Source organism: Sturnira hondurensis, unplaced genomic scaffold (assembly GCF_014824575.4).
Source record: "Sturnira hondurensis isolate 20B ecotype Veracruz unplaced genomic scaffold, ASM1482457v3 Scaffold0003090, whole genome shotgun sequence".
In the NCBI taxonomy this organism is placed as follows: domain Eukaryota; kingdom Metazoa; phylum Chordata; class Mammalia; order Chiroptera; family Phyllostomidae; genus Sturnira; species Sturnira hondurensis.
In genome coordinates, this window is record NW_028075721.1 from 9,459,536 (window position 1) to 9,742,898 (window position 283,363).

Sequence of the window (283,363 nt, forward strand, 5' to 3'; positions counted from 1 at the left end):
GTGGGCCAGCCCTTTGGGGTCAGAAAACAAGCGTTGGCTTTCAAGGCATGCTGTGAGATCTCTCTGGGGAAAAGAAATAGACTTCTACAGTACAGCATCCTCCTCATCCTCCTCTGAGGAAGCCTACTTCAGCTTCCCTGTTTCAGGGAAGCCAAGCCACAGGGGTCCAAAGCAAGGGGCAGGGGGTTAGGGGGGTGGGGGCTGCAGGGCTGAGTGAGGGTCTGGGAGCACCAGGGCCAGCCCAGACTCTGCCGCATATCAGCTGGCTGCGTGATCCTTGGCAGGTCACCTTCTCGTTCCAAGCTCCGTTCCCATCTGAAAAATGGGCACAATGCCACCCACCATGCGTGGTTGTTCTGAGGGATCAAGGAGCTACTCTAACAGGAAGCTCCTGCAATTAACAGCTGCTCAGGAAACTAGCTTTTCCTTCCCACCCAGCAGGGACGGTGAACCAGAGCCAGCAGGGGACCTCAGGGCCCTCCCTGGGCCTAAAACACACCTCTTTCATAGCCTCACTGGGTAGAAGCCCCACCCCAACCCCCAGACTTGCTGAAAGGCACTGGTTTGATGATCATTTAATTTCCTTTGATGTATCTATCGCCAGTACTTCTAAAAAGTGGAAGACTGGCTTACCTTGGAATCAGCGAATGTTCCCTAATGTCCCCATTCTGTTGAAATATTAAACTGGAGGCAATGATTTCTTTGGTCAGGGGATTGCTTTCTGGGGGGGTGGTGTGTGGGATTCTAACACTGTGTGGGAGCTATGAGACTCAGGATTCATTCATTCATTCATTCATTCCATTTATCCAAGAAATAATTATTGAGGACCAGATAGGTGCTTGGAAAGATCAATGAACAGATATCCCTGCTCTCATGGAATTCACATTCTCATGAAGGAACAGGAGGGAAAAAAAAGAACAAACAAGCAATTCGTCGATCATATAGTTTGTTAGAAGGTGATAAATGCTACAGAAGAAAAGGATGAGGAAGAGGGTTCAGAAGTTACTGGGGGTCGGGGACACGTGGCGTATACAATAGAATGGTCAGGGTAGGCTCCGTGCACAAGGTGCAGCGTCCCTCAAGGGCCCTGTGAAGTAGTCCCCCATTTCCCAGATGGTGCAACTGAGGCAGAGATGCACTAAGCGACCTGCTTGTGAAAAAGGTCAGGGCCTCGATTCTAACCCAGACCGACTGGCTCGGGTCTGTATATTTCACCACCTCGTTATGCAAGAGCTGGGGAAACTGAGGCCCAGAGAAAGAAAAGGCAGTGGCCTAAGGTCATAGAGTGGAGGAAGCATGGGGTTCAATGTGGGGTTAGTGAATCAAGGGCTCAAGCTGGGGTCCCCTAAGGAAAAGGCTTTTAGATGATGTGCAGAGAAACGTTGCTTTGTTGCATTAGTAGTTTTAATAGACTTTAATGCATGTGAGAGATAAATGCAGCCCGCACACAGCGCTTGTGACTTCACAAAGGTTCGTGCTTGGATGGAGAATACAGACGTGAGTCAATGTCAGGAAAGACTGAGGGAATCGTTGCAGGGGCAGAATACAGTTCAGGCAGAATTCAGGGGAGAGTGGTTCCGGGAAGAGTGGGGTTTGGGCAGCTCTGTTCCCAGACAGTGGCGTCCTTTGGGGCCCAAGAAGGAAATGTTTGGACTGTGTGGAATCTCCGTGTCCTTGCTCAAGGCTCCTCTGCCCAGCACCTCCTACCCTACTCTGACATCCCCCTCCGCCCCCTCAGCCCTCTCTGCCTCACTGCCTGCAACTGTGGGAACCAGGCCTTTTTACGGGCAACCTCATCCTCGAAGTGTCTGGGCTTGTTAATCAGCTGCCTTTCACACCCAGCGGCCTGGAGATCCCAGACATTCCTGAGGGGAAAGGACCGCGGGATGGGCGCGGGGCACACCTCGGCGGGCTCTGAGTCCCAGGCCAGCCTGGTCTCACCAGTTAAATGCATCTCTGGGAGCCTCGATTTTCTCCATCTATGAAACGGGGGTGATACTAGGGTTGTTGGGGAGACTCGGCCTGTGACGTGGCTGGTGTGGGGCACCCACTCCCTAAATGTCGGTCCCCTTCACACTCAGACCTCACCCCTTCCACATTCCTTCATTCCTCACCATCCCTCCTGCACCCTTCGGGATGGTCAGTGTGTTCTCTCTTTGAATGGGGCCCTGCATTTGGGTCGACTGTGCCCTGTTGTGGATGTTAACTCCTTGAAGTTAGGGCTCATCTCTGAGGCATCATCACCTGTCTCTCGGGGTCAAGTCCAGGGCCTGGCATGAAGTTCAGTAAATGTGCGTGTGCCCCAGAGGCAGCACAGTGGCGCAGTTAACGAGAGCGAGGGCCCGGAGCCCCGCTCTGTGGGTCAAGTCCAACGGTGTCATTCATTAGCCCGGTGGTCTTAGGCATGTGACTTACCTTGCCTGGAAGTCCTGCCCTGCAGAATGGGAAAGATTAATAACGGCCCCGACATCACAGGTTGTTGTGAGGATTAAATAAGTTAATGTGCTTAGGACAGTGGCTGCCACCAGGCAGGAGCTTTCTGGCTGTGGGCTGTTGTTATACCAGCTTCCAGCAAAGGACCTTTTCCCCAGTGTGGCTTCCGTAGTGTTTGTTCAGCTGAACTGACGAGACTGCATCCCCACCCCCTCCTCATGCATGCACACACTGGCAGCTTTCCAAAAGCTACCACTCTTAATTCATTCTTTGGAGTTAAGGCATTACACTCATTAAAATGCAAATGTCGTCAGCTGGAAGGTTAGTTGAATGCTGTCCATGTCAAAGGCTTCATGCTGGAATACCACTCCATGACCTTAAAGGAAGACAGGGAGGCCACTCTCCAAAGTACACTGCTAAGTGCAAAGAGCAAAATGTAAAGCTGCGTGCCTAGAATGCTACCACGTACGGAGTGAACACGAGCTGGGGAGCAGGGTTCCCACAGGAAGAGAAGCTTGACCTGCGGAGTCACTCCGCCTCCGGAACAGACCCAGGGAACTGGGCTCGGGGGCCTCTCTGGGGAAGAGGAGCGCGGTGACAAGGACAGGGTGGGAGGGTGACTTTCTTCTGAGCATAAAAAGAAAATATATAATATTCGCCCATTGATGGACAATACTGGGCTGTTGCCACCTGTTAGTTATTGTGCATAACTCCGTTATGAATGTTGGTTACAAGTATCTGCGGTGAACACAGGGTACGGCTGCCTCCTCCAAACGGCGAGTTCAAGTCCTGTGGGTCTGCACCCAGGAGCGGACGTGCTCGACCCTGTGGTGGTTCTGTGCTTAATTTCCGAGGAACTCTCATGTTGTTTGCCACAGTGCCTGGTTCAGTTTACACTCCCACCCACAGCGCACACCGGTTCCAATTTCTCCACATGTCTCTGTGTGTGCGCTTTCATACCTTTTCTTATTAATTTATTTATCCCTACTCGAGGACATGTTTTCATTGCTTTCAGAGGGAGGGGAAGAGGGAGAGAAAGGCACAGAGAGAAACACCAATGGGAGAGAGAAGCATACATTGGTTACCTCCTACACGTGCCTGGATGGGGGTCGAACTTGCAACCCGGGCTTTTGCTCTGACCGGGAATCAAACCCACAACGTTTTGGGTTATGGGACACAGCTCCAACAGAGCCACACGGGCCAGGGCTACTTTCATACCTTTTAATTTGGTTGATATCAAAGTATTACCTATTCAAATAATAAATAAACTAAATATTTAAAAAAGACATATTGTGTTAAAGAGGTTAGGCTGGTCGAGTAAAAAAAAAAAAAAAAGCCAGGACAGCAAGGATAAAACAAAAAGCAGCCCAGGCTGGTGGCCTCTCAGGCCCCTTCCTGCTTGGAAACGCCCTGACTGTGGGAGGTGGAACTTGGAGCCTTCCTGAACCTGCTCTGCGCCCTGGGATGCTCAGGTCCGCCAAGCCGCACATTGTGTTCAGCGACAAGAGTTCATGCGAAGGTACAACATCTCAAGCCTTCCAGAGCGGGTGTCCCAGAGACTGGCTTCCTGCCCAAAGGGGTAGCTCCCGACGCTGAGTCAAGCCTCAGCCAGCGTCTGATGCTGCCCACACCCAGGTATGGCTCCGGGGGGCTATAAAGAGCACCCTCCTTAGAAACGGGAACACACTCCATCCATCACCTTTGATCTGAACCCTGGGAGCAGGCTGGGCCACCAGTCCGTTCCTCTGCTCCTTGCCTGTGGGCTGACGGCATCCCACTGCGGCCTCCTCTAACTTGAAAGCATTCAGAGACTCTTGGGTCTTCCTCACCTTGGGACAGCGGCTTCTCATTGTCAGCACACCTCTGGTCGCACCTTCCCATCAATGCCACTTTGGGCTTGGCAGGTGGAGATCAAAGCAGGAGGAGTTTTTCCCCAATGATCATAATAATGAAAAGATTAAGGAGAGTGTGTTTGTAAATTTAAAGAATCACCACTTATGTAAGTTATATAGATATCTCAAAATCAGAAGCTTGCACCTAAAGCCAGAGAAGGGCAGAAAGAAGTACGTCAACAAAAATGAATCCAGATGTATTGCTTCGAGTGAACGGTTTGCAAGATATTGTGATATTTGAATGCTGCTGGACCAAATCTTTCCTTTATTTTCCTAGAGCATCTTTGAATGTAACCTTTAGAGTCTCTGGCCCGCCCAGAATCATGAATCGTGCTCAGAATCCTGCCCGGAATCTCAAGCGTGTTTGCATGGGCGTCGCAGCACAAAACCAGGAAAAGAAAGGGGTGCTCATGGGAGCAAAGCCACCTGACCTATTTGTGACTTCTCAGCGGGGAGAAGTAAACACCACCTCATGCTAAATAGGTGCCATTCCTGGCACCCCCAAAGAATCGCCCCTTTATAGTCATTCCTTCCTCCAATCACCATCCCAACCCCCTAGAGTCTTCATCCAGCTTCCTCCAGCATTACCATCTCACATAACCGTGGGGCAGAGAAATGAACGCTGGTACCATATTACCAAACAAACTACAGACTCTCATGGGTGTCACCAGTTCTCTCACGAACGCCCTTTTCCCTTCCCCAGATCCGCTCCAGGATTGCGTTTACTAATCAGTCGCCTCCTCAGTCGCCTCCCCTCAGTCGCCTCTCCACTGTTCCTTGTTTGGCAGGATCTTGGCAGTTTTGAGAAGTAATCATCGGGCATTTTGTAAAATATTCCTCGTTTTGGGCTTCTGTGATGTGTTCTCATGATTAGCCAGGGTTGATGGGTTCTGGGGAAGGTCACCCCCAGGTGAGGTAGCCCGCATCACAACATGACTTACCACTGGGGGCGTCAATCCGGATCCCATGGTTAAATAGTCAGGTATTGCACGTTTTAAAAATCCACGCCGCACCCTGGTTGACAATTGCTGCTCTAGTCCTTTTCCAAACCAGCACAAGGCGGGTGCTACGCTGGTGCGTCCTTCATTTTGGTCTCTGATATGATCGTCTTTGCTGTGATTCTGTGGGTGTGATTTGAGAGCTTGTGTTGAGAAAGCACCCTGATGTGTACATTTTGCTGTGCCACTTTTATTTTGTATTTTTTTTAATTTGATTTATTTATCTTTAGAGGGGAAGGGAAGGAGAACAGGAGAGAAATATCAATGTATGGTTGCCTCTTGTGAGTCCCCTGCTAGGAACTGGCCTGCAACCCAGGCATGTGCCCTGACTGGGAATCGAAACCCGATCATCTGGTTCGAAGGCTCGCGCTCAATCCACTGAGCTACACCAGCAGTGTGCCACTTTTAGAGACCAACAAAGGGCGGTGCGAGCCACCCAGGTCCCTGGAGTGGTCACACCAATCCTCCCTCTCCCTGGCACGGTGGTTGCATAGTCGTGCTTCCTTTCTGTGTTCTTCATGGTGCCTTTTGTGCTGATCCTCCTCTGCCCTTTCCTTTGCATTTAAAAAAAATCCAACTTATTCTAAGATAAGTCTAGATTCGCCTGCAGTGATAAGGAATGATACAGAGAAAGCTCATGAACCTTTACTCAGTTTCTCCCAATGGTAGCTTCTTGCCAAAGACCTGCTCCAGCTGGCCGCCCTGGCCCAGTCCCCTCACCCCGACCCCAGATGTCAACCCTTGAGTGTCAAGTGTCAAAAGCCTTCTGTCTCTGGAGGCCCTCTCACCCCATCTCTCTCGGGCCTTTAGTCTGGTGTCCCAAGGTGCTTTAACCTCCATTCTTTACACCTGCACGCCCTCTAGTGGGGGTGCTTTGCATATGCAAAATGAGGACAAGGGGAGGGAGAGGCAAGCGGTTCTTGAGCTCACCTGACTCCCACCACACCCTGATTAGCTGGGCTGGTCTTTCCCACCCCGGGGCTGAGAGGGAGCCTGCGACAATGGGCTGGTGCAAGGAAGTAAGTAAGGAAAGAAAGTCACTAGATTTATTACAACAGCAATCCCAACACGTCAAAGGCTGCTCTTACTAAATGCCAGCCTAGCTTTAAGTGCCTTAGTTATATTAGTTTGTCCAATGCACACAACTACTTCTCTTTTTCCAGAAGATGACACTGGTGATTGGGAAGTTCACCGCTGGACACAGTATGCACAGCGGTTAGCAGCCCAGGTGACCACCTGGGTCTGTTGCCATCCTGGTTCTGTCACTTACCAGCTGTGCGGCCTTGGGCTTATGTTTTGTAACCTCGAGTGACTCAGTTTTCTCTATTGTAGAATGGGCACAATGATGGGGTTCCCCCCGACCAGTGGCTGTGAGCACCGAATGAGTTAGCGTGTATCAAGGGCCTGGCACAGAGAAGGCGATCACTAACTGCGAGCGTTAGGGTTAATGGATGGGCCCAAGTGTCAGTGAGTGACGGACAGATAAGGAAGCGAACCCAGGTCTGCGTGCTGGCGAGGCCTGTGGGCTTATCCACCACGCAGAGCTGCCCACCTGCAGCCCAGCAGCACCCCCACCCCCACCAACAAGTCCTGGGTTGTCAAGAGCCTCAGCTGTCGCTGAGATGAAAATGGCAGGTGTCTCCTCTGAAGAGCTAGGTGGGTCATGGGAGGTAGAGAAGAGTCTGAGACTGCTGGTCGGGAGAGGGTCAGCTCTGGGCCAGTCCCTCCTGGCCATCGTCCTCTTCTTCTCAGAGGAGAGCCACCATGTCCCCAACTGTGATCAGTGCTAGTCACAGACAAACCGACAGGCTTGAAAGAAAGGACTGTTCTAGGCTAGGGCACCATTCCTTGGGGAAGGGGTGGCAGGAATCTTATTATTAGGCAGATCACCTCCCTCTTGTTGATCAGGGAATTCCAGACTATTTGGTTTAAGATCCCTTTCCTGCCCGGGGCTGAAACTGTAATGAAGTCTTGGTTTGCGGTCCTGGGTGGAAAGGACTCCACGCTGGGCCTGTTTCTTCGACAGTGCTTACCACCAAATGACTTCCTCCACGTATTCTTTAGCGCTTGTCTCAGCAGCAGACTAGTGTGTGCCCTCCGGGAGAGCAATGAACTAGTATGCCACAGCCATATCCCTACAGTATAGAACAGTGCCCGACCGGAAAAAAACAAATTAAAAAACAAAACTAAACAACAACAAAAAATAGAACAGTGCTTCACACATCGTTGGCCCTCAAAAATATGTAAATGAACGTTGAGAAGTTTCATGACTTTTCAGTTTTGCATATTTGCATTTAAACATGCATAGGGACCCTTACCAGGGGCGGTGGACTATTTATACTTGAGCGCCTAAAGCGTGATTTGTTTTTTGGGAGAGGAGTGCAGGTACCCACTTAGTGCAGGTACCCACTGTGGTTTGCATCAACATAAGAGCTAAAGTTAAGGGGCAGGACATTTCTTTAACTAATGGCTCTGTGGAGTTGGGGTGGCAGTGGGCATATGGTGCAGACGTGCGGCTTGGTTGCAGTGCTAGAAGGAGAAGCCTCGGGGTCGCGCTGATTCAGGCACGGCCACTTTAGACACGCCAGTGGAGTGGAAAATAAGACGGATAAGTTACAGCGGCTAAACAATGCTCTCCATCACGGAGATGAAAGCAGTTTCTGGCTCAGTCCCGAGAGAGGCTCCATCGCGCAGCCGCAGAAGAAGCTGGGCGGGCCTGCGCAACTGCAGAAGTAGCTGGCGGCCCTGGGGGTGGGGCACCTGGGACCCGCGCCGCGTCGCTCCGGGCCTGGGCCACCGGAGCAGAGTTGGTCCGATCCCTGCGCCCTTCACCGCAGCCGGTGAGACCGACTCCGCTGCGCAGGCCTCGGGCCACCAGCCGTCCTCCCCACAGCCGCCGCCAGCATGCTGCTGCCCGTGTTCACCCTGAAACTGCGCCACAAAATCAACCCCCGCATGGTGGCCGTAGGGCGCTACGACGGGACGCACCCGTGCCTGGCGGCCGCCACCCAAGCAGGCAAGGTAACCGCTCCCATCTGCACCGGAGCCGGGGCCCTTCCGAGTCCCACTACTCCGTGGGCCTTTACCGTGCTCCCCGCCCCTCAATCTTCGACCCCGCCCCCAGCCAGGGTTGCCCGGCAACCGGTCGGCCGTGTCCCAGTAGTTGTCCATCCAGAGCAGAATAATGAATAAAGAGTATCTGAGCAGTTAACTTAGCCTTCAGGCACTTAGACTCGGACTTTGTTGGAGTCGCCGTGCAGATAAGGAGCTTAGGAAAGAGAAGCCCACAGAAGGGGGAAGGTAGGGTCAGCAGTGGTAACAGACCCCAGATTGCAGCCCAGGGCCTCTCACTTCCACTGTCTCAGACTGTCTCCAGCCCAACAACTTGATGAAAACATAAAAGAATACAAAGACCCCCAAATGAAATGATTCAGATGGCACTTTTGATCTGTATCCATGTCCATTCACGGCTTTTCCCATAACTTACTAAGTACCTACTAGGTGTTCACTGTGCAAGGAGAGAGCCGAGGTCACTGGACAGCCACCAGGCTTCTGCTGGACCCCTCCTCTGGGTTAGATGTTGATTCAGAGATAAAGCTGGAGTCCCTACTTTCTGGAAGCTTATAATACCAGGGACAGCAGACAAAGCGAATCTAGTCACTAGGTTGATGGAGCCTTGCCCCAAATACATGGGATACAGGGACAGCAAGTGCAATAGCTCAAATAGTTACAAAGCCTTATTATGACGGTAATTATCTCAGCATTCCTGCCACAAAGCCAAGGGCAGCAGCATAGCACAGGCATGTTGGATCCCGGCTCCAGTACCTACTAATTTTATGGCCTTGGGCAAGGTCCTTAATAATAGTACCTGTCACATAGGGTTGCTGTGAGTACTAAATAAGTTAATACATAGGAAGCACTTGGCACGTAAGAAATGGTCACTGATTGTTAGCTGTTATTTATTTTTTTATGACTCCCACTTTCCTGCCTAGTGGTTCAGAGAGGTTCAAAGTAATACTTGAGGTGACCCAGCTAGAAAGTGGTGGGAATGAGGTTAGAGTCCATGTTCTCTGACCCAGGGTGAATTTAGTAATGAATAAAACATTTATATAATGATTTATCGTTTTCCAACCACTTCCTCCTCTGTTGGATGTTATCTCATGCTATGACTTGGCATATATAATTATGAAGTAATGATTCTTTTTCATTCAGTGGTTTAGTGGAGTAAAGCATTTAGCACACACTCTGGCACCTAATGATGTCTGTTGTTATTGTTAAGAAGCACCGACAAAGGCCGGAAAGAAATTCATGTTGGAGATGGGGGGAGGGCGAGAATAGTGGGGGAAATATAGAATCCAAAGAACTTGAGACACGTGGTTATAAACTAAGGGGGGGGAGAATGGTGGGGGAGGGAGGGTGCGGGTGGAGGGGATTGAAGGGGGGAATAGAACAACTGTAATGGTATAATCAATAAAATATATTTAAAAAAAAGAAAAAAAAAGAAATTCGTGTTGGTTCTGCTGCACATTGATCAGACAAAGGCTGGTTGGTCAGAGCGCTTTGACAGCCTGCTGGAGGGTACCACGTAAGCGGCCCTGATAAGCAATAACTCGACCTTGACCATTACCTTGTTCTTTCCAAGGTTGAGAACACAGATTGCCACAATTCGTAGTGGTTAAGAGCCAGCCACGCACAGAACTGTGGTAGGGTTTGTAAGTAAGTTTTACAGGCAATGAAAGTGACTTCTTGTTAATGTTGATGGTATCTGTTAATAACCTGAGTCTTTTTAAAAATGTATGTTCATTTTACATTTTTAGCACTTTAAGGGAATGTAATGAACTCTTTCTGTTTTAGGTTTTTATTCACAATCCTCATACCCGGAGCCAGCACTTCAGGGCGCCCAGGGTCCTCCAGAGCCCCCTGGAGTCTGATGTGTCCCTTCTCAACATTAATCAGGCCGTCAGCTGCCTGACTGCAGGAGTATTGAACCCTGAACTTGACTATGATACTCTTTTAGTGGGGACACAGACCAATCTCTTGGCTTACGATGTCTACAATAATTCAGATCTTTTCTACAGAGAGGCAAGTACACCCCTTATAGCCCCCAGATTCCCGTTACCCGTTCCTGTTCATTTTTGTTATGCCTGAAAGAGACCAGACATTTGTTTTGGTTTATAGTGTGGCCGTTGTACAACATGGTGATTCTGTTGTTTGTATCTGCTTCATCTCCTTGGCACTTAATTTGGTCACGGTTGCTAAACGGTGTCATTTCGTTTCTTCCTCGTGAACAGTGATGCGGAACATCTTTTTCCTGGGCTTATTACCCATTCACGTGTCTTCCACGAAGCCTTTAAGTCTTTTGCCTATTTATTTATTGGTATTATGGATTGTAGATGTCCTCTGAATGTACTGGGTATAAGTTCTTTGTTAGATTTACATTTATTCCTCCCCATATGCAGCTTCTTCCAGTGGCTGGGTGACTTTTGATGAGCAAAAGTTTCCAATTTTGATGAAGTCCAGCTGATCAATTTTTTGCCTTAATGGTTAGTGCTTTTCCCGCCCTTCTGAGAAATCTTTGGTCACGTAGATAGGCTTCCTGTGTTTTTGTACAAGACTGGAATTGAGTTTAGGACTGGATTAGTCTGCGTTCCCTGGATAAAGAGAATTAATAGGATATGTATATAGAGAGGGGAGTGGGGAGGGATATATTTTAAAGACTTGGTGCACACGGCTGCAGAGACGGGCAAGTCCAAAATTTGCAGGGTCGGCTAGCAGGCTGGAGACCCAGGGAAGAGTTGATGTTGAAACTCATGTCCGAAGGCCACCTGGAGGCAGAATTCTTCCTTCCTTGGGACAGTCTTTTTTCTACTCAATGATTGGACGAGGCCCACCCACATTATAGAGGGTGACCTGTCCACTCAGAGGCTGCTGACTGAAATGTTAGTCTCATCTAAAAAATACCTTCACAGAAACATCTAGAACAATGTTTGGTCATATATCCTAGAGAGCCTTGGACTTCGTAGCAGTTTATTGTAGCAGATTAGTGTGCATCGCCAGGGGCCTGAGGGTCCCCGCCTGCATCAGCACACGTCTGCCACAGTGACTCTCCTCAGGGGACGGCCCCGGCCTGCCTCTCAGGGGACCATGTGGCTTCTCACGAATGACCACAGAGGAATTGGAGTCCCCAAGATAAGGCTATATATTACCTCCGGTATGCCTGTGCATCCTTAATATCTGAGATTTTGTATCTTTTTCCTTCTTAGGTGGCAGATGGGGCCAATGCAATTGTGTTGGGGACATTGGGAGACATTTCCTCTCCTCTCGCAATTATCGGTGGGAACTGTGTGCTGCAGGGTTTCGACCGTGAAGGAAATGACCTCTTTTGGACGGTATGAAGAACAAAGCACTCCCTTCAATGCTCTTTATTTATGTCTCATTTGGTGTTGCCATCGACTGTCATGAATAAGAGAACACAAAACGGAACCGTATTTATAATTCTGTACATTTTTTAAAAAGACATGCCAAACTTGAGTAACACCTGTTAGTTGTTTGTGTAACCTTCTCTTTCGCGTAGCTGTTAGAGTCAGATTGAGTGAGAAGAGAGGACATACTCATGCTATTGGGTTTTCTTTTCAGGTTACTGGGGATAACGTTCGTTCTTTGGCCTTGTGTGACTTTGACAGTGATGGGAAAAAAGAGGTACGTGGAGGAGGAGATTCTCCTCTTTGTGTTCAGCTGGATACATTTTCCAGCGACAATGACATTGGTGTGGCGAGAAGTGTCAGCTTCTCGTGGCTGCCGTTGGTGCTCTGTTGCCTAAATAATGAGCTGACTGGCCTCATTTGTCGCTCTTCTCTCTTTTGAACAGTAAATCCCTTTGTCTAATACAAAGATCGAGGCCGTGATGTTTCAAAGACAGAGAGGACAGGGTGGGAGGGAGGGCAGAACAGTTGATGGGACTGTTGATGGGACCTCAGTCATCGTCACAGTCTTAGTTAGAACTTGCTCCTGGTGCCTTTGAACCACATCAGTAAATAGTTTTCAATATTGGCCCACTTTTTCCAGAATTTAGAAGTTTTGGAGACTGACTCTTAGCCTTTGAAATGATTCTCATGGTTACCCCAGAACTTAGCTTCTTGAGCAGCCGGTGGTGTGCTGTGTTGGGTGGAGACTTGGCCCTCCTTGTCCGTGGACATGAGGCCCTGGCATTTGAAATGGGGTTTTCATCTGCAGGCAGAGAGGGGCTGAGCCAGGGAGCATCTTCGGTGCACGCTGGGGAGCACACCCCCGCGGGATGTGCGGCCCGTGTGGCAGGAGAAGTTCCCCAGGACCCCTGTCCCTTCACTGACCGAGTTTGTTGGCCTTCGCACTAGAGGGGACCTTCCTGAGCACTGGGCTGCGGGGAGTTCGGAAGTCTTGGGGAGCAGCAGCGACACACAAAATATTATTTATTTTGTTTTATTTATGGAAATTGTTCTGGGTTCACTTGCTGAACTCAATGTGCACGATGATTTTTTTTTTAAGCTTCTTGTTGGATCTGAGGATTTTGATATCCGAGTTTTCAAAGAAGATGAGATTGTGGCAGAAATGACAGAAACAGAGGTGAGAAGTGCCCCCTCAGAATTCTGACCTTGCGTGTGATAGGTCGGCACATCCAATGAGAGGGCTGGGGTAAAAACTGGGGCGGTGGGGGGTAAACAGAGCTGTATGCTACAAAGCTACAAAGAAGCACTGAAAAATCTTGTGTGACAGATAGCTTAAAAAGACTGATTAAGGAGAGGAAAATGATTGAGCAGAGACATTCTTTTAATGAATTTATTAGATGCTGTTTATTGTGTACCTACTATATGCCAGGCGCTGTTCTGAGTGCTTCACGTGAGCTGACTCATTGGACCCTACAACAGCCCCATCGGGAAGGGAGTACTGTTGTTCCCATTCCACAGGAGAAACCGGTGTTGGGTTTCTTGTTAAATCACAAGTACAAGGTCATGGCTCTGAAGTGGTTTGGTCAGGATTTGAACCTTTGTGCCTTGTCTTACTCCCCTTCCCCCTCATGTCTATTACATGGGATCGAATGGAATGCGTAAATGAGATTTTTATACTTTTTCTCTTCATTCAGATTGATTACTTCTCAGGCACATTTCTGTAGGTAAACTTAAACATTAGATGTTAGAGAACTGGGCTAGTTTTTTTTTGTGATTAGAATTACTTCATGTAATTCTTTAAGAATTTAAAGTTCGTTTTTTTAAAACAGCCCCTAAGGTTGCCCTTATCCGTTATAGTTTTTACATTCTTAGGATAGACCCAGGACTGAGGGAGGTGGAAACAGAAAAAAAGAATTAGGCTATTCTGAATTAAGGATGAAGAGAATAAAGGAGCAGTAATTTATAGGCATTGTACACAGACAGAAAAAAAAAAAACAAAACAAAACAGAAGGGAATCTGAGAGGTCAGGATGGCAGGATTCTGCAAACGTTGGCAGGTGGTGCTTGGGAGTCGGACCTCAAAACCGCACTGGACCGCTTGTCCTCACTTCTCTCCACTTACCAAAGCAAGGCTGCTCCTCCCCGAGCCGCGGGGGAGGCCAAAAGGCAGCACTTGTGTATTGATATATAGAAAGTACTATCGGTGGTTTTAACTAATTGACCTTGATCCTATGGCGAGAGCCGTAGATTTTTACACAGTCCTACTTTTTATATTCTTGCAGCTACTGTGATTGTAAAGTCACAGTTACGGACAGAGAGGAAAGGAAGGAGAGAGATGAGGGTCAAAAGCAGCAGGCTAGCCCTGTCTGGTGTAGCTCAGTGGATTGAGCGCGGGCCTGTGAAGCAAAGGGTCACCAGTTCGATTCCCAGTAAGGGCACATGCCTGGGTTGCAGGCCAGTTCCCAGTAGGAGACACATGAGAGGCAACCACACACTGATGTTTCTCTCCCACTCTTTCTCCTTCCCTTCTCCTCTCTCTAAAAATAAATAAATATTTTTTAAAAAAGCAGCAGGCTGAGGATGTGCCTGTACACAGGGTTCTGTTTTATGTGGAGAGAGGGTCCTTAGCCCTCATTAGATTCTTAAAGGGGCTTACCCCCTCCTCATCTGCCCCCCGCCAAAACCCCAACTTGAGAGTCACTGGCCTGCAGCTGCTGTGCCTCCACTGCCCTTTCCCTGCCATTCAAATTCATAGTGCATTTTTCCCCATCTGCTGGGAATCATTCAGCTTCTGTTGGATTTGTCTATTGACAATACTAGAGGTGAGGAGGCTGCATTCTTTGCAACATCTGTTTCTTACATCCTAGAAGAGGCCAGGAGAACATGAAGTAGAGCGAGGGTTTTCAGGTGACCATGGATCCTCTAGTCCACAAAAGAAAGAGACCAGGGAACTAAGGAAGGACTAGGGAACCCCGGGGAGTCTGGGCCCTAAATTTATGAGAATGTGGGCTTTATAAAGCTGTACACTTCAGGGCCCTTGTCCTGTCCTCTCAGTTTGACCTTGCCCCTAGCTCAGAGGTCATTTCCCAGATCAGCAAAATCACAGTTTGTTGGCAGTGCCATTGGACCAGTGTTTTGAGTGAAAGAATTCTGAATCCTGCACAGCAGTCTGCATTCAGAATTGTGTGGTGTGGGCGGTTTTGTAGAAAAGCTGTAGGCGTGGAGGAAATTATATAACTATTCTCTGCTTTATACAGTTTGTGTCTTAGTGTCTCGTATTAGGGTTGGAATGAGCACTTGGTTCTGCAGGATCATAGAGGTTATTAAACTTTGGTTTCAAGTGTAAAAGGTAATTTCGTTTAGTATCTAAAAATGAATCTTCCTGAGATGTTGAATCCCAAAACAGTCCTATAAATATTTCTGTGTAACATGTGCTTCTGCATATGGTCACATACATGCACAGATGCGTGTGCTTGGATTTTCACTCTTTGAAGGATTTTGTTTTTTTCTGAGGAATATCTTTTATTTCTAGCAAACAAATGATGACATAGAAAGAAAAGTATATACATAAAACATGTTCAGTTGTAGATTTTGTAAGTCTTTTTAACATTTAGACCATGGGATATTGTAAGTTAAGGAAGTTGGAATAATCGTGAAAACTTTTTTGAGTTAGGGTGTATAATACCTATGCTACCTACTCTAAACCTTGTGTGCTCAGCTTTCCTCCTCCCTTACCCTCACTTTTATTTATTTCTCTTTTTAATTTGCTGAGACTTGCCACATAAGCTTGATCTAAAACGCCAGACTTTGTGAGTTTATTTATTTCTGATTATCCAGCCTCTGAGATGGATAAGACAGGTCACAGAGAAGACGGTACCTTCCCTCTGGGTGGACTGGAAGGGCATTTAAATCCAGTTTTCACACGCAGTTTTATGAAGACATACTTCACATGAAATTGAGCCTTAATGGAAAATGGTTGTATTTTTATGTTTTTGTTTTTATTTTTTTGCAGATAATCACCTCCCTCTGCCCCATGTACGGCAGTCGGTTTGGCTATGCCCTTTCCAATGGCACGGTGGGAGTTTATGACAAAACAGCCCGCTACTGGAGAATTAAAGTTAGTGTGGGTCGGCCTCCGGTATGCAGGGACTTTGCACCCACTGAGAGACTCCTGTACTAACGATGGCAATTCCTTTTCAGTCCAAAAACCATGCCGTGAGCATTCATGCTTTTGACCTTGATTCTGATGGAGTGTGTGAGCTGATCACCGGGTGGTCCAATGGGAAGGTGAGTGTGAGCGGCCGAGTTCGGGCGCAGTTCGAAGTGACAGTTATCTGGGGACGTGTTGGCTGTGTGATGCGGAACAGTGACATGAGGACCCACACTCACGTTCCTTGGCGGTGCTTTCAAACTTAACGCCCTTAACCTTCCCACATCTCTCCCTGCTTCAGTTGTCGGCACTGCACAGCGAGTGAGCATCCTTTGGGCCTCATGGCCCTGTCTGGGTGGGCGATGCTCCCCAGGAGATTCAGTCTAAGTCCCCTTCTTGAAGGAGGAGAAGGTGTGCAGCCAGGCTGACCCCAGGTCCCAACCAGCACAACAAGGAAGTTTAGTAAGCTTGTTTGTATAAACTGTTTGGATAGCCCTTTTCTATTAAGCCTTAAAATGGACTGAAAACCTAGAACCAAGGGGAATAATGTTTCCCCAGCTATAACTTCAAAATAAAATCTTTTTGTGTTCTTTCCTTTTATTCACTTCAAATCAGAATTTTCTAGTTTTTTGGCAAGCTGGGACTGTTTTGTTGGAAACGGCCTGCGGAGCTGCCAGATCTCCATGGATACCACTTGCCCCAACTTTCTCGTCTCTCCAGCCACCTGGGGATCGGCTCATCCTCTCCTCTTTGACTGCCCTTTACTTTGGCCAGGACCTTGTAACCTCCCTTTGCTCTTATGTTGGTTCCTGCTTCCACACTGGGTACTGTCTTTGCTAAGGGTATTAAAAATACCCTTATTTTTAGGGAAGGATGGGTAGTTGCATACTAAGAAACTTGAAAGTCCGTAAAATGGACCATATTCCAGGGGAGTATAAATTACTATGATTGATTCGGGAATTAGGAATTACCAGATTCAGAAGTTAATCGAAAGTTACTTCCAAATAGGACTCTGGGCCTAGATGTTTTAATAGTTAAATACTTCCAAAATACCAAGCAATTTCTATTATATAATCTGTCCCAGAGCTTTAAAAAAAGATAATAAAATTACACAGCTCATTACGTAAGTAGAAAAACTGATAGCTACACTTGGCAGCATTAGCACAGAAAAGGAAAATACACAGATATAGCATGTTTGTGTAGGTGCGAAGGCACTAAATAAATGTAACTAGCCAATTAACTTTGTTGTTAGTAGGTCACTTTAAAAAAACGTCTGTGCAAGTTCAAGGGTTTTTTTTCATTTATTTTTTTAGAGAGAGAAACATCAATTTGTTGTTCCATTCATTTATGCATTGGTTGATTTTTATATGTGCCCTGGCCAGGGATCAAACCTGCAACCTTGATGTGTCTGGACAATGCTCTAAGCAACTGAGATACCCAGGCTAGGTTATCTATTGAGTTAGAGGCCCATCCTGTCCTCCAGGGCAAAGCCTCCATGTTGAATAAAGCTAAAGAGTATAAGCTCCTCAGAAATATTAATTTGTAGTCTTGTTTCTAAGTTAGCAGCTAACCCTCTTGTTTACTAAATATTGTGGAAATGCAGGGCTGGAGGCTTTTACGTAGCTAGCAGAAAGCAGTGAGGTCGGTTCAGTTGGAGTGAGCAGGTTCCGTTGATGTGTTAAGAACTTTGGAAAAATGCAGGTCGTTCATTACTTCACAGCCTTCAGCATCCCTAAGTTTCGGGCTTACGTCATGTTGCTAGTAATTGCATGGATGCATTCACGTGACATTCTCCAGACAAAGGGTGGGGACCAGGAGCAGGCCGTGACCTCAGTTCCTTTATTTACTCATTGCAGTTTTGCAATGAGTAAATAATCAACATCCTTCTGTTGCTGAATTCCTTTCCCCAACGGAAGGATGTTGATGAAAACAGAAAAGCAGTGAGAGGCCTCGGTCCCTGAGATGACCTCTACCTGACTTTCTGTAGCACGCCTTTCATTGAAGATACATGTGTTCCTGCTTAGAACAGCATTGTCACTTAAGTGGTCACTCTTCATTGCTGTTTCTGTGACGTAAGTCAGAGACGTACTTGCCTCTCTTAGGAAGAGGAAAGTCGAGGAAGTAGGCGTCTCAACAGTTTTTACGGGGAAGAAGGACTCGTACACAGGGCATTATGACAGGTTGTATCTGTGACGGAAGGTTTGGCACTTTCAGACTTTAGAGAGAACCACATTTCATGTGTTTATGTGTAATGAAGGTAACGTTTTTTTAGTTCAGAGCATTTCTTGCACAGTGATACGTGCCAGCCCTGGTCTAAGCACTCTCCCTGGGTTGGCTCCTCGAGGTCTCCTTCCAACCCCGGGAGGGGCAGGTGCAGTTGGTGTCCTCAGACTCCTGTCGTGGATCCCTGATGATGAGGCCAAGCACGGGGGTTCCAGAAACTTGCCCAAGGTCCCACAGATAGTGAGAGCAAACCTGGAACCGTAACCTGGGCAGGTTGGACTTTCGTACTGTGTATGATAGATGCATCCTGCCTCTCAGCTAGCCCATTGATCCAAATGAAATATCACATAAAGGCTAATTGTAAAGCAGCTTATTTAGAAGGAAGAAGTCACAGCTGACGAAGGCCTCTTCGGGTCCCCCTCAGGCCCCAGGGGTCAAAGGTGCCTCCTCAGAAGCCAGGGGGCACCATGGAGTACTGTTGGGGACCACTAAACTGGAGTACTGGAGTACAGTTGGGGACCTTTAAGTTTTCGTGTTTTTTAAAAGCGGCAGCAGAAGCGATTTTCCAAGTGCCTGTTTTATTTTTAGGTCGATGCTCGGAGTGACCGAACTGGGGAAGTCATCTTTAAAGATAACTTTTCTGCCTCGATTGCTGGAGTGGTCGAGGGAGATTACTGCGGGGACGGCCGCGTTCAGTTAATCTGCTGCTCTGTGGATGGCGAAAGTAAATGGGACGGGGAATGCTCGAGAGGTCCGATTTTCAGTCGGATTGGTCAGAACCCTGGGAAACCCCTCTCCAAAATATTGGCAATGATACCCTCTCTCATCTTAGTAAGTGCCCCTCAGTTGGGGGAACGAGACCCTAGGTGTTTGGTTCATGAGACCAGGTAACCGAAGATGGACAGGTAGACCTGCCTAGACTTGGGAGGTTCCTCTGTGTGGTGAGTGCTTGTTTATTCTGTTCAGTTCGGGGCTACCTGCCAGGCTTGGATGAGATGAGAGGGAACCTCGTGGACACCAGCGTGGAGCAGGACCTGATCCGGGAGCTGAGTCAGAAGAAACAGAATCTGCTGCTGGAACTCCGTAACTACGAGGAAAATGCCAAGGTGGGCCCCGTGGGGTGGGAGGGGGGATCTGAAGTGTTGAGGAGAGCGGAAGGAGGAGATGGTCAGATTCCCCCAACGTGCGGGCTCCCTCCCACCTGCCGGCGGAAGTGCAGGCTGCTCCGGCCTTTCCGGCCCGGGTCAGAATGGACAGGGCATTTTTTTCATCTGGAAATCCCACTTCCTGCCAGTGCACAAGTGGTCCATTTCCTGCAGCCCCGTGGGCAGCAGTGCCCGGCTGGAAGCAGCTGAGATGGCAACCAGTGACAGGGAGTGTGTGTGTGCCGGGGAGCCAGCTCCCAAAGGTGAAGCATATGCACCTGGGCTGATGCGGAAGGAGGAGTGTGGTTTGAACAGCAGGGACAGTAGGCGGGGAGCATCTCTCACCTTCTCAAACACAAGGAACATAAACAGTGACAGACATAGGGACCTGTGCGCACGCCTGTCCGTACACGTATGTACCAGACTGGCTGGAGACGAGCAGGCAAGTGGGGTTGTAATTCGTCCCGTCGTGCGAACTTTAACTCGCTATGCTAAGGGAATTTTATTTTGTTATTTTAAAAGAACAATATAAACTGTGAAAGGCATGATGGGTATGCAGAAAGGGACAAGGGTATTTTCCCTGGGCGGGGGGAAGGCCAGGTGGAGCCAGGGGGTGCTAATGAGGCAAGTCCTCTGAATTCTAAAAAACCAGATTAATAGAATGAGATGAACAATGTGTCTGTTGAAGCAGAATCACCATAGTATTTAAAAGTGGCCTTCCTTCCCCCCGGTGACTGACTGAGCTGGAAGTGGGTGGGCTGTTTGGCAGGTGGAGGTGAGCAGTCCCCCGAATGAGGCTGACGGGCAGCGCGGCGTCATCCCCGCCAACACCAAGCTGCACACCGCCCTCTCGGTCAACCTGGGGAGCGAGACACAGGCCGCTCACGCAGAATTGTGCATTTCCACTTCCAATGGTGAGACATCACGCACAGGGGGCGCTTGTCAGCACCCAGGCTGCTCTGGAGGGTGCCTCTCGAACCCTGTGCCGTTTCCCCTCTTCCCTGCAGACACCATCATCCGGGCGGTCTTGATCTTTGCAGAGGGCATTTTTCTGGGCGAAAGCCACGTGGTACACCCCAGCCTGCACAGCCTCTCCAGCTCCATCCGCATCCCGATTGCCCCTCCCAAAGACGTCCCGGTGGATCTGCACCTGAAAACCTTCGTGGGTTACAGGAGCAGGTGACCCTCTGCGAGTCACGGTTCATTCCCAGACGGCCCTGAGAGGAGGGCAAGACGTGTGGGTTCGTCCGTTGTGCCAGGGGCTCTGGGGCTGCAGAAACCACTGCATGGCCAGTCTACCCAGGAAAGTTTTCCCAGAACCTTATTCCCTAATTTGAAATCTTCCCCCCGAAAGGAGGGGGGGGATTTAAGATGGTTATTTTCTGGTTTTAGTCTCATAATTTTATAATTACAAAGTTCAAAAAATATGTTTACTTGGTTTGTCAACTCCTAGTTTTGACCTCTAAGACTGTAAGCGTGGGGCTGCATCTTTATATTGGAGTTCTACATAACCCCAGCTCGTGGGAAAAATCTCTGGGTTTGTAGAAGACAGAAGCCTTTCCATTTTCTGAGGGTGCTTTCAATTCTTGGTGCATGTATATGTATTTATAGATTCATGTTATCTCCAAATCTCAAACCCCATGACTGCGGTAATTTTAACCCCACAGTTTTGGGGGATTTCTTCCATCTGTGACCCTTAAATATCAACTTGATGACTCAGTTCTCTGTGTTCCGTTGGTCGGCCACAGCACCCAGTTCCACGTGTTCGAGCTGACCAGGCAGCTCCCCCGATTCTCCATGTATGCGTTGACCAGCCCGGACTCGGCCAGCCAGCCGCTTAGTTACGTCAACTTCACCATCGCAGAGCGGGCCCAGAGGGTGAGCGTCTGGCTCTTTTCTTTCAATACTGTTGTGTTTTAGAAGCCCTTGGATGTTGCTTCTCAGGAGGGAGGACTCACGTGAATGAGTTATTTGGTAGCAGTAAGTATGACATGAATTATGTAGTTTGGAGTTGGTTTGTATCCTGTAACCAAATATTGCTAAAATACCTACTCTCACTTTGGAAAAATACATACCGTCTCTCCCCGAACCATCCTTAGTTACAGGTGCATTCTCACCGGTTCTCATTCCTCGGTGGCCGTGGTCCTAGTGTGGTTGTCCTGACCTAGTGTTTCAAGAGGAGCCTGCATCAGAGTGGAGAGGCGGACTTGGAGCTGGGAACATTTGGGCGTTCAACTGCTACCTTAACTAATTAGTTTAGAACTTAATTAAATTCTCAGTGATTTGGGGGAAGTGCCCGTCACCAGTCTGAGCCTCAGTTTCCTTCTCTGGGAGTGAGGATATCTTACCTCACGGGGCCCCTGAAGATTACGTAATTGGTGTGACGGCACCTCGTCACCTGGAAAGGCCTGATGCCAATGGACTTGAACCGGGGCTGATGTCAGAATTCTTAGTGAGGCTCTTCAATCACGGAGATTCTCAGCCCCTGGCCACGCCTGTGGAGCCAGAAACTCAATAGATGGGCCCTTCATGGTGGCTCTTACATGGGACCTGTATTACAAACCACTGTAAAGTACTATATTCTTATTTTAAAATTCATTTTTATTGTGTGGATGTGTCATGGTGTCTATACTATGTGTACATGAATATTCCATTTAAAAATTTTTTTAAAAGAATGGCCAGGAATAATTTTAAGCAGATTGCATTGTCCAGGACATAGCCACAGAGGCGCTCTCCTATAAACAGAATCAGCATCACACCTGAATTGCTTCTCCGTGGCATACGAGGTCATGTCTAAGTTGAAAATGCCATTAGAGTGTGCCTGCGGTGGGGCCAGACACCATCACGAATGCTACTTAAGAACGTGTAGGCAATGGGAAGGGGGCTGAGGTTGGTGTTTTCTTGGTGGTGGTGGTGGACGCAGGGGCGGGGGGGCAGCGGGTGATGTACAATTGTTTTCCAAGCAATGAAACGAGAAAGCAGATGACTGTTAACAACGGCTGCACTTTAAAAGGGGAAGTTCATCGCACCCTGTTCCCCTTTAAGGTGGTTATATGGCTCAGCCAGAACTTCCTGCTCCCCGAGGACACCAGCATTCAGAATGCCCCCTTTCAAGTGTGTTTCACCTCCTTGCGGAACGGGAGCCAGCTGTACATAAAGATAAAACTGAGTGGAGAGGTAACGTTTAACGTCTTGGACATAGATCTCTCACATCGTGTTCACCACTCAGTGTGAGCGAGGCGGGTGACACTGTCTCAAGGTCAGCAAACCACGTGTTTGACTCACTCTGCTAGTGCTGATCATCTCAGACACCGGGCTGTGGCCCCAAACAGCGTTTTCGGCCTCTCCCCTCCTCCCCTGCAGCCCCTCTTTGTCTCACTGGGGGGAGGGGGGGTAGGAATACAGAGCTGACCAGAAACATTTTCACTGTTTGGATGACTTTGTTGTTTCGTCTATAAGGCTGAAGGATTGACCTTTTAGCCTGCTACTAGAAATGATGAATGTGGTTTGTTTTCAATTTCCTTGAGGACTAAACCCTTTGTTTTCATCACCACATGTGGCTTGAATTTATGCTCAACAAATGTGCTGAATGTGGGTAAATTCAGGTACTGTTTTAGCTGCGTTTGTCATTAATATCCAAGGATGCTCAACTGGTCTCTTTTTCCTCTGGGTAGATCACTGTGAATACCGATGACATCGACTTGGCTGGTGATATCATCCAGTCGATGGCCTCATTTTTTGCGGTTGAAGACCTCCAGGTAGAAGCGGATTTCCCTGCCTATTTCGAGGAATTACGAAAGGTGCTGGTTAAGGTGAGAATGCCTGGTGGATGTTTGCACGAGAACGTGGTGGTGTGATAATGTTTCAGATGTTTCCCTTAGATCAGTGGTACCAGAACTACACATATGCTAGACGATACCCATGTTTTAAAGAATTTTGCAAATTCTTAAAATAAAAACTGAACTAGTATTGGAGGGTTCCCTAAAGCATTTCTTTACGACAGTGAGAAGTTAGCTCTTGACCACCCTGCTTTCTATTTGATCTGGGAGGAGACTTCTTAAAATGTAGATCAGCAGTGTGCTTTGCTGACCCCTCACCTTATCTGTTGTATCGACTTTGCACTTCGGTGTAGTGCTTTCCAACGACACAAGTTCAAAAGAAAAAGGAAAAGTAAGGATGGCGATTGGCCCCAATTTAGAACCGAGTTCCCACCCCAAATCTCTGAGCTGTGACTGCCTGCTGCCAGGGCTCCCATGTGAGGGCACAGAAAGGGTCCCCGTGGAAGGCCATCTCGAGCGCTGGAGAGAGCCGAGACTCATCAGTTCCCTGGGGAGGAGGTGACTTGTGGGCGGTTGAGAGGGTCCAGCCAGCCGGGGAAGGAGAGAGCCTTGCATAAGGTAGACAGCGTCTTCCTGGTCTGTCTGGTTTGTAAGGAGTCCGGGAGGCTTTTTAACCCCCCGTGTCCACGGCCCCCAGGTGGATGAGTATCACTCGGTGCACCAGAAGCTCAGTGCCGACATGGCTGACAATTCCAATCTGATCCGAAGTTTGCTGGTCCGAGCTGAGGATGCTCGTCTGATGAAGGACATGTGAGTACTTACCGTGGCTAGCAGCACAGCTGCAAAGTGCCGCAGGTCAGCCACATGGAACAGCGGCTCTCCGACGCTACTCGTGGGAGTGTGATCGGTAGGAGGACTTTAAAAAATAACTTGGCATTATCATTAGAGTTGAAAATGTGCACACCCTACGGCCCAGCAGTTCCCTTGGTTTATAACCGAGAAAAACGTGCGCACTTTATAAACCAGGGCATCTGTACAAGAGTGTTCATACAGGCAGTGTTCGCAAGAACCCCAGAGTGGGAGCAGGCCAAAGCAGCGTCGACAGTGTGAGGGGAGGTCATGATATACCCGCACAGCGGAACGCTACTCGCAGTGAGGTGCGATGCGCGCCAGCGTGGGCGGGCCTTACAAACCCAACGGAGGGTGAAAGGAGGAGGAAGGCTCAAAAGAACACGCACAAAATGCTCCACGTGTTTATAGTTTGGAAACAGGGGAAACTGAACTGCATCATTTGGGAAGCATACGTGGACGATGAAAGTATAAACACGGGGAAGAGAGGACCAGAGGTGGTATTTCGTCCTGGGGCGGAGGGGCTGTGTTCGAAAGGAGCACAGTGGGAGGCTCCGGGATGCTGCGATGTCCTTTATCTTCACGTGGCCGATAACATGTTTGTCCCATGAAGTTTCTGAATGTGTGTTACACTTGACAATGAAAAGGTGAGAATAGGTATGGGCAGGTGTAGCACATTTTGTCCAGTGAATGTTAACCTGAAACCTGGAAGGTAAGCTCTCATCTTACTCACTTTTTCCGACCCTGCGGCACAGCGGGCACCGGACCATTCTTGGCTCCTGAATTCAAATAAACTATGGACCATTAACAAAGGAAGACCACTTGTCTTCCATTTACTTGGAAGAAATAGACCACGTCGATAGAAACTTTTCAATGTTTTCAAAGTGGACTTTTGTTGTTACCCTGTTGTGACGACAGTACAGCTTTTCTTTACGTGGCTAGGAAGTTTGCAAGTGTTTTCATTTAAGTCTGCCAGTCAGGTGCACTGATGTTATATTTCTGTTGACTCACACAGGAAAGCAATGAAGAACCGCTACATGGAGCTCTATGATCTTAATAAAGACTTGCTAAACGGGTACAAAATCCGCTGTAACAATCACACGGAGCTGTTGGGGAACCTCAAAGCCGTCAACCAAGCCATTCAAAGAGCAGGTCGTCTGCGTGGTGAGTCACTTGTAGCATTGTTATTAGTAATTTGGGGGCGAGAACCGGTGAAGGTGGTTGTAGCTCCAAGAATCCACATGGGAGCCTGTATCTATTATAAAGATACTTTGAGCCCTGGCTGGTGTGGCCCAGTGGGTTGAGAGCCAGCCTGCGAACTGAAAGGTCGCTGGTTTGATTCCCAGTCAGAGCACCTGTCTGGGTTGTGAGCTGGGTCCTTGGTTGGGGACGTTTGAGAGACAACCACACATTGGTGTTTCTCTCCCTCTCTTTCTTCCTCTCTTGTGCTCTCTCTAAAAATAGATAAAATCTTTAAAGAAAAAAGACATTTTTAACACTCCAGTTTGTACTGGTCATTTGAGTTTCAGTCAGCCAGTTGTTTGGCTTTAATTAGTGTCCACATTTCAAAGAAAAAGAAAGCTTTCAGCTCCTTTTCTTAGACCTTGCTGCTTCCTCTAAAGAAGAATCTGGTGGGCCCTGGCTGGTGTAGCTCAGTGGATTGAGCACAGGCCTGCGAACCAGAGGATTGTGGTTCGATTCCCAGTCAGGGCACATGCCTGGGTTGCAGGCCTGTTTCCTGCAGGCCAACTCCCAGTAGGGGACGCACAAAAGGCAACCATACATTGATGTTTCTCTCCCTCTCCCCTTCCCCTCTAAAGGTAAATAAATAAATAAAATATTTTAAAAAAAGAAGAAGAATCTGGTGGCAGATCCCCGAGAAGGCAGCCTTCCATACCCCTATTACAAAAAATGGGGTGGGGTGGGGAGGAGACTGAAAATTAATGACTTCAGTGTCCAACTTAAAAGTCAGAGAAAGAACAACCCAGTAAACCAAAGGGAGCAAAAAATAGAGCCAGAGATTTATACCTAAAATCTGCCATTTGGACTCAGTGGCTTGACCTCCTTTTAGCAATAATCTTTGGCGGGTGGGTGGGTGGGTGGGTGTGAGCTTTGATCCTTTTCTGTGAAACGGACCTTTGAAACGGGCTCTAGGCCTGGTCTGTGATAAACCTGCTCACAAAGGCGTCTTTTTTAGGGAGTGGGAGCATCTGTTATCTGACTTTGCACTACATTCGACTCTCCTCCGCCCTAGTTTCCCGGCATCTGATTTATCCTTTCACTCTCAGTAACCTTTCAGACTCTACTGATCAGAGCTTTCTCCTCCTGTAGTTGGCAAACCGAAGAGCCAGGTGATCGCCGCCTGTCGGGATGCGATCCGAAGCAACAGCATCGGCACGCTGTTCAGAGTCATGCGGGTAGGGACGGCGTCTTCCTAGGAGAGGGACACACAGGCAGCGGAGCTCCTGGAACGTGTGTTTTCCTGGAAATCCAGGCTGGTTTCCCGTGGATCTCACCCCAGTGAACCCAGGGCACTGAGAGTGGAAACAGCCTTGGGGAGTCGTGCCCTTGAGACAAAGCATTGCATCTGAACAGTGCATTCACTTTCCAGTTTTAAGGTCAGTAGTGCCGTTCCTGAATAACACCAGGTTTGCACAGAGACAGGTGAATCCTTCTGAAACATTAGGGCTTTGAAGTCCGGTATTTCTGTATGCATGTAAAGCTGCTGTATAGATACCTCTGCCTCTTTGTAATTGAATTTTTGACTTTAAAATATTGTCTACCTTTCCATTAAAATTTAAAAGTGTTGCACTTTGTGTTGACTGGCTTTAAAATCACGACCGTATCAGAATCGCACACACCATCTGCAGTAGGTGGAGACGTAGATGGGGACATTCAATGTGTGTGCCTCCCTGTGGCCATCCACTGAAAGGCGGGGGAAAGGAAGCTGTCCTGAGTTCCGCGTGATCTGTTGGTGGGAGTGACGCTAAAACGGACCCGCAAGTGCCTACGGACCCATTTACTCCTCGGTACATCAGAGTTCCTCTGGAGTCATTCAGAAACCCAGACTCTTTTAATCGAGAGGCTGTGCTGCCCTCCAGGGTGGCCTTTCTCAGCCTCGGGAAAATGACTGGGGGTGGGGACCCTTCCCCATGCACCGCATGAAGACCTTGAGGCATCGGGACCCTGCTGGGGAAGGGTTGTCCTAGGGTCTTGCAGTGGTTCACACCCACACTGGCAGGAAAGAAACCGCTTCTCAAGGCCGTGGTCTGGAAATGGCCCGCTCTCATTTCCACTCACGTTCCATTGGCTCACATGGCCACACCAGCCTGCCGTGGCCCCAATGTGCAGCCCAGCCGTGTGCCTGCCGGGGCGAGACCAGAGGCTGTGCCAATGGCTGGCAACTCCTTTTCTAAGAGTTCAAATTTTGCCTTAAGGTAGATTTCAGGACTGCGTTAGTCCATTTTCACATCTTTTTAAAAAAAGATTTTATTTATTTTTAGACAGGGAAAGGAAGGGAGAGAGTTAGAGAAACATCGATGTGTGGTTGCCTCCTTACATGGCCCCCCACCGGGGACCTGGCCTGCAACCCAGGCATGTGCTCCGACTTGGAATTGAACTGGTGACCCTTTGGTTCGCAGCCCGTGCTCAATCCACTGAGCTACACCAGCCAGGGCCCATTTTCACATCTTAATTAGCATGTGTGAGTGATTGAGGGAGAGGGGACTGTCCTTGTGGCAGATGAACTTGATTAGTTTCCTCCAACTGGCCATCAAGGATGAGTGCGTCTGTTTCTGCAGGGTGAGCTTCACGGTGTCCTGACTTATTCAATGAGATTATGCCTCATAGTACCTTTGCTTTTTTTTGCATTTTCAAACTGTAAACTGGAGACGTCCGCATTTGCTGTGCTATTTTCTCTGGTCCCCGAAGTAGTAAAGACCCTTCTCTGCTTCTCTGCGGAAACGGAAGGGCAGGGATTCCCTACAGGCCGGAGTCACAGCTGCGGACAAAACTCGTGTCCTGCTGTCGAGTCCTGTCTCGCCCACAGTCCACCCTGCGATAGAAACCTCTCGTCGGGGCTGGCTTTAAACTGTACGGCCCTTTTCATTTCTAGGCACCCTAGCAGTAACCTAATCAAGGGTCATTCTGTCATTCTTCAGCCAAAATACTTCCTTCTTAACTGAAAAAACATTCATGGGCAAGGCTGGAAGGGATCAACCTGCAGCAAGATGTTTTTTTAATGCTCCTGATTGATAGGTTCTAAGTTTTATTTTCACACTAGTTTGATGCTCTTCATATTAGTATCTCTGAGCTCAGAGAGGCAGAATGTTTTCTACGGGGCCCCGGAGCTCGGTGTGTGTGGAAGTCTGAAACCAAGCAGTCACGGCCCTTTCTGCTGTCCTGGCGTGTTCCCACACAAGGGAGACTGGACGAGGTGAAAATGTCCGTAAAACACTCAGTTACCTTTCTTAGAAGTCACCTTGCTCGGCTTAAGGATGAGAAAAACTGGTTATGAGGCGCCTCCCTACTTCTCTGCCCCGATAGAATCTGAGTGCCTTCTGGAAGCTACACTGGAAGCTTTGTTTTGTTTCTGAGCTTTGTTGAAGCTTTAAGCAAACAGTGGCCTCCATGTAAATGCCGATCTTGAGAATTCTGGCATGGGGCGGGGGGGGGGGGGGGGGGGGGGNCCGAGCTGGGGGTGGTGGTGAAAGCTTTCCAGTCAATTGTCTGCGCGTCCCCTTTAAAAGGCAGTCACCACTACCCAGTACTCAGCATCTTCTGGAGAATGTTTTTTATTATTTCTCTCCATGTCTGCCCATCCACAGATGTCAGGGCTCAGCTGAAACGCTCTCTTCTCAGGCCTTCCCTCTCCCTGAGATATTCCTTAGCCCTCACTGCATCCTGTGTTTACATAAATCTTAATCCCCTATTTGGGAGGGCAGGGCTGCATCTTAATCGGCTTTATCTCCTGCTGGTGCTGATCGCATGCCTCCAGCACAGAGGGCATCTGCAGCTCTCCCGGGCTGCCTGGCCTCAGTTGGCCTGGTGGCAAAGAACTAGGAACTTCACAACTATTATGCAACACTGGGAGGGCTTTACGGGAATGATTTTGAACATTATTAAAGTTTCAGATTTTATCATGAGCAGTTGCAAAGCTGCCAAAGCAGAGCCCTGTGATCCCAGAAATAAATGATCTCTAGTTCCACTTTGAGACTACAGTACAAGACGACACCCATGCAGCCTGGTGTTCAGCGTTCTGCCTTGTTCCCATCTGGCCCCTGCCCACGCTCTGTGCTCCAGCTCCCGAGTTATCTTTTTATTTGCATGGCGCAGAAATCTGCTTTCCCTAAAATGATACCACAGGGGCAACTCCTAAGTAGTTTTCCAAACTGTTTCTGTGGACTAACTTCGTAGCAATTGGGGGGGATCATCTGTTTTTGTGGGAATGGGGGTGCCCAGCCTTTTGGCATCTCTGGGCTACACCAGAGAGGAGCTGTCTTGGGCCACACATTAAATACACAAACACTAACAAAAACTGATGAGCAATACAAACAGACAGAAAAAAGGCTTTAAGCAAATTAACAATTTTGTGTTGGGTCGCATTCATAGCCATCCTGGGCTGTGTGCAGGCCGCAGGCTGGACAGCCAGCCTCAGCTGTCGCTTTACCAAGGACCCTCTCCACGGGGTTTGTAGATTCTCACTCAGCTGGAGGTGTGGCAGGTATATGATAGCATCGAAGAGTTAACCGAGGCCGAAAGTTTCATGTTGGAAAATGACCTGTCTGGGAGAGGCAGCCTGAGGGTCGTATTTGTTGGCTTTCTGTGGGAGAGAGGCCACCACACTCAGTGGAGACGTCTGGGAGACGATCAATAAGCAGGAGAAAAGCCAGGTTGAAAACCTAATAGCCTCTTTCTCTTCTAGGCTTCATTTTCTGCATCTTTCAGATGAGGGATTGCAGTTATGGATTATTTATGGGGTTCCTCGCTAAATATTTTATTTTTCTTCTGCTTAACAGAAATGATAACGTGCTCTCAAAATAACTTTATGAAAATGTCAATTTCCATCACAGGTAACTTACTAGGAGGATTTGGTGTGGGGATCTGACCTTACACAACCTGCAGTAAGTGCCAAAGTGGTCTCTTTGAGGCCGCACTGTCTGATGCTGGACCTCGAAGCCCGTGGGACAGGCAGTCGGAAAGGAAGGCAGTAGGTTCTGTAGTTTTCTAAACCTGTGTCATTCGGAGGAGCAGGATCTGCAATCATTTATGAGTACATTCAAAGACATATCCCTGGCATCATGGATGAATCTTGAAGATTTTATGCTAAGTGAAATAGGCTGGTCACAAAAAGACAAGTATTGTTATTAACTCATGTGAGAAACACGAGTAGCAGATTCAGAGACAGAAAGAATGGTGGATGCTGGAAGAGGGGGGTGGGGACAGAGCTGCAGTCTGTGGAGATGGGAAGTTCTGGGGATGGGTGGTGGCGAAGGCTGCGCGATAATGTGAGTGTGCTCAATGCCACGGAACCGTACACTATAAATGGTTACAACGGTCAATTTATGTCATGTACATTTTACAAAAACCCCGCATCTTTATATCACTGAAGCAGTCAATATGGAAAAGAACTGAATGTTAAAGAAAATGAAATACCTTTTCAATCAAGAGAGAAGCACACATACACCTCCAAGTTCAAGGTCCAGACTGAGGACAATCTCTGGGGGTCCTACTAGAGGACAACCACGTGCAGTTTTAGGGATGGTGCCAGCCAGGCCCGCTGTAGCTCCCCTCTGTTCCACGCCCGCCTCTCCCAGACTCTCCAGTGTCCCAACAGAGGGTCTCTCCCCAGCCGTGCCCGGCCCCGTCACTCGTAATAGATGAACGAGAAGTCCCAGAAACCTGTTCTGTTGGGGAAGGTTTTCTTCTGTTCTAGGCTCCGGTGGTTGATGTGCTTGACAAATTTAAGAGTCTCTCTGTCTCTGTAGACCAATGCCAAAGAATTGTTTTCTGGATTCACGGTTAGCAGCTGAAACAGGCAAATCCAAGGACACATCAGAACACAGAGCTTATTCTCAACTCTCTGTTTCCATGACTTGTCACTGAACAGCCGGCGTCCGTGGGGCCTGCAAACCCCACTCCGGTGCGTGCCCAGACAGGTCTGACCTAACGCGTCTGTTTCTCATCACATTGAAGGTCACATGAAGGTCAATGGGAATGTACCACGTGACTCTGAATTTATTTGGAATCTCTCAGAGGAGACTAAACAAATGCTTAGTGATCATCCTCTAGCGTCTTCGTTCCATGCTGAGTATTTCCTACTAGGAATCAGACCACTGCCAGGCAGACCAATGTGGGTTTATCAGTTAAAGACACAGGTCGAAGGCCATAAAAGCTGGTTTTTTGAAGAATGAAAGCGTCCTCAAAACTAAAGAGATAGTTTGCTATCAGAAGCGACTTACCTCTTCGTCTTCACCTTTGGCAATGTAGGAGGTAAAGCCACCGTATTCTGGCTCCCAACCTTCCGAGGGGAGAACAGACAGCGTTCAGAAGGCTGGGACTGCAAGTGTTAATGACAGTCACCTGCTGAAGTCCCCATCCCTTGCTGTGAAGGGGGGTGGGGGAGGGAACGTGGGTGTTTGGCAATAACCAACTCCATGACTTATGAGCCTGCATTTACCATTCAATCCATGTTAAATAAGAACCGAGAACTAAGAATTAAATGTAAAATGTAAGGACAATTACACAAAAGCTGTAGATTGTGGTGGGGGAAGGCCTTGGAGGGGAATTATGGTCCGGGCCATCTCCCATACCCGAGGTACACACAGGAACCCCACGCTGGGTCAGGAGACTTGAACTCGTGACCCCTAAGATTCCGCCCACACTGAGTCCCTGTGGTCTGAGACCCCGACATGCCAGGGCAAGGACTTCCGGGCTGGCTCAGTTGGAGAGCAGCACGCAGGAGAGACCGCCCCCTCAAGGGCACGATTCACGGCTTCCCGCCCCCCCTCCTACCTTCACAGCCGCAGTAGAGAATTAAGTCCAGGGCAAACTCAGTCTTGCCGTTGTCATGGATGAGAGTGTAGTGACCGGTCTTCCAGCGCCTCAGTTCCCCCTGGCAGGTGGGGATACTGGAGTCTAAGAAAAAACAACAGGAGATCAGAAAAAGAGTAAAATAACCTTGATAGTGCTGCTAGTGTGCCAGGGAATGACAATGACTGGTTTTCAAAACATTCTGAAATCGACGCTATTCGTCTATATATTTTAAAAAGCAAGCACTTCGAATTGGCAGGTCTGGCTACCCTACCATGTGCTGTAGCTATGCCAACGTTAACACCACCGCAGCTGCCCTGGCGACTTGAGAGCTTCTCTTCAAGACAGGAGACTCTGTGAACAGTGGCTTTTCTCAGTTACTTCTGTGTTCCCCACTTGCTATGGCCACAGCCTTGCACACAGTCGATGCTCAAACACAGAATAAAGCAGCTTTTGGTTGCTCATATAAATGGTCCTCCAAGTTGCAGATTCCCATAAAAACGAAACCAAAAAGGAAGAGAAGTGGAGAAATACTTTGGTTTTTCTACGTATCTTGGTGACCAAAGCGACAGGCCAGTCGGGATGGGAGCCCATGGAACGGAAGTTGAACTGTTTGTGGTGGCCGTCTACCTCACTCCGCTGGTCTTATTTCCACAGGGTTCCCCTTCCTTATCTTTGCTCTTCTAATGCACAGGGTCCTTCTCAAGAAATCGGAGTGGAAGCAGGGAACAGACTTCTAGATTCATTTTGTATGCACTGTAACATTTACGCTGTATTTGTAGCTGTTGAGTTAATGGGGCCAAAATTTCCATAAAAGCGTTACCTCTTGAATTTCTTCCATTTTTCTTTCCTCTATTTTTAATAATTTCCTTCTCCCTATTTGTCCAAATTCCAGCACATTTTTCTTAGCCTATTACTGGTCCATACCAGAAATAAGCTGTGCACCTTCCTCTCCTCAATGGTCTTGTGTCTTAGAGTAATTTTGGGCAAGGCCGGTCACATCTCACCTCACTGTCTGCACTGATAAAATGTACCAGCTGTTCCCCGGACCTGGAATGCTCTTCACACAGATCCTTCCTGTCACTCAGATCCGAGCTCGGCCGACAGCTTTTCCAGACACCCACCCAACCAGGAGGCCACAGAGCCAGCCGTTCCTCGGTGCAAGACCCTATGAAAATGACCTGCGTAGCACTTGTCATCATTTGATGTTTTCCAATGTTGGTGTATGCACTTAATCTGTCCTCTCCTTTTAGAGTATAAGGTCAAGGACAGCAGGGCCCTCCTCTGTTTCATTCTCCAGCTCCTGAAACAGGACCTAGCAGACGGCAGGTGCTTGAGAAGTGGAGCAAATGACGGAGTGCTGAGCGCGTAACGGAGAACCGGGACAAGCCGTAACTGCCGCTCACCTTCCTCGGCTCCGTGTTCCTCTGGCTCTGGGTCTGTCCGCTCACTGCTCCGCCGGCTGCTGCTGCTGCTGATGGCCGCCTGACTGTCCTGTGGCTCGGAGGAGCCACCGCTTGTCCCTTCGTCAGTGCTGTCGGGAGCAGAGGCCGCTTCCCCCTCTTTTGTGTCCTCCGTCCCACCTTCTTCTGAAGGGGCCAGGAAGTGGAGCCGGAGGCCTGTGAAGTTGGAGAGCAGCAAGAACAGGGCCTCGGAGCGGAACAACCTCATGCAGTCCCTCAGCACGTTGGGCAACGTGCTCTCCTCGGCTTTCTCGTAAAACCTGGAAAGCAGCAATGGCAGTTCCCATGAGTGCCGCAGACGTGAAATTACTCACGGAAGCAAGCTGGCTGTCAGCCTTGTGCGTCTGTCCCTGGTGCCCGGCACAGCTTACTAAAGCACACGCTGTCGCAACAGTGAGGTCCTGGCTGGGCCTGCTACGGGATGTCCCTGGGAACCAGACACCGCTAGGGCACATGTTCCCTTACTGGAGGTGAGCCTTGCAGACACACAGGCAGGTGCCAAATGCAGAAGCCAATGTCTTGGATGATGGGTTCTACCTTTTGTTAGGGGGACCTCGGCTGCTCCACTTCACCTCTCCTCTCTCCAAAGCCTCGCAGACCTCTGCAAATTTCTCAGGCTGCAAAACAAGCAAATAAAAAAAGCAGTCAGCACATCTCCCTGGCACCCCACGCTGGTCTCGCAGGTGCAGCAGCTCCGCAGGATCTCGGGCTGATGCCTGCAGGGGTCAGTGGGCGCTCCCCGGTCTTGCACGGTGAAGCCAGAGCAAAGACGGGGGAAATCGTCAGCACGCTTTAGCCAAGAGACCCAAGTGTCAGTCTGGGCCATTTCCTTAAGTAGCTGTTTGTCTTATGTCAAATTGCTCAACCTCTCAAATTCCTTCATTTATGAATGAGGATAATAATACAGACTCTTTAAGTCACAAGATGCGAGGGGAGAAATCAAACTGCAAACAGTTGTAGCCATCACAGCAAGAACCCGTGTAGCAGCACGTATTCTCCAGGCCTTGGCTCGGTCCCTTCATGTGGTCAACACTGAATTTAAAACGTCAGGTTCAGTCCAAGCAGCGGATTAACCTGCTGACACAGTCTCCCAGGAGGCCTGCTGCGTGCCTGCTTAACGCAGCTGCCCAGGGATTGTTCTGGAGACAGCGGGCCCATCCGCTGTGGGGAGAAAGGGGGCCCAGAGCATGGTTTGGGCAAGCTGGGTTAAACAGGGTTAAACAACCTCCTGTAGTACTTCTGAAATTCCTTAATACGCTAATGTCAGCTAAAAAATTCTGAGAGAGACAGAGAGAAAAAGAGACAGTACACACTGTCTGTCAACCTTTTTTTCATGAAGGAACAGCTTCGGGACCATGATTCCGCAGAACCCCGGGGCAGAACCCCAGAGTGCGCGATTCATCCAGCCCCTGCAGCTCTCCGAGGTGGACGGGGCAGGGCGAACGCTCAGGCAGACTGAGCGATTCGGTCAGGCCAGTGAAATCCCTGGACGTGAACATAAGGTCTCTGACTTCTGGTCTGGCTCTCTCCCTACTGTGCAGTGCGGCCTCATCACCACCAAACATTCATCAATAGGTGCTGATCAATTAGCAATCTGTCCATCGCTAAAAGGAACAGTATGCACCAGAGTCATCAAATGAACAGGGAGGGAATGACACACAACTCCCTCTCAGCATAGAAGCTTCTGTGTGTGTGTGGGGGGTGGTGTGTGTGTGCCATTAAGATTCTAGAGACCTGGAGAACACCCAGGGACTCAACCTAGGAAGCATGCACTTGATACCACGGTTAGCTATTAACATCATTTCTGTATTTTATTTGAAGTGGAGGGTGGCATAAACATTCTAACCGGGAACAAAAACTCCCTTGGGGATACCTCTTCACCCGCCCACGGAGCCAGACCCCATGCCAAACAGGCTACACCAGACACGAGGCGCGGACCTACCTGAAGGAAATCCTTCAGGAGAATCTCAGACTGTTCCTCAAACTCTTCTTGAATTTGAATTTGGTGACCCACGTCCAGGTAAGTAGGATTGATCCACTCACATAAAACTTCATGCTTGCAAAGAAGCAGCAGNACTCCCTTGGGGATGCTTCTTCACCCGCCCACGGAGCCAGACCCCATGCCAAACAGGCTACACCAGACACGAGGCGCGGACCTACCTGAAGGAAATCCTTCAGGAGAATCTCAGACTGTTCCTCAAACTCTTCTTGAATTTGAATTTGGTGACCCACGTCCAGGTAAGTAGGATTGATCCACTCACATAAAACTTCATGCTTGCAAAGAAGCAGCAGACGCAAAAGGTGAGTTAGTAATTCCTACCGCTTTTGTTCTCACAGCATTTCACAGCAGTGACATATTACATGCAAATCCTCCACGTAGCACTGTCTCCTTGCTAAACACAGCACTGGAAAACGCCCCGAGGAGGACACTGTCCACCGTGTATCTAGGGAAAGTGGGAGGGCAAGCCCCAGGTCGAGCTTCGTTATCGGGAACAGCCACAGACACACGCACTAGGTTACAGCGGCTGAGACGAGAGCCCAGCGGAGGGAACTCATCCTTACGTCTTGCGGGATGTGAGGGCTCCGAGGGACGGGAGGTTCAAAGTAGGTAGGAGGCCTGGTCAGTGAGGGGCCGTGAAACCAGCCGCTTATAGACAAACGTGACTTTTCTTCGGACAGGACTTCAGACACCTGAAAGGACAAGACCGACGGTGTGTTAGTGCCAAGAATGAGGAGGAAGACGACTGGCCAAGGGGCACAGACTCCGGGATCCACCCCCACCCCCCCATCTCAGTGGAAACAATCAGGCCGGTGAAGTCCAACAGGAAGCTGTCACATTGAGACAACAGGTGACCACAGGCTGATCCTTCGTGCGCCACACGCTGTGGCTCAGAGTCTTTACCTGGTGAAAGGACACTGGAGACACTTCAAAGAAAACCAGCGTGTTCCACGAAGGGATGAGGGACTTGACGATCTGCTTCGGCTGAAAGTGTTCTGCATCAGGAGGGAACACGTCCACGACCAAGATTTCATTGCCCTTCACCACCCCCAGGCCACCCCGTGTCACCCTGACAACCCTCAGATTTCTAAGGGTAGCCAGATGTACCCTTCCGATCCCCAAAGGTCCCCAAATACCACCCCGGCCAGCTGTTTCACTCTGACTTGCTAGTTCTTCCGGTGACACCTGTTCCTCTGGTAACCCCCTACCTATTACTGGACGAGGGCTGAAAGGGTCTGCGGGTCAACCTCCGGGGTCAGTCATTATGATACAGATCCCGACTTCCTGTCAAACGGGCTGGTCCTGGCAGATTCACAGCCGCGGGCAGCTGTGCACGCTCGTGTACACACCACTACCCTTCCGCGGTCTGCATTCAGAAGCCAGGTCTGACTACTCCTTAGGTCAACCCTACCTTACCCCCGGAATAACGGTTACCCCCCCGTGCAACCCGGACTGCCAGCTGTCAGGGTGGACACCAGGCCCGCCTGCCGCAGCCACTGCAATCGGTGGCCCTGTCCCCTCGGAGGAGTGCGGACACCGTGTGCCTGCGGACTGGGAAGCAGCTGTGGCAGTTGGAGAGCAGGCAGGTGCCTTACCATCGACGTTGTACAAGTCCAGCGTGCCGCCCAGGCTCTGGTCCCAGGGGGGAACCAGGTAAAGGATGAAGGCGATCCGGCGTCCCTCCAGCTCGTCGTCGTGGCAGAGAAGGGCGTCTGCAAGTTTAACGCACAACCTCATGCGCCTGCGCGGCCAAGGAGCGGCAGGGGCTGGGCCCTGCGTCTACGGCGCCCATGTGACCTCCACCTGTCCCGTCAGCTCCTCCAGCTACAAAACTGTCAGCTCTACAGACACTGAGGAGCACCTGTGTGGTCAGACCCAGGGATGATTGCAAACAACATTTTTACACATTTCTTCCAGTGCTTGTTCTACACACACGCATTTGCTTTTGGAAAAAAAAACGGTATCCTCCAGCGGTTGTGTGGTGGCCTGCTTTTTAAACTGCTACTGCATGGTAAGTGTCTTTCCATACTGATACACATACCTGTCGTCTCTTTGAACGGCCGCACAGTTATTCTACCGTACAGGTTATGAATTACCTCCCTGCCCCTTTAATCAATCCCCTATGCTGTTTCCACTTCTTTTTTTTTAAAGATTTCATTTATTTATCTTTAGAGGGGAAGGGAAGGAGAGAGGGAGAGAAATATCAATGTGTGGTTGCCTCTGGTGTGTCCCCTGCCAGGAACTGGCCTGCAACCCAGGCATGTGCCCTGACTGGGAATCGAACCGCGATCATGTGGTTCACAGGCTCGCACTCAATCCACTGAGCTACACCAGCCAGGGCTCGACTTCTTATCTATTAGGAAAAGAATGTTTTAATGGACATCACTGCACAAAAATCTTTTTTGTACCTGTTCCCATTAATTTCTTGAGTTAAATTCTAACACCCACGAGGTGGGGCTGGACAAGGTGGGAGACGTGCGGTTGGGGGGGCGGGGGAGGAAGGGGTGCTGTGGCGAACCGAGATTGTTCACACATGGAGGGATGGTTCTGATAAGTGAGTACAGTGGAGCTAATGGAACCCAGGCTTCTCGCCAGCAAAGAAGGGAACTGCAAATATGGAAAAGGCGAACTCAGAACGAACCCCATGGCACCGAACTGGAACTGGAGGAATCAGTGTGAATCCCATTTCCCACACACATACGTAACTGCATGGACATTCACCTAGACACCTAGATACAAATACAGATGTAGAAGTACACACACACATAAGTGCATATGTGTGCACACGTACGTGTGCTACCTCCGTCCACTGAAAGGGTCTTGGAGCAGCGATACCCCACTAGCAAAAACGCCTCGAGTCCAGGAGACCTTGATTTTAAGTATCATTCTTCCCTCAAAGGAACCAGGGTTCTTTGGAACCAAGGCCAACTCCAAGTCTAGAGCACAGAAAATGTGCGATAAACCTGAACAACCTTGTTTTGCCAGAAAGTAAGATACACATGAATTACGGGGACACAACAAAAGGACACAGGAGTCAGTTTAAGGGGTTCCCCTTGATCAAACCAGGGACAATAGGAGCATCAATAAAATGGCTGTAACTGATAAACCCCATAAACACTAACCCATAAACCCACCCTGACATAAATGAGTAAATAAATAAATGAATGGGGAGAGGAAAAGGTTGTCTTCCCAGCAGAATGACAGCCAAGAAATGGAGAAGAGATGATTTCATTTCAGAAATCACCATGTGGCAACCTGCAGAGCAATAGTTCAGCATGAGATATCAGTGCATGCCCAACGAAACGAACGCCAGTTTGGTGAGGAATGGGACATTTGTATTATCTCACCATCTCCCCACAAAACAGTTAACTGACAGGCAGCCAAGGGGAAGTTTACAGTGGAAAATGACTCCAGCCACCGCCTTCATCAAGTGATCAAAGCTGGTCACACACAGGAACCGTGTGCCGCTCGGCGGGATGCAGGAAAAGAACAGAGATCTGTAGTGTTCCGGCCAACACCACACAGCTTGACTCTCGCCTTGAGGCAGTGCCAGATGAGCCCAAACCGAGGCAAGTTCTACAGAACCACCCCTCTGCAAACCTGCAGCGCCGAGATCACGCAGGTCAAGGGGAGACGGAACAGAGGGAGACCAGGGGGCGTGACCAGTGTGTGCAACGACAATGTGCCGTCCTGGCCTGCGCCCTCTGCTGCAAAGGACCAAAGAATGGAACCGAATGGAGCCCGTGGATTAGGCGGGAACAACGTATCAATCTTAATTTTCTGATTTTGCTGGTTTTAAATTCCTGTGATGTAGGAGAATGTCCTTGTACGAATTACTGAAGTTACTCAAGGTCATGGAGCGCCACAACCGTGGCCTACTTTCAAGTACGATAGAAAAAAAATGACTCGTGCTCCACGTGCCACTTCTCTGTAAGTCTGGAATTACTTCAAAATTAAAAAGAAAAAAATAGAGTTAAAAAAGGGCACAGGATATGACTGGTCATGTGTACCACTTAAGTTACTCTCAAGAAGTTGTTACTGAGGTAAACTTCCCGGATGGGAGTTCAACCCAAATCAAAACAAAACAGAACTTCCCCTTCCAGGCAGAATACCCGACAGGTTTTCAGAAAGACATGTATGTGCTCTGAAGGGGAGCTAGGAGGACGCCCCCAGACCGGTGACAACAGACATCCCCGAGGAGAAAGGGGAGGGGTGGGGAGCAGGTGAAGGGCACTACCAGGGACCACGCTGTACATTTCTGTGTTGTTTGAATTTTTTCCCTGAAGAGTGTATTCACTTATTACCTTCAAAAGAAAAACACAATGGAGGTTGAGGAAGACATTTGTGCCCTGAGAAGTCTAAGAGAATTTATGTATCACCCCCAGATTTCCGGATAGTATATGTCAAGTTGGAGAGTATAAGCATATCAGCACTTTTCTGAAAACATGGCCAATAGCTTTCATCATATTCCCAAAGAGAAGTACTGCCTTCTACCTTCCACTGTGACGGCATTTCTGCACCCGAGCCGGTCAGATCTTCCTTATTAAGACCCCGATGTTATACAGGGACACAGTCTGGGATTTCGATCCGCCAACACCACCTTTCTAGCATTGTTTAGTTAAAGCCTTTCCATCTTACAGACATCAGGGCTTTCTCGTCCTCACCTGAGAATTCATATTTAGCACAGGACATGTCAATGGTGGACTCCAGGTCAATCTTGGAAATGTCCGAAAGCCAAGCCCGGAAATCTTCAAACAGAATTTTCCTAGAAGAGCAAACAAGGTAACTTTTCACGCCATAGGTCGGGCTGCATTTGGGTCTACGCCACAACTGTTTTTCCCTGGAGGTTGTGGTTTATTTAAGAGATCCATTCCCAAGAGCGTTCCTTGCTTTCAATTTGCATAGCTTAGGACTAATATTCTCAGAGCACACCCTGAATCATTTTCTTAGGATAAATTCTTGTAAGTGGCGTCCCACCATGAAAAGCTAAGCCTAATTTTAAGGGCTTTGACACATCTTTCCACATCATCCTCTAAGAAGGACTGCAGCCATGTATAAAGTTATCTATACTCCGGTCGACCCTGGAGTTGTTGCTTTTAACATTTGCCAACCTCACAGGTGAAGAACGGTGCTCGGTGTCGGTTTGTGTCCCTGGTCACTAATAGCGCAGGACGTTTTATCACTGGGAATCTGGGCCAGGGAATCGGACGGACCTGCGTTTGTACCCAAGCTCCCTGGATTGTTACCTAGGTGGCCTTGGAGACGTTACCTAATTTCTCAGAGTCTGTCTCCTCCTCCACAAAACAGGTTAATAACACAAACAGCGATTGTACGATGTAACATGTAGTGCATTGACTAGTTAGCTTGGCACGTACTAGGCACCCGACAAGTATGATTACTTCTTTACCTTAGAGCACAGATGTGAGGCTCTCTTCTCTTCTTCAGGTCATCAGACTTGGTCACGAAAAGAGAAAAGAGGATTTCCGTCATGCGTGAGACACACACCGGAGAGCAGCGAAGGGAGTACTCCAGCTGCCTGGCTCTGTGGTTAAGAGGCCCGGACTCTGGAGCCAAAGTGCCTGGTGTGAGGCACGGCCCTCTGGGCAGCTCTGGGACTCAAGCAAGTTACTCAGCTTCTCTGGACCTCATTCATTCAACAAGCACGTAAGGAGTTATTACAGCAGGGCTTACATTCTTGTTGAGGGAGACAGACCACAAACATAAAAAGTCGATTAGAATCAATGAAGGTGGTAAGTGCATAGGAAAAACACAGCAGGACCAGAGGGGCTAGAAATGCTGAGAGCGAGGAAGGGTTTGCCCTTAGAAATAGGTTGGCCAGGCTGGACTTCACGGAAGTGAGGCGAAGACTTGGAGGAGGTGGCAAAGTGTGACAAAGGACCGGCAAAGAGGATTGGACACCCTGAGGATGAGGCAGGCGTGGCCAGTTCAGGAAATTGCAAGTGGACAATGGTGTAGTTAGAGCAGCAAGTGGGCGGGACAGCAGGAGATGAGGCCAGGGGGCAATGGGGGCCTCAGAGTAGTGCGAAGTACTTCGGGTTTGACTTAAATAAAACACCCAGAACCACTGGAGTTTTTGAGCGAAGGAACGACATGATTCCACTTACACTTTTCCACATTGAGCTAAAATTCACGTAACAAGGTTATCATTTTATCCATTTGCAGGTGTGCAAACAGGACATACTGAATGGACAGCTTATTGCAATGCATCAAGCCACCTAGACAAAGCCATGAACTCGAACATGTGAATGGCTACTATCTTTCAATGTACAACTCTCTTCAGTACCCCACGGCCCAAATGCACTCTGCCCTCTGTTTACAATGTGCTCATGTTCTGGCTTACTCTATTTTCTGACTGTCACCATCACTATCACCTCTATTATTTTAGGTTTTAAAGTCTTACAGGCAAAGAACTGACAAAGACTCCCATATAATTATTATGGCATCTAACACAGTTAACACTCAGTAAGCTTATGTTAAATGAATTCTTAATAACATCGAGGCAAGGACCCTCCGAGGCAAACCCCATCTAAAACCTCAAGTCTAAAGGTACCGAATGGCTGTACAAATAATACATTTCTGCAGTAGAAGACCAAGTGGAGAAGAGCATAAATACCTGTTGGAACTTATACAAATCATTATACTTCTCATGGAAGTCCAAGTTCAAAAGTTCCTTCTGAAGTCCTTCCAAGAAATTTGGGCTTGGGATGAAATTTGGGATCACGCAGTGAAGAAAGGGGTCCATGTGCATGACAATGGCTTCTGTGGGAAAGAACACACGGTTTTTTTGACCCCTGAGTAGCACAGCACAGAGAATACAAAAGGCCATGGTCATGGATTGTCAGGAACCTAGTACCGAAAGTCTAAGATTTGGGGGAAGAATGATAAGCTCTTCCCTTTTTTCTTTACCCACTCAGTATTCCTTTCTCAAAGATATTGTGCTTAAAATATTAGGCCTTAAGATGAGTACACGTGCTCTCACTATGCGGGGGGGGGGGGGGATCAATTTCATGTTGACATGTTGCATTGGAGGTCCTTTAGAGTCTTAAATTATTTCCCCCCAAACTTAAAATGCGAGTAGCAAATTAAAAATGAGAATTGCAATAATGGCTGGTAATTTTCCTTCAACCCTTTTCCTTTCCTAAGTTACTGTCTCAGGCTGTTACTACATATGTACTTCGTTTTTTTCTTTAAAAAAAAAAAATCAGTTCAGCATAACCCCTTTGAATTCCTTGACTTCTCTTTCCACATTTTACCCACTGCCTCTGGTGGGTTAGACTGCGTACCCCTCCGACAATCACCGCCTGCACCCACCAAGTGCCGGGCACGGTATCTGCTCGATGTGCATGATCTCATTCCGTCTTCTCCCAGACTTGAAGGCTGAGTTAGCACTCCCTCCTACCAAGGGGGAAACCAAGCAGCTCCAGAGTGTACTCAGCTCACACTTCAAACTCGGAGCTATCGCTTTCTTTTTTCATTTTCAACCATGCTGGAGCATCCTGGTATAGTTCACAACAGAGCTGGCAGGAACCAGGCTCAGAATTCCAACCAGCTATGGCTGCTCTTCTCCCAGCAGTGGAACATGTGTCTAGGTACAAGTCAATCTAGGCAGCTGCCTACCGCTGGGGCTATCACTTTCCAGGTGCATTCAGAGCCCCCAGGGCTCACCTCCTCGAAGCACTTCACTGAAACAAAAATCACTGCAAACTTGAGAAGGGAAAGTGTGAACCAGGGAGTGGACATTGTGTCTTCTAAGATGACATACGAAGCTGAGCTGGGAATTGTTCACTACAGGTTCCTTCTTTGGGCAACACACGTTTACTTTCATAGGTCATGTAGTTGAACTACAGGCACATAAAAAATCAGATCCACTCAGGGGACGGATACTCGCCAGCTGTAATACTCTGGCTACACTGTCATGGCACAACCGAGTGTTATCTTTAGAGGAAAATGTCACTGAAGCCACCCAAGTGTGAGTCAGAGTGTTTACTATTTCATGGGAACCATTTATTCATGCGTACATACATGCATGACTTTATTAATCGCATTCAACATCTTTCCAAGGTAAATACTATTAGCTATCCCTTTTTACATAGGAAGGAACTGAAGGAACTAAAAAATTAAACCCACTGACAAGGACCAGTGGAGAGAATTCAAACTCGATTATCCTTGAATCCAGAAGTCAGCTACGAAGTTTACGCCCTCTGCTCCCCCAAACTCTCTGGCCTACATTTCTTCCTATTCTCGGGTTTCTAAATCCAAACCAAACTTGGAATGAAAGCGGGCAGGAGGGCCGGAGGTGGCCAAAGCCACGCTCCCTCCAAGCGCCTCTATCCTCGTGTTCTCGCTGCCCGGGGCTTGACTCAAGCATCAGGACTTTCAGAGGCCCCCCCGCTTCGCAGCAGCAGGTTACCGTGACTGAACGGCGTCCTGTGGCTCCACGCCTCAGCCACCTGCTTTTTCAAGATTTCCTCCGTGACAGCACCCGAAAACTCCACCGTCACCTCCTTCTTTCTCTTCTTCCCAGTCCCGCCTGGGGTGGGCTCAGCCGGCCGTTTCCCGTTCATCTCCTCTAGAGCTACAGACTCACGCCACGCCGATGCTGCAGGTTTTTTCCTATGGAGACTACAATTCCCAGAATGCGCTCTTTCCCAGAGCCATCCAATAGAAAGTATTAAAACGAAAGAAGGCGGAACCCATACCTGATTTACCAATGGGAACTCCAGATATTGCGGTCATCCCACCAGCGACCGTTCCAATGGTGCTCGGCCTGTTTGGCCACCGCCTCTCTACTTCCTGCCGCCAGAGGATCTGGATGCACTTCCGGCGTGCGTCCAGCTCCTCCTGCGCTCCTCTGTTAATGGCGGGTGGCGGCTGCTGAGTGGGACGCAGACGACCGCTGCCCGCGCCGGGAACGTCTCCCTGCTTCCTCTTTCCGCTCGCCGCCAGTGCTCGCCAGCATGTCAGTGGTGCCGCCCAATCGTTCGCAGACCGGCTGGCCCCGGGGCGTCAACCAGTTCGGCAACAAGTACATCCAGCAGACCAAGCCCCTCACCTTGGAGCGCACAATCAACCTGTAAGTGCGGGCCGGCCTTCCCGCGCTGCTTCCACCGGCTTACCTTTTCTAGTGAGCGCTGCTAAAGGCTTTAATCTTATTTTTCCGGCGCGCCCCGGGCCCTCGCAGGCTCCACACCTCCCCACTGCCCGGACTCCCGCTCGCGAGTGCGAGCCTTTCTAAAAGCTCCTGCAGACCCCTTGCTCTCCAGCGCCTAGGCGTTAGCGTCCNGTAAGTGCGGGCCGGCCTTCCCGCGCTGCTTCCACCGGCTTACCTTTTCTAGTGAGCGCTGCTAAAGGCTTTAATCTTATTTTCCGGCGCGCCCCGGGCCCTCGCAGGCTCCACACCTCCCCACTGCCCGGACTCCCGCTCGCGAGTGCGAGCCTTTCTAAAAGCTCCTGCAGACCCCTTGTTCTCCAGCGCCTAGGCGTTAGCGTCCTCCTTGAGAGGGTTTTCCTTTTCCGGAAAGAAGTCTTCTTCCCAAGCCCTGGATTCAGTCGTAGGAAGAACACTAGTTTGCTTTGAACTCTTCCTTTCCTCCACCTCCCCAGAGATAACCGCAAAACATGGTGCTTATCATTCTAAGAGTAAGCTTGTGAGATCTTCCTGTATTAGCTTTTTTTCTCTTAACCGCTATACTGCATTTCAGCTCATCAGCATACATTTTAGTCGTGTGCTTCGGGCTCTCTGGTCTGCGTATGCACTGACGAGTCTTCTCTGCCTCTACTCAGTGGGAGCATCTAGGCGCCGCCCCGTAGGCCCCTGCTTGGGAGGGTGGATGCTGTTAGGATTGGGCTTTCAGACCGTGGAGGGGTCTACAGTGCAACCCAGGGAACCCACTGTGGCTGCATTGTGTTATCTACACCTTTCTGTTTAAGCACCAAAAGCCGTTGCATTTCGAGTTTACTCTCACAGGTAACCTCGCTGTGGCAGGTGATTGGCATTTGGGCTGTGTCTTCCTGCTCAAGAACTGGACAGTATGCTCTTTAATCTTCCTGTTCCTGAGGGTTTGCGAGGCACTGCGATACTGGCTGGCCCCAAGGGAGGAAGGTAGCCTCTTAATTCCGGTCAGCGTTTAAAAGGTGCAAGGTTTACTGATGATGCTGGTGTTTTTATAGGACACTTTCGGTGTTTTCTCTGTTTTATTTTCAAACAAATGAGTTTTACCACCCCCCCCCCCGAAGTGATTTGAAATTGAAAGGGTGGCTATTGTTTTGTTTAGCAAAACAGACGCTGGCTTAGAAATTTAAATAACAAAAATTCTAGGTGTGTGAGAATTAGTAGGTAGTTGCATGTATGCAAGGGAATAGCTATTATATTGACATAATAACATTTAATTTCACATCACTTCTTTTAAAAATTCTCATAAGTTTCCCATGAAGTGGGAAAGGCAGATGTTCCCCTTTTAAAAAATATGGAAGCGCAGCGTCCGGATCACGTTTGGTGGTGATTGGTCCAGGACCCACAGCTCTCTGGCAGTTTGCCTTGATTATTCGACCAGTTTGCCTTCAGCCGTTAGGTGAAAATGTTTTAATCTTCTCTCCATCAAAGTTACTGGTTGTTGGATTTACAGTACTTTTCCTCTTCTATATAAATAACATATTCCGAAATAATCATCATGTTGTAGACTCAGCTCGTGTGTGAGTAATCTCAATTGGAGAATAAGTCCTCTCTCCCTCAGTATTTCAGAGAAATACTGTACAAATGCCTACATCGTACCAGGCACTGGGCATAATGCTGGGTAAACAGCAATGAGGAAATAAGATGTCGTCCCTGCTTTATAAAGCTCACAGTGTGATGGAAATAATATGTGTGTGTCCGGCTGGCCCTGATTTCACAGCTGAAAATTATATGTCATCTTGCTTGCATCTCCTTATTGATGTGAGAGCTGGCTCTTGTAGTAGAGATGTGTTATAGCTGTCCTTAATTCTTTATAATTTAGTGTGTGAGAACTAGATGTTTTTCTATATAAAGCATTTTTAGAAACTGCCTTCCCCAGTTTTTAGTGCTGTGCGAGGTTGCTGCTGCTAACGATGCTACCAGATTCAGCATTAATTCAGCATTAATCTTCTGCGCTAATGGGCAGAAGATTGCATGAGGAGAAGGGAAGACTAAGGATAAGGAATGAAATAAATGCAGAAGGCTGAAAAGGTTTTAGAGGGGAAAGAAAAGTTTGTCTGAAGGTGAAAGGCTAGTGGTCCAGGAAAGTCTAAGGATAGTTGACTAGGAGAATTAGAGAAAGCAGGAGAGATGATGGAAGTCATGGCTCAACCTGTAGAAAAAGAGATTAGCCATCAGTGCCCGTAACTAATAGAATTTCTGATTAGGTTAGCAGTCCGAGGAGCCGGAGGGGGCATTGGCCAACTTGGCAATGCTGTTACACTAGCCACAACCGGATGTCCAGATCACCACACCTGTAAGCATTGAAAGGCCTTAAGGGATAGTGTTGCCTACACTTGCAAAGTTCAAGTGTAGAATAACAGGGTTGATCTAATACAAGCTCTGGCTTTAGAGTCCCAAGTCCTGGATTCTAGTCTCTGCTGTCTGGTTAACTAGTTGTGTAACTTTGGACAAATCCTATGGCTCTGAGTACAGTATATACACTTTTTACCTTAGAGAGTGTGTGTGGGGGGGTTTAATGTGGTTGGTGTCTGTGCTGGTAAATCATGATCTTTAGTTCTCATGTCCAGTGTTTGTCTTTGCATCACAGGTACCCTCTCACTAATTATACTTTCGGCACAAAAGAGCCCCTCTACGAGAAGGATAGCTCTGTTGCAGCCCGGTTTCAACGCATGAGGGAGGAGTTTGATAAAATTGGAATGAGGAGGACTGTGGAAGGGGTTCTGATTGTCCATGAGCACCGGCTACCCCATGTGCTCCTGCTGCAGCTGGGGACGACTTTCTTCAAACTGTAAGTGTTGGGGGAAATTGACAGCAAGGCAGCTTTAATAGGATTGCTGTTCTATGCAGCTTTGGAGTAGAGTTTTAGCGCCCGGCGTCTGTCTCAACAAACAGGGCTGTTCTGGGGTCTTTAGAAGGAGAAGGGCACAAGTCATTTTTCTCCAGGGCACTGGTCCTTTATTGCCCAACTAGAAGTCTGCGTGTTTCCGTGTGTTGTTGACATTAGTGACGGAGCTTGGAAGGAGCCCTGCTAAACAAATTGATCCCAAGTTCAATTACTAGATGTCATTGTAGCATTACTAAAAACAGTTGACATTACTCCTTTGGGTGAATAGTATTTTCTGTTCTTAAAATGGCTTATACTTTTATAGATAATTATTCAGCTTTACCATTTAAGCTCATGAATTTCTCGATGTACATCTAGTTCACAACAATTTGACCAGATTGTACCAAAAGAGGTCTCAAATATTTAGGCCGGCGTTCTGGGAAAACGCCCCATTCTTCAGACTTAAAGAGTCTGAAGTTCATTGCCCTCTGGACACTCGTAGAGCTCACTGATGCTGCTGGAAAAAAGAGACTGAGGTGGGTTGATGGTCAGCAATTACGTCATGCTCATATTGCGGTACCTACTTTATTTAAAATTAGAGTTTATGTTACCGTTAGTCTGGCAAATTAACACGGATTTGGCTTTCTGTTTCTAGCATGTTCTTCCCTCCCTTTGATTGCCTGATCATGTGACACTGAAATATGTGGTATTCAGTTACTTGACAGAAAAAAGTGTTACTGTCTTCTCCCAAAATTGCATTGAATCGAAAGCTGAAATTCTTAACCTTTGTGCAGACCTGGTGGTGAACTTAACCCAGGAGAAGATGAAGTCGAAGGACTAAAACGCCTAATGACGGAGGTACTTTTCTATCTCGCACTTTGGTGGTTCTGTTACTGCCCTTGTTAGTACCAGCCACTTGCCGGGTAATTAGGCTTTTTATGTCTTGTGAAAAGGATAACTTTATTTTGAATATTTACTTTTCAATAAATAAAACTTAAATCCCAGAGTGTTAGTACGCACAGCGTTTATCTTCCACAAGTTGAACTTACACTTACTTTATCTTGCTTGTTTTCCTTAAATGTTTATGTAACAAAAGTGGATAATACAAGCCATTTGCTGTACTAGGATAATAAAATGTAATAAATGGATAATAAATGGATGAAAGTGCCCTTGCTGTACTAGGCAGTAAGTGTTTTACATGCAGTAACTCCTTTGGTTATCGCAACAGCTCTCGGAAGTGGCTATTATTATTAATGAACTTCACTGATTAATAAGCTGGGGCGAAGAGTGTTCAGGCAGCTGCCTTGATGCTAACAGCTAGCCTGCGGTGGAGCTGCAGCTTGAGTGCGGGTCGTTTTGTTCCCTCGTGGGCCGTATAGAATTTTGGCAAGAGAAGGATTGAACAAAAATGTTTAGAAGCTGGAAGACAGACAGGGAAATCATAACTGACATAGAAACCTCAGCCCAGCAGGAGGGCAATTCAGAACCCAGCCCTGCAGAACACCAGGAAGGCCGAGGAACTGGAGGTGCCTGGTGCCTGTGGAAGGTGGGGCCTTGCGTGGACTGAAGTCAGGTTAATTGATTGACAGTCTGTCTAGGATGTATTTCTACACTGGGATCTTCTCCCCCACTGTGGTACAGTTAGGCCCTGTCTGCCTGGTGATTGAGTCTTTGTAGAGATTGAATCAGAAAACATTGAGCAGTGAACAGATTGAGATGGGGAGAGTAAGTGAAGGTTTGCATCCTGAATAGTGAGACTTCCAGGCTTTTCCTACCAGGCTAATAGTGTATTGACAACTAGTTTTACCCCAGGCTGAAGGTCGGAGGTTTTGTTTCTGCAGACAGTGATGGAACAACACCAGAATCTCTCCAGATACATGGCATTCGGGAATCTTCTGGGGAATTAGTGTAGTCCTAGCATCAAACTCCCAGAGGTGGCAATTAAGCATCTTCTTGCTTTACCTTATTTGTAAGCAGATAACCAAGTATCACCAGGCTTTTAGAGAAAGCTGCTTAGCAAGAAAGATCAAAAGAAGCAAAAAGAAGCCAACAGAAACCAAACTGAGAGATCAGTAAAGTCACAGGTAGTGTGCCTGGTGTGATGCAGGAGCCAGTGCATCCGGGTAACAGTGTGCCATTGAGAAAGGCTGCTCCGCCCTCGCCGGTGTGGCTCGGTTGGTTGGAGCATCGGGTACACGGAAAGGTTGTGGGTTTGAGTCTTGGTCGGGATACTTACGGGAGGCAACCAACCAATCGATGTTTCTCTCTCTTTCTAAAAGCGGTGAGAAAATGTCGTTAGGTGAAAATTTAAAAAATAAAATAATAAAAAAACATTCAAACAACAAAAAAGAACTCATGAATATTAAAAAAATTAGCAGAATGAAAAATTCTGTAGACTTAAAGATTGAATTTAAGAAATCTGCCGAAAGTAAAATGAAAAGATAGACCATAGGTAAGGAAAGGTAAAATTAGTAGATCGTTCTAGAAAGACCAGTATAAACTAGAGCTGACTGTCGAACCACATGCGGGTGAGAGGGCGCTGCTTGCCCACACAGTTTAAAGTCCTCCCAGGACTTTGGCCTTCCCTTCAGCCTACCCGGCACCCGCTGTGGGCCGGAGGCCTCCCTGGTCACATAAAACAGGTGACTTTTGCGTATTCTGTGTATTATATGTGTTATGTACTGTATTCCCGTGTAAAGTAAGCTAGAGGAAAGAAAATCATAAAGAAGAGAAAATACATTTACAGTGTTTATTGAAAAAATCTGCATGTAAGTGGACCCGTGGAATTCAAACCTGTGTTGTTGAAGGGGCAGTTGTACAGATAAAGGGGACTGAGGAAGGAAGAGTTTGTGAAGTGATAATGTAGGAAAACTTCCCAAACTCGGAGCGTGAGTTTTCGGACCGAAAAGAACTACTACAGGTCTGCCTGCCCTCTCTGACAAATGTTAACAGATTCGTGCGCGGGCGTGTCATCCTGACATTTTAAGTCAGGGAGGGTAAAGAGAAAACCCTAAAAGCTCCTAGAGTGGGCGGGGCCAGAGACGTGGGTTAAATACAGGCTCCAAAATCAGAAATGGCCTTGACTTACCAGAAGTGATTCTGGAAGCTTAAAGGTCGTGGAACATTGCTTTATAAACCTGAGGGAACGTGGGTTTTACCCCAGAATTCTCTGTCTAATCAAACTAAATCAAGTGTGTGTGTGTAAAATAGACTTATTTCCAACATACGGAGTCTCTAAAGCTGTTACCTCTTACACGTTTTCTCAGAGTAAGAGGGTGCTCACCACCAAAATGGGAAAGGAGACACGGGATTCAGAATGCGGGGAGGAGAGGGGCAAAGGGCCGCGCATCTGCAGAGCAGGGTAGGGTCACAGCGGGGTGTCTCTCAGGAAAACTGCGGTTAGTAGAACAGTCGGTATTCGAATTGGAAGAAATTTAACCCCTGTGGAAAACGGGGATGAGTTGGTGATAGCGCCCGAAGTGAAAGGCAGCGGTTGCGATCTCTCCCCGAAAGACCTGCAGTTCCGAACGCTCTGCTGTCCGCAGGGGCAGCGTGTCTCTGTGAGGAGCCAGGAAAGTGCTCCCCATGGCGGAGGGTGTTGGGGGCACACGTGGGCCCTCGTTTACGAGCTGGGCCGCTTCTTCTGACAGATACTAGGCCGTCAGGATGGAGTCCTGCAAGACTGGGTCATCGACGACTGCATCGGAAACTGGTGGAGACCGAACTTCGAGCCGCCCCAGGTCAGTGTCCGGGTGCACTTTCTGGGCGCTCGGGCCTCGCCAACTGGTTTAATTCTAGCCATTTAAAAAGGTTATAGTAGAATTTGACTTGAAACTTCCTTTTCACCCTTCTTAATTTAGGTGATAAGTTAAAAGGCAGTGCAGTTTTTCTTTCAAAGGAAAACTTCAAATATATACAAAAGTAGAGAAAATAGTAAAACTAATATATCCTTATACTTGTCATCCACCTTCAGTGGTGAGCAGCATTAAATTTCATCACCCCCACCCCACTCCTCTGCCCTTACGTTGGAGTTTTTGGAGGCAAATCCTCAATGCAATTTTAGTCGTAAATATTCCAGTGTTTGTTTCTAAAAGATAAGGATATATTTTTTGAAAAGCAGTATTATTACCATAGTAAAAATAAGAAGTAATTCCATAATGTCATTAAACATGTAGTCAGTGTTCACATATCCTTTATATGTTCACATACCCTTTATTTGAATTGTGTTATTTTGTTTTATAATCTGTTTGAGGTAGGGTAGTCTTTCAAGTCTTTTTTACATCTACAGGTTGGTTCCCCGTCTTTTTTGGTTCCTTGTAATTTATTTGTTAATGAAAACAGGCTATTTACAGGCCTTGGTGTTTCCATTGGTGATTCCGTTCCCTGCTGTTGTTGAATGTGCTGCTCTTTCTCCTCTCTGTCCCGTCAGTTTTTTGGGAGGGGGAACAAGGCTTGTCAGACGTGGGATATTGCTCATGGTTGCCCAGTGTATTACACCAAGGCTTAGCAGCCCAAAACAGCAAACATTCATTATCATGGTTTCTCAGGGTCAGGCCTCTGGGGCTGCCTAGCTGGGTGGCTCTGGGTCATGGTCTCCTGGGAAGTTGTCAGCTGGGATGCCTTCTCTCAAGGCCGAGGTCCCATCCCAAGCTCACACGTGTTTCTCCGCCGAGCTTTCCTCTCCTCCCGGGCTCTTGGACTGAAGGCCTCAGCTCTGCCCTGGCTACTGACTGAGGGCCTTGCTCAGCCACCACGAGACCATCTTCATAGGGCAGCTCCCAGGAAGACAGCTGGCTTCTCCCCAAGTGTGGGGTCCAAGGACTGGAGACATTGGCGGAAAGAGTGCCCCCGCAGGAAGCCCCACTCTGTTACAACCCAGTGCTGGTGGTGACGCACTGTCGTTTCTGCGGCGTGCTGTCGGGCACACCAGCCGCATAGTGTACATTGAGGGAGGGGACTGCACAGAGGTGTGAGTGCCAGGAAGTGGACCATTGGGGTCACGTTAGAGGTTGGCTCCCGTGGGTGGTTTGTGTACTTCCATTGGAATTTTACAGTGGCTGGCCGTCTCCTTTGTTGTGTTCATAGGTCCTTGATAATAGTGTCCTGGATCTTTAAGTTCCTTAGAATTGTGCTTCTTAGATATAGAGAAGCTTCTCTCATCAGCCACTTGGTTACCCTGAAGTCTAGTTTGTGTCGGAAGGAATAGGTGCTGCCTTCCTTCTGCCTAACGGTTTGCAGAAGAAGGAACTAATTCCTTAGTACGCTCCGAAGACTGGACTTTATTCAACGTGAGAGTAAGATGAAGACTTGGGTGTAGGTAGTGTGTTTGGGAGGTGACCCAGGAAGCAGGAGAGCGCAGGGGGAGGGAGGCCAGAAGCCGCAGCAGTCCGAAGAAGGAACATGGTTGGTCTTGTCACAGTGAAGGGCGCCCGGAGCGGGTACCCTGCTGAGGGCTGCGAGGACTCGTGTGGGACGCACCGTGGAACTGTCCCCAGGAAGGGTGGAGAGCCCTGGGCTCTTACCCTAACGAGGTGAGGGATGTTGAGTCTGAGCAGTGGGCGAGTGACTCCCCAGGCTTCGGAAATGCCTTGCGGCTGCAAAGCACGGGGGAACAGTGGCGGCAGTGGGGGTGCTTTGAACACTTTCAAACACAGCCGCCCTGAAATCTGAGCTGTCATGAGAAGCTGATGAGAGATGCGAAAAGCATCTTGTTCAGTGACCTTTTAAAGTGTCATTTGACCGCATGGAGTTAAACATGTTTGATGTGTTTTAAGCCACTGTAATGATTGCTGTTCCTGGTGCACATTTTCCTGTCTTCGGCCAATGGGATACTTGAAAATAGATGCCAAATTCTTTTGATAAGGTTCTGTGACCTTGATCGCTTCTTTGTATGGCAAGATGTTCCAGGTCAAGAATTGCACAGAATGTTGGCCTTTCAAAAGATTGTTCTGTTCGCCCTCTTTCTTGTGACTCCCCCGTGGAGCGGAGGGGCGGGGAGATGAGGTGTGGTGGAAGCAGGAGCTAGTGCGCACCACCTGAGAAGTGTGTTGGCTTTATGACAGCAGAATTTCAACTGGTAATGAAGTTCCTGGTGAACTTCTGCAGGTTCTGCAAGTTCTGCAGGTTCCTTTGGGAGTAGCCTCCTTCATGTCCCCTGCCATGAAGGGTCCTAGGACCATCGCCTTAGTTCACCGAACCCTTGTCTTGGCTCTGGTAGCTGAGATACAACATACGGGGCATGGTGACCTCAGAGTATTGGTTGGGTGTCAGTGGGAAAGGAGCGCCCACCGCCTTCCTGTGTCAGTCTGCTTGTACGGGCACAGCTGCCTGCACAGTGAGATGAGGACTGGAGAGGAAGGGCTTGCGAGGAGAGGCGCGTGTGTTTCTGAGTAGAAGGAAATGGGGTGATGCTGGTCAGTTCGCGTGTGTCACGGTTTGGGAACCGTGTTGCAGCCACGTTTTGTGGTATCCACATCAGGATTCTGGAATATTTAACTTTTCAACGACACTTAAAAAAAAACTTTTTAAAAACACTATTTAATATCAGACTTTATTGTGTTATAAATTTCTTAAGCTGGGAATAAGTCTTTTGTATACCTATTTGTCTAGAATGGTTGACTAGTTCACTGTTTTGTGTTAATTAAAGCATTTCTTTGTCACTAAGTAGAAGACTAGAACGGATTCTGCTGCTCTCAGAAGTTTGCGCTGTATTGGGGAGAAAACGAAAATAAAGCGACAGGATACGCGTTAAAGCAGAGTTGCGTTGGATTATGGGGGACTTGGTCTCGGAGGGATGGCATTTGGGCGTAACGTCTGAAATGAGGGAGCTGGTAAGTAGAGGCGTGGCAGGGTGTGGGACATCTTGGTAACACGAAATTACTCTTGTTATTTTAGTATCCGTATATTCCTGCACATATTACAAAACCGAAGGAACATAAGAAGTTGTTTTTGGTTCAACTTCAAGAGAAAGGTAAGTTGTTTTGATTTTGAATGCAGCCATCTAAAACATTTGTGGAGTAATTTCAAGGGTACCTGTTTGCTTGTTCTTTGTTTCTCCTTGTTGTACCTCTTTGGTTCTTTGGTTCCTTGATTTTTTGGATTTACTGCAACATCAGAAGCATGCCATGTTTACACAGAATTCCTTCGTTTTTCTCATAGACGTGCCAGTCATACCTATGGGATTGGGGGGAGATGAATTTTATCTAGAGCCTACAGTACTAGGTTACTTTTAATAACTGTTTAGCTGCTGGTATTGATTTTCACAGTGGAATAAACTGAAAATTGTAGGAGAGAGATGAGTTGATTTTTTTTTTAAGTAGCATCTTTAGGCTTATTGTTTATTTTAATAATTTACCTGGTGCCTTTGGTTGTTAACAGCACAGATCTCCTTAGAGAGTCGGTTTCAAAGTTCTCACTGTGAACTTTGCTTAAAATACAGAACCAAAATGTATTTAGGAGAATTATTTTTCCACAAGTGTTTCTCAAACGTAAAATTGATAATTACAAGTGAAGTGGAAGCCGTGATTATATAAGGAATTGGAGAAAATGAGTACTGTTCTGTTTTGTTCTAGCGTTGTTTGCTGTCCCTAAAAATTACAAACTGGTGGCCGCCCCACTGTTCGAGCTGTACGACAACGCGCCGGGGTACGGACCCATCATCTCCAGCCTCCCGCAGCTGCTGAGCAGGTACGCGTGTTGAGCTCTGCGGCCGATTCACCCTCGTGGCCGGGTGTACAGTACTCTGAGCCCCTTGAGAAGGGACAGTTTGTGGACTTGGGTCTTTAAGGAAGTGAAGACAGGAGGTGGGCCCTTGGGTCACGTGCAAGCCATAGGTGTAACATGACCGACCACAAGAGGCCCTCCCGTGCCATGACGTTCCGGCCTTTGTGTAACTCTTCTTCCCAGATTTGATACTCAGCACAGTTTGAAGCCTGCATTTGAAGAAGAGGTGTAAAATAGTCAGTCGTGTGTGGTGACTTACGAAGGGAGCCGTCTACGTGCAAGTGGGGAGGTTCAGTCTCGTGGTACAACGTATTTTCTTTCCTTTTGGAAACTACTGTATGTAGGCCCAAAGTGGGGCCTGCGGGATTAAGTCCTGAAGTTTTATGTGGTGTTTGATACATTTTTTAAGGCAGAGTGACGACAAACGCTGACCTATGCTGGTTGGGCTCTGTGGCGCCAGCCACGGCGAAGACTCGCAGACCAGCAGTGGTCGGGCCTGCGGGCTTCCGTCACCATTTGGCCCTGGTGCCGCCTTCAGCACTGCTGGCGGTGTGACCTTGGATGGAGGGGGTTCCACCTCTTCGCTTCTTTCTTCTTGGGGAATGGGGCTAGTGGTCCCCACTTCATAAAATGACGAGAAATCAGTGAAATAACACACCCAGAGTGCTTATCAGAGTGTCAGGCACCTGGTTAGTGCCTAATAAATGCTAGTTTAAAAATAATTCCAGCAGCGATTTGCTTTCTATGAAAGCTAGTTGGGTGAAACTAGTCTTCTCTTTCGTTGCGGTCACCACACCTCACCGTTCACTCCTCTGCTTTGGTCTGCTGATGGGTTCCAAGCTGAAGAGTGGGTAAGGAAAGGAGTCCTGCTGCTCATTTGTTTAAACCCTGTCCGGTCAGGGGCTGTGCTGAGTGGTCAGGTGCAGTGAGGTGTGAACACTTCCCTTGCCTCTGGGAACTTGTTAGGGGGCAGTTGGTCACATTTAGCCTTTTTTATTGTAAGTATTCAGCAGCATTGTTATTTAGTGTATAAGATGTAACAGGTGAGAGAAAAGTGTTTCTTGGTGTAGAAAATGCCAGAAAATGTCAAGTGAAAGTAAAATGTCCAAATACAATTTTTTATCATTTCTAGTAGAAACTACGTAAATAATTCTGTTTTTTACTAAGACTGTTGTTCTTTTTAAAATTCAGGTTCAACTTCATATACAACTGAGCTCCTGCGCAGTGGAGAAGTGAAAGAGGCCGCTGCTGAGTGCAGCACCGAGTACGCACGGGAGGAAAGTGTGGTTTCTTAGTCTCTTTCCCAGCCCCTCAATGGACACCTGCTTTCTGATGTTTGAATAGTACAATTGATATGAAGAACTAGATAGTGGTGTAAACGTATGTGATAATGTTTAACTTGCTTTTGTTTCTACTCATACATTTTTGTACATTAAAGAAAGTGGACTTGTTTTTAATTTCGTTTTCTTTCTTCCTTTTTTTTTTTTTTTCATTTCACATTAAACTTGAAAAATTCTTACAGGTGAGAATCGTTTTTTTCTCACCCCCAGCCTGGTGAAGGGTCAGAGACAAAGGCAGGGGCAGGGCAGTCGAGTTTCTGGGACCCTGGCTCTCATACCGCCCTGGGGGTGCACGTTAGAGAGCGCTGTGATGGAGGCTTTCTGTTACTTTTGGGAACTGGTTTGCTTGAATGAGTCCAAGGTGCAGCTCCTGTACCGCCTGTTGCCCTCTAATGAGTTACATTGCAGCAGAACCCCCAGTGGGCCACTGCCTGGTACATTCTGTACCGGTTCGGCCAGACCTTGGTTTACAACTAGTGGGCCTTAACATACCGGAAACCATTAAAACAGACTGGGTCTGGGGAAATCATGGGGCAGGTACAGAAAGAGATGGGCCTGGAGTGCATTGGAAGTTTTTTTTATCACACAGTGGGGCTATTATTTGTGCTGTGCTGAATTTTGTGTCTTGGTATTCTTAGGGCCATGGGAAAATGGCGATCTGTGAAGGAAGTTTCTAGAAGTGGGTCAGTCAGGTTTTGAACTCTTGGATTGCAAAGTTAGTTTTTTCAATGAACTTGGCGTTATATTCATAGAGATGGAAATTTGATTTTAGCAAGTGACACCAAACCTTTTCAAAAATATATGGGAATGATCTGAAATCTGAAGAAAGGATGCAGGCTAGATTGTTGTGAACCTAAGGAAAAGACAACAGATTTTAAAAACTTAAAAATACTTGCTAAATGAGTGTCACATTTAAAGGAATAAGAAAATCTTAGAGCAAGGGAGTTTGCTGGCTGCGTCACTGCCTAAGGGACAGAATGTCTTGTGCGCCTGGCCGCAGACCTGCTGGCTGTGGGCTCAGTGTAGAGGGAATACGTAAGAACCAGCTGCCTAAAGAAGAGAGATTGGTATCACAAAGTTTTCAGTAGAAATGGACTCTGGTCACTGCCCATCACAGGGCTCTCGAGGCATTGGATGACGTGAAAGGTGGATCGTGTGTTTCCCCGTTGGGACTTGAGAAAGACCAAGAGTGCCTGAGCAGTTTTATTTATAAACATCAAGTTCATGTGGTTGAGGTCCTGCCACACTTTCCCATAGCTGCCTGTCGGGTAGCGACTGTAACCGCCCCTCTCAAGTTGTAGGTGAACACCTGACTCCAGGACTGAAAGTGACGGGCGTTTCCTTTGAAAAAGCCACTAATTCTGTGGATAGTCCTTCCCCCTGAAGGGGTAACAATCCTGTCCTCTGCTTTACATTAGCGGATTACTAATTTGTCACGGGTTCATTGGTGAGCTCACTGATTCGCCGAGTCCTAACAGGTTGGGGGAGGTAGAGATGGAGATGGCGCCATCCAGCCCGCTTCCCCGTGGTGAGAGCCACGTGAGCACATTTCCGACCACGGCATCTCATGCCGTTTGGGGTGGGTGGAAACAGGTGGGCTTTTGGGGGGTGTGATTTATAAAGTGTTGTCAGTGAAGAAGTTGAAGTGTCATGTGACTTGAGGTCACTCCTGTCCTTGGTAACTTGAGCTTTGAGAAATCCCTGCTTGATCACTGCTTTCCGGTCGCAGTGCCCGAGCCAGTCACCGTGCGCTGCAGCCTTGGTGAGAAAAGCCTTGAGTTCAGCGGGCGGGTTACCAACCTTGGAACGAAAGAGACCTGGTTTTGAGTGTAAAATTCGTAACACAAACAGGAAGTTTCAAAACCGCCTTTGAACTTGGTCGGCTGTAGTTGTATCCCAACGCTCTTGTTCTGGTTTCTGGAAGAAAACAGGAGTTCAAATCTGAGGCATTCCTACCACGTTAGGAGAGGGTACAAGGGCACCGTGTAATACTAAGGTCTTCGATAAATAACTTCTTGTCACACTTCCCCAAGAATTAACAGTTTTCAGCTGTGCACTCCAATTCTCTACATACTCAATACTAATAGTTTTTAAATCAGTTCTCAATGAACTGACATGCTTTTGACTGCCTGCTGTGTTCCAGATTTGTTTGTCAATGAGAGTGCTGCTTTGTATTGTGTAACTGCAGATGCCATGTCATTTTCCCGAGTAATCTAAGGGGGGTGTATTTATACAGAACTGCTGAGTGGCCCTGGGAAATACGCAGTCGATGATGGGAAAAACCTAAATGTTTCACTCAAATGCTTTCAGTCATACATAGTTCACATTGATATTTCATTGAAGGGACATTTTTTCCTAAGTGATGACTTGGGAGTTTTTAAAAAGTAGATAGTACTTAAAATGGCATATGAATATGAAGTCCTATGAATTTGTACTTTTAACAGATCTGGCTTTTTATCATTGTCTTATCTTGTAATTAGCATTGTGTGGCTCAGTCACGCTGTTGGATATTTAAGCGTTCCATTAGGTCAGCATTTGATTTGGCTGAAAGGGCCAAATTAGTCAATCGGTTTTTTTCTTTTATGATTCATTAGAAGTGAAAGGTACAGGTCCTCTGGAGTCAGCAGGTTGGCAAGCAGTCAGTGTCAGATTCTCTCTCTCAATGATGGGACTTTTACTTGCTCAGGTTTTTGATAACTGTTTTTTAAGTTCCCGCGCAGTCACTGGAGATGCTTGGAGCAGCTTCCCCACACTGGAGCTCCTCCGACTTCATGTTTCTCCCCGTTCACAGTGCTGAGGACAGTGGGTGCCCAGCACCGCGGTGTGTGGTTGTGTGTGTCACGGCCAGAAAGGGCCGAGTCGGGATTCTGACCGAGAGGCAGGTCAGCCTCTGCAGTGGGGGGTTTCTTTCATTTCCCATAGCTCTGCTTGTTTTCTATCGCTTCTTATTTTGGTCAAACTGCCTCATTTCACGTTCCCTTTGTTGTTTAAATATGTGATGAGAAACAAATATTGCAATTTTCACTTGAGCCATAAAAGACATCTCAATATTAGCCCATATTATATTTATCAAGATTGTGGAAAACCAGATGAAGTGTAGATTAAGCCAATTTAGATGTAACTTGTATTTTCGTGATGGGTTATATTGTCCGACTAGAGGGAAATTGGGAAAATGTGGTATGCTGTTCGGTTGAGGAGGAGATTGCTACATTTATCAACTTCAACTTCTGGTTACTGTGTTCTCCTAGAGCACAGGCATCATGTAGAGTTGGGCTTGGAGAATTTTTCTCATATTAAGTTTTCTCATATAATTTTGTAGAAAATATATAAAAAACTGAAGTTTTGGTTATATTTTTATACTTGTAAAGTTTGATTAACATGGTCATTGTTCTTTTTTATTTTATTGTCATTTCAATTTAAAAACCGTGAAACGAGGACTCTGTGGTTGTGCGTGCAGTTGCTAACCGTAGCACCGCCGTTGGACGCCTGCAGGGCCCTTTGCAGCGTTGTTGGCCGGCCCAGCGCCACAGCCAGCGGGGCCTGAAGGCCGGGGACTCCCTCGCTACGTCCCCCGCACTCCCTGCACTGTGCGGGTTGGAAGTGTTCTCCGCAAGTGCAGTCTCCTGCAATGGGACCTGAAGACGCATTTGGAAGTTGCCATCGAGTTGTGCAAACTATGTTGTTACATCACGGGGGACCCAGTTTCTTTATCTGTAGAGTGTTGACTCCTACAGTTTGAGAGATTTTCTCAAACTTGCCTGGAAGTCATGATGTTCTGGGACACCTTGCTTGCTGATTATATAAATTGCTAATACTGTGTAAGTTCATTTCAGCACCTTGCCGTGTTCTGCCATGTGTAGTGTGCTCCCGTGTACACTGTTCACCCGGGTTTTTGGTCCAGGCTTCCAGGGAAAAATCTTTTGTCCTCATTTTTTTAATTCAACTTTTTGTTTATGTTAAGATCATTGTTTTTTGTATTATAAAGGAATTTTAGCTTTTAGCAAAATTTTATTTTTGGACATATTATGGTACAAGAAGTTTTATATAACAAATATGTACAAAACAGAAGAACAAACACAAGGTGTTTCAGGTACTACCCATGTAAAATACGCATCCTTATTTTTCCTTAAAAAATTTGGGCAACAAAGTATGCATTATACGTGGCAAAATGTGGTAAATAGAAACAGAAACAGTTCACCCAAAATATGAGAATATTCTGTGTAGTAAAACCATAGCTTTTAGGCTTCATGTCTGAACAAAAGTTGAACAAAACCTGATAAAGTTATTGCAAAGTTCTGAAAATTCTACTAGTGCGTTTCATAGCAGTCACCAAAGAACTATGAGAAATTATGAAGGAAAAGCTAAACATTGAAATACACTCACTAACTTAGTTTTCTCTTTTTAAAATATATTTTATTGATTATGCTATTACAGTTGTCCCATTTCCCCCTTCATTCCCCTCCACCTTGCACACCCCTCCCCCCATTCCCCTCCTTTAGTTCATGTCCATGCGTCACAAGTTCTTTAACTTCTACATTTCCCACACTGCTCATGCCCTCCCCCTGTCTATTTTCTACCTATCATCTATGCTACTTATTCTCTGTACCTTTTCCGCCTGTCTTCTCCTCCCACTCCCTTGTTGCTAAACCTCCATGTGGTCTCCATTTCTGTGGTTCTGTTCCTGTTCTAGTTGTCTGCCTAGTTTGCTTTTGTTTTAGGTGTGGTTGTTAATAACTGAGTTTGCTATCTTTTTATTCATATTTTTTATCCTTTTTCTTAGATAACTAACACCCTTTAACATTTCATATAATAAGGGCTAGGTGATGCTGAACTTTTTGAACTTGACTTTATCTGGGAAGCACTTTATCTGCCCTTTCATTCTAAATGATAGCTTTACTGCATAGTGTCATCTTGCATGTAGGTCCTTGCCTTTCATGACTTCAAATACTTCTTTCCAGCCCCTTCTTGCTTGCAAGGTTTCTTTGAGAAATCAGCTGATGGTCTTATGAGCATTCCTTGGTAGGTAACTGGTTCCTTTGCTCTTGCTGCTTTTAAGATTCCTTATCTTTAATCTTGGTTAGTGTAATTATGATGTACCTTGGTGTGTTCCTCCTTGGGTCCAACTTCTCTAGGACTTTCTGAGCTCTCTGGACTTTCTGGAAGTCTATTGGTCAGATTAGGGAAGTTCTTCATTATGTTTTCAAATAATTTTTCAATTCCTTGCTTTTCCTCCTCTCCTTCTGGCACCTTTATGATTTGGATGTTAGAATGTTTAAAGGTGTCCTGGAGGTTCCTAAGCCTCTCCTCATTTTTTAAAAATTCTTGTTTCTTCATTCTGTTCCGGTTGAATGTTTATTTCTAACTTCTGCTCCAAATCATTTGAGTCCTGGTTTCCTTCCCATCACTGTTGGTTCCCTGTACATTTTCCTTTTTTTCACTTTTCATAGCCTTCATTTTTTCCTCTAATTTGTTACCAAAATCAACCAATTCTGTGAGCATCCTGATCACCAGTGCTTTGAACTGTGCATCTCCATTGCACAGTTCTGATAGATTGGCTATCTCTTTATCACGTAGTTGTATTTTTTCTGGAACTTTGTTCTTTCATTTGGGTCTTTTTTTTGGGGGGTCTCGGTGCACCTGTTACGTAGTAAAGGGCTGAGCCTTAGGCATTGACCAGGGCAGGGCTACTCATGTGGCTGCGTTGTGATGCTATACGTGGGCAGGGGTCCAGGAAGGGATGATGGCGCTTGCTCCATTCTCTGCCAGGTTTCAGTCACTTTCCCCACTCCCCACAAGCAAAGTGGGCCCTTCTGGTGCTGATTCCCAGGTGGTTGGGTTTGTGTACGTTCTAGGACCCTGTGGGTCTCTCCAGTGAACTGACCTGTGAGGCTGGGAGTTTCTCGTGCCACAGCAACCCCCATAGGTGTTTTCAGTTAGAGGTTTGAGGCTTTATTTCTGGTGCTGGAGCCCTGGGTTGTGGGGTCTGCCTAGCTCCCCAGTTGTTCCTCCCGGTGTATCTGCACGCAGATGTGGGACCACCATCCGTTGACTCACCCGCCTGGGACCATCAGCAGCCACTGTGCCTTGAGTCCTCTTCACCCAGCTGCCTAACTCTGCCCCTCCTCCCGGTCTGGGTGAATGTTTATTCTTTAACTCCTTGGTTGTCAGACTTCCATACAGTTCAATATTCTGTCAGTTCTGGTTGTTTTGGTTTTTAAATTTATTGTCCTTTTGGTTGTGGGAGGAGGGAGGCACAGTGTGTCTGCCTATGCCTCCATCTTGGCCAGAAGTTTTATCCATACAAACTTGAGAAGTTGCTTATTTTCCCCCATCTGCTGGATTTGACCCCACTGGTCAAACCAGAATTCCATGGGAGCTGGTTGAAGGCTGCTTGATGAGACAATGAAGTTCACTTCCTAGGTTGTTGAGAATCTTAACAACAAAACTACTCAGCATGGTGAAAGTCAAATGGGGTCATGAATACAAAAGGATTTCAAATAATTTTTTGAAATGAAACATTTCGTTGTTTAAATCAAACCAAATCAACTACCATCTCACAAACACGGCAGGAGAATCCGTCTTTCGGTCACTGGGAGTGGGGCCCCTACCCAAGTCTCGCCAGAATCAGTTCAGTGGGCATGAATGGTACTCTGCAATGAAAGGAGTTGGGCAGAGCTCAGGCCCTGGTGGAGCCCACAGATAGTTTAATGCCACCAGCCCTTTACAGGCCGGAGCCTTGCCTCCCTGGTCCAGCCTTCTGGGCATGCTGTTCATCCCTCCTCTGTCTTGCCTCCTCCCCAGGTCATCTCATGGGGTAGGATCCAGTACAAAGAACTGGAAACATCGGTTGACTTTAGAAGGTTAGGAAATGTCCTAGGAAAAAAACAAAACAAAATAAAAAACCCTTCAGAGAAGGACGTGCAAAAACCTGGCCATCTTCATGGAGTGGGAGAAAAAAGTTGGTAGAACAAATACTAATATCCTATCCAGACACAAACCTTTAAAAATGCAAAAAAAGAAAAAAACCCACCCCAACAAACTACAGTTAATTTCAACTATTCTTATATTGGGCCTTCAGGAAGTTCAGGCTTCTAAAAGCTTACCATTAATTGAGACTATAGCTCTTACGTAGTCAGAACCAAGAGTAAAGAGTCGCTATTACATACTTTACAAAGTTATTCCTGAAAACTGGTTGTCTAAAGCTTTTCTAAACTTAGTGGCAATTACGTGATTCCGAAGGGGCAGCGCACTCTGGAATTTCTGATGGTAGAGCACTGTAACTCCATAAGGGCGGATGGAGGTTGCCGTGGTATTTGTAGCTGTACTGTGACTTGGACTGAATGTAGATTACCTGATAGCACGGTGTAGACATCATACGGGCTCAGATAAAGTAAAACACTTAAAACACTTCCCTGGGCTATTACTATCTATTTTCAAAATAAAGCTTTATTTTACCAATAAAGTTGAACGTTTGCCATTTTAATCAAACGGCCGAGGGTAGCAAACCAAAGAGAACTGAGGACTAATATTCATAAAAGCCTCGTATAAAAAAGTGTGTAACCACTTGCCCCCTCCTCGCCAGAAGTGAAACTGTTATGTTCCATCACAGGCCCTTCAGTTAGGATGTTTAAAAATTCTAAAGTGGATGGCAATAACCTGGAGCGATCTTTTTTGTTGTTTTCTAATGAACAGATGTTTAGAATTAGAATATTAGGCACAAAAGAGACCTCGAAGATAATTTATTCCTTTTGAAAGTTTATATGATTCGACAAATACCATATTTTGCCATGTATAATGCACATCCTTAGTACTATCCCTGTGTAAAGCACGTCCTTATTTTTCCCCTCAAAAATGAGGGCAAAATGAGCGCGGGCCTGCGAACCACATGATCGCGGTTCGATTCCCAGTCAGGGCACATGCCTGGGTTGCAGGCCAGTTCCCAGCAGGGGACTCACAAGAGGCAACCATACATTGATACTTCTCTCCTTCCCTTCCCCTCTAAAGATAAATAAATAAAATCTTAAAAAAAAATGAGGGCAAAAAAATAGTGTGCATTATACATGGCAAAGTATGGTAACTTACTAGTACCTACTGTGGGCCAGGCATTATTACAGCCCTTGAGGATACAGTAAAGAATAAAACCCCCAAGGTAACAATTATGCTGGGTAGCATATTTTTGTTTTGTTTTGCAATGGCTTTATTGAGCTGTAATTCCCATACTGAGATACACCTCATCATTTCCACTGTACAATGAAGTGATTTTTAATATACTCAGAGTTGTGCGACACATCGCCACAATTTTGGAACATTTCCATCACTTAAAAAAGAAATCGGTACTCTGCTTGCCCGGTTCCCTCATGCCCCCATCCCCAAACAACCATTAATCTATGTTTTTCTGCATCTGTAAATGTATATGTCTATTCCGGACATTTCACGGAAACGGAATCACACAACACGTGGCCTTTTGTCTGGGCTGCTTGCACTCAATGCGTTTTCAAGGTTTGTCCAGGTTGCAGCACATGTCATTATTTCACTCCTTTTCAGGGCCGAATAAAATGCCGCTGTGTCCCTTATTTATGGATTCATCCCTTGGACATTAGGATGTTTCCACCCTTTGGCTATTACAATAATGCTGCTGTCAACATCAGTGTACGAGTTTTCTGGGGACATACATGTTTTCATCTCTGATGCACCTAGCGGTGGCATTGCCACGTTAAATGGTCACTCTTACACGGAACATTTTTTTCTTTAAGGAACTGAGACTATTGCAAAGTAATGGTGCTATTTTACATCCTATCTGGTGTAGGAGGAAACATTTCTATTTCCTGCTAAATCAGGAAATAGATTCGTTTTAGACTGTGTTCGTTTTAGACTGCTCAAGGCTACCAGTTAACAGCAGAAACTTGACCATTTTTTATTGGCGGCAAATTTAAGACTCCATTAGTCCTCTTTGTTTCTGGGGGGTTAGGTCCTCTATCATTTCCAATGATTCCCATCTGTGCCACCAGAAAGCTGTTAGGCCCACAGGGGTGCTCAGGGGTGACCTGCCTAAGGGCGTGTTAGAGGGAATGAAGCGGCAGGACGACTGGTGGCCCAGGTCCCCGTGTCCTGTGGACGGGCCACGCGACTGGGGCCCGACCGCCCTGGAGCTGAGTGACGCGCGTCGGCTCGGCCCAGGGCGGCTGTCCGTTGGGTCCGCGGCCCGGGGTAGTTGGGCAGTCGGCGGAGGCTAATGCTGGGTGCAGGGACCCAGGGCCCACGGGCCGTGGCCTTTCAGGGCTAGGCGGCAGCACGACCGCGGCGGGGGGGGCGGGGGGGGCGGGGGGGGGCGGCCGGGGACTGAGGCCGCGCCCTCGCGCCCGTCCCGCCCGCATCCCGCTGGAGGCGGCGATCCGCCCCGAGCCCGCCGAGGCTCTTCCGCGCCGGCAGGGGCAGCAGCGGGAGCGGCGCAAGCGGCCAGGAGCGGCCCGGCTCTGCCCGGCGAGGAGGCGGCAGCGGCAGCAGCGACGCCAGAGCCCGTGGGTGCCGTCCTCGAGGCCGCCGCGGGGGCCCGGCCGCAGAGCGGGGAGGCCCGGGGGCCGGAGGCCGCCGCTGCCACCATGCCGCTGCTCTTCCTCGAGCGCTTCCCCTGGCCCAGCCTCCGCACCTACACCGGCCTCAGCGGCCTGGCCTTGCTCGGCGCCGTCATCAGCGCCTACCGCGCCCTCAGCCAGCCCGAGGCCGAGGCCCGGCCCGGGCCCGAAGATCCGGAGCCCATAACGGCCCCGGTGCAGCCAGACCCGACCACGGTCGCCGGGCCGGGCGCCGGAGGGCCCGGGGTCAGCGACGTGGCCCAGTACCTGCTCTCCGACAGCCTGTTCGTGTGGGTGAGCGAGGCTGCCCGGGCGCCGCGGTGGAGCGGGCGGGGCGCCGGGGCCGCGGTGTCACCCATTATCGGGGGGCGGGGGGCGTGGCTGGGGCAAAAGCACCCTCTGCCCGGACCACCGAGTGTGGGTTGGGGTCCAGGGGCGCCCTGCGGAGGGAGACGGTGAGGTTGGGGTGGAGGTTGGCGGGGAGGAGATGGGGGTGTCTTGAGGAGGGGCGCCCCCAAGGCCTAGGGCTGGAGGAAGGGGTCGGGAAGCGGGGGTCACGGCTGGGACCCGGGGGACGGGAGCCGATCGGGGATTAGGTGTTTGGGAGAGTAAGAGGTGGGGGTTGCTGAAGGACCTCGTGGAGGGAACCAGAAGACCCCCAAAGGGCAGGAGTCCCCGCAGGGTAGTGGGCTCGGCGAGCCAGTTACCGGGTCTTCCACTGAATCCTGGAAAGAAGTCTGGAGGCTTTCCGCGTCGGTGGGCCGGGGCGGGCCGCGGAGCGTGGGGCTGCGGCAAGCTGGGTCAGGGAGGAGGGGCCGGGCAGGTCTTGGGCTTTGAGTGTGCGGACTTGGGGGCATTTGGGTGTGTGGACGCTCCTGTTCGGAGAGAGGCAGTCCCCTACAACTTTTTGTTGTTGTTGCCACTTAGTCTGGGATTGCCCTCTTTGGGTCAGACAGGCCTACCTTCCTTTCCTGTTGCTTTTACCTGATGATTCACGATCATTTTCGTTGATGTCTGCAGACAGCCAAACACTGCCAGTCAAGAGGTGGTTCACCCTTTCAACTCGGGATTTCTCCCTTTAGAGATGCACTTTAAGACAGCGTTTCCAAAGGCGTCCGCCAGTGCCCGACAAGCACCCTCTACCAGGCGGAAAGGCTGGTTTCGCTTATTACAATAGATAATTTCAGGCCGGGCAGATCAACAGTTATTTTGGCTAAAGAATTGTTTCCGCCCTGGCCTTGAATGCCTCTTACATAAATCCCTCAGTGATCAGCACACTTGCTCCAGGATTGAAGTCTGTCGCCTGGGTTTACTTACTGTGGCGTCTTGGGTCTTGTCTCCATTTGCAAGTTCCCATTTGGGGTTGAGAACAGGCTGTAAATGACTGAGATTAATATTCCAAGTGTATGGATGATATGCAACTCATTTGTTGTAATTAATCCCACTGTGCTTCATCAGGAAGCAGGGGCATTTGCGAACTCTGTGGGTCCGTGGATTAAGTGTCTGGGTCCTTCTGATGAAGGGATTAGTGGAAGGCAGGCAGTGGGAGGTGGAGTTCCATTCTTCCACTTCTGTGTGGGGCTGACCACCAGGGCCACGCACGTCTCTTAATTTCAGATCTCATTTTCCATTGAGTTAGCAGGTAAACAAAGTTGTGAAGAGTGCTTTTTGCCAAATGTTTCAATTATGGCTTTTGATATATATTTTTAAGTGTAGGCTATAAATAAGGCTTCGACAAGGAGCCACTGTGGTATTTATATAACAAGAGCTAGTATTCTTTAATGATTTTCCACCCCTTGGGAGGTATTTTTTAAATTGTTTTTAAGCAAAACCCATGTTCAAATTTCAAAGTGAACTAGCACACCTCTTCATGAAACAAACAAAGCCTGTTGAAGTTTTTTTCTGTGAAAATTAGTACTTTTAGGAAAGATTTTCTTAGTGTTTTCAATAACAATCTGGCTCTTGCAGGTGTATCATTTCTTCCTGTCTGTTGGTACACTTTTCCTTTCTCAGTTGATCTTACTGTATTTTTTTTTTTTTCACCTTCCCTCTGATTTCGGACTCTCACTGGGCCTGCCGGGTTCAGACCCTCCGCGCGTGCGCCCTGCCAGTTTTCCTCATCGCCGTTGCGGCTTCTGCTTTGGTGGCTGAGCAGTGGTCAGAGTCTCAAAGCGTCCTCCTCGGAGGGAGGTGTAACCTTGACCTTTGGTCAAAGTGTATCCTTTTTGTCTCCTGCCCAAAGACATTCGGATTCCATTTTTAAGAGCTGGGCAAGGCAAAACAAAAACGAATCCTTCTGCAGGTGGGCAGACCCTGCCAGCTATTGTTTGACAACTGAAACCTCTGAAAGGTATCTTTGTGGAACGCACTGTGGATTCGTGTGGGTCTGGTGGCATCGCAGGAGGTTTTCCATGAATAGGCTCAANAAAGTGTATCCTTTTTGTCTCCTGCCCAAAGACATTCGGATTCCATTTTTAAGAGCTGGGCAAGGCAAAACAAAAACGAAACCTTCTGCAGGTGGGCAGACCCTGCCAGCTATTGTTTGACAACTGAAACCTCTGAAAGGTATCTTTGTGGAACGCACTGTGGATTCGTGTGGGTCTGGTGGCATCGCAGGAGGTTTTCCATGAATAGGCTCAACTTCAAACCTTTCTAATGTACTATCTGAGGCACCCTGGAGGGCATAGCTGTGAATATTTTCCCCCCTCCCCTCCAAAGCAATCCAAGGCGACATTTGGTAAGTGGTAAGTGGTAAAGGATGTTTCTCAAAGTGTGGACCTCCAGCGACCTGGTTCGTTTACACTTGGGGGACTTGTGAAGTGCAGTTTCTCAGGCTCTACCTGGGGGTCAGTTTCAGGGAGAAGGATGGAGCCTTGGAATCCTCGTTCTGACTAATGTCCAAGGCGGTCTTAGGTGCGCGGATGGTGGAGAAGCTGATGAAGGAGAGGATGGGGTGTGGGGCTTATGCCCGATTGTGTACACCTAGCCTGCTGTGCTCAGGGGTGTGGGTGTGACTTTGTGCACCGTAGGGTTAAAGCAGGAGTAGAGGGGAGGAGGGGCTGTCTTGATGACATGGCTTTTTCAGGGGCCGGTCTATGGCTGCACTGGGGAAGATGGATTTATGTAGCGTGGAAACAGGCCAGGAGATATAGTGACTTCAAACCTCTTCCCTCGAGGAGGTCACGCCAGGGGGCTCTCTGGGTGTGGACACGGAGACTAGGTTGGAGAGGAGGTGCCAGGGTCCGTACACTAACAAACACTCAGCCTTGGTGTGATCACTTGTTCTCTTGTGTCTTTCTAGAACTTTCTGGAAGTTTCATTCCAGATTAGGTTTCATTTGTTATTCATTTCTAGCCTTATTTGACATTTTTCTCCGATGTCACTTCCATTAAAGTACCTATTGATTCATTCTATCATGGTTTTAAACTGTTTAGATGTTTTGGCTTTTCCACTTCTTTATTCTTACTCATTATTTTTGTTACTTTCTTCTTCTCTTTCTCTCTCTTCCTTTTTTTGTATATACTCACTTCTGAAGTTGTGAGAGGACGTGGTAAAATGGAGAAACAGAAATATGAAACAAGTGTTAAGGTTCTGACTTCATTATATGCAGATCAAATAATTCCAATAGACGTTTCAAGGGAAAAAAATCACCAAAACCAAAAGTGGGTTAAAGTGAGCTGCCCAGTTATTTAGAGCCCGGTGGCCCACGGCAGCCCGTCAGGCCCGGCCTGTTTTTGTCCACTCTGTCAGCTCGTGCTGCTTTCGTGGTTTTAAAGGAGGACTTTGTGAAGGAGCGCGTGGCTCCATGTGGTTACTGACCGATTGCCCACTGGAGGACCAGTTGCTGACTCTGCCTTAAAGAGCCCATCTTCCCCTAATTTTACAACTCCAGAAGTGAAAGTAATGTGCTGGGCTTGAGTCTGTATGATTTCCCCTCCCAGAGGAAATCAGAGAAAAATGTTAGCCCCGTAAATATTGGGGCAGCTGAAGAGGAAGACGAAACTTGTAAATAGGATGTAAGCCTCACAAAGGAAGCCACTTAAAAACGAAGGGAAAGCCTTCAGGCGCAGGGGAAGGAGGCTGCCCTTTGATCGCTGCTAGACTTGTGCCCGGTGCTTTGGGTATGCGCGTCCTGGCGTCATCTTGCCTCCTTCCCCACCTGGAATGCAGGGAAGAGTGCCTCTTTGCATTTTATTGCCATTTTGTCCCTGTCCCTGGGAGCCTGCAGGGGGCCATGCATTGCAGTTGTCCTGAAAGGGAGGAGACAGACAAATGGTGTGTTGGTGTGAAGTAGGAGACTGCTAGCGGTCTTCATCATGTCCCCGCAGTAGTTCCTAGTAGTCCAACCGCATGTCATCCCCAGCTCATAAATAATGCCCGTGGCGGCCTGCATGTTGCAGGATCGGAAATACCTGTAGGGTCACACAGTGGTCACCGTGGCTGAGCTGTTTGTTACCAAGCCTCTTCTCTTTTTCCCCGGAGGCCCGCCTGTCTTGTCATTTAGTTTCTGTTTTCTCAGGTCGAACGTTGGAACCATTCTGGGAGGGGGTTTTCTCTATGGGCCTCAGAGCGAAGGCCTGGGCACCTGACGATGCCGGGATTCCTTGAGTCAGTACAACCTGACCTGTTCCGTTCCGGGCTGCTCGGGGGCTTGTTTGTCCTTCGTGCAGACTAATAAAAATGAACGGCACTTGATGAGGTTTTAAAAAAAAATGTACGCGAATTTTTTTTTTTACAGTGTTATAGATTTGAGAAAGTTTTCTTAAAGAGCAGAAATACCCCATGTTACAACATTAACCCGTGACTTAGGCCACCCCGTTTTGGTTGGTTACTCCTCGGTCTCCTATCCTGCAATGAGAAAAAATAATGTGGAATTTCAGAACTGGTCAGATGAGTGAATAGAATCTAAACTTGAAAAAAATAACAAATAATGCATTTTTAGGGTGCAAAAATTGAAAAGCGCAGAAGTGATACCCAGTGAAAAGTGTGTGTCTCCCTCTACAAGGAGTGGCCATCACGGTCCCCTTGTAATCACTGCCCATGTTAAGTAGGAGGCCAAGGCTGGCCATGCGCTGGATGCCATTCACATCTATGTGTCACACAAATGTGCATGTGTACATAGTCTCTTTGCGCAATGAGTATCATAGTGATCACATTTCCACGCTTGTCTTTGTTAAGGGAACAAGTTATTTTGAAGGTTCCATACAACACTAGTGAATAAGGAGCTGCTGGGTTAATTTTCCTGGTCCCTTTGTGTCCCATTATTGAATTTGTCTCCTCCTTCTGCTTTATTAGCAGAAAAGTGGGCATTTGTTTTCCATTTTTCTGCTATGACGAACACGGCTCCAGTGCACCCTTATACGTACACCCACTTACATTAAAGAGCGGACTCTGCCCACGGGGAAAAGTCAGTTAGCTGGATGGTGCCGAGGAAGTGAGGTAAGTGCCTGTGCTGTGCTCTGCATGGATAAAGGGCTGGTGCAGACCTGGCCTGCTGGGAGTGGCCTCCTTGTGGTCGTCCGAGGTAGGAGGGTTTGTCCTGGTTCTAGGGATCTGAATCTCAGCTGGTGTTGTTTTTCTGGAAGAAGATCACTGGTGACCTAATGGGATCCGATTTGGGATTTGCTTTTAAATGAGGAATGCCAAAATGATGTTTCTTTCCATATTTGTAGTTTTTCAAGCCTTTGTCCATTTTGAACTTGAGAATATATTGTGTCCTCATTGCAATGACACAATATTTGTGCAATTAAGACATTTTTTCTATAAATTGGCATAGAATAAATAAGTTTTATTTTTTATTTTTTTAAAGATTTTATTTATTTATTTTTAGAGGGAAAGGGAAGGAGAGAGGGGGAGAGAAATATCAATGTATGGTTGCTTCTCGTGGGTCCCCTGCTGGGAACTGGCCTGCACCCTAGGCATGTGCCCTGACTGGGAATCGAACTGCGGTTATTTGGTCCACAGGCCTGCACTCAATCCATTGAGCTAAGCCAGCCAGGGGGTAGTTTTTATTTTTTTAAAATATTTTATTTATTTATTTACTTTTAGAGAGAGGGGAGAGGAAGGAGGGAGGGAGAGAAACATCAGTGGGTGGTTGTATCTCACACATGCCCCCTACTGGGGACTTGGCCTACAACCCAGGCATGTACCCTGGACCAGGAATCGAACCTGTAACCCCTTGCTTCATAGGCCTGTGCTCAGTCCACTGTGCTACACCAGTCAGGGCAAGGTTTTTTAAAAAAACACTATATCATAGTCTTAAAATAATTCTTAGTTGCTTTGAGTCTTGTGTAGTATTAGTTTTTCTATAAAGTTTGCAAATATTTCTTTCTTTTTACATAACTTTTCTTTTTAATATCAGTATACCTTTTTAAGCCTTTTTTTCCTCTGTGGTCAACTGATGGTAGTTAGCACCAGTTCAATGCCAAGTCGAGGTGCAGTGAAGAAGGAAACTTTATTCAGTGCAGAGAGCTCAACTGCGATACAGCAGGGCTGGGAGATAGCACAGTGCGGAGTGTTACACAGTGTTACACTCGGTTAAGGAGCGGCCTGACTGCGGGCAGCACAGCTGGGAGGTGGCCCCGGACAAGGTGGCCCTGGACAAGGTGGCCCTGGGGCAGGGCCCTTCTCCGTGTACACAGCTCTGCTCCATCCTGGTCTGCCCCACCTGCTCTGGCTCGCCACTGGGCCTGCTCCACTGTGCTCTGATGAGATGGCTTGAGTGTTCCAGCCCCAGGCAGGGAAGTACAGCTTCCCTCTTTGGTGGAAAGAGAAAATGAGCCCCCGGAGCTGGATGGGAGCTGCCTTTCTGTCCACATGCAAATGGGGACTCCAAATCTTCACAGTTTGATTGGCCCAGAAGGCACTGTCCTGACTGGCACTGTGATTGATTGGTAAAGATGCTGATGGGGATATAGTTTAGCAGCTCGGACTAGAGGGGCAATGCCTCAGCCCTATGGGTTGAAACACAATTCTAGACCTCCTTCGTGAGGGCTGGCCCTCCCGGGCAGGAACGTGGCGCAGGCAGCAGCTTAGCGCAGGCTTCTCCTTGACGTGCCTCTTGGGGCGAGAGGCCCCTGTGCAGAAATGGCTGCTAGGCTCTCCTTCTACATCCGAGCCCCGCTAGCTGCCCGCAGCCCTTCTGAGTAGGGGTCTTTTTTTTTCAGGGCCCACACTTCTTACCCTGGCTACTGTTTAACTCTCTTATTTAGATGAAAGTAGAACTGGTTACATGTGGGTGATAGGATTTATGAGGGCCTTTTGTTTGGGGCTTTTTTTTTTTGTAAATCAAAGATACAAAATTTTTACAAAAAAGCTTTGTAAAAACCTTTTTTTCAAAAACCTAAGTTTTGAATCCAGAAAAACTTAAAAAGTTTAACTGAGAAATAGCCATTCATATTTTAGTTTTTGTTTTGTAGTCCAAGATGTTCGGGAATGCTGTTTTGGATAGAAAAGTTATTAAGCAATCCTAAATTTGATGTCTTTCCCTTCTTTGCATCCAGCCTGCTTGTTCTGCTGGATGTTTGCTAAGTTCTGTGTCTGGTGATCTGATAGCTCTCCGAGTGCAGGTGCTAAATGTGTTGCATTTATTATTTCATATGCCTATGTGCAAAAACAGGAAGAATTCTTTCTTAGTTAAACTGGGGTGTATTTGGCTGATTTTCAAAACCCTGTTCAGCCCAGGGAGTGGGGGGAGGGATGTGCCCCGAGGGGCTAGGGTTGTGGTTTTGTCTTAGGGCTGATTTTCTTAATTAACAGGATGAGGTTTCCATTGACGGGGTTAGAAGCACAGGAGATGAGCCTTTTTAAGGTCAGCTCCTTAAAGATGAGGATTCTAAGCCGTTTGTTGGATGTGTGGTGTGGGGCTGTTCCCCTGGGAGCCCTAAGTTAGGGATCTAGGGTGCTTCAGATAACTAATTTGGGATTTTTCCCCTGGTTATTTGGATATAATTATCAAACAGTTTCTTTCTTCAGCAGAACTATTTTTGTTTCGGTTCTTTAAAAATATGTCACACACTTCCTTGCCCCATTAGGCAGGCAGACCAGTGGTAAACATGATTTAATCTCGTTTTAATGAATCGGGGCTGTGTGTCAAGGGCGGGTGGTGTGACATACGAAGGGAAGCCTGAAGAGATCTCAGTTCACTTCCTTATATTCCTCTCTTCTTTCACCTCCTTTTTAAAATTCTTTTTAAAAGAAACTTACTTGCTTCTTTTCGAAGTAGAGGGGAAAATGCCCTGGGAAGAGGACTATGACCGACTTCAAGTAAGCTTGGTGAATCAAAGAGGGAAACAGCCTTGACATTGAGTTGGCGTTTGTTTTCATTTGCTGCGAGTCCTCACTCCTGCCTTGGTCAAGGTCCTTCGGCCTTTTCGCACTGCGCAGTGTTGTACAAGTCATTTGAGCATCGGTAATGGGTTGCGCCGCACACTAGCCTCGTGGTCGGGGCCGCCCACTCTTTCCCTTGGAGCATTAGATTTGTTTTGGTGGGGGCTGTCAGTCTCTAATTACGGTAAAAAGCAGCCAGGCAGCCCCGCTCCGGTTGAAGGAGGCCTTGGTTCCCGCATGGCTGTCTCATGGTTGCCTTTCTATTCTGAGCCCCTTGGGCCAGTTTTCTTCTTCCTTCTTTCTTCTTTCCGGTTTCTCCTCTGATGTCCCAGAAACTTTCCTTCAAGGCCGACACCAAGCAGAGAGTACCTTTTGGCTGGCTGATTGTCCCATAACAATGTATTGTAAACTACACATAGATATTTTGTCTCAGTTCTTCCTGTTCTTGGTTTGACAGGGCAGGATGTTTGCGTGCTAGATTTTACTGTTCATGACAACAACACGACTTCATTTTCTAGAAAACTTTTCTTTGAGATGATCAAAATCCTAGTGTAGGAAATGCTATACCTAGGAGATAGCTACAGTATATAAGGTGCATGCATTTTTACATACAGTGCAAGGTTTATATGCAGTTTGGTAAGAGTGGGGGAACGCGGCCGGCTAGGGGGTCCGTATGGACACCTCTCTCCCCCTCACCTTGTCCCTCCCCACACCGCCTCGTGAAAGTGTGCGCTTAGGAAAGGTGGCGCTTGAATATTCCCTTTCCCGTGCTGGCCGAGAACTGGAACGCCTCTGTCATTGGAAGTGATGGCTGAAGGCCTCATACCAAGTCGTGGGGCCGCTCTCATTTCCGACGCGAGGGCCTAAACTCTCTCTCCGGTCTGTGTGCAGGTCCTCGTCAACACCGCCTGCTGCGTCCTGATGCTGGTGGCCAAGCTGATCCAGTGTGTGGTGTTCGGCCCTCTGCGCGTGAGCGAGAGGCAGGTGAGTCCAGACCGCAGGGTCGGGGTCTCGATGTCAGGGTTTACTTTTTTAACTTCACAGTTGATGTCATTTCAGATTTTCAGAAAAGTTGAGTGACTACCATGCCTTCGTGGTTAACTGATTCATGGTTAACATTTTATCTCATTTAACATTTGCCTGTTGTTTTATGTGAACTTATTTCTTCTGATCTGTTTGAGAGTAACTTGTGGACATCACAGCCCTTTACCTCCAAATACTTCAGTATGTGTTTCTTATTTTTTTTCAAAGATTTTTTTCAGTACTTATTTCCTAAGAGCAAGGACATTTTCTTGCAATACCACAGCACAAAGGTCAAAATCAGGAAATTCGCCATCGACACAATGTCTCATGTTATCCACAGTCCGTATTCAAGGTATTCAAATTGCCCCAATATTGCCCCTTACAGCTGTTTTCCCTGTGACTCATAGGAACATAGTTTTTAAAGAAGCACAGATTTCAGTTTGAATGATCTGAACTATCACTATTTAGAATATGGATTCTATTCCAAAGGAATTCACTGAGAGATTTTAATTTTTCCCCTTTGGAGAAGTAAATTAGGATTATTCTTCAAGCAGGAAGCTAGGTCATTTCTTCTGTTTTTAGGTGAGATAGTCTGATTGAACGGTGTTCTCAGGAGGCATAGGTGAGCGGGACGTACTTTCAGTAAAGAATTGTGTTACCAGATCCCGTGCAGATTGGCCGTTCCCCAAAGATTTTAGTGGATAGAGTATAGGATGGTGCATGTTAAAATAAGAGTTTAAAATATGACTTTAAGACAACAACTTATAAACAAAACTGTATTTCACTTTCTCTTAGCTCAGTGCTAAGACGTAGGACCCTACTCCATCAAAAGCGTAGCGGTGGCTTCACCCTCGCTTGCCCTTTCAGCCCGACTCGCTGTCAGGTCAGCTGCGGCCCCAGTTCAGAGCTGTGGGCAGTTGCTGTGGTGTCGGGGCTCTGGGCTGCCGCTCGCAGCAGAACTGTTTTCCCTGCGGCGTTTCACCAGCACCATCGCCTTCTCCAAAACAGTCACTCCAGAGATACCCCAATGGGGTCAGTCGGATGTAGGGGCTTCTTTCTTCGTCAAGAAGAACTTTTGACTTGCGGGCCAGAACTTGGTGGGGCTGGGCAAACGATCTAATTACTGGTGGATTGCGCTGGCCCTGGTGGGCCTGCGGTCTTCTTTTTCTAAAATGTGAAGTATCAGTTGGAAATTTACAGAAAACGGCCTCAGAGTGTTCCAGAGATTTTTATGAGACCTGGAGGGAATCCTAAGGGCACATTTGTTGCTCAGCGCTGCGTTCGGCTGCTTCAGTGTGGGGAGCGTTTCTCATGCTGTTCGCGGGTGACTTTTGGGCTAATGCTGTCATCTGGTGGCACCTATTGTGCACCGTTCTGAATTGGGACTCGGTGGCACTGACGTGGGTTTGCTCTGTGAGTGCTCGAGGCAAAGACGTTGATGACCTGAAGCGGGGCAAATATTAAATAAACTGTGAAGTGAGGTCCGAACTAGGCATTTTTTTAAAGCATTGAATGCCTTTAGGACATGTGCCCATGTGTGGTCCGCATGTTGACGTTTTTAGTTCCCCCAATGACTCCGTGAGTTGTAAGCTGCTGTTGAAAGACCCACTTTATTTTTTAAAAATATTTATTTATTTATCTTTAGAGGGGAAGGGAAGGAGAGAAGAAGAGAAACATCAATGTATGGTTGCTTCTCGTGCATCCCCTCCTGGGAACTGGCCCCTGCTGGGAACTGGCCTGCAACCCAGGCATGTGCCCTGACTGGGAATCGAACCGTGATCGTCTGGTTTGCAGGCATGCGCTCAATCCACTGAGCTACACCAGCCAGGGCTGAAAGACCCACTTTATAGGTGGGGACTCCGAGCTCGGGGACATAATAAAGTCACACAGCAAATTAGAAGTCACGTTTTTGTCCCACCACGGCCACAGATGGCTTGAGTGTGTTGGCTAGACACCCCTCATCGGGCTTTTCCAGTACAGCAGAGCCTTCAGAACTGGAAGCCCTCAGTGCAGGGAAGGGCGGGGAAGCAGAGAGACGCTGGTCATGGCGGTGGACACCGACACCACTTCTTTGGAAGGGGGTGGACGCCCTGGTGATGCTGGGGAAGCGGAAACTCATACATAGATACGGGCACGGTGATGTTTTCCAAATGGTGAAAAATTAAACACAGTTTCGGGGTCCATCCGTAACCACTAAAATGATACATTCAGAGAATGTTCACGGACCTTGGTGAGGGGCTTACAGTGTGGTAAGTGCAGGAAAGCAGTGCGAGGAAAGCGTTGTGCACACAGGAAGAAGATAAGAAAACTGCACAGAAATGTTAGGGTGTCATTTTTGTTGTATGTGTTTTTGTACTTCCATTGATTATGGGCTGCCCGATGAGTGTATATTATTTTTTAATCTGGAGGGTGTTTTAAAAAGTCTAATCTTTTCTATTTGTTTTAAAATCCATAGAGCAGACGTAAAAACGGTACTTGTAGCCCTCACCGTTCTTTTCCATTTTGTGTTGGGAGTTATGTGTATTATTTAATTCAGAAGGTGCTAGACGACTATCAGCTCCTTTTTGAAAGCTAACGTCCCTTTAGTGTCTTAGGATGACACCCCACAGCCTGCAGACCCCTTTCTGGGTGTCTTACCTCTGTTCTTCCGAGGGCTCAGTTTTTCCTTTGCTTGTCTTTTCTTGGGGACGCGTGTTGGAGCTGAGTACCGAACGTGTTCTCCACAGAACGCAGCTCTTGTTACATTGCCTTAAACGGGTTAGGTGTGGTGGTACTGACCTTCGTCCACGTTTCTCTTTTTAGCACCTCAAAGACAAGTTTTGGAATTTTATTTTCTACAAGTTCATTTTCATTTTCGGCGTGCTGAACGTGCAGACCGTGGAAGAGGTGGTCATGTGGTGCCTCTGGTTCGCGGGGCTGGTGTTCCTGCACCTGATGGTTCAGCTCTGCAAGGACCGATTCGAATACGTGAGTGTTAGCCCAGCTCTTTGCTTGCGGGGTCACGCATTGGCCAGGTCTCCGTTCTGTGGTGTGAAGGGGCCGCCACACACGTGTCGAGGGAGCTCCAGAGGGGAAGCCTCCTGCATCGGGTCCCCGCTGCCCGTGGGGAGGCACTTTCTGTGGTGTCCTGGGGAGGTCTCCTCCCACCCGACCTCCCGTTCTGTTGCAGCCCACGGGGTCCGTCCATCTGCACACACTGTTTTGAACACAGCATAAGAAACCTTACTATATAAACGGAATAAAAGCTGGTCTCTTCCAGATATTTTTTCTTGGAATCTCCCTCCACTTACCCCCTCTTCTTTTTTTAAAAAATATTTTATTTATTTATCTTTAGAGGGGAAGGGAAGGAGAGAGGGAGAGAAGTATCAATGTATGGTTGCCTCTCGTGAGTCCCCTGCTGGGAACTGGCCTGCAACCCAGGCATGTGCCCTGATTGGAAATCGAACTGCGATCCTTTGGTTCGCAGGCCCGCACTCACTCCACTGAGCTATGCCAGCCAGGGCAACTTCCCCCTCCTTCTTGCTCTGTTTTTTGGAGCTCTTCTTTCTGATCAGTTTGCACTGTTTCCACCCCGGGCAAGGACTGAATTAGCTCTCTGGTTTCCTTGGTCCCAGGAGAAGGGAATCCTTTTCTGTCTGGGCACAAAACCTGCCTCTAGGCTTCAGATCAGAGCTGTGTGGGTGCACCCTCACTCCCGAGTGCCCCCGAACTCATTCCATGGAACCTGGGTAACCCCGCGGTTCTGCCCTGCAGTTTCACCCCCTCCACGGCCGAGTCCGTCCCTTCTTTACCCATTCGTCATGGGCCAGGGGCTCTTGACCTCTGTGCGAGTTCATTTCAGCCTCAGAGTCTTTATAGCGTCTTTAGAGAGTCTTTATAGTTAGACACCTTCCTGCTCAGGAGCCATAGCTCCAGGCCTTCTTTTCCAAGCCGTTGCCTCTCCTTGTGTACAGTTAAGGTAGCATTATAACAGTGGCAGGTCTGCGCCTGGGTTACATCTCAGTTGTCCGAGCCCTAACAGACTAGGAACAGGACCAAGTGGATTTGGGGGAGGGGGCCTAGAGCAAGATTGGGAAGGAGCCAGCAGGACGAGGCACTGTCCCCAGTCCCGTTCAAGTTTAGAGGAATTATACAGCTCTGGAAAATTGCTTCTGGAGGCTTATAATCCCATTGGTAGGAGGATCCTTGAGAATTTAAGATGAAAACATAATGTGTATTGTTGTAGTCAGTAGATTAAATGCTGAAGATCTCTATGTCAGCTCATACTCATGTTTAGGCTGGGTGGGGAATTTTGGCCATCTGGTAACGGGATGCTTCTCTGTGCTTTGCATTTGGTAAGCAGACCCCTGAGCAAAGCCACCAAGGTTACCCTTGGGTTTCGCATTGAAGTTTACCACTGCTGGGATGAAGGCTGAGCTTCCCTCCCCGTTTCGTGCTTTGCAGCTCTCTTTCTCTCCCACCACCCCGATGAGCAGCCACTGTCGAGTCCTGTCCCTGCTGGTCGCGATGCTGCTGTCCTGCTGTGGCCTGGCGGTGGCCCGGTGCGTCACGGGCTACTCCCACGGGATGCACACGCTGGCCTTCATGGCGGCGGAGGTAAGCGGTGCCACGGGCTTTTGCTCTGGGTTCATTTCTGAGTCTTTTCAAGGACGCAAGAGGGGTGTTGACAGGCTGTTTCCTCTCATGAAGTGGCTGGCGGGTGTTTGGCCTTTCATTTTAACAAGCACTTTCTGAGTTCTGTTTCGTGTTGGGTCCTGGTACTGAAGGCCCCCGTGCATGTGACGTCCTGTCGTCCTTGCTATATAGCCCGATGAAAAGTGGTTATTGTTGCCATCGTTTAGGAAGTGCTGCTAAATACTAGGAATCATGCTAAATGCCTGTGTCGACCCACTTTTACACGTATTTACTCGTTTTATTACTCCCGTGTGTGAACGGGGGGCGGGGAACAGACACAGGAGGGTGAAGTGAGCGGCTCGGGGTGCCAGACCGGCCTGTGGCGCAGCCTGCGCCCAGCGGCTCCCAGGGTGGATGGTGTCCCGTAGGCGCCTCGCAGGGGTGGTGTTGGCACCAAGCAGTGCTCCGTGGTGGCGGCTTTCAGATGGGGCTTGAGTTAGGGTCTCAGAGGATAACAGAGTATGTAAACCTTACTCGTTATTTTCAAAGAATAATTTGATACTCATGTATGTTTTAGAATTTACTTTTTAAACCTTTCTGAAAATACCAATTTCTATTCAGTAGAAGTCAAAATTTTCTGTGTTCTTATATTCAGCGACTTTGCTGTTTCACTCAGGCCAAAGACAGAATACATTTATTTTGCCCGTATGTGGTATTATTAGTGAAAAAAATATATCAGTTCCATATATTAGTAAATATATTAAAGCTGATTAGCTAATATCAACTAAGTTTGAACTAACTGGGAACTTGTTAGAAGAGGGTTAAACTTTATTTTGATTAATAGCATTCATTTCAGAGTATAATATAGTACCATAAGTAAAATTAGAAAAGGAATATTTAAGTATGTGATAAAAACATTTCCAACTTTTGTTGAATACTTTCTGTATGTGAAAAGTATACAACTGTATTTCCTCTTAAAAAACATCTGTCTAAAACTTTATTTACATTGACTAGTGTTGATTAGTTTATTTTGGATATGTTTTATTATAAAACCATCATTTGAATAATACCATGTTTTTCTTTTTCGGTAATCTAATTTTTAATATTAGGCCAAACTTTGAGCAAGGTATACCTAAAAATAGATATTTAAATTAGGATCATACTATATAGTATATATTTTTATTTTAGTTTGTTACTGCTTATTCTCTTAAGATAGTTTATCATGTCATAGATTTGCTATTTTGAGCTAAATTATATTTTTATATGTGTGGTGTTTCTCTTCTATGTGTAGTAGAATATTTTCCATTTATAACTGAAAGTTTCCTAATCTCAAACATAAATAATTTAGCAGTTCTGTTCTGGTAAGTTAGGAGGAAAATGTTCTTGATATTAATTTCGATGATACAAAATGCCATGAGGGGTTTATTTTGTTTTTTATTTCCTTCACTCTCTTCTCTTCCGTGTGGGCCAAGGGCACGCACACAGCGTTGTGTGGGGGTCAGCCCCCATCTGGGTCAGTGGAGTCCGCACTCTGCCACACGCAGTATCACGAATACTGTCCTCGGTAGTCAGTGGTGGTCCCCTAATGCTGCGTGAAGGAGAAGTGGTCGCCACATGACTGGGAGGACTCTCCAGACAGTAGAAGGTGGCCTCAGGAGAGGGACAGGTGTGCATAATTGTCACCTGTCAGTAGAAAGGGTGACACACATCCTTTGTTAGCACACATCCTCTCTATCTATACAAAAGATTTTTTTCCTCATGATGAGAACTTTTAGGGGCTATTATCTTTGAGCAGTGTCAACTGTTGTCATCACGGTGGACACTGTGTCCCCTGTGCGCTTATGTAACTTATACCTGGAAGTTGGTTCCTTCTGACCACCGTCATCCAATCCCCCTGTTGGACAGGCTGCTCTTAATTTGAACAGAGACATGTTTGACTTTATGCAAAGTCAGTTTGGCCTGAGGAGTCCTAAATTTTACTAAAATAGATCATCTGTTTTACAGTCTCTTCTCGTCACCGTGAGGACTGCTCATGTGATTTTACGGTGAGTAGCTATCAGGAGGGAGGGGACTGCGGTCTGTTTTTACAGTCGAGTTTAAGATGTAACGAGTGTAAGGTACATAAACGTGTGACTACTCTATACTGTGCTTAAACCAAATTCAACTGTAACAAAAACCACGAAGGCGATTTTTCTGGATTCGCTGCAGATACGTCATCCACCTTTGGGACCTCAGTCACGAAGGCACGTGGGAAGGGAAGGGGACGTGCGTCTACTACACGGACTTCGTCATGGAGCTCACGCTCCTGTCCCTGGACCTCGTGCACCACGTCCACATGCTGGTGAGCCTCCCCCGGGGGGGCTGGCAGCTGAGAGGCAGGACCCCAGGTAGTGCACTGCCAGGTAGAACGTCGGGGGAGGAACCACCTTGAGACCACACAGACGAACACAGCTGTGCCCACGCCTCTTCTTGCCACTGGGTACCAAGCGGCGTCCTGGAGCCAATTCGGCTCAGGATTTTGCCGAAGCTCCTGGGAGACCTAGTTAATCTGCTGGCTAAGTCGATAGCTGATTCCTTTGGCATAAAGGGAAGGGGATTCCTCTTCCCGTAGTTTCTGTGGCTTCTGTTACTTAGCGGTTATGTTACAGATGGTGAAGGGAATTCTGGCCGAGTAAGCTACTTCATGGGTTCCTAAGTTTTCCGACTTTGTAGTTAAAAACAATGCCCTTATTCTTAACTCCTCCCACTTCATTGTTTACATTTTACCCTGGTGTGCAAGAGATTGCACCATTGAGCACCACCTTCATTGGTGAGCACTCCGTGATCTCATAATGGTGAGAATCAGCATCCTTGGTGGGCACCTTATTTAAATTATAAGCCTACCAGAGTAGTGTTTAAGAGTTGGTTTAGGCACAGCACATTTCTAAAGACCTTTGAAAGCAACTTTGAAAACATACTTTAAAAAAACCATGAATAGCTTTTTTGGCTAATGTACTATGAACATTTTCCTATGCTAGTAACTGTTCTTCTAAACTCTCTTAACACCATTGAGATAAAATGTCTGTCATATAGACGTGTGATGATCTAATTCACCAACCCCGACAGTGGGGCAGTGAGATTGCGTTCAGGTGTTTGTGAGAGCCCACTGTTACATGATTTTTTAATCACATACTAGTTTTCTTAAGGTAGTTTAGCCTGCTTTTTTCACTTAAGTATTCTTTGCCCTTATAATGATCCTCAGAAATGTCACGTGTAAAATGTAATAGGACTATGTACTATAGTAAGTATAATTAGTAACTGTACCATATTACACACATGAGTTTACAACCTTATTATTCCCCTACTGGGCGTTTTGCTGATTTCCTGGTTCTGTTTTGTAATCCTGTGGATGTACATCTTTCTGCACAAAGCTTTTACATTTCCGGCTGGTGCCTCAGGAGTGACCCCTGGTGATGGGGTGACTAGGCCGGAGAGCAGGCACCCTGTTCAGGCCATTCGGCAGGCGCAGGGCCTGGTGGGGTCATCTCAGCGGCAGTGAGGAGCTTCTGCTGCACCCCTCGCCTTCACCACCAGGGGGCTCCCTGTCATTCTCATCCCGTGTTCTGTTCTCTCTCCCCCTCGTTCAGTTATTCGGCAACATCTGGTTGTCCATGGCCAGCCTGGTCATCTTCATGCAGCTGCGCTACCTGTTCCATGAGGTGCAGCGTCGGATCCGCCGGCACAAGAACTACTTGCATGTCGTTGGGAACATGGAGGCCAGGTGAGTGAGCACAGGTCGGCGTCGCCCAGGCTGGCTCATCTTACTCATGTATTTATTTTACCGTATTTTTTTCCTTTTTCACCTTAACCAGGTTGACTCGTTTTAGATCTTTAATAATAACAGATTGAAGATTATATGAGGACTTGCTTTTGTGACCCGGTAACGGGTTGGTGAAGAGCGAGGCTCTGGCCCCGGGCTGCCTGGGCGTGAGGCCCCACCTTGCTGTGGCCGTGGGCCGTGCCCTCAGCTCTCAGGGCCCCACTGCGCCCTCTCCGGGGACAGCAGCAGAGCCTTCCTCCTGGCACTGTTGGCGGGGTTCGGTGGGGAGACGCATGCCGGGAGCTCAGAGCCTTCTGGGCTGTGTACGTAGTGTGTGCTGAGTCAGTATGAGGCTCCCACGATTATGTCGTTTTTATCTCACCATTGTTATATGGGGGCTTCCTTGGGCATCTGCCCTCTATTTGAAGGAGGTGGGTCTCACTTCTTCTTCACACATGCATGTTTACACACACACTCACACTCACTCACTCTTAACCTCATTGAGGGAGGCACTCACTTGCCAGTCTGAGGCTAAACCAGGCCTGAAAGTGGGAAATCGGTGGGCATCCTTTTGGTGTCCAAGGGAACCGCCTGGCTCTCTAGGGGTCTTAACTCCCCGGATTTGCCCGACGTTCCCTTGTCACTAACAGGAACCATCGTTAAGACAAAGTTAGTGTCTGCGTATAAATTCCTTGCTCGCTCTTTGACAGGCCGTGAAGGGAAGCAGGTGTGACGATTCTGATGGTCGGCCACGGTGCTGAGTCCCTCCGAACCGTGCTGGTGGCGAGGTGCCGTGGCTGAAGTGGCGCTCCAATGGCGTCTGTGGAACTGACCCCGACGGCACGTTCTGTTGTTCACAGGTTCGCGGTGGCAACCCCAGAGGAGCTGGCGGTGAACAACGACGACTGTGCCATCTGCTGGGACTCCATGCAGGCTGCACGGAAGCTGCCCTGCGGACACCTTTTCCACAAGTAGGCGCTTTGGGGAGGGCACCGGGCACTGGTGCTCTGTCCAGGACACGCCGGTGTTTGTGGCGCCCAGGCTCAAGGCGAACCCTAGCACAGCAGTGGGGACATTACCTCAGACTGGCCGTGGTGCTCCGCAGCGTTTTGAAGAGAAGGCCAAGGCTGTGACAGTGTTAGTGGGCAGCTCTGGTAGCCTGAGAGGTCTTTAGAGTAGAGGATACGTTTCAGCCACATGGAGTCTGAGGCAGTCAGATGAAGCTGGAAAGGGAGATGGTGAGCCATGTGATGAAGTCGTGGGCAGAAGGTCATGGCCAGGACCTTGGTAGATGACCATGTATGTTAATGGATTCGCGTTCACAGCTGGACCTACTAGAGGCATAGGAGAGTGAAGTAGGGCACGGAGGGAATGGCATCAGATCTTTCTCAACATTGAAATCTCGCAGAGTGGCCAATAAAAGTAAAATTATAGCACTTTGGATACCATCGAGCGCTCCCGGTGAATTCCCACAGACTGGGCTAAGGCTATCTCATTCTGCACCTTCCCGTAGCTCCTGTCTTCGCTCCTGGCTGGAACAAGACACCTCCTGCCCGACATGCAGGATGTCCCTGAACATTGCTGACAGTAACCGTGGCAGGGAGGACCGTCAGGGGGAGAACTTGGAGGAGAATCTGGTTCCCGTCGCAGCCGCCGAGGGTCGACCACGCTTAAACCAGCACAATCACTTCTTCCACTTCGATGGTTAGTTGGCTTTGGCCTCTGAAACCGCAGCCAAGGGGCTGATGCTGTTCTAGTTCAAGTTGCCCCGTACGGGCCAGTGTGACCCAGAATTTCAGTTCGTCGGAAATGTCCGGAAGCTGTCGGTAGCACTGAGGGGTTACTGTGTACTGGGCATTCCGCTGGTTCAGTGTGAATCCGGGTGGGCTGGGTGGAGTGGGGAGCTGCTTTGGTGGCTACTAACTACGGCTTCTACCAGGTAGGACTTCTGAAATATAGCAGCCGATCTTGGACACGGGGCCTGGCTATATAATCTCTTACTTTATGAAAATAAAATAGGAAGGTCAGCTTTATTTCTCCCTAGTAAGTAGGTAAGCGTCCAGTTTTTTAACGATTGCATTTTGCCAGGCAAGCCTTTGGAGACAGCCGTCTCACTCCTGTTTGTGTCCCGCGCTCCTTGTGAAGGAGAGAAAAATTAGGAGATCTCTAAACGCATGCTGGTTCTCCTTGTCTCAGGGTCCCGGATTGCGAGCTGGCTGCCGAGTTTCTCGGTTGAAGTGATGCACACCACCAACATCCTCGGCATCACGCAGGCAAGCAACTCCCAGCTCAATGCGATGGTAAGGACTGGCTGCTTGCGGGGGGCGGGGGCGGTGGTGGCTGACACTTGGGAGGGGAGGGGCGCCGGCTCACGTGCACCATGGAAAGGGCCTGTCGGTCTGCGCCTTGCTCTGGGGGCACGGCCGGGCTCCTAGGGGCATCGTGGTACCTTGCTGGGATAGTTCAGATTCCTGTGTTTTACATTTTGAAAATGATCTGGAAACCAAATCATTGGTTTTACTTGTGTGGCAGATAAGCCCACCCTTTCTAGGCGCTGCTACCTAGGTTCACTCCGCTGTGATCTAGGCCAGCGATTTTCTCCCGGCTGAAAATTGCTAGCCTAGGCCAATCTTAGACTCTCCCAACTTTAGCCAAAAATAGCTAAAATAGGGAATATTACTCAGGAAATAGTTATTTCCTAAATAATAGGAAACAATAGGAAAATTATTGACTGGAATGAATGATACGCCTTTTATTAAAACATGTGCGAGGCCTACCAATGTGGTTTTTTTGACTCCCATCCTCTCCCTCCCCCAAAACACACACACACACACACACACACACACACACACACCTTGAGACATTGAGGCAGGCTGTTAGCTTAAGCGTATTGTTCAAATACTTCCAGGTTCTTTGTCTTTTTCTAAAGCTTTGCCATATGGTGTGTATTTTATTGCACAGTGTAGGAGAGACGTGTTTGTGGTGGAAGCTCAGTGCCTGTTGTGACAGTGAGTGCAGGGAGTCGACACGCTGGCGACGTCGGTCCTGTGGGAGCAGGGCCTCTGGCTGGCGTGCAGGGGCCTGGCCAGGGCCACTTCGGAAGGTATCGGCCGTTGGCTGGCTTACTTATTAACCTTAGTGTGTTTAGTCAGCGGACTGGTGCCGGGAGGCTGCTCCCGTGATGGGCATGTGCAGTGCAGGCAGCGTGCCCAGCACCTGCCGTGTGGACGAGGAAGGCCTGAGCCCTGCTCTGCACACGTGCCGTTGTCCCTGGGGAGCCTGACTATGAACGCCGAGGAGATATTGCTGCTGGTGCTGTGGGGGCGCGGGCGGGCAGTGGGGGCAGGGCTGGGTGAAGGCTGTTCAGAGGGGGCCTTCTGGACAGTTCTCCCTGAGGAGGCTGTGTTTAAGCTGAGACAGACGCGGAGGAAGGGATGGGGAGGCAGATGGGGTGGGAGGAAGTAGTGGACCCAGGGGCAGAGGCCACAAGGCGGGGAAGTTGTGGGAACAGAGGCCACTGTGGCCGGGGCCCAGCAAGTCGGGCACCGAGACTGTGGCATAAATTGAGGTCATGGAGCCAGGTCGTGCGGGGACTTGCAGGCCACAGTCCAGTTTAAATTTTGTAATGAAAGCGTTAGAAAGCCATGCAAGGTTTTCTGTCCCACCCAGGGGACTGATGGAATGGTTTTGCTCCTGGGAAGAGAGTGGCTAACGAGGGGCAAAAATGGAATCAGTGCAGCCAGGCAGGAAGCTGTCGCCGCAGTTCAGGCAGAAGAAGCCGGCAGCTTGGACGGGGTGCGTGCAAGAGAGATGAAAGGCAGTGACGGATCCAAGTATTTTTAGAAGATGAACTGACAGGACGTGATGAGGCTTTGCTTTGGGTGCGGGGGTTAGTGGGCTGAGGGGAGTGCGGAGTGAAAGCAGCCAGCAGGTGGCAGCACCGCGTATTGCCATGGGCAGGATGGGGGCGGGGAGCAGCAGGGGCCCGGATGGGGGGCTCAGCGTCCAGGCGGGATGGCCGGGAGACAGCGCAGACGCCACGTCATGGTGGCCATTCTGGAGAGCCCGGAAGGGACCACGCTGGTGATTCACATTGTTGACAGTCAAAGCCGGGGCCTGGATCTCTTCTAGGGAGAGAGAGCAGCTTGCAAATGGGAAGTGGGGGCAGAGGTCTGGCAGAGAGGGAGGAGCCGGGCAATGTGGTGGGGAGGACGCAACATGGGCCGGTGGCAAGTCGGGCCTGTGGGAATTCCCCGGAGTCGGGCTCAGGCTCGGAGGGAGCAACGTGGGACTTGGCAGAGTCCAGGGGGTCATTAGCTAGAGAGGAACGAGCCGTTTCCGCAGCCTGAGGGGTGTGTACAAGATCTCTCGGACTGAAGCACACGTGGGAGCTGGAGAAAGAGATGAGGCCGACGGCGTGTCACAAAGGGGGGCAGAGAAACCGGGGCATCTCGATGGGGTGCAGCGTCAGGACGGCATTTTTCCCAAACCTTTTTGAATAAGTCATTTATTCAAGAGTTTCAAAACCCACAGAGGAGTATCCAGTGAAGCCATGCTGCGCCAGGCCATCTGCAGAGTGAGTGACGCCATGGTGGGCAGGGACCACACGTGCCTCTGGCTGCCTCGCAGCAGGCTCCGTGTGCAGACTCGCTCAGGCAGCCGCGGAGGCTCTGCGGGTGGGGCACCGCACCTGCCTCCCCGCCAACACCAGAAGGAGGGACATTCTTGGTGCTGGTGCTAATTTACTAGGATCTTGAATTGTTTATAAAGGTCTGATATTTAACTCACTGGACTTTCTGGAAGAAAAGCTTTAGTCTGATCAAATGAACCTTGGGCATTGTTTTGTTTGGGAAGTGAGAGCGTGCTGTGGGGGAAGAGAGGTGAACGTTACCTGGACGTTGGGGTTTGTATGGCCTCTTCTCCGTTTGCTTTGCTTGGACCTGGGCAGAAGGGACCCACAACGAGGGGTCCCAGGAACTGGGGGGCCCTGGGCCCCCTCCCGCGCCAGTAGCGACTCTGCACAGAGCTTTGTGAGGCTTCACCCTGATCACAGCTCTCGGCCCCCACGCGGAGGCTCCCTTCGCACAGTTCTAACTGCAGCTCCTCGGAGCTGCCGTCCGCACACAGACCTTACCGTACCCCATAACACTGCTGTTCTCCCTTCTCACTGGGACTTTTCCACAAATAAAACCTCGACCATAGGCACTGTGAAAGAAATACGCAGAACCGGAAGACGTGATCTGGAGCCTCTCTGAGGGAACTGTGGGTGGTGGTCTGCTGAGACTTGCACCCTCCCCCCCCATGCATGCGCCCCCCACCCACGTGCCCACCCTGTAGTGCCAAGCGGGCTGTTGGAAAACCGCGGCTGCAGGGCAATCCCAGCAGGTCACATTCTTTATCATCTTTTATTCAAAGGGAAGTGTCATTTACATACAGTAAACTCCCCCTTTTTAGTATCTGGTTCCATGAGTTTTGTCAAACTCACGTGGTTGTGGACCGCCACCGCTGTCAAGGTGGAGAGCAGTTCCAGCCCCCCACCCCGAAATTCCGTGCTGCCCCTTTGTAATCCCCTTCTCTCCCCGCCTCCTGCCCCGGCAACCACCCTCATTCTGCCTATTGCAGGGTGTCATGCAGATGGCATTTTGAGTCAGGCTTCTTCCACACAATGCACTTGAATTTCATCCATGTGGTGTGTGTCAGAAGTTTGTTCCATTTCGGAATTACAACTTTTAAGAACACACTTTTATATCCAAGTTAATGTGTACTTTTGAAAACCAGACGATTCTGGCTGAGCCTGTTTGGCATCCAGCTGAGCTTCCGTGGTCGTCTTGGTCTGCGATTTGTGTTGTCCCGAGTTACCTGTCCAGCGTCCTGGGAGAACACGGAGGGTGTGCAGATGGCTGGCTGGCTGGTGATCTGCAGAGTGGAAGTGGCCTTCACCTTGGTTTCCAGGGCAGTGCGCCGGGTTCAGTGCCCGCCTGCCCGCACCATGGCCTCAGGGCACACCTGCCCAGGGTGAACGACACACCATGGTCTCCATGTCTGTGTCCCTGCAGGCGCACCAGATTCAGGAGATGTTCCCCCAGGTCCCCTACCCACTCGTGCTGCAGGACCTCCAGCTGACCCGCTCTGTGGAAGTGACAACGGACAACATTTTGGAAGGACGGATTCAGGTCCCTTTCCCCACGCAGGTAAACTGGGATTCCAAGCGTGAAGAATGGTGTCTGTCTTCACAAAGATTTAATTCTCTAGACGTTCTGAGTTGCTTTAACAACTAGGTGTGGTTTATGGCTTGAAGAAACGCTTCTGTAATTCTCCTGACTTTCCAAATTGTGACTGAGAGCAGACCCAGCGAAGATGAGAACAACTGAGTCTGGGTCGTTTTCTTTGTGTGGAGAGACCCTACAGGCCAGCCCACCCTGGCAGGTGCTGGTCCATTTGGAGAAGGGTCGGCAACCTCTCTCCGTAGAGGGCAGATAGAGGTACAGGCTTTGTGAGCTGTACAATCTGTCTGTGACTCCCCGGCCCTGCCTTCGAGGCACAGAAGCAGCTGGGGAGGGGACATAATGAATGAATGAAGCTGTGCTCCAGTGACCCCCGAGCTACGGAAAGGGGCAGGCGGTCACTCGCCCCGCCCCAGCGTCTAGGAGGTCTGTCCCTGCTGGCTTTGCACGTTGGCCTGGTTTCCCGTTAGGTGTAACGGCTATGTGAGGCTTGTGCTCTGGACTTTGTTAGAAAGGTCAGGCTCCTGGCCCATCATCTTGAACCCTTTTGATGGGTACAAGGAGTATATACCCATTTCACAGGCAAGCTTTCTGGCTGGATCAGGGAATCATCTACCAAGAACTGACTTAACTTCAGTGTATAAACACATGGAAATCTGTGAATAAAATCCTAAAACTTGGAACTCTTTGAAGAGGAAATGAGCCTGCACTTTGGTGTCAAGTGCTCTGGGGTGTTAGCTGAGGCTCACTAGTCCTTGCCTGTGTGACCTTGCAGTTGGCTTTGGGTTTCCCAGCCGAAGACCCTGAGCCAAGGATTCACAGGCCACATCTAGGGCCAGGAAACCCAGGCAGCTGGTGGGGCTGTGAGTCGAAGAAGGGAAGGCGGCTGGTGGGGGGCTTGCTGCCCAGCAGGTCCCAGACCGAGGTGACAGGAGCTGGTCCCTGGGGGGCCCCTGGGGTCTGATTCCAAACACAGTGCTCCTGTCTGTTGTCCTCATTGTCAGTTGAGGGCTGCTTCCAGGGGCAGCGTCGCCTCGTGCAGGCAGAGGGAGTCCCCGGCCCGGAAAGGCCAGCGCTGCGGTGCCAGGAGCTGCAGAGGTGTGGGCGGGGCCTGGGAGCAGCCCCAGCACAGCTGGGAGCTCAGGCCCCTGAAACCTGGAACAGGGGCCCCCGTTTTGTAGGACGTTAAGGGGACGAGTGAGAGCTCAGCAGTTTCCCACGGAGGGTGCCATGGGTGGGAGCTGCTGTCCCTGTGTGATTGCCGGGCCGTGACTGGCAGTGGCAGGGGGAGGGACTGTGGAGCTGGGGGTGACTCTGAGACTCGGGCCCCTGGGTCCCACCTGTTGTCTGAGCAGCACATCCACGTCTGTGGTGCCACAGGCCTGGTGCAGGCGTGGCCCGGGGACGTCGATCCCCTGCGCTCAGCCTTTCCCAGATGCCCGTCCTTGGACTCCACGCGGCTCTGCACTGACTGTCGTGCCATCTCTTTCAGCGGCCAGACGGCATCAGACCTGCACTGAATGGCCCTGGGGAACGCCCGAACGGGGACCCGGAGGAGGGGGCAGCTTCCGCCCAGGTAGGGCCTGCGCACCAGGGAGAATACTTGCTCGGGGTTGGGAGCGGAAGGGTGGTGCCTAGTGATGGCCCCGGTCCCACGCCCTTTCCGTCCAGGAGGCGCAGGGCAAGGGGGTGAAAGAGGGCTTTTTGTCCTGCCGGGTTCAGCACTTAAGGCCAGCACAGCACGCAGTGCTGGGGTGTGGCCTGCGTGGACCCTCCCCGGAGACTGAGAGTCGGAGGACCTGAGGAGGATGGGCCACGCTCCCACCCCCAGCCAGCCCTGCCACTCTGAGCTGGAAGGGCGGAGGGAGGCTGGGCCCGAGGCTCAGGGTGACGGAACTCACCCAGACCCAGGTGTGGGGGCTGACGGGGCTCAGCCTTCCAGGGCTGGAGCAGTCGAATTGTTCTCCCGCACACCTTCCCGGCCCCACTGGCATCTCCAGGTCTGTGAACTGCACAAAAACGAGACACCCTGCGTGGGCACAGGTGGGACAAGTGTGGTTGTCTTGGGAACCAGATCTGCCTACGTGTGCACACTGGGTGACTTGGGGGCCTGGGTGGCTTCCCGTAACCAAAAGCCTCTCTTCTGTCTGGTTTTGGGCAGAGGCGCCCTCCCCAGCTCGTCTCGCTCTTAGCCCCGCATCCTGTGGGTCTGGTAAACCTCTCTTTTCTGTAACTCATTTGCCTGACCCATGACTCTACTTTCCCACTCTTTCTTAAGAGACTGGAAAAAAAACATCCCCGACCTACCCTGTCGCTGTAGATGTGCGGGGCTGCTTTAAGGAGGCCGCTCTCCCCTCTCGCGTGTTTCTCGAAAAGAGGAAACAGTAAACACTCCTAGGACTTTGGCAGACCTGGTGCTGGGTTAGGTGTTTCGTGTCCAAATCCACGGTGGGATCATGCAGCCTTTGTAATGGTGCCGGGCCTCCGGAGACGGCCGCTGGTGTGGTCTGCGGCTGTGGCGAGCTGCCTCCGCCCAGGTTTGACGCTGGGTGGCTTCGGGCCTCTGGGGGCACAGCGCGTGGGCCCTGTCTTGATTCTTCACTCTGTTTGTAGAGTTTTACATGAAGATTCCTGAATTTTTCCGATGTCTTTTCTAACGGTGGAAGGGAAAGTACGTATTTGATAGGGAAGCTCGCTGTGTCACATTTTTGCTCATTCTCAGGAAATAAAAAGCCCCTGGGTAACAATCAGTAAAAGTGTCTACTGGGCCCAGTCACCGCGTCTGCTCTGCCCATCACTTAACTTGGGCCCCCCCAGCCTGCTCAGGCCTGTGTCCGGCCGGCGTGGGTGCTGCAGGTGCTGGGGGTGGGGCGTTTGTTTCCTTCCCCCAGTGCCTCCTCTGCTCGCCACCTGCCCTTCTTGCCTCCTGTGGTGCCAGGCTTGGGAAGAGGGGGGTGGGCGCGGACGGTGGGACCCCAGCACGTGTGTGTGTCTCCGTGTCCATGTTGTCATCTTCCAGGTCTCAGTACTAGAAGCCTTGACTCTGTTCCTTTGACAGTTGAGCTGGCTATTTATGGCCACCCTACCTTTGTGGGGGTCACGTGCCCCCCAAGTGCTCCCCTTGGGCAAGGTCCACGCTGACCCCAAATGCACAGGGCGGTGCCTCAGTCCGTGGGAGTCGAACTTGCCATCATCGTAGCCTTTTTGTTACTTTGCCCCAAGCCAGTCTTTTCTCCTAGGTCCCTCGGGGGTGTGTGAGTTACCTCCAGTCCCCGAGGCCCCAGACCTGAGGGAGCAGGAGTCAGGCAACACTGTCCTTTGAAGACCCCTCTCTTGCTTGGCTGGAGGCAGGGAGAGGTGGGGGTGGGTGTCCGAGAAGCTCCGCACACACAGGGGGAAAACAGGCCCGTGCCCGAGCCTTTTCCACCCCGGCTCTGTTGCCTGGAGGTGGCGGCTGTGCTGACCCCGGGCAGCTGGGGTGGGGGTCTGGTGGCACAAGCCAGGCAGGTTGGCACACGCCTGGGCAGGTGGGGGCCCTGGGCGTCGTCCTGGCCTTGGAGCCTCAGCCCAGACCGAGAGAATCCCACTATAATGTTGTCACACGAGGAGCCATGTGCTCTTACATCCGTCTTAAAAAGGTCCTTAGAATTCAGCCTTTTCGGCTGCTTGACTGTTTTCAGAGTCAGAGGAGGGTGTGAAATTTGGGCAGTGAACTATTATTGGAATCGGAGAGAAAACTCCCAGAATGCAAAAGAGCAGATGACTTTTCTTTTTTCCCCATAGTGCTTGTGCGACCCACCATTTTCCTGTTCCACGACCCTGCGCCTCAGGTTCTGGGCCTGTGGCCCGCCCCACAGCAGCCCGCCTCTGCCACACCGCGTGCACGGGGTTGGGGGGCTTTGGGTCCAGGAGAAGGAACACTCTTCCGGGTCCTCTGGCCAGGCACTGGGGCAGCGGGGAAGGTGTCAGGGAGAACATGCCAGTGGGGCCGGGAAGGTGTGCGGGAGAACAATTCGACGGCTCCAGCCCTGGAAGGCTGAGCCCCGTCAGCCCCCACCTGTCCTCACCGGCCCCCCCGCCCGCTTCCCCCGTGTGCAGACGGAGCGTGTGCCGCTGGACTTCAGTTCCCGGCTGGAGGCGGGGCTGGACTTCAGTGAGGCGGAGGCGGAGGCGGAGGCGGAGGCGGAGCCCAGCGCGGGGGAGGAGCCCAGCGCGGGGGAGGACTTCGAGGCCCGGGGCAGCCGCTTCTCCAAGTCTGCCGACGAGAGGCAGCGCATGCTGGTGCAGCGGAAGGACGACCTTCTGCAGCAGGCTCGCAAGTAAGCCGGTTCCCCCGCCGGGCTGGCCCCACCCCGGGTCGAAGCCCGTGGTCTGAGGGCCCTTGTCACGTCAGCCCACGGCCACCTCCCCATGTCGCTGAGGCTTTTTTTGGAAGCTCTTGGGGACGGGGCCAGCATGTGGGCATGCGGGCACATTGAGTGTCCAGCACAGGCCTTCTGAGCATGGGCACTTGGTGCTGGGTGTGTATGTGGGAGGGGACAGCCAGGGGCAGGGAGAGTGGACCTGCGGCCCGCTGAGCCTCCCCGCCCCCCCATGCAGAGAACGTTCGCTCCTCAGGGACAGGTGACAGCTTCACGAGGCGCCTGGAAGAGGAGGAGGTGAAAAGGGAGCGTGGGCTGTGTGGTGTGTGTGCCCTGCGTGCCCCTCGCCTCTCATGCCAAGCTTTTGCTTTTTGTTCAAGGCGTTTCTTGAACCGAAGTTCTGAAGATGACTCAGCCTCAGAGAGCGGCCTGGCCACCGAAAGCACGACCTCTGACCCTGTGACTCTGCGTCGAAGGATGCTGGCTGCGGCTGCGGAACGGAGACTCCAGAAGCAGCAGACCTCCTAGCGCTTCCTGGCCTCCCCCAGCCACCGCCTCCCGAGCAGCGCGCCCGCCCACCCAGGGGGCCTGGCCTCCTCCGCCTGCTGCTTGGAGGTGTGGGCCCGACTGCATCGCCGCTGTATAAAGCATGTGGTCGTCATAGTGTTTGGACAGCTGACAAGTTTAATCCTTTTTTGTAATACTTTCTATGTGACATTTCTTTTCCCTTTGGAAACCCCGCACATTTTAATTCCAGGCATGACGTCTGACCGGCCTCTTCGGGGTCGGGGAGATCCTGAGGGAGTGGGCAGCGGGAGACCCTGAGGCCGGCAGCTTCGATGACTGCTTCGTGCCCAAGTCACAGCACACGCCTGCGTCTTAGCCCCACAGCTGGCAGGAAGTGGGGGTGGGGCCAGGACCTGTAAAGAGCCGGGTGTGCAGCAGGAGCTCACTCTGCACCGCTAGAGGGGCTGGCTGCCGCAGGCTGTCCTTGGTCGGGAGGCATCCACGACGTTCAGAGCCCGGGCCCCCGGCCGGCAGGGCACCTTGGACGGACCACGCTGGGTTCGATGCCCGGAGCAGCCCTGGGCTGTCGAGTGGGGGCAGGTGGCCCCTGTGTCCCAGTGCATCCTGGACTTCCCTTCTGACCCCCAGTTGAGACTGGCTTTATTTCCATTTACGCTGGTGCTCCCGCGTCTCATGAGTCCACCCCGTGTGTCTGTCCTCTCCTATCTGCCTTTCCCGGCCCCCGGACGCGGGGGCGCAGCGTGGGCAGGTGGAGCAGCCAGCTCTGGTTTGTGGTTTGCAGTCCTTGGTCAGTGCACTGGGCGATGCCTGAGGCTGTGGGTTTGGTCCTGGGAGAAAATGTGGGCGTTACAAGACGGGCGAGGGCATCCTGGAGGGCTTTATTGAAGAAATAAAAGCTATCTTTTGTATCTCTCTCCTCCGGAGCCCTTCATTTGGTAACCTTGTTCTTGTTGGTTTGATTGAACTTGGAAAGGTGAGATGTCGGGGCCACCTGCCTCGGAGGGACCCAGGTCCTGGCCCTTTTCAAATACCTTCACCATTTAACTTCGAAGGTTTGAAACACGCAGCGATAGGTTGCAGCATTCAGTTTCATGTCCTGTTGGACTAAGTTTTTTGTTTTTGTTTTTTAAATGTTTGAAAGCATAGTTTTTTGGTAGTCCTTTAGGGGAGAATCCAGTATTATCTAAAATTATTGGCAAAGTTACATGTATTTTAAACTGGAAGTTTTTAGAATGTTGAAAAGTGATTGAGACTGATGACGTAAATGTTTAGGCCAAGGTAATTTATTTCAATAAATCTTTCAAAAGCCTTACCTTTGAAACGCTGTTAGTAACTTTCTGTGATTTTTTTCAAAAAAGTGTTTTGTTTTGCTGAGAGCATAGCTATTTGTTTCTATTGTAAAACAAGAACAACAATAAAAAGCAAACTCGGTTGTTACTGCGTTGTGTGTGGCTGGAAGCAGAGGCAGCGTTTTTGGAGTTGCCAGAATGCTCCGTTTTGGTCTTGTGTGTTCACTCTTTCGGTCGGAGGTTTTCTTCCATCCGAATGTTTTGCAGGTTGTACACATTAAAGATGACAGTAAATGTTTCAGATGTGTGAAAAGAGGAAACGAAGTCAATTTTAGAAGACTTGGAAACGCTGGCATGCAGCGATACAAGTGGTCCAAGTGGGGACGTGTCTCAGAGCTTCAGATGACGAGAAAGGAAGGTCCCAAATGCACCTGGATGATGGACTCTGGGCGCTTCCGACTCTGGGCTTCTGTCGTTCATTGAGGGCGGCTGGGCTAGGTGCTCAGGATGGCCGTGGGCGTGCCTGTCAGACTGCCGTCCTGTCGGGTTCCTGTCTCAGGACCTCTCGCTGTCCTGGGTGTCTCCAGGGTCGGGGAGCCTGTTCTGCTCAGCGCTGCAGCCTGGGGCTGAGTTGGGAGTGGCAGGGCACTGAGGTGCGTGGGGGTCGAATTGCCCTTGCCCTTGTCCTCTCTGGGCTTCTAGAAGTAGTTTATGTTAGTCCCTCAATGTCTTCCCAGGCCCTATTTTGTTGAGATCTTGGATTCTCAGATCCTGCCCCCTTCCCCCCACCCCCAACACAATCTGAGGTTTTTAACGTGGGCATTTTGTGTTGGTACCAATCCTATTGTCCCAAGTGGCCACTTGGACCTGCTTTCCCACTTGAGCTGTGCAGACAACATGCTGGTTTTTCTTCAGCCAGTGGATGTGGCCCTCTGGGGGTGGGGGTGGGACCCCGCCCTCCCCCACGACAGGGAGGGAAGCTGAGCGCCCTGTCGAATCGGCTGCACAGGCCAGAGGAGCCATGGCCTTGCCCAGGAGCTTGTTGCGGGCTTGGCACTGCCCCCTGCTCGGATGGCCCTCGCCCAGAAGCCTCATCTGGGCACCTTACCCTGAAGCGGTTCCAGATCCCGCGGCACACAGGTCTCTCTTGGGGCTTTTAGAGGCGGTGATGCCCGGTCCCCATTCTCTCCTCTCCAATGAATCGCTCTCCCCATGTCCTTCCCCCCAAACTCCCTGACTTCCATTTTAAGGAGGCAAAAGCAAAGTCCCATTCGTTTTATCTACGAAGCTCATCTGGAAGTTGGGGAAGAACCCTGCTGGAACATGGCTCGTTTGTAGCAAATTTCAACCACATGATGAGCTGGTGCTCCCTGTGTCCTTCAGCTTTGCATCTGCACTGTGCTTTGTGTCTTCCCCGGGTGAGGAAGTCAGGCTGTGGCCGGGAGCGCGCCCTTCCGGTCTGCGGAGGTGGCAGTGGGCCTCTGCTGTGACCGGTGTGGCCTGACTGGCCAGCAGGCTGGTCCCGGCCAAGGGGGTCCGAGGCTGCCCAGATTAGTTGGCTCGTTCCCAGAACCAACCAGCTTCTTGTGATTCCCTGCTCTCTGCAGTGGTATCGACCCCACCCCTACCTCCTTGAGATTCAGAACCTACTGCAATCGCCAGGGCTGGGAACTCCCATTTGTTGGGGTACTGAGAGGATGCCAATGACCTGACCCCCCGAGGCCCTCCTGCCCCTGGATGGTACCATGTAACACTTGCCTGCTTTGCTAATGAGTGACCCATGGGCACAATGCAAGGACTTTGGTGAGCTGTGTTTCCCCGAGGCCCCATCTCAACCAACTTGCTGGTTATTACAGCAAAGCCCTGGCAACCTGGGAGAGGCAGTGAGGCCGGCAGCCTGGCGGGGACGAGAATCGGACACCAAATGCCAGGCTGTGCTGATCTCAGTTGCCCTTTGGGTGTTCGGCCTGCAGGGGGCACAGCAGAGGGCCCAGGAAATTGGGCCACCCTCCTCCCACTGTGGTGGAACAGCTAGGGACAGAAGAAATCCAGACTTGGGAGACCCTGCCCTCCCCGGCCACCATTTTTTCACTTTCCAATGCTCAGTTCCACTCTACCCTCTGAAAGAAACAAACCCAGCCGAGAGCGAGGAAGAGCTGGTGGCTGTGAGCCTGGGGCAAGGGACATCTGCCAGCAAGACAGTCCCCTCCTCTGCCCTCCTTGCACTCAGCTGGCTCCCTTTGATGGCAGCAGGGAGGGGGAACGGGGGACATGGAGACAGTTCTACGGGGATCGGGGATTGTTTCTTTTTAAGAGATTTTTAAAATTGATTTTAGAGAGAGGAAGGGTGTGTAGGTGGGGGTGGGGGGGGAGAGAGAGAGATCTATCGATGGAGATCGATCAGGTTGTTTTCCATTCCTGCATTCATCGATTGCTTCTTGTAGGTGCCCTGACCAGGGATCATCGAACCTGCAACCTCCGTGGATTCAGAGGGATGCTCTAACCCACGGAGCACCCTGTAGGGCCCGGGGCGGGGGTGGGGGGGGAGATTCTTTCTCTGCCACCTACAGCCTGGCTCCCCGGCCCTCCAGCCCCGCCAGTGTCCGTGGCCCAGTCAAATCCCTCCTGCCCTTTCCTGTCGGAACAAAGCCTGAGGGTGAGAGACTTGGGAATACAGACAAACATTCTCTTTATTGAGCTACACGTGAGTTTTCCATTAGTCAGAGAAGTAGACTGGCAGTGTGTAAGACATCACAGAGACCTCACCGATCGGGAATAGAAAGGCTTAGAAAGACCCGTGGGCTTTTTTTTTCTTTTTTCCTTTTTTTTTCCAAGTTTTTTTTTCTGTATTTTTGATTTTTTTGTGTTTTGTCTTTTTGCCTCCTCTTTATCTGAAATGGCTGTAACTGGTCTTCAGCAAATGTTAAGTCTTAAAAGTGAAACCATGAAGAGGTTGGGGGTTTGAATACGAGTCAAAGTAGAAATGACATAGGATCATGAAAACTGGCTTTCAAGTAAACACTACATTCCATCTCTTTTTTTTATAATTTTTGTGTTTTTTCTTTTCCATCTCGTGGCATTTAAAAAAATGTGTGGGTTGTTGTTGTTGTTGTTGTTGTTCTTTTTGTCTGTAGCACAATCATCCCCACGTGAGAAAGAGCGGACAGAGGCCACTGAAAAGGAGGCGGAGGGGGGCAGGCGCACACGGGGAGCGTCCGTGTGAGAGGTGGGGAGGTGGGGATGTCAAGGGGAAAAGCCCGCAGCCCTGACCCCCAGAGACTGTGAAAGCTGACTTGGTGTGTAGTACCTAGGGCTCGTCAGGATGGAAATAAAAACCAACTAAAAATCATATGGAGGGTTTCTGTGGAAAGGAGGCTGGAGGGGAAATTGTTTTCTAGAAGGCTCTGTTTACGTGTGATCCGGATTCTTTTTGGCAGCTACGGGCCATGAGAGCTGTGCTTTTTCTATACAAACCGGGGGGGGGGGTGAGTGTGTGGCTGGGCAGGGGTGTGAGTGACGTGGGGAGCTGGCCTTGCCCCCTCTACCTCGAGGTGAGGTGGGGGGATGGAGGTGCAAATGTGTGTTTCTTTAATCCTGGCCACCTCCCCCAAAAGAAAAAAAAGAGAAAGAAATATGGATGTCATGGGGAGTCTTCCATGTTCCTTTTAAGCTGCAAAGCACGTGAGCAATGTTTTTTTTTCCTTTCAAATTTCAAATGTAAAGACTCAACTAAAACCAGATTCTACAGCATTCTACAGAAATACACAGCCGTCAGTCACTCTGGGGTCGTAGGTTAGACAGGGGCTGGGCACAGAAAGGCTGTGTGTCTTACAAAGGCCAAAAGGTCATGCTACCAGGAGATCAAGGTCAACAGCAGAGAGTCCGTGAAGCAGTCTGTAGAAAGAGAGATAAGGGGTCCAGTCTGACCACTTTCTTTGATTTGAGAAACCAACCAACCAACCAACAAACCCTGGCCTGTTTCTCCTCGTGGTGGGGTGAGGCAGGGCGGGCAGCAGGGGCGACCAGAAGCCCGAGGGAAGCCCGGCCCAGGCCCCTGGAGGCCTGTCCGGGGGGCCCTGACCCATCCAGCCCTCCCCTCGGCCCCTGCTGTCCCCTCAGCCCCATCTCTTCCCTTCTCCCTACGTGCCCTGCGGGTCCCCTTCCCTCGGCTGCTTTCAGAAAGCACACAATGTCTCCCTTGTGCAGGGTCCTTGGTGGTCCTGTGTTTGCTGGGGGTTAGAACGGGAGGTGGCCAGGGTATTGGCCATTTTGTGGAGGGTTGTGGGATTCACACAAGAGCAGGACAGGCCGAGGCGCCCAGCCTTAGAGCTAGAAGCAGCGAGACGGGCCAGGCCCCCACCAGGCCCCTCTGCCTCCCCTGCTCGCAGAATTGGGTCTCAGAGAGACCTCTCACAAGGATGGCCCCCCGAGCCAGCACACCCGCTGTGGCCACGTGTGTGTGTGTGTGTGTGTGTGTGTGAATGGGAGTGTGTGCACGCTCACGTGCTCACCCAGGAACACCTTTACCTACGGGATGGTGGTCAGTTCTGTCCGAAGCTCTTTCTAGTACAAACTAAAAAGAATTTTTAATAGATATTTTTATATATATAATGTTTTGTTACGCCTCTTTGAAGTTTATTTACCAACTTGCATTTGTTAGTGTGTGTGTATGTGTGTGTGTGTGTGCAAGCTGTTCTGTGAGTGCTGGAGTCATTACCAAATAGGTTGCTATACAGGACAAGAGGTCAGTACAAGCCGCAGCCCCGGAGGTTGTTGGCAATGATGATGTCGGTGACGGCGTCGAACACCACCTGGATGTTGTTCGTGTCTGTGGCACAAGTCATGTGACAATAAATTTCTTTGTTGGGCGAGCGGTTTTTGCTTTCGAATTGTGCTTGGATGTAGGCGGCTGCGTCTTCATAGGTGTTGGGGCCTGTAACGACAAGGACGGGGGGAGGCCCTGTGAGAGCCTGGCTGGGGGGAGATGGCTTGGGGGCCCCAAGACGATGGGTGGGCCGTGGCGTTTTCCAGGGAACGGAGGAGACCAGCGGGAACGGAGAGGCTGCACTCGGGCCTCCGGCTCTGGGGTGTGGCTGCATTTCACATCGGAACCACCTGTGGCTCGGCACTGGCCTGGCTTCTGACCTGTTAAGGTCATCCTGCCTGTTTCCACACTGGAGGGACCCAGGAGCCCTGGGAGCACAGTGGCCACGGAAGGTCCCTTTTGCCTTCTAGGTGAGCACACTGAGGCTCCGCCCTAGTCTGCCCTTCACAACACTCACCCCTAAACCAGTCACACTTCTGATAAACCGACACAGTGACAGCCAAGGAAGAGCTCCCAGCAGGGTGGAACCAGGATTCCTGGTGACCAGGGTGTGCTAGGTGTCAAGCTGGACCTGTACTGCTTCCTGGGTGGCTTCCTCTAACGAGAAGCCACTTGGCAGGGCCGGGCAGGACCCTACGTAGCCCTCATTCTTAGGTGAGTGGCCCAGATTTGGGAGTACTGGTATCCCCTGGGTGGGTGGCTTAAGGTGCTTGCAACGTGTGCAATACCAACTAAGCCCCATTGTCCCCACAATTCCTGGTCTGTCCCCTTGATCCTGACTGGGTCCTTGTGAGGTATCTGTGGGTGATGCAAAGACAGTTTTTAGTCAGCTGCACCCCGAACCCTTGTGGCTCTGCCCTTTGGACAACTTCCAAGCACCATAACACAGGGACCAGAATTGCCTAACAGCCCATGGAGGGAGATGTCCGACTCCCCTTGGGGCCACTGGGGTCAGGCCAGCTCAGGAACCACACAATCCGGTTTCGAAGGTGGGGGGTGATATCCCTACCCCACTGGCCCTGCCCTGCTCTCGAGTGGCCAGGTGTGAGCCACATGGGGAGGCTGGGATTGGGCCGCCAGAAGGCCTCTGCAGCCACATAAGTGAGTGTGAGGGGTCGGGCGAAGGTGGCGGGACATCCCTGGGATGGGGGACAGAATGAACACCCGCTCTGGACAGCCCACAGGGCAGAACCTCCTTCTCAACCCCACTGTGGGCCGGGCCCTGAGAGCATTCAGTGGGGAGTCTGAAAGGGAGCCACCAACCAAGGTAGTGGCCGCTCACAGGCTAGACACAGTGCCAGAGGGGACCCCATCCAGGAGCTTCCTGTCCTGAGGGTGCCAAAATGGGGTGCTGATGGAGGTGAAAGTGCCTGGGAGTGACTCCAGGAGCCCCGCCCCCATTGCCTGTCCCCTGCCCCTTCAGCCTGTTTGGTGTCTTCCACAGGCCTTGGCACCCAGAGGGCTTTGTTGCTGGTGACTTGTCATCCAACCTGGTGACATTTGAACTCAACTATGACATGGTGTGAGGCCCTCTGGATGCTCTGCAGAACTCGAATGTTTCCCAAATTCAGACTGACTTTCTCTGGGGGCAACCAGTGCCTCTCGCTGCTCAGCAGTGAGACAGGCTGCTCCCTGGGTCCTGCCTCAAATCGGACTCCGGTCTGGGTCCCTGGGGACAAGGATGAGGGACCAGCCTTAGAGTAGGGCCTGCCCAGCCATCTGGCTGCTGAGTCACCCATGGGTCACCACGACTTTCTAAAGACATGACCTGGGCCTGCAGGGTCCCTGGCTGAGGCTGGGAGAGAGGCCAACAGTGCGGCTGCCTGCAGGCTGGGCCCTCCTGGGCCCGGGACTGCAGGGGCCCGTCCCCGGCCGCCCTGCAGAGGGCGCCTCCCTCACAGCCGGCTCCTGTGTTCTGGGAGTAACAGCCCTGTTCTCTCTGTCCACCCTGGTGCCACCCCACACCACAGGCCTTATCTTTCCTCCTATAGTGTCCAAAGGTGCAGGTGGCTCCAGAGGCTGCCCTGGCTCCCTGCCTGCTGGAGACAAGGCTCCTGACCACATCAGACCGGAGCCTGACGGGCTCCACCCGGCTCCCCGCACCCTCGGGTGGGCGGGAGCCTTGCTGATTGACCAGCAGCAAACAGCAGTGAGGAGCTGGGCTGTGCTGAGAACGAGCCACGGGCCCTTCTCCATGTCCACGGGGAGAAGGGTGGAGGGCCAGCGTCCACTCCTGGCACCTGGCTGGGTTTGGGGACCTGTGTGGCCCTGGGAGCTGAGCCCATGCCCTTCTCTCTCTCGGGGCCACCAGCAGGTGGTTCCTGGCTAAGCCAACATGTGACTCATCCTTTACTGCAGGGTGCAAAAGGCCCCCTCGATGCTCCCCAGGTGCCAGAGGGACAAAGGCTGGGCTCTGGCGTCCCAGCAGCACTGTGATGACTGTCAGCTGCAGCCCAGGGCCGGCCACCCCTCTGCCCAGCTGGAAAGAGCCTTGCTGTGTGAGGGGCCGCCCAGTGAAGACAGAAGAGAGGCAGGCAAGGGAGAAGAGGCTTGCAGAGAGGTGGAGTGGTTTGATTTGGGGAAAGACGGGGGTGGAGGGAGGGGAGGGGAACACAGGTGTGGGGGGTGTAAGGTTCTGGCGGGGCCCAGGCAGGGCCCTGATGACAGAGAAAGCAGGTGAGACCACTGATGGGCCACGTGCCCACCCTTGCTAATCAGGCCCAGGTGCTGCGGGGTCAGCACCACCCTGGGAAGGGCAAGGGGAGATCCCCGGTGAGGCAGGGGGAGGCAGGACATGCCTTCTAGTGGTGACAGAGATGAGAGGGGAGCCTGTGTCCTGTTCTGCCTCCTGATCCCTCCATGTCACTCCTGAGTCACCTGGTCACAAAACATGTGAACCAGGGGGTCCACCCCCCACCACACCCGGGTCGAACCCTGGTGTTTCCCTCTGCGCCCTGCCAGACTCCCGATGCCAGCCAGTGCTGGCGGGGCAGCCTGGTCCCTGGGCCGCAGGCAGCACCTCTGGGTCACGCCTCTGGAGGTCCCTGGCAGGGTGGGGCTTCGTCCTGCATGGGGCCCNGAGACCCCCGGTGAGGCAGGGGGAGGCAGGACATGCCTTCTAGTGGTGACAGAGATGAGAGGGGAGCCTGTGTCCTGCTCTGCCTCCTGATCCCTCCATGTCACTCCTGAGTCACCTGGTCACAAAACATGTGAACCAGGGGGTCCACCCCCCACCACACCCGGGTCGAACCCTGGTGTTTCCCTCTGCGCCCTGCCAGACTCCCGATGCCAGCCAGTGCTGGCGGGGCAGCCTGGTCCCTGGGCCGCAGGCAGCACCTCTGGGTCACGCCTCTGGAGGTCCCTGGCAGGGTGGGGCTTCGTCCTGCATGGGGCCCCCGAGGCACACACCTGTGTATTCGGGAAAGCAGATGGTCAAAGGTGACTTCTTGATCTTCTCCCCAAAGAGATCTTTCTTGTTGAGGAAGAGAATGATGGAGGTATCGATGAAGAACTTGTTGTTGCAGATGGAGTCGAACAGCATGAGGGACTCGTGCATGCGGTTCTGCGGCCACGGGCGGGAGGGGGAGAGAGCGGGGGAGACAGCAGGGGGGAGGTACAGAGACAGGGAGAGAGAAGAGAGAGTTAAGCTTGAGAGGAGGCAGCTGGGCTACTCAGCAGCTCCGTGTTCCCAGGCCCCCTCGGCTCCTTGGAGGGCTGACAGGTAGAGCTGTCATTTGCCACCCGGCATAGGCCTCCGAGGTCCAGCCTCCAGACCCATCTGCACCCCTTGCCTTGGGGCCAGAGGCAGAGGTCTGCCCAGCCCCCGCCCCCTGGGGGAAGCTGAGGCCCCTGCTGGTCTGGGATCTCCTGCAAAGTTCCCAGCCACCGGGGGTCTCCTTGAACTTGTGTGTTGGGAGGTGGGGTTGCTGGAGCTGTGCTTTGGCCCTTCCTGTCCAGACCTTTCCTCTTGAGCTCAGTCTCTGGGAGGGGTGAGGGACTCAGGGAGGTCACACCTTTGGGGGGCTGCCTGCAGAGTCCTGAGGGGCCTGCCACAGCCCCTCTGGGGGGGTCAAATTCAGCCAGGTCGACCCCGCAGGGTGTTTTCAGCAATGCAGCTGGGAAGTACTGCCTGGTACACAGGAGTGTGGTGAGCACACGAGTGTGCAAGGTGGGCACAATCCTGCGGGCACAGCCCTTCTTTGCTGGGCAGGGCCTGACGTTCCACCGGGGGAAGCCAGGCAGCGAAGGGGGTGCACATCTCTCTGGGAACAAACCCCATCTGCCTGGGAAGGTGACTTTACGAGATGCAGCCCCCTGGGGGAAGGGAGAGTTGTCCTGCCTTGGCTCTGGGAACTTGTCCGCCCCAAACCCAGTTGCCTGGGTGTCCAACTCAAGCCCAGAAGTGATTCTGGGCTAGTCTCCCTCTAAAGTCAGAACACTGAATCAAATCAGGGGCAAGAGGAGAGAGCCGGCGGGGCCATTGCTGGGCCTCATCACTGAGGTGGGCTCATCCCAGCGGGTGTGCGGTGGCAGCCAGCTCACCTCCATCTGAGGAGAGGGTGAGGGAGGCCACAGCACATCCACCATGGCCACCGAGCCCCACTCTGCCAGCACTTCACCTGCCTCCTGTCATTTAATCTCACCGACCCTTAGGGGCACCGAGAGGTGACACATAGCCGGGACTCAGTAGCCCAGAGACCTGCACCCAGCTCCAGGACAGCTCCAGACCAGCGTGGGCCATGCGACAGGTTTGTGCGGGCACTAGGAATGGTCTGTGGCCTTCGGAGGAGCAACGAGGGTCAGGACGGGCTCCACATGTCCGCAGTCACCTCTCCCTCAGCCTCATTACCAGTGACCTGTAAGGGTGTCAGCCCCATCCCCCTGTTCGGGTGGCTGAGGCCAGTGCGGGGTGTCACAACTGTCATGGTTCTGCTCCTCCCACGGAGGGGCTCTGCAGCAAACGCCTGTCCTCTCCCTCGGCTAGCCAGATGCGGCTTCCTTCCCAGTTTTCCCCAAAGCCTGCCTGTCACCGGCACAGTCCGAGGCTCACTGGCCCCGTGCTGAGGGAGCCTGTTCATAATGCAGTGCGTGGGGTCTTCCCGGAGGCCAAGTTCGGGGCTGGGGGCTGTGAAGCCCACACTCCCCGAGAGTTCACAGTCCAGTGGGGAGAGACAATGCACACGCTGAAAAGGGCTGCAGACCCGGAGTGGCACAGAGCCTGGGGTTGGGGGGGCAGGAGGCAGGGGACACAGAGCCTGGTCAGACCTGGGTTCCCGGGAGGGCCTTGCAGTAAGTTCGGAGAGAAGGCCAGAGACAAGGGCGGGGAGTGGGGGGGAGTGGGGACGGGTGCTGCTGCAGAGACGGGGCGCCGGCACTGAGACCCCCTCCACAGCCCGGACTCAGACTGGAACCCGTCACTGAGGAGCCAAGAGCACACAGCTTGTCCTGACAAGCTTCCCAGAGAAATCAGAGGCGAGAATACAGTCAAAATGGGAGACGGCACCATTTGAGAAAAGAGAAGGAAGCCAGAAGGGTCAGAGCCAGACGGCAGCCAGCCACCCCCCCCCCCACCCCCCGTGCCTGCCTGTCTGCCCCCGACTTCAGCAGAGCTGAGACCAATAGGAGAACTGTGTCCACGGCCCAGCGTGGTGACCTGGGGGAAGGCCAGCCTCGGCCCTCCTGACAATCCAGAGCGGTGGGTAGGGTGGCCAGCCACCCGGAGCCCTCCCGCCCCCAGCAGGTGCGTCTCTCCACCAGGCGTCCCGCAGCCCCGGCCCCAGGCCCCAGCTCCTGCGGGTGCGCCTGGCGGAGGTGTGGGCACTGACACAACACACCACACTCATACTTGAGAAAGCTGGCACGTTTTATTAACCGTAGGTGACTAATAAATACATTACTGCAGCCCATAAGTTATTACAATGACTAGAGATTTATTAAACCCACGAGTCGCTCTACTTACAAAATTACAGTTAATTGGGGGGGGGCAGAGGGGTGGAGAGTGGGACTACCGAGACTAAGATGGAAGGTTTGCTAAGGATGGAGGGGCGAGGGGAGCAGAGAGGTGGCCGTAGTGTGGGGAGGAGGCCTGGGGGGCAGAGGACACAGGCAGTGGGCACCGGGGCAGAACCAAGACCGGGGGAGAGACAGGGAGGGAAGAGCCTGGCTGCAGGGGGTGGGGTGGGGGGGGAGCAGCAGGAATTGCAAGGTGGGGGGAGGGGTGCAGGGAGGAGGAGAGGGGCTCTGGGGGCAGGGGTGTGTGGAACTGCGGGCTCTGCTAAGAAAGGGGTGTCTCCACGCTGGTGCTCTTGGCACATGGGGCCCAGGGGTGAAACCTTTCTATACAGAGGGACCCATGACTAAGAGGGCCAGGGACTGAGGACAGTGCGGAGCTTCCTTCTGCTGCTGCCTCGACTGGCCCCTCCTTTGACAGGGGCCTTCACGAGGCTGAGGTGGGGTCTGTCTGGAGCCCCCAGAGGGAAAGCACCCCCACGCCTCACTGGGGGTTGGGCAGCCTGACNGGCTCTGGGGGCAGGGGTGTGTGGAACCGCGGGCTCTGCTAAGAAAGGGGTGTCTCCACGCTGGTGCTCTTGGCACATGGGGCCCGGGGGTGAAACCTTTCCATACAGAGGGACCCATGACTAAGAGGGCCAGGGACTGAGGACAGTGCGGAGCTTCCTTCTGCTGCTGCCTCGACTGGCCCCTCCTTTGACAGGGGCCTTCACGAGGCTGAGGTGGGGTCTGTCTGGAGCCCTGGGAGCCCCCAGAGGGAAAGCCCCCCCCACGCCTCACTGGGGGTTGGGCAGCCTGACCACCATCACAGGGCACAGCCTGCTCTTCGGCCCTGTTTCCTGGTCTGGCTGGTATGTCCAGTCTCGCTGCCCTGGGCTGCTGGGACCCTCACTCTGAAGGTGTGTGGGCTGACATGGGGCACTGTCTGGGGATGCTTGCCTGTGGCACTCCTGACTGAATGCCTGGGAGCTGCAGACCTCCATTTCCGAAATCTGCCAGGCTGTGCCTGAGGCTTCCAGAATGCTCAGAGAAGAGCAGAGGCAGTGGAAGAGGCTTGGGGTGCCAGGCTTCTCAAAGAGGGGGCCCGGCAGGCCCCTGCCTGGTCTAGAGGGAGACTGAGGCCCGGATCTTGGTCAATTTACTGAGTGCAGGGCCGGACGGAGGGGAAGGGGGAGGGTCCGGGAGGAGAAAGAGTCTGTAAAACTGGCCACACCTGGCATACGCTGTGAATGCATTAGGACTGAGCAGAGGGGTAAGCACCCCCCACTTGTCTTGGCAGAATGGAGGGGCGAGAAAGGCCTGGTTTTGGAGGCTCTGGGTGGGGTGTGCACTGGCAGCTGTTGCCTGCTGGGGGGACTCACTGCTGCCGGGCACTGTCCTGTCCCCAGCTCCTGCCAGTGGCACACGGAGATGGGCTGGGAGGCAGCGCTACCTTCTAGCACCAGGTGTGGTGGTGGCCCTCTGCTTGGGCTCTGCCCCCTGCTCCCTGGTGGGAACATGTGGCCACAGGCCCTAAGGCTCTGCTGGGGCCAGAGAAGACAGGAAAGGCCAGGGCCCTTGGCATTAGGCTTCTGTGGGAAGCGGCCCCAGACCCAGAAGGTCAAAGCTGTTGGCAAGGGGCCCAGAGCCCACACCATCCCCAGACGAGTCCGTAGGCTCAACAGCTCCCCTCTTGGGGCCTGGGGCGCTGCCCTACTCCTCCGCCAGGCCCGAGAGCCTGGGGGCCTCTCTCAGGTCTCTGTGTCAAGGCCAAGACCTGGCTCTTGTGAGGTCACTTGGGACAGGGCACCGACCTCGACCACGGGCATTGGGGTGGCAGGCACACTTTTCATGGGTTTGGCAAAGGCGACCTCCTAGAAATCAGTTTCCCCTTGGCCCCCAAACACAGGGCCACTCAGAGAGTTGAAGCACGGCCCCCAAACACAGGCCACCCAAGACACACCACTTGCAACATCTCCCCTTACACAGACGACGGAGCCAAAACTCATCTGCCATCTTAGCTGTCACTCCTCAGGGTGACGACGGCGTAGGCGACGCAGAGAGCGAGGAGGGCATTTGGCCCCAGTACCCCCCCCCACGAGTGTTTACACTAGACAACCACGGGCACCCTGAGGGCTGAAGGCCCAGAGCCGCACAAGAAGCAGGACAGAGAATCTGGGAGAAAGAAGGAAGCCTGGAGTGGGAGGGCCAGGAAGGCGCCAGGCAACCTGCTCTCCCAGACTCCCAGCAGCCACCAGGGAGGGCGGGGCCTGCAAGGCCAGTGCCTTCCACCACCCCAGGTGGGCTTGGCCACCTCCCCCTTCTTGCTGCGTTTGAGTCTGGGGTCCCAGGGCAGAAGTAGGGGCATAGCTGGTGACCCCCGAGGTGATGATGCTGGGAAATGACAGCGATGTCTTCCGTGTCAGGCAAAATGGCAGACCTGGGCTGGGCTGCCCGTGATGACATGGAGACTCCTGGCTTCAGAGGCCGGGCTCTGCCATGGCCCGGCCTGGCCCATGGGCAGCCCACAGGTGAAAGGACCAAGTGGACTGGGCTGGTTGTCTGTGACTTCCCACAGGGCTCGGCAGCAGCAGGAGAGCTGGACTGCGGAGGGGCTGTCCTGGGGGCACCCAGCCTGCAGGCATCGGGCAATGGGGGCCAGGCTTTGGGTCTCCTGTGTGCTGCGCAGAGCCGAGGGCCTGCTGGACCCAGGGAGCCCAGAGCAGCTGGCAGGGGCTCTTTCTGGCTCTGGGGCAGCCAGGGGGTCGTCACTGGGAGTCCAAGGGTCTGGCCTGGCCCTGGGTCTGCGTAGCGCCCAGGCGGGGGCTGGAAGAGCAGAGGCCTTGGGCAGGGAGCCAGAGACCTCTCCGGGGCAGCCCCCTTGCTTCCCATGGGCACATGTGGCTCCCCAGGCAGAGCCTGTCACACAGCACACAGGGTCTGCCTGCGCTGCTGGCTCCAGCCAGCGGCAGGAGCCTGGAGTGAGAGGGAGAAGTGCTCACTGCCTGAGGTGGTCTGGGCGGGGGTAGCGGGAAGTTACCCACCCGCTGCTGCTCGGGAATCTGTCAAAGCCCCTCCAAGGGCTCCTAGGACTCTCTTCATAGAAGCGGGGGCCCCTTGCAGTGCCCATCAGCCTCCTCTGCCCCCTGGGGCCTGCAGGACCAAGGGCTGGTGACACACCCCCCGGTTTCTTCACCAAGACCAAACGAAGCTGCGCATTGGCTGTATCCACCCCCGCCCCCAGACTCCCCAGTGGCAGAACCTCCAGCCCCTGCCGGTTCAAGTTGGATTCGCTTGAATTCAAGAAGAAAATGTTGGGCTACTGACACCCGGAGCTGCTGCCTGAAACTGGGTGATGGGGGAAGGTAGACGGGCCACCCTTGGACCTAGAAGGACGAGGCGTGAGGACCTATGGCAGTCTACATGGGGCTACTTCCCCTCAGCACCCCTCCCCCAACCTCACACCCCCTCCTTGGCCCTGCCCAGGCACTGTGGGACTCGGGTCCCCCCCATCCTCCCCCCATGGACCACAGGCTGCTGCAATACGTCATGGGTCATAGAACTGTTTCCCAACCTGTGAGCTCCCCAGGAGGGCTACCGGGAGCCCCAAGGGTGTGCAAGGAAGGACGGCCCAGAGAGAGAAGGCAGGGTTTCCACCCAGGGCTGAGATCCGCGGGGAGGGAGGCAAGAGGCACCTGCTGAGGTCTGAGCCCTCGGACCCACGTGCCCTGGGCCCAGCCTCACCCTGGCTTTTGGTGGCGGAGCTGCCTCCCCCGAGAGACCCCAGGAAAAGCTGAGCAGTGGTTCCCGGCACCCTGCCCCAAGGCCACCCCTACCATCTGCGCAACCCCAGAAGACAGGAGGAGTCCCTGGGACTTCGAGTGCGAGTCACCAAGTGCAGGGGGTGCCCATTCCGGGCCACGCGGTGGCCTTGGCCCCACACCCCTCTCCCCAAGATTGAACACGAAGAAACAGAGCTGGGGCTGAGGCCAGTGAGCTGCAGGCAGGCAGCCAGCAGCCCGTCCCAGGGCGGTGCGGGCACTCAGCACCCTGCCTGCCTGGGTGACCACGCGCTTTGCTGTGGGGGGCGGGGCGGCCGTGGAGGATGGCCCCTCCTCCTGCCTTGGTGCCAGCTGCTGTGCTTCTGTTAAGGGCTCTGGTTCCGGGGGGTGGGGGGTGGCAGGCTGGGCAGTGCGGTGAGAGGCTGGGAGGCAAGGCCAGGGATCAGTAGAGACCACAGCCCCGCAGGTTTTTGGCGATGATGACGTCCGTCACGGCGTCAAAAACAAACTGGATGTTGTTGGTGTCGGTGGCACACGTGACGTGGGTATAGACCTCCTTGTGGGCTGACTTGTTCTTGCTCTCGTACTGGGCCTGGATGTACGCCACGGCTTCCGTGAAGGCGCTGGGGCCTGCGGGAGGAGCCAGGGGGGGACATGTGAGGGGAGGCCACGGTCCGGGGGGCCTCTCAGTGGCACCCTGAGAGAGGAGATGCTGGTGGGGCAAGAGAACCTTGGCCACCCCACTCCATCAATAGTGGGCCATGAAAGTGAGTCCGCGGTCCACAAGGTTTAAGAATCAGGAAAGAAAGTGTCAAACTTCACCGCGCCTCACCTGTATTTAGGGCAAGCAGTGGTTCATGAAACTCCTGTTTCCCTTTGGCGTAGGCACCTGATGCCTCATGCAAATGTTCTTTTCTCCCGTGGGCCCCTAACCAAGCACACCCCACCGGCAGTCCTTTCCTGTCCGTGACCTTTCAGGGCAGGCCAAGGTGGGTGGAGAGTGCGTGGTGCCTGTGAACCTTCCTGGCCTCCTCTCCTCTCCCCCCTCTGCTTTCCCAGGCTCACTGCCTGGGGACTAAGCACGGTCTGGCTCCCCGACTAGCTGCCTTTCTCGTCGCTCTGCTTTGGAGGGAGCCTGGGGGAGGGTTTCCAGGAGAGCAGCTGCCACAGGGGAGGGGCAGGGCAGGGCAGGGAGGCTCCAGGAACTGGGGCCCAGGAGGGGCTGCCATGGTCCTCCGTGGGAGGGGAGGAGGGGAGCTGGCTTTTAAAGCCACGGAGCTCAGCTGCAGTGGCCGCTGTGTACTCAGGGAGCCTGGGAGCGTTGTTATCCCAGGAGGGGTTCCAGCATCTCAGGCCCGTGGCACAGGCCTCCAGGCCTGGCCCTGAGGGTTGGCCAGAGCACAGCTCTTTCCAGAGCCTGGGTTGGGGGTGGGGATGGGGTCTCCAGGTGATCACTCAGGCAGCGTCAGCCCGGAACCAGCTTTGTGACTGACCTCCCCACCTGCTTGCTGCCTGATAGGCCACAGCTGAGGTCAACTAAGGGGGGAGCCACAAACCCCTAATGTGGCTCTCAGCCTCTCCCTAAGGGGAGGCTGGCTGGTGGGCACGAGGGCTGCTGGATGCTGGTGGCCTGACCTTGAGGAAGGGGTGATAGGCTGAGGGGGAACGGTCAGGCTGGGGATGCCTGCTCACCTCCCTGACCAGGCCCTGGCCATCTGGAAATGCGGGCGGGCACCTGGGCTGCTCTGGCCACCTTTGCTGCTCCGTGGTTGTCCGCCCACCCATAGTTAGGTAAATCCATGGCAACCCAACAGAGGCACCCTCGTCATCCTCAGCACCCTTGTCATCCTCAGCGCCCTCTGCAGGGAGGCTAGGTCACTGCTGCTGGGTGGGGGGGGGGGGGCTGGCCCCTGGAATCCCATAATGCCGTGGGGGAGGTGTTAGGCTCTTCGTTAGTTATCACCGCAGTGGCAGCAGGGATGGCGATGTTCACCCAGCACCAGCCCTGCACCAGCTCCCGGGCTTGGCGCTCCGTGCTCACCAGCTCGCTGGGCCCACCCCCAGCCTCTCTGTGAGGGAGGGTTGGAGAACCATGTGACCGCCCCCATCTCACAGATGTGAAGACTGAGGCGCTGAGCGGTGCCATAACCTGCTGTGACTGGCAGAGCCAGGGGCCTGGTGGTGAGCCCCCCTCACCGATAACCTCTGTTTGCGGGCGACCAGGCTGAGGCTCTCACAGGTTGCACAGTCACACAGCCAGCACTCCCGTCCCGCCTCCCCCGGGTGCCTTCGGTTTCACTTTGGACTCTCTGCTGCCAGCCCCGGGACATCTGCAGGTCTCAGCACAGGGGCGGAGCTCCAGACGGCCGCCGGGCACCCCGCCACCCTTACCCGTGTACTCGGGGAAGCAGATGGTCAGCGGGGACTTCCTGATCTTCTCCTCAAACAGGTCCTTCTTGTTGAGGAAGAGGATGATGGACGTGTCCGTGAACCACTTGTTGTTGCAGATACTGTCGAACAGCTTCAGGGACTCGTGCATGCGGTTCTGCAATGGAGCGGAGAGGCCAGTGAGCGCTGGCGTGCGGGGCCAGGCCCACCGCGGCCGCCACACAGTGGGGCCAGCCAGAGAGAGGTCACCAACACGGCCGGGTGCACCACCGAGGGACGGGGACGGAGGACCCACAGAGACAAACGGTACGCGGTCCCCCCTTCATTCCACACGCAGGCAGGGTGGGGCGGAGCAGGGCGGGCAAGGGGGGGAATGCTGTCCCTGACGCCTCCCTCCCCCAAGAGGGCTGACCTGGGGTGGGGCAGCGAGGTCACTGGAGGTGGCCAGCTCATGGAGAGGACATGCACCATGCACTCAGGGGCAGGGGCCGCACCACCGTCCAACACGTCTACACGGAGCCGAGGGCCATGCAGATTTCTCTACCGGGGTCTCATTCAGGTTCACCAGCAGGTGGGGGTGGGGGAGGTGCACGCATTCAGTTGGGGCACATTAACCGAGGACTAAGATCCTCGAATTAATCCAGAGTTGGAAGCAGACACCAGGGGGGCAGCGTCTGGGGGGTGATCTTGCTGTGGCCTTGGTGTGGTTGGGGGCTGGGTTGGCCGGCTGGGCTGTGGCTGGGTGCGGGGGTCAGCTCTGAGTGAGCTGCGTATTGGGGCTGGTTTCTCAGTTGAGGGGCCAGAAGAACCCCAGGATGAAACCCAGCAAACAAGTTAAACAGAGAGTAACATAAAAACCCAGCAGAAAACATGAGAGAAAGAGAGAGGGAAAAAACCCTGGAAAATTGGTTCCACCAGTCTTGGGCTGGGAGATCAAGGCCGGTCCATCGTAGGCCCCCGTGCAGACTCACAGAGGCCACGGCCACCCGGGACTGCGGGCTGCATGGCTGGTGAGGAGTGAGATGCGAGAGTGGGTGGGGGCAGGCATCACAGCAAAGTCACCCGCGGGCCCCGAGAACCTGCTGCTTTCAACTCTCAGCTGACGGTTTCCACTGGAGGGAGGTGCCTCATACCTGCCCGCCCGGCTTGGAGGTTCTCTCAGAATCTGCCCATGGTTTTGACCTTGGTTTGGCAAGTTAAGGCCCTGTTGGCGGTGGTGCCAGTGGTGGTGATGCAGTTGTGGTGGGCCCAGTGCCGCCGGAGCCGTGGGCCTGGGGTACGAGGACAGGATGAGGCCCTGGGCTCCTGGGGTGCGGTGGACTGGGTGGCCGGCCGGTGGGAGGGCAGCCTCCAGCCCCAGGGCTTCTGGGTCTCGGCCAACTGTCACCCCAGGTCAGGGAGGGACGCACAGAGGAAGGGACCAAGGGTTGGCCAGCGGGGCCTCGCTCTGGCTCTCAGGGCCGAGTGTCCATAGTCCACAGCGAGCCTGACCACTGCCGTCTCCTGAGTGGGGTCCCGAGTTCAGGTCCTTGCTCTTCACAGCCACTCCAGAGGCTGAGTGCCCAGAGTCACCATTTCAAGGAGAAGGTGGAGCAGCTGCCATGTGACACAGTAGCAGGGCCAGCACTGGATCCGGGGCCACATCCGTCCGGCTCCGCAGCTGCCCAGCACGGCCACAGGTCCCAGATACACAGTTGTCGGCTTAGTTCTGCAGCAATGGTGCCGCTCCTGCTGCCCTGGGCCACAAGCTGCTGCCGCCTCGGGCTGCTGTTGAGTTGGAGGGCCCACTCCTGCCGCCTGGAGGGGCGGTTGTCCTGTCCTGGGCCGCATCACTGGTCCACTTTGGGGAGAAAAGGGCTCCAGGAGGAGTCCCCGGCCTGGGTCCATGTGCCTTGGTGTCCCCAAGGTCCTCTGCTCTGGCCCTTGTGAAGAAGGGCAGGACACACGGAGAGAAAGAGGGAGGTTGGGGAGCGGTGGGCCAGGAACAGGAAAGGCAGGGAGGCAGAGGAGCGTGGAGGGCAGGCGCCCCAGGACCTTCGCAATGCCCAGCAGCAAGGGCTGGGGAGGGGTGTGCTGAAGGCTGGCCGGGCTGGCTGCCTGAGCTTGGGGCCTGGCGCCTACCCAGCCCCACGGTTGATGGAGGCCTGAGGACCACGCAGCTCTGGCTGCCAGCCTCAGGGCTGCCAGCCCCACCCAGACATCCCTCTGCTCCCACCCTGTGCTACAGAGACGTGGGGGAGGCTGTGGCTCGAGACCGACAGGCCTGGGACTGGGTTTGAGCTGTCTGCAGGCCTGGAGAGGCAGGTCCCAGGGGAGGGGCCTGCTCAGGGAGAGGGGACCTCCGCTCTCCAGCCCTTCACTTTCTTTGAAACCCACAGCCCTGCCTCCCACTCCCAGGTCCTGCAGGAAGAGGTGGACCAAGTGGGTGGAGCTCAGACCACAGGGTTGGCCACTCAGACCATGAACATCGGCTGGAAAAAGCATGGTGGACCAACGGTGACCGGGAGCCAGGATGCCCCCGTGCATGAGTCCAGGCACAGCCCACGGCGCACGTCCATCCCCGGCCCGCCCTATGCGCTGGTGACCTCAGGTACCACACCCCACTGTGGTCCCTGAGAATGACGGCGGTGTTACCACAAAGAGCTGTGCAGCTGAGGCCCCAGGGGCCTCCCCCAGAACAAGGCAGAGCTTGGGGGTTTGCTGAACCCCAACCCAGTGGCACATCCAGGCTTGGAGGTGGGAGGTCAGGGCAGACAGGCCAGCACCTGGTGTGAGTCCAGATCACCCACCCAGGCAGCGGCGTCAGCCCCAATCTGCCAAAAGTTCTCTCAGGACGGCGGCTCCTTCCCACACAGCACTGCACCCCACACAGCTGGCACCCCAAAGCCCAGTAGATCTTCACCACAGCCTGGGGGACCAGCAGGTAGGGCTGGTGAAGAAAGGAGACCCAGAGAGAAGATGGGCCCGGCTCCAACCTTAGTTCGACCAAGAGGCCCCAGGCCAAGGCCCTTGAGTGCTGCAGACAGAAAGAGCTGACCATGCCAGGGGTGTGACCCGAAGCCCAGGGGCCCACTCCAGGGAAGTGCTGTGGGCTCGTCTCCGGTGACCCTGGAGGTGCCCCACACCGAGGCCCGCTTCCCTGGCAGGTTGTGGCTGGGAAGGCCCCCCGCTGTGTGGCTGCAGACCAGATGGGGACTCTCAGTGGACCCCTGCCAGAACAGTCAACGGGGACAGTGCAACAACCAATGTGGCGCACTGTCCCAGCACTTCATGCGGAGGCTCTTGTCCGTCACCAGTGACCCCACAGGTCTGTACTACCATCACCCCCCCTGGAGAGATAATGGCAACTGAGGCAGAGAGGGTGCTGCCGAATCTGGCAGCAAGCCAGGACCAGGACGGAGGGATGCAGCAGCCGGGCCTGGTGGGCGCCCTGCTGAGGCTGGGCTGGCCGCCCCCCCGAGGCCCCGGGCCGAGTATGACGCACACCAGAAGCACCACTGTCTTGCTGGCTGCCCTGCCTGCCGCCCGCCCCGCACAGCTCTCCCTGCAGCAGCGCAGCCAACAGAAAGAACTGCTTTCTGTCTGTCTTTCAAGCATGTTCTGCCTGGAACACCCTGATTTCTTTTAGGGTTGCTTCATTCGCATCTGGCCTGGTGGGCTCCGTGACTCGGCCCTGTTTACCAAAGGGGCACTTACTGCCTGAGACCCAAGTCGGCAGAGACGTCTGGGAGCAGTCTGCCTCTGGCCCCCCAACCTGGGTCTGCAGCTGCCTTGTCTGCATCGGTGACATTTGTCCAACGACGGAACCCCAAGCCACCGTGGAGGCTGATCACGGCCAGGCCTCTCAGCCCCCGTGGGCTGGGCAGGTGCAGGCCACTCACCGTGGTCTCGTCTTCGTGGAGCACCTGGTCATAGCCGCTGAGCGCGACACAGAAGATGATGGCCGTGACGTCCTCGAAGCAGTGGATCCATTTCTTGCGTTCAGATCGTTGGCCCCCGACGTCAAACAGCCTGCCGGCAAGAAGGGGAAGCTGGGGTGGTAGGCGGTGGGGCCCAGGCAGGTGTGGGCTCCTGGCTGAGATCTGGGGTGGGAGGAGGAGGGGCTGGGCACCTGCCCGAGCCCCCCAGGAGCTCGCTCCAGGTGCAGGGCCAGCACCTCTGCTGTCGGTCCTATGGCAGCAAGTTGGATACCTGCCCGCACACCTCCAGGGTCTCCCTGGGGGTGCACCTCGTCTGGCCCCTAAGTCATGCCGCTGTGAGGCCCTCCTGCCTGGAGCACACCCTGGATTTCTCAGCGTGTCTGTTCCTGTCTGTGCTCTGGGCAAAGTCCCAACAAGCCTAGAGGGAGGCAGTCAGGGACTGTCACCTGTCAGGTGGAGGACAAGCGAGGCACCTAGGGGCTGGGTCTGAGCCAGGCCTGTCTGCAAAGCCACCTGTGCGCGGCCTCTCCTCCTGTCAGACACCACCCCTGGGGGGCCTGAGGGCGGTGGGCAGAGGCTGGGGGGGGCATGCCCTACAAGGAAGAGCCATCTCACACCCTGAGCCCCTGAGCAAAGAGCTCTGCAGCCTCAGTGGGCTCACAGCTGGGGGGGGGGCAGGGTCCATGTGCCCTAGGACCATGGCCCTGTAGGCAGAGGACTGTAGCCAGATACCAGACTGGGCTCCAGGCAAGGAAACAGCTGTGGTTCTCGTCCTTCCCCACCTCCCCAGGGTCCTGCTCTGCCATCTGGAATGTCCGGTGCTGGCAGACGGCCTCTGCCAGCCCTGTGGAGTGCTTACTCTCGGACTTGGCCTGTGGGGCAGTGTGGTGCCCAGATTCCTGCCCTGTGTCCCCCAGGGGACAGCAAGAGAGACTCAGGTGACTGGGGGGTGGGAGGCACCCAGACTGTGCTCCCAGATTTGGAAGAGGCAGGAGGCACCTGCACTCAGCGCAGCACCCAAGGCCCTGTGGATGGGCGGGCTGCCAGGCCTGGGCCAGGATGCAGAGCCTTGGCCCCAATGGGCAGGCACCTGGGGAGGGAGTGGGTGGCAAAAGGTCTAGGACCCAGCCCTCCTGGGCAGGCCGGAAAACAGGGTCTAACACCTGTCTACCCCTCCTGGCCTCTCTTCCTGCTCCTGTGCCACCCAGAAATCATACCTACAAGGCAGGAAGGGCAGGGTAGGTTGGTTTAACCTCTCCATTCCTCAGAACCCCACTGCAGGACCCCTCTTCCAGGAAGCCTCCCTGCTGACCCCAACCCTGAATTTGGTGGAAAACAGACCTGCAGACAAGTCCCTCCTCCCATCTAACTGCCTGTCCCAACACAAGGCCTCCAGGCAAGCTGGCCTGTGGGGTGGGGGCTCCAAGACCCCAGGCCTCACCGAAAGTGAAGGTTCTTGAACGTGAAGTGGGTTTCCACGATGCCGGTGGTTTTGACCCTGGTTCGGAGGATGTCCTGCTCTGTGGGCTGGTAGTCAGCGGCTCCGATCCGGTCCAGGCTATCCAGGTAGCTGGGGACAGCAACACATGGGGCCATGGACCCAGCTCTGGGCATTGCTGGGTGACGCCCCTTCAGAGCCCAGCGTCCGCCGGGGCCCCTCGAAGGCCCCCTGTGGAAAAGATGGCCCTACCCTGTCCGGGGCTGGGGGTGGGGGGTGGCAGCACCCTCTCAAAGAGCCTCTGATTCAGACCACAAGGGGATTTCCGCACAGTTCTGGGGACAAGATCCCACTTCTCAACGAGACCAATGTGCTTACAACGCGGCCTCGTCATTTCTTCACGACAAAATAATCATGGCCACGGCTGGGTTCTATTCTTCACATGTGTGTGTCCCAGCCTTAATTGCCCAGTTAAATGCACTGTTTCAGAGATGCAGGGGGTCCAACCTGCAGCCTGCACACGGCCCAGGATGGCGATGAATGTGCCTAACACAAAATCGTAAATGTACTTAAAGCCTCTACTCTGCTCATCAGTTTTTGTTAGTGTTCGTGTACTTAACGCGTGGCCCAGAGACACTCAAAGGTTGGATGTCTCTGGATTAGAGAGCTGAGGGCCAGCGGAGGTCGGCACCTTGCCCAGTTGAGAGCCGGGCCTTGAACCAGGACATCTGGCCCCAGGGTCCCCGGGCCAAGAGGCCCCCGAGCATCTGCCGGCCCTTCCACACTTCCTTAGAGTCTGCCAAGGACTCTTCGGGCCTCTTCCCATTTGGTGCTCTTGGAAGGGGGGCGCCGAGGTCACAGAGCCGGACGGTGGCTGGGCCTGCCTGGGGCCAGGCCCTTTGCATCGAGCCACCACTTCTAGACAGACCAGGCCTTTGCACCTGGACTATGACCTGTCAGGAGGTGGGATCAGAAGGAATGGGGGTCAGTCCATAGTGGGGCCTGCTATTTGACATAAGATGGTGGGGCACGCTCCTCAGGCAGGCTGGCGTTCGAGTGGAGGCTGCAGGGAGTGAGGGGTGAGCTTCCTCTGGTCCAGTGGAGGGCCAATGGGTGCAGAGGCCTGGACTGGAGGAGGAGCCGGGATGCATGCTGGGAGTACTCCCTCCCCCACCCCCCACACAGGAGGAGAAGCCCCTCCCTGTTCCTCCCCAGCACACAAGGCTGAGCATCTCCCAGCGCCTCTGACCTCCGTCCCACCCATCCCTGCCCCTTGCCCGCTTGCCCGAGTCGCTGCCCAGCTGGCGGCCTCCCACCAGCCCAGGACACTCACTATTTGGCCGAATCGTTGAGCTGGTACTCCCGGGACCGGTTAAAGCACTCCTGGATCCCTGAGTCACCCCACAGGCGCATCATGGCGGACAGCAGCTCTGGAGAGAAGGGCTCGGTGTCTTCCATCCGACTCACCACGTCACACACCATCTTGGCATCGGCCTGGGAGGAGAGATGGGTGGTGGCTTTGAGGCTCAGTGGGGACAGAAGCCCTGGCTGGGCACCTGCCAGGGCACCAGGACAACGCTCAGCCCTAAGCCTGGTCTGGAGAAGCAGGCCACTGTGTGGACATCGCCTTCGCCTCCAGTTGCATGTGCTGTCTGGTTTGTGAGTGCCCTGGGGGACAAGTGTCTCCGTGCCAACCTTCCAGGTGGCTGTCCCAGGGATGTTCTGCAGCGGGGGTTCCGACCATGTCTGCACAGCCCTCAGGTTTCTGTGGGCAGGACTCTGCTCTGCACCCCCCAGTGCCAGCTGCACACCCCACCCCTTGCCCTGCTTCTGTTCATCCTGAGAACAGGGCTTCTCCACAGTCTGTGGGGGAAAGTCAGTGTTCTTGGCTAAGGTCATTTTCCATCCTTGCCCCAGGTGGAGCAAATCCCAGCAACCAGGCATTTTGGCTCTTTGAGAATTGAGTGCAGCTGTGCCCTGAGTGGGGGGCGGGGGGGGCACAGAGGCCGGCGCTGCAGTCAGTGCACGTGGTGGACACGCCCGACATCGGTAATAAATCTCTGGAGCACTGCAGGCCCTTGGAAGTCCTGAAGTTAAAACTCAATTTTATTAACTTTACTTATGTTTTGCCCTTGACCTGTGCCTGCTTTTCCCCAGGATTGGGGCAGAGGGGGAGGACTGGTTAAACAAAGGAAGGATAAAGGGGTGGGTAATGAGATGGGGAGCCCACCCTTCCTCTGACCCTTCCCCCAGTGTCCAGGTGGGGGGCCGTTGCCATTTGCTTAAAGGCAAACATGCGGAGGCAGAGACTCCGCTGGAATCGCCTGAAAGGACTCCGTGACTTACAGGTATCGTCTCCGTGCCTCTCATCTTGGGCACGAAACAGGGGGTCCCATCTTCAAAGACAACCAACCAAGGCACGCACACAGCACCGAACCAGGAGGGGGCGGGCCCTGAAGACTCAGGAGGCTCTCGAAGTGGCGGGACTAGCACTCTGCACTTGACAGGTCACAAAGGGTGTTCCTGGGCATGCGCTGCTTACTTAGCCATTCACAGCCACCTCGTGGGGGCGTCGAGGGAGCCTACATTTCGGGCCCGAGGCTTCACTGGACCTGTGTCCTTGCTCTTTGCAGTTCCTCCCCCTCTGGGAAGGACATACTGCCTCTCTCCTTGACTGTGAGTGTGGCCAGGGCCTTGCTCCAGCCCATGGAAAAATGTGGCACTTTTGCACCCAGCCCTTAACAGGCCTTGCTCGTTTGGGCCACCAATGTCATCATGAACGTGCCAGTCCCCCCCATTCATCCAGGTGGAGGATGAGGGGTGCGCACCGCAGAGCTGAGCCCGCCCCGGTCTCAGACCCCCGGCTGAATCCCTTCCTTCCCCATGAAAATAAGTGACTGAGGTGGGGCAGGTGTGTGAGACAGCACGGTTGTGAAAATACTCACTAGTGCAGTGGTCACTTTATGTGTCAGGAAACTGAGGGCAAGAGAGAGGAAGGCGCTCACCTGTGCTCACAGGTGGGAAAGCGAAGCGCTGAGGCTCAGACTTGGAGTCTGACTCTGGAGTCAGACCCCCGGGTCCTGGGGGACAGCACCTCTGACGGCAAAGGACGCTTGACAGAGGGGTCTGCACCAGGGGTGACACACATTACCAGGAAGACCACACTCTATCAGAGGTGAGCGCTGATTCACTGTCTAGCTCGGAGTGGGAAAGCAGGAGGCAGGTGCTGCAGCTGAGCCCCATCCATGCCCGGCCTGCCCTGGAGGCTGCCTTCCGCCTCTGCTCCTGGGTGTGCAGCAGGCTGCCTGGTCCGGGAGTTTGTGCCGAGGACAGATGGGAATGGGTGGGCGAATACCCTGGCTCCCTTGTGCCCACAGGGAGACACTTCTGAGATGTCGGACCCCCAGCCGACTGAAGCTGTGGCCCACCCATCCCCACACCCGGATTCCCTGAGTCACTTCCCCAGTCCCTCGGCGCTTCCTGAAATGACTTGTAAAATAAACTCCTGCCTCTGGGTCAGCTTCCAGAGGAACCCCAATCAGGACGACAAGGTGGCCGCCTAAGCCTAGGCCCTGGGCAAACCTGTCCGCTGAGTCTGCACACACTTCTCCAGGTGACAGAGCCTTGCCCAGAACTCCCTACTGTGGCCTCTGCCTCCTGGCCTGGAGATACAGAGCCCAGGTGTGGCTGGGAGTGGGGTGTGCCGGGCCCACCACCTCCTTAACCGCATGGCCCCCAGAGTCAGGATCTTTAATTCACGGGCGCAACAGCTACTATTGGACGATTATGCTACTCTCGAGCCCTCTCAACCCCCTGCCTTCTGACTGAGCCAGAGGCCAGCGAGGCGCCCCAGCCCATGGCACATGGCCCAGGAAGTGAGCAGGAGGTGCTGGAAATTCACAGGTGTCCTTCGGGGTGGCAGACACACAAAGGAAACCAGGTCAGCTCCTGGAAGGTCTGCGGCTGACAAAAGATTCTGCACAAAATGCATGTGGGACCAAAGCTGCTGGGGAGACTTTTCCAGAATCGAGCTGTCCAGCTAAGCAGCTGTTTCTGTGCCAGCCCCTGTCGACTGTAGAAGGTTGATGGGAAGGTTCTGGCAGCTGCGCCTCCTCCGAACGCCCACCCTGGGAAGGAGGCTACTGCAGGCCCAGTCTACATCCCAGGTCCGGGTCCCTGGATCCTTGGCTAGACCCAAAGGGCCCAGCCTCCCAGGTTCCCAGCATGGAGACAAGTGTCTTCAGCATCTGAGCTCCCTGGGGCCTTGGCATGGACAGCTGGCCCTGGGGCATGGCCTTGAATGCCCCAGGCAGTGACTCAGGGAGGCAGGGGTTGGGGAGCAGGGGGGTTTAGCCTCCACCTGAGGCTAGATACAGGGCCCAGGCCTATGAGTCAGGTGCCGATATGCCAATGCCCCCGCAGGGTTGACCTCGGGAAATCCCAGCCCTCTCCTGGCTTGCAGGGAACACAGCCGGTGAACCTGGCCAGGCCTTCCCACTTCCTCCTTCAGGCCAGGTCTCCGAGCAGAGCGCCAGGGCCTGAGGGGTGGGCAGGGCAGCTGGCTGCCTGCTGGGGGACGGATGCACTTCGACCTGAGCTCCCAATAGCCTCACAGGGCAGCCACAGGGAGGGTGTGATGTATAAGCCTCCGCAAGGCCACCTCCTACCACTGGGTGTGTTCCTCCAAGGGCCCTGGAATTTGGGGGCCTGCTGCAGCGGGACGCACTGCGCAGCTTGTGGCCTGGGAACTCGCCAGTGGTCAGCCAGGGGCCCGGCACTGTCCTCCGTTTCATCCCCTCACCAAGGAGAGGTGGGGGGCTGGTTCGAGGTCTGTGCTGGCTGTCCCCTCAACCCTAGCTGTCCCTCTCAGGTCTCCCCCAGCTCGTGTTGCCAAGAAGGGTCCAGACCCAGACCAGGAGTCGTCCCAGGTTGTGCCACTTTCCCCCTGTGTTGGGAGTCTCGCTGGTTTTTCTCTGAAATCCGCTTCAGCCAGTCCACTTCTCCCCGCCTCCTCCTGCACGCGCCCGAGTGCAAGCTGCTGCTGTCTTTCTCCCGCCTGCCCCAGGTCCCCTCCCGAGGGCTCCCTGCCTGCCTCTTGCTTCTCTCCAGTCTGCCCCCCACAGTACACCAACCACACCTGTCTCTGCTGGTACAGGTGCCTGCTGCCCAGGGCAGGAGCAGTTTCCTGATTTTTCACGATAGCCTGGGTCTCACACAGTGTTCAGGACGCAGTTGGTGCTCAGCCACATTTGTGAGATGAACGGATCCTTGGCGTTTTAATATGAGGCATGGCCCCGATTTCTCACCCCATCCCATCACCCCCCAGCCACTCCCATCTTGTCGGTTTCAGTAAGATTTGTGTCTAATGCATTCCCGTACCTATCAGGCAGCCATCCTGCTTAACAGAAGGGAGACCGAGGCTCAGAGGGGAGGGAACTGGCTCCAGATCACACGGCCAGTAACAGCCTGGTCCCAAGGTGAACCTCGTCTACTGCGCTCCCATCAACTGCCCTGGACCTGTGTCTCAGACAGGGCTTGGTCACCTGGGGCCAGAGCTGAGCACTCACTGGTGTCCAGCCCAGCCCCCTGAGCAAAGGGAAGGGTAATGGGTAAGAAGGCTAGGAGGGGAGGAGGGGCATTGTGCCCTGGGGGACCGAGGAGGGTACCAGGCTGGGCCCAGCTCTGGAGGGAGGAAGGCGGCAAGCTTAACAAGCAATTAATAGTGGCAGAAGAGGTCCTTGTTCCTGTGTCAGCCGGCCTTCCTAGATCGAGGGGACGGGGCCCAGTGTGGTGGCAAGGGTAGCCATGCTCCTGAGCTGGCAGTACCCAGGGGTCCCCCACTGTGGTACGCCAGCCAGGGGCCTCCTGTCATGAGGACATGTGCTTCTGGGGGCTGGTCATGAGTGTGCTTGGGAAGTAGCACCTGAGATCCAGGTGATGGCCAGTGGGACTGCCCATGGGCACCTAGGGGGCGAGGGACTCACCATTTGGACAGCTGTCTCCAGTCAGCCAGCTGCTCCTGAGAGCCAGACCAGATGCTAGGGGGAGGAGCCCAGGCAGAGCCTGGCCCGCCTTCCGCCCTGGCTCCCACCTGCTGGGGCACAGACAGTGCCCCCCCCCCCACTAGCATCTCCTGTTCATGCCTCCCAGAGGTGTGGCTGGTGCTGCGCCCCACCATGGGGTGGAGGGGGGACGGGGTGACCAAGGGAAGCTGGCATCAGTTTAGCTGAGTCACTGGCCATGATAGCCCCCCATTTTCCATTCCTGCCAGGGGCTTGGAGGTGCCCAGCACACTCGGCACCTAGACTGAGATGCCCAACATCACTTGTAACACTCAGGTCTTCAAAATGTGTCCCTTCTCTTCAGGGCGATTCGGACTTTTCAACACACATCAGGAGCAAAGGGGCTTGGAGCCGATGTGTAAGGAAGAGCCTTTGCCCTCCCAAGAGATGAGATGCGAAAGTGTGGGGAAGTGAGCGGGACTTTTCAGCCAGGTGACCCGGGTTCAAGTCCTGGCTCTGCAGCTGTTAGGCCTCGTGACCTTGGACAGACGACTTAACCTGCCTGAGCCTCTGGTCTCATGGGTTCCCGCCTCCCAGTGTTGTTTGTGCAGGCTAAGGATGCAACACAGCTTTGCAACATAAAAAGCCCCGCAAATGTTAGTTATTAGATGCAAAGATGAAGTTCCTCCGGCACAAATGACAAGCTGACATTGAATAGGCCTGCTTTGTACAAGACTTTGAGCAGGCATCATCTGATAACAATAATCACAATAATTATAATAATAACCCGTTCCATCTGAGGAGCTGCTTTGGACCTCTCAGTCCCCGCGCCCCCCCTACCCCCCATTGCTAATCTTCCAGGCCCAGGGAAGTGTGTGTGTGAGTGCTCGAGTGCACTCACACACACACAGTCCTCTGGCTGCAGGGAAAAGCACCCATCTCGCCCTGCCCTACTCCACGCAACAGTAGTAGTCCCAGCTCCCACCAGGGGGCAGGAGCGCACAGGCCATGAAGAGGGAGCCTCTGAGACTGGGCAGGGCTGGGCAGGGCAGGGCAGGGCTGGGCAGGGCAGGGCAGGGCCAGACCCAAGGGGAAGGGCTGCCTTCCCTGGCTGCCGACTCTGTTCCTCAAGGGGACAGGGCAGAGAGGTCCAGCTGCCACAGGCCCGACTGGGGCACTGCAGTTCTAGCAGGGGGAGATGGCAGTGGTGGGAGCATTCTGGGCACCTAGTGACTGGCAGACCCGTGCCACCCAGGCCTCTACGTCTGGGAAAAGGCAGCAGTCCCGGTCTGTCTCTCTCACACAGGCAGGGGCGCGCCCCTCCCTTCCCAACAGTGTGGGGAGTGGTGGAAAGGGGGGCCGTTCCCTCACCTCCCCCAGGAGGGGAACTGCTTTCCTGGCCCTGGGCCGTTCCTGATTGTGACTCATGTGGTGCCACCCCGGGAGCATTTTGGACATTCGTGAGGTGTCTGTGTCAGTGGCAGTAACCGGGGCCCTACAGGCATGTAGTGGTTGGGGACGGGGACCAGGCACGCTTGGGCTCTTCCTTCACTCCGGCGAAGGGGTTTTAGCAAGGCCTGTGCTCAGCCAGTTGAGCAGGCCGAGATCTCGGGTCTCAGATCGCGGGGAGCTGGGGGCCTCCCAGGGCACCACTTGCCTTAGGGAAGGAAGGGAGCCTTCCTAGTTCCCCAGGAAGATGCGGCAGCAGAAGCAAAGATTTGGTGCTGTTTCCAGTCTTGCCTTCTTTCAAACCTGCCCATCCTTTCTCCATGCATCCACCCATGCGTGTATCCCTGTAACACCCAGCTGGGGCGCATGCCTTTCCAACATCCTGCATCCGCCCACTCAGCCATCCACCCATCCATTACATCACCGGCCCGCCAGCCGCCCTTGTTCATCTATTCACTCTCGTCCACGCCCACCCACCCCTCTACCTTCCTTCCGTCTTTCCACAGCATCTGTCTATCCCTTAACTATTCATGTTTGCGCCCGTTCCTTTCATTCCTCTCTGATCTATCTAGACACCCACCTACCTATCCACCCATTTACTCGTTTACCCACTGTACACCCACTGCCGAGTAGGGCCATGGCTTCAAGAACGTTCATATTTTGTGTAAAGAGAATGTACCGCCTGACCCTCTGCAGCCCATGAGCTGGTGCCCTGGATGCATTGGGGAGAGTTGCCCCCCTGACTGTCCTTCCCTGTCGCAGGACCCGTCTTTGTGGGGGCCTGTGGCCTTGTTAGGGAAGGCTTGTCTGGGATCTCCAGGCGGGTTCAGAAGGTAGCCCAAACTTCCGCATGCTTCGGGGATTTGTCCTGGGCCCTCTGAGAACCTCCTCGGATTGGGGCCCAGGAACCTGCCTGCTGTGGAGGTGGCGAGGGCTTGGGATTTCTGAAGGACCTCGTTTTCTAAAGGATAGCACCCCTTTTAGCCCCCCAACCCTGGGATCTTCCAGAGGCAGCATTTTCTGCTGTTTTTTCCAAGACCTGGGAGCTGGGGGTGTGGGGGTGACTGTGGCCTGAGTCCTCTGAGGCCCTGTCACTGGTTCCAGCACCTGCCACCTAAAAGCTTCCCCTAGGAAGCCACCTGCCAGGCTCTGCGATGGGTGTGGTTTCCCACCCCTGGCCCTGGCCCAGTTACGTGGGAGGAGCCAGTGCCAGATTAGTGAACGTCCCATCACCGCAGGCTGGCTTGGCCCACAGCAGGTGCTGGGCACAGAGCGGCCAGCAGGATCTGGACCCTGCCTGCCCAAGCCCTCATCCAGGGGACATGCTGTGGCGATAGGGACGGCTCCTCAGCAAGGCCTGGGCCTCACAGAGCAGCTGGCGTGGGGCGGAGGCTGTGAGAGTGAGCTGTGCCCAGCAGTCAGGTTCTCGAACCAAAAAGTTTGAGGACCGCTAGACCAGACCATTCTTCCCCACACATTGTCCCCCAACACCTTCATAACTTCTGCCCAAGTCCTGCTCCACCCGAGGTCGATCACTTGTTACCTTTCTTAGACACATCATATACTTCACAAACTTCCTATCCCCACAGTAAGGAAAACTCTGTATGAAGTGTCACACTTTAAATAAAGATACCCATGTGTGTGCTCAGCCACAACGAAAGCAGAACCTGGGCACGGAACCCCAGCAGGCCTTGCGGCCTGCAGTCAGCTCTGCGGACAAGGGGGCAGTGAAGGGCGGGGTGTGAAGGGCGGACTGGCACTGGCCTGGCTTTCCAGGTGAGGTTCTCAGGCTAAGATAGGGGAAGGGACCCCTTCGGCTCGGCAAGCCCAGGTCAGTGAACGTGGAGGCCCCTTTTGCCACCTCCCCGCCGGCAGCACACGCCCCAGCTTGGAGGGGCCCTCCAGCCAGCACGTGCCAGGGCCAGGGGACGAGGCTGGGAGGTGGGGCTTTAAGCTACAGCCAACAGCTCTCAGTCAAAAAATCAAGGATTATGAGTTTCGGTTGCAGGCTAGTGGTGGCTGGGTTGGGGCTGAGGAGGGACCTTTTGGGTTAGGGGCCAGGGATGGCCAAGCCAGTAAGCCCAGAGGACCAGAGCCTCCCCAGTGTCTCCTGTGAGCCTGGGACCTGGCAACCCACGCACGCGCACACACGCACATGCACACACATGAAAGACACCTAAGAGACAATAACAGTGGCTAGTACTTATCGGGCACTTCCCTTGGACTTTGTTTCATTGAATGTCCACACGCATTACCATCTTCCCCCTTCACGACCAGAGGAAGGAAGCGCAGGCAGGGCATGAGACTGGCCCACGGACACCCGGAGAGTAAGTGGCAGAGCTGGGGCTGGAAGCCCAGCTGTCTGGCTCTGGCGCTCATGCTCTTGATCACCGCGCAGCCTGACTTCCCCTGTGGTTTAACCACCTCACCTCCCGAGGAGGAAACTCAGGCCTGGTGGAGGAGGCGGGGCCTTGTCCAAGGTCACCCAGCAAGCCTGGGGGCAGTGCCAGGCCAGGGGCCCTGGCCTTCTGACGTCTCCCTTGAGGGCAGGGTCTGGGAAAGCCAGCACCTGGGACGCTCACCTGCTCTCTGCAGCCCCACTGCTAAGGGGACAGAGCTTCTAGGGGGCCCGGCTGGTGCCCACCTGGGGAACCAAGGTTAGCACAGTGGTGCCGGCAGGTGGGATGGTGAGCGACGCGTCTGTCTCCCGTGTTACGTCTGCAGGAAGCGGGTGGGGGAGGGGGCTGCACCTCTGCAGGCTCTGCACCCCGCCGAGAGCCAGAGGGACAGGAGCCGCTCCAGCGTGGGTACCACCACCTAGGCAGCTTTCTCCAAGGCCTGGGATCAGGGTGTGTGGCCCCTGCTCCCACCGTGGCCACTGCCATTCTCATCTTGACATTGACACTGGATGACCGTGGACATGGGGTCAAAGTCCCAGCTGCACAGACCTGGGCTTGGGAAGGTGGTCAGATGCCCCAGTGGGTAAGGCCTGAGGCCTCTGCTCTGCCTTCCACCGGGGAAGAGCTGCAGGCAGGTTCCTGAGTGAGAAGGTCAGCAGTGGAAGTCCTCGCCGCCAGTCGGGGGTGGGGGTCGTGGTGTGCTGGCTCAGGCTGACCCTCAGTCCCTGACATGTCAGGGCCACAAAGGAGGCCACTTGGTGCCACCTGGGCTCAGATTCCACTCCCTACCAAGGCACGTCTTGTTCTCCTTTGTCCCTCCCTTTCTCCTCTCATGCCTTCTCTGCCCTCTTCTTACCCAGTCCCCGCCAGGGCACGAGCCAGCCCAGATAGCATCATGGTTGAGTTAGAAAAAAGGAGTTTCCTCTGGATGCATGGCTTGGCCAGGGAAGCAGGTCGGATCTCAGCTCTCTGGTGGCCCCCCGGGGTAGGGACTGTCCTGCAGGCCAAAGCCTATCATAACTGCGCTGGAGTCCAAGGAGAGAGAGTGTGAAGTGCACCCGTTCTGCATGCCCCCAGGGTGCAGACGGTGACAAGGTCCTGGAGGGGCGGCGGTGCCAGAAGATGGAAGGAGCCGGTCCATGAGTCGCTGAGTGGGGGAGAGCCAGACACCCACCCAGAGTGCGAAGGGACATCTATGCCTTCTTTGCCTTGGGTGTGGGGTGCGGCAACAGTGAGCCTCCCCGCATGTCCCCACCCCCAGAAGTCAACTTGTGGTCTCACCTTCATTGAGAAATGGTGGCCCCAAGTTGCCTGGACACAGGTCCAGGGGGTCTGGCCTGCTAAGGAGCTTTGTTGTTGTGGTGACTTCCGGTCTCCCAGCTGCCACCCTCCTCTGACGAGGGAGCTGGAAGGCGAGTGCTCAGCCCCAAGGCCAGCAGGGAGGAGGGCAGGAAGGAGAGAGGTAGGAAGTCCACTCTCCCACCTGTCCTGCCCACCTGTCCCCAGCAGCCCACTTGTTCTCCAGGGAGACAGGCTGTCCACTATGCAGGGCCTGTATGTCACCAGAACAACTGGTTCCTGGGAGCCACCAAAACCAAATCTAGGACTGCCCCTCCCAAGCCTCTGTGGCCTCACCCAGCCACCAAATAAATGAACTTGAGTAAAACCCCCAAAAGGAAAATCACTGTGCCCCACATTCCACATTAGACTTGACAGGCTGAAAAGGCAGGTGGGGGTCTAGCCCTGACTCTTCATCTGCACCCCTACCTCCTCCACCCCATTCCTTCCCCGGGGTCTTCGCTCGTCATCTCCCTCCACACTCACACCCTGGTACCCCCATCCTGAACCTTTCCTCTGACCCTGCTTCCCTTCAAGACACTGTCCCTCCCACTTCCTCCTTTCATCTGTCTCCTCCCCTTCCGTCTCCTGCAGGGGCTCTCTGTGCCCTCCCCATTGCCAGCAGTCCACTTCTCCTTCCTCTCTGGGTGCTGTGGATGCTGCTTCAGGCCACCTGAGCCCACCTGAGCCCTCCTGTCCCCTTTGTGGACCCCCACGTCTCCATCTGACCCACATTTAAGTCCCCGAGGGCTCGGTTCCCCAGCCACCTTCTCCTTGGGCTGGATCTCACCCAAGATCCTCCTCCGTGTGGGGGCTGCTGCGTGACCCCACCTGACCTCTGCTTCACTGGCTCCTTGACCTGGTCTCACCCTCTCCCTGCTCCTGGTTCCCTATTCCTGTGGCCTCTAACACCATGTTCCTTCCTTCTAGAGATTTCTGCTGGATGAGCACACCACTGCTATTGACTCAATTGACTCATTTAGAAACCTGTCTAATCCTAAACAATCCCACCCAAGAAATCAGAGGGGACACACAGCCTCTTTCCACCCACAGTTCTGTGCTTCCCGTCCCACAGGCCGGAGACCCTCAGGTCAGCTCCTCTAATTCCCAGGAATGGTCATTTGCTTCCCAAAAGGTCTGAACTCTGACCCTCCCCTTCCAATGTCTCCACGGGTGGCTGGCTCCTCACACACTTAGGGTGGCTTCCCCTGCTTTGCCCCAGGAGCAGAACAGGATCCTGTGCCTCCCTGGACCAGACAGAGGCCCGTGCCCCTGCCTGCTAAGTTGAAAGGGACTGGGGCTGCCTCTTCCTCGAGTCCGGTGGGGAGGGAGCAGGCCTTCTCCACCTGGTGGGCCTTAAAGGCTCCTCAGAGGGGGAAGGCCCCTCCCAGGAGCTCCTACTTCTACTGCACCAGGGGAGACTCCGTTGGGAGGGTGCCTGGGACCAGCCCAGGCCAGAGCTCTGCCCCGCAAATGCGCCAGGATGGGCCGGGGTGGACAAAGGCTCACTCTCCAAGGACAAGGCCACTGCCTCAATTAGCTGCTCTCCCAGGAGCGGCTCCACCGCTGATCCCCTAAAAGGCACAGCAGGCTGCCAAGCACTGCGGCCCCCCTCAGGTCCCAAGCCTTTGCTCCAGCCGGGCCACATTGTCCCCACAGGCCCCACGCTGCTCCTTTCAGTTCCTTTGCTGGCCAGCAGTAGGCTGGGCCTTTGAAGTCGGGCCTTCTGTTCCAACTGAAACTTTGCTTAGGACCGAAATTAGAGAGGCTGCACACTCAGCTTGCAATTTTAAATGCCACTCGGGTCTCCCCTAAACAATCCCCCCCTTGAAAATGTCATCTTAATTAGATGGAGCCTGGTTTCATGTTTTCTGAATTTCAAGGTAATTTCTCTAGGACATTTCCCTCCTTGTAGTTATTTTTATCTTCAGCATGAGGTGGAGGGTATGTTTGAGGCTGACCTGCGGGTCTGCAGACACCTCGACCCGTGAGCAGGTTGGGGCTGGCTGCCCCCGGGCTCTGGAGGCTGAGAATACCCTGGTCTGAGGGGTGTGGGGGTGTTCTCCCGCATTTCATTCCACATGACACTGCGGGGCCTCTCTCTCCCTTAGGGGAGCCTGGGTGTGCCTGGCCAGCACCCCAACTTCCCTCCACAGCCCCCTTTCTCACTCAGTTTGTCTCTCTCTTCCCCACTGGCTGCCTTGCCCTGCCGGCTGGAGGAGACGGTCCCTAAGCGCGGGCCACGGGGGACCCCGCATCAACACTGCTGAAGCACGCCGGGAAGGCTTCCAATTTTCTTTCCTTTGCTTTTTAAGATTTTATTTATTTATTTAGAGACGGGGAAGGGAAGGAGAGGGAGAGAAACATCGACTGGTTCCCTCTCACACGTGCCCCAACAGGGGACTGGTCCCACAACCCAAGCATGTGCGCTGACTGGGAATCGAACCAGTGAAACCCCAAATTCACGTGTTGAAGTCCTAATTGCCAGTATATTGCAATGTGACTGTGTTTGGAGACAGGGCCTTTAAAGAGGTCATGAAATTAAGATGAGGTCATCAGGGTGGTCCTATTCCATGAGGACCCATGTTTTTATAAGAGGAGATTAGGCCCCAGGCAGGGGGAAGACCTCGTGGGTAGACCACGAGGAGACAGCGTCTACCAGCAGGGGCCTCCAGAGAACCCCACTCTCGGGACACCTCGGTCTCGGACTCCGGCCTCCAGAACCGTGAGAAAATCAGTTCCTGTGGTTGGAGCCGCCCACCTGTGGTCCTCAGTTATGGCAGCCCTGCAAACGGATACGGCCCTCAGTGGGGCTCTCCCTGGGTCTCAGAGTCGGGGTTCGCTCTCCATCAGTATCTCCAAGGCTGTGCAGGGTCCGGATCCTACCTCCCCTTGAACTTCGCCCTTAGCACCTTGCCTTCACTTGCCACCTGCCAGCTACCCTGTTCCCTTTGCAGGCTTTGCGCCTACTTGACAAGCTCATTCCAAGCTCAGGGCCTTTGCACTGGCTGGTCTCGGCGCCAAGCATTTCTATGAGATCTGCTCCTTATTTTTCCAGTCTCGCTTTAAATAAAGCCCTGGATAGAAATGTCTCCCTGATGGCACCCCTCCCCCATCTAAAGCAGGTGCCCCCCGCTGATTCCATGCCAGCTTTCTTTTAACAGCACCTACCACAAGGTGTAATTAGATCTGCTTATTTCCTCATAGATTAAAATATCATCTTAACTTGTCTCTTCCTAGGGAGAGTGTGAGGTCCGCGAGGGCAGGGCCTGTGTCTGCTTTGCTGATGATAGTAATTCACTCACAAGGTGCTGCTTGTGGAATGAAAAGAAGCGATGAGTGGATTCTAGGCCGTACGTTAAGGCGAGCACCGAGTGCCACCTCCTTGTCGTGGGAAGGCCGGGCAACACCACGGCGAGCCTTGAGGAAGCAGAGGAGAGCCTGCCCTGAGCTCGTGCCCGAGGTCTCTGCTCAGCCCAGCGGGAGGAAGCCCGGGAGTGTTGGGTTACAGGGCAGCTCCATCAGGAGAGGAGCTGAGCCTCCCGGTTGTGAACAGAAACGGGAGGCTGCCCTGGGTGCCCGGAGCAACTGGGGAAGAGGGCGCTCTCCCTCGCACCCTGCCTGTGTGCAAGTGCGGGCAGGGGGACAGGGACAGACAGGGCCAGGCCAGCTCCCCAGTCTGAGGTGGGCGGTCAGTGAAATTCTGAAACCTCGTCATGCACATATAGGGCTGTCCGCATGGGGTGGAAGGACTTGTGTGATCTAATTCCAGGCCCTCTAATGTTCCTTTTAAGAATCTGTCTGGTTTGCAATGTCATCAATGAAAATGGAATAAAGAACAGGAACTGCAGGAAATTGGAGAATGTTTGGCTTCACTTAAAAAAAAAAATCAGCCCTGGCCAATGTGGCTCAGTTGGTTGGAGCGTTGCCTCATAAACTAAAGGGTTGCGGGTTCTATTCCCACTCAGGGCACATGCCTGGGTCCCAGGTCGGGGCAATATATATAGTGATATAATATCACTATATCTATCTATCTATCTTTTATATTACTTGCAGTTAAAAGAAAAAAACCTGAGAAACTATTAGTCCAACAATAGTTGGACTATTGAGCCCAACTCTGTAATTATGCCCACATGGGCTCCCCCCACAGCAGGTGGGAGAAACCAGTCTTCTCTTGTTACAAATGATGGAGAGGGAAGCCAGCCTCCAAAAAGTTAAAATATGATGTTAAGTTCAATGCATCTAATATAGCCCTTATTACGAACAATTAAAACTTTCATTAACAGAAAATCAGGGTCTCCCTGATCCCACTGAACAAATGGCGAACATCTCCAGTGTGCTGGCTTGAAGAGGGACCCGTCATTTGCCTGCCCGGGGTGGCCACAGGTCTTGGCCTGCCCTGGGGACAAGACTGGGATCGGGAGCAAGGACTTCAGCAAGGATCGAAGAGAACACAGGTGTCCACCATGGTGGGTGAGAATCAAGTTGGGGGGGGTGGGACGAGGGGCTCGTGAAGTCCCCGTTGCAGGACCACTGCCTGCCCCACGAGGGAGGCGCCGAGTGTGGCTCTCACGAACTCCTAGGGACCTTTCCCAGTCTCTCCGCTGGACCCTGAGCCCGTGTCAGGCTCCCCGCCTTGTGTCCAGGACCCACCCCCAGACACAGATGGTGCTCAGCCAGCACTTGCTGAATGAATGAACTTGGAAGGGAAAGAGCTGAAAAGCACTGTACCTGGGGGTGCACCTGGGGGTTAGAAGCCTTGGGGGCAGTACAGGTGGTCTCTCCTCTGTGGCCTTCCAGGGCACCTTCCGGCTGGGCTCTGTGATGTGAGGAAGCTGCACTGGGTAGACCAGAGACACGGGCTGGCTTCAGCCCGAGGGTTTGCCCTGACCCACTGCAGTGGCTGCTCAGAGTGCTGGCTGCCCCACGGGTCCTGGAGGCCAGGCTCAGAGACAAAGCCACAGCCATCCTGGGACAGGGGCTGGTGGTCAATAGTGGCACCCAAGCCATACCTGTGCCACTCTTTGGACCTGACCATCTCTGAGGTCACCGCTGGCCATCACACTTGGTGATGTTCCAACCAGCACGCAAACACCAAGAGAGTCAGGAGGGCTTCTCCTGCCCCAGGGGGTGAAACCCCTACCCCAGGTCCCAGCGCCCAAGATGCTGACTCAGGCTTGGCCTCCTCTAGTATGGTCTCCCCACCCTCTTTCCCATGTCAGGTCTATGTAGAGAGCCATGGCACCTGGACGGCACCTTCAGCAAACAAGGAGGGGCACCCCTGGGCACACCTGTCACCTGAGCATCTCTGCTCTGGGAAGCTTTGTCCCAGCTCCACACCTGGCTCCCCTCTTGAGGTCTTACACTGGATCCTGAATGGCACCAGTTAGTTGATGACTAGGTGCCTGGGTGTCAGTCTTGAACACAAGCCTCTGATCACTCTGTGCGGGGCAGGAGCTGCGTCTCCCCGAGTACACCCCACTCCAGCCGTGGGACGGGCACAGAGCTGGGCACACCAAGGGTGGGCGCCCTCATGTGAAACCGTCTGGAAGTGGCAGAGGTTGTGGTCCAAGGCTGCGTACTTGCTCCTGTGGCCCTTCGGCCCTTCTCCAGGAGCCCTGCTCACTGACCTTGGAGGTCCTGCCTCAGACCAGGGGGCAGTCTCAGAGATGGTGCCGGACAGTACAGGAGCCAAGGCTGGGGGCAAGGCGGCGTGCTTGGGGTGCCTGCGGGGGCTCGTCACAGCACCTCATTCTCCCAGTAGCATTTTAGGTGGAATTTAAAAAAAAGATTTTGTTTATTTTAGGTGAAATTATTTATAGACAGAAAAGAAATTTTCCCCCCAATTCATTCAATTAATTATAAAGCAGCTGCTTTTAATAATTTGGGACATGTAAGAAAAGGGAAATGCCAGGGCAAGCCATGAATATAAAGCTGGGGACACAGGTCGGGTGAGGACTCAACTCGGTGGTGAAATCAGTAAATGGGCTTTGGGGCCCGACAGCAGGTAGGCTGGGGGGCAGGCTGAGCCTTTTCTTTCTGGGGTCGCAGCCCCAGAATTCCTAATCGGGAGGCTGGCCCGTGTAAAACACTGGGCCCCGAAAGGCTTCGAAGGCGCAAGATTTATTCTAATCACCTGGGTCAGCTGGGCTGGCTTCCCCCAGGGAGTAATGAGCCCGAGCAAGTGGCTTGTGGGACTATTTCCGCCCCGTTGCTAAGATCTCTCCCCGCACTGTGTGGAAGAGGCAACTCCGTTCGCTGCCCAGGCAAACTCAATACTATTCTGAAACGCTGCGCCCACGTAAATATAAACGTGTGTCCATCCCTGAGGCTTCCGTTCCCGGAGGGAGGCGTTCCGAAATCACTCGAGGAGTTATTCCATAGACCGAGTTGACAGTTTATTGGAAAAAGTGATTCAGAGACAAGAAAGAAAGACAAAAAGGAGGAGCTGGGAGAGACCAGGGAAGAAAGGAAAGCGAGGAGAGGAGGGCCCTTTGGGGGCGGGTGGAGCTGGCCCAACGGGGGCCCATCAGAGCTCTCACAGAGGCCCCTTCTGAAAAGGCCTCCCTTCGAGAGAATAGGAAGCAGCTGATTGGAGGAAGCAGGCCCTGGCCCCTCCTCCCCAGAGAGGACCTGCCTCCACGAAGGAGCCAGGAAGGCTTTCTTTCTCCCGTGGAGCGTCCCAGGAAGGCTGGCCGGCCGCACTGAGGGCTTCACCCTCAGTGGAGGTGGAATGTGGAGGTGAGAACGTTCCCCTGGCTCCTGGGCTCTGAGCCTCGCTTGGGTGCCGACCTGTCAGGCAGGCCTGGTCTGGGTCCTGGCTGTGCCGCCTGTCCGCTGTGTGACCCTGGGCAAGTCACTCGATCATTCTGAGCCTCGGCTTCCTTCTCTGTAAAACGAGCATAACCCCACTCCCTAGTTCACAGGGATCCGGCAAGCTTCCCCACACTTCAGTCCTTCCTGTTCCGCTTTCATAATTTCTGCCCGGTCTGTATATGACCTCTGGCCTTCTGTGCATAATATTTTTCTTTCATTTGACTAAAAAAAAATCAAACCCTACACTTTGGTCTTGGTCTAATATCTGGGCAATCAAGGGCCAGATGGACTCCGGTTAAAGTAAACGTGCCACCACCAATAGCAATGGTGTCACTTAGGATAAGAGCAAGGAACACCGGCGTCTGGCCCTGGGCCTGGCCTGTGGGTGCTCCGTGCACGGGGACTTGCCGGTGCCCTGCTGTCGTCACGGCCACCTGGGCAGTGCAGGTGGAAGGGGCAATAGTGGGTCCACCCAGGCACTTGCTTCCGGAACCCTTCCCCCCGCTGAGCACCAATCCCTTCCTGCCAAAGCCCGGGCCCAGCCTGGTGTCCCCCTTCCCCTGTTCCCCGCCATTCCCACGCTACCTCCTGTCTGCACGTACTAAAAAACTGTCCTACGTGGAGATAACTTTTAAAAAACTTGTCTAGTTCTCCATAAAGGAGGGAACGCGCCCTCCCAGGCCCAGCACAGCTGCACACGTGCTTCCCATCTTCCTCTCCCCCAACGTAGCAAAACCTGAATTTCTAAGCAGGGGGAGAACCTACTCTACCCAGCATGGCCCGGTTATTTGTCAAGTCTGCCTAGATGACTAACCCGGAATTTCCTAATTACAACTTCACCAGGAAGCTCTAACGGTTTCTTTGAAAAACAAAACCAAAAACAAACAAACAAAAAGGGAAACAACCCAAATTCAAACCCAGAAAAAATGCTCACCTTTAAAACACACACACACACACACACACAAGCAAGCCAATCAGAGGAGCGGGTGCACAGTCCCAAGCCACTGTGTGCAGAGAAAGTGGACTTTCGATGGACTCAGAAGTCTCAGGTCCAAGTACAGAATCTGCACTCAGCACCAGTGGGATGCTGGGCAGGGAACTTGGCCTCTCTGAGCCTCAGTCACCTCCTCTGCAACTGAGGGTGAAGGTGGGCCTGCTGTGAGGCTGCTGTGCATGTGAGGGGCAGGCTGCGAGTGCTGGTCAGGTGCGGGGCCCCACGTGGGCACCCAAGGGCTGAATGTTTTCTAGGGAGAGGGGTCACTTTGGGGCAGGGCCTTGACTCCGTTGGAAGGCAGGTGGAATTTACCTGACCCCACCCCGTCCCCATGTCCTTCCCCACAGGCTGTTTTCTCAGCCAGATGATGGCGAATTTCCACTGGGAGATGCTTCTCTCTCCAGGGAGAATCAGTACTGCTCGAACCAGGATTCCTGCAGACCTAAAGGCCTTTAAAACCCAAAGGGCTCCATCGCCACAGGGGGCATTTTCTGCATCGGGGAGGCCGGTGTGAGTGGCACCCCAGCTCCACCCTCGGATAATACGCCCCTTGCAGGGAGAGTTCTGGGGTGGCTACAGCTTCCAAAGAACCAGGTTCTCTCACTTTATTCCTGGAGAAGAATCTCGGCTCCCAGAACCCTGCAGACCCCCAGCCCGCTCAGGCCCCAGCACAGGCTCGGTGTGGTTTCCCAGAAGCATCCAAAAATGTCTGCTGCTTTGGCTGGAGACAAGGGTTTGCTTTCTGGCCGCACCTGCCCTGGGCCCTCGCTGCTGGGACCCAGCAGGCTCTGGGGAGAGGTGACCGCCTGGGCGGAGGAACCGCCCGAGGGGCTGTACTCGTCTGACCCCTTGATCCTCGGCCACAGGCTGCGTCCTTGGGTGGGGGCCGGCGGTGGTCAGAGCCCAGACGCACTGCGGGGGCTGCGGCAGAGCGCCCAGTGAGCCACTCCTGTGGGCCTGTTCGTGCGGTGACCTTGAACGCAGTCTTGTCGGGGCACTCCAGCCCCACTCTGCCTGGGGAACAAATGCTTCTGCCTTCCAGACTGAAAGGCTTTGTCTAGCTGAGCTCCATTCTGGAGCCCCGCACCCTGGCAACGGGTCTTTGGGGGATTTACGTTCCATGCATCACAACGGGAACAAGCCATTCAGCAAATTGGGGAGGACCCCAGAACACAAAATCAATGTGCTCCCCTCACCTTCAACAAGAGCACAGCCACAAAACAAAACAGAATCAACAATGAAAATTTCCCACAAGTCCATTTGGCCTTGGCTGGCCATCAGCCAAAGAGGAATTCAAACTTAATCAAACTTTCATGTCTCCCTTGTAAAGCTCAGGAAATCAGTAATTGGTTTTTTAATTGAGTTTTCTGATCACGTATCAAAGGAATGGGTCCTGCCAAAGGCCAAGGCATGGCCTGTCTCCAGTGAGGACGGCCCAGGCGGCTCTGAAGGTGGGGGCGGGCACTGACTGCTGGTGGGCTAAGAATAGAGCCTGTTATTTATAACCAGAAAAGCTAGTGACAGCAGAGCCCTGCCCTCACTGAGGGGTCCCCCAAACACTCACGGCAGGAGCCCTGTGTTTCTGATTTCTTTAGCAGTGGTGGCGACAGCTTGCAGGGTAGAGGATGGGGGTGGGGTGGGCTGGAGGCAGGGAGACACGGTTGGCAGTGCTGGGGAAGTAGGGAAGCCTGCTGGGGCAGCGGCCTGAGCTGAGAGGGGAAGGGGTTGGGTCCATTCTGGAACAGGCAGTGGGACGCAGGAGGGGCAGAAGGAGTCCCGGGTTTTCGGCCTGAGTAACTTGGAGGAAGGTGGTGTTTGAGACAAAGAAGGAAGCTAGGAGAAGCCAGCTCTGTGCGGCCTGGTTTTGTGGCCCGGGGCTCGGGTGCTGACAGGCCTCAGCCACTGGAGTGCCACCAGGTACAACTCAGCTTTTCCGCAGCTTGGCGCTTCACAGTTGTCATATCATGTAATCTGCACAGCGGCCCGAGGATATGATTAGTTAATGTCCCCATTTCACATGCCAGGGGAGACTCAGAGGGGCAGAGGCGAAGCCGTGGAGCTGGGACTTGGACCCGGGACTCTCACATGCCAGGGGAGACTCAGAGGGGCAGAGGCGAAGCCGTGGAGCTGGGACTTGGACCCGGGACTCCTGGACCCCAGAGTCCACTAGCTCACCGCCTCACGATGCACTACCACTTCCCCTGCAGAGGAAGACACCTCAGAGCCAAACCGAAATAACTAGAAAGGGCCCCCGACACTCAGGTGGGAACACGAGAGACAAGACATCAACATGCATTAGCGAATCCACTTAAACACGTTCCTGGTAAAGGGGAACCACAGGCGAGAAAATACCCACAATACATGCGTCTGGTGACAAAAAACCTGCACCCGGGATATACCTTTAAAAGACTCTCACAACTCGTTAATAAAAAGGCGAACAACCCATGAAAAGAAGAGAATAGAAAATGTGAACAGGTACTTTACAAAAGAAGATACAGGACCAAAGGCAGATTCGAAGTTGCTAAACATCAACTGTCATCAGGGAAACGCGGCTGAGAAGCACCGCGGAACGATGCTGCGTGTGCACGGGCAGAGCTAACACGAAAGGGATGGCCCCAAGTGCTGGTGACAGCGGGGGACAGCAGGGGCTCTCGCGCGTCCTGAACAGCACGACCACTTCGGAGAGCAGTCTGGGCACTTCTCACCAACACACACGCTCACCATGTGCCCTGGGAATTCCACTCCTGGGTGTCCACCAAGAGAAGTGACAACGTATGTCCCCACGATACCCTGCGCATTGGTGTTCCAGCGCCAGTATTCATAGGGACCATAGAATAGGAAGAACTCCATTGCCCACCACAGATGAATAATGGTCCGTGCCCGGGGTGTGTCTGAAGCTCAGTCGCTGTACAGGACCCGGGCATTTTGGAGAGGGACAGCAGCAAGGACCTACCGCCAGGCAGAGGACCTGGGAGGGGCGGCGTTTGGAGACACCTAGGGTCACTCCAGCGTGGATTATTTTTGTTTGTTTGCCCCCTTGTGGACAAGAGCATTTTGACTTTTCTTCTTGAGGTCACAGCTAAACATTTCCCAGAACCCCCTACAAGCCAGGGGTGACTGAGTTCTGGCCAGTGGAGCGTGCCCTGGCCCCACGAACTCTCCTGCTGTCCTCCCCTGGGTCCTCCTGCCTCTGGCTGCTGGCCTGGTGCCAGGAGTCCAGCAGGAGACCCCGAGGTACAGGGCTGCAAAGCCCGAGATCAGAGGGAAGGAGCTGGCTCCTGGCCCCGACGGCCTGCCCCAGAGCACCCACCCTCCACCTTTCCCTCTGCACTGTGCGGCGACTGGGAACCATTCCTGTCCTGAGTGGAGCCATTGAGACTGTGGGGTGTTTGTTACAGCTGGGGAGGGCGGGCGTATTCTGGAGCGTCGATGTGCTTCTGTTGCTGCCACTTTGGGACTTAGTCCTAGGGAGGCACCAGCACTTTCTTGGTACTTTTTAATGACAGGGGGCCCTCCCAGAGAAAGCAGACATTTACCCTACAGGACAACAGGGGCAGACTTGTCGTCCATGAGCCATGTACAGTCAGACCCACCGAGGACCAATCCTGGCTCTGTTTCACCCACAGGGCAGACAAAAGACCAGCATTTCTTGAGGCTGTTCTGAGGAGGCATCGGGGCAGAGCCTGCGAAGCCTCGCCTGTTCCGGTGAGTGCTCAGTGGTCTTCAGACACTGATCAAACATGGCGTATACACACATTTGGGAATGCGACAAGGTGCTAGAGTGAGCCCCCAGGGCTCTGAGAGTGTCCGGACCAAAGGCCCAGCCTGGTTTGGGGGGTGGGCAGGAAAGGCTTCCCAGAGGGGGTGCAGTGGAGCCTAGTTATGTGGGGGGGGCAGGGGGGAGGGAGAAGGGTGTCTCCTGCAGAGGCTGCGTTTCCCATAAAGCCCTGGGTGGCGAGGTGGCAGCATTTACAGCTTCAGAAGCAGACCCTGGGGCAGGAGCAGAGACTTGGGCTGTGCCAAGGGCCCCACTAGGGCTCCTAAGCTGGGGATCGGATATGCACTTGTATGCATTTGTAAAGGCTCACGCTGGCTCTTGCCCAGAATAAAGGTAATGGGGGAGCAAGTGTGCTACAGCTGTCTGGGGGTTTGACCAGGGCGGGGAGAGCACGATGAGGGTCTGCTGGGTACTCGGTGGCAGCGCCTCCCACTGCTCTGAGCTCCAGGTGTCCCAAGGGTGCCCTGGGACCTCTGCCTCTGTGCTCCAGGCTTGGATCACTGTAACATGTGCACCACGCTTGCGACGGCGCCCGAAGGCATCACACCCCACACCCAGCCTGCTCCCTATGCTCTGCCACCTCGTGCTTATCAAGCAAACAGCTCCTGAAATCCACCTTCCCTCTCCCCACCACCCGGGGAGCCTTCTGGATTGATCAGACCGAACCTGACAGCTTCACATGGCCGGCCATCTCCCCGTGCCACCCCGACACAGTTACCCTTGACACAGATGCAGCAATGGTAGCTCTTGACAGTGTTTTTCTGCCTGATTTTGTGGCGTTATCCCCACGGCTCAGTGGTCCACTGGGCTGGCCCACGCCCATGTGTACCCCGGGGTGGGGGGATGCACAGAGGGCTCCCTCCAGTGCGGCCACCTCAGGTGCTCACTGGCTGCGGGCTGTCCCAACATCAACTCCCTCGTGGAGACCATTCAGTCTGTGGGCACGGGCCCTGCCTCTGAAATTCGAGTTGCCTTTTCTTTTGGATACAAAGGACGAGCCCTGTGTCGGGCAGTCGCCTAAACTCAGCAACTAAGTTCTGTCAGAAGAATTGGTAGACCTTTCTGGGATTTATAAAACTGAAATGGTGGGGGTGGGTGGAGGGGGCATCTTAGAAGCCAGCTGGTTCCTCTGTAGGACCCTGCAGCACAAGGGGCTTTTCTGAGGTCATACAGCCAGAGGAAGCCGGGCTGGCCCTGGAGCCCAGCTTTCCTGTGAGGGACCAGTGGGCTGTGGCCTGTCGCTCCTCTGGGTCAGGGTGGGCTCCTTGACAGGTGAGAGTTCCGGGGGAGGGGGGGGGGGGGNGGTGGGTGGAGGGGGCATCTTAGAAGCCAGCTGGTTCCTCTGTAGGACCCTGCAGCACAAGGGGCTTTTCTGAGGTCATATAGCCAGAGGAAGCCGGGCTGGCCCTGGAGCCCAGCTTTTCTGTGAGGGACCAGTGGGCTGTGGCCTGTCGCTCCTCTGGGTCAGGGTGGGCTCCTTGACAGGTGAGAGTTCCGGGGGAGGGGGGGCGGGGGAAGTCCCATCCCCCTGGATGCTGAGTTCCAGGAACTCCAGGAAGAACAACCAGAGCCAGAGCCAGAGTGAGGGAAGTTTGGCCCCATACTGGCCTTTCTCCCCACCCACTGGGCCATGTGGCTGATGAGATCAGGAATGGTGGGCTGCTTCCTGCTGCCCCCCGCCCCGCCCCTTTTACCCAGTAGGAACCAGCCTCCTTTGAGAGGGCAGGCCTGATTCTCCCTTTCCCACCCAGCCTGGAAACCACCAGGGCTTGGTGCCCAAGGGTGTGCTATGGGCTTGCTTCCTGGCATACTCCTGAAGGTGATAATGGAGCCATCTTTCCACCCACTTGTCCCTGTGGCTGGCAAGCCCCCCAGGAGCCAGTGAAGAGCACAGAATAAGCCTCAACCAGGGCAGACCAGGCCTCGTGGCTCTGTCGGCACCGTGGCCTCACCCGCCAACAGGTTGGGCAACCATGCTGTGACATCAGAGTCCCTGGCTCTGGCCTCAGATTTGAGTTCTTGGACTTGATTCTGGCTTGGGGGGTTGGGGTGGGTGTTATCTGGGGGTTGGGGTGCTTTACCATCCAGGTACACAATGCAGACCCTGGAAACAGCAGCGGAGCTCCCAGCTGGGCCCGGGTCCCCAGCAGCCGCCTTGGGCTGGGAGAGTGTCTTCCTCTCCTTGGCCAGTTCTCACCAGGGGGACCAGCTGGCCTCCACACCAGGCAGGGAAGTGCGACAGGAAGGAGAAAGGAAGGAAGACAGAGGGCTGGGAAAGAAGGGGGAGGGAGCATGTCCACAGAGCTGGAAAAGCTGGGCCTAATTTGGCAGTGAGCTATTTCAGGACTGTGCCCTGGGGACCTCGGACCAGAGATATTGCGGGAGGGGAGTCTGGTATTGCAAATGCTCCTAGTGTGTGTCTGCTCACGGGGTGGCCGCCCCAGGCTGACCAGCGAGGGAGGACGGTGAGAGGCCCAGACTTGGAGAGCCGGGCGATGTGCGCCGACTGTCTGGGCCAGAAACGGCCCGTGGAGGTCAGCGGCAGCACCGTGTTCGTGCCACATTTGGAGGAGCACGCCGCATCGCCAGCACTACCTGTCCATGTATTTGGTTGTCCTAAGTATACAGTCATCCCTATTTTACAGCTGAGGAAACTGAAGCCAGGGCTGGGGGTTGAGGGAGTAGGGGTCAGAGTACCCAGAAAGGGCTGAAGTCAGGGGCTGGGGCTGGGCTGGGGGGTGGGGTAGCAGCAGCTCTCCAGGTGGGCTGAGCCCAGAACCAGAACCAAAACCAACACCAACAGGTATATCCTTCTGGGGAATTCACTCTCATCCCAGGAGCCCCTCAGCCAATCAGAACGCTGCATTCTCCTAGTCACAGTGACTGCTTCATCGACCAGTACGTGATCCAGCTGGGGCTGGGGAGAGAGTGGCTATCCAGGGAAGAGACCACACAGGCACACCTGGCTGTTCCCAGGCCGCTCCCAGGTCAGGTGTGGCGGGAGGGTGCAAAGAATTCACCGCTACCACCATTGCCTTGCGAGGTGAGGGGGCGACTTTGTGGAGTCTAAGGTGAAGACCACACGGTGGGACAGAGTGAAGAGAAGAAAAGTCAGGGACAGCACCTAAGCTGCTGAATCAAGCCTCACCTACAGCTGTACCTCTGGACTTCTTAATCAATGGGCTAGGTGTTTGTTTTTCTTTCATAAGCCATTCTATTATTCACAACCCAAAGTGTCCTAACTCACTCATTTGGAGGGGTCTTTGGCAGTGATAGGAGACCACTGAGGGTTGGCCTGCAGATAAAGAAGGGGGAAGAGGCTGAGTACAGTAAAGGATGGATGTGTGTGACAGTGGGAGGGGCAGACAGGGGCTGGCAGGGTGTGGTGCCACGTGCCCCTGCCCCCCCCCAGAGCAGGGTGTCTGGGCTGGGGGGCCTAGACGCCACCTTAACGGTCTACCGCATCAGGCCTGTGACTCACGGGCAGAGCTGTGAGAAGCCCTGGGAGTTAAGGAGCCACCCTCTCCAGCCAGGGGTGTGATCTCTGCCTGGGCTCGAGAGCCCTGCGTCCTTTCGCTTTCGTATCCAACCCTGCCTTGCTGTGCACAGGCTGCCAGGGCATGGGTGCTCAGAAGTATTCATGAAATGACTAACTGACCAACTGAGCAGGGGAAAGGGAGGCCCCACGTTGGCCGGCAGGGCGAGGCAGCCCGGTGTGAGGCAGAGAGAGTTGACCTGTGACTCAGAAAACCTGCACGTCCCAGTCCCGGGCTGCCACGTCATCCCCTGAGTACGTCCCTGTCCTATTTGGGCCACGTGGGGCCTATTTTGCCTCATCTGCAAAATGGAGCTGCAGAACTGGATGGTGTTCGGTGGAGGAGTTTCAAGCTATATTAATCTGGGCAGGCACGGGGACAAGGCAGGGCTGGGCCTGGGCTGTGGAGCTGGAGAGCCCTGGCCCCAGCACATGGCAGGTGTATGCGCCGCTGCCCAGCAGAAGCCCCCTCCTGGCCTCAAGTTTGGGCACCGGAGCAGGAGGCCTTCACTGGTCACTTCCCCCAGCCCCTTGTCAGATCTGCCAACCATCACCGTGGCTTCACGGGCAGACACAGGCCAGAGAGTGAGCTTGTTTCCGTGGGTTTCAGAAGCTGCACAAAGCGCAGGGTGAAGAGCGGACACAGATGTCACCGCAGTATTTTCCCGACCGAAAAATAGAGAGTACTCTGAGCTCGCCTGGGTGACTCAAATGCAGTGACTGACGTTTGGGAACTCAGTGTGAAATATGATTCCGCCTCCCCAAAGAGCTGTCACCTGGGCTCGGGTGGGGGGGGTCGGGGGGCAGCTCTAATGAAGCCCCCAGAGAAGCAGAAGTCCCCTCGAGCTTCCATTTCCTACTTGCAGAAGTGCACGTAACAGCTCACCCATTCCTCACTGGATTGCTGTGAGAATGATTAGCCAATGTTTCATGAGTCTTAATCATTTTAAACAAATAATGAAAAGCACAGGAGCTGACGTGCGCTGGGAACTTCCTGGGTGTCAGGCACTGTCCTAAGCCCTTTACAGGCTTGTCTCCTTCACTCTTACAGCCCGTGAATGAGGAGGGTGCGAGGGTTGGGTCCATTTCACAGACAGAACCACTGAGGGCTGAGGAAGGTCGATACTTTATCCAGGGCCAGGTATGTGTGGTTGGAGTGAGAATTGCACACAGGCCCCTAGTTCTTGGGTCAGGCATTGCACTAGACAAGTAAGGTCTACATTTCAGCCTTCAAGGACTTTATAATTCAGTGAGAGAAACAGGCATATGCACCAATTGGAATGTAAAAACAGGTGAAAAAATGTAAACGGGAGTATTTTCAACTGAAGAAAACCTCACACAAGTTCAAGGCATGAGTTCTTCGCTCCTGTCCTATTAGCTAACAATATATTCTACACATACAAGTACATACACCCTTATGTGTTTATATGTGTGTGTGTGTGTGTGTGTGTGTGTGTGTGTACATCCACTGACATGGGATGGGACGATTCATAGACTTTCTCAGTGGATCTTCTAACCCGGTAATGGTCCAGGCCCCCATCCTTCTCCCGGCATCTGTTTGGAACAGTTCAGCCAGACCTGTGCTTCTGTGATGCAGGCGTGTAGCCCGGGCCGGGGAAGGAGGAAGGGGTAAGGACTCAGCTTTGAAAGGCTAAGGTGGTTGACGGGATGATGAGCTGCAGAGTGGGAGGGAGGGAAGGAGGAAAGACGTTAGAGAAGGAGGGAGGAGGAGGCGGGAAAGGGAGGGAAGAAGGAGAGGGGAGCAAAGGAGAGGGGAGCAAAGGAGCGATGGAGGGAGAGGAAGCAAGAGGAAAACGGACGGACGAAGAGGTGAAGAAAGGCAGGGAGGGAGAGGAAGAGAGGGACCCTCCAGTCGGCAGAGTGAAGGAGGAGGGGGGATAAGGTGGGAGAGGGTCTCTGGGGAACCTGGGAGGAGCAGAGGAGGGCGGTGGGTGGGGGACAGACGCGAGGCAGGGAGAAAGGCTACCTGAGGACAGCAGTGGGCGTTGTCCTTTGGGTCCCGTTCCATATTTTTAGAGATTTGGGGAAAATATGGATTCTTTCAATGATTTAATGTTTTACCTGACTGTGCCTCCTGAGGTGGGACTCTGCTCTGGACCCGATGCACGGGGACTGCAGTTTCATCAGCAACAGCCCCTGTACTGCGTTCGAACCTATGTCGTACTGCATGGCCTTGGGCAAGTCGCTTGTAAAACGGGGCAACAGTAGCACCCACTGCTCAGGGACCTGTTAGTGTTAGTAATTTAATTCGTGTACTGGTTTAAACAGGCCCTGGACCGTAAAAACGAACAGCTTCAGTTCTGAGTCTGTCCACCTGGGGACCACCCCACCTGGGAACCCACTGGGCTGAAGGCTCACACGCCATGTTTGACCCCATCTCCTGGCTTTGACCTTGTTCCCAGTCATCCAGGCTGGTCCCACCACAGTGCCAGTTTCCTGATCCTTAGCCTTCTGCCCCCAGTGCCAGCCCCCAGTCCCTTTTTTTTCTGTCACCGCACCACTCAGCTGCAGTCAGTTCCAGCCCCCATTGAGACCCTGGTGAGTGGTCAGTCACCACGGCCTCCCAGCCTGCGTCCCCACCCACCTTCGATCTCTCCCTGCACCGGTCCGTCCTATGCCTGCCAATATGCTAGTTTCCTAAGCTCGCTTTTAGCTATCCCTCCCAGCTCAAAAGTTCTCTATGGCTGTGTACCCACCACAGGCTAAAGCCCAAAGTCCTTGGCCTTCTTTCCAAGGCCCACCGAACCTGGACCTAAGGGATCTTCCAGGTTTCCCACACCTGGCCCTCATCCTAAGCCTCTATTCTGGCCACTGGCCTCCTCTGTCAACCAAGTCCCTTTTGGTCACTGCCAACCCACTTCCCTGCTTCTAGTCCCGTTCCCCGCCCACAGCTGCCAGGCCATACCTATTTCAAGGTCAGGTCCAGCCTCACCTCCTCCAAGAAGCCTTCCCTGACCATCTTGTGGAACAAGTGAGCTCATTCAGCCTCTGAGTCCTGTCTTCCCATGATGACCAGCTCCTTAAAGGCCCCATCTCACATACTTTTGAATCTTTACACAGGGCTTAGCCCAAAGCCTGCACATAGTAGGCACTCAACCAACATCTATTCATTTAGTGGTGAAATTACAGGTACTTTTCCTTTTTTTTTTTGCCTGAGAACTGGAAGAACTGGAAATGCTATTCCACGCAAGGGTTTATTTTTGAAGACCTACTATGTTCTGGGCACTGTGCTGGCTGTTGGGGTGAGGAGGTGACCCAAAGATGAAAGACTCAGGCCTTGAGCAGGGAAAGGCCTTAAATGATAAAGGAGTTCTTATTCTAGCCTCCATTGGTAGGCTCTCTGTGTTCCAGAGCCCCCTGGGATTGCACACAAAATCTCGAATGGGCATGCAGGTACTGCTCTGGAGAGGAGACCCGTGCCTGTCGCTGCCTGCTCACGTGGGTTTCGACCCTAACGTGTAAGGGTCGCTGCTCTGAGGAAAGGGTGGCACAGACAAGCACTCTTCACAAGGGCGCAGGGATGCATGCCCAGTGGAGGAAGCATGAAGCTGAGTCTTGGAGTCCAGGGGAAGGAGGGGAATCTTCCTAGAAGGCGGGGGGTGGGGGGTTGAGCTGCCTCTGCACTGAGTGGGAGGGGGTCTAGCGGGAAGAGAAGAAGAGACGGACCTTAGAGGAGGGGGTGTGGCCAGAGACAAGGGCTGGAGGCTGGGAGGGCCCAGTGTCTCTGGGGAAGGGTCTGTGGTCAGATGAGGCTGGGGCACGGAGTGGGGGGGTCCCTGCTGTCTGCCCCACATGAAGGCTCTTTTGGGCGTGGCTCCCACACAGTCACATGGCCTCAGGTGAGTCTACAGTGCAGAGAGGCCAAGGGAGAGGTCAGTCCGTCTTCCCTCCACTGGGGGCTGGAGCAGGTGGTGAGCCAGTTGCCAGGATGAGTGAGGGACAGTTCGTTCTAATGGGGCACAGCCCGGAAACTTCTAGATGCTTCTTTGAGTGCAGAGTCCAAAGCTGGCTGGCCCAAGCAGGCACTGGGTGCGGGGCTGTCCTCCATCAGACACCCCATGATGGGGGGTGGGGTGGGGACAGTGGCAGTGGAAGCCAAGAGAGGGAAGGAGATCTTTTCTTTAGAGACCAGGACACTCAGCTGGGCCTGCTCGGCATGGATAGTTCTCCCAACATCCCAACTGCAGACCCCAGGTGGGCAGCCTCCAGGAACCTGAGAGAGGAGTTGGAGAACCAGCCCTCGGGTCCTGGCACCTGGGCACGTGCAGCTGCAGGTGGAAGAGCCGGAGGGTGTCCAACACCCTGGGGCCCCTCCCCCGGCACAGAGTACAGTTCAGGTTGAACAGAAGCTTCCTCTCCTCCAACACACCAGCCTCGCCCCTTGCTCGGGGCCTTGGAACCTCTGTCCCCTCCATCTCCAGCTGCTGGCTGTTTCTCATGTTCAGCTTTTATCACAAATATCCCTTCCCTTCTGGGTTCTGGGAAACTTCCCTGGCTACCAAGTCTACAGTAGCTGTCCCCCTGGCCCACAGACGGATATAAGGGGGTTCCTGTGCCCAGCTCCCCAGATTGCAAATCTGCACCTTCTCCAGCTGCCCCGCTCACTTTGGCCCGAGTCTTGGACCAGCATTCCTTCCCTGCCCCTCACAGGTGACACAACATGGATGGAGGTGCCCATGTGCCTGGAGGCCTTTGCCAGCCTGGAGGATTGTGCCAGGGGAGCGTGTGCCGTCCTGGGGATGGGTCAGGGACCTGCCACGATGCCATCTGCCATGGCAGAGCTGGGTTCTAGCTCCACGGGGTCCAGCGGGTTCTCCACAGAGCCCCCTCTCTGCTCTCCTTCTCCCTCTCCACTGCGGCCGTCCCTGACCTCCTACTTGAGGGCTGTCTGGGCTGGGAAACCACACAGGGGAGGAACAGCCCCTGATGCCCGTGGAGCCCTGCAGCCTAAAGCCCTTAATATATTACATTCCCAGTGATTCCCAATCATCTCTCTGTTCAGGATAAAATGGGGGAAAAAATCCCACAGAACAATTAGTGTTTTCCAAAACCAAAGAAGAAGAGCATTCCAAAGTCACATGCACTCTTTTGAGTAACAGTCAGGGCAGGAGGTTTGGGGGAGGCCAGGTTGGTTGGGGAGTGGGCAGGAGGGTGAGTGCACACACTCTCGGAAGTTCTGGAAGGCCGTGAGTGTGTGTGTGTGTGTGTGTTTGTGTGTGCGTGTGTGCTGTGGACACCCGAGCCTTTAGCACTGTCTGCGTTCTGGGTAAATGAGACTCAGGCCCCGTGCTCTCTTTTTGGCTAAAAGGTTGACAGAAAGCAAAGATCCTGGGGTCTGGCCCAGGTCTGAAGATCAGACCAGGGATTGCCTGCTCTGGGAGTGAATGCCTAAGTTAGTTAAAATGAGTTAATGCATGTAAAGTGCTTAGTGTAGTGCCTGGCAGCGAGAAGGTGCTCAATAACTGGTAACTGTTTGTGACTGCTGTGGCCATTGCTGCTAAAATGAGCGCAGCCTTATGACCACCTTGGCTGCTGTGATGATCTGAGCAGGTATTTGCTGACCGTCTGTTTTCTCCGGGTATCGCTCCTGCTGTGCTCATTCCACAGCCCCAGCAGCCAGCACAGCGCCCCGTTTGCTGGGAGTCCTCGGCCAATGCTTACATGAAACAAGGCTGTAAACCAGCAGTGCCCCTCTCTCCACAGGCCCTGGCTGCCTGACCCACGCCAGAGCCGGTGCCCTGGGGGAGAAGGGCTTCCTCTGCAGAGCCAGCTTCCAGACTCGGTCTCCTGGAGAGGCAGAGACAGGCCCTCCTGCTGGTGCCCAGTGTCAACATCCTCGGCTGGCCTTGGACACACTCAGCCACCCAATCTGTCTGTACCTAGAGGGCCAAATACCTGAGCTGGGATGATTCTGTACCATGTAATTAGAATTTGGTGCACAAAATACTGAGTTTTACATCTAAAGCTATCTGTCACAGAGGATTCATCTGACCCAGAGAAGGTGAGGACAATGACGGGGTGATTGTAAGCAGAGACATGACATGTGTATAAGGCACAAGCAAGTCACACAGTAATCAGAGATTCGGGCGCTCCATCCACAGGCTCAACGTCAGGCCCCAGTGCTCAGAGGCCCCCACCTGCTCCCCCTCCATGCTCCGGGTCACGGGAAGGGGGAGGGGTGCTGGGATCCGGAATCCCACCAGGGGACAAGAGCGGCTTCGGGATAGAACCCTCTGATGCCATTTTCCCGCCCCCACCTTGAATTTAGCGTTGCCAGTGTAGCCGTATAAAGTTCGGTCTCACCGTCAGGGCGGATGCTGGCAAATACAAGGCTTTTATATACTTTCTCCATCCACCATTTATCAGATGCTGAGGAACTCAAGTGAAAGACACCCACTTCCCACAGGAAGGGGACCCTTGGGTCCTCAGAGTCACCCCTGAGAGGCAGAAAACGCATGAAAGGAAGAGAGTGCCGATGCTCATGGCTGCCCCGCAGTGCCACCAACCGGCGCACGGAGAGCTCTCCTAAGGAGGGGCAGGGAGGGCTGGGAGATGGAAGAAGCATTTTCTCTGTTCCAGCGCCTTGCCCAAGGGCAAGTACTGTACAAAGCTGTGAGAAGCCCGACTTAGGACAGTCACCAACCCTTTCTCATCTGCAAACGAAGCCCTGGCATCGCGTGGCTGTCGTCTTTGTTGGTAACCTCGCTGGAAAGGCTGCCCGCCGGTGAGGCCCCTGTTGGCACTGGCCAGATTTGGGCTGACGTGCTGGCTCAGTGGGTGACCAGCCTGCTGTCTCATCAACAGCACTGTCTCTCCATTCCCACCAGGCTGCCCGGCATTATCGGAATGACACAGTAGGGGACCGAGACAGGGTCCCTCGTGGCTGCGCCCCAGGGCTCAGCGGCCTACCTTTCTCTCCTTGTCACCGTATTCGATGCCCAAAGTGTCCATGGCCCGGACGATGGCTGCCAGGGACTGGATGGTGTTGCTGTAGACGACAGGCTTGTACTGTTTCACGTCTTCTCCAGAGAAGCCATCCTCATGGATAATCCTAGAGGAGAAGCACACAGATGACAGCTGATGAGCACATTGTCCTTCCTCAGCACCTCGAGCACCAGGCGGGCGCGGCCCCGGGCCAGCCGCCCCGCTGAGCCGGCTGAGGGCTGGGTCCCACGTGGGGGCAGAATTACTGAGCTGCTGCATTAGCGCCATGAGATCTGAAGGAAAACTCTACCTGAATCACCGAAAATTAACCTGAAACCCAGAATGGTGGAAACAAGAAAGGCAGTGTTCTTATGTCCCCTCTGCCTGCATGAAAGAAACACCAGTTAATAAGGTGCTGATCATACTGGAAAGCACCTAGAACCAGAGGAACATGCGTTGCGTATTGCACAGATGCTAGCCATTAGTACTGGCAAGCAAAGCTCGGGAGGGTGTGGCTGATGGCCCGCCGCACGCAGCCTGCAAAGGGAAGACGCACTTTCCTTTCATGGGAGGTAAGAGGACGCGCTCAGAGCGGACCATCTTTACCTTTGACTACGGAGCAGTCAGCAGGAGGGTCCTGCCTGCTCTTTCACCCGTGCCTGGGATCTGAGTGTCATGTCACCCTTATCCTGGTGCGCCCGCACAGTGACACGAGGCCACGAAGGTGACATAGCAGTTCTCAGAAGCCACGTGCTCCCCACCCTCCTGTTCTCCGGTCCCTCTGAGGTCAGGGTTAAGGCCACACAGGCCCAGATGTCCTTTCTCCCTGCAGATGGTGGCCGCTCAGTAAGGCTCCCTGCTGATCGGGTTCCATCAGGAGAGGAAGCTAGAAAGAGGGGGTAAAACCCAAACTTCGCACGAACGCTCTTAGAGTTGGAGTGATTAAGGAGAGCAAGTATGGATTTTGAGACCCACACTCACTGTTTGTCGCTCTCTAATGAACTGTGTAACCTTTTTCAGTCCAAGGCTGAGCACTGTGGGAAACACGTATTGGTCCAACATAACAGCCCAGACTGCTCTGTCCCCACACCACGACCCCTTCCATTCCTTTATGAACAGGAGGAAACTGCTAACAATTTGTAAAAAAAAACAGCTTCACTGAGATCCCAGTCACATCTGGTCCTCCCACCGAAAGGGCGCAATCCAATGTTTTTAGAGCTTTCACAAGGTCAGGCAATGATCACCACAATCGGATTTGAGGACCTTTGAGCCCTCCAAAGAAACCATGCACCTGAGAGCACCGGTTCCCCACCCCCACCCAGCAGTAAGCGACTGCTGGGCTGCATTTTGTTCTTATAAGTTGGCCTATCCTGGGCATTCTGTATAAACAGAATCACGTGAGAGGTGGTCATTTGGGACGAGTTCCTTTCACTTAGTGCAGTGTTCTCCGGAGTCACCCACGGCCTATCACGTATCAGCACTTCACTTATGTTTGCGAGATATGCCAAATTTGTCCATCTGTTTATCAGATGACGGGCACCAGTGGTTCCGGTCACAGCACTCAACTTGGGGCCGGGATGTGCGTCTCACCCCGGCTCTCTCAGTGACGGCTTGGAATGGCCTGCTTGACTTGCCGTGGGTTTTGGCAGGTGGAGACATGTTTTTGTACCAGTCTGCTGAGAGAGGGTACACCCAGCCTGGATCACAGTGCGCCGCCCCAGGGGGACCCCAAAGGGACTCACTAGCTCCCGTATAAACAACTAGAAAACTGGACAAGATACATGAAACAGCATTTTCAGACCTTGGAGGGTGGGCAGCGCCACACTGCGACCCCGGGGGAGAAGGGAGACAAGTGTGGCGAGTCCTGTGAGGGCCCCGGGTGTCCTTCTGGGGGTGCTGACCAGGCCGCAGTGTGGACAGGGAGAGACCAAACTGTGCTCTTCCTGAGCTGACGAGATAGAAGCTGGGGTTCAGGAAGGCTGGGTGGGTGGGAGTTGAGGAGCAGAGTACCAGAGAGAGGGAGGAGTCTGAACAGGGGTCCCGTTGAGTCTTTGGCCGAATAGAGTGAGACTCCACAGGCTTGGCAAGGAGCAAGTGTCAGGGAGCTTGTAAGCTGAACCCTTCCCGAAGCTTCCTCCAGGCTGGAAGGTGTTCAGGTTCTAATCATCCATACGGAGCTCTCTCTCTGGGCTAAGGACTTTACTCGTACCATCCCTTTTCATATTCAAATCAATTCTAGGAGATAGAAACTTTTATTTCCCTTTTACAGATGAGGACACTGAGGCTCAGAGAGGTTAAGCCACTGACCCGAGGTCACACAGCTGGTTGAGTGTCACAGTGGTGTTCGACCCCCTGCCTGTGGCCACCAGGCAGATGCTGAGAGGTGGGGCTGCTGCTTCTGCCCTGGGTCCCTATATCCAGGTTCCCCAAGAGTCCAGAGGTTTCGCACACAAAGTGAGCATCGGAACACTTCCAACAATGTCGGCCCAAGGAGTGTGAGGCAATGAAAGGCGGCGTTTGGTTGGAGGTTGGGGAAACAGCTCAGGGCAGTCTGGTCTCTTGCAACCACCCAGGGCTGAGTCCTGAGGGAGACGAGGCCGGGGTTGGGAGGGCACAGTGGTGGAGTACGGGACGCCTCAGCTACAGCCAGTGGCATCTCACCCCGCTGCAGCCCCAGATAAACTAAACTTCGTCTACACTGTTGAGTGACAGAGGGGAAAATCAAGTCCCAGAGACATCATTTCAGCTACTGGATCCAGCCATGCCTGAAGCTGACACTGTCCCTACACTTTTGAGTGATGTGAGCCAAACAAGTTCTCATTTTTGTGTAAGTTAACTTGCCTTTGGTTCCTGTTGCTGACAACCAGTAGAGTTATGACTGAAATATGTTTTGTACCTTGATGACAACGGGAGTCAGAGGTCACCTCTGAGTAGATTTGTTTATTAATGTTCTGTCTTTACCACGAGCCTGTTGGGCCTTGGAGGCCCGCTGATCACACCTTGGTTCCCCACTCTCTGTACCACCTGGCATGGGGCTGGTTGTGGACAGTGCTCAGAGAAAGCGGGACACACTATGTGAGCTAGGAGTGTGTCCCCTCTCACATGGGGACCTCCCCAAGGAGCTCACTGAAGGAGGCAGGTGTGTGTGCATGTGCATGTCAGGGTGGGAATCCGCCAGCTTTTCATGCCTGCAGGGCCAGCATGGCAAAGGGAGGCCAAGCAGAATGCCTACCCAGAGCTTGGGGGCTCCGAGAGATGTTCCCAGATGCCAAACCAGAAGCAACACGAGGAGTAGCCAAGGCCGACTCGGCAGGCCTGAGTGTCCGACTCTGGACCGGAGCAGCCAGCTGGGCTCTGGAAACCTGGCAACGCCAGGAGTGAGATTGCAAGTGGAGATGGGGAGAGAGAGGGAGGGAGAGGGAGACCCAGCCCACCCGAGAGGCTCTAAGCTTTCTGGGAAGAGGCAACCCAGGAAAGACCCCTGGTCCCGGCTCCTTCTGCTGCCAGGACCCTGCAGAAGGCCTGGGCTTGGGTTCCCTTTGCTCTCTGCTTCCCCCTCTCAGGCAGGACTGCACTCTGCTGCAGTGAGATTCCCCAGGCACAGTGGCCTTATATGGTCACAGAACCACGGGCTTGGGAGCTGGAAGGGACCTTGGAGGGTCATCTGGCTCCGCAGCCATTCTCCCCTGAATCATAGATGCCCCTGAGGTTGTGACAAGTGCGCCTGCGCACACAGTTTTTCCCGTTCCCGGGGACTCACGAACTCATAGACCCTCAGCTGCTGGAACACGAGACTTTCTGCTCCAGCTCCTGGCTGGGTTAACTGCCCCTTTTCTGCTTCCCTTTATCGGAGCCCTTTCCCCTGCCCTGGGCCTCTCTCCACCCTCCACCACAACCCCTTTAAGGATCCAGATAAAGGGGGAGCTCCTGAAGCCAGACTCAGCTGTGTGGCCAGGCAATGCCCTTCACTGCTTGGTGCTTCAGTATCCTCAGCTATCCCAGGGAGATGGGCCTGGTAATACTAATGCTCCTCGCTGGGTCATGGTCAGGATCAAGAAGAATTAACTCTCATAAGGAAGAGTGCCGGGCACAGCAAGCACTCAGTCAGTTTAGCTGGTGTTGCAGTATTTGGTGAGTGGGGCAGGGGGAAAGTGCAGTCCTTCGGGTGTCCTGTGTCTGCCCTCCCCAGGAGGAGAGGAAGTGACCCAGGTGCACAGGGCGGGAAGCCTGGGGAGCCGTGGGGGCAACTTGCCTGCTGGCGGGAGGCAGCTTGGTTCACAGCCGCAAACAAAGCCAGGAAGTGAGGCATTCTCCAGACTAGAGCAGACAATCTGCTCATTTATCTGCTGGACATCAGAGGCCGAGGAGTGGGTAGAAAAGCCGAATTTCCTGATTTGGGGGCTGCTTAATGAAGTCATAAGTCATGCATTTCTGATCATCGCTGGAGGTGCCCACGCTGGCTGCCCAGGTAAGGGCCAGTGCTCAGTGCTGCACCCATGCAGCCTTGGACAACGCTCCCTGCCATCAGAGGGACCCGGTCAGAGGCGGGGATGTGGCCTTGGAGCCACACCCCTCTCCAGCAGACCTGAAAAAGAAACACCCTGGCTTCATAGGACCTGTTTATAACCAAACAGTGACCAGTGAGATGCCAGGGAGTTAGTGAGCTACGTGCCAGCAACTATGGGCTCTGCAGAACCTGCAGAGCACCAGACCTGCACAGGAGTGTGAAATGACACCAGTGACAGTCTAGGAGGTGTCCTGTGCCACTACATTTATAAAGCGACGACTGCGTGTGATGGTGCTGGTGGGACCGGGGGCAGAGAGGCAGAAGGAGGGAGAGAGAAAAAGACAGTAGGTGAGGATGCTTAACAAAATATCAATAATCACTTTTGGGTGGGGGAGAGCACTGCAGGCAGAGAGGACAGCAAGTGCAAAGGTCCTGCGGCACCTTGTGTGTCAGAGACAAGGCCAGTGAGGGAGCCAGGGACCCAATCACACAGGGCTAAGGCACTACTTACATTTTCCTTAACACACATTAAATAGTTACCTGTTAAAAGTAACAACAACAACATGTGTCAGAGACAAGGCCAGTGAGGGAGCCAGGGACCCAATCACACAGGGCTAAGGCACTACTTACATTTTCCTTAACACATATTAAATAGTTACCTGTTAAAAGTAACAACAACAACAAAAAGTTCATTGTGTACCTTTCCAAACCATCTTGACCTCCACTAGTGGCTCTGCTTTAAGTGTGGGTCCTGAATGAATGACAGGTTCCCTCCCTCTTTCCTGACTTCTCCAGCCCTGACTGAGGCCCGTTCTTGGGACACTTACAGATTCCTACCCACACAGCTATGCAAAGAGACGCGAAGAAAGTCAGCCATCATTCCACCACATGCAGGGCAGCACTGTCCGACCGGCCGGTGCATATCTCAGTCCATTTACCTGGGAGCCCACACGCACGTTGTTTTTCCTGCAGTGGCCTCACACTGTGTGGCTCCGTGTCACCCAGCGGTCGTCGCAGGCTGCTTAGTGTCCCGTCATCTGAATGGGCTCTGAGTCATTCAACCAAGTCCCTATCATGAACATTGGGGTTGCTTGTGGCTGGGAGCTCTTCCCAGCTTCAGATTCAGCTGCTGGGGAGGCTGCCTGACCATGAGCCCATTTTTCCCAGTGAAGACAGAAGAAAGCTATGCAGTGGGATGGAACAAAGCAGAGCAGGGGACCCCGGGCCTTACAGGCTGGGCGTGAGTGCAGTTTGTGAGCACAGGTGGGTCCACTTGGCTCTTTGGAAAGCAGAGAGGAAAGAGCCAATTTAAAACCCAGCTCCTTAACTGTGGGGTGAAGTCCTACAGGAGGAGAAAAATGATCTAAAAAATAAATGAGATCTTTTGTAATTAATACCATATTTAAAACTTGATCTTCTAATATTAGGACAATATAGAATAGAAGGGCATTTTAACATAACGGTATTGGGCGGGCAAAGCGCTCCCTGGAGGAATGGCCGGTACCAAACAGGGGATGTGCCCTATTGACGGTGACTTGCAGAAATCTGTTATAAAGATGCCATTTTTAATAAGGGGTAACTCGGGCCAGAAGCAAAGATGTCAGCTGCCAATTTGTCAGCAGACAGAGCCAGGGGCAAGGCCAGGACTTGTGATTTCAGCACAGAGCCTCTGCTGCCTTTATCTGGAAAACAACGTGGCCCCTGCCCTTTCCCAAGACTCTCCGCGCCAGGGGTCAGGGGGGCACATGCCAGCTCCCATTCCATGTGGGGGGGTGCGCTGCTCTGAGTGCTGCCTTCCATGGCTCTGCGCCTTTTTCTCTCTGCAGTGGTGAGGCTGGTCTGAGTCCTGGGACCCCGGCTGCCAAAGACGGACATCTGTCTTGGTCTTGGAGGTAAAAGACCCAGGTTTTTCTTCTTTTTTTTAAAAAAGATTTTATTGATTTATTTTTTAGAGAGGGGAAAGGAGGGAAAAAGAGAGGGAGAGAAACATCAACTGGTTGCTTCTTGCACGCCCCAAACTGGGGACTAGGCCTGCAACCCACGCATGTGCCCTGACTGGGAATCGAACTGGCGACCTTTCTATTCACAGGCTGGCACTCAATCCATTGAGCCACGCCAGCCAGGACAGAAGACCCCGGTTCTTATGCAGCTTAGCCACTGACAAGCATCACAACCCCAGGGGAAGTGGGCAGCAGAAGGCTCCAGAGAGCTGGGCCTCTGGCTAGCCCTCCCCAGGCCAATGCCAGGGGCCGCAGCCTGGGCTCTACCTCGGGGTTACTGGGTTTCCTTCGAGGCAGCTCTGCCAGCCCCCAAAGAGTAGACCCTTGGTCTTGTCATCTGCCCTCAGATTCCAGGCACTGGCCCTTCCCATGCTGGTGTTTTAGGAAACACTGCCATTTCCCGAGGCAGCTTACACCCCAATTTCATCACTCAGGAGACCCGGGGTCTGGTCCCGGCTCCTCCACTGACCAGTGGGCGTGAGCCCGGACAAGTCTTTAGGACGCTGCAGTCACTTCCTGTGTGCCTTGCCCCAGCCTCTTGGACAGGGCAGGTGTTGGCTTTGGACTTGGGTTGTGTCCACTCTCTGCAATCACCCTGTTTCACAGGTTAACCAAGCTCCACAGTCACCTCCACGTCGTTACCAAATGTAGCCTTTGGGTCCCACAGCTCACAAAACATGGCACAAACAATCACAGGGGCTGTTGGCAGACAAAAGACTCTGAAATAAAGACCTGCCTACCTCACCGAGTTCAAGCTCTGCTCACAGGCCACCTCCTCAGGCCACTCTGGCTGAAAGAAGTCCCCTGCAGCCCTGGCCTGGGAGCTCAGTTGGTTAGAGCATCATTCTGACAGGGCAAGGTTTTGGGTTCGACCCCTGGTCAGGGCACGTACAAAAATCAGCCAATGAACCCATAAATAAGTGAAACAACAAATCTCTGTTTCTCTCTCTCTCCCCCACTTCCTCTCCTTCTCTAAGATCAATACAATGAAAATTAAAAAGAGAAAAGAAGTGCCTTGCCTCTGCCATTCCCTATCTTTAGCCTGCCTTATTTCTTTTATAACAGGTCCCACCATCTAACAGGCGCACCTACCTGTGCTGTGCCCGTCTGCCCACATGCCAATGAGTCCATGAGGGCAGGGCCCTTGCCGCCTCGTTTACTGGCCACGGCGCCCTAGGCAGTGCCTGGCACAGGGTGAGTGGTCAGTGAATGTTGGTTGAATGGCTGAACCAAACAGGCAACCACTCCGCGCTACAATGACGGTCTACACATGCTCCTTTCTGAGAAGGCAGGTAGCCCTCCCACAGTGGGCCAGGATGGACATTTATCTTTCCCCGACTCCCCACCGTCCCCTCTTACCCCTCGCAGCCATTGCCGTCCCCACCCCAGGGTGCTGACGAGGCTTCCCTGAGGGCCCAGAACTGTGCCCCTTTCCTGGGGATATTAGCTAGAATCTACGCCCCCCTCGCCGGCATGGGTTCACCCCTTCAACCCTTACAAGTTGGTTCTCATGGGTTTCTCAGGGTGAGGACATGCGGCCACCTTTGGCTGCCCATTCTGCACCCACTTCTGAGAAAATCCAGAAGCTGCTCTTTGAAACCCAACTGTTTAAATGCGTCGGTTATGTTGCAAAGACATGGCAGAGAGCTTTATGGCTTCCTAGCCCTTTTTACGGCGCCTTATGTAAAGGCACGAGCTTTCATTAAACACAGTAAAAGCCTGCGAGTGAGGCAAATTGGTTCAACGTCGATTTTACTGCCTAAATCTAAGGAACATTCCACTTTCCCATTTGCCTGATTAGGGCAGCTGCGAGATCGCCCTTTCTCCTGCTGCTGACATAATGAAATGAAGTGTTCCTATTAGGACATTATGTTTAATATATGGACAGTATTATACATTGGGGGGCAGTCGGCACAGCTTTTTATTAGATTCTGGGGAGAACGCACAAGCGGGGCCGCCGAGCTCTGCTCATCTTGTTCAGTCCTCGGGAGAAAGAAACCCTTCCCGCCTCCCGACCCACAGTGTTTGTGCATCATTTATGTTCCGGGCTCCTTAGCCCCCGCGTGTGCTCTCACGCACGCAGGAAAGACAGAAAGGACCACGGGAGCCTGCTTTCTCTGGCGGACAGCTCGCAGGCAAGGCGTCCACTGACCTGAGCGCCTGAAATGCCTCCCTTTCCGATACCAGGTGCACAAGTGCCAAAGGCTATGCCACCTGAGCAGACCCGGCGGGGACTCTGACAGTCCGTGGGAGGGCTCCTTTCTGGGCCCCTTCCGGCTCCCTAACCACTCCCTGTGGGGGCCAGTGGTGACTCACCACACAACACGCCTGTGAGCGAGGAGGAGCTTTGTGAACGGCACAGGGGGGCTGGAGTGGACATCTGCTGTTTCGCTTGCCCAGCTTCTAGTCTCCCTTCCTTTGGAGGGCCATCCTGCCTCCCACTCTGGGGACTTTCTCTAAAGTCCTAAGTTCCATAGCATAAGTTCCAAGGGTGAGCCCCTGACCCACTCCTGGCCAGTCAGTGCAGCACACTCCTGGATCCAGCCACGCCTGAAGCTACTATACCACCAGGCTGCTCAGGTACATGAGCCAATGTGTTTCCTTTTGTGCTTCAGTCATTCTGAGGCAGGTTCTTGTTCTTTCGCAAGTGGGGGTTTTGATGACTGCAGAGGCACTGGACCAGCCACGTGGCCTTGCTGACCTGAAAGGGGCATCTGGTTCCCAAGTCACTTCTGAGGGTCCTGGGGGTTACCACCCTGCAGGAAAGCACCTGCTCCAACCCCACTTTACCGTGGCTGGGTCAGGCTGGGGGGCTTTTTCTCCCATAGGTTTTTCAGGGACCAGTGACCCTAAAGCATTGTCCTCTGCCCTCAGCCCTCAGAAAAACCTCAGGGATGTCACTCCCCTTGCTTCCCTGCTAGATGACAGACACAGGTGTCCTAGAAAGGCTTTCAACAGACTCTTGGTTTTCCCCGGCCTGTTCTTTTTAAATGAGGGCTTGTTTTTCTTTTTCTTACCAGGTGACTGGGCAGGGAAAGACACCAAAGCAGCACCAACAACCTCCAGAGACAAAGGGATGTGAAAAGGAACCCCCCTTCTCCAGGTCAGACCACTTGGCACGCACGCACGCACGCACGCACGCAGCGGACAGCCTTGAGACCTGCCCGCGAGCCTCCCAAGCATTGCCCCAGATGGCGGACTATTCTAGGTGAGCGTTTGTTCTGAAACAAAGGGGCACACACACACACACACACCCTTCTCAGCTCCCTGTTGAGGAGAGCTTGAGGCAGAAGGTACAGATTGCCAACACGGGGCTCCTTGGGGAAATCACATTTCTCATGCCCTCTGCCGGGGGGGGGGGGGGGGGCGGAAATTCTTGTGCAATAGTCTGCCAAAAGCAAGCCTGAATCCACATTCCTCTCCAGGGGACCGCACGCCTCCCCCAAAATGAACAGCAGTGGTCAGCTGCCACACCAACTCCTGACTTAAGTCAGACAAAGAGGGCCATGTGTGCCCCCAGGCTGCCCACCCCGGGTTTGTGCCACGTGAGCCGCATTGTTCTGGGGCCCTCTGCGTCATCGCTTTGTCCAGTCTTTGGAAGAGAGTGAGCGAGAATTCCAGGTGAGGCCGTGTCTTGCCAGACCGAGAGAAACACGGTCCCAGAGACACAGTGAAACCCGGCCCCGCCGGCCCTCCCTCCCCGACGCGGCCCAGAAAGGATGCCAGGCTCCATGTGGGGGATTTAAATAGCCCCGCCGCAGCCTCCCGGGTTTCCCACCCCAGCCTTTCAAGCCGATGGAAGCTCCTCATTAATAACCGCTATACTATGGTTGCAGCCCAAAAAAGAGAGTCCATAGAGATCACTTTGTGGGCTTTGACATGGACTGCCCTCGCTAGGGATGGTGGGGTGGGCAGTATATGCTTCTCAAGGCCAAAGGCACTCCCTCCAGCTGTAGGGGGAGCTGATCCGGCTGTGGCCCCCGGGCCTATTTTTGCCACCAGTGGGGTCGGCACGCAGGGATCGGGGCTCAGTTGATGGCTCTGCAGCTCTTGTGTGAGGCCAACAGGAGCACAAGCAGTGCTGGGCCCCTCACTGTGGCTGTAGTAGAGGGTGGACCTGCTCTGGTCTGGTGACTCTCAGAGGAGGGATTCTCAATGAGCGAAGCCCAAAGCCGGCTCACACTGGAGAAGAAGCAGTTGGAGGAGGGCGGGCCTCTCAGGCCGCCACCCGCAGAATCTGCCTTTTGGTCAGGTCCTCATTAGGGTTTCAGGGTGAAGACCAAAGGACAATGCATGGTGCCTGTTGTCCAAGCCACCTCTGATCCACGCTGCTCAGCCACCCCTGCTGTGGGGTTGGGGCTGCGGGAGAATCATGAGGACCAGCACCTACAGCACCCACGGGCGCCAGCTCCATGCTAAGGCCTCCACGGACACACAGGTGTTGAGTCCTGACAATGCCTGGACTCTCCTCCAGCCTCCAGCCTTAGTAAAAGCTGTGTGAACGCCCGGACTAGCTTCCTGTCAAAGGAGACTGGCTGTCAGAGAATTAACGAGCTTCCCCAAGGTCATGCAGCAAGGCGACTCGAACATTCCCAAGAGCCCAGGCTCCTGACCACTCGATGGGGAGCCCTCCGACCACAGTAGCCAAGGAATACTGGTGGCTGCAAGCGCATTCAGAGGATGGAGCCCAGGCTGGCGAGAAGCAAAACCTCTGGTCAACTGGACGGGAAGAGAGAGACACTGCCACCTTAGAAGGGGGCCAACGACCAGGTTTCTATTGCCATCTGGGTCCTTCAATGGAGGACCTTTACCCTCTTTAAACACGTTTCCAGTGTCAGAGCTCAGTCCTCACCCAATGAACTCGCTGCCCTGCCCTTCTGCTGAGCACTCAGCACCTGCCCACTTCCCCCTCTACCTGCGTTTCAGCTCATCACGGGGCTGGAAACCCCTTGAAGGCAGAATCCAGCTCAGATTCCTGTGTGGGGAGCCAGCCACGAGGTTGCTGAGGGAGCGAGTGGTGAGTGAGTGGATGACGTCTGTCCTGGGAAACCCTGACACTGCCACTTGTCCCCACCACCGGACAGTCCGCCTTCCCATCACCAGAGCTAACTGCTGGACAACAGTCCTGAGTCTTCTCCGCAGCGATGGCGATTTGTGCTCCAGCCTGCATGCTGAGCAGGACGGCCTGGGCGTGGGGCCGGTTAGGGACCAGTAAAAATGGTGGGAGGAGGCAGAGAACACACACAGTTTTTCAGCATCCAAGGTGGACACAAACTGGGCTCCTGAGAATGGTATTCAACCTGATAACACTCCTCAACTCGGACTGAGTGCAAGGAGCACAGACTGCGTGCAAGGAGCACGGCCTTCGCTTCTTCGGTGCAGATCATGCTCCCTGACAGGGAGGCTTGTGAGGCTGACGAGGCTGACAGTGTACTTGTCCGATCCTGCCATGGATGGGCCTCCCAGAGGAGCTGCCCATGCCCTCGGACACCAGGCCGCCCTCCTGCACCAGCTCCAGCAAGGACTTGCCGACTCACCCCGATCACAACGCCCCTTGGGCCCCGGAGCTGGCTGTGGGAGAACGCACAAGCAGATGTGCTTCGAGCGAGGTCCCAAGCCTATCGCCATACTCTGAGGCTCAGGTGATGGGCCCTCTGAAGCCAGGCGTGTGCCCGGCTGCGCTTTCCACCACCAACAGAGCTCTGGGCAAGGAGTGATTTGACGTCGACATCCAAGTGAGAAGCACCAACCGGGCTCCAGGGGCCCCGATGCCAGGGGGCAGCCCTGACCAACCTCAGACTGAGTCCTCACCACAGCAGGCCCCCGTCCCTGATTTCTCTGAAAGATGACGGCGCTGTCCCGTGTCTCCTCAGCCCCTCGAAGTCCTGTGATGGGGAGGGGCAGCCCAGAGGCTGTGGGTATGTCAGGACTGGTGTGTGGGAGTCTCGGATGCCAGCCCACAGGAGGCTGCGGGGATGTGGCGTGGGGTCTCCCTGGATGGCGAGTCCCAGGACTTCAGGAATATCAATGCTGCCACCGCGTTGGTGAATGAAATCGAGGTGAGAAAGCTGAGCGAGGCCACCTGCCAACTCCCTGCGCTGCAGAGACGTGGCGAGGGGCTTTCTCACCTGGCTGGTGTGCCCCTGCCCTTAGCGCTGACGACACCCAACACTCCCTCGGCCCTTTTCCAAGTATTTTCACAGATGTTATTTGAACAACGATGGCAACCATTATTCAGTGATTAAACATTAACTTTGTGCTCTGCATTTATGTGTATTTTCCCACTTAATGCTCATCACAAACCTCAGGGATACTTCGCGTAGCTGTCCCCATTTTACGGTGAGGGCACTAGGGCTCAGGGATGTCCAGGTCTCAGAGGTGGTAAGCAGCAGGACTGGGGACTGAAGCAGGGTCCGCTCCAAAACTCCCATCCCAGCAGCCCAGGTAGTGGCCCCACTTTACAGTAATGGGGGAAGTACCAGAAGCAGAGGGCTGGCTGGCTCCCTGGTCCGGACTGGAGATTGCAAACTGCAGCCCGGACCTGGGTCAGGCGGGGATGTGTTTTGTTTGGCCTGTAGCAATCCTGAGGTTTCTGTTCAGTTTTATTTTTTTTATGGGAGCAAATGTTTATAGATCAGGAGAATTCTCACAAAAAGACACTGCTCTTCTCCTGAAGAAATCAGATGTGCTGATCTGCCTTCCTGATTGGCTGCCGGCTGTGGGCGGGGCCAGCGCTCTCCAGTGACCTGCAGTCCCCCGCCCCCCTGTCTAACTGCCCAATGGGCCTGTCTGCACCACAGCCCCTTAGGAGAGCTGGTGAGCAGCTCTGGCCCCATGTCCCTGGGAGAATAAACATTTTCAGCATGCTGGTAGGAAAAAAGAGTGCTATACTAATGACAGTTTTTTTTTTTTTTGGTTGTTGTCCTAATAAAGATGGGCCACAGCCAGGAATCTGACAGGCCGGGAGAATCTGGAACATTCAGCGTCAGCAGTGGTCCAACTGGTATGACAGGCCCAGCTCGCTTCCGTCTTTTGTGGCCTCGGGGGAGGACACCACATGCCCCAAGGATCCGACAGGTTACACGGCTGACCAGAAGGCTCCGTACAGCTGGAAGCTTGGCCACCGTCCACGTTTGCACTTAAGTGCTGCTCAGCCAGACACATGGAACACTAATGACAATCACGTGGCTTCAGCTGCCGAGAAGTGGCCTAGGAGTGATGGGAAGCAAACCTATTGAGCGAGCCAATTCACAGGCACTTAGCCAACGAGTGGGAAAGGGTCCTACGCAGTAGCTGGCAATGAGGAAGCAATCCAATCTCTAAACCACGGAGAACCCCTGGGCTCAGACCTGGGACCGCCTACTCACCAGCTCCTTAGAGGCACGCAGACTCAATAGGCCCCTCACTGAGCTACTGATTTTCCCTCTTGTCCCCCTCCCGTCAGAGTCCCCACTCTGCTAATGACATATCCTGTTGCCTAATAGAGACTGAGCATAGCACCTGCTCTCACTTTTTTATTAAAAGGGAGGTTAATGGGTGTTAAGGAGCCATCAGAGACAAGACCGGAAGGGGAGCTGAACAAAAATCTTCCCCGTTATGGGGCTCAGTGTTGTCCAACTCTGTCCTTGTTACTGTCGCAAATCATCTTGGAGGACGTTGGCAGTGACCAGCCTACACTGCGAGGGACCTTGGAGCATGATTCTGGAATCAAATCCAGTGTTCACTTCATCTGATTCTCGGATTCAAGCAGACAACAGAGTGAAGGGGCTTTGGGGATTGAAGTGACATTAGGATCTCTGGGTGCCAGTCACAGCAACAGCCTGTCCAGAGGAAGGGAAGGGTAGGGGGTTGCCAGTCTCAGGCGACCCAACGGCAAACTGAGGCTGGGAATGACGGGGGATGGCAACTGGAAAGCGATGATCTTCTCTAATCTGTCTGTCCATCCTGAATCAGAATTGCCAAGGCCAACGGGCAGGTGGGGCACCAATGAGAAATCTGATGAAAAAAACAGGTGTGGGGATCTTTCCCTCTTACCTGGAGACCAGCTTCAGAGAGCTCTGTGGCAAGAATCAAAAGCTGCAGATACAGGGCAGAATCTGGCCAGGAGAGACCTGTGCACCCCAGGGGGAAGGGGAGTTTGAAACTCGCCTTGCCTGACTGGCCTCGGTCTGCCCGAACCCCAGGAGGCCAAAAAAGTACCTGAGTAAGTGGGCTGCATTCTCCCTGCCCCTATGGCTGAAGGAGAAAAGAGAGGCCGGGAGAGAAGATTCCAGCAGCAGACTGGTCGCTCACCTGCCCCAACACCACTGCCCCGGAGGGAGGAGGCAGCGCTACCCCTATCGGCTCCACTCCATGGCAGGAGTCTGCCACTCTGGACTCCACAACCAGAGGACCGATGAAGAACAAAGAACACTCACAATATGGTTGAGACGATGCACCCAGCAGAAGACCACAGGCCTGGTGAAGTAGAGCTGCTCCAGGGGACAGATTACAAGTCAGCCGGCAAATGCGCCCTAAAGCCATTCAGGATAGATAGGCAAGACTTTCTGCAAACCCAGACAAAGTCTTCCCAACTGCAGCAGGTGAGTCGCTGCTGGGATGTGAGTCAGTGGCCTGAAAGACCAAATGAAAACGCTACCTCCAAGTACAGAGCAAAAACATAAACAGGGACGAGTCATGAAGGAAAAGGGAAAAGACCTGGAGGACAGAACCAGGGAGACTGAGCTTGAGAACACGGGGTGTTTCAAAGGAGAGAACGGAACCGATGGAACAGAGCCAGTAAGTGAATGACAAAGACAAGACCTCGGTCTACAGGCTGAAAGGACTCGCAGGAATAATGACAAAAAGAAACACACACGCCAGTTATCCTGGTAAACACCCTCATTGGAGTTTAAACACAAAACTTAATAATCTTCCAGACATAAAGAAAAAACTACCTGTAAGAAAGAAAAAAAAATCAGACCGACATTGAACTTCTCCTCTGAAACACTACCACTCAGAGAGCGCGAATGCGGTCTACAGATTACTCAGAGAGAGAACCAAAGGCCCCCCCAATACTCTGCCCACCAGTTTTCAGGGCAGAAGGCATCTGTAGGGACGCAACACTTCACAGGGTTTATCACCTACACAGCCCACCTATGGAAGATACTCAGAGCAGCAAACAACAAGTGCTCCCGAACACAGCCTTCAGCGTGGAGGAAAAGGCACGGCTCAGGAGACCGTGAGAAGTACGGAAGCTTGCTCGCACACCTGCCCTCCTCTTCCTCCTAAACCCAAATCGAGACAGGTGGACTCTCCGGGATGGGAGCCTCACATGAGGACTCTGAAAATAGGAGGGACATCCTACCAGACAAATTCCAACCACACCCCAGAGCTAAAAACATTAAATGATCCTTACAAACTCAAGGAGAAGAAGAGGAGAGGGAACGTGTCCCGAGGTCTCATCTTAAGCAGGGGACGGAGAAATACTCCTCAGGGTCTCATCTCACTGAAGTAGGGGAGGCAGGGAGGAAATGGAGCAGATTGGAGGGAGGGATAGTTATTCTGTGTTACCTCGTTTTCAAGTAGTAGAGCAATATGCATTTGATTATGAATTAAGGGAAAAGGAATGTAACCTTTAATAAGATGGAAAAGTAGAGAAGTTCCAAATTGGCATGGGAAAAAAAAGACAGAAATGCAAAGCAACTACTTCAAACCAGCACAAACGAGAGAAAAGAAAAACAGAACTAACAGTGGAAGAAAATGAAAAACATACCATCAGATGGAAGAAATAAAATCGAGTATATCAGTTAGTAGATTAAATTTCTCACTATAAAAAAAAGATGCCAGATTGGGTTAAAAAATTAAAACAAAAACCCAAACCATGGGCCATGTTTATAAGAAAACTGATGAAAACAACGGTGTGTAGAAATGTCGGAGATGAATGCATAGGCAAACAGGTACCAGAACAATGCAAATGCAATTTAACAGCAGGAACGTCAACTTTTACTTTATTTTACTTTATATTTTAAAAATATATTTTATTGATTATGCTATTACAGTTGTCCCATTTTTTCCCCTCCCCTTTATTCCCCTCTGTTCTGTACCCGCCCCTCCCCGGAGTGTCAACTTTTAGATAAAGGGAAATTTTACCTGGAAAATAGTACAGAGGATAAAGGTGTTTGTAATGGTAAAAGGACCACTTTGTGAGGAAGTTACCACCATCAGAAACCTGTATGCATTAAACAACAGAGAAGCTAAATACATAAGGCATGTATGGATAAAACAGATACAATTTTAGCATGGAATGTCAAAGATGTCTATTTCAGAGATGGACAACTATTGTGGGCAAAAGTGAATTAAGCTGACAGAGAAAATGAAGAATATAATTTGCATTATGAGAAATACACAGCACCTCATATTCCTTGATTATAGAATGGATTATTTTGGGGACCTGGGTCGTTTACAAAAACGGGTTGTTTATTGGGTCACGGAGGTAAAAGCTCAGCACATTTTACAAAGGAAAGCTTTTCTAGACTACAGTCTGAGCACATTTAACAAAATGAGAAATTTGAAAAGGGGGGAATAAAAATATTGACTTAGAAATTGAGAAACTCACCATGGACAAATCCAGGTTAAAGGGGAAGTTCAAGGGGATGACAAAGCACCTGGAAGAGGCAGAGCAGCATGGGGACCTGGGACCTGTCACGAGAGCACGTCCCAGGGGACAGAGCAACAGTACTGCCAGGAGGCAAGTCAATGCCTCTCTGATTAAAGACAGAATAGAAAAAATAAAGGAACTTAGCCCTGTTTTTAAGAAATTAGAAAAAAAAAGAACTGAAACAAAAGAAACGATATAATTGTAAATTAATAAAGTTAAAAGCTGTAATTAATGAGATTACAAATAGTAGAATAGTGGCGAGTGTAAATACCAACACTGACAATAAGTAAAATAAAACCTTAAAGAGATTCAGAGGAAAAGCAAGCACAGAAAGATCCGAAACAAGAAAGAAGCCCTGTCCACAGCTTCAGAGAGAAGAACACAATCATCACATCACACACAGCCCAGTGGCCACAAAGTCTGATGATTGCACTGCTGAATATGAATGACTAAAATTGAGCCAAGAAGAACAATGTTACCATAGAAAACATTGGAAAGATGATCAAAGATCTACTATGGAAAACTGTACTAAGTATTCGGTGCCAGATAGATGCAGTGAATTTTACTTAATGTTTAAGTGACAGATAATTCCAACAGTATTGCAAAGATTTTAGCTCATTCTAAAAGATGGAGAGTTCCTCAATTAATGCTATGAAGACACCGTAACTTTAATTACTAAAACACGAAGAAGTGTGCACAAGAAAGAAAAAAAATAAACTATTCTCATTTGTTAAAATTTATACAACATATTTTTTTAAATGGTCAAATTTTGATACTAGCCAAGTATCAGAAGAAAAACATGTTATACCGAAACCTGTTCATTTTAGGAACGTAAAGGGGTTCACCAGCGTTATCCTCGACCACCGCAAATTGTCATCATGGGTGATGCCACATGGTCACATCGATAGATGCTGAAAAGACACTTGGATAAATTTAAAATTCCCAATTAAAAGCCAGGAATAGAAGCTCATTAGGTATACAAAAGAAAAAGTATTTACCATAACCCAATAGTACATATGATTATAAATAGTGACATTCTAAATTGTTTCAATTAAAATCTAGAACTAGATAAGGATGAGAGTAATATCATTCTTATTTATCATGTCTAACTAATGTAGTAAAGCAAAATAATGGCATCAATGTTATCACACAAGAGTTAAAATAACCTTTTCAGTGGTATGTGGGTATTCAGAAAACCTAACAGGCTATTATAAAAAAAAGTCTAGTATAATTAATAAGAGAATTGATAAGGTGGCTGGATCCAAGATAAATACTCAAAAATTGTGGGTTTTTTCCCCTAGCAACAAGTACCTAAAAAAGAAAATAACAAATATAGCCCATTTGCAATAGTGAAAAAATTATACATCTCTAGGGATAAATTATACAGGAAACTTACAAAACCTACACCAAGAAAACTACAAAATTCTTACTGCCCATCAGTTCCATTCCTAGGTATACACCTAAGAGAAATGTGTGCATCCGTTCCCCCGAGGCATATTCAGGAATGTTCTTAACAGTGCTATTGGTAATAGTTCAAGGCCAGAAATCACCCCCTTCCCTTGGAGAAGAAGAATTGTGGTCAATCACACAGTGAAATAATGTTCAGCAATGAGGAGAAACAACTGCAACTATATGCAAAAGTACGGATAAACTTGAACGTTAAGTGAAAGACAAAAACAAAAATGTATGATTCCATACACATAAAATAAAGCAGGTGAAACCAGTGGATGCCGTTGGCAGCCAGGACAGTGGTTTCCCAGGCGGGGGTGATGGTAAAGAGGGTAGAGCCGGCCAGGTTCTAGGTCCTGACTTGGGTGTTAAGTACCTGGGCATGTTCACTCGGTGAAAAGTCACCAGGCTGTACATGAGGATGCCTGTCTCTTTAAAAGGCACGTTGTACTTGAAAGAAAAGACAAGTCACCGAAGGCTGTAAAAGCAGATCTGAAGAAAAGACTTATGTTCCTGAACCATTACAAAAAATCCCCCCATGGACATTGGAGTTTGATACAGATTTTAGTTAGAGTTTCAACAAGGGTTTGGATGTGGGGTGTTTTTTCAGTTGGAAGCTCAGTCCCAGGAAAACTTGACATCTCCCTCCCACTCCCAGCCTGGGAAGGAGGCCCAGGCTCAAGGCCTGCTCCTCGGTGCCCTCCACCACCCACACCCCCCAGCTCCACTTCCAAGCACTGCAGGAGCATGCAGTGCATTCGTTCAGAGCGTGGCTGGGGAGACCTCCCACATCAGGGCACACTCCTAGTGGGGTCTGCACCGGAGTGCAACCGGGGGCACCCCATAGCTCGGTGTTGAAGCCAGCAGGTGGTCTAGGGGGAGTGCCTGCCCGCTTCCACCGGCCACCAGCAGAGGTCTGAAAAGAGCGGTCCGTATCTGCCCCATGGTAAAGGATCTTCTCATTTCTCACACTCACCTCTGGCTTTCTTTAAAAGTTTCTCAAACAATTAAGCATTGTATTATGGTTGTCTTATTCAACATCGCACATGTCCTATCGGGGAGAAAGGATAGTTGTTCTTTTCTCCCCATCTTCCAGGTGAAAAAAAGAGAAGTTTGGAAAGGTCACGTGACTTGCTCAAGGTCAAGGTCACAGGCGGGCAGGCAGTGGAGCTGGGGCTTCGGCAGCAGTCTTCTGACGCCACGTCCAGGCTTCCTCCCAGCTAATCTCTGTGATAAGACCAGTCACACGCTGCCACGGGTGAGACGAGGCCTGGTGGGTGATGGGTCCTGGCACCAGACCCAGCGGCCTCCTGGGAGCCTTTTTGGGTGAGCTGGCCAGAACCCGGGCCAGACTGGAGGGGCCTGGAGTGGGGTGACACTGTTCCCTGCTCAAACACATGGCCCCAGAGACGGCGGCGGCTGCTGCTATCTAGTCAGCCTGACACTCAAAGGTCAGGTGAGAGCACCCCCCGCCTCCCTGCCGGGGGCACTCCTGGCAGGAGGTAAGAATGTCAGCCCATCACCCCTCATCTCACTGCAGCCTCAGAGCCCCAGCTGCATGCAGGGGTCCTGCACGGCCCCTCCTTGGGGGACTTGGGTCCACCTGCCAGAAGGGCCCTGTGGGCTGTGGCAGGGGTAGGCCAGTGCACTCCAAGGTGGCAGGGTGTCTTTCCCTGAGAAAGACAGGGTGCACCCAATGCCCGTGTGAAGGGGCCACGGGACTGGGCTGGGCCAGGGGGACAGGTGTGGAGGGCATCCAAGAGTCTGTGCATGTGTTCCTGGTGACAGGGTGTGGATGAGCTGCTCCATGTCTGATAACAGTGATGACATGGGTCCTCAGAGGGCTGGAACCCAAAGCAACAACACTCTCGAGACCCTGGGAAGGGCGCTGGCCTTTGATGCAGGAGGGAAGAGGGAGCATCCTCACAACTCAGAGGAACCTGCTGTTACTATCCCCATGCCCCAGGGCAGGACGCGGAGGCTGGGAGAGAGGCACTGGCTCGCTCACCATCAGGGTTACACAGGAGCAGTGGCAGTCTGTTAGACTCCGAAGCCCTGTTCTGACCAAGGCGCCGGAGGGCCCCAGGGCATGCTGACTCCTTGGGGAGGGGGGCTGGTCCTGCTTTCCTGCAGCCTACTGCCCCTCCAAGCTGGCCAGCACAGCACCAGGCTCCACTTCCCCGCCCTCATTCCAGGAGGTCGGGCCAGCAGCCTGGCATCTGGGGAGCCAGCTGGAAGACCTGGTTCACAGAGGCTGTCCCACCCGGTCCTGCTGTGGCTTTGCCATCCAGAGTCTAGCAACCAATGGAGACAGAGTATAGCACCTATAAGTTACCTCGTAGCTTCACACATGTTCTCAAAAAATCGTAAACCAAGTTCCTGAACTGATCCGCTCCCTTGACGTGGAATTCTCTCTATCCTTCTCAGAGTGGCCCTGCTTTGAGGGTGGAACATGAGTCCTCTTCTTCCTATAATTGCAGCCCATTGTCTCTTCCACAGGGAGCAAATCTAATGTATCGCCCCAAGACGGGGCCTTAGAATTGGAGACAGTAGCTGGTACTGTCTGGACCCCAGAAAAGGTACTTACAAACACCCAGGGATCTACTGGGCTGCTTTAGAATCAGAGAAAATGGCAGCCTGGCTGATGGCCTGGAGCTGGAGCTCAGGATGAGATCCCAGTGGGCACTGAAACGACTCCTGCAGGGAAAGGCTCCTGTACCAACCCCGGGAGCAGACTGAATCTGGGCCCAACTTCGGCAGGATGGGCAGCTGACAACGGCCTGTGCGTTGGCAAGGGGAAGGTGGGGCGGGGGCGCGGAGGGTTCTCATCCACAGGCAAGCTCTTCCCCATAAAGGAGGCTGTTCGAAACATCCAACTCGTACTTGACCACCTGGGGTTCTACATCACCATCCGTCTTCCTAGGACCCATCTCAGTGGAAGGGGAAAATGTGTGCTGTTTTGCAAAAGTTAATTAGCTGTTTTAAAAACTTGCCCTGAGTTTAATGAGAGGTTCTTTATTTTACCATTTACATATCGCAAGCCTGAGGGTGAAGGTAACTCCTTGAGCTGACTCTTCAACTTGATTTCATTTGTGCAGGTTTATGAACCCCTCTGTTCAGACGTGCACCTCGATTCACAGCCAGTCAGAACTGTGAGGCGCAGCTGTGCCGACAGGGTAGGCTTCGACGGCAGACTTGGGGTCAGAAGACCTGGTTCAAAGGCCAGGCTTGCTGTTTCCTGTCTGGATGACCCCGAATAAATCATGTGGTGTCTCTGACCAACACCTGTAAAATGGGTAATTCCCACCCAGCCGCCTTTATGGGGATGTTAGGAAGATTAAGCAAGTCTGTAAAACACACCTGGAGGTTGTCGAAACAAAGCGTGTCGGCTGTTTCTTGGATTTGCAGGTAGAATCTTGCATTGGATATTTATGGCTTGGGATTACCCTGTATCCTTCTACCTTTTTGCCGGCTTTGGGATTTTGGGGTGTCACCCTACCCTGACGTTTAGTCAATGTAGTTAGTTGGGGTCTGAGCGCATGGCGTTCCCCAAAGCCGCGTGGTTGGTTCAGAGATGGGAATGCACGTGGGTCAGAATCAGCGAGAAGCAGTGAGCCTTTTCCCGGGACATCCAGAAGCAAACGCATACCTTTCACGGGATTTGAAGCTGAGGCTGTGGGCGGCTGGAGGCTAAGGCAGCCTTCCTGCCACCCGGAGTGGTGAGCCCTTCTCAGGGCATTAACTCGGGAAAACAGAGGAGACAAACTGAGTGCGGACATCTTTGAAGCCCCGAAGTCTAGCCTCCCCGCGACAGGTGTTGCTGAGCATTTGTTTCATTTACTCTATCATGGGCAGAATTTCTGTGACTTGCAACAGAAAGGGTCTGATGATACACAGTCGGAATGAAGGCAGGGATGACCAAGAATCTATCAGTTTCTGGCTGTGTTTTGCAGAGGAAAACACTCTGTCCTGTGCGCTCTGCTTTCCACCCAAGAGCCGTCACCTATACCTGGTGTCAGCCCACTGAGGACACTCTCCCTTCCAACTTCTCAGGACCAGTTCTTCCAGACAATTCAAGGCTGAGACAGACACTGCTAGTGGCCAAGGCGTCTACCATGTTCCCCCTGTCCCTTGCTGGCCAAGGGCTAGCTGTGTCCTGGTGTCCGTAACTCCTCCTGAATGGTCTAGGGTCCCCATGTAACTTCACCCCTCTATCCAGAGACTGGTTTAAGAGGAGAGAATGTGGCCCAAATCTGTCCGAGACATGCAGGCTTCTGAAACAAGGCAGGGGAGGTGCCTTCAACACCCCTGGATTTAGGTGACCGCAGCCATCATGTCTACAGCTGCTGTGGCGAAGAGCCAGCGAATGTGCTGAGACTGGTAGAAAGAAAAGACAAAAAGGCTTGGGTAACCCATGGCTTCTTTGGGCAATCTGGGCGGTGCTTAATTTTCAGACTTTTAAAAAATATTTTATTGATTGTGCTATTACAGTTGTCCCATTTTCCCTCCTTTACTTCCCTCCACCCTGCATACCTTCTCCCACCCATATTTCCCCCCTTTAGTTCATGTGACGGGTCATACTTATAAGTTCTTTAGCTTCTACATTTCCCTACTATTCTTATTCTACCCTATGTTCCACCTACCATCTATGCTACTTATCCTCTGTACCTTCTCCCCCTCTCTGCTCCTCCTACTCCCCTGTTGATAACCCTCCATGTGATCTTCATTTCTGTGGTTCTGTTCCTGTTCTAGTTGTTTTCCTTTGTTTTTGTTTTAGGTGTGGTTGTTAATAATTGTGAGTTTGCTATCATTTTACTGTTCATATTTTTTATCTTCTTTTTCTTAGATAAGTCCCTTTAACATTTCATATGATAAGGGCTTGGTGATATGAACTCCTTTAACTTGACCTTATCTGAGAAGCACTTTATCTGCCCTTCCATTCTAAATGAAAGCTTTGCTGGATAGAGCAGTCTTGGACGTAGGTCCTTGACTTTCATGACTTGGAATATTTCTTTCCAGCCCCTTCTTGCCTGTAAGGTCTCTTTTGAGAAATCAGCTGACAGTCTGATGGGAACTCCTTTGTACGTAACTGTCTCCTTTTCTCTTGGTGCTTTGAAGATTCTCTCCTTCATTTTAATCTTGGGTAATGTAATTATGATGTGCCTTTGATGTGTTCCTCTTTGGGTTCACCTTCTTTGGGACTCTCTGAACTTCCTGGACTTCCTGGAAGTCTATTTCTTTTGCCAGACTGGGGAAGTTCTCCTTTATTATTTGTTCAAGTAATTTTTCCACTTGTTGCTCTTCCTCTTGTCCTTCTGGCACCCCTATAATTCAGATGTTGGAACCTTTAAAGATGTCCTAGAAGTTCCTAAGCCTCTCCTCATTTTTTGAATTCTTGTTTCTTCATTTTTTCCTAATTGGATGTTTCTTTCTTCCTTCTGGTCCACTCCCTTGATTTGAGTCCCAGTTCCCTTCCCATCACTGTTGCTTCCCTGTGCATTTTCCTTTATTTCACTTAGCATAGCCTTCATTTTTTCGTCTAATTTGCAACCAAATTCAACCAATTCTGTGAGCATCCTGATTACCATCTGATAAGTTGGCTATCTCTTTGTCACTTGTATTTTTTTTTTTTTTGAGCTTTGATCTGTTCTTTGGGCCTTTGTTTTTGTCTCGACACACCTGTTACGTATTGAGGGGTGGAGCCTTAAGGGCTCACTAGGGTGAGGCAACCCGCGTGCTGCGTTGTGACGCTGTTCGTGGGGGAGGGTGTGAGAGGGAACAGTGGTGCTTGCTCTGCTCTCTGCTGGATTTCGGTCACTTCCCCCGCTCCCCCCAAGCAAATTGGGCCCATCTGGTGCTGATTCCCGGGTGCGTGGGTTTGTGCACGTTCTAGGACCCTGTGGGTCTCTCCAATGAACTGTCCTGCGAGGCTGGAAGTTTTTCCTGCTGCTGCAACCCCCACAGGTGTTTCCAATCGGTGCTTTTGGGCTTTATTTCCCCGTGCTGGGACCCTGGGTTGCGTGGTCTGTCTTGCCTCCAAGTTTCGCCTGGTTTATCTGCACTTGAATGTGGGACTACCCAGTCCGCCAGCCGCCTGGTGTCCCTCCACGATCCGCTGCCTCGCTGGATCTGACAGCCGCTGCTTTGCCGTAAGTCCTCTCAGCTCGGCCGCCTGTCTCCACCCGTTGTACAGGTCTGGATGAATTTATCTACTTTAACTCCTTGGTTGTCAGACTTTCACACAGTTCAATTTTCCATCGGTACTGGTTGTTTTTTGTTTCTAAATTGTTGTTGTCCTTATCTTGGTTGTGCGAGGAGGCACAATGTGTCTACCTATGCCTCCATCTTGGCCGGGAATCTTAATTTCCAGACTTCTTGATCTGTGAGCTAGTAATTTCCTACAGGTTTAGGCCATTCTGAGTTGGATTTGCTGTGAATCGTGGAAACTAGCCCTAAGTGATACAAAAGCTCAGTTCAAGCTCCTCTCCTCCCCTCCTGGGAACTTCGGCAGATGACCCTGGTCCGTGGGGACGCCCGGTCTGCCCGCCCCAGTCAGTGCGCACTGGCTGGATTCTCCATCAGCCCTGGAGATGATGAGGGTCATTCTTGGGGTGGTTTCTGAAGCACAGTGTGGAGGTTGAGGGAGCATTTGGGTTGAACGGGAAGGCGTGTTGCGGCAGCCACTACCTCGAACTTAGGAGAAGGTGTCTGCAGCTTCGTGTATCCAAACAGAACCCGGACTCCGTTGCCCGAGGCGGTTCCTCCTGGGTTCTTCTGTCTCAGAGAGCAGTAGCTCCATTTTGTCAGTTACTCAGGCCAACGACCCTGGACTCGCCCTTGATCCCTCTTTTTCTCTGACCCTCCCATTCATGTGAAAGGGAATCCTGTTGGTTTTCCTTCACGACACTGCCAGACCTGACTGCTCAGCCACTTCCCTATGTCACCATTGCCCTGGTCCAGGCCACCACAGCCTCTCTCGAAAAACTTCAGCAGTCCCTTGAGAAGCTCCCTTCCTCTAATCCCTGTCCCCGGGCTGTTCTCTGCAGGAAGATCGGTGCTTCCCGAGGGCTCCCACTGCACTCAGAACGAAAGCCCATGCCCTAACCACAGCCCCCCACACGGCCCACCCGAGCTTCCTGGGCCCTCTCCTGAGCTCGTCCCCCCTGCGCCTTGCTGTGCCGTAGCTACACAAAGCTTCTGTCTGGTCCTTAAACATCCAAAGTGCTTTCACCTTGGGGCCTCTAGACTTCGCACTGGCTGTTCGCTCTGCTGGGAACACTGTTCCCTCCCTGCCATACGTCTTTCAAATCTCTGCTTAAATTCGCCTGGGAGGGGAGATCTCAGACAGCATCGCAAAATAGCAGCCTCCTCAATCCCTTTTGTTTGGCTTTATTTTGCTTCATAGCCTGCGCCTGCCCCGATAGGTTACTTTTCCTGTCCAGGCATGAGAAAAAGTATATTTATAGTTGTGAATATGTGAAACAGAGTTTCTTCTTGTATCATTCATTAATGACTGCATTATTGTCTACATGAACAGCTGTGTATTTGGTGTCCAGTTCCCCACCGCAGAGAGCCGGGGCTCTGTCTGCTCACGGCTGTACTTGGCCGCTCCGGGCGGATACTCGCTCAGCAGACAAACCCTTTCGTGCCTCCCACCACTCTCTGCTGGGGACTCTGTATGTTGTGGACGCTCACGGAATTTGTCTGCTAGGTTCCACATTTGTAATAGGATCCCATCAGCACTCTGATTTTCCAGCAGAGAGGAAAGTTCCTTTGCTACATATACACCAGGACGGGAGAGCAGCACAGAAAAAGGGGAACAGCCGTTAATGGGGGGGTGGCTGTTCTTGAGTGTTCATTTCGCTAACCTTTGTGACGACAGTTCAGTGAGAAGGCACACGTGTGTTAGACTCTTAAAAACTGTTTCAAAGGATTGTTTTTCTTAGTGTGGTCATTTTAAAGAAGCCATTTGTTTTTGTTAAAGGCACACGTGAGACTGTACACACCCCACCCCCCCCCAAGGAGGGAGACTCCCGTGTGCCCAAAGACATCCACAAAGAGACGTCACACCTTCACGAGTGCCTCCCCAGGAGCTGTGGTCCTCACGAGTATGTGCGAAAATGGACATTCAGCATCATAATTTTACCTTCTCTTTACATATTTAATTTGAAACTCCATATATCATTACATGGGGGCTATTTATCGATAAGTGAGACAGTTTAAACTTTTTTTTTTTTGCCTTAGAAAGCACAAAGTCCAATCCTTTAGCTTGGGCAAATTGCTTGCAAAGATTCATTCATCCAGCCAGTACTTTTCAAACATTAACCCCATTCCTGCCCCAGGAGCCCAGGCCTCCTGAGGGAGACAAATGGGAGCCTATTTTTCTAGGATTTCAGGGAAGAGGATGTGACTTGGGTGTCAGCAGACTGTCCAAGTCATTCTGATTCAGGTGCTTATTGAGCATCTATTTTGTGCAAGGAGTTCTACCAGGCTCTGTGAATTCAAAGACTGCGGCTGTCCACAAGAAGCTTGCACTCCAGCATGTGGGATGAGATCGGGAGAAAACTAACCCTCATCAAAAGCAGGAAAATGTTAGATATGCTGCAAGAGAAAAGCAAAGCCACCCGTGCTCTGGCTCAGAGGAGGAGGAAACACAGCTGACTGGAGAATTGGGTGCGGCTTCAGGAAAACTGTGACACTTTGCAGCCTGGAAGGAGAGGTGGGTGTGACAGGCAGAGTGGGACTTGTGGGTGGGGGTTATTCCAGGTGAAGGAAACTGTGCACCCCAAGGCAGGGTGCCAGCACAGCGCAGGGTGCAGGTGGCTCTGTTCCGCTCCAACGGCCAGCCACAGGCCAGTCCGTGTGCTCTGGACAGCACAGAGTTGTGTGTGTGCACGTGTGTGTGTGCATGTGTGTGGGGGTGAGCGAGGGGTGCTGAGCTGGGCAAAGATTGCTCCATCAGGCATGTGGACAATGGATTAGATAGAGGGGAGAGGAGGAAAAAGATGGCCAATTAAAGAATTTGTTCTCTAGAGTCAGGCCAGAAAGGAAATTTAACTTGGCAAAGAGGACATTTTATTATTAATACCCTACACTGATGTCACATACTCTTTATATGTACGAAATAGTACACAACAAAAAGGCCTGTTTGATTAAGTAATTTAGTTAACAAACATAAGTTAAACTTTTGCTCCCTAAAGTCAAAAAGACTTGGAGTGTAAGCTTCTTGTGGACAGCCGCAGTCTTTGAATTCACAGAGCCTGGTAGAACTCCTTGCACAAAATAGATGCTCAGTGGGGAGTCAAAAAGACTTTAGGGAGCAAAAGCTGGTGTCCAGGGATGAGACGACAGGGCTGCACCTGGGGAAAGGACTGTGGGGAAAGGTTAGCAGGAATGAGCAGGGAGGATGGACAGCAGCAGACTGGCCACAGACAGACTGCGGGGGCAGGGAGGTGCGTGAGGGAGAATCCAGAGCTCACAGGACAAGGTGAACAGCAGGGCACTGGAGGGGTGCTGACACTGTGACCTCCTCTCTAAGGAAGATCCTGGGCATGGGGACAGGACTTGGGTTCATGAACCTGCCGTCTGCCATCTTTTGGTGCCTGCTGGGAAGTTTCTTAAAGCTGCATTTCACTGGAAGACATTGAACTTGATCATCCAGCAGAAATCCACCAGTGCCTGCCTTCCAGTCCTGGGCAGTGGCAGGCCCCAGGGACACCTGTGACAGGTCCTGGCTCCAAGGGCTCACGGTGTGACCTGGGCGTGCTGCCACGGGCACAGACACCCTATAGCAGAAGTTCCTCACTGGCGCCCTTTGAGATTACCGCTGGCAGACTTCGGCAGGGGTTTCTGCAACTGGGCTTTTGAAGAAAGCATAACAACTGCTTCAGGAGGACCTGAGACTTGTCAGGCCTGAGCAGGTGCATGAGAAGGAGAGTCTGGGTGTTCCATGTCCCCTTCAGTCACACAGGCAGGGATGTGCCCTGAGGCAGCAGTCTGAGGGGTGGGCGGGCTGTGAGAGAAGAGGGTCGGCTTTGTCCCTGACTCACCGGCCTCTCGGCTGGCAGGGAGCAGTGGGGCACAGCCATTTCGGAATGTGCCCTGGACTGGGTAAGATCTGGGTTTGAACCCTGCTGCCTCTCACCCTCAACACGCCCAATCAGCATTAAACTGTACACCTCTCACCAGTCTCTCTCCTAAAATGCCTGCATTTGTTCATGGTTGATAACAAGATTCATTTGTGAGTTTGTTCACTTGTCTGTCCCTTTCCTCCAGAGAGCTTTTAAGCTCCATGAGGGCACAGGCCACCTTGCATCACTCATCACCGTGTGCGGGGGGCAGGGCTTGGCACCCACAGGTATGCGCTGTTTGCTAAGTAAAAGGACGACCCCGGTGAGCAAGTGACTTGGCCTCCGAGCCCCCCTCCCTGGGCGTTTCTGGTACGTGTCATGCACTCAGCACAGCGTGTGCCCACCGCGAGCGCCTCCAAGACAGCCGCAGTGCGTCGGGGCTCCTGAGAAACAAGGGCCTGGGACTGGCCCTTCAGACAGCAGCTGCCTGTCTGTCTTACCAGCCCCGCGGTTCCCAGACAGGAAACCGGGCCCAGAGAGGGCAAGTGATTTACCCTGGTGATCTTCAAAGAATGCCACCCCCCGGTTCCAGCCTCCAAACTTGGTCCCGGCCGTGTCTCAACTGGAATGTTTTTGTTCTCATGGGGCCCTGTTTTGACAGAGAAAGTACACCATATCAGCTCCCCAATCTTACTGACTCCTTGGGGGCCAGCCCAAATGCTATCTTCTCCGGAAAACTTCCACCAGGCCTCCAGCACCCAGCAATACTCTGTCAAGTGCCCCAGCCCCCCAGGGGGCCCTAGCATTTTCTGCCTTTGCATCAGGGTGATTAGTGCACCCATCGACAAACCATTTACCTTCCCAGGTACAGCTGCCAGCTCCTTCAGGGTCAGGCACACGTCCACGTCCACTTCTTTCGTGCTTCTCAAACACCTAGGGCGACGCCTGCCACATTCAGGAGTTCATGAAGGAGTCAGTGAATGAGGTTTTCTGGCTGCCCCAGGGCGCGTCAGCCTGTAGCTGGCCAGGGCCATGAACTCTTTTTCCACAGACCCAAGCGTCACCCCAGCCACACTGCATCAAAGGGAACCTCAAGGCTGTGATTCCAAGACAAATCCATACAAACCGAATTTAGCCGCGTGGAGAAGGCGCGACGCACCAATTTCTACAACTGGATAAATGGTCCCAATGACCACATCAGCCTACCAGAGGCCCTGTCTGCCTGTACCAACGGTGGCAGATGAAGCCCCCTAAAAAGGCTTTCCTCAGCCACATACATAAATGTTGTCTGAGGGCTTCTTCCTGGCCCATTTGTCTGAAGTTGTCTAGTGCGGTCTGATCTTCACGGCACGACTGTACTCAGTGGGAAATGTTTCAGTCAAGTGTTTTGAAAATGAGTGCCCCAGAACTACTAGTGCCGTAGGAGACCTGTGGGGGCATCAACACAGCCTGTACCCCGACAGGCACCCCTGGGGATGGTGCTAGCGAGTGGGAAGAGGGGGCAGTGGCCCAGAGCACAGAGGACCCTGCTTGCCCAGCCTGGCTGTGGTGGCCAGCCCTCCAACCCCTACTGTCCCCCTTCACTCCAGCCTTGCATAGGGACCTCCTGGGTGAGGACAAAAAGCCTCCTTCGCTGGAATCTGAGTGACCAGAGGGAGCCGGGAGTCCAGGCAAGGGAGATTCTCACGGGAGTCAAGTGCCCTTGCAGAACCCCCGTCTGGCAAAGAGGCGGAAGCCCCCACCCAGCCTGCCGTCAGTCTCCCCCACCAAGTGGCCACAGAACACAGGCCGTGAAGGCTTGTCCCACGACATGGCGCTTCTCAAGCTATGAAGGATTCGGTTTCTTCTTCTTGCAAAGCAGTCAGATATGTAACTGCTAATCAGAGCTTCTCATCAGCCCAAGGTAACCAGGGTTACTGCCTGGTCGGATGTAATTCCAGCCAACAGCAAAGACGCCCCACGGTCTTGTTAGCCTGTGTGGCCTGATCACAGATAGAATCCCTACCAGAGTTGTTTTTTTTTTTACAAATGCTAAAGGTTGTCCACTGACCTGCATGACTGCTTTTCAGAGCCCTAGGAGGGGCCCCTTTGCTTCCAGCCTAAGGCACGCTTTAAGCGATGAGGAAACTGAGGCCCAGTTATGCTGTGCCTTAACTAAGATCTCCGAGTTTTAAGTCTTGCAGATGGTCATCCAGACAGTGTTTCCTGGGCTTTTTCCCCCCTTATGTACTTGTGTTCAAGTGGCTGGTGAGTCCCCGAGGACAGGGAAGCTTTCCTTCACTGCTGGTACCGCAGGGCTTTATTCCTCCCTGTGGTTGAATAATATCGCATTGTATGGAAATGCCGCATTTTGTTGATCTCTGTCCACGTGGGTTGTTTTCTGACCATGAAGTCAGGCCATAGGGCCATAAGGTAACTCTGTGTTTAGCTGTCCGAGACGGCGCTGGACTGTCTGTGGCACAGTTCACGTTCCCAGCGTCAGCGCCGAGTGCTCTGGTCTCTCCACGGCCTTGGCGTTTTGATCTTGTTCACAGTGAAGCCATATCTCGCGGTTCTGACTAGCATTTCCCTCATGGCTAATGGCACTGAGCACCTTCTCACGCGCTTATTGGCAATTTGTGCATCATCTTTGGAGGTGTCTATTCGGATGCTCTGCCCATTTTTTAATTGGAGTAGTTGTCTTTTTATTATTGAGCTATGAAAGGTCTTTATTATGTGTTTTGGATACCAGTCTTTTATTGCATATACGAGTTACAAATACACTCTCCTGTTCGTTGGGTTGCCTTTGACTTTCATGAAGATATCCTTGAAGCAAAAAGGTTTTAAATTTTTATGAAGTCCAATTTACCTATTTTTCTTTTGTTGCTTGTGCTTTCGATGTTGTATCTAAGAACGCTTTACCAAACTCATGAAGATTTACCCTGTTTTGTGGGCTTTGCTCTTACAGTTAGGTCTTTGGTCCATTTCGAGGTAATTTTTGTATATGGTGGAGGTCAGGGTCCAGCGTCATTCTCTGGCATGTGGGTGTCCAGCTGTCCCAGCGCTGTCGTTGAGAAGACTGGTCTTTCCTCACTGAGTAGCTGTGGCACCCTCGTAAAAAGTCAGTCGACCACATATGTGTAAGTTTATTTCTAGACTCCGAGTTTTATTCCATTGATCTATATGCCCACCAGGACGAGGGTCTCGGTCACTGTGATTTGTGGTAAGTTTTCAGATTAGAAGGTCTGAGTCCCACTTTATCCTCCTCCCTTCAGGATCATTTGGGCTATCCTGGTCCCCTGACACTCCGTGGGGATGTTGGAATCAGCTGGTTGGAATCAGCTGGTCAGTTTCTACAGCGAAGGCATCTGGGGTTCTGGGAGGCCTTGCGCTGAATCCGTAAATCATTTTGAAGGGAGTCCTCAATAAACACTAACTTTTAAAAGGCTTTCTTCTTCGTTGTCCTTTTCTGATGACTAGCCGCTACCACCACTACCTTTACGCATTACGAGGAGGTGCCCAGTGGGAAGTGCCAGCATGCAGTAAGGGTGCAACACACGGCGGCCGTCGGTGTTTTTGCTATTCCTGCTGGGCCGGGAGGTGGACAGGAGAGTGGGCTGAGTGACCTCCCTAGGACCCCCTAACTCTAGCGGTGACCCCGCACGGATGCTGGCTGTTTTCAGGTACAGTACAAGCAATTCCCCGGTCCAGGGCTTCCATTTTCCCTAGCGTGGCTTCCCACTGAGGCTCAGGCCGGGGCTCCTGCCCGCGGACGGCATGACCTCCGGTCCTGTTCAGCGAGCACAGGCCTGTAATCAGGAGCTGCCGTGAGGGACGTAATCCACATGCACTCAGTGAAAATACCTTCTCAGATGCCCTGGCAAGAAGAGACACTGGGCCGCATGGTGAGGAGAGACGCAGGGGTGACTGAGCATGTCCCAAACTTAGGTCACTCAAGGGCCGCCCGCCCTTATGACTTTTAGCCATAGGCACGAGCCACCTCAGTGATTAGTGGGGTGGCTTAACTTAATTCTTTGCACTAGAAACAAACACCATCTTATTACTCAAAAAACAAATTTCACACCAGTCACTGCCTTAAATGGACAGCCTGTGCTGCATGCTTTAAATAGTAGATATGCATGAACGCAAACACAGAGGAAACAACAACATATAATAAAACGCTCCTTGTTGAAAGGGAAGATTAGCAAGTCCTCAGAAGGAGGTTAAAGACATCCTGGTACCCAACCGAAACTCTCCCCCTGGTCTGATCAGAAGGGCTGGAAGAGAAGAGGGCTCACTCCCCGCGACTTGGTGACTGGGTGGTGTGCCATGCACAGTTACCCCTGCACCACTGTTGAGGCGCATGAGGCTGAGCAAGGGGCTGGAGAAACGATGCTTCACCTCCCAGCTTTGCTGCTCGATCACACTGGCACCTCGGACAGTGGGGACAGTGGCATCACAGCATAGGCTCCAGGCGTCGTCACCCCTCAGAGCACACTGAATTCATTGGGACACGTCCCGGGAGCAGCGTCAGAGCTGTCGGGTCTGTACGAGAGTCCCGCATGACCCACCCTGGGATGCGGCAGCAGCTTGGCTGGGTTCCCGAGGCCTGCCCCTCACAGATGCCTGCAACAGAGCGGGTGCCCAATGACGGTTTCTTAACCTGAATTTGGAGAATGGGGACAGCTACTGCCTTCCATAACCAGACAGACAAGCAGCGTCGGGGAGTGGTGTCCACCAGAGAGGGTGTCTCTGAGCCTGAGTCTTACACCCCTAGGCCCTGTACAACTGAGCTGAAACCAAGGGGAAGAGATTTCCCCCAAGCTGCTGAGGTGGCCTTCAGACGTACTGGAGGAAGGGTCCCCATTTCCTCTGTCAGATTACAGCAGGGGCGGGCTGGGCCCCCGCCCCGAATCCAGGGTGTGCTGTGTGGGGCCTGCTGCGTCCTCACTCTGCAGACCACCCACTCACTCATCTGCTGCAGCCCCAGGGGGTAATGGCAAGTTGTTCTGATTCAAAGGCTCGACCTGTGAGCACCTTTGAGGAGACAGGACTGCTTTTTCAAATGCCTCAAGGACAGTTTGCCGAGAGTCCCAGCCCCCAAAGGCACTGCCACACTCTCTGCTAGGTCACCTACTCTAAGATGCTGTATGCTATATGTTGCTGTCTTTTAATGGGTGAATGAATGACAATCCTATTCATCAGTAAAGGGATTCATGGCTGAAGGCTCCAGTGATAATGAACGATGACATTTGCAAGCGTCCAGCCCCTGGACTATATGCGGTATTTCCCGCATTAGCCAATCTGCTCTTAACGTGAAAATTCTTAACTTCCCTCCCACCCCATAACAAACATTCAGCAATTATCTTTAGGATTCATCACCGAAACAGTTCTTCATTAATGGCTGGAGAATGTGGTGTCTCAGCATCTCTGGATGTAGATTCCAAAAGAAAACAGATACTCTTATCTGGTGGTGCCTTAGGCTTAGCACCTGGGCCCAGGGAGGGCAGGCCCCATCCCTAGAACCCTCTCTGTCCCTGGGGGAGATTTTCGCAGCTGCAGGAAGCCTAGGCTAGGGAGGGGAATGCTGACCCGCCTGCTTTTGTTAAAACATCTAGTTACCAAAGGGAGTTCTGCTAAAACACCATCCCGTTTTCTTTGTCGGGACAACCTACTCAGTGCTTCTGAGGGACACCAGGGCAATTCCCATGATTGCCACAGGGCCAAAGCTGGCCAGCACCTTGGCACTGGCTGATGGACTGAGCATACTCATAATTACAACTCAATGTGGGAAGGGTCTCGGGGGGTTGTTTGTAAGGCGCCAGCGCAAAACTTTCGGAGGTGCCCAAGATGTGAGAGTGTGACGGGGTGGCCTCCATCTCTGAGGCGGGGGGCTAGAAATGAAAGGTCTTCCAAGAGACCCACAGGGCACAGGTGACATGTAGTGATGTTCGCTGACACAGGAAAATGTTCCCCATGTATGTGGAATGTAAAGAGGGGAAACAAATACGTGTTCGGTTTGATGCCAATTTTTGTTTGGAAGCAGGTACACATGTGTTGAAAGCAGCATGGAGATCCATACACTGTGGTTTCCCTGAATAGTCAGAATATTGATTTTCTTCCATTTTTAATGTGAGGAGTGGCCATATTTATTTTCTTCCATTTTAAAGTCTGCCGACACTCTAATTTATCTATGATAAACAGGCACTGACTGTGTATCACAAACCTTCCGCCACATGCGTGTGGAAGGACGTGCTGTGCCGGTGGGTCTGAGTCTGCTGCCGTCTGTCCTGGACCCCCAGCGTGGACAAACAGATGGCAGCATCTCCACGCCGGGCGTCCGAGACAGACCAGGAGCAGCGTTGGGGGAAACAACGGCTCCCCTGAGCCTGCTTTCCAAAAGGAGCGTCGTTTCAGCCAGTTCTTACAGCTGTGTTGACATCACTGACGTTGACAAAGAATGTCACAGGACAGGAGGGCGAGACTCTTGGCTGGGGCATGGTTTGCCCCACACCCCAACCTGGCCTCAGCTCTGAGACGCGAGAGCCCGGCTGTGCCTCTGAGTGCATCTGCGTGTCTCTGAGCAGGACGCACTTTTTGGAGAGGATGCACCTTTCCAGATGAAGAGGGGAGAGAAAGAGCCGCCAATCTGTATCTCAGCCTTGCTCAGACCCCAGGCCCAGGCGCTGCTTCACAGGCTGTCGCTGATCGGGGAGACCGGACCCCCTTGGGTACCACCTCTTGAAAGCCCATCTTGGGGCCAAGTATCAGGAGGATCCAAGAGGTCTGCTGGAATGGCAGGCCCACCTGAGGACGTTTGTGCTCGCGGGTTTCTATGATGGGGACCCATGACAGAGACCCTCCGTCACAGGCTTCTCCTTTCACCCTCTCTCCCTCAGAACGCGGTACAGTGTAGGAAAGAACGCTTCTGGCTCAAAGCTTTTAGACAGATGGATAAAGGAAGTTGTAACGTGGCCCGTTATGGATTACACAGATGAAGCTGTACAAGTGGTATCCCAGGTACCTGGACACTGAACTTGGCTATTTTATCCATTGCCAGCTGGCCTTGAGACGTGCAGCTGCGAAATGAACCAACTAAAAAGGATTCACATTTTAATTTAGACAACTTTGTGCTCTATAATGTGTCCTTTTTTTTTCCCCTGGAGCCAGAGTGTTTTGTTATTTCTCTGCAGTTTCAGAAGTTACGAAATGATTCATGGTTTTGTTGGAGCTGAAGTCAACCGAAGCCATTCATAATCGTGAACAATCTCTGTGATTGTTAGAGGGAAAACACCAAGGCATCTGTGCTTCCCAACAACACATGGGGGGAGAATTCCAGTTTAGAAATGGAACGGCTGTGTTTCCCCCCCGGAGTTAAATTTACACTGACTGAATTCCAGGGACATGGCCGCGTTCTCCTGGTTTGAAAAGTGGGGCGGCCACCAGAATGGATGACTCCCCCGCCTTCAGCAGCACAGGGCGTCCAGGTGGCAACGCCCCACCTGCTGATAATTCCCCCCTCCATGCCCATCCTCTCTGACAAGGGGAGGATTCTTAAAGCTAGGACCACATCTGTCTTATTAACCCCAGCGTGAAGCTCTGTGTGTGCCATATAGTAAATGCTTAGTAAAAGATCTGTTGCCTTGGCTGATGTGGATCAGTGGCTTGAGTGCCAGCCTGCGAACCAAAGGGTCACCGGTTTGATTCCCAGTTGGGGCACATGCCTGGGCCACGGGCCAAGTTCCCCAGTAGGGAGCACATGAGAGGCAACCACACATTGATGTTTCTCTTCTTCTCTTTCTCCTTCCCTTCCCCTCTCTCTAAAACTAAATAAATAAAATCTTAAGAAAATAAAATATCTGTTGCATGACTGCACAAACCATGCCATTGCTCTTTGATTCTTCACATTCTTTGCACTGTATTTATTTGTGTTGGTGGCTAACATCCACAATGATAATAGACCCATCTAAACACAAGACAGGGAGAAGATGGTATTAATAAATGACCTTTGAGTGATTTTGTACCAGGCAATGTGCTGAGCATTCTGCTGCATTCTCACAACCTGAGGAAATTGGTTCTGTTATTACCCCCACCTTAGAGCTAGATGGGGTAACTGAGGCCCAGGTAAAGTTATCCAAGGTCACTCGGCAGAAGTGATGGGACCAGACACAGACATCCAAGTGCACGAGGCCGCACACTCCCACGACCCTGTCACTGGGGGAAGCACTTCTGACTGCTTTTTTTTCAGAGTGTGTTTAGCATCTGAAAATATTTAATAGTGGTAACACTTCATTCTCCATCGGTACGTCTGACTTTGTGAAGCAAACAGAAGTCATTCAAAGCCGTAAGGTATGTGACGCTTACGGGATCGCCGAGTTTGGGAGCAAAGCTGCGGGTGTGATGGTGATGCTCGGGTGACCAGTCTGCTCTTGGAAAGGTCACCGCAGGAGAGGGGAGTAACTTGGGGAGTGAAGCAGAGCACTGGGCTGGGAGCCGGGAGCTTGGTTTCCCGGATGGCCAGAGACTGGTGCTTCTCTCTCCGACCTTGACAATTAAACTGACTGGGCTGGCCTGGACCAGTGCTGCGCAGACCTATTCGGAAGTCACGTCAGGAAATGTCTGGGGTCTCTAAGGAGGGTACCAGCCTGCCCCCATCCTTTCTTCTAATCTACCCCTGACAGTTAATTTCACGCATTCAAACTGAATGATACCTCTGTGTGTGTGTGTGTGTGTGTGGAATAGAAAATGTACAATTCAACATGAGCTCTCTTTAACACGTTATATTCTGCAAGTAGTGCCTAAGGTTCCATTCTTCAGGTTAAACTACAGCCAGAGCGCCCACACGACCCCCTTCTTCTCCCCTGCAGTACATGGGTGTGGATAGTCACCCACTCACGTGAGGCATGTACATAAAGTGCCACCTCATTTCCCTTCCTGTGTTACAAACGGACATAAGATCGACACGCACTGAATGATGAAATTAGACCTCCTGCCAGAATCACCGCATACTCCCCTTAGTCCAACAGGCAAGTGACGAGGCAGCAGTGGGTTACTCTTTCTTAGCCCCAGGACAGAGCTGAGTGATGAGGGCGGAAGGCGAAGGACAGCCGGGGAGGCCTGGGGAGGGCAGGGCATGCTCCATGCCCACATCCATTTGATGTGGGCTCTAAGAGGACCCACGGGAGTCGAGGGGAAATGGCAGATGGGCAGAGGCTGGAGCAGCGGTGGCCGCCCACCTGGGCTGCCCTCCAGGTGCTGTTGCCTCCCGCCACCCTTGGGGTCTCTGTGAGCGCCAGCGCCTTCATCTGTCAGCAGGCTAAGCTACGTGCCCTCCCTAAGCTTCTAAGTCTCTGTTTCTGGATGATCTACACAGCCTGAGACTTTTATTAAATGTCCTAAACCACCTGGAATCAAACGGAAGTCCTGGAATTTCTCAAATCAAGTCAAACACTAGCAGATGTACCTTGTCTCCACCATCAGCCCTCGAGAGGGCACGGAAACTTGATTCTCCCTCCTTCCCTCCTTCTCCAGCTGCACCTGGAGAGTTGCGAGTTGTGGCCAAGCATCGCTGCCTGGTCAGAGGATGGGCGGCACTGGTGGCACTTAAGCACCCGGCACGGTATTTAACTCCCCGAGGAGCCGGGGGTGAGAGACACGGATGGCGTTTGCAGGGGAGCGAGCCAGGTGCAGGGCAGCTGCCGATGGCCGTGGGCTCATCAGCCCAAGTGAGCAGGGCCTCAGACCCAGGCAGATGGCTGAGGGGAGGGAAGTAGACTGCTTTCCTCCATTCTTCGGGCCAGAATGTGTTCCCCTGGAGAATCTGCATTGGAAAGGGCCCCCCCCCCACACCCTGTGTGGTCACTAGAACAGGAGTGTGGGGTGTAGGGGAGGGCTCGTCCTATTCTGAACTGCCTGCCCTCAAGAAGTCCTACACCTCCAACAAGACTCTGGAAAGGAGAAGCTAATGACCCAGGGGCTGGGGAAATGGAAGCTGCCGAAGGGAGATGCCGAGTCAGCTTTGAAATAGTTCTCAGGCTCACCCAGGCTTTTGCCTTTGGGGAGAGCTCCCCACACTGGCTGTCAGAACCCCAGGGGAGGCCCTGAGGGGCAGCAGGCCTGGCTAAGCCACAGCTAACCCCTCTGTCCAGCTGCAAGTCCTGAAAGATCCCTGCCCACCCCCCCTCCAGAGATCGACTGATACCTGCTCCCCCCAACCACAAGCACCCCAGCCTAAGGACATCCTGGGCCAGAGGGCCAAGGCCATGGGCCTGGCTGGTCACGCAGGTTTTGCAAAGGCCTGAGCCACTCTTCAAACTGGTGGCAACTGGGTTCTTTGGCCGTGGAGGGTGAGGCGGGTGGATTCTCCTTGGAGTGTTGTCGTTCACCTCCAGCTAGAGATGGGGAGGGTTTGGCCACTCACAGTCCTTAAAAATACCCAACTGTGGGAGTAAGCCCTGGCTCCTTTAGGAATCAAACAATGAGGTGTGGCTCTCTGGGTGGACACTCCGCCATGGAATGGAGTGGAACCCACCCCCGGGCTTAGGCGTCCAGGCAGAGCTGAGGTCAGTGAAGGTGGGGAGGCCGGGGGCAAATCAACATCACACTTCCCGATAGAGCCGGGTTGGCGCAGAGCCTGGGCTGCTTATTTTGGTGCGGTGCCTCGGTGCTGCTTCCTCAGGCGGGGGTAACGTCAACATCAGCAGGCCAAGGGTTAGCCCGCCGTCTGCAGTGCCAACCCGCAGAAGAGGGAATGTGAGCCTTTGGGGGCAGGAGTTCAGGGTGGCCAAGGGGCTCTTGGCCCCTCTTTGACTAAGCGCTAAGGGCATTGCCCCTCCAGAAGCAGTTCCACAGGCGGCAGCTTCCCTGCGAAACTCCAAAGATAACGGTTTTCGAGCTGGCAGCTGTCCGGCCTGGGCAAACACACACCTGTGTGTAGCAACCAGGAATAGAAAAGTCCACGAGGCTTGGAGCCTCGAGGCCCGACACGCTCAGGTGATGCTGTCACCTTCCAGGAAATCACCTCACACTCTGCTTCTGAGTTCCACCCCGTGACTTGCATCCTCTTGGGTGCTGGCTCCTCATTCACACACGGAGAGGACAGGGCAGAAGGAGGGAAAGCCCAGCTTTGCAGAGAGCAGTGCCCTTGTAGCCTGGTGCCTACCCTGCCTGAAACCGACCCTCAGAAACCCCCGTGGCTCCCACAGAGGGAGGAAGCCCACCCATTCGCATGCTCACTCGTTCGTTCGTTCACTCATCCCAGCTTCACTATGCATCTACTCTGTGCCTTGCCCTGTTCTAGGAGCAAACAACACAAAGCTGCGGCCTCCACGGGGCTCGCGTTCCAGCCATGACAGTGTTTAGGGTAGGTGCTCAGAAGGCACTGGCTTTGCAGTCTGAATGCGAATCTCACGTAATCCTCAAAACCACCTCAGGGAGGTGCTATATACGCCCCGTCTTACAGGTGGAGATACTGGTCTGAGGTTCCCTGGTGATGCAGGATGCCCACCCACCTCGGCACGGCGGTGCTCTCTGCCTCCAGAGCGGTGTGATCGCCCCTGGTGCCCGTCCCTAACGCTGCACCCTTCTGGGCCTGCCTCGAAAGCCATTTGTGTAGAGGGCTTGTTCTGCTCTACTCACGAAAAATGGAAAGAGCCTGCAGGCTACCTCAGCACAATACAAACAGCATTGGGGATGTAAAGGAGAGGAGTCGTCTTTGTGAAGCTGTCTTTCTAGTTAAAGGAGCAAAAAGCTCATTGGGCGGCGCTCCACCCCCAGCCCTTTGGAGGAGGCTGTCCATTGTCTCTTTCCAATACATTTTACTATCAAAGTAAAGAAAAACCCGGAGTTGTATAAAATAAAAAAAGAAAAGTTCGGTACTGCCTTGTGTGAGTGATCTGGTTGGTCTGTGTTTGGGGGAAGACCAGCTCTGAGGGCAAACGAGTGTGGGAAGCCCGGGGCTGCCTGCCGGGACTCTCCTTAACTACAGAACTTCTCAGAGTCTTTAATTTGCTCAGGCCCACTGTGTCTCTCCCCTACAGGGATGTCGTAGGCAGCATTTGCTACACTTATTGGACCTTACAATTTGAGGGGGGGTAGGAGGGGAGGTTTACAACACGTGAGAAGCTCACGGAACCAGAGTTCCGAGGAAGAGGAGCCTGGGAAACGCCTGTCTCCTTGGAAACACTTTCTCTGCCTGGAGACGACATGTGTCCCCCTGGGCTCATCTTTGCAGATGCGTGAACGTCGCCAGCACCTGCCTTCCTTACACTGTTCGAGATGATCCACCACATTAGAACATGATCAGAAGGCCTCAGTCAAGGTTTTAGGGACTTCTTTTTAAAAAAATTTTTTTTTGGTAGGAGAAGCTGTCGGAGGGAGGGACATCAAAATCCCAGCAATAGTAAAGTGAAATTGGAAAAAAGAGAAGCTGGTTCTGGCCTGGGCTCTGCCATGGCCTTGCTGTGTGCCCTTGGGCCGACCCTTTGCCTGCTCTGGGCACCAGTCCCATTCACCCTTCCAGCTGGTCTGGGGGCCCCTCCAGCTGCCACATTCTCTTTCTTGCTCTGATCTGCCACCCAAGTGGGGAATGTGCTTGCGGGCATCCCCGCGGATGACACCGTCACTGAGAAACACGTGTCTCCTGGGGCCGGGCTCCCCCCTGCCAAGGGCCCCGCCCTGCTGGGTGCAAAGGCTGTTGAGCCTCCAAGTAACAGAGGCCCTTTGGGGACTACCAGAGAGAGAGTCAAAAATCCTCGCCTCCAGGAGCCAGTGCCTCGTTTTGAGGCTGGTGGCTTTTGAAAACACTGCAGATGAGCCCCCCGAAGCAGCTCGGAACACAGTCTGCTGTCAGGTTGATTTAAGTGGGTCAGAAGGCAAGGGGGTACCTGCCCTCTCCTTGACCCAGTCCGACCAGTTGTTCCCTCAAATCCTACTATTTCTCCGATCCCCCTCATTGCTCCTTCGCAGTGCCCACCACTACTGGCTAGTCCCAAAGCACCTCTGGGTGCTCCACATCTCACAGGGGCCCCTGGTTCCACACCGTTCCTTCTTGTCCATTCCCTATCTCTTGATCTTTCCCAGAATGGCCCCATTCTTCCCAATACCCTGCCCCAGCACCCAGTTCTCCCTGTTCTTCACGATCCCCCCATTCCTCCTCCTATTCATCCAACAAATATTTCTTAAGCACACAGAGCATGCCTGCTAGATACTCCTCTCGTTTCTGGAGACACAGCAGTGAACGAAGGAGACACGAACCTGGCTCTCAGGGAGCACACGTTCTGGAAAGAGCAGAAGTGAGCAAACACCTGAGAGGTGGTGATGAAATAAATGCAGGAGAATTAAGTGGAGTAAGGGAACAGCGAGTGACGAGGACTGCTATTTTAAGACAGGGTGTCACAGAATGCCTGTTGGAAGAGGTGACATTTGGGCAGAGACCTGAGTGGAGTCCCTTTTCTGGGTGAGAGTAAGCCTGTCCTGAGCCACCTCCCGATGCTCCCAAAGCCAGCCACCCTGGGCTTTCGACGCTGAGACTTGGCCATGGAGAGGCTGGGCTGGGCATGAACAGGGACGACACCAGTCCTTCAAAGGGAGAAAGCCGAAATGCCCAAGTCACAGTGGCCGTCTCTCTGCGGCCACGTCCTCATTCTCCTCACCTCTTACCATGTCTTTGGGTCCTGGCTTGATGACCCCCACATGAGGTTGGGGATAACCGGACAGGAAAAGCTGAACGCAGCCTCAGCTGTTTCTAGATTGTGCAGACCGCCAGGGCACCAGTGATGTGATTACAGTGGGCGGGGCCTCCCTGTCTGTGTCTGGGCCTCAGTTTCCCATCTGTGAAATTCGAGGGCCAGATGGTGTCTGAGGGCTCTTCCAATTCTAAATCACTGCATGACTCTGGACCTGCAGGGGCTGGGTTTCAGAAGAGGCAAACGAAGACCAGAGGAATGAAGAGCCCGTAGCTAAGAGTCAGTGGCCTGCCTTTACTCCCTCGTCAGGAAGGATGATGGGAAACTCAGTCATGGAAGCATTATCCTGAGAAGTGGGTCCTTCTCCTCCGAGGCCCTTGGCTCTCTGACATCAAAGTCTCGTGGGCCCTCAGTGGTCTGTTTTGCATACCACACCGGACCTCTGCTTTATGTAAAACAAATCATAAAGGTTGTTCCACCAGCTTCTGGGATGCTTTATTTTCTCCCCACCCACTCTCTGACTGGGGATGAAGGGCAGAGCCATAAACTCGGCTTGGCAGGCAGCCCCTTATCAGGGGGCTGGGCCAGGTACTGTTTGCCAAAGGCCCTGCGCGCCCAGGTGCAGCCACCATCCAGGTCTGAAACGACAGATGGCTCAGGCTTGGAAGTGAACATCCCGTTTCCCCTGGACAAGCCTTGTTTGCACAGGGACAAGTGGCATGAGATCCCACTGATGGGCAGGGGGAGACCAGGCCCCACACCAGGCCCCGCTGTGGTCTCTGCCCACTGGGCTAGAGACTCCCGGTGCACAAGGAGTGTATCACCCACAGGGTACACGCAGAATGGTAGCTTTAACTAATGGTTTCTTTAAAAAAATTACCTAAGTGGCTAAGTAATCAAAAGCATCATTTTTATAGTAAAACAAACAAGTGGAGTTTGTGAAATGAGAAGGAAATGTGAAAATTCACAGGAATTAAAAAAAAAAGCCAGATGCCAAAGAAACTCGGGGCATGAAGCGGGCTGTGCCCAGCAACTCCCTTAGAGCTGCCTGGACACACGCTCACCGTCCTCCTCCGCCAGGGCGGCATGTGGGGAGCCTGATGGGCTCTGGGAGTGTGAAGTGTTGGGCTTTTTTCACTCCGTGGACAGTGTGTGCCCACCCCGTGCCGGCCACAGCCTTCGGTGCTTCAGGTTAGAAGCCTCTGAGTTTCTGGGCCTTATTGTTGTTGGGGTTTTTAAAAAAATCTATATAATGGAGATAATGAAACTTACCTCATTGGGTTATTGTGAAGATTAAATTAATTACACGTATCTGTCTGTCTACCTACCTACCTACCTACCTACCTATCATCTCCTAGAATAGTGCCTGGTAGTCAGTAGAGGCCCAATTGCTTGCAGCTTCTGCACCACGCCCCGCCCCCCCCACGGGTAAAGACGACAATGACATCCACCATCAAAGCAGATACTTCTCAAAATGACGTCACCTCCACCCTCGGGATCCTCCTTGCAAGCATTCACAGCATGTTTCGTCTCTCTTGCACGACAAAAGTTTCCTAAGCAGTGTTAGGTAATATAGAGAAAAGGTGCATTCATCCCATCAACAAGTATTTATTGAGTTCCTCTTTGCCAGACACGCAGCAGAGAACAACATACAATCCTTGCTTTCATGGAGCGTGCGTGGAGGAAGACAGGCAACAAACAAGAAATATATAAATATGCCCTGGCTGGTGTAGCTCAGTGGATTGAGTGCGGGCCTGCGAACTAAGGTATCACGGTTTGATTCCCAGTCAGGGCACATGCCTGGGTTGCGGGCCAGTTCCCAGTGAGGGACACACAAGAGGCAACCAAACATTGATACGTCTCTCCCTCTCTCCTTCCCTTCCCCTCTAAAGATAAATGAATAAAATCTTAAAAATATATATATATATAATAAATAAAATATATAATAATATATATATATATATATATGTCAGGGAGCAGTGAGTACTGTTAACAAATACAAAGCAGGTAAGGGAAGATGTGGTAACAGTGGGGTGGGCTCCTCATTTAGAGTGCGGGCAGTGTGAAAAGCCCTATGAAAGTGACATTTACCCAGGCCTGGAGGAGTGCGGCAGGGAGGCAAGGAGACGTGCTCACAGCAGGCGGCAAACTAATTAGCAGGCCGGGGCCTGGAACCAAGTTTTTCTGACTACCCAGCGAGCTCCCTGCCGCACTAGCTCTGGGCCAGCGGGCTCGCGACAGGGGTCAGGCGGACTGGGAGGGAGTGTAGTGCTGGGATCTGCAGGTGGGGAAGAAAACGTCATGGTTGCTAGTTAACCTGTAGTTTTCTATTTGTCCATATATATATACATATATATATATATATATATATATGTATATATATATATATGGACAAATATATACTGTAAATATATATTTATGATGTTATAAAAATGTATAACACAATTATGATATGACACACATCATATAAATATATGTTAAAATATATAAATACATATACGTGACAGAGGCTGAAACAGCTTCTCCCACAGAGGTGCCTGATGGGAAAGGTGTAGAAGCACTGCTGCTCCTCCCTGTGCCCCTGCCCGGGGCCCTAAGACTGGGGGACTCTCCTCTCTGGTTGCACTGGGAATACACGGATTCGTCCAGATGGGGCAGGCGGGCCTCCCTCCCTGGCTCTGGAAAGTGCCGTCAGCCCTGGAGCCGTGTTCAGGGCCATCTGGTCATGCCCACTCTTGGGTAAGATCTCCCTGTCCACCCTGCTATGTCCCTTTGGGTAACCAAGCCCAGCATGGCCCTCTCGGTCCAAGGGAGCCGGGCAGGTGGCAGCCACCATGGTGGGCAGGTGCTCCCCTCGGGCTCCCTGACCACAAATTCCACTCAGCTGGTGATGCCAAAGTGCGCCGTAGCATTGATTATATCACCAAAAAGAAAGGGGAAAAGGCTGCCGGTGGAGAGAAACAACACCCCAAAGGCTCATTATGTTAGCAAACTAATAACAGTAATACAGCCAGGGAGAGAGTTTCACTGTTTGCCGAGTCAGAAAGATCACAGTTCTTACTGCCCAAGAACAACGAGGCCTTCGGTTGCTGGCGCTGATCGGGAAGGGAGCAGCTGAGTGCAAGGCACACAGCACAGGCCCCAAGGGCAGGAGGACCTGGGGCTAAAGGCAGGAGTCATGCAACCTGGCTCCTGCAAGCAGTGCCTTCTGGGCTAGTCAGGTCGCACACACGTAAAGCAGGCAGGTGGTAAGACAGGAGGGAATAGGGGTGGTGGCCAGAGAATACACACACATCTGAAGCAATTACATGTATTTCTTCTTTTTAAAAACACTGCACAGGCCAGTAAAACAAACAAAAGCAAAAAGCTCCCCCTTGTCAAAAAAAAAAAAACCACACCAAAAACAAAATACAAAAAAGCCACACGCCACGCAACATATCTGAGAGTAACACGTGCTCTTTGGGCAGCCATTCAGCAATCTCTGCTTTGGTCTGAAGGCTTCCAGACTTTCTAAAGACCCACAGTCCAAACCCCAGGAAACGAAGTGCAGGCCAGCAATGAGATGGTTTCTGGGGGCGGCACGTGCTGCGGTTAGGCTCTGTTGTGGCACCGAACCCAGCTAAGTTCCCGTTCACCTGCCATTTCCTGGCTGTGCAGCCCGGGTAAGGTTCTTGGCCCCCTTTCATCCCCAGTTTATGGTTCTGTAAATGGAGAAAGAACCACCAAACTGATGGTTTTTGGAAGGATTATCATTTAAACAAGATAAAGTGCACCAGAACTTCTAAAATCGATGTCTAATATGCATTAATAATGCATGTGGCCACAACCGACCAGAATGCTCCTCCCACTCCCTGTCCCCCGCTCTGCACCGCTGGTCTTCTCCCCTCAGTGGGTGCCCCTGCTAACCACCCAGGCGCTCCGACCAAAGCCGTGCAGTGCTCCCTGGTTCTTCGTGCCTGCCCGCCCTCCATGGCCGAGCGGTAGTGTGCCGGAGCTGGCTGCACCAGGCTCACCAAGGCTACCACCAGGCTTCGTTCACAGTAGACAGCAGCTTCAAGTCGGCCATGGCAGGAATGTCACAGCACGCACACTGACGCATTCCACACAAGGCTTCGCTCCCCCACTGATGGCTGGCTGCACCCCACCGTCCCACTCCCAAGCAGGGGTGCTGACTCTAGCCCAGGTGCCAGTAGCTGAATCTCTCTCCCACCTGGAAGACACGATGGCCTTCTCCCCGCTTCCTCTCTCGCCCCTCCTCTGCCCCTCTTCCACAGAGCAGCCAGACTGAACTTCCAAAGCATAAATCCGATCACGTCTCTCTTCTGATGAACTCCCTCCAGTGGCTTCTGCACAGACTCAGAAAAAATCCTCCAGGGCCCCTGCCGGACCCACTGCCCCTTCCCGCCTCCAGGTCCTCATGCACTCACCACTCTCTCTTCCTACTCCCGTGCCTCCCTCCTGCCTGGGAAGCTCTTCCCCGAGACCCCTACGCAGCTGCTGCTTTCTCACCACTGGCGTCTAAGCTCAGAGTTGGCTCCTTAGGAAGCCCTCCCCGACCACCTTGGCCAAAGCAGCTCCCCGACTCTTTCCCCCCACCCCCCCGCACCTGCCACTTACTCTTTGTGTTTGCCTGAAACCAGAGCGGCAGCTCCCTGGGGCCAGGCCTCTGCCCCTGTCACTTGCAGCCATAACACCAGGGCCTGGAGCGAAACACAGCGGCCACTCAGTAAGTACGCCCTGTCTCACAGGCCCGAGGGGCCGCCAGGGCTGTGCCACCGTCTTCCCCACTCCCTCTCCCTTAGAATGAACCCCATCTTCCCGTCAGAAGGCAGGGAGGTTGGCCCCAGCTCTCAGGCCCAGACACAGTGACACACCCAGGTGCTGACGGCACAAGTGAAGGAAGCTCAGGTTCAACGAGTTGGTACCCTCTGGGTGTCGGACAGCCAGCACCTCCCAACCTTCATTTCCTCGTCTGGAAAACTGGGAAAGGCATCCCTGCCTCAGGAGAGTAGTGTATATCAAAGCAAGTAACACACAAACGTGCCAAGCCCTGGCTGGCACACAGTAGGAACACACATCCATTTCCCTTTCAAGATAGCACCCACCACAGCTTCCATTCCTCTGTTGGGTTACCTGGTTCCCCTGGCCTTGGGACACTTTATTTATTTATTTATTTATTTACCTAGGAAAGAATAATTCAGATTTTGCTCAATTCTCCCCAAACACCCAGACGCAATGACAAAACCCAATTCCAACGAGACAGCGCTGCTCTGTGAAGGTATAATGGCTTTGCCTGTGGCTGCTCCGTGGCAGGGGCAGCCTGGCACCGCCTCGGGGCCCAGAGGCGCAGGCCCCGCCCCGCCCCGCCTTGGCTGGCTCCCTTGGGGAGAGAGGACACCACCAGCTGCCCAGAAAGATCTCCTGGCTGCCAAGCTGCACCCAGCCTAAACAGAACCATGCATCTCTGTCCCAGAGGCCGATGTGAGTGTTCTCAGCCGTCCTTCTCAAAGGTCCGGAAACCCAGGGTCACTTGGAACCCTGGAGGGGTCCAGATGGGTTCAGGTGGGGCAAGTGAGTTCCCAGGAGCCCACTGGTCCCCAGTCCCATACAGCTGAGTGCCACTGGGCAGACGACACCCAGGTTCCCTGACTACGCCATGAAGTCGTGCATCGGAGCAGAGGGGCATTCGCACAGGCCCGAGTGGGCCTCGGCACAGGCTGCTGTCCTACTGGGGGCCGCCTCTGAGGAAGAGCTGCTGACAGGCCGTGCCACAGCCCCCTGAGAAGGAAGGGCGGGGCTCTTCAACGTTGGCTGCTGCGCTGGGGCCGGAGTCAACAGTCCCTATCCTACTAGCCTGGCCTCGGGCCTGGCCGAGACCACAGGGTCGAGAAGCCCCTGCAGAGGTGGACACAGCCTGGTGCAGAGGAAGACTGCGGACCAGGGGGGCTCAGGCTACATTCTGGGGGTCTGCCTTTACCTGTCCCCGGAGGCTGGGTTCTCCCCCACCAAGCCTCAGCTTCCCTGCTGTGAAATGAGGAGCTTGGGCTGGTGACCCCTGAGAGTCCCTCCGTTTTGGACATCCTCTGAGTCTAATGGGGCTCCTACAAGTCATTCCCTCTTTCCGGTTCTGGTCATTCACTCAACATGCACCGACTGAGCACCTTTTTGGGGGCAGGCACTGTGGCTAGGCACTACGGGGCAGTAAAGAGATAATTGGAATGAAGTCTTTTCTCTCCAGGAGCTTTGGGTCCTATTCCTTGGGCAAGCCACTTAACATTGCTCTGTCTCAGCTTCCTCAATTACAAAGCAGGTGACGACAGTTCTCACAGCTGCCACGAAGTCGGCGACCCCCGACACGCCCAGACCTGTGCCGAGGGCCTCAGATTCACTCCTCACCACCCGAAGGCGGGTTTGTCCCCTAGGCCACAGGGATGAGCGAAACACTGGCCTCAGGATGAAGGTCCTGGAGCTCGAGATGGGGAGATTCTTCTGGATGATTCAATTACACCGGCCCAGCCTAATCTCATGAGTCCTTAAAGCAGAAGACCTTCCCCAACTGGGTCAGAGAGAGACGCAGGTGACAGAAGAGGCAGCAGAGAGATGCAATGGAGAAGGACTGGCCACTGCTGGCCCTGAGGATGGAGGAAGGGGGCCCTGAGCCAGGGCCTGCAGCGACCGCTGGAAGACATGGCGGCCCTCAGCTGTTCAACCAGGAAGAAAAGGGCGCTCCCACAGCCACAGGCAGCTGAACCCTGCCAACAACCTCAAAGAGGAAGCAACAGGTTGGCCCCTAGACTCCAGAAAGAAAGGCAGCCTGCAGACACCTGGATTTGAGTTCGGGGGAGCCCATACCCGACTTCTGACCTGCGAGCTCTAAGATGATAAATGTGTATTGTCTTCAACCACAGAATTTGTGGCAATGTGGGACGGCAGCCACCATGGGGGCTACTAGAGTGGCTACACACCCAGACCGCACTGGAGTGGCTGCCAGGACTCCTGGCTGTGGCATATGCAGGGCCTTTGTGTGGGACATGGACGCCCAACCACACCACGATGCTCATCTTGCAGCCAAAGGCTGAGATGATGCCACCTCACCGTGCCTGGTCCTCCTGGTGCGCCACAAATGCTCAAAATATACTAGCTACATTCATCACTCTCATCATCAGTTCGGACAATCTGGCAGCAAAGCTACACCACATTGTTTCTCACGTGTCAGCGAAGGGACTGAACTGCCCGCTCTGCCAGGCTCGGGGTCTCCTAGGCTGACCCTTGGCTCTCTCCGTTTCCGCGTTTGCACCTGGCATGGGCGCTCAGGCTCCCGAGCTCCAGCGTGAGCCTCAGGCCCCCAGTGGGGCTGGCCTGGGGAGGGAGATATGAGGCAGATAACATCTCACAGGGGGAATGGCTTTTTTAAAAAAAAGATTTTATTTATTTATTTTTAGAGAGGGGAAAGGAAGGAGAAACAGAGGGAGAGAAACATTAGTGTGTAGTTACCTCTTGCACGGTCCCCAGTGGGGATCTGGCCTGCAACCCAGGCATGTGCCCTGCCTGGGAATCGAACTGGTGACCCTTTGATTCACAGGCAGGCACTCAATGCACTGAGCCACACCAGTCAGAGTGGGAATGGCTTTTATGCTCTTTTTGGAGGCCACCAGTCCAGGGAACAACTGCGGGGCTCCAGGATTTGGGGAGCACTTGCCTCTACACTGTCACATCGCCCTGGTTGCAGAGGGGCAAACGCTGGGCTCACCCACGGGTTTATTTTAAGTCAGCCCCCTTCCTCCCGCTGCAACAACCCTAGCATTCTGCACTTTCTGAGGAGCAGGGGGTTCTCTGCCAGCCTCGTGGGTCTGCTGCAGGAATAACGAAAAAGGACTGCACGGCACGTTGCAAACCAGGGAGACTGCCTCACTTGCCCTCCAGAACTGTGAGCACGTTGCTGCCCCCTCCCTCCCACTGACATGCTCTGTTCTTAATAAGGTTCCCATAAAGATCTCTCCTTTGAGGTAATCATAGACTCGCAGGGGCATGCCACTCTGAGCTGTCAGCATCATTTAGGACAACCTTATAAAGGCTGTAAAACTCCTGCTCACCTCAAATTGAGCTTTCTTAAAAACCCTGTTCAAGCCCCTTGCAAACGTCTGTGCTTGGCTCCCAGCTCTTTTCCCAAGTCCCCCGAGACATCTCAGCCAGCACCTTGCCAGCCCCGCACAGAAGCAGAGAGCTCATGTTCTCTGGAAGCACCATTGCTGGTGTTGGTCACCTTTCTTTCTGCATTGGTTTCCTCCCCAACTCTGGGATGAAAAATTAAAGGCCACAGGACACAGGCACATGTACACCTCTGTTGGAATGATAACAATGACCGTGTCATACCCATGCTCCCATCCCCTGTTCACGGTGACGAACTGCCTTTGGAGAATGCACAACTGTTCTCAAGGAACAACACTACTGTCTCATTATCTGGTCCAGAGTCCCTCCATCTGCCATCCAAGGGCATCTGGGGGAGATGGGGGGGGGCAGGTCTGCCAGCTGCCTTTGGGAGAGCTCTATCCCCTGCATGGAAGACTTGCTATTTCAAATTCAAAGACGCAGGATCTTTTTTCCCCCCAGGAGATTCTTCACAGCTTCCACTGGTCTCTGAAAGGGTCTGTGACCCAAAGACATCAGGAACCCCAGTTTTAAGGCCCTAGGCTCCTCCAGGAGGCTCTGAATGCTCCAGGAGAAAGTTCAAGGACCATTCTGTTCTGGAAATCTGGAATTACCACGGAACCTGGCCTGAGTAGGCTCCTTGAAAATTACTTTTATAAGAATAATGTTTGAAAGCACCCTCCAAGGTGACTTCCTTACGAGGGGAGGAGAGGGGAGAATTTTTGCAGGCAGGTGGGTACGACGGCCCTCCCCCCACCCCTCCCCCAGGCTACGTTGGGCTCTGCCTCCAACTTTGGTTTCTTTGCCTGCAAAAAGTGGCCAGAGCACGTGCCCTGCAAGGCTGTGGGAGGTGCTGCGAGGCGGCTTCATGCAGGTGGTGGGTGTGGAGGTGGCTCCGTCTGCCCCTCCTGCTGCTGCCCTGTGGTTCCTCACCGTCATGCTGACACATGATCTTCCTCTGCTTTGCTGGGTTTTCGGACTGAGGAACGCCTTCTCTAGTTCTGAAAATTCAAACCCTCAGACCTGGGAGAGCCCAGGGCACTGGGGCCCGACCCTACTGACAGGAGCCGCGTGGCGGGTGTCCCCACCGCTTTGGGACCCTTACTGCACACGCCTCCAGAGCCTCTCTCTCAGGGGCCATTCATTTCAGGGATCCCCCAGAGAACAGAGGACGTCAGAACCAAACAAAAAGCAGAGCAGGGCAGCAGGCAGGCGCCTGCCCCAGGCATGGAGAGATGCGGGCTCCAGTCTTGACTTGCGGTTTGCTGTGTGGCCTAGGAAGAGTTAATTTTCCTTTCTGTGCTTTTATGGGGCTCAGGGTGAAAGAACAGATTTCCGACTATCTGACACAAAACTAACAAACCCACCAAGCAACCGCTGGCTTTCTCAAAGGCAGCTGCAGACCTGACCAACCTGGGGGGCCCCCAGGAAGCCTCGCTGTGAGTAAGCGTCAGCGAGAGCTAAGACACCACAGGCAGCTCAGCTCTAAAAGCTTGGGTGGCTTCTCTCACCAGGGGCGCTCCCTCCCACTGGGGGTCTTGCCAGATGAGGGCAGGCTAGCTCACTGCTAGAAGTGCGGCTGCAGGGAGGTGGGGGACTAGGAAGGGTTAATTGTAACAGATCTTAACCCCATGTGGTGGTTTCAGCCCAAGACCTAGAGGGATGGAACAGGCGGGGTGAGCAGGCAGCAGCGCATCCCGGAGGACACCCGCATCGCCACCAGCAACGGAGCCAGGATGGTCTCCCTGGGGTGCTGTGGCCTTTCTCTGCAGTGGGTCGACTCAGAGGTTAGCTGCGGGGTGGAGGCAGGGAACTGAGCGCATTTCCTCCGAGTGGCGTCTTTCACACCACAAAGGGGTGTGGGCGTACTCCCACAATGAAAAGATGATGGAAGGGGCAGAGGGCCGCGTGACGTGTGATGGAAACACCGATGGCCCATGGGTTCAGAGGAAGCTTCTCCGAAGGGACAAAGGCCTGTGCTAAGGCCTGGATGGTAGACAGGATTTGGCCAAAGAACAGGATGAAAAGGACTCCAGGAACAGGGCACAGCAAGGACAAAGGCCTAGGGATGAAGGAGGGAGCTCATGGGGCGTGTTTCAGAAACTGATGGGTGATCAGTGTGGCTCAAGCATGGGAGGAAGCAAGGCAAAGAGGCTGGAGAGGCAGGCAGGGCCACGGCACACCTGGGGGCTGTCCGAGGGGTTCAGACACCAGGGAGTCAGCAAGTCACCCTTGAGCTCTGACGGGAACAGGGCTAATGCTCTTCTCAACTTGGCCCATGGAGCCAGTTATCACGGTGGACAGCATGGTCGGGCCTCAAGTTCACAACCAGGCCTCATCATTATTGCTCACTTTATGGGAGAATTATCTGCTGGAAACCTCTGTCGCCAAACTTACTGTGGCAGAACATTAACACCCCACTTCTCTTCTCTGCAGTGTCATCTGCTCTTCCCTACAACTCGAAACCTACAAGAACCAAAATGGGGTTTCGGTCCATCCCCACCTACCAGGAAAGGCCTGTGAGACCCAGTACAAACCACCTCCTTGCTTAGGAGAGCGTGAGCCAGCCGGGCATCCAGCTTCGGGAGGGAGCAGCTATACTGAAACCATTGGGGCATTTTCCACCTCCGGTGCAGGGCAGGGGGGCAATGAAGAGAGAAGCCACGTGAGGCATTTGAGAGGATTTCTTAGCCCCGCTGGGGCTAGGCACAGCTTCTTAGCTGTTTTTGGAAATTTCTACAATATCAGAAATACTTGGATGTTTGGATTGAAATGCAAAACCCAACCGTGCTCACTGCAAATTAGGAGAAGTTTGGCGACTCCCCCTAGGGAGTCAGGATGTGCTTTACCTGGATTGATTCAGCTAATCCTTAACGCAGGCCTGTGGGGAAATACTGTCATTATTCCATTTTATAACTAAGGAAACTGAGGCCCTGGCAGGGCAAGCAGCTTGCCAAGGTCATATAGCCCAGGAACCCAGGCAGTCTGCCGCTGGAGCCTCCATCCGTGTAAGTGGCTCTTCGCTCCTGGAAACACGCACGGCACGTTCTCTGTCCCTTACCAGGCTTTATCGTGCGTTATTATTAACTTCCTCCAGCGTTTCATCCACCGCATTTGACTTTAAGCTACTCTAGGTTAAGATCCAAGGGGTGCCATCCACACATAACAGTGGCAATGGTAACCGTGGAACAGGGCCACCCAGAGTACTACACCCTGGGAGAGTGAATTTAGACAACTGACCTAACCTTACTTTGGTTTTCTCATCTGTAAAGAGGGAGTTTAACTCATGGTGTAATGCCTGGTGACTAAATAATCTGAATGCACGTAAGCACCCTCTGACCCTTCCCTGCATTCCCCACAGCACCCAGGCCAGGGTGCCACAAATACTCACTGAGAAAACTGGATCGAGAACGAGCCGACACTTGACTGGCCCTTAGGCAGCATGGAAGCCACTGCGCCAGCTGTACAGGAGTTTTAGAACTTGGGCTCAGAACAGAAAGATGCCGAGGCTCCACCAGTGTCACCAGCATCCTGTATTTCATGCCCCACCTCGCTGCCAGCGGTTCTTGAGATTGGCTGGCCTGTTAAAAATGACTAGGCAGCAATCACCTTGAACTGAACAAGAACACCCAGTCTGTCACTTTTCCCCTAAATTGTAAGTCACAGAGCTCACAGCTGATGCTGCAGCAGAGCCATGAAGGCAAAGACATGTCACAGGGGAACTTTCATTATTAGTTAAACTTGAAAGAGAAAAGGTTTTAGGATGAAAAAAAACTTACAGCAAATAATCAGTCTCAAGCCCGGAGTCAAGATAAACATAGCTTGTGCAAGAAGCAGTTATATTCAGTGAGACCTGTCCTGGCTTTTTGGTGTTGTTTTGTTTTTCTGTTTCTGTCTAATAACGATGTCCTCTCAAGACAGCAGAAAGCCTTGCCCGCAGTATATTTAGCTGCACACCTGAGCCCTGAGCGAAGTGCTTTACCTGGATTGATTCAGCTAATCCTTAACGCAAGCCTGTGGGGAAGTGCTGCCATTATTCCATTTTACAACTAAGGAAACTGAGGCACCAGCAGGGAAAGCAGCTTGCCAAGGTCATATAGCCCAGGAACCCAGGCAGTCTGCCGCTGGAGCCTGCACACCAAACCATCTGGCTGCACTGCCCTTGACCCCTGGGCTCTCCACCTGCAGAATGAGGCAGGGGTTGGGCGTGCACTTGGTTGACAGTTTCTGTAAGACTTCCCCATCTATGACCTCCTCCGTGACACCCAGCAGGTGGGTGAGACCCCTGTTGCTGGTCTTACCACCATTTTCCAGGAGGTGAGAACCACGGAGACTCAGCGAGGGGAAGGACTTGCTGACTCCTGGTGGTGCAGCGGCAGAGACAGGACCTGAACCCTATGCTTCACAGAGGCAGCCAGGTCTGTGCCAAAGGGTGGGCCATGGCCATTGAGTGCGTGTGCTGAGCAGGGCCGCCCAGGGCAGCTGAAGAGGGCACGTGGGCACCTCTGCCCTATTCTTCACTCCCAGGTGCAAACGTGGAGGATGAAGTAGGTTCATAAGCAACTGGTGCCGGCAGCTGAGCAGGGAAAATGAGGCTGCCTGGGGCAGGCCTTTCTCTCTTGGGGGCTCAAACCCCTCCCCCACAGAGTACCCCTCCTTGCCCGCTGCAGAATCAGACTCTGGGAGACTCGTAGGAGCACTGCTTAGGTTCCCCCGGGGCCTCCCTTTGCTTAACAAAACACCTTACCTTTTTAAAAATCCAGATATAATCTAATTAGAGTAAGCCATCTAAATCTTAGGTGTGCAACTCAATAGATCTTTTTAAAGATTTTATTTATTTATTTATAGGGGAAGGGAAAGAGAAAGAGAGGGAGAGAAGTATCAATGTGTGGTTGCCTCTGGAGCGCCCCCAGTTGGGGAACTGGCCCACAACCCAGGCATGTGCCCTGACTGGGAAATGAACCAGCAACCCTTCAGTTTTCAGGCCCGAGTTCAATCCACTGGGCCACACCAGCCAGGGCTCAATAGATTTTTAATAGATGCATACCCTGTGTGAACCACTGCCTCAATTAAACTATCACTTCTGTTAGAATGTTTTGTGCCGAGCAGTGGGAATGTAGGAAGGAAGGGCGTCCACCACTTAGCACTGGCCCCAGTACCTGCTGGAATGAGCTGAAAATTCCAAGACCTGGAGGAAAGAGGAGCAGGGCCCAGGACTGGGCTATGGAGAAAAGACACAGGGCGGTCAGAGTCGGAGAGGGATTCTCCTCGACAGGAGGGCTGAGAGCAGAGCCCTTCCCCAACTCTGCACACGGTAAGCGCTCAGCAGAGAGCTGGGGTTTGATAGGCTCAGAAACTCTTAATCTACTGGGGACCTAAATGCACAAACAATACGTGTATCGTGTGTGCTAACTGAAGCTTTATATGAGCACTGTAAAAACCTCTACGGCCAACAGCCAGTTTATGAGAAAGCCCACGACAGTGTACATGGGCTGCTCTGCTCGTTATGTAAATTCACCCTGAATGGTCACCGTGCACTGTGGGCCTGTTTGGCTTGCAGCAGAGTAGAAAGGAGTAGGAATTGAAATTCGCTCCACGGGAGGTTTACAGCCGAGATGAAGAAACAAGGCCTGCCCGTCCAAATGTTTGCCAATCAGTACACAGTAACAACCATGATTATTTGTTATTATATTCCTAGTGCCGGGCTAGATACTGTCTGCTCTGCTTCATCTAATCCCCAAACCTACCTGCGCGCGAGGCCGCAAAGCTAGAAGGCAGCAGGGCCCGGATGCGAACCAGCACTGGTGCACCTCACTGTGCTCAGACAGCTTCTCTCTAATGGCTCGTGTGCAGAGCCTCCGCCGGGCTCCTAGTGAGCGAGACCACACTGGAAACAGTGCACGCATGTGCATGCGCGGGTCTATGGGAAACGACGGGATGATCTCTATGGGGCCAGGACAACACTTTTGAAAACTCCAATGACATGGTGCAAATACCGTACACAAAATAACGTGAAGAATGGAGAGATTGTTGTGGGTTGGCCTCCCATGGAGCAGACGAGGCTTGAGCTGGCCCTCGGAGGCCGGATATGCCTTGGCTTCCAGCATGGGGGAGACACGGAGGCTGGGGTGTAGGTAGGCGGCTGCCGGAGAGAGGCAGCCTACAGAATGAGAGGCAGCTCGGGAGCAGCGTGGGGGGCTGGACCCCGCTGTCCTCAAAACCAAGGAGAGTTTCAGACCCAGTGCAAAGGGTGAAAAGAAATCACCTGAGGGGACTCTGCAGGGCGGTGAAGAGTGAAAACAGCATTTCTGGAAGACAGCCGAGGAGGCTCTATGGCGGAGCCCCAGAGAAAGGGCGAGTGAGAGCTGGTAGCAAGGAGGTCAGGCGCGGGCAGTGGACAGACGGGCAGCAGGCAAGTGCTGGGAAGAAGGTGACTAAGTGGGACTAATGGGGCAGCTCATGGACCTGGGGTTGGGACAGAGACACTCCCCTGCCTCCCCGAGAGGGCAGAGCAGGAGCTCTTGTGAGGCACCCTGGTCCCTGAGAGGGCAGGGTCCCGGGTCAGAAGCCAGCACCCCCACTCTGAGGGCGGGTTTGAGGACAGCACTGCTCGAACATCATTTTTGCCCCCGTGCTTTTTACTGTCTGTTTAAAAATATCCTGCTTATTTTAACTTCATCTTAAACATAATTACCCGTCAAACCATGATTTTGATGTGTTAGGGACCTTTTGTCCTAAAACACATTAAATAAACATATCAACATACGTGTTCACTTGTATGCCAGTAAACTCCCAGGCTATTCCCGAGAAAGCTTGCCCTGGGGCTCTGGCTCCCAGGGGTCTGCATCTTGGCCCCCCAGTTTGCTTGCTGAGTGTGTCCAGGGTCAAGGCCCTACCAAGGTCAACAACCCTGAATGAAGTCTGCAGGCCAGCGCCCCATGCTTGTTCAAGCTGCAGTGGTGGGGGTCAGGTGGCAGAACCCAGGCCCATGATGAAAGCCCCTGCCACCAGGAAACCAGCAAGACAGGGCGGCCCATACTCTGGGTGCTCTGTTGCCTAGAGACCAGCCAGAAGTGACTGGTCCTTCTGACGCCGTACAGAGTGAACCGATGTCACTCCTTCCCTCCTGACCCTCCTCTGGTGGGACACGTACACACACACAGATAGGAACCCCGTCCCCAACCCTCCAGGGGGACAGCTGCAGGCGAATGACAGTCCACACGTCCATGGGACAAAGGTCTGAGCGCATTTGTGATGGAGCTTCCTTTCTGACCCCGCCTGTGAGTGAGCCTACACTCCAAGTGACCACGGCACCGCAGGGGCACGTGCATCCCCAGGTCACTGGAGACTCCATTCACACACACCTCTGTGGTTCCTCGGACACCAGGCCCACCCCCGACCTCACGCCGTCGCACTTTCCAGCTGCATGCTCTTCCCTATTGGGTGCGGCTGGCTCCCTCCCCTCCACCTGCTCTGTGCTCTGGTTTCATCTTCTTGGGGTGACCTTCCCTGACCCTCTTCAGAAACCACAGCACCCCCTCCCCACTCCTGACCAACTTTCCTGCTTTACCCTCCCCCACAGCATCAACCACAGGTGACCTACTGTTTTCCTTATTCGGTGCCCATCGCCCCCCACTAGAAGGTAAACACGCCCCACGGGAGCAGGGATTTGCTCAGTTCCGACACTTAAAACAGTGCTGGGTATGCCATAGGAGCTCAAGAAATATCTGCAGAGTGAAAAAAAATGAATGAACAATAACGTTGGAAAGAATTTTACCAAATGGTTCTAAACACTCGAGTGTGAGGGCTACGGCACCTGAAAAGGGCCAAGTCCACGTTCTCTCTTTCCAGAAAAAATTCGTGGGTGGCCTGGCTTCGCTGAGGGACCTTAAGTTCTGAGGCAGGTGAGCGGATACCCAGGGTGCCCACCGTGGGGGAGGGCTCCTGGGGATGCCCCTGCCTGTCACCCAGTCTGACCCTGTGTGGCACCCCATGTCCTGGGGAAGGGCCCGGCAGAGCACGTTTGCCGTGGGGACGCTTCACACCAGCCTCTGTGTCGCTGGAGCCGGCCCGGCATCTTTGGTAACAAACGACAGCCCCTCACTCTGATCCAGGAACTCTGTCCAGCAGTTTCTGTGACTCAAAACGCTGCCGGGGACCGTGGAGGACGATGAGGAACTCCAAGCACCAGACTGCACAACAGGAGCCCCTTGTCACCGTCCCCGATGCGGGTAGAGCGTCTCACAGTTGTCACTTCATTTTCACATCCTTAACCCCGTGTCACAAGCAGGCAGAAATGCAGATGAGCCCAGGCACTAAAGCACAGACACCCCAGGCTTAGGGAAGCTCCTCAGGTCCTCACTCATATCCTATCGACTCTCACCCTGCGTGTCATTGTGACAAGCCCAGGCTTTGGGTTTTCCAGGCCACTGCAGATGCAGAGTAGAAGGGAAACGCACTTGAGGTAGGAACATTGCAAAGAGCAAGATGTGACAGGTGACAGCAAGTGAGGAGACAGGAGAATTACATAAAGCGTATCGAAGCCAGGTTCCCTGCATCGTTTCAGGACCACGGTGGGGAGGGCCTCGGGGAGAGTCTGAGCATGGACTGCCCTCAGTGGCACTGCTGATTTTTAGCACAAATGACCAAAAATGATGACTTGGGGCCATCGGGACAAAGGTTAAATGCTGTGTAGGGCATTCGGTTGCTTCTGTTAGCACCATCCGACTATTTTCTTTTGTAAATGTCTCTGTTAGTTTCTAAAACTCTCCCAGAATTGGTAAACAGGGTTTGAAAAGAACATTTACATTTTTTTTTAAAGTAAAACCCACTCTCACCAGTAGCCCTGTGACAGGACTTCCTGGCTTTTCTCAATTGCTGAAGACCGCCCCTCCCCTCACTGGCCAAGCTGCCTCGGGCTGCACACTCACTTTCGGATCCAGGCTGCAATCCAGCTTGTCCTTTCCTTTTTGCCATTACCCCTCATTGTTGAACTCCGGGGTTGCATAATTTACAGTCACCCTGTGGCGGAGCAGGGTAGGAAGCTGTCACGCTGAATAGAGCATCGCTGGGCTGTGTTCACAAACAGACCACTTCATGATTCCCCTGCACAACCGGCAACGGCGAGCGTGCCCTTGGCCTGCGGGCCGCCCCTGACCATCATCAGCGAGACTGGGGGAAGGGGTACTGGGAAGGGCCGCAACCGTAAATTCTCTCCAGTCGCTGTGCTACAAAGCAGGCTCATAAAATCCCAACCGTATTTTCAAGTCAGGGCTGAAACGAGATGCCCGGGGCAGCTCCTAATTTGGTTCCTACAACCCAAGGAGCTGTGGACAAATTTTCTCTGTTGGGAGGGAACTGTGTAGGGGGGCAGGGGTGGGAACCGGCCTCGGGACTTGCGTAGGAACTTACCCCGAGAGCTGAAAAGAAGCAGGCCTACACAGTTCTGAGGTGCCGGCCCAGCTTGTGTGCGGCAGTCCCAGACCTGTGCAGGCTGGGGCCCTGGGGCAGAGCACGGTGGAGGGTGGGCAGCCCAGAGAGTTCTGTGGGCATCTGCCCAGAATGAGGGAGGTGTGCAGACTGCTGTATGCATAACACGGCAACAGGACAGCTCTGAATCTGGGATGGCCTCTCGCTGATGGGCAGAGAGATGACCCTAAATGAGGGCTTTGGAAAACCTCTCTGAACCTCAGTTCTTCATCTGAGACAGGGACAGCCAATAACCCCATCATGAGTTAATCTGATCAGGTATATTAAACATTTTGAATAATAGGTGCTCAATAAATATTATTGCCTTCTCCCCCAGTGGCTTCCCCCAACCCTTCCTAAATATTCTCCTTGGGACACTGAGGAGAAATGGGACCACATTCATTCTTGCTCTGTTACTAGCTCACCATGGGCACCTGGACAGGTCACTCCCTTCTCTGGGCCCCGCAATCTATAGATGCACTGCTAGACTTTGTACAAAAATGAAGTAAGGCTGATGTATACAAAGTCAACGTACAAAAACAACTGTATTTCTCTACTCCAGCACCAGATTCAAAATGCAGTTCACAAAAAGAAGATTTACAAGACCATTGTGAGGATTAAGTGGCCATCTAAGAAAAAGTATATAAAACCTCTATAGGGGAAATCACAAATATTTTGAAGAGAAATTATGATAACTGAATAAATGGTGAAACATAACACTCTCATGGATCAAGAGGAGGCACGATTTAAAGCTGTCGACTCTCCCCACACCGATTGGTGGATTCGAAGAACCACTTGACTAAGACACAGGTGGCCCTGTGGCACAGGAATGCACAGGCGACCATGTCACTAAACGGAGCCAGGACAAACGGCTAACCATTCGGGGCCGGGGGGGTGGGGTGGGAATTAAACCTGGAACTGCTATCTTATACCATGTATAAGGATCAATTACAGGTGACTTAAACACCAAAATATAAATGAAAAAAAGCTTCAGAGCTCTTTGAAGGGGGGAAAAAGCGGATGGCTTTGGCTTGATCTCAAGATAAAGGTTTCTTAGGTTGGACACATAGCCACACCCCCAAAGCACTGATCGAAAGGGGAAGGTGGAACGATCTCATCACAGTAAAAATAAGAACATCTTTTTATCACAGCGCACCCTTAGCAAAGGGAAAAACCAGAGGATGGGAGGTGACATGTGTAATGAATATGCTTGGGAAAGGACCAGTATCCAGAACTCTTACACATAAAGAACTCTTAGATATTAATGAGAAAATTATAACCTAAAAAAAAGGGTGACAGAAGAACAGACGCTTCACCCAAAGGGAAACCCGCTGTCCAATAAATACAGAAAAAGCTGTTCGCCTCACGCTTCATCTAGAACAGGTAGCGTAAAACCACAGCGAAATACTACTACTTACCTACCAGTCTGGCAAAAATTAAAAAGTGTGGCAATATCACACACTAGCAAGGATTTGGAACAACAGGAATTCTCTCTGCTGGTGTGACTATAATATGGGATAGCCACTCTGGAAAACATTACGGCATTATCTAACACAGTCGAAGATTCCTAGCAATTCTACTTCAAAGATCGCTTGACAAATGCACGTGCCTCAGGATACGTCTCTAAACAGGTTCTCACAGCAGCGTCCCTCGTAATAACTCAAAGGCACATCAACAGTGGTGGATAAATAAGTCGCGCTGCAATCATAGCTGGTACGTAGCAGTGAATGCTATACAACAAGGGAGTGAATAATGCTCACAACTGTAAACCTACTTCGCTCCCGCCCCTTTCTAAGAGGATGCATATTTAGGTGACAAAGTCCACAGAAAAGCAAGGAAACACCGTGAAAGTCAAGGTCATGAGAGTGAGGGAGGAAGCCGTGATCAAGAGGGACTTTGAGGGACCTTCTTGGGTACTAGCCATGTCCTAGATATTTTTCCTAGTGACAGTGACGTGAGTATTTGCTTTTTAAAACACTTGTTGACCCTGCGATATTAATGCACATTTGGCATGCGTACTGATACAGGTCACAAACCAAAGTCAGCTTCAATGCTGCCTCCTCCAGCAGCCTGCCCACACTCCTCCGAGGGAGGCGCTCCCTCAGCGCCCGCCACCTCTCCGCTGGCTGCCATGCCCATTTCGTAGGGCTTCTCCACCCTCCAGGGCTGGGGCGGAACCTATCTTGGCTCGCGGCTATCACTATATCCCGTGCCGAGCACGTGGCGAGTGCTCAGCAAATATGCGCTGGATTAATCGATGGCTGCATGGAAGGATGGGAGTTGGTAAAAGCGTCAGTCCTGAACCGATCAGCTGACGACCAGTAAGAAGGTACTGAGCGGTGTGACAGAAGCAGAGACGCACCTGGAGCCATTAAAGCTGGGCTGGCCACATCACCTTGTATAAACCCCTTTTCCCCTCTGATAGTAAAAATGATATAAATGGCTCCTACTCAGGGAATTTCAACTCTGTGCTTTTTAGCTGTGTTGCCTCAGTCAGTCCCCACAGTGTATCTGCAATGTGTTTCTTTTTCGTCTCTTTTTATTGATTAGGAAGCAGCTTCAGAGAGATTAAATAATTCCCCCCAAATCACAATGACAGCTAAAAAAAATGTCAGCGCCAAGATCTCCAAAATTCATGCTTCCTTGCCACCGCGGCGCTGACTTCCTTTTACCTCAGCCTCTTCGCCTCTGCAGTGGGCAGGTGGCAGTGCCCGTGCTGCCTGCCAGGGCTCCTGTGAGGCTAGAAGGGGGCAGTGGACGCAGAGGCAGCTCGCCAACCTGAAAGCACCGCTCCCATGCAAGGAAGAAGCATGTAATACGTATCTGCCCCGGGCCTGCATGAAAGCAGATGGTTTCTACCCACATTGAGCTTTCCCGCCCGTTGTAAAGGAAAGCTAGAAATACACATCAATAAACTGATTTTAGGAAACCACCCGAAACAGCACTCAATATGGACTACATGGGGAGACCAGCAGTGAGTGGACGCACTGCTTGGATTGGGTGATGGTCCTGTTTCCACGCGTCCTCCCTGCTGCCCACCTTCTGCATGGCCATACAGAGGCTGATGCGCTCCGGTGCATGACTGCCACCACCTCGCAGACTGAGTATCTGCATCCCGTTCAAAAGTTCCGCTGTGCCCCTTTGTGGTCACCACTGCCACCCTTAGAAACCACTAAAGGGATTTCTGTCCCTGTGGTTTTGTTCTCTTCCAGAATGCAGAGGGGTCTTTTTAATATATAAGTCAGGTCAACTTGTTGTGCCTTTCAAGCCCCATGGCGTTCAGAGTAAAACCCAAGCGCCTCTCCTTGGCCCCCAGGCCCTGCACGGTGGCTCCTCCCTGCCTCTTTAAGTCCCATTTTGTGTCACTTTTCCTTCCCTGTGGTCCAGCCTCCCTGGCCTTCTTTTTATTCATTGCAGCCTCAGGGCCTTTGCACCTGTGATTCCTGCTGCCTCAGATCTTTCTTGACCGGCTCCCCTATCCCTCACCTCCTCCAACCACTCTCTACTGTGTAGGCCCATCTCCTCTGTCAGCACACATCGTGATACAAAACGGCCTTGCTTACTCATTTACTTGTTGAACGCCTACCTCCCTTCTCTGAAACTGTAAGGTCCCTGAAGGCAGGGGCCTTGTTGGTCTTATTAAGAGCTCTAGACCTAGAATCTCAGAAAGCACCAACACATGGTTGGTGATTGGTATTCATAGAGCGAATAGGCAAGAGCTGAAGAAGTTAGAGAATAGCGAGGTCTATGGAGCTGAAACTCTAAGGAAAGAATTCAAAGAAGACATAGGGCCCTGGCTGGTGTAGCTCAGTGGATTGAGCGCAGGCCTTTGAACCAAAGGGTCACAGGTTCGATTCCTAGTCAGGGCACATGCCTGGCTTGCAGGCCAGTTCCCAGCAGGGGATGCATGAGAGGCAACCATACATCGATGTTTCTATCCCTCTCTCCTTCCCTTCCCCTCTAGAGATAAATAAATAAGAAGACATAGACCATGGGGCAGGTCGGGGCGAATGGCCAGAACCAGAGTTTCCCCACTGTTCCATCAGCCCTTCCCTAAAGTCCCCAAAGTCCCTCACTGAAGGGGCCATAGAGTGCTCCGGAGACAAAGCTGGTGCCTCTCCTGCCCTTGCCCTGGTGCCCTCAGGTTTGCTGCCTTCCCCAGGCAGGGGACCCTTGGCTTTTCTTGGCTGGAGCTCCTCCGTGGGGCTGAGGTTGTTTGGTCCTCGTGCTCTGGGACCGTCTACAGCAGTCCTGCCCGCGGAGCAGCAGCATGTGATCCCGGACTTGGAAACCCTGACCGTGTTACGAGACAAGTTCCTACCTTGCAGGGCTCCACACTCTCAGCAGAGAGTCCACGTGGATGCAACATGCACCGGTGTCCACAATTCCCTGAGCTGATGCCCCAGTTTTCTTTCTCAATTAGCACTAGATTTCCGAAAGCTCAATTTTGTTATAATTTATTATCGCAGTTGGGGACAAGGCGGGGAATTCCTTTGCTACAAGAACATCTGTTTTGCTGGACAGCAAGATTTATACTCAAGACTCCTCCTGCTGCCCCTGTTCTCCAGCCCCTCTCCCCACCTGGAAGTAGCCGTGGGTCTCCTGAAGGCAGGGTTCCCTGCTCAGCTCCACAATAGGGGCTCCTTTCTCGGGCCTCCTTCTCCTCTCCACCGGTGTGCTCTCCCCAGGGGCATGGCACCCACTCTCAGGACCCCACCATGTAGGGAAGCTGACCCTATTCTCCTTCCAGCCCCTACCTCTCTTCTGAATGCCAGAACGACTTTCCGAGGACACCACTGAACATTGTGAGCATGACACAAATGGTGCCCTGCAAGGACCTGGAGTTCGTGCTTCTGGCCTGACTCGCTCTCTTTCTCAGCTACCTCTCTCCCCGCTTCATCGTCCAGGCTGAAAACTGGGAGGCCTTCCCGAGTTCCTCTCTTCCCCATGTGTTCAACTGGACACCGGGTGTTATCTCTTCTGCCTCCAAAATCTCTCCTCCATCTAACTTCTTACTGACGTTCCTACAAACTTCCTAGTTCGAACGACGACAATCTCTTTTCCTGAGCCTCTTCTCTGGTACCCCGTCTCCAAGTTTCCCCAACCTGGCACCCTACTACCCCACCATGGAGTGTGTATCCAAAGTGTATAACCCCCTTGGCAACATGGCCAGGGAACCCCACAGCCTAGCCGTGCTCTTCATTTCTAACCAGACCCCCAGACTCCCACTCTTCGGTTCCAGAAGGCTGCCTACGACTCCGACGGGGCCCCGCTCTTGCGCTTTAGCTCACACTGTTTCTTCTTCCCGGAGGCCCTGACCCTTTTCATCAGGATGATTCCGGTTGTAAAAGGGAGAATTCCAGCTGAAATAAGTTTATGTAAAAGAAGAGATTTATTGCTTCACGTGACTGTCCAGTCCAAAGAGCCAACGCCTGTGATTATAATAACACCACCAGGTGTCCTTCTGGCTCTTTCCTTCTCTCCCCTCTCCCCTCCCCCTCCCCCATCTTCCGACCTCTCAGAGCCTCAGCCTCTCCCGTGATAAGCAAGCTTCCTCCTTGCAGAGAGCAATGCAGAGGTGGAAACATGGCCACAGACAGCTCCAGCCTCACACCATTCCAGTCCAGCAAGGGGCGTTGCTGGGATCCCAGACAAGGAGTTTCTTCTCATAGAAACTATACCATTCCAGAGGAGGACTCTGACTGGCCTGGCTTGAGTCCCATCCCTTCCCTGGGCCAGTCACTGTGGCCAGGAGAATAGGATATCGTGAGGGGCAAGCCCTGAGTCACCCCACTTCCATCTTTAAGCCACAGGAGGCAGTGATGGGCAGCCCCACCAGAAGAGCCTAGAATGAGGGAAGCTGGGCACAGTAACACAGCGGGTGTCCACCGAACTCCCATCCTCCCCCTGGCTGCCTCGAGGTGTAATCCTGAGCCCTCCAGCAAATTAAATTCCACCACTGCCTATCCTCTGCCCCGTGGCACTGATTTGTCTTCTCCGGATGATTCAACTCTCTGAGGGCAGGAATTCGATCAGCAGAAGGCCCCACCCAAAGGTGTGACTCAAGAAGATCTTCCCAGTCTGCAATTACTACGCCCAATTATTTGTTAACGAAGTTATTGCCTGATTCCCCTGGGGCATGGCTTGCTCATCAGCTGAACCTCTAAGCGCTGAGATCCGTGCCTAACACATAATAGGTGCCAGGTAAACATCGGGCAAGTGAGTCAATGAGCAGCTGGAACAGAGTGGAGATCACCAGCGCGCCAGGATCACCAGTGTGCGGGCAGATAAGCACTGCTCCCTTTTAATTCTCCCCAGTTCACAGAGAAAAATAAAAATGATGTGGCAGGAACTCCATCAACACCTTGTACCCACCATCCCCCCCGCAAATTTTCTCCACACCCTCCCCCCCGCTTACCACCCTCCTGGCAGCCTCATGGAAGGAGGTGCGCGTTCAGGTCCAGGTCAAGCCACCATCCGCCTCTGCACCCCTCTCTGCCCACCTTGCCGGGGCTCTACCCGCTTCTGCCACTTCCTCTCCCACGCCTTCAATGTCTCTATCTGGGCTCTTGCTTTATAGCTTCTGAGTGGATCCATGTCCCTCCATGACAGCCAAGTGAACAATAAAAATAAAGCCCTCCCGGAACCTAATACCATCCTCTTCCTCCCTCCTGGCTCCCCTAACTTCCATACAGTGCAGGTTCCTTTCCCAGGAGTCTCCCTTCAGGGCCTCAACTTCCTCGGTCCCTCTCACTGCTTAGCTCCCACTGCAGCCTGTCTCTTCTCCCACCACTCCACTGGCACTGCTTCTGCCAAGGTCACCAACAACTTTCCGGACCCAGTGGGCACCTGCCAGTCTTCCTCTTATTTGATGACTGCAGGATCTGACTCAACTGGCGCTGCTTCCTCGCCTTCTTGACATTCTCTCCTGCCTTGGCCTTGAGGACACTTGCACTACCTTGGGTTTCTTTCCATCTCTCACGGCTCTCCCGTGCAGTTTCCCTCACCTGCTGTTCTTCCTGAAAGACCCCCATTTGCTGGAGCAGGGGTGGGGGATGTGCGTGTGCGGGGGAGGCAACCTCTGCCTTCCCTCCCCTTCTCAGTCGGCCTGGTGAGATTACCAGTGTTCACGGCTCGCCCTGCCCACAAGCACCACAGAATTCCACTTGACCCTTCTCCCTACGTGGGTCCTGTCTCCTAATCCACACATGAAGCTGCCTGCCAGGCATCTGTGCTTGGCTAGCCACCAAACTGAGTCATCGTTTTTCTCCCCAAGTCACCCCTCTCCTTCTTTCGTTTTCCCTCTCAGAGAACGGCAAGGCCGTTCCACCAGGGCCCAGACCAGGAATCCTGACTCATTCTTATCTACAATCTTGACGATTTTGTTCCTCCTCAAGGCCCTTCCAATTTATCATCAAGTAAGTCTAACAATTCCACGGCCCAAGTAGCTCTCAAATCTGTCTTTTCCCACCCCCACTACCACTGCTTTAATTCAGTTCTTCATCTTTTCCCACCTGAGTCACAGAAATAACTTCCCACCTGGCTCCTAACCTCCAGGCCTGAGGTGCGAACTGATCCTACCACTCACTTTCTTCAAACCCTGCGGTGGCATCTCGTTATAGTGAGAGTAAAATCCCAAGTCCTTACACCAGTGTTGAGGCCCCTTACAGTCTGATCTCCGTCTCATCCCTCACTGACACCTCTCGACACTCCTGCATAACGTACTCAGAATCAAGCCAAATCACTTCACATTCCTGGCACGTTCCACGTGGTGACGTACGGTAGCACCTCTGCACGTGCCGGTCCTTCTGCCTGGAATTCCCTTTCCCCACCTGGCTAACCGCCATTCGATTTTCAGCCTCGGCCCCCGTGTCGTTTTCTCTCGGCCGACCTCTACACACCCTGCCCAGAGAAGGTGCCCTCTGTTCGCCCACAGCTTCGTGGCACCTCCTGCCCTGAAGTGTAAGAGTCTTGTGCCTGTAGCCTCCTGCAGGCTGCATTCCTCAAGGGCAGGGGCTGACATCTTCCTCTCTACCTCCATATGCCTAGCACACAGTGGGCACTCAGGAAGTGCTTATGGATGAACAGACAGACTGACAGAAAAATGAATAGTTGAATGGGTGGCTATCTCACTGCCCTGTCTTTCCCCATAGCCTTCTCCCAGCCACCTGTTTCCACCAAAGATGGAGCCTTGGGTGGCAGCGTCTCTCTGATGCAACCTACACATGGCCCACAACTCTGACACAGGAATGGAAAATGATTTCAGGAGCCGTACAGATGGTGGTGTCAGAATCAATGGGATGCATGAGGACGGCCCGGCACCAACCAACTCTCGCTATCCTTAGCTATCAACCTCAGCCAAGGCCAGGGCCATCTTACTTGCTGATGGGCCCTGGGTCCTTGCCTGCGCACTCTCCATTGTCCATCTAGGTAGTGGTCGAGTAGGTACTGTGTGGGGTTAGAATGAATGGAAGGGACCGAAATTTTGGAATGAGAGACACTGCGATCTGAATGCACTGCGATTACTCTCTGAGCCCCACCTGCTCATCTGGAAGGTGAAGCTGTTGACTGTATTTCCTCACAGGCTGGTGTGAACAAACAAATGGGGATAATGGATTGGATTGAACATGATGACCACAGCCTAGGAGCATCAAAAGCTTTCAGTATTATTATTCTGGCTCATATAGAAATGAGTTTGCATTCCCGGTATATCTCACTTCTTTCTCTCTTCTTGCACCTAACGTTTGTCAAGTACCTCCTTTGTGCCAGACATTGGGCTCAGTGCTGTATCATGAGCAAAAACCAGGTCACTGTTCCTGCTTTGGGGAGACCTGGTAGGGCGGGGGCACCCAGACCAGCAAGGGAGACAAACACATAATCAACTAGTTAATTTACAACATGTAATACACATTAGTGCTCTGAGATCCTGGAGGCAGAAGACCCAGGGTCGATTTTACCGCGTGGGGATTTTACTGTCTGTTGGCTAAAAAACAGGCAGAGAATCCTGGGTAAATCCTTGACCATGGAGTCTTACCCTTGTATTTCTTGATATAGCCTATCCTTATATACATCCCTTTCTCTTTCCTCTGTCCCCGGTTGAGAAATAGGGAGAGTAGGGGAACAAATTCAGGGCACTGACTATTAGCCTTGCAGGATTTTATTTTACTTTAATTTTTGGTGCTATGAAAAGCACAGTGTTTTTCTTCTTCTCTGTAAAGAAAGTTAGAACTAAAGATGGCTCGGCAGATAAAAGCTGTGGGCGGTAAATACTGCCACAATCCCCCCTTGCACTTCAGGCTTCTAGGTTTCTCTTTGCATTTTCTGTGTCTTAGAGCTAGAAACCAGAAAGAGGCCTGAGACCTTCTAGGGTGAAAGGCCAAATCCTAACGGAGAGAGAAACTAGGGGCTAAATGGCCTGCTCAAAGACAAATTAGAGAGCAAGTCAATGTTAAAACACAGTTCTCCCGATCCTTTCCTTTTACTGGTCTGCAATCGCTCAAAGTGCTGGACAGTAGACACCTGAACCCAGGCAGGTTCCTGCACCCCCAGCCACCCTGGTGGAAGCCAGGGCTGCCCCCATTTCTAAGTGTTCTGGGAGCCACAGACTTCTCCTTCTAACGTGTCACCGGGCCTCTCTTCCCAGAACATCCTGTTTCTCACTAACAGGATACTTTCAGATCCTCCTCTTCGGTTTGAGAACCCTGTCTGCATGAAAAGTTTGGTTAGAGGTGGTTTTCTCGAAATGCCTCCTAGGACTATGCTTTCCTGGCTGAGAAAGCTTTGTGGTTGAGGCTGCTCTTCTGCAATTACCTTGGCCTTGAAAGAGCTTTCATGGGTACCCCTACCCCTGCTGGGTGGAACCATGATCGATACTTTTCTATTTAGAACCTTGCATTAGAGACCTCAAAGACCCTGAAAACGAAAGTAATTCCCAATTTTGTCAACCACGGAGGACAGGAAAGGAGCTTGGGGTAGCCCAGGTCCAACTTTTGAGGAAACAGGGCCCTCAGGGAGGCAGGAGCAGAGCCACACCCCTGGACTCCAGGTCCAGTGCTCTGCCCCCCTCTTTGTACCCTCAGTCCAGCCTCTTGGGCTGAAGTGGCTGTGCCATCAAAAATGTCACATCAGTTATGACAACACAGGGTGTTATGTAACTGGTGCTCAGAGCAGGCGAGGGGGAGAAGCCAGGAGCGGGGCCCACAGCGCCCCCTCCTGGCGGCCACGGCAGCTAAGTCCCACATACCTGAGAAGAGAGCTCCTTATGAGAAGGGGGCACCCAGTAGCCAATCAAAGGCATAAAAACTAGAGCTGACCATTGCACGATTTCTAAAAAACTGGAGTAAGGGCGTTTCATATATTACATCGTTTCATGCTCACAAGAACCCTATTCGGTAGTTATTTTTACTATCAGCCCCATTTTACAAGCAAAGAAACTGAGGCACAAAAAAGGCAAGTACCATGTTTAAGGTCACACATCTTGTCAGTGGCCTTGTCTCTACAAGGCGTGAAGCCAGGCAGCTTGGTTGCAGAGTCCACGCGCTTAATCGCACCTCGATTCTAGAGAATTTAGAGAAGCATGCTAAACTGCTTCTCTAAAGAAGAAACTACCTATTTCCTTAAACCTGGGACAGGCCACTATTCCTTCCTCTCCTGCCCTTCTGTGCGGATGACTCATTTATCGGATGCCTTCTCTTCCAACCACTACTGTGCGTAAATGAGAGGCGCAGAATGAAATAAGAACGCGATACAAATTCAAACCCATCCTTCGAGCGGAGTTCATCTGAACACCGCCAGACTTTGTACTGAGATGCCGTCCACAGGAAAGGGAGGTGGCAGTGCCCTTCTCCCAGCATCTGCTGTTCGAAAACCCACGCAGTCCGTGCGCACACACGCACATTCATTTTTCTTCTTTCAAAACCCAAAGTTGTTCGTCACCAGGGGCAGATTGGGGGCTAACCCCTTCCAATAGGATTTATTTTCACTTGGAAATCACGCCCTCGCCAGCTTGTCTATTGTCTTTCAGCTCGAGATGTGCCCTTGTGATAATGGTCTGTCTAGCCTCCTAAGAAAGGAGACTGAAAACGCCGGGGGAGACAGGGAGCCAAGTCCTGCATCGAGATGGACCGGGCACCTGTCAGAAAAATGGGACCTTATCCTACTGATAGGAAACCCCCCGCGTGAACAGAGAGAGGGTGCTGCGCAGCTGAACAACACGCGTGGCACTGCCCTATCTTTAGCAGATACGGCACACTAAGAAGCACAACCTAATCTGGGGAGTTCCTGGGCTAAAGAAACAACAGTGTTTGATTCTGGGTGTAGTACATCGAATCTTTCCCCACAGGGAGGGGACAGAAATTCTGGGTTCCTTTTCAGTCATGTCAATCCCCCATGAATCCTCAGGATTTAATATAATCAGCAACAACACGTTCAATGAGCAGACAGGGTCCATTTCAGAATCCAACAGGTAACCGGGGCTCAAGAGTTCCACGGCTGAGTCCTCAGGGGATCGGGTGGACTGTGTGTTACGCCTCTGGCAGGAAGGTCTGCGGGTATTTACAGTGAACAGTAAGGAGGGCGAGAGCGCCATCCATCAGCAAAGGAGAACTCATCCGCTCCTTGATCTGACATTCTGTTCACACTCACGCTGCCTCCGGAGAGCACCCCTTTGAATAAACATGGAGACGGGAGGAAGGGCGGGAGCTAAGCAGCCAAGAGGCTGACCGCGGGAACGACAGGTCCTCGGGTCTGGAAGAGTCGTTGTCAGCGGGTCTCCGCCTCAACATGGGACCCTTCGGGGACTCACCTTTTAGACAGGTGCACTTTCACAGAGTAGGGGCTGCAAGGTGCCATCTACCCTCGCTCATGCCTACCACTTGGCGGGCGCTGAACAGGGGTGTGTGGAAAGAATGCAAGCTTGCCCGGCATCCAAGCCAAACAGGAGAAACCTGATTGCAATACCCCAGTGAGCTGGTCGGAGAAAACCATCAGCTTTTGGTAGCAGGTGACACCTTAAGACTGCCTTCCCTGACAGGGTGGGGTCTGTCCTGGGAATCCCGTGCCACAGTAAGGGCTGGGGTATTCGGATGAGCACAGTGTCTCTGTCAGGCAAATCCTTAAATCTCTTTTACAATGGCACTGGGCCGGCCCCAGGGGAATGAACATGCGTCCGAAATGCTCCATTTACAGTGTCCGTTTATGTAAAGCATAGCAGCTAGGAGGCCATGCCTCACTGCCACTTTCCAACTCTCTTATCTTCCTAAAAACCCACTTAATGCTCCAGAGACAGACACCCTGGACAGACGACTCAGCACCTCAAATGAGGGCACACCGTGGTGCCCATGGCAACCCCACAGTTCATCTCCATTTTCATCAGGGAGATGGGCAAGCCGTGGTCACTGTTTGTGCAGAAAGGGGAAGTGGCTGGAAGTGATAGTCTGTTGATTCCATACATCGTAAATGATCCTTTTTTAAGAGGTTTCTTTGTAAAGGTTTTGGTAACTAAATAAAATTAATTCTTCGTAAAATCTTGATTATTCTGAATAACTCAAAGAGTCCCACTGATTGCAAAAACAGCGAGGCTGTAGCACCGGGGGGGGGGGGGGGACNTGGCAACCCCACAGTTCATCTCCATTTTCATCAGGGAGATGGGCAAGCCGTGGTCACTGTTTGTGCAGAAAGGGGAAGTGGCTGGAAGTGATAGTCTGTTGATTCCATACGTCGTAAATGATCCTTTTTTTAAGAGGTTTCTTTGTAAAGGTTTTGGTAACTAAATAAAATTAATTCTTCGTACAATCTTGATTATTCTGAATAACTCAAAGAGTCCCACTGATTGCAAAAACAGCGAGGCTGTAGCACCGGGGGGGGGGGGGGGGGGCCCCCACNGGGGGGGCACCAGCTCCGGAGAAGCAAAGTCAGCTGAAATGGCACACACACAGAGGGGGCTGGTCCCTCGTGGTGCGCGTGAAGTTACACTCGGGAAGTTTCAATCATTTGTTCCCTTCTCGGGACGAAAATGTTGTGGACAGTCTGACACAGACCTCCCAAACACTAGTTCACAATCACCTACCCAAATTAAAAAACAACGCAAACCAGAAAGCTATGTGCACATGAAATGTTTAGCAAAGTATTAAGAACCAGGCTTTTAAAACGAGTCTAATCTGTGATCTCTCTTACGTGGATGCAAGTTTCTCACTAGGACACGTATCAAACCAAATAATTCCAAAGGTCAGCCTGTCTGCAATGATCCTAGGCTGACACAGGTGTTGACACTTGGTTCTAGGCAGCATATGCCAGCCAGCCCCTTCTCACGTAACTTCAGTTATTACAGGCATACATGGAAGCCATTCCTTCTAAAAATCAGCACTCTGCAACGTGGATGGACATAGGGGCTGAATGGAATGGCTGTTTGCCCCTCTGGAAATGCTGATTAAGAAGAATACGGAGATGTCTGAATATTCATACTCTCTCTCTCTCAATCCCGCAGGGTGAGCTATTAAACTGAAGTCCCCACTAGGAAACCACCAAGTTCTCACAGGGCATTGCTCAAGGAGAACTCTCTAATTTCATCTGCCCCGGGAAGATAAAACAGCAACCTAATGAACTCATATGCATGGCCTGATAGGTTGGTGAACCAATCGTGTATTGTACAGGCAGGTCTGCAACGGCTTTCTGTAAATGCCGCCTGGATTGTCGGGCCCAGGCCCACCCCCAGGACAACTCTCCTAACTCAGGTGACTGTCAGCCAAGGGGTGATCAGCAAAATCATCTCTGCAAGGGAGGACTCAAAAGAATTTGTCACTAGGATACAGTGACACCAATTTCACATTTTGCGGTTAATAAAACAAGTCCTGCCTCCAGCTTGGCACAAGGCCCCGATCTGATTTATTTCAGGCCAAGCAGGAGGACCTAACAGGGAGGGCTGCCATTCATGAGTGCTTCAGGAGGAGAGGCCGCCAGGGTCCCTCTCCCACTGACCTTTTGGGCAAACCGAGACTATTTCCCAAAGAGAGTTGATGTGTTTATGTGTGTGTGTGTGTGTGTGTTTAAAATAATAATAGTTTTACCTACAGAAACTCAGTTTTACCTAAAATTTTTCTCCACAAAGGTTTCCTGTGGGGTGTGACCCAGGGGGAAATGCAGGAAAAAGAAAAGACAAGCTCACACACCCGATTTAACATCTCAAACATCAAAAGCTTGGTGTGGTTTCCTCCCTACCCCCCCCCCCAAATATGAGACACATAACACTCTCCAGGGAAAGCCTACATTTAAGCCCACACACAGCCTTCATTTCAGATTTCCTACCCCGGTACGTAACTGGGAATTTTCATTCTAAAATGGCACGTCTACATCCTCATTGAGCTCAGCTCTCTTTGAATAAAAAAGGCTAGGCGCTCTTTGAGGGACTCGGTATATATATTTAAACTTATTAAAGCAATCTAATTTATGAGGCGTGTTTAAGAAAAACAGGGAAGGAGTTGATCTTGCAGATGCAAAGTTAATTAGCAAACTCGAGCAGACCACCCGCGACTCCTGCATCCAATTCCCTCCTCCCCGAGCATTTCCGAATGCCTTCGGCCCTCTAGGAAGTAGCTCGGGTCTCTCCGTCCAGCCCCGACTGGGTTCCGAACACCGCCGAATCTCTCCGAGCCCTGCGCCCCGCCGGCGCCGAGCCTTGCGGAGCCAGCGCAGCCGCTTAGCTGAGCCTCATCGACTTTTCTGGCCTCGGCTGGGCGCTGTCCACCACTCGCAACGCCTGAAACCTCACTCAGCTCCGGTAGCTGGGGCTTCTACAGGGCTCTGGGCCCGCCACTGCAGATTACAGACTCTGAAGTTTTAAAATGTCTCCCTCGGGGAGAAAGGGGTGGCTGTGCTTGCATTTATCGACCTGCAAGGGCTCCCGGCAGATGCAACATGCACCTTGTTGCAAAAAGCAATTCCCCAGGCTCCGCCTCCCTATGCATTTGGATTGCACAAGCTCCAGAGAAGCCCCAGGCAAAATTACCGGCGGCTCAGAGGGGTGAGGCGAGCCGAGGGGGGCTTTGCAAAAGAAAGCCCCAGGGCCCTCTCGAACAAAAATAAAACATGTTAAGCAGATGGGGGAAATTGTCTCCAAGTCGCTGCTCCCTACCATCATGGCGCCGCCTAGAACCCGCTTGTCATGCCTGTTACACATGCAAGAATTTTTGCATTTTGTTTCTGAAACCGCAAGCACGCTTCATCTTCCACCCACCCTTCCACGAAAGGGGTTTTTATTTTCCATTGTTTTCCTACGGGATGCAATTACTTCAGCTATTCTGTCAAGTTGAAAAATAATCATTTTTGTTTACCGCACGGCAACCCCTAATTAGGAGCTGTGTGTGCACCGAGGTGTCACAGCAAAGCGACGTGGAATCCTCGCTAAATAGTGTTAATGAACTCCGCCATCCGGAACTGACAGGTCAACGGAAGCAGCAGGGCCAGGAGGCTCCGGAGGGTGCACCCCTTCCCCGCAAGCCACCCCCTCCCCAAGCAAGCTGCCTGTGGGCTCACCAGGAACTGCCCTAGTGGATGGGGCAAGAAGCGAGCCTGAGAGTGGGAAGGAGGGCGAGGCTTCTTATTGAGAAAGTGCGCAAGGGAAGGAATATCTCATTTTGTTTTAATTTTCCACCATCACTCAAATCCACCCCCAGTTAATTAGGAGGGGAAACTGATATGTAAGGCAGAAGGGGGAGGCGGCAAGCGGGGCCTTAAATCCGCATTGTGGGTAGATTACACGGAACATGGCCTATGCAGAGTGTAAATAAATACACTGATAAAGGCCATAGCAAACGAAAACTGCCGGTGTCAGGACAGCAAACGCTGGGAGAGTGGGGGAGGGAGGGGGCAGCAAGGGGCGGGCATTCAGCCCAGAGCAAGCGTCCCTCTTCCACCTCTGCCTTGGATACACAGCTGTGCCAGTCACATCTACTTAGAAACCCACCCCCTCCCCTACCACACGCCCCTTCCTCTAACCCTCATTCTCTTTTTCAGGGGAGGGGGGCAGAAACCACAACCTCCAATTCAGCACCAAATCCATGAACAGCACACACTTGATCCTCCACCCCAGCACTCTAGGGCTGGGCCCCCTCCATATTTTAACCGAGTTCAAAATCACTGCCCAGGAGAAGAACAAGGGAAATGGGATTATGGATGTGGAGTCAGGGGTGAGGGGAGGAGGAGTGAGAGAGGGAATGAAACAGAGACACAGAGACAGAAATGGAGGCTGCCATACGCACGAAACACTCCACAAGCAAGAGTAATGATCATAATCATTCCAATAGTGTGATGTTCTGATCAATATGGCGGACACTGTCATTCATACAACTACAGGCGCTCCCCGTCCCTCCCCCCACTATCCCCTCAAAACACCCACCCCGGGAGTTGAGGGTGAGGGACCCAGAATCAACGTAGAGTGGGGGAGGGGAGTCAAATCCAGGTGTGTGTGCGTGTGTACATGAATTAAAAACCGGGCCTGGAGAGCAGTGTGGAGTAAGCAAGGTAATACAAGTGATTAAAAAATATTCTTAATAAAAGTATAAATCCCAATGCCACAGGGACTTACTTCATCTGCTTCACAATGGTGCTTTTTCCTGATTCTCCAGCCCCTGTTGGGACAGACGGGGGGGAAAAACTGGTGAGTGTCAGTTTAGGGGATCGCGGTAGGGGGCAGAGGGGTAAGGCATGCGAGGGGGTGGGCGATCCTGGCACATGGTGGTGCCAACTTGGGGACCAGGTCTCCCCGGAAGCGAGTGGAGTGGAGGAGAGCTGGCGGAGGGGGGACGCGGAGTGGCTGGGGTCGGGGGATGAGGGTGGCAGCCCGGTCCTTACCCAGCAGGAGTAATTTCACGTCTTTGGCGGCGCTGATGCCATCCTCTTTGAGGTTTTTCTCAATCGCCTTGCTCCGCTCGAGGGCGGCTCTCTCCTCAGCGCTCAGAGTACATCCCATGGTGGCCCCTTCCCTGCCACAGCCCGCACGACTCGGCTAGCAAGGCTCCCCGGCTCGGCGCGCCCCCCCACCCCCCCAGAGAGCAGAGCCTAGGCTCAAAGGGGGAAAAAAAAATCACGATATCTTCCCTTGGCTGAAAACAAAAATGTCGGGAAACCAAAACCCCCCAAAAAGACAGCTGCTGACAAGATTCTAGCAGCGGAAACTCGCGACAGCTGGCTGGGCTCTGGGGGTGTTGAAGCGAGGGTGGCCGGGGTCTGGGGCTCGGGAGCCGAGGCAGGAGGCGCCCGCAGTCCGAGGAGGCGCGGGCTGCAGGCACAGAGGCTTGTGCACAACCCAAAATAAATAAAATAATAGTCGAGGCAGGAGCCGCAGCCGGAGCCCGCGGAGGGTGGGGTGGGGGGCAGGGTGGGTCCTTCTGCCAGTGCTGCCGGAGGAGGAGGCGGTGGCGGCGGCGGCGTGGGGTGTGGAGGGAGTGAGTTAGGGGGTGCTGCTAGTGCATGTGCATCGCCGATCCTCAACCGTCGGTGCGTCCGCGGCGCCTTCGCCGACCCCCGCGCGCTGGGCAGGGATGGGCAGGGGGCCGGCCCGGGGGGCAGGTCTCTAGCGGGAGGCGGCGTCGCTGTCTCTCAGAGATCGCATCGCTCGGTGGAGCCTACCGAAGACGAGGAGAGGGCAAGGGAGCCGCGGGCAGCCAGGAGCTCTTAGGGCAGAGAGGGAGCGAGAGATCGAGGCTGGGAGGGAGGGGAGGAAAAAAAATGAAGGGGAGATCAAGCGCGCGCGCCACAGCCCGGGCGGGGGAGGGGGCGAGCGCAGCGCGCGAGTGCGCCAGCGGCTCTGCGCACCCCACACAGCCGACCGCCCGCTGACGTCAGCAGAGCCTCGCGCCGGGCCCCCGGGACGCGGGGGGGCGGGGGCGGGAGAGGCGCGCGCGCCCGGGTCCGCGTCAGCTGGCGGCGGCGGCGCGCGCGCGGCACGGCCGGCCCACCCCCGGCACCTCCCCTCCTCCCGGGGCCACGGCTCCCCGGGGTGGTCGTGTGCGGACCCTGGCGTGGGCGGGGCCCTTCTCCGCCCCAAGCTGTCGCCGCGCGGGCCTCCGTGTCACTGGAAGCGCGAGTCTGGGCGGCCGTCAGGTGGCCCCCGGGGGCCAGCGCCCGGCGCCGCCTCACTCCCTCTCCGCCTTCCTCTCCATTTTGGCTCCGGCGGCTCGCCTTCTTGGTTGCTCTCCTGCTGCTGGGGCCGGAGCCGCCGAGGCGAGTGACCTCAGCTAAAGTGACGATACTGGGTCCGAGGAAAGCTGAGTTCCGGAGAATTCACCCTTGAAGCGTGGGGGCTGATTCGGGTTTTTCTCTCCCTGCGTCCCACAAGCATTTATTGAGCACCTAGTATGGCCGTGGGGATTGAGGAACCAGCAGGATAAGAGAAGCCAGGGCTTGCTCTCTAGGAGCCCCTGCCTCCCTTTGCTACCGCAACCCCGCTCCAAGATTTCCCGGCCCCAGTGTCCGCGCAGGGGACAGTTGCCACCCTGGGAGGCGTTGGGAGGGAAGCTCCGGGTTTTCCTGCGAGCGAGCTCCTGGCAATTGCTTACTCCGTCCACAGAGTTGAAACGCTTTTGCACGTTTTGGATGGTTTAGCTTGGTTGAGGTCTTTGCACTGATTTCCTTGTCCTGCCCCTTCCCCAAACACTCATTTACAAGATGAGTTTTGAATAGATTTTCTTCCTTTCCTCGTCTTTAAGCCATTTTCCCCATCTATTTTATTTTTCAAGTAAAAGACCCAGAAACGCGGGTCAGTTACTCGGCGCACTGAGGGAACGTCCATATTTGCCAAGCACCGGCCATGTTCGGGGTGGTCGCTGCGATTTTGGAGAAACTAGTTCTCGCTGCACAAAATTCAGTTCCACCACACAGCCCCAGGGGGCCTCCCTAAGAAAGGGGCCAATAGGAAAGGTTGCTTGGGGACAGGAGAGGCAAGCGGCCAGTGGAAAACGTTTGTTTGTTTTTTTTCCTAACAGTTGGACATTTGTGTGACTGAAAGCAAACTTGTTTGTTTCATTTTAACAATAGAAAAAACTCACCCCTGTTTTGGAAATGATACTCTTCGTAAAAATACATTTGCAGTGGGGGAGGGGGGGCAGTTCAGGCCCACTGGGAAGAAAATGTTTTATCCCTGAATTTAAAAAAATTTTATTTCTCACTATAGGTTTGCCTCACTGTACAGATAGCTATGTCAAAAGTGGTATGTAATATAATTTTAGTATTTAAATTTGAGGCACATTTTACTTTTCTAGGAAAGGGACAAAGGACACATAAAGAATTATTTTATAAAGTAAATAACTTCTTCCCTACCCCACCCCCCTCCTCACCTGCGCCCCAGTCTTCTTTTGTGTGTACGTTTAGGGGAGAGCTTTAGGGGATAAATTTGGCTTGCTTAAAATTAGGGTGTCACTAGAAGTCAGCTTTTCAGATCCAAAACAGAGCGGAGGAGGTACCCAACATTCTATAGAATTTGTTATTTCCTCTTAAGTTTACTAGGACGGTTATACATTTACTAGGATTACTAGCAGATAGAGGGAAAAAATTCCACAACCTCACTGAGATTCTTCTATCCCTACAAGACTACGTCTGAAAGACCAAAAAGGTAAGAATATGGCCATTTCTTTGGAGATGGTGGGTTATACTTTATATTTTAATATGTGATATTTTATACTTCATACTTTATATACATGTCAAGTAATTTTTAATTTAAGATCTAAGCTTTTGGGCATTGGGGCTTGTCTGGCTGAATCACACTGTCCTTGATTTTAGGTATGTCGATTCCTTCTCGGTATCATACCTCGTCTGGTAGGGACGCAAGCCTGATTTTTGTTTCTGTATTCACTCAGTACTTACTAATCACCCACCTACCACGTGCAGAGTAATGTTCTAGGCACTGTAGTTGTATTTCAGGTTTGTCTACCCTGCTTTCTTTTTCCGGGTCACTTTGCATCTTTATAGTTGGGCTTCGTAAAACACTAATAATCCGCTTCGTCTGAAGATTGCTTTACAGCTTATAGCGCACTCTTGTAAAAATGATCTTATGTGATGCTCTCACATAAAGCCAGGTTAGCCACTGTGGCGTGGGGAGCATCATGGCTGAGTGCAAAGAGCTAGAACCATGAGTCCAGATTGACTTGGCTACCCATTTTACAGCTGAGAAAACTGAGTCTCTGGGGGGTGGCGAATAACTTATTCAAGGTCATGTGGTCATTAATTAAGTAATAAGCCAGGGTGCCTTTTACAGGTTCATGGACTATTTGAGAAAGAACATGTTATTTAAACATATAAACCGTGCTTCCTGGACTCACAGAAAGCTCCCAAACCCAGAATCTCATTATATTCTGGTCCCTGCAAAGGAAGTGAGGTTGAGAACGTCCCAGTTTCTCTGTGAGTTATTAGTAACCAGATAATAGCATAATATTTGTCCACAATTCATCCCCATGGGAATAGGGAAATTACAGTCATCACATCAGGAACAATCACATTTCTTAGAGATGGTTTCTTGTTTTTTTTATTTTATATGATCTTTAGAATTATATTTCTCTGATTATTGCTGTTGGCCAGAGAATAATGTGCACTTACTCCGTTCTCACTCAGCTTTCCTCCTTGCCCCCCCCACCACATTGTTCAACATATTTTTAATATTAAAAGCTAATTAGAAAATTTTATGTGCTCTCTAAAAGAAATAATAGGAAAAGCCTACATTAGGTTGCTTTTTTATTACATGCGACTCCTAATTCAGGAGGAAGTAATTTATGATAAACACTCCCCCAGCTCTGACTTACAGAATGTGTACTATCATTAGGTGAACTGACTTTCCTTATTTGTTCCTTTGTGTTACTACCTTAGTTCAATATGCGTGTATTGACAACCTACGGTATTTAATATATCAATTTAAACTTAAAGGGAATCACAGGTATGAGCTTGGATTCTTGAAATCCCTGGAATGTTTTCTCAGAACCATTCACATCAGAATCAGCTGCGTGTCTGCTGAAAATTCAGTTACCTGTCTTTTCAAGTCAGACGCTCCTGCAATCCGCATTGATAGTCATTCCCTAGGTGGTTTTTCTGTACACAGTATGCGAGGGCTCCTACAGATTCTGTGTGAGCCGGCTAATTCTGCTAGGAGTCCGCTTTCTTAACATGTGAATGTCGCACATGCTTCTGGATTCAACTTTTAAAAAGTTTTTAACTTTTTTTTTTTTTGGTATTTCTGTCAAGGGAAAAAAACTACGAAAATCACTATTCCTTACAAACACTACTGGCATGGGAAGAAAATAAGCTGAAATGTGTGGTTCGTGAGCCAAGTGAAATCAAACTAAATGTCAAGTGAATTAGGCATTTTAGGAAGAATGGTACATCACTAGAGATTTTAGTTTTCCATACTAAGGGTTTCTAGTATAAAATTGATAGCTCACAATTTAACTTAGTGGTGAATATAATTTAGAAGAATATCTGGGTGGGACTACCAGGTGGATCAGTGTTTTGTGATTAATACCTGGTGTTGATGATGGAAGATGCTGATCAAATATTTTTTATGTCCCTAGAAGACAGGGCCCCTATTTAGCCCATGTTCAGCATTTCTCTGACTGCTATTTTTTTGTGCGTACCTCTCAGATGTACTGAAGTAGTGTTTTTCAAATGTTTTTTGTCCATAAGAATGATGTGGGATGCTTTTTTAAAATATTAATTCCTGGGTTCTACCCCCAGACTTTCTGAATCAATAAGGCCGAGGTAGAACCTGGAAATGCTCATTTTTACAATTAGACCTTCTCCCTCAACTGATAACTTGTCTGTAAATTCCTTTGAGGTCAAGGAGTTGTCTTATCACTTTGCATATATCCTAGAAGGCCATGCATGGCCCACGGTCCTCAGCATCCTTGTTAATTTTAAATTAAACGCACCTGTCTATAGGCAAGAGCTAAATCAGATCGCATCGCGTGTCTAAGTTCTTCCCAGCTCTGAGACTTCCTGATTTTTCTCATAGAAACTTTGTGACTATATGATTCCAAAAAAAGTTGAAGACTGGGTGAGTTCAAGGAGGTGGTGGCTTGTTTTCAAGTAAGGTTCTGAGGAATGAAATGCTGGCTGATTTTAAGCACACAAGTGAGAGATTTATTGGCATTTAGGAGCATGCAAGAAGAGTGTTTGTCAAATGTGTTTGAAATTCCCGTCAGAAAATTCTTTGCTAAATTTTGTGCCTGATTTATTGTTTTGTAGAGTTTATGAAAAAAATGGTTTCTTTGTTTATAATTGTTAGGAATCAAAGGTACCGTGGGAGGAAAAAAAGGTTTGGTGTACTTTTAGATGAAGAAACTTGAATGAAGGGACAGATTAAGGCTTGTAGGTAATTGAATTGAGCTCTTAAGTTATTGAAGTCCATTATGTGGTCACCCTTAAGAACTTCAGTTGTACTTTGATGATTCAAGAACTCCAGAGAGGGTGTGCTTCGTGATTTTTCTCAATTTAGGATAGCGAGAGAGTTCCGCACGGATGCATTTAGCTTGAATTGAGTGGAACGGTGGAGGGGGCTAGGATTTGTGCTTTCAAATTGCTTAGACTGACCAAGAGCTGAAATTGAAGTTGGAAGCTTAGCTTAATGAGAAGGCGTTACTTAATAGCCGTGGTCCCTGTTGTAATTTCCTTGAAAAATCTTTCATTAGAAACCAAGATACTTATTGATGGGAATAATAGTACTTTTCATCCTACCTGGGCTGGCATCGGAAGGTAAGATTAGCAGGTACACGTTTGTATAATGTTTATTTAATACTTACTAAGTCCTCCAGAGGGCAGATCTTGTGACGCAATCGTTTCCTGCATTATTTATCGTATTTTCTATCTTTATAGAGCCTTTCACACGTGTAGCTGAAATACGTGTTACACATTGTCTCGTTAATCATCTGTAAGCCGCAAGGTCCAAAGTCTTACTACTGCATTGCTCTTTATAGATAGAAATGCTTTTGTTTGTTCCTGTCAGTTGTCTGTGTGAAAGCAAAAATAGATGAATTTTCTCTGAACCCAGGTAAAACCAGTTTGAATCGGCAGTAACAAGTGTGGCCCGTGGGAGGGTGAAGCTATCAATTAATTCAAACTTATTAGGAGAAGGTTAAAGGTGTTTGGCCAGACTACACAGATTTAATTTTGCGACCTGTCTGCGTCGCCTAAAGGACATGCGGGTTGGGGTGCTTCCAAAGTCTGCCTCGTACCAAGAACATGGTGTTCCACGGGGATAACGTGGTTCTTCCGTTGAGCTGACATTTGAGTGTGTTATCTGTTCCCCAACGGCCTGCAAAACCCTGCCCTCTGTGGCAGAGAAAAACATTTAAATGAAATTCCTACGTGTGGTGGAGCACATCTATAAAATTGAAGAAGGGCAATTCAGAAAGAGATGCATTTTCGACCAGGCCTCTATCCCATAGGACTTGCAGCTAGAGTCACTTCAGGGCTTGGAGTCGAAAAGGGACTGCGCTGATTTTCCTCTTGAGCCGTCCCTGCTGTCTGTCGTCTTTCCCCACAGCCAGTCTGGCCTTTGGAGAGGCTAGGAGCAAAGAAAGGAGAATGGAGCGGGGAGGACTTTGAACTAGTTTCAGCCAATATAAATGAAAAACGGCACCGTTTCTAAGGCCCAAAGAGAGGACCTACACTGAGTGTGATGGCTGAACAGTGACTGCAATTAATGAGGTGAATGCCCAGAGGCAATCTTAAACAAAAAGTCAGTGGTGTGACCCTGTGTTGAGAGGGGGGACGAGTGGGTCAGGGAGAGAAAAAGGGCAGACTTTGGGATGGGTCCATTTGATGATCTTTTTTTTTTTTTTTAGTTTTTATTTCACAAACTCTGCTTGGCTTTTAGGGAAGGAGTGGCACTTATCATTCTTTCCTTCTTCTTTTTTGCCTCCCCCATCTCTGCCCCACTTCTGTATTGAGCCTTATCCCCAGCCCCCCTGTTTTCCGCAAAAAAGAGTGATCAGAATGGTATTTTCCCTACTATTGCCTTTATTTATGTGATGTGTATGTATTGTATGTTCACCGTGTGCCAGACTCTGGGTCAGGTCTGGGGATCGAACCGGCGACCTTTCAGTCTGCAGTATGTCACTCACCCCACTGCGCCACCCCAGGTGTGGCTGAAGTGATCCTTTTAATAGCCTTTCGCAATAACCCAGCTTTCTATTTACTTTTGTGCATAATGAAATGAAGCTTGGAGGAGTTAGAATGTTTACCCGAGATCACATAGCTGGTAAATTGTATAATCAGGACGGTCGCCTTAATTTTCTGAATTTCAAGACACTCTCTGTGGTCTTTCTGCCGCTCACGCCACTTCCCTACGATCCAAGGTTGGAGGACTGTGTCTAAGTTACTCTTTCAATAGCACCTAGACCAAATATACTACTCACATTTTAGTTAGTGTTTCCTCACTGATCATTACGAATGGACTTTATCCAAGCAATTCATGACCCCATGATGTTTATTCCAATAAACTATTTCTAGCTCTTAATATAGAATAGATTATCATTGTAATGTATGATTATTTGAATTTCTCCATGTTTTGCAATGGCCACCCGCTCATGAAGATAACAACCAGGGACTGGGAGATGTTATATAAGTATTAAAAAGTGTGATACTGGAAAGCTTCAGTCCCTGTAGGTTTGGACAAATAGTAAATGAAAATAATTTTCAAAACGAGGAGCAATAGACAACAGTATGGTGATTACCAGAGGGAAGGGGGTTGGGGGGAGGTGAAGAAGATATGGGGGGATAAATGGTGATGGAGGGAGACTTGACTTGGGGTGGTGAACACAGGTGATGTGTTATAGAATTTTATTAACCAATGTCACCCCAATAAATTCAATAAAGAAAAAATATACTATCCACAGCAAAAATGAAATAAAGTAATAAAATAAAATAAAATCTTACGAAAAAGAAAAAGGCAGCAGAGTGAAAAGAACACCATACTGGGAGTTAAGAGAGAACTTTTAGTCTTGGTTCAGCCAACTTTGGGAAATTCAGTTCTCTTTCTAAGCCTCAGTTTCCTCAATCAAGGAGTTAAATTTTCCGCATCTTATGCATTCTGCACCCGCAATTCTAAATCTGAGTTGAGTGGACAGAGAACCTAGAGAGTGAGTTGGGGAGACTGTAGAAGGCAGAGCTATAGACCCCCCTGGAGGGCAAAGCAAGAGAATATTACAAATCTATTCAATCCTTGAATCTGAGTCCATCTGCTCCACTGTTGAAATGGTTCCCTTTTCTTTTTTCCTTCCTTCAAACCGGGAATGAATCTTTCATATTCTTATGGCATTTGCTTTAAAAATATAATACTTTTGTAAACATAACAATCCAGTATAATGAAAAGACTGTTGCTTGACTTTGATTTTCAACTGAGAGTGATGCCACTCCGAGATACACTGGGCTTTATTCTTTTACAGCCCCCCGGGAAAGGTTTTCTCCAGGTCACCTTGCATCCCTTCCAGCACAGCAGGCCGACAATGGCTGGTAATCGCCACCCAGTTGATTTCGAAGGCACACTATTTCTTCATGGGTGAGTGGGTTGAGTGGGGAACATCCATGGTGTGGGGAAAGGATAGCCAAGGGGGTTCCATGGATCCAGGAACGAGACAGCCAGTGGTAAGTAACTAAAGGGGCAGTGAGCTTGTCAAGGGGGCTGGCTGGCTGCCGACAGGCTTCACTAGATCCGTTCGGTCTTGCTCTCCTGGAATTGGCTCTGACAGATCTCCGGGTCCTCCTCTTACTCCCCACACCCCTCGAGTGTGTCTGGGTTGGTGGTTACTAGTTACTCCCTGCCTACTTGCTGAAAGGGTTCCATCGAGTCAGTGGAGGAATTCAGCAAAAGCTCCCACAGTCTTAAGCATACCAGTCTCTAAGCATGAAAGGACCAAGGGTTTGTGGGTTTACCCAACAGTGAGCTAAAAATCAAAGTTTTTCTTTCACTACAAAAGTAATCTTCTCTGTTCAAGAAACGTAGATTTGAACAGAGAACACCTGGCTTCCTTACCCTAGAGTGACGAGGCTGTGACATTTGAGAATTTCTTGGGAGTGAGGACAGCTTGCTGTTGGCTCCAGAATCCACGTGCCCCCTGTTCCCTTTGGGGAGCTATTCCCTTTAGGAACCAGCTTCTTTCACAGGCAGCTGTAGCCACTGTTACTGCTGAGAGAAAACACCATCACCCCTCGACAACATTCAGAGGCTACGCCTGCAACAGAAGTGGGTTGGGAAGTTGAGTCAGCAAGGTTCTTTCCAATCCTTTCAGCAGGGACACTTAGCTCCCCGGGGCAGCCTGACCCTTGTGACAAGCCCTGGACTGATCCAGGACATGAGTAGGGAAAATTCCAGCACCCCTGGATGTGCTACTTGGTGACTGAGCATCAAATCATTCTCGGTGCTTGACCTTCTCTGAGCGAGCTCTGGCCCTAGGGAGTAGGCTCTCACCTTGGTCCTCGTGACTGCTTCTAGTCAGTCCTCCTCCAGGTTCTCTGGTGTCCGACCCTGACCCCCTTTTGGGATTATGCTTCTACTCCAGTCCCCTCGGACTCATGGCAATCAGCACCGACCCCCTCAAGCCAAGTCGGTGTAACCAGGTCCTTACCACAAGCTGCTACATGACCAATGGTTAAGATCTGTCTGTGTGGCACTCCACCTGTTGCCAATGCCAGACTCCTAACACATCTTTCCACTTTTTGATTTCTATGTGTTGACATTGAAGGACCTTCCTTCTGCCCCGATAATGGTCTACACAAACCGTCTGCTTACCCTCAGATTCCCCTGACCCCCATGCCTTGCCTGCATATTTGGATTTTTTTCTTTTTTGGTGCCTATTAGTGGACAGGATGGCCTACCTAGTCCCAGTGGGATTGCCTATAGTTGTTTTCAAACTCTGGTGTGCGTGAAAATCACCGAGTGCTTACTAAATGTGAAGGTTCTGGGGCTCTACCTTAGAGATTGTGACGTAGTAACTGTAAAACAACACTCAGAAATCTGAGCTAAAATTATTTAGCTCCCCCTAAATAATTTCGAGGTAGGTAATACAAAATGACACCTTCAGGAGCCTGATGTAGTCCCTGGGTTTTGATCTTATCCTATTGGGCCCCTCGTATTGCCAACCAAACCTGATTTTAAGAGATCAAGAGAAAGTTACTTTTCCATGAGGAATTTCTGACCATCATAATCATTGCTACATTTTAGAATCTTATCTTGGTTCCTATTTTTCTGCTTACGGGGAACTTCACGGAGGTTCTGATACCCAGGTTGCTGAACTGTGGCTAGAGAGACATCTGAGCACATTACAATGTGAGGGGTCCAGATGCGCCTCGTGCTTCTGTCCTTGACGTCTCTGTGGCAAAGGTAACAGGGTGCCTTAGAAATTCATAAATCAGCGTCTCCATCAGCAACGTGCATTGTGGGCCAGTGGAGGAGAGTGTTGTCCTCCCCTTGGGTTGGCACTCATGCTCCTGCACTGCCATCGTCAGTGTGCCTGTGCCCGCCACGGTGGGAGCCACATACACTCACGTGCAGGTTGGCCCAGAGAGGCAGAGGGGGACACAGGAGGTCCGGGCACAGGCGGAGTGCAGGGGCCCAGAGCCACTCGCTCTTGCAGGGGCCTGGCTTCTGGGAGACCCACTCTGACCCCTCTCACTGTGCCCCGCATTCGGGTTACACGTTTTTGGGAAGAACACTTCAGAGGGCACGTTGGGGACCTCCTGTTGTTAGATCACGAGTGTCGTAAGTCACTCCCCGTGGCTTAGAAAGGTTCTGAACCATTTGGAACCCTGGGGACCAGCAAGAAACCTAGGGAAGACTTGTTTCTGGTCAAGAGGAAGTAACGGCTCTGCCTGTTTACCCTTTTACCCCCAACACCATCAGAAACGACTGGCAAAACACATGAAATAGTGTTTTTCAAGACCCTGGGCACCAGGCAGTGAAGGAGAGTGATTCCTGAGAGACCGGAAACAAAAGAAGTGACCCCATGGTTGCCACAGCTCACTGCCTTGGGACTCCCCAAGGCAGGGGGTAACTCCAGGTTAGGGCCTCCCTAATCTAACTCCAGGTTAGGGCCCAGGGAGGTGGAACTGTCTGGAGCTCCAAAGATGCCCTGGTGGGGAGGTGGGGCTGAGAATCCAGGGAAACCAAGGAAGCTAGAGTCCTCAGGACCCAGTAGGAGAGAAGAGAGACGAAGGAGAGAGGACTCGGTGTCCGCAGAGCCCCTCCTGAGGATTCGGAGGCCTAGCTGACACGTGTAGGTGAGGAGACTGCCCAAAGGTCATATTCAAACAACTCTCCTTCTTGTGTAGGTTGACTAAGTAATTAGGTTCCCAAACGTGGCTCTAAAAATTGTTTCAGAAAACCAGCAACAACAAATAATCACCACGTTGACAAACAATAGTTATTGTTACCATTAGTACCACCGTTTGTTGAGTGCTTGCTTTGAGCCATTCACTGAGTCGGTTGGGCAAATGACTTCTTGAAATGTCACTGAATCCTTACCATGGCACTGGAACGTGACAGTCACCACCCTTTATTATACTCAGGAGGGGCAGTTCCTTAGTTTTCTTTTGTGGAACCACATCTCCTCCATCATGAGTTGGGGATGCCCCAGCCCCAGGTTCCAAAGTGGGCAACCAGCTTTATGCCTTTCCAATCTGTGACCCTCATCCCAGTGACCCTCTGTCTGCTTTAAGGGGGCAAGTGACCCAAATGGAGCCACTGAGGCCTTCTCCAAGAATTTCTGGAGACGTTGTTGTTTTTAGTAACAGCATGGCCTGTCTCAGACAAGATGGCAACAGTACATGCAGAATTCAGGATGAGAGATTTGATAGCTATTGCTAGGGCTTGGGCTTCTGGTGTCTGTCCAGTTATGACGGCAGGTTGGAAGCATTCATGTGCACACCCGAGAGCCCTGCTCCTGGGAGCCGCCTGGGCTGCATGATGTGTGGGCTTTTGCAGTGCTACCAACTCTCGTCTCATACTAAGCTCATGTATCAGCGCAGATGTGGTTTTGATGTGCTGAGTGTATTTTCTCTGATATGCATTAAAGTAAACAAATAACCACTAAGAACACTTATCTGTATACCACCTAAAATGATTTCATGTCTTGCAGTGGTCTGTGTGAGCGCCTTCTGGGAAGTACTGGGCTGGAGAATACATCACATTGTCCTGTGGTGTTTGGAATGCTGCATTTGTTTGCATCTTTGTGTTTAAAGTTATATTATAACAACTCTCTTCCAAGAAACAAAGTCACCACGAACAACTATGGGGAAAACAGATTGTATTTTAACTCATATTTTGAGCCAGCGTGGATATGAAGCAGTGATGAAGTAGTCCCTTTTTGCATATTTGATGAAGTTTTCCTCTCATAATCCCTGCCGTTTCTCTAGAACCTCGCCTGCATTTGGATATCTCTCTTTTCACTTTCCTGTTCGAGTACGACCTCTCACTTCACTTTACTTCTGTTAACCCTTAGATTAAGCCCGTGAGGTCAGGTCCACGTCCGCCGGGTTTACCAGCGTCTCCGTAGCACCATGCCAGTGCTCAGCACAGGGCAGCCACTCAGCAGGTATCTGTTGAATAAATGAGCGAATAAGCGAGCGTATTCATGCAAGGGCTTGTCGGGTGAGGAGGTCAGACGTCACTGATGGTGGGATCTTGAGGCAAGAAGTCGTGAGGTGTCTTTAATGTCATGCAGTCAGTAGCAAAATTGTAACTGGTGTCTTTTATGCTTCCATAATGTAGGCCCCTGAAATATGTTTGTTGAACAAATGGGTTAATGAAAGAACAGGATATAAGGTCTGTCTGGAAAAAGCCCAGCCATTGTTACCATAATGAATATGGTTTGTATGACATCAGTGTAACCTGGTAGCCAAGGAGAGTGGCCTGGAATGCATGTGTGTGAACGATGACAACTTCACTGTCCTGGTCAGTGGGGGCAGAAGAAGCCATTGAGTGAGCATGTGTACGGTGTGGCCGTCACATTCAAAAGTGACTGAGTGAGTAGAGCAATGAATCTGTATCAAATTTTGCGTTAAACTTGAACATTCCTCTGCAGAAACTACTTGGATGATTCGGAAACCCACAGCTATGGGCAGCTGGTGATTGGCAACTTCATCACGAGCGCATGCCCACTCATGCATCACATCTCGTGCAGTTTTTTGGCAAGACACCAAATCACCCAGGTGACTCAGCCCCACTATAGCCCAGATTTGGCACTCTGCAACTTCTGGCTTTTCCCAAAACTGAAATCACCTTTGAAAGGAAAAAGATTTCAGACCACTGATGAGGTTCAGGAAAATACAACAGGGTAGCTGTGGTGACTGGGAAAACTGTGTGAGGTCCCAAGGTGCCCGATTTGAAGGGGACTGAGGTGTCATTGTAACTATGTATGTTTTTTTGTATCTTGTATCTCCTTGAATAAATGTTCGTTTTTCATATTACATGGCTGGATATCTTCTGGACAGACCTCAAATATTGTTCTCTTAAGCATGCTCAGGTTTATTAGTTACAAAAGAAACATTTTAAAGACAGACAGTCTACCTTTGTGGCTTAATGTTGTTAGGAGCTAAGCTGGAGGGCTAGAATGGGCAGATTTAAAATGACTTAAATATCTTGGAAGTAACTGAAATATAGTCTATTCATAACTATAATTATGGAATGACAGTGAATACCTTAAACTAGTTCCTAAACCAGTTTTTGTCTTTGTCATAAAAACGTGATAATAAGAATCTTCTTTCATGCTGGAAAATGCCTCTTGTGAGATTTATTACTTGGTGTACTGTGCACTGAAACATTTGTTTCTATTTACCTTGAAAAAATCCCCTTCAGAGATAGCGTGTGGAGAGCGGCCATCTGTCCAGGATTACACCTCCGAACTGCTGCTTCTCTGAACCTCCGCGATTCTGTCTATGTTCATTTTAAACATAAGGACTGTTTTCCCCCTTTATCAAGTTCCTTTATCAACACTATTGTAAGGGTGCACTTATATGTTCTGGTGTGTGCTCGTAACTTATGTTCATTGACTATTGAATAAATGGGAACCCCGGGGTCTCTGAATTCAGTTGCTGACTGTTTCTGCCCTGCCTCTGCCCTGCCGTCAGACTTTAGAACAAGCCATTATATATGTTTTCTCTTTGTCTTACTGGAAAATAAATAGCTTGGAATGTTTGTGGCCTTAGGGGCACGTTGGAGGCAGTTGGCTGGTTAGGACGGTGCTGGGCTGAGGCAGGAAGGAGAAGTGTGAATGGCGGCAGTCTTGATTCTTATTCTTGCCACCGCAGCCTGACCCCGAGGCTACACAGGAGCAGAGAGACTCAGTTATCGCCGGGTAAACATCTCTTCTGGGTGAAACTCTATTGTTTTAACATTAACGCAGGATGTTAAAAGGCTGCTTTCATGTTCATAACCTCACTTAAACCTTGTTTTGACCATAGAGGGCAGTCAGGCGGGTTTTATTACCTTAGTTTTACCGAGGACAAAATGGAGGTAATTTTATCAAAGTCACACAAGTATTGTGTCAGTGAGCCGGGACCTGAACTCGTGCTTTCTGATCACTTCTTAGATCACTAATTCTTTGATTTGTCTGCGAAAAGACGTCATGATGGATTAGAGGAATATTTCATTTGTTGGTGGTGGAGTTTGACTACCTTGCAAAATTTTCTTTGTCTTTAAGTAACATCCTTTTGTTTCAGCAAAACTAGCCCAGATAAAACCACCCTTGCAATGTACAACATGCACACAAAGGTCTAAAAGCAACAATCCCGGCTGAAAGAAAACATTTTGTGTTTTATTGAAGAGCAGTTTTTCAGAGCAAAGGGAAGCGATTGTGAACGAGCTGAGAGGTTTTTCCTGTGACCTTATTTGATGAAGTTCCTGGCTGAACTGTCAAGGTCACCCTCACACAAAGAATGCGGAGTAACATCTGGATTTCAAGGAAAATTAATCACTTTTCCTCAGAGCTGTCCAGACTTCTCTGTTAGCAGGTATTATGATTAAGGAATTGAAATGCAAGTACCTGTGCTCCCTTCCTGAGATTTGCTTGGAGAATATTCTAGGTTCTCATCTGCAGTTTGGCTTTTGTGACCTTGCGTACATCTTTTTTTAACCTTCCTTAACTCATCTAAAACATGCCCCACAGAGGTTTGTCTTGGGTAAAAAAGCTTTGACATCTTTGGGTTAAATGAAGTGGGCACAGCACTATTTCTAAGGAAGCATGAAGGCTAAGGCAAGCATTTGTGTTGTCCTCTTCGACTTGACTTCTTGGCGGGGGGGGGGGGGGGGGGGGGNGGGGGGGGGGGGCAGGTCAAGGAGTGTTTTATTCTTAGATCACTCACATATTCAGCCCGATGGACTGAGTGCCAGGTATCCGGCCACGGCCTGCACCCTCCTCTGCCCTCTGGGTGCTGGGCCAGCAGGCGATGCTCTGAGAACCCTGCCGAGGCCTTTATCTGTTTCCCTGATGCAAGGCGACTGCATGGCGGCCATTTGCAGGGACTTCCATCTGGCTTTCCAGGCAAGAGTGGAATGTTCTGGTTCCCCCTGTATCATTAGTACTTTCCCATCTACTGCCTCGTTACAGTTACATGCGTCCCAAGAATTTGCTGTTAGAAAGGAAGCTCCTTGAAGAAGGAAACCACGCCTCCTCCATTTCTCTCTCATACGAAACAATAGTGAGGATTTTTTTTTTTTTTTTACCAAGGTGTCCATGGACGGATTTCACAGGACTGTGTACTTGTTGAAATCCTAAGAAAATTATTTTTGCACGTGTAGTTATCTGTGAAGATGGTCCATCACTTTCATTCGGTTCTCAGAGGGGTCAGTGGCTCCGTAGTTTTCCATAGGCAAACTATGTTAATGGGCTTTTGATCAATGCTTGACGGGTGGTAGAAATGGTAGGAAGAAATGACCTTGGTATGACCTTGATGTATGAGAGAGAGCTGACATCAGGAAAGCGTGCTTGCGGTGACTCTCAGTTCCCCAGCACTGGTCATGTTCAACCAATAGCTGGGTAACAGCCCATCAGAGCTGCCATTGTCAGGATTCTGATCTGTTCTTTTTGCTCTGTGATTCTATGACAATACCAGTCTTCACTAGGGAATACTTCTAATTCTTTATGGGTACCTCCCCCTTGTATTCATTTTTGTGTGACTTACTCTTTGGACTGTTTATACACCAAAAGAATCTTTTTCAATAGATAACCGGAGGCCCGGGGCCCTAAGGACACGTGTGAGATACTGACCAGCAGGCAGGACTTGGCGTGAACTCTAGAAAATGAAGAGGAGGAGGAATGATTTTTGAGTTGAGGGTAGAAGATGCACAAGATAGTAATTGACAAGTGGGTCGACACAGTTGCTAATAGATGAAGCAGAATAGGATTTAACTGAGTACTAAATTGGGCTGGTTACCTTTAAATGTAGGCTTCTGAGCAATTTATAGTTTGTTCTATAATTTTGCTGCTTTTATTCAAAGAAATTAGGACAATGCAACTCCAGAAATGAGTTTCAGAAGTTCAAAGGGGTGAAAACACACTCATTTTCAAGTATGTACAAATTTGTACATGAATATGTAAATGTACACAACACGTTCATGCCTTGATGCCCATGGACATGTGAATCCATCCACATGAATGTGGTCATTCACACATATGCAAATGTAAAGAGAATTAAATATTGTACCTAGTAGAAAATTTTCACTTGCAGGGAAATAGAGTATTTCAAAGCAGTCGAATATCCCATGTAGGAGAGGAATATTTTAGGCAGTATCCTGATGCCTCTTTTAGGGTTAATGGAACAGAAGTGCACAGGATGTATAAGGAGCTGAGTATAGGCAGAACCTAAGCTGACAGTGTGGTACTAACGTACGGCCTAGATGGGAGAAGTCCTAATGGAATCCATTATCATCTAAAGGAAATTGGCTCCATTATGTGCTCCGGTTTTCCTTTAGAAATGTGTTTCCTTTAGAAATCATGGTCACCAACGACGACGGCTTCAGTCCTAGTTTGTTGGGTTGGTTGTAGGGCCCTTTAATCAAATGCTTCCTCAAAATACTTTCTGGTGATCTTCTGACCTGGCTGTTTTATTTACTCTTTAGCATTCTGCAAAGTCTCACTTAATATCCATTAACGTGTGCATTTTTGATGAGTATGATATTGCTATTTTTACATACGTTTTTTAAGCTACTTAAAGGAATACAGGGATACGTGGAGAGGAAATGGTCGTGGGCCTCTTCCTTTACTTAATCCATCCCCCAATGTCAGAGACTGGTATAGAGCTGTATCCATAGAAGCTAGCTGGTTTGCCAAGTGTTTTTGCTCCAAAGGGACATCACCTATTTTTAGCAGCAAAGAAGTGTTAGGAAGGGGAGGGAGGCACACCTCGGAAGGACAGACCTGAAACGAAGCCCAGAATATGGGAGAGAGTGGAGCGAAAAAGCAAGAGCGCCCAGTGAGAGGTTGCTGGGGTGGCGAGTGCGGATCTCGCATTCTGGATGATTGTAGGAAAGCCTCAGTTAAGAGTTCTGTTAATAGGAAATTTAGGAAATGTTATTAAAAAGTCCTCTTAGCCAGTCTAATAAAAGAAATTTGGACATGGAAAACTGAGCTGGTGGTTTAATTTGTTTAGTAATTTGTATTCTTTTGATTGAAGTACTATCAACACATTCCTTGAGCCACTATACTTGTACAAAGTATTGTGTTGGGAAATGTGTGTGAGGGTAGAATCATGATATTTAGAAAACACAAGATGAGTCCATGTTCTCCAAAAGTGTATAGGAAACTATGTCTTAGGTGCTGTATTGGGTGCTCTTTGTACACTATTCCATTTGGTCTTTATTTTTTTAAAATATATTTTATTGATTATACCATTACAGTTGTTCTATTCCTCCCTTCATTCCCCTCCACCCTGCACACCCCCTCCCCCTTCCCCCCCTTTAGTTTATGAGCACGTGTCTCAAGTTCTTTAGATTCTATATTTCCCCTACTATTCTTGCCCTCCCCCCTATTTTTTACCTACCATCTATGCTACCTATTTTTTGTACCTTCTTCCCCCTTCTCTTTCTCCCACTCCCCTGTTGCTAACCCTCCATGTGTTCTTCATTTCTATGGTTCCGCTCCTGATCTAGCTGTCCTCTTGGTTTGCTTTTGTTTTAGGTGTGGTTGTTAGTAACTGTGAGTTTGCTGTCCTTTCACTGTTCATATTCTTCATCTTCTTTTTCTTAGATAAGTCCCTTTAGAATTTCATATAATAAGGGCTTGGTGATGATGAACTCCTTGAATTTGATCATTTAGTCTTTAAAACAACTACCGTACTGGGAATCAAAATGTGATGAACAGTCTGAAGTCGGAGTAGTCAAGGCCTGCCCTCTTTCCTACCTCCCTACTGCTCTCCACCTCTCCTTTCAACAAGGTTAAACTCAGAGTTTAATAGAACATGTTGCCTTTCTCCCAAGGTTTCATTTTTTTCAGAAGATGTCAGAATTATAGCTTTATAGTAAGAACTATAGTAGAGGTGTGAACCCAGCAATACGGGAACTTAGAGGATAAAACATGCCATTCTGCTTGGTGCTAGCAGGGAAGAATTCCTGGAAGAGGTACTATTTCAGTTGACTCTTAAAGGATGAGAAGGAGTCTGTCTTGTAGACAAGGAAGATAAGGAATATGAGGAAACAATGCCAGTGTGACAGATACTGCTGGCTACTCACTCAACACCCGTTACCATCTCTCTTGGAGAGCTGAGATTCTGCTCAGGTGTCCCCTCTTCTACTTGGCTCAAGAGAGGACAACCCTATCCTTGTCTTTGGGAATAAGTGGCGATTGGTTTAAGCCAATTATGATGGGTCCATTCCTCATGTTTGATTAGCTTAGGGGTAGGCATATGAACTACTTCTAGCCAATGAGCTATAGAAAGAAATCTGGGGGCTTTAGGAAATATTGCCTGCCCTTAAAAGGGAAACACTGGAAGAGAGCCCTTTTTTTTGGTCTCCAGGTATTGCTATTCTTGGAAGGGATGCTTAGAACTACTGCAGTCACCTTGTGACTGTCAGGGAGCCGGCCTGAGGGCGAATCAACCTTTCTGAGGATGGTGAAGAGAGCAAAAGGTCTAGGTCTCTGATGGCATCGTTGAGTTTGCTAGACAGCTCTCACAACTTCCCAGCTTCCTGTTACCTGATGTTAGATTGTCATTGTTCTATCAGCCAGTGTGAATGGGAGTCCTCTGCAACGGTGTCCTCACTGATTACAGTGCAGGTGCAAAGCGTAGAGCTCAGAAAGGTCATAGGCAAGTTAGACATTGCCAGCAGTCCATCATGACTGAAATGCAGGATATTATGGAGTAGAGTGTGAGGTGATGGCTAGAGAGAAGGTAAGTTGTGGACAAGGGTCAGATCATGACCCGTATATGTTAGGATCAAACACTTGGACATGACTTTGTAAATAATGGGGAGTCACTGAAAAGTTTTAAGCAAGGTAATGGTATAATTGGATTTGCAGTTTGGAAGTATTCCTCTGACTTCAGTATGAGGATTGAGAAGGGTGAGATACCAGCTGTTAAGATACCAGGGTCATTCAGTTCAGGAGCAAAGAAAACCAAAGAAAGACTGGGTAACCGTCACTGACCAAGTCTCCTTGAGCAACTAAGATGACAGGGCAATTGAATCAATGTGATATCTAGGACTGAAAAAAAGACATCAATGAAAATACTGGTGAAACCTGCATCAAATTTGAGTCTGATTAACACTAATTGACCAATGTGGGTTTCCTAATTTTGCGAAGCCACGTGACTGAATTTAAATAATTAGGCAACTGAAACTGGGTGAGGGCTGTACCACCGCTACTTTCTTTGCAACTTTTCCATAAATCGAAAATTACTTCAAAGTAAAAAGTGTATTGAAAAAAGTATATATGAGGGTTGAGTGGAAGAATGTATGTAAAGCAGGTAGTTTAGTGCTTGACACGTGTTAGGGCCTTAAATGCCTCTCCATAAGCTAATGATTTTCAGATTTAGGGTGTATAAAAATGACCTGGAAGTGGATCATCATAAGTGCGAATAAACTGCGGGCCCTCATTCTCAGAAAGTCTGATTTGGGAGGTCTAGAATAGGCCCCAGGAACGAGAATTCATAGCATCCGTCCCCTGGACATCTTGATGCAGATGGTCCACACCCATGCTTTGAAAACTGTTTCCGTGGGTCCTATGATGAGCGTTGTATGTTCCCCCAGGGAGAACACAAATGGAAATGTAATACCTGCCCTGCTTACCGCAGAGGGGCTGGAGGGAGCAAGTGGGGAAAACTGTGGAAGCAAGCACTTTGAGACTGAGTTACAGTGTAAATCGTTACAGATTAATTTGGGAGGTAAGAGAGGACTGGTTAGGTAGCCACCTAATTTTTATTCATTTCAGCCACCTAAAAACGCTCAGCTGCTTTTCCTGCTGAAGCACTCAGGTGACCCACAGGACAAGGGCACAGTGCAACCCTTTCAATTACAGATAAGCCAACAGGCTGGGAGAAGAGGTGGGACTGGTTCAAGGTCAACGAGCTAGTTATTGAGAATGAATTAGAACTCATTCCTTTTTTTTGCAGCCTTATTGAGGTATAACTGACAAATAACAATTACATACTGCATATTTAAGGTAGGCAGTGCAATATTTTTATGGACATATACATTGTGAAATAGTCACCACAGTCAAGCTAATTAATATATCTACCACCTCCCATGTTTCGTGTGAGTGTGGTGAGAACCCTTAAGATCTACGTTGTTGGCTTATGTCAAGTATACAACACAGCGTTGCTAACGATAGTCAGTGGGACACACGTTAGATCTCCAGAGCTCGGGCATCGTGCGTGACTGAAACTTTGTACCCCATTTTCCCCTTCCCTCGGTCCATGGTGACTAGCATTCTGTCCTCCGCTTCTGTGAGTTTAGATCCCACCTATCAGTGAGCTCATGCAGCACCGGACTCCTCTGTATCTGACTTATTTCTCTTAGCATCAAGTCCTCCGGGTTCATTCACACTGTGCGCATAGCAGGATTTTCTTTTTTTTTCTTCACTTTTTTTATTGTTGTTCAAGTACAGTTGTCTCCATTTCCCCCCACCACTTGCCCCCATCCCAGCTATCCCCCCCTCCCCCCCTTGATCCTACCCCCTTTGGTTTTTCCATCTTTTTTTAAAGGTTGAATAATACTCCATCTCCTGGAGATACTACTTTCATTTCCTTTGGGTGTATAATCAGAAGAGGGATTGCGGAATCAGATGGTGGCTCTATTTTTAGTTTTCCTGAGGCACTCCGGTGCTGTTTTCTGTCATGACGGTGCCAGTTTACATCCCGCCAATGGTGTGAAGGGGTAGGAGCCACTCTTGAAGCTCCAGTCCAGGCCTTCACTGGATGCCGCACTCAGAGCCGCAGACCTTTCAAATGGGAAAGGACGCCTGACTCACTGCGGCGGATGCCAGTGCCTTGTGCACCTTGAGTCCTGCTGGCAGGTTTGCTCTCCGCCCACTGTGTTCTAGAATACCTCTGCTTTCGCTCCAGCTAGAGTTAAACGGTGTTACCTGAATAAGGAAGGGGTCCCGTGTGGACAGTCTTCAATCATGCCCAGCTTCCACATCGTCAGCCACGTTAGCAATGTGTCACCAACCTGAGGGGTGCACCCTAACCTTCCATTATAACTACTGTTCCAAGGTGGTGTGGGACCCAAGGCCACATCTAGGAGGAATAGCAGCCAAGGAATATTGTTGTGCGTTTTCCCCACCTTTCTAAGTGGATATTAGTGAAACTGGATTTACACAAACGCTGTCCTCCTGGCGTGTTTTGCCTTGGCCCTCTGCTCACACTGCAGTTTCCCGGACCATGACTGAGGAGTGCAGCACATGCGTGCCCACCCGTGTTTCCGAAGCACTGTCTCTGAGTCTCCATCGTACCTCAGGGTTTTGGTTCTGGGATGGCAAGGCAGAGAGTGGACTTTCACTGAGTCTCCACTTCCTTGCTCTCCTCCAGATGCCCTCCCCCAGCCCGCAAGGGGCTTCTCCTTCTACCCCGTGTGCTGGGAAACACCCTGACATCACAAATTAGATCCTTCCTACTCTGTGACTTATGCATATGTATTGGGGCTGTGTTGTTAGGGTTATATAAGTCCAGAATTATCATGTCTTTTTTGTGAATTAATCTTTTCCTGTTATATATCCCTAGTGGTATTGTTTTCCCCATAAGTTTTTTTTCTCGATATTAATATACATTTTTCATTACCATTTGTCTGTACATATTGTCCCATCATTTATTTTTAACTTTTCTGTGTCCTTATGGTTTAGTGTGTCTCTTAGAGTGAGCACATAGCTAGATTTTATTTTTCAGTCCAACCCGAATCTTACATGTCCAGCATTGGAATTCTTTCTTTCATTTTGATATTCATGAAATGTGACATAGTTATTATTGTTGTTGTTGATATTTTATCAGTTTCTTAGCTCCTCATTGCTTCTTAGACTCCATTCTTTTCTCTGGGTTCATCCCCGCCCCCTTGAAGTATACTCTTATGTCGTTCTTGCAGTAACAGTAATGGAGGGCTTGCTATCTCACCGGACAATGTTCTCTCCTCAGTGTTCTGAGCAGATAACAAGTGCCTTACTGCTTTGCTGGGCTGATGGGTGGAGTTTTCCTAGTTCGATTGCCACAGTGTGAGCTGCCCTTCAAGGGCCTTGGCCTTGTTTCCAGTTTTCTCCTGCTTCTAGCAGAAGCCACATTCCTTGCCTCTGTGCTTTCCAACCTCAGCCTCTAGGGCCCATTCCTGGGTTTAATGCCACCTCCTCACACTACTTTCCTGCTACTCAGCCTTGATATTCCCAATGTAACCGTGTCAACTGGAGGATTCTTTCTTTTAAGAATTTTAAAGAATTATCTCTTTTAAGCTCAGCTGTGTGTTAAAATTTGAGGGAGTAATATATTACTTAGAACTTCTGTGTGTTTAGAGCAAGAAATAGTTCATATATACTTAGAGCACCATGACCATACGGTTGGAATCCTAAAGTTCTTTTCTAAACACATATTTTTTTAAAAATCTCTAATATGATTTCTAGTTTCACTATATCTTTGGCCATATTTGGGAAGTTAAATAGCTAGACACTTAATTTTTAACTATTTTCTTTATGTTGCGAGTGAAATATCTTTGCACATTTTTGCTTATTGCTTTTGTCTCTACCACACCCACCCCAGGGGTTCTTCTTCTCATACCTTCTCACTACCTTCTTATTATATATCATGTGTGTAACTCATTCTCAGCTTCTCAGATTGGAAAGTGATATGATGAACATAGAAATTAGTGGCTGAATGTGGCCCCCAAATATCTCCCTTTTAAGCTGTTCATATTCTCATAAAAGATGGGGAAATACAAAGAACAAGAAGACTTTTGGCATGGAAGAAGGCTATTAGGAAAGGTATTTGGAAGGCAATAGGCCAATATTCTCTTCTGGTGCCCAATAGAACACCTTATCTTGCAAACTGCCAAGTTCCTATTTAAACTGCTATTTCTATTTAAACATACCTGCTTCCTCCAAAGAACTCAGTGCCAGTGCTCCTGGGCTTTGGTATGAACAAAAACTCAAAGTGAGAGTGACCAAGATAACAATATAGGAGGCTCCTGAACCCCCTGCTCCCATGGATATACCAAATGTATAGCCACACATGCACTGATTATGTCTGAGAAAAATCTAGACACTAACTGAGTGCTCCTATACATTAGACAACTAAGAAAATAACCACATTGAAATGGGTGTGAAAGAACCATTCTTGCCGTACACTCTCCAACTCCTGGCTTCTTCCTTGGAAGCAAGGGTTTGGACCACACCTCTAATGCCCCGTGTTAAGGCTCTCTCTTGAGGGATGGATTCCCCCCAAACGCCTACTTCCAAACCAACAGGGCTTGTGTCTGCAAGACCTATGGGACCATGGAACGCAAAGTAGCATAGTTTTTAATGGATGTGTGAGCATTTACTGTGGCTATGCCCCAGCATAGACAGAGCAGACAAAAATACCCACCTCTCAGTTTTTCCTTGAAGGGAGATTGACTGTAAATGTTACAGTCTGCTGCCAAAGTGTTCAGTTTCTAATCTGCACACATCTAGGGGCAGGTGAAATAATCTGGAATGAGCTTGTACACACGCCTGGTGCCCCAGCTTTTGTGGCAGTAGTCTGAAGAGTGAGCTCCTGGATCACCAGGCTGAGGGCCAGTAGGGCTTTCAAACAAAGAAGTAGTTTTTAAATGGGTGCAGAAGCACCAACCCTCCTTTCCCCCATGGCTGTACACCCAGGCTCAATACAGAGGGAGGGAGTGGAAGTGCTCATTTCTCAGATTATCCCTGGAGGGGCTTAACGACATATTTTTCTAGCTTCTGCTTGAGGGTATGGCTTCTCATCAGCCTGCATCTAAGTGCTGAGTGCAGTCCTCACCTTTGAGACACTAAGAGGTCCTGCTATACCCTTATCTACTGGGAGCCACTAAGAACAAAGATGGTGCCTTGGACAACCACAAAGGTTTGCGAGACAAACAGGAGCTCAGGCTGGGCTGTCTTATTTTGTGAATAAGACCAGCCTGCCAAGACTTGGAGAGGCGGCTCTTTTATCTAATGTACAGAAACCAACACAAAGAGTCAAGGAAAATGATGAACTGGGACTATGCTATAAAAAAAAGAGCAAATGAATCTCCAGAAATCACCACTTACGAAATAGGGATAAATGATGTGCCTAATAGAGAGTTTAAAATAACAGTAATAAAGGTGAGGTAAGGAGAGCAATGCATGAATGAAGTGAGAATTTCAACAAAGAGATAGAAAATATTTAAGAGGTACTAAATAGAAATTAGGTTTCTTAAGAGTATAATAACTGAACTGAAAAATTCAATAGAGGAGTTCAACAGCAGACTAGATCAAGTGGAAGAAAGAATTAGTGAATGCTTAGACAGGACAGTGGAGCTTGCCTACTTAGAGCAGCAAAAGTAAAAAAGAAGAAAAAAAGTGAAGATAGGTTAAGCAACTTATGTGACAACATCAAGGGACTAACACTTGCATTATAGGGGCCCCAGAAGGAGAAGCTAGAAAGGGACAGAAAACTTATTTGAAGAAATGATGGCTGAAAACTTCCCTGACTTAGGAAAGGAAACAGACACCCAGATTCAGGAAGTCCAGAGAAGACCACATGAAAGGAACCCAAAAGAGATCCATACCAAGACACATAATAATTAAAATGTCAAAAGTTGAAGATGAGAGAATCTTGAAGACAGCAAGAGAAAAGCAACTTGTTACATACAAGGGAACCCCCATAAAACAATCAGCAATTTTTCAGCAGAATCTTTGCAGGCCAGAAGGGAGTGGGTTCATATATTCAAAATGCTGAAAAAAACTGATGACCAACAATACCCTATCCAGCAAAGTCATCCTTCAGAATTCAAAGAATGGTAAAGAATTTTTAAGACAAACAAATGTTGAAAGAGTTCATCACCACTAGACCAGCCTTAAAAGAAATGTTAAAGGGAGTTCTTCATGCTGAAATTAAAATATGTTGACTAGTGATATGAAGACATATAAAAGTATAAAACTCACTGATGAAAATAAATATATAGTTAAATTCAAAACACTAATATTGTAATGGTGATGGGTAAATCATATAGCTCTAGAATAAAGGTAGGTTAAAGGATAAAAGTATTGAAAATAACATTAAGTACAATAATTTGTTGCTGGATATACAATATAAAAAGATATAAAGTGTGATATCAAAAACGTGAGATGTGGGGAAAATATTAAAATGTGGAGCTTTTGTATGTATTGGACGTTAAGTTGTTGTCAGCTTGCAATGAACTCTTACAGGATGTTTTATGTAAGCCCCATGGTAACCATAAAGCAAAAATTAAATAGTAAATACACAAAAGATAAAGAGAAAGGAATAAAAACATACCACTATGATAAAAATAATCAAATTACAACAGACAACAGCAAGAGAGAACGAAAGAAAGGAATAACATAATAGCCAGAAAACAATGAATAAAATGGCAATAGCAAATCCATACTTGTCAATAATTACTACAAATGTAAATGGGCTAAATTCTATAATCAAAAGACATAGAATGGCTAAAAGGATAAAGAGGGAAATCCACTATGTGCTGTCCCTAGCGACTTGCTAGCTTTAAAGGAACACAAAGACTAAAAGTGAAAGTATGAAAAAAGATATTCCATTCAAGTGAAAGCAAAAAGAAAGCAAGGGTACCTGTACTTAGACAAAATAGACTTTAAGCCCAAGCTGTAATAAGAGACAAAGAAGGTTATTATATAAAGACAACGAGGTTAAGTTAACAAGAGGATGTAACAGTTGTAAATATTTATGCACCCAACATGAAACACCTAAGTGTGTAAAGCAAATATTAACAGATCTGAAGGGGGAGAGAACAATACAATAGTAGTAGGGACTTCAGTACCTGACTTTCAACAATGGGTGAGTCATTGAGACAGAAAATCAATAAGAAAATATTGGACTTAAACTACAAATTATACCAGATAGAATTAACAGACCAACACAGATCATTTCATCCAACAACACCAGGATACACATTCTTTTCAAGGGAACATGAAAAATTCTCCAGGAGAGATTACATATTAGGCCACAAAACAAGTCTTAATAAATGTAAGAAGATTAAAATATTTAAGGTATCTTTTCTGAACACAATGGTATGACATTAGAAATTAATTATAAGAAGAAAATTGGAAATTTTGCAAATATGTGATGATTAAACCATATGCTCCTGACAATCAATGGGCCAAAGAAGAAATTAAAAAAGGAAATAAAATATACTGAGGTGAATGAAAGTGGAAACACAGCATACCAGAACTTGTGTGATGAAGCAGAAGCAGTTCTAAGAGGGAAGTTATAGCAGTAAACAACTTCACTTCACCTCTCAAGGAACTGGAAAAAGAACAAACTAAACCCAAGATCAGTAGTAAGAAGGAAATTGCAAAGATCAAAGAAGAAATAAATGAAATAGAGTCTAAAATGACAATAGAAAAGATAGATGAAATTAAGAGCTCTTTTCTTGAAAAAATAAATTGAACAACTAAGACCATCTTAGTTAGATCAACTAAAAAAGGAGAACAAACACAAAAATGAAAAGTGAAAGAGGAAATATTACAATTGATAACAGAAGTACTAAAGATAGTGAGAAACTACTATCAATGATTATGTGCCAACAAATAAATGACTTAGAAAAAGGAATTAATTTCTATAAGCAAACAACCTACCAAGACTGAATTCTGCAATAGGTGAAATAGAAAATCTGAGGTGACCAATTATTAGTAAAGATATTTAATCAACAATCAAAAACCTTCCAATAAAGAATGGCTCAGGACTAGATAGCTTTACTTATGAATGCTACCAAACATTTAATGAAGAATTAAAGCCAATTTTTCCCAAACTCTTCCAAAAAACAGAAGAGGAAGAATACTTCCAAACTCATTCTCTAAGGCCAGTATTTACCGGTTACCAAAACCAGACAAAGAAGCCACAAGAAAAGAAAATTACAGGCCAATAATAAAATAATAATAAATATCCAATAATAAAATTACAGGCCAATATCCTTATCCTTTTATCCTTAGATGCAAGAATACTTAATAAAATATTAACAAACTGAATTTAATGGTACATCAAAAAGACCACCAAGATCAAATGGGGTTTATCCCAGGGATGCAAGGATGGTTCAAAATGTGTAAATCAATCACTGTAATATACCACATTAACAAAGGATAAAAATCATATGATCATCCCAATAGATGCAGAAAAAGCATTTGAAAAAATTCAAAATCTTTTCATGATAAAAACTCTCAACAAACTGGGTATAGAAGCCATGTACTTCAACAATAGAGGCCATATGTGACAAGCCCATAACTTATATTCAATGCTGAAACCTTTTCTTTAAGATCTGGAACAAGACAAAGATGCTCACTCTTGCCATTTTAGTCAACATAGTACTGGAAGTCCTTGCCAGAGCAGTTAGGCAAGAAAAAGAAATAAAAGGCATCCAGATGGAAAAGTAAGAAGTAAAATTGTCTCTGTTTGTGGATGGCATGATATTATATGTAGAAAACCCTAAAGACCTCACTAAAAAATTTAGTACCAATAAATAAATGAATTCAATAAATTGTAGGATATAAAATTAACATATAAAAATTAGTTGCATTTCTGTATGCTAGCAACAAACTGTTGGGTAGAGAAATAAGTCAACCAGAGAAAGACAAATAGTGGTATCTAACACTTGTACAGGGTGGAGCTAAAGCAGGTTTACAGTTGTGAGTATGTGAAACCCAGAGTTTATTCTTGTGTTATTATTTATTAATTGCTGTATTATTTTCCATCTGAACAACTATAAGCCTACTTTTGCTCCACCCTGTATGTGGAATTAAACAAATCAAACTCATAAAAAACAGTGGTTGCCTGGGGCTGAGGACGGGGGTATAGCAGGGAGGCTGGGAAAGGGGAATACACTTTCAATTATGAGATATATAAGGTTTTAGGATCTAATGTATAACGTGGTGACTGTAGTTGATAGCACTAGTGTGTAGTTGAAATTTGTTAAGAGAGTAGAGCTTGTGTACAAGTATTTTTGCAAAAAAGAAAAAAAGTCACTATGTGAAGTGATGGGTATGTAATTGATTTGATGATGGGAATACTTTCACAACACATACACATATCAAGTCATCATGTGGTACATTTTAAATATGTTACAATTGTATTTGTCAGTTATACCTCAGTAAAGCTGGGCGAAAATGTCAGAAACTATTACCCAGAAAAAAGGTATGGAGAACTGGGAACCACAGGGGACGGAGCCTTGTGTAAGTGCCCTCAGAGGAGACAGTTATCAGAGGTCTTTGTGGAGTTGAGCTCTTTTGCCTAAAGCAGTGACCTTCATAACACACCCTTCCTTGGCTTTTCTTCTCTCCCTGCTCCTTCACTACTGTTTCCTGGGATGCCCCTCCATAAATGCCCTGCACTCAAGTCCTGGTCTAGAGCTTTGTTGGGGGAAACCCAGTCTAAGACAAGACATGGCTCGCCTCTGATTTCATATTGGTCATAGGCAGGTGTGCTTTTCATTGTGGATGTGCTTGTGTGCATCCAGAAGCCATGTGTACACTACCACTCAAAAAAAAAAAACCCTCAAAAGGGCAATAATTATCTTACAAGAAAAACTTCTGTCTTCTTTCGGCCATTTTCTCTGTTCTTTTTCAAAACAAAACAAGAACCAAATAACCAAAACAATAAAACAGGTAACTACATCCCTCTACCCAAAACGACCTATGTTTGCAAAGATATCTTGAATACATAACTCATAACAGAGCGTCACAAAATGGGGACAATTGCCCTCCAGATGTAGAATAAGATCTGGGCCAGCTTTCAGCATGGCACCGATATGCAGCCTATTTCAAGGAGAATAAAAAAGGAAGTGGCATTTTAGTGTTTGAAAAGCTGGGTAAGATGACAAGGGTCTGTCATATTTATGCATCTAAAATTTGCCGGGAAATTTAGACCTGAAGCTGTGCACCGTCATCGCCAGAGTTCGCCATGTGAAAGAATGAAGACATTCAAAGGCAAACCTTCAGGCTCCTGCCAGAAGATGTTTCCAGCTGCATAAACGCCTATCTCGGCTACCAGTCCTTACAAATTAAGCAGCTCTCTGAAAATTCAAGCTTCAGCCAGAAGCTACATCCGGGCTCAGATGTTCTGCTGATCAAGCTGTGTCACAGCTGAGGCAATAAGTCTGGCTTCTCACCTAATTCTCAGTGAGCCCTTCCTTCTCCGCAGTGGTATGACATTGAGTATTTAAGTCTTTCTCATGCACTGTAAATCTTTCTCAGGACAGATGAGAGTAAGAAATCTACCTGTTTCACTCTCACCATTATAGTTATAGCACTAGGTAACGAGTGCCCTGGTAAAGTCAGCAGAGAACAACCAGATTACTTAGAGTGGTAATTGATGGGTAAGGGACAGGTAAGGAATGATAGGTAGTGGATGGTAAGGGCTACAGAACAGTTTGGAAAGAAAGACTTGATTTTCCAGTGCCTCCACTAATATTGCCAGTGATAATAATAAAGCAGCAAGGAGCTGATATTAATAAGTGGATAAAAATCATTTCAAATTAGCACATTTGTCATTTAGAAGCAATGTTTGTATAACAGTGCTTCACTTCCAACCCCTGGAGGAAAATACTGTTAACAGTTAATTGTGTAGCTTTTCAGAAGCTTTTTATGAGTATATAACTCCATAGAAGCATGTCTTGTATTTGTTTTATGTAAAGAAGCCATGCAACTTGCATCATAAACATTTTTCCATGTCAGGTGATGTGGGTCTTTGCAATTCCTTTTAACTATTGCAGAATATTGTGGGAAGTGCCTTACTCAGCTCTTCTCCCAGTGATGGACAGTTAGGCTGTTTATAACCTTTATTCTTTCATTAAGCCTGCTGCAATAAATAGTAGTATCTACACGGCATTTGTTGCAAGTGTGAGCATATATGTAGGATACATATCTAGAAAGCAGAATTGCTGGATTAAAACTTAAGTATATTTTAAACTCTGATAATTAATGCACATTTCTATGCAAAGGATAAATTCCTTGAAGTAGAATAGGTGGGACAAGTGACGGGGCCTTTTGCCTCTCAGAAATGTACCTACTTATACACCTGGGGAATATGTCAGACTAGACCATCTGAAAACCTTCTTTAATAAGACATGTAGAGTGCTAAATATGACAACTGTCTCATCTGTAGAGCTAAGCTTGTGAGAGAGTAAGGCAAATCCTCAGAGACCAAAAGCGAAGAAGCTGAAAACCAAGGGAGGAAGCAAGCATCGGAGCCACAGGTGTGCAGGGGCATTTTCTGCCCCAGGTAACCAAGATGTTTAGTGTTTAACAGCCATGTGAAGACAAGACCTTGGGCCCCCAAAAGTGTAGAATGAAGGTGAAACCAAGACCCATGTGAAACTAGAATCTTTAAGCATTACATCTGTCATGAAAAGATAGATAGACTAGGAAAAAATGATTGATAGACTAGGAAAAAAAAGATAGATAGATTAGGAAAAAAACGGCCAACAAAAGGAGATAATAAAGCAAAATCTCTGGCTTGGCCTGGTAATGCAGTGGGTAAAAAAGTATCTCCTAAGAATTATAACCTCAAGCCTGTCCTCAAGTGGATTAGGAGTTCTAATGTAGACGTACTGCCTCGGGCACCTTGAATGCTTAACAGAGGCAAATGCAAGTTCTCTACCGACCTGTGTCTTCAACCCAGGCTGCATAAGAGTTTCATGGATGTAAGACTTGACTGAACATAAACTCACAAGTCAAAATTGCATCCTACAGGAAGAGACAGATTTCTATTCATGAATGTGACCAGAGAAAACAACAGTATTAGCCCTCCAGGATCTTTGGATGATTCAACAATTAGATAGTGAATATAAAATGAGTTTTGTACTGTTTAAAGGTTTAAGGAAATAATATCAGAAGTAAAATGTTACTAAGAAGATATATATATATATATATATATATATATATATATATATATATATAAACAAGACCTGACATTAAAAATACAAAGTAGAAATTCTAAAAATAAAAAATAGAGATTTAACTTTAGAATGCAGTAGAAGGGCAAAATAAGAACATTCAACTTAGTTGTAAAAAAAATTAGCAAACTGGAAGGAAGCACCCAAAGTGCAGAGCAAAGTTACAGGGTAGAAAATATGAAAGACATTGAACATGTGAGCTTGCAAAGGACACACATACATTGCATTGGCATTCTCAACAGAGAAGAGAATGGTGGGGGAATAGGAAATGTTTAAAGAGATAATAGGCGGGAATTTTCTACAATATGTCAAAGAGGTGACTCCTCAGATTTAAGAGACACAATAAATCCCAGATTTTCTCATTGGCTTTTAACATAAATAACATTTCTATGGAATATAATCGTATTTTTCAAAACAAAAAATTAGGGAGACCTATTTCTATTTTGCTAATATCTTTAGTGTCTGGCTGAACAGAAGACAGCTGGGTCCTCATATTTGCTTTCACATGTAATGTGTTCTGGTTTTACATGTCCTATAGCCTTTGGAAAACTCCAACTTGTGAGTAAATGAGAGTGAAAAAGACAAATGATGTCTTAGTATTTGCTACAAATATACTTTTGACTTTGTAGAACTCCTAAAAGGTTCTCCAGTTTTCTCAAGGGCCCCTAGAGCATGGCTTTGAGAACTCCTAATTTAGATTAAGTTTTCTATTATGGGTCATGGTTGGTGGACTGAGTGTTACAGATAAATATTCTAGACATCCACACATCTACACTCTGTATATGCGCTACAGAAATCCCAGTTTTTTTTCAGGAAATTAGAATACAGTAAAGTACTCTTGGATTTGAAACAAGACACAAGGGATTAATTCATCTCTCTTCCATGATTCAGAGGGTACTTTGGGGGTCCTGCAGTGCTGTCTTTGTGAACATCAAGCACATTATGTTGGTATATGCAGAAGTCTTGGGTTATAACAGAGAGTTTTTAGTTCATAAGATGGTAGGTGAACTGCTTGTTACTGTAATATGATTCAGTGATATATGCCAAAGATGAATATGATTCTCTACCATGTATTGCAAAACTGCCCAGCAGTGGAAGCTAGGTCACCTACCAGAAGACCAACACATTGGTGTTTCAGAACCATAGGAAACTGATGCAAAAATTGATGCTGCAACACTGACTATGGAGACCCGTGGAGGAGAATTAGAGGATGTTTTTTACTTGCCTGGTAAAAGTCTCATTTACATAGCTTGAATTAAATTTTGCCATCAAATACCCTTTACTCTGCACCCGATGTTTCTCATTTCTGATTTTATGTCATTAAAGAGATGGCCCCCATCTGAATCTGTTCAGGGATCGGGTTCTCTGTTGATTTCGCCCACATTAGACAAATATGATCCACATGTTTTTCCTTTCTTATTTATTTCATCGTATAAAAGCTAAGATGCAAGACATTATTTCAATAGTGCCCAAGAGAAGGACAGTTATAATAATCCATTAGTACTCAGACATCTCACTTTCAATTAAAGAGACTAACAAAAAATAAAAATAAAAAGACTAACGTTAGCTCCAAATATTTAGGTGAATCCCCAAGGCGTAAAATCCTGATTCATTCCTGCTCTGAAACATAGATAATAGAAGATTAGCTGGCCAATTTTTAACGTGGGACACCCTGTGGCTTAGAAAATGATAGAGAGGATTAAAAATTGTTCGTTCTCTACGTCATTACAAAAGGAAATGATATAAAAGAATGACTTGTTCCAGTAGAATATTGCTAATTATGCAAACGTATATTGGGTCCCTCCTGAGTAGTAAGCACCCTTCTAGGCCCTGGGTTACAAAGATAGATCGGAAACCATTCCTGCCTTCGCCACCCAGTAGAGGAGATAAAGCTGTAAATAAAAATTGATTCAGAATGTGACAAGGTTTATAATAAATATATATATAATATATTATTTCTATTTTGATATAATTATCATACACATATTATATCATATATATCCTACATTACATATATCCTATATGTAATATTCTATATTATATCCTATAAATATATCCTATATTACATAGATTCTATATTACATATGTAAGATATGCAGTATATCCTATATGTACATTCTATATGTGATATGTTCTATATTACATATAGGATATGTGTGTGTGTGTGCACACATGTACCTCTCTCACAAAGGGAATGATGCATTCTGCCTATGGGATCAGAAAAGGCTTAATCTTTAAGACGGACTTCAGGAATAAGTTGGAGTTTTGTGGGCTATAAAGGTGGGCAAGAGTGTTCTGGGCAGAAAGAGCTGTGTGTGCAAGGCCTCACACATGTAGTCGAGTGGAAGCGATTCAGTTTGGCGAGGCTGGAGTGGAGGGTGAAGGTGGGGAGCAGTCGGAAGTGATGTTAGAGACTGGGTGGAAATTGGCTTGTCACGGAGCCATAGCCAAATTAGGAAGTCCGAACTTTGTCTCCTAGGTCTCTGGGTTTCCAGATGTGCCCTAGAACTCCAGGGGATTCCCAGGGGTGCCTGAGGTGAGGGTTGGGGTGTGGTCTGGGCAAGCGGGTGGACCACACGGGGTCGTTGCTACAGGGGTAGTTGCTCCTACCCCTGCGTCAATAGGACCCATTTAGCTTTACATGTGTGCATGTTTTCTTTCTTATCTTCACCTGAGGACATGCTTATTGATTTTAGATAGAGAGGAAGGGAGGGAGAGAAACATTGATGTGAGAGAGAAACGTGGATCTGTTGCCTCTCGTATGTACCTCAACTAGGGATTGGATCTGCAACCTAGGCATATGCCCTGACCTGGAATCGAACTCACAGTCTTTCAGTTTGCGGGATGATGCCCCAACCCACTGAGCTGCATTGGTCAGGGTTACAAATATGCATGTTTTAAGTTGGACTCCATTTTCCTCAACAGTTGTTTATTGAGCATATACTGGTTGCCAGGCATTTTGCGGCCATACATAATTCATAGTTTCCCAATGCAGAAAGTACAGTCATACCTTGGTACTTGTCAGCTTCAGAACTTGTTTAAATCCTGTACTGGTTGTATTTTGCTGAGAAAAAAATGTGTCAACACTTGGAACTTGCTCAGGACTCATTGCACTCGCTAGAACTTGGATGAGTCACCACACTGCCCCACAAGAGAAAATGCTTCGTCACTTGTCACTTGCTCCGTACTCAGTTTCAGCACTCCTCACGAGTTCTGGAGTGAATTAATGATGAGTACCGAGGTACCCCTATATTCCTTTTTTAAAAAGTTAGAAATCCAGAGGTAGAATTCTTGGGGAACCACTGTAGGGTGTCAATCAAGAGAGTGATCTGATCAGATCACTTCTTAGAAGTCTCCCTGAAGTTGCAGTTTGGACCACAGGATGGAGAGCAGGGAGGCTGGGTGGGAAACGAAGGTATGAAATCAATAGAGCTTGAGGAACACTGAGTGTGGAGGTGGAGACAATGGCATGTTGGGACATGTCCCAGGCTGCTGGCTTGGAGGGATGTACCTGCCCTAAGGAAGAACTTCTGGGGCTTTTAACTTTTAGGGAGATATTGGAGAAAGAAGAGCCAGCGAGAGAAGCGGAGGTGGGGGAAGAGAGGAAAAGGAAGGGAGGGAGAGAGTGACAGAATTTCAAGAATGGAGGAATCAGTAGTCCACCACTTTCAGGAAGACTTCGTAAGATAGAGCAAGAAGTCTTCCCCTGAAGTGGCAGGTGGGGAGGCTCGGTGACTTCAGCGGGATCAGCGTCAGTGGCAGCCGGACTGCAGTAGGCGGGGAAGCGAGGCAGTGGAGACAGACTAGTTTATCTTCTTCATTAAAAGGCAGAAGGGGAGAGAGCATGATTGCTGGAGAAAATGCGGGGCCAGAGGCATGAGTTTATCAGCACAGGGAGGAGAGGGATCCAGGGTGGAAAACCAAAGGTAGTGCTGTGCCTGTGCCCCTCAGTGTGCCTGCAATTGCTGAGGGCGGTCCTGAGCAGGTGGGAGGGGCTAGTTTCTAACGTGGTCTTAATTGAGAAGTCCTAAATATACAAGAATTCCATAGGCACGTAATTCAGTACATATGTGTACATATATCCCTGTATTTGGGGTATTTGGGGGGCAATTTATTGAGAAAAGTTCTTCAGTTTCATCAGGGTACTGGAGGATTTGGGGTGTCACGGAACTGTGGAATCCAGATCATGTTGGTTTAGTTATTAAATTTCTTCATCGAGGATAGACTCCTGAGACACAAGGCCACCTTTGTTTAAGCCCTACTGATACCTTCATAATTCACTGTGGAGTGCTCAGGAAATGCTCCGGGAGTATTTTTATCCCTGATGACTCCTTGCGGAACTCTGTCCTCTCTCACCTTTTTCCATCTTTTTATTCTTGTTGGTGTTGAGTTTTCTGAGTCACCCAAAGCGGTTTCCCCCTCCCGTTTAGTGTACCTTGCAGCGTTCAATAGTAGTTTTTCAGTTGCCACCCATGGACCATCACTTCTTAGATGAAATATTATTTTCTATTCCACAGCTGGCTTTTATCAGACTTGCTGGTGACTTTCTGAGACAAACCAGATGTGTGACGTTATTAGCCTTTGGGGATGATTTTAAAATGAGAAATGGCATCACCGTCTCTAAATAGTTGCTATTATTTCTGTGTGTTGGCAACATCATGGGTATAGAATAACCTGTGGGCTGTCACTTGCTGTGATCCTGCCTGGCGGGCTGGTGGGGAGGGGAAAGGGTGGGGAGATTTGGTTAACACATAGCTCCGAATGGGGGGCGCTTAAAGCCTGTATTCGCTCCTGAATTTGCTGCTCGTTTCTCATGCGGGCTGGGAGAATGTGTGTTAAATCCCACTACGCATCAGGTGGAGAGGGACACAGCACCGGCGGGGGCTCGTGGGGGAATGCAACACCTGCTTAGCAGTTAGGAGGAAGTTCACCTGAATATCATAAAGTGTTCCTGACAGTTGGGCTTGTTCAGGTATGGAATGGCCCCTGGGGAAAGTTTGACGTGGTGCAGGCTTCCCCTGGCCACAGTGTTTGTTAGTGATTCTAAGAGTCAGGCTAGGTTTCCCAGACAGGAACAAGCCTGGTTCCTATGGTGTTTTATAGGTTTCGGCATTGATTTTGCTCCAGACAAATAAATCTCTGACTGCTCACTTCCTCACACCTTAATTCCTCCGTAGAAACCTGCGCCTGGTTTCTTCAGCACACCAACTCCCCCTGCCTCTGCGAGCGCCTCTTGGTCACATGCTATTATAATTTCCAGCCTGCATTCACTGATTTTATGGCGCCAGCATTTGGTGGCTTATCTTCCACAGCTAGGCCACCTTTCTTGTCACCTGTCTTGGTTGTTATTTTCCCCCAAACACAGAGATTACAGTTTCTCTAAACAGTACCCAAATGCTAGGTCGTCAGCAGGAAGTTGACAGAGGTACGCTGCACTACACACTGTGGAAGGGGCTAATCAAAGCAGGCTTTTAATTGCTACAGTAATGATTTAGATGTGCAGAAAGTACTCAAGTTAAATTTGCATGACTGAATAATTAAGCGAAGCTCACAATTGACAAACATAATTAGCACATCCAAAATTGAAGCCGTATCCTGGTCGTCTTAACATGGAGCCAGAAAGGACAACGGGAAGCACTCAAAGCCCCCTTCTTCCCACGGTGTAGTCTGCTTGCCATGGTCATGTTTAGCTTTATTATATAGGCAGCGTAGTTAACTGCAAAACATTCCTGAAGACATTATTTTCTGAACAGAGAATTTTCGTGAGTCTTGGCATATTTGTTCAATATTCTAACAGCTAAATTTTATCTAATAGAGTGGAAATCCTTTCCAACAGGGACAAGGTATCTTTATATCTATTATTCCCCTTATTTGTTTACCCATCCATCACCTATCTTTCATGTATTTTCATCTGTCTATAAGTTGTTGTTGAATCAGCTTTTATGGTACATGAATGTTTTCTGAGAGGCAGTGGTTTGATCTGGAGACACTGAGAACTCTGTCATGTCATGTCGAGTCACCGGGGAGCCCCATCAGCAGAAACACCTACTGCCTTCTGTAGCAAATCCTGGAGGTGCCAAAGTAAATCAGCATCTCCTGGAGTCCTTGCTCAGCCAAAGCCATGCTGGGTCTGAGGAAGTAGGGAAATACGCTTTCTTCAACTCACTCGTGCTCATTCAGTGGGTGACATGCTTTGTTACTTGGCTACCAATTGCTGTATGCAGGGTAACATGGGGAAAAGTCACTTCCCCTGTAGCCTAGACATCCTTCCTCTTTCCACAAAGCAATGACCTCAGTTGGACTAAGGACCAACATATCTGGGCAAGGCACTATGTTCTCTTCCCACGGTGAACCTGCAAAACCAAGTTCTCGTTCTTAAGCAATCACAGCACAACAGCGGCAAACCACCCTTCACGCAAGCCGACTCTTAAAGGTCCAGCCCACCAGTGCGACACACTGCCTGTGTTCATTGAACTAGTGCCGACCAAGTGCCTGCCGTGTGCCAGACACGCTTCTACATGCAGGCCCCGCATGTCTGACACCAGACTGGACTTCTGCCACTTACACGTGTGTGTCCATCTGTAGGTGTACGGATATTGTACACACATATCTTTATGTGTAGAATTTCATTTCCCTTAAGTATCCTTTTAATGGCAGGTATTCTGATTCTATGTAGCTAGTGAACTTTTCATACTTGATAGAAAGCTAGAAGCGTTATACAATTACAAGTATGAAAACTTTCAAAAATACAGAGAAGTGCTGAGGAAAATACCATGAAATACATGTGTAGCCATCAAGCAGACTTTCCAGATGGGATTTGTTATATTTGCGTCATGCATTTTTTTTTAAATTAAGGAAGTAATGATTTACTAATAAATCTTTGACCTCTTCCTTTTTCATTCTCATTTCCCTCCCCATGTTCCTTACCAGAGTCGTCGCTTTATTATTCTGCTGTATGGCCATCCCCAATATTGTTTATATTTTTACTAGATATAGAATATGGCTAAAATATATGTGGCATTATTTTCATATATTTTGCAAACGGATGGTTGCCATATTGGGTGAAAAAGTTGAAGGGATTAAGAGGTACAATTTGGTAGTTATAAAATTGTCATAAGGATATAATGTACAGCCTGGGAAACATAGTCAGTAGTATTGCAATAACTCTGTGTCATGCCAGGTGGGTACTAGACTTATTGAGGGATCACTTCATAAGTTATATGAATGTCCAATTATTGTACTGTGCTATGTACTTGAAACTAATATATTAAATGTCAAGTGTACAGGGGTCAGCAAAAGTAGGCTTCTGGTACTTACATATGGAAATTTTAGACTTTTTAAATAAAAAGGTAACAGTTATCATAAACAGATAACGGGCTGGAAAACATAACAGAGCGAGAGAAGCTCCCACCTACCTCTCATATAGTTTCAGAAGCACAAAATAGAGGAAGAGGTGGAGACATACCATTGGCAGAAGTCACAGCTGAGAACGGCTAAGAACTTTCCAGGCTGAGGAGTGAAAAAAGACATCCGCCCTCCGAGTAAATATTTACATTGACTGCTGAGACAGAAAAACAAAAATAAATCGACATCCAAGCATACTATAGTGAAAATTCACAACAGCAGGGGTAATGGGAAAGTTCTAAGTGCTACCAGGAGAAAAGACTGATTACTTGCAAAGCAGCCATCACAGTAAAAGCGGGCTCCTCATCGGTGAGTTGGTGCCAGCAGACAGCGGGAAAATAGCTTCCGAACAATAAGGGAGAATAGTGAGAATTACACATGGAGCAAAACCAGTGCTAGTCTGACTGGTCACGAAAGGGTGTACTTCAGCAAGAAGGAAAAAGGAACCCAGAAGAAGGAGCATAATTAGCAGAGAAATTAACAAAAGGTACTGGTAAGTCTATTTAAGTAATGGTTGCCAATGTTAATCACCATAACACCAACTGATTTTGTGCATCTAAACACCGGCAAGACTAAAAGTCTACTTACCAGTAAAATGGTTGGTTGAAAAAGGGACTCGGTGGGTAAATTACTTAGCAGGTAAAGCCCTGCTAAATTCCTAATCTTGCTCAGAAGGAAAATAGAGAAACCGAAGAATTATAAACTTCAGGTAAAAAACTTAATAGGCATGTTAAAAGTGTAAAGAAATAATTTAAAAAGCAGGATCTAAAATCTTCAAACTGCTGGAGTGGAGATGAAGGAATGAGTAATTAAAAAATGTAAAATCCAGACTAGAGCAAGAAAGAATAACACCAGAAGTAGGTAAAAAGCCTGGTAAATATAAAATAACATAAGATGATAGAAATTAAGTCCAACTGTGTGATTAATCACAGTCAGAGGAAACAAATTAAACTCAGCTAATCAAGACACTTAGTATAACTGTGGATAAAAACAAAAAATATCAGCAATAAGCTACTTTTGAGAAACATACTTAAAGTGAATACAGAAAAGTTGGAAATAAAGAGATTTTAAAAAGATAGACCAGGCAAATCCTAACAAAAAAAATTCTGGTGAGCAATACTGCTAGCAGATAAAATAGAATTGAAGGCTGAAAGCATTAACAGAGATAAAGAGCTTCACTTGGAAGTGATTTATTAAAAATCTATAAGAAAATATAACTGATGAACTTGTATGACTTTAACGAAGAAAACTGGATAAATACACATTTATAGTGGGAGATGTTAACACGACTATCTCAGACACTGACAGATAAATGAGACAAAGAGTCAGACGTTTCTGTAGTACCATTCTATTTTCTTCCCCCTTCCTCTTCATTGTAGACTTTATAAAAAGGCCACCTGGAAAAGAACCTTAATGGGGGGCCTGGCCTGGATTGGGGGATCCTGAGGAGCTATAATTTGCTTTGTGGGGCTGGGTGGGTTTAGAGTGGTCTTAAGTAGAAGGTCCTAGGTGGTCCCATGGGGTCAGTTACACAGGAATGAGGGCTTTTTAATAGACTGCTCATCATAACATTGACGGGTGTAAACTTGAGATATGGGGGAAGCGGGGGATAAGACTACAGAACTAGACCAAAATAGACCTGGGGCTGGGCTATATAGTAATGCAGTAGAATGAGCATGCACTTTGGGGTCAGACCATCTGGGTTTGAAGCCAGCTCTGCTGTTTCCTGGCAAGTTGAGCTTCAGTTTTTCATGTGTGATTGATCTTAGTGGTACCTTTCTCAGGGTTTCTGTGGTGATTAGAGATGATGCACAGAAACCACTCAGTGTCTGTTAGATAGAGATAGAGATGGAGATAGAGATAGAAATATATATATATAACTATGGTTATGTATAACTATATATAACTATATATATATATAGTCTGTCCAGAAGGTATTCAGCCATGTAATATGAAAAATACAGACATTTATTCAAGAAGATACAAGATTTAAGAAACATTGTACATAGGACAATGACACCTCAGTCCCCTTCAAAGTAGGCCCCTTGGGACCTCACACAGTTCTCCCAATCACCATCAGCTGCCCTGTTGTATTTTCCTGAATCTCCTTGACAGTCTGAAATCTCTTCCCTTTCAAAGGTGATTTCAATTTTGGGAAAAGTCAGAAGTTGCAAGACACCAAATCTGAGCTGTAGGATGGCTGAGTCACCTGGGTGATTTGATGTTTTGCCAAAAAACTGCACGAGATGTGTTGCATGAGTGGGCATGTGGTCGTGATGAAGCTGCCAATCACCCGTTGCCCATGGCTGCAGCCTCTGAATCATCTGAATAGTTTCCCGTGGAGGAATGTTCAAGCTTAACACAAAACTTGATGCAGATTCATTGCTCTACTCAGTGATTTTGAATGCAATGGCCACACAGTACACATGCTCATTCAATGGTATCTACCACCCCCACTGACCAGTACAGTAAAGGTGTCATTGTTCACACATGTACATTCTAGTCCACTGTCCTTGGCTGCCAGGTTACATTGATGTCACACTAATGGTTCTTATTATATTAACAATGACTGGACTTTGTCTAGACAAACCTCATATATGTCAGTCATCACATCACGTCACATCACATCACATAGACCAGCTTAGAACAGACTGTGATCTGTGGCATAATAGAATATGAGCCTGTGACTTGTAACCAGATTTCTCTGCTCTTCCTCATTATCCTTGAATTTTGATGCACTATTTAGGCTGTGGGGGTATGGAGGACCGCTGGTCATCACCCTTCAGGTTTGGGGCTGTGTCTAGGAGCCTGAGGTTTCTAATGTTGGACAGAAAATTACTGGCTTACCAGGGGTTTGGTGCCCACGTGTAGCTAACAGAAGATGAATCCTGTGAGTTGTAGAGATCTTATTCATAGGCATATTCTTCCCTGGGGAGCCATCTTCCCTGTGGTCTGAGCTTTTGATTGAATTCTTGACAGTTTGAGCTGCAGGGAATTATTGTGGCTTTGGCTGCTGAACAGCCAGTGGTGAGGAGGAAGGATTGAAAGAAGTGATGCTTAGTTTTATATTTTATTGGCTAAGGATTTCGTCATTTACAGAGGTACACAGTGGGAGTGGGGGTTAGAGGAGAGCTGGATAATGGATTATCTTAAATATCTGTGTGAATAGCTAAAGGGACAAGACTTCAGATTGGGGGTTAAAACATGACAAAACTTGCATCTGAGGGAAGGGTAATTAGGCTGTACCCCATTCCCTGTGGGGTAGCATCCAAGTGTACAGCAGTGAGGGTCTAGTCCGGAAGGCTCATGGAGGTAAAAGAGGGATGGCAGAGGCCTGGAAATCCTAGGGATTCCCCTTTGAAGTCAGAAAGAGAAGGGCTGTCATTTAGTAAGTACCTGTAACTCCTGCTGACGGGAGAAAGGAAGGGGAGAGAAGGACAAAGAGAGGAAGAACTGGGATTTGAGGGACAACATTGATCCATAGAATGAAACAAGAGGAAGGCGAGAGAGACAAAATCAAGTGTTACTTTACTACATGCAAGACATATGGTCAGCTTCTCACTGGAGAAAGCGAATGCTGTGAATAAGTCAAATACATAGAGAATCTCAGTTGTCAGGTTACCTATTCCTTCTCTATCCCACAACTTTTAGTAGCTCAGGCAGAAAGTTAAAATTTGCTGATTTGAATTTTGGTTTTGATTATTTCCTTCACCCTGCATGTGAAGAGGCCAGTGGACCTCAAAATGACCAAATGGCAGAACACCAGGGGAATAGGGACAAGCTTAAGTGCCCGGCCTACATGATTAGTCTTTGAGTGATCAGGAGCGGGGTGTGTTATACTCCCAATCCTGGCACGGCGAGTAGAATGAGAAGCTTTGAACTATGATGTTATCATTTCCATGTGTGGCTGTGAAGCTGCATAGCTTGGGGACACTTCAGTTTGTTATTGGCGACAAAATAATTGATCCTGCATTTTTCCAACACACGAACACCTCGGGCCATATTTCTGGGAACACCAGAAGGCCGAAACCCTGACATCGTGACGGCAGGCGCGCTGACGTCCTGCTAATGCGGGTCTCCTGTCATGCTGCTTTAAATGCGTGCAGCGTGCCATCCCCAGAGCACCTTCCACACTCACTGTTTGGAGTCACAGCCGACTCCCAATTATAAAAGTAAGAACAATTATCTGGATTCCCACCATGCATTTAAGATGATAGTTTTAGGTTTATTTATAAAAATAACACAAACCAGGCAAACAGCTTACTTAAAATGCAGCATGTGCTTGGACGGATTTGGAGCAATAGCAACAGCCATGTCCCTTGTGATTCTTCAAGATGTTCCTTTTCTTCCTTGGCCACTTGAGTCAGATGGTCTGCTTTGATTTTGATGTCTCTTCTAAGTATCACGCTTTTCTGGGCTCTGGGCACGTTGGAGATGATGGGAGAGACAGACCTAGGAGACCCAAACAATGGCATGTTGAAGCTCAGGTTTAAAAGTAATCTTGGTTACCAATTAAGATCTCAACTTTCTTTGAACTGAAGTTAGAAATTCAGTTGTTAATTAAAGCACCCACAAACTGGAATTTCTGCCCTCTCCCACACAGCATCCTCACATTACGATGCCCGGAATAGGTCTGTGATTCTGTAGCTCCCACTGTTAGAGAGAACCCAGAGAAGGTAATACTTACCTCAAGTGTCCTTAACATGAACCCGATGAAATGCGATTTGAACAATGCAAGTATTCCTTAATTAATTGAAACTCTCCTCAAAAATAATCATCTTTGGGGATTGGATGGTGGGGAATATTTACAATATTTTAAAAAGTCATGGTGTATTTAGCACAAATTACAAAACTAAAAATACCCCAAACGGAACACAAGCCAGTAGGGCACTCTTGCCAGTAGGGCCATCAGCCTCGGGCAGGAATCTAGCACGAGGCTGATGAACTCCCTTGCCAATAGGGAGTTCAGCCTCTCCAAGGGAGTCAAGCTGAACGGTGGCAATTCCTAAAGCCGTGGTCATTTACAAGAACTCCAGGCTCTTTTGAAATTACATTTAACATTCACACTCATTCCTTTCCACCCTTTAAACTTTCTGGACTTAGCAGACATGTTGGTACTGTTCTGATATTTAATTCTTTTTTTACATTGGGTATCTGAAAACTCGTCTTCCCAACGAGCTTATGAGCTTCTTGAAAATAGGGGCCGTATGTTCAACTTAAAAACAATCTTGTGTAGTGTCTGGTAACGTACTTTGATACGTTAGAAACCCAACAGACAGGTACTTCTTTATTGATTTCATGGTTAGTATTTTAGATAATGGCATATGCTTGAAAATCTTCATATCCTTTAAACATGCAATCTTTTTCTTTAAATATGGACTACTACTTGGCCATAAAAAAGAAGAAAATTTTACCCTTTATGGCAGTATGGATGGACCTAGAGAACATTGTAATTTAATGAAAAAACTGAGCTAACAAGGAAAATGGGGACAGACTCATAGATGGAGAGCAGGATGACAGCTGGGTGGGCGGAGGTTAAGGGGTGGAGGAATCGAGCAAAAAGGAAAAAGGACTCATGGATGTGGACAACAGTGTGGTAATTGCTGAGCGGGGGATGTAAGGTAACTAAATGGTAATGGAAAAATACAATAAATTAATTTTTAAAAAACCTTATAGCATCTGGTAACATGCCTTGATACATTAGAAACCCAAAAGATAAATACTTCTTCATTGATTTCATTGTTAATATTTTAAATAATGTCATATGCCTGGAAATCTTCATTTTCTTTAAATATGTGGTCTCAAGTGATTTGTTTCCTCCTGAAATACATTTAGGAATTTGATTCCCAGTTAAATGCGTTCTGTTAACTGAGAGACACCTGTATAAATATGCCTCTTCCTCCACTAACACACGCAGAGGCAAAAGTAAATGTGATGGTGGAAGTGATGGAGAATGGGGCACATCTACCTGTCTGCATTCATTAAAGAGGTCCTGAAGGAGGCATTGAAAACTGCAAAGGGAACTAACAACATAAGGTGTGTCCTGTATCAGCGCTCACAGAGAGAGAGAGAGAGCAGTAAGAGGGCTTAGTATTTAAGTAGCAAAATGAAAACTGAAAACTCTTTTCTTCTGTACCTGTTTTCCTTAGGGCATCCTACTTTGGGCATATGGAAATTTCATACTCCCCCCAAACATTTCTCTCTCGAGCCCTCTGCAGTACCACCAATTTCCCTTTTGAACTCTGATTATGAGGGTTGCAGAGAGCTGGCAGTCTGCAAGCAGAATTAATCTCCTAAATCCAGTGTGTACCTTTTGGCGTGGGATAGAGCCGGGGAGGATGGAACTGTTGGTATTAATATAGCAAATGGCTTCTCTAAGCTGACTTGGTTGGAAAAAGGATGTTAGCTACTTCGTTCTGACAGTGAGCCTGAATTTTGTTCTCCTCTGTTAAGGAGAGCATTTTAGGGCATGGCTCCTGCACCTTGCAGCAGTTGTGGGAGAAACCTGAGGGCAAAGGCAGCAGAAACGGTGGCAGATCTTACTCAAAAGCGACCAAGTTCTCCCTTCTACCCTCTGCCATCAGGAAAAAAATGTCTCCTTAATATTCGCTGTTAGCGGTGGTCCCAGAGTTGAGCCCATTCAGAAACTTCCTAAATTCCTGTTGCCACTATGACCTGCTGATCATTACCAGCCACTGGCTCTGGGCATTAATGGAATTGTTGGTTGGTAAAATCACAACGACCGTCGCTGTCCAAGTTAAGCCTTAAAATGAATGAGGTTAATAAAAAAAGATATATATGATTTACTACCCTAAGATCCTTTAAGTATATGTAGGATGTTTCTGTAATACTTTACCTGCTCCTTCGTTGTGGTTTTTATTACTTTGTGCCCTGCGTTACAGGAATGGCCATATCTCATTTCATCTGCTGGTCAGTAAGACACTTGAGGTCAGTGTGTGTTACCTCCTCCTTGCTATCGCTTGCCTTTGCCAGGCCCACAGTACCCAAGCTAGCATGGCGTCTAGCATTTAGCCGGGTTGCAGCAAATACTAAATGCATGAACACACCGGTATTTGTTGCTGATGCTTAAACCTCAGTGCTGAGAAATACTCTGTGTGATTTCTTGGACTCTGGTGGACAATCAGGAGACAGGTGCATATGCCAGCAGGTTCTCTTTTCTGTTCCTTGGTGTGAAGCCATAACGCCACGCAGCTTTTCAGGAGCAGATGTGCCTCCGGTTTGGCCGAGAGGGCTGAAGAATGGTGGTTTGCTTTCTCTTTTGCTCTCAGTACTCTTCATGATAATACCCCAACTTTTCTGGCTTCGGGAGCCTAATCGGGGCCACACCATGATTCCACGTGTTGTTTTGGTTGCTATGGATGCCAACTGGTCATTCATCATTTTACCAGGAGGCTCTGCATTATTCTCTTCCAAATTCCCTTGCATCACGTCTGGCACGCTCTTGTTCGCTTCCCCTGCAAATGGTCCATGGCACCTCGGCACTAAACTACCCAGAGGCACTTAAGGCTGTCTGCAGCAGAGATTTATTGCTTACTTCTTCTCCCAGATTATTTATGTGTTGAATTGTCAGTCCTTACATCCTTTCTGAGAAGCCTTGGTCTGTGGGTTTTAAGAGATGGGAAGTGCAGGAGAAGTGCGTATCTCGAGCCCCTTACTACACAAGGCTCTGCTGCCGTGGTTAACGCTTGCTTTCTGCCCCCTAGAAAAAAAAGAGAGATCTGTGACCCACAAAAATCCAGCCAGAGCAGGGCGAATTGTCTGGGATTTTCTGTAACCTAATAGAGCAAGTTTAATGACTCGAGAGAGGCCTGTCTATTGTAGCTCACGGCTCATGAAAAGATATACTATGTTAATTTTCTGGACTGGGTCTCTTAAGCAGAATCACATTATTTTGGTAATGCCGCTCCTGAATTAACTACAGTTATTTGAGTGTCAAGCATCTTTAGCTCACCCAGGGAAGGGAATCCTTGGATGCTAGTGAGCTATTAAATTCCAACTGGAGTTCATCCTCTGTGCAGGAAAATGGCTAATGGGTGTAGAGCCTTAAATGGTTTGGGGTAAAAGAAACCTTTTCTGGACAGCATGCTTCTCCTCTGTTGATAAAGGTGGATAATGAACCCTTCAGTTATCCTTCCCTTTTAGAATCCTTCAGTGTTCCTCACTTCTTCAGGATGAACTCCAAACTCCTTAACACGGTGTGCAGGGCTTTCTGCTCTCTGGTGCCTGCCTTCTGCTCCAGTCTACTCTTGTTGCCTCCTCTTTCTCTCTCCTCTCAGGACACCAAGTGGCCATAGTCTTTGTCCCCTCTGGGCCAATCTATGCATAGGCATTCTGCCTGGAGTATTACCTGCCCCCTCCCCACATCTGTCTCGCAGTGGATAATGGCAACATCAGTAGTTAGGCTCTCTGTTAAGTGGGGCTCACATGGGTTCTTTCCTGTAGCCCTACAACAGTTCACGAGTACCATTATGATTCCCATTTCTCAGATAAAGGGAACTGAGGCTCAGTGAGTGTAAGAGCCCTATCCAGGCCCACAGTACCCAAGCTAGTGAGTGGTAGCACAGGGAGTGGGTGCTAAGTAATCTAACTCTGGAGCCCGCTCTAGGCTGCCTTGCCTCCCAGCATGTGAGCTAATCCTGGTTATGTTTACCCATTGCTCATACTCATTATTTTGACATCACTTGCTCTAGAAATGCTCCCTGATATGGCCCTCCCCAGCCCCCTGGGGGTTCTGTGCCCTTCCTTTGCTTGCCTTCCATTTCTCCCCTTTCCCCACTTACCATGCAAACCTCCCTGTAATTGCTTGTTCACTTGTCTGTGTTCCCCACTAGTTCCTGAGACCCAGGGCAGGATCCCTCCACCGCCTGTGCTGTTTCATCCCCAACAGCTACCTGGAAGCTTGGTGTTCGGCAGACGCTCAATAAATGTTTATGGCCCTCTGATTAGACTTAGCTCCACTGAAATCCCTTCACAACTCTTTTTTTTAATTAAGATTTTATTTATTATTTGTTTTCAGAGATAGGGCAATGGAGGGAGAAAGAGAGGGAGAGAAACAACGATGTGTGAGAGAAACATCCATTAGTTGCCTCTCACCTGCTCCCCCACTTGGGACCAGGCCCACAACCCAGGCACGTGCCCCAACCGGGAATCGAACTGGCACCTTTTCACTTTGCAAGACAGCACTCGACCAGGTGAGCCATGCTGGTCAGGGCGTGCACAATTCTTTCGGCAGGAAAAAGTTAGTCCTTGTCTTTGTAATTTTCAGGCTTTGAATGCTCAGCAGCTTCTCCTTTCTTTGGGACTCCAGAATTTCGTGAGCAGATGGAGGCTTTCTTGTGGCTAACAGAGCCTGGTCACAAGGGCGAAGGCCGTCACCCAATCAGGCTTTCACTTACTCTCCCCATTACATTCTTGTGTCCAGAAGAGATGAGCCAGGAAGTGGCTTGTTGCTTTACAGAAAGATTCACCCAGAGATTCTCACTTCTCATTTGGCCTGTTACCCAGTGTCAGGAAACACAGAAGCTGATGGAAACGCTGGGCTGTAGCTCATCCAGCCCTTTTTAACTGAGAGAGAAAAGTGGGGCACAGAGAGCCTCAAATTAACCACCAGTTAGTGGCCAAGCCAGATATAATTCAAATCTTTTATTTAAATCAATAATGAACTTACTTGGAGCACTAACTTTTTTTACCTTCCCGTAAATGTGTTGGCTCTAAAACAACATGTAACTGTTTAAAAAAAACTTTGTTGATGTCTAACATACCTTTAGAAAATTGTGTACAGCTTGATGAATTTTCATAAAGTGGATACAACCATGTAGCCAGCACCCAGATCAAGAAAGAGGACATTAAAATGGAAGATATTTACTACAAATGATATATTATTACTTTTATATTATCTCCTAACTATGTACTATAAAATATATCACAGGCTTAGGATAACAGGAAGAACTTTTAAGATGACACTTTATCCTCACGTGTGACTCTTACCACTCCACATGTGGTATTTAGAACATATATCTGTTTGCTTCTGTGTAATGAAGATGTGATTTACTTAATTGCCTATTTGTTTGCAAAATTAACGTGTGTCCAGGCTGATATTGTAAAATCATAAAGAGCAATATTATGTGAATCTAACTCACATTCTATAGTGCTCACATATCTACTTAAAGCATTGTTTAAATCATTTGTTACACGAGATTTGTAAGCATGGGTGTATATACTTCATTCTTTTTAGAGCAAGCTGAAATCTTGAGTCTGTTATGAGCTCTGTGTGTCCTCTGAGCCATGGTGGGTTTGCATGGAGCTCATCGTGTGTTTTTGCTTACTCTTTCTGGCAAGCTGGAAAATTCTGAGTGGACTGATTGGCATTAGTGTGTTTGATTGCAGAGCTGGCCTGACTTTATTCCATCCCAACGAACCCATGCCTGTGACCCAGCTCCTTAATGCACCAGGCTTTAAATGTCCAGTTTACCTGATGGAGAACTTCATTCCTGATGTAGACATTGCCCAAAACTTTGGATGGAGTATTTAACCTGAAATACTGTCTTCATTCCAACTGCTGGAAAAACCAATTCTGTCAGATAATTATAATAAACATTTGGAGGATAAAATTCCTGCCTAGAATCGAATCAGAGTATTTTGCTTATCAGGAAGGCCATTATATCACATGAACATTTTCACTGTTCAGTTCAATTAAGAGAGCAGTCCTGGGCAATAATAGCTTAAGAAATCTTTCATAATCTAAAAGTTGCTTAGCCCAATGGATTTTTAATAATATCCTAAGGAGGCCTTTTCCCCTCATTGCCCATCTCTACCCAAGGATAAAATTCATCCATTATTCAGAGCCATGGCTCAACCAACCTTAATCCAGAAAAAAAGTTCTTACCTGGTGTAAACTTACTTTCTGCTGTCTAGAATAGCCCATGCGGCGACCAGCATATTCATTTACTTTATTGATACATATTGTGTCTTCCTCAAGGCAGAGCAGGGTTCAATTATTCGCTATGGCTAATTTTACTTTTTCCTTTTTGGATCGCATTCTGCTCCTCATCAGCTCCCCCCTTAGCCTTATCTGCTAACAACAAAAGCTCAGTAGGAGACTAGCAGTAGCATGATAAAATTAAATAGAATGTCACGAAAAGGCCTGAGAGTTTGAAAGGTGCCTCTTAACTTCAGCAGGGAGGCAAAATAACATGGCACTTGCCCTTGGCTTGGACAAGTTTATGTGGCAAGTATATGATGGTTAGTCTGTTTGTTTGCTCTTGTAGGCCACTGTTTTTCTTTACATAACAACCATATTCAAGTAGGATCACTTCTGAGTATCCATGTTCCCCGGTAAAGGGAAGTGTTGTTATCCTGTTGTTGCCACTGAAGCCTGTTAGGACTTTTAATTTGGTTGTTCATTTAGGCATGCATGGTTGCCACAGCAACAACAATCTCCTGGTTCCTTTAAGTCCTCCATGCAGCGAGCATCTGTTGAGAGTCCTACAAAGGTGTCATAGTTTCTATCCTTCCCATCACATGTTGAACCCCACATTTGCTCTCCTTCTGAGCTACAGATTTATCAAGGATCTCTAGAGAGGGGAGTCTCTTTGCTGGAGCCAGTCAAAGGAGGCATCCAAATGAAAATGAGGCCTTCGTTTTCCATGGGTTCTGCAGAAGACCTCAGAGTAGGTGGCTTGGAATTCAGATGATTATGAAAAATTTTGGTCAGCTGAAATGTGAACAAATCCTTGGCAGAGTTCACAGCCAACCTTTTATAGGGGTGGCCAGGACACTGAGTGTCCTGCTTTAAGCCAAAATTGTAAATTCTAGCCCAAACTCTCAGTGGTATGCAACAACAGGGTGCAGTCTCTTGCCAACGATTTTTCATAGTCCAAGACCTTCTCCTTAAGAACCATATGGTTTTCAGAAAATATGTGTCTTGAAGGGACGCATTTATTCTTTTTCACTTCCTCCTAACCGAGGACTGGTAGTGAAAGCTCACATGTTTTCAAAAGCTTTTGTTGGAACTGATAGATGACCGTCTCCTGAGACACTCTTCAACATGAATCCTTGTCTTCGCTCCTGTCCTAATTTATCTCATCTGCAATTTATACAGTCACAACTGGAGGAGAGTAAACATTTCTCCATAAATTATGTGCTGGCCAAGAAAAAGGAGCTGAGGCAGGGGCAGTCTATCTTTCCCAGCTGCTGAGATATCTCAAGTACTTGAAGAATCCTTAGTTGAAATGCACGTGTAAATGTTAGGGCTTCTGACTGAGTAAGTTTATCAAAACATCATTATAGGTTTCCTACTCCTTCTGTCATTACTCTGATCAAGATGATCAAGAACAGATTTCTGTGTTCATTTCTGCAGAGAAGCTTACTCATTTCTCTTCAAAATTCTCTCACCTAATGATACCTATTGTTCAATAATAGATAATATTTAACAGTAAAATGTTTTACTTGGAGTAAATTATCTTTGAGAAGATTCAACTTGGAATTCTCTGCTGATCCAGTAATTGTCATTTCTGCCTTTCAGTTTAAAGGAGAAACTCCCAGACTGAATACTGTTCTTAGGTGGGAAGGTTGAGCCTGAGTTACTCTGGCTTCCACAGACGGCGAATATGTTCCAAGGGCCGCTTTTCTACGCGTGTTTGGGGGGCTCCTGGGACTGGTATCTGTAGGCCTCTCCTATTCCCTCTCCCCTTTCTGGACTCTGTTTGCTTTTTGTTCTCATTTTATCAGCAAAGAGCTCTTCTCTTCACTTTACTTTTTATTTCCTTAGTATCATAAGATTATAGTATTTCCGAGCTAGAAAATGCCTCCCGTCTTCACTTATACATTCTGTTCTTAGAACTTGCAATGTCTAACTATGCTTATGTTGTTCGCTTTTAAAAAAACTTGTATACATGAATTTGTTAACAGCTGAGCACAAGCCAAGCGTTTTATTATAAACTTGTACAGTTTATTATACCAATGCGGTTTTAAAGGACAAGGCCCTAATTACAAATGAGATTTTTTTCTAGGTCTAGCTCTGACTTTAACTCATGAGATGACTTTGGATAAGTGCCTTGATTTTGCTAGGTCTCGGTTTCTTTACATGTAAGTGAGAACCGCATTCTCTATAGTTTATGAGAAAGATGAATGAGAGAATGTACGCGGAGGCTCCTGGTAAAGGGTGAAGTGCTATGTATGAATGTGAGGTGTGCAGACACCCATTTATATTGCCTGTCTCTAGTGTCTGCATCACATTGGCCTTAACTGTGCCTTTGGCCAAGGGGGCAAAAATCCCATCCATAACCCATTGCAAAAATGTAGGTTTACCTTGACCAAATACTTTCACTGCTAGAAATTGTATTGCAGAAATGTCCATATGTGTGTGCATGTAGCCACAAATGTTAACTGAAGCATTGTAATGGAAAAACTGGAAATAACCTTGATTTCCCATCAGTAGGAAGAAAGTTTAAATAAATACCCGTGTCACAGAATACACTGCTACTCTAAACAGAAAAGATTGATATATTAGGTTATTGCCTGGAAATATTTTCCAGACATAGATGGTGTGAAAAAGCAATTTGCAAAGCAGTACTTAGTGTGTGATCTCATTTGTGATAAAACACACACAGAAATGAGACAAAAACCACAGGAACATATGCAATAGATTTGTATATCAATTTGTAACATCCCTATTTCATCTTATACCCCATGTCACTCTTGTCACACCACGCGGGGTGGGGAGTGGAGGTGAGGAAGTGGCTTCCGGAGTCACACTAACTTCGGGTCCTGGCACAGCACTTACTCCACGCGTAACTATGGGCACACGACTTAACCTTTCTGTGCTTCGTTTTCCCATCTCTAAACTGGACTTGACAATTTTGCCTAACTCAAATGATTTTAAATGCATAGGAAGAAAATCTAGAAGCACACGAGTGATTACCCTGCGACAGCGTCGGTGCTGTTGCGGAGTTAGAGTGTGCAGCCGCCTGGTCGTTTCCAGCTCCCTGACCTCGTTTCGCACCACGGCCGCAGCTCCTGTTGACGGGTCCCCATCAGCAGTCTCTTCCAAGGTCGGCGTGGTGCTACGAACGCGCAGGCGCCGAAGATGGTACGTTTCAAAAGAATAATGACATCTCGTCTGACACAGGAGAGGGTTTCAACCCGAATGTTTTATTAAGTTACTCATTCATTCGTTTATTAATAAACTATTTAGTAAGTCAACAAGTAGTTGTTGAACATCCGTGACAGGCCAAGCACAGTAAATGTTGGGTGTACAGAGATGATGAAAGGCTTATGTAAGTTATCTGATTCGACCGACTTCTCTCCTCTGTAGGTCCAAACTGGTACAGAGTTTGGTGCCTGGTCTTGAACAGACTTTCTGTGGTCACTTACGATTCTTCTCTATGAAGAGGGCTCTTCAGTGACTCAGATGGCAGTGAACATCTGAGAAAGCCAGTAGGGCCTTGGAGAGCCTGATGGAGCGTGAAGTGTCCCAGGTGATTCTGAAGGCCACCGACCTGGAGCACCATCTCCTCTGGTTGAGAGATCTAGCGAATGTTCCAGTGACAAGCAGGGCCGAAGCTTCCACGGCAAGTCTGGGTTTAAGGGCATTCCCTCTGGAGCCACACTGCCTGAGTTCAAAGCCAAGCCCACCACCTACCAGGTGGGCTAAACATGTACTCTTCTGCCTCATTGTCCTTACCTGTTGAGTGGGAGTAGTAATATAACTTCCTTGGGTTGCTTTGTAGATGAAAAGAGATGATACAGTTGAAGTACCTTTCATAGCAGTTAATGTATTCAAGCATTTACATGTGATAGCTGTTATTTTTCTTTTAAAATAAATTTTATCAAGAAATAAAGCAGCCAGTCCACCAGTGAGCAGGCTCCCGATACCAGGTACCTATGGAGATGGGATAAGAGCATAACATTTAAGGAGATGATGAATAAAGAAAATCAGAGATAAGGAGTACAATTGATACAGCCCGAAGAATCAGAGGGTCTTAGGATTCTAGAGTCAGAATCCATTCACTCATCCCACCCATCCATCCTGTACACTGAGCACCCACTACCTGCTAGAAGCTGTTCTAGTTGCTGCGTCTACGTGGTGACTATAACATTGCTGCCCATGAGGTTTATATGTTAGTGGCAGAAACTGGGCCGTGTGGTTCCCCTCTTATCACGTGCAGGCGCCGGCTACAATGCACCGGATCCTCTGTCCTCTGTGTTTACGTGCCCAGGGAAAGTGCGTTAATGAACAGGAGCAGTGCCTTCCACTCTGGGACAGCTGGGAATGTGAGGTTCTTGCCAAAGTACCTAAGCACTGAAAATAACTCTGAATTCTGAATAAAGGAGCCTGAGTGCACAGGACAGCGTTAGAAAGGTCCTAGAGGTGCAGAGGAAAACGAACTGTGGCAAATACAACCCAGGTTTGAAAGGGCAGAAGGAAACAGAGAGCACGCTGGTGTGTGGCCCTAAAGAAAGCAGCAGAGGTTCGGTTTTTCCCCAGCAGAACCACGGGCAGACCCAGAGAGTCCGATGAGGCAGAATCATGAAGTGTGATGAGGGGGCTCCTGTGCCCGCCTCGGAAGGGTTCAGTGCTCTCATACCCAACTCTCAGCCATGCCCACCCAGCTCATCA

General features: G+C 50.6%; 5 protein-coding genes across 8 annotated transcripts; 3 read left to right on the forward strand and 2 right to left on the reverse strand.

The window, feature by feature from the left end:
• Positions 1–8,062: 8,062 nt before the first annotated feature.
• BBS2 (Bardet-Biedl syndrome 2) lies at positions 8,063–26,694 on the forward strand. Its single transcript, XM_037041681.1, has 17 exons — positions 8,063–8,344; positions 10,178–10,405; positions 11,587–11,712; positions 11,960–12,022; positions 12,848–12,925; positions 15,760–15,864; positions 15,948–16,034; positions 18,709–18,844; positions 19,087–19,226; positions 20,035–20,179; positions 20,273–20,444; positions 21,014–21,143; positions 22,311–22,442; positions 22,940–23,077; positions 23,742–23,854; positions 24,909–25,057; positions 26,225–26,694. The coding sequence occupies exons 1-17, from the start codon at positions 8,228–8,230 to the stop codon at positions 26,329–26,331; spliced, it is 2,166 nt and encodes a 721-aa protein (XP_036897576.1). The 5' UTR covers positions 8,063–8,227; the 3' UTR covers positions 26,332–26,694.
• Positions 26,695–30,435: 3,741 nt separating this feature from the next.
• Positions 30,436–44,024, reverse strand: OGFOD1 (2-oxoglutarate and iron dependent oxygenase domain containing 1). Its single transcript, XM_037041683.1, has 13 exons — positions 43,818–44,024; positions 42,021–42,166; positions 40,794–40,840; positions 40,051–40,151; positions 36,982–37,098; positions 36,290–36,381; positions 35,950–36,078; positions 35,548–35,661; positions 33,925–34,004; positions 33,331–33,647; positions 31,907–32,029; positions 31,354–31,412; positions 30,436–30,920 (listed from the first exon to the last, which is right to left on the reverse strand). The coding sequence occupies exons 1-13, from the start codon at positions 43,969–43,971 to the stop codon at positions 30,759–30,761; spliced, it is 1,641 nt and encodes a 546-aa protein (XP_036897578.1). The 5' UTR covers positions 43,972–44,024; the 3' UTR covers positions 30,436–30,758.
• Positions 44,025–44,233: 209 nt separating this feature from the next.
• NUDT21 (nudix hydrolase 21) lies at positions 44,234–56,647 on the forward strand. Its single transcript, XM_037041684.1, has 7 exons — positions 44,234–44,480; positions 47,170–47,370; positions 48,201–48,264; positions 51,057–51,146; positions 54,301–54,376; positions 54,978–55,092; positions 56,320–56,647. Exons 1-7 carry the CDS (start codon positions 44,365–44,367, stop codon positions 56,339–56,341), a joined length of 684 nt encoding a protein of 227 aa, XP_036897579.1. The 5' UTR covers positions 44,234–44,364; the 3' UTR covers positions 56,342–56,647.
• Positions 56,648–65,860: 9,213 nt separating this feature from the next.
• Positions 65,861–96,505, forward strand: AMFR (autocrine motility factor receptor). 2 transcript variants are annotated; one of them, XM_037041686.1, is made up of 15 exons: positions 65,861–66,334; positions 75,260–75,352; positions 78,194–78,358; positions 79,835–79,987; positions 82,010–82,050; positions 82,214–82,346; positions 83,632–83,765; positions 84,665–84,775; positions 85,318–85,508; positions 86,001–86,104; positions 89,861–89,995; positions 91,521–91,604; positions 94,127–94,204; positions 94,235–94,347; positions 94,770–96,505. In XM_037041686.1, exons 1-15 carry the CDS (start codon positions 66,068–66,070, stop codon positions 94,915–94,917), a joined length of 1,950 nt encoding a protein of 649 aa, XP_036897581.1. In that variant the 5' UTR covers positions 65,861–66,067; the 3' UTR covers positions 94,918–96,505. The 2 variants fall into 2 exon arrangements, with proteins under 2 accessions (XP_036897581.1, XP_036897580.1); XM_037041685.1 differs by having other exon boundaries at positions 94,127–94,347.
• Positions 96,506–98,878: 2,373 nt separating this feature from the next.
• Positions 98,879–229,531, reverse strand: GNAO1 (G protein subunit alpha o1). Of its 3 annotated transcripts, XM_037041687.1 has the most exons (9): positions 228,594–229,530; positions 228,328–228,370; positions 151,789–151,930; positions 119,881–120,041; positions 118,551–118,679; positions 117,071–117,200; positions 104,440–104,593; positions 100,924–101,139; positions 98,879–100,100 (listed from the first exon to the last, which is right to left on the reverse strand). In XM_037041687.1, exons 1-8 carry the CDS (start codon positions 228,709–228,711, stop codon positions 100,952–100,954), a joined length of 1,065 nt encoding a protein of 354 aa, XP_036897582.1. In that variant the 5' UTR covers positions 228,712–229,530; the 3' UTR covers positions 98,879–100,100; positions 100,924–100,951. The 3 variants fall into 3 exon arrangements, with proteins under 3 accessions (XP_036897582.1, XP_036897583.1, XP_036897584.1); XM_037041688.1 differs by having other exon boundaries at positions 98,879–101,139; positions 228,594–229,531; XM_037041689.1 differs by lacking the exons at positions 98,879–100,100; positions 100,924–101,139; positions 104,440–104,593 and adding exons at positions 110,499–111,431; positions 113,193–113,346 and having other exon boundaries at positions 228,594–228,711.
• Positions 229,532–283,363: the final 53,832 nt, after the last annotated feature.

What these genes read in the sequence shown, in the direction of transcription:
- GNAO1 (XM_037041688.1), bottom strand. Translation starts at nt 228,711, where the DNA reads ATGGGATGTACTCTGAGCGCTGAGGAGAGAGCCGCCCTCGAGCGGAGC. An exon ending in ACGGTGACAAGGAGAGAAAG is followed by an intron (nt 120,042 to 151,788) that starts GTAGGCCGCTGA and finishes CTCTCCTCCCAG; the next exon opens with GCCGATGCCAAGATGGTGTG. An exon ending in CTCAACGATTCGGCCAAATA is followed by an intron (nt 118,680 to 119,880) that starts GTGAGTGTCCTG and finishes TGCTGTCCCCAG; the next exon opens with CTACCTGGATAGCCTGGACC.
- BBS2 (XM_037041681.1), top strand. Translation starts at nt 8,228, where the DNA reads ATGCTGCTGCCCGTGTTCACCCTGAAACTGCGCCACAAAATCAACCCC. An exon ending in CCCGCTACTGGAGAATTAAA is followed by an intron (nt 15,865 to 15,947) that starts GTTAGTGTGGGT and finishes ATTCCTTTTCAG; the next exon opens with TCCAAAAACCATGCCGTGAG. An exon ending in AGATAAAACTGAGTGGAGAG is followed by an intron (nt 22,443 to 22,939) that starts GTAACGTTTAAC and finishes TCCTCTGGGTAG; the next exon opens with ATCACTGTGAATACCGATGA.
- OGFOD1 (XM_037041683.1), bottom strand. Translation starts at nt 43,971, where the DNA reads ATGAACGGGAAACGGCCGGCTGAGCCCACCCCAGGCGGGACTGGGAAG. An exon ending in CCTCACATCTGTGCTCTAAG is followed by an intron (nt 40,152 to 40,793) that starts GTAAAGAAGTAA and finishes TTGCTCTTCTAG; the next exon opens with GAAAATTCTGTTTGAAGATT. An exon ending in GCCCTCACATCCCGCAAGAC is followed by an intron (nt 35,662 to 35,949) that starts GTAAGGATGAGT and finishes CTTCTTTGCAAG; the next exon opens with CATGAAGTTTTATGTGAGTG.
- NUDT21 (XM_037041684.1), top strand. Translation starts at nt 44,365, where the DNA reads ATGTCAGTGGTGCCGCCCAATCGTTCGCAGACCGGCTGGCCCCGGGGC. An exon ending in TTGGAGCGCACAATCAACCT is followed by an intron (nt 44,481 to 47,169) that starts GTAAGTGCGGGC and finishes TTTGCATCACAG; the next exon opens with GTACCCTCTCACTAATTATA. An exon ending in GGTTCAACTTCAAGAGAAAG is followed by an intron (nt 54,377 to 54,977) that starts GTAAGTTGTTTT and finishes GTTTTGTTCTAG; the next exon opens with CGTTGTTTGCTGTCCCTAAA.
- AMFR (XM_037041685.1), top strand. Translation starts at nt 66,068, where the DNA reads ATGCCGCTGCTCTTCCTCGAGCGCTTCCCCTGGCCCAGCCTCCGCACC. An exon ending in ACTCCCAGCTCAATGCGATG is followed by an intron (nt 86,105 to 89,860) that starts GTAAGGACTGGC and finishes GTGTCCCTGCAG; the next exon opens with GCGCACCAGATTCAGGAGAT. An exon ending in CTTCTGCAGCAGGCTCGCAA is followed by an intron (nt 94,348 to 94,769) that starts GTAAGCCGGTTC and finishes TTTTTGTTCAAG; the next exon opens with GCGTTTCTTGAACCGAAGTT.